Source organism: Gorilla gorilla, chromosome 15 (assembly GCF_029281585.2).
Source record: "Gorilla gorilla gorilla isolate KB3781 chromosome 15, NHGRI_mGorGor1-v2.1_pri, whole genome shotgun sequence".
Taxonomy (NCBI): domain Eukaryota; kingdom Metazoa; phylum Chordata; class Mammalia; order Primates; family Hominidae; genus Gorilla; species Gorilla gorilla.
The window spans coordinates 26,157,065-26,445,422 of NC_073239.2; the positions used below are offsets into that span (position 1 = coordinate 26,157,065).

The 288,358-nt window shown below is 38.4% G+C and overlaps 2 long non-coding RNA genes across 6 annotated transcripts; one reads left to right on the forward strand and one right to left on the reverse strand.

Annotated features, from left to right (window-relative positions):
* Window positions 1–819: 819 nt before the first annotated feature.
* On the reverse strand, window positions 820–28,750 carry LOC134757110 (uncharacterized). The gene is made up of 4 exons (XR_010130731.1): window positions 28,716–28,750; window positions 22,359–22,401; window positions 14,036–14,226; window positions 820–919 (listed from the first exon to the last, which is right to left on the reverse strand). It is a non-coding gene; the product is annotated as an uncharacterized lncRNA (long non-coding RNA).
* On the forward strand, window positions 20,412–129,406 carry LOC129526625 (uncharacterized). 5 transcript variants are annotated; one of them, XR_010130729.1, is made up of 7 exons: window positions 20,413–20,874; window positions 21,276–21,353; window positions 75,996–76,120; window positions 81,890–82,319; window positions 108,608–108,726; window positions 127,425–127,590; window positions 128,384–129,406. It is a non-coding gene; the product is annotated as an uncharacterized lncRNA (long non-coding RNA). The 5 variants fall into 5 exon arrangements; XR_010130728.1 differs by lacking the exons at window positions 127,425–127,590; window positions 128,384–129,406 and adding an exon at window positions 113,362–113,571; XR_010130727.1 differs by lacking the exons at window positions 108,608–108,726; window positions 127,425–127,590; window positions 128,384–129,406 and adding an exon at window positions 61,816–61,958 and having other exon boundaries at window positions 20,412–20,874; window positions 81,890–90,497.
* Window positions 129,407–288,358: the final 158,952 nt, after the last annotated feature.

Here is a 288,358-nt window from a genome sequence, read left to right on the forward strand (position 1 = left end):
CAGTATGTACTCATGTAGTAGGAAGGAGTACTAAATATTCAAGGAAGAGTGTTGAGACAAGGTCAGTGTGGGCAGGAATTAAGGAGGACCATGACTGGGCTGGAGAAGTAAAAATAATCAGATTGCAGAATAATGGGAAGCCTGCAATACTGGGAGTGGGAATTTCACTTAAATGTAAGTGAAAATGTTTTTCCAAACAGTAGTACTTGCACGAGAAATATTAAAACTGACTGCTGTGTTTCATCACAGATAATTCAACCAGGTCAAGCTAATAAAGGATCATGAATTTGAGTGACCGGGGGCCCGTAGGATATCAGATCCTTACTGAATCTAACTGAAGACTCTTTCATGACCAATGAAAAACGGAACTCACTTGTTTTAACCAACTATGTAAAGAACAATCTTTAGCCAATGCAGAGTGCTAGTTTTCAATGCTTAATTAACACAAACACCATAACTCTCCCTTTCTGACACACACATTTCTGAGTTTCCCCTGCTCAATGAACTACCTGTGAATTTTTCACTTGCAGATGTTTCCTTGCTTGGCTAGAAATATTTACCTCTTAATGTGTTTAGCTTAAATATTTTCATTTTTTTTGATAGCAAAGTATGGGGATATAGATCATATCACATTTGAATCAAGAAAGTCCTGTCTGGCTGTAGTTTGGAGAATGGCTTGAAGAATGAATCAGTGGATTCCAGGAGACAAGTTAGTTTACTGCAGTAGTCCAGGCCAGCATGATAATGGCTTACTCCAGAATGATGGTGGTGGAGACAGAGAGTGATGGACAGATTTGAGAGATATCCAGCAGATGAATTCACAGGACTTGGTAGTGGATTGGATATGGGGGTTGAGAGGTATCACAAATGACTTGTGGGCTTGAAAGGATGTTGATGTCAGTCAACAAAGTAGGGAATCCTAAAAGAGGTCCAGACAGAGAGTGGGGAAAGGGAAGATTAAGAGTTCAATGTTGCTTTGCTTATTACCTTCCAAATTGTTTGTATGGGAATCAGAAGCTTTAAAAAGAAGAATTGTAAACAGAAATAGTTTTTATGTGTACCATATTTCAGAGTCATTAGAGCTACAGTTTTTCTAATATATAAATACTCTTGGTTTATTTGTTATGTATCTCACTAGATTTTCTTTGGGCAATCCTATTGGCATTTTCCATTTATAACAATTGCAGTCATTTCAAATTGCATTTTAAAGGAAGTTACGTATAAAGGTGTTGTGCAGTTTGCTATAGATCATTTATGCAGAGTGGAGCATAGTGAGTTCAATTCAAAAATAAAGCCAAAAAGCAAAGTCTTCCTTACACTGGTGCATTGCAATGTATGAATTTGGTATGGATGAACGTAACTGTCGAAATCAAATACAGGCGTGGGGAAATATTACCTATTGCTCACTTAGCATTGATTTTTAGTAGCAGCAGGTTTAGCTAAAAATCTGTGATCAATGGACTGTTACAACTAAATAGTCTCTTTCATTTCCAAGGGAGGAGAAGAAACCCTGAATATTTTCTGGAAATAGTTTTCTTTTATTATTAAAGCAATATGCTTTCAATATAGAAAAACATAGAAAACAACATTTTTGATTCTGGAATATCTCTGTTTTTCTTTTCAGATACATGCCAGCAAGGCTTTTTGCTTGCTTGCTTTTTTTTTTTTTTTTTAAGATATACAGGGAATAGGAAACACAAAAAATTTAAACAGAATCTCTAGTCCTAGCTGTGACCCACAATTCCAGTTGTTTTTTAAAAAACTAATTCTCAACTAGATTATCTACACCACCAGAATATAACTAGATTAAGAGTAAAATAACATGCTTAAATATGTTATATCCCTCCCTCAATATATCACTGATTTTTTAGAGATAGGATCTTGCTCTGTTGCCCAGGCTCGAGTGTAGTGGTGTGATCATAGCTCTTTGCAACCTTGAACTCTTTGGCTCAAGTTATCCCCACTGCCTCAGCCCCACAGGTAGCTAGGACTACACGGGCATGCCACCATACCCAGCTGATGTTTTTTTTTTTTCTTTTTAGTTTTTTGTAGAGACGAGCTCTCACTATGTTACCAAGGCTGGTCTTGAACTCCTGGCTTCAAGTGATCCTCCTGCCTCAGCCTCCCAAAGCACTGGGATTACAGGTGTGAACCACTGTGTCTGGCCCCTGCCACTGATTTTTAAGTAGCTAAAGATGGCCAGATATTTTTGTAAACCTCTAATGTATTATTTTGTGAGATTGGCCCCAGTCTTTAAAAAAAACTTCTTGTTCCTATTTTATATCATTTGTCACCTTGTCTGTTTAAGTATTATTTATTCTGTTTATTTTATATTCTTGTCATGTCTACTTCAATATTTTCACTTCAGTTGGTGTGTGTCATTCATGTTATTGACTTTTATTATAATAGGTGATCTCCTTAGGTGTCTAGATAATCTGGCCTTTGAGTTCATGTTCTTTTTTTTTTTTTTTTTTTGAGTTGGAGTCATGCTCTGTCACCCAGGCTGGAGTACAGTGGCATGATCTTGGGTCACTGCAACCTCTGCCGGGTTCAAGCAATTCTCCTGCCTCAGCCTCCTGAGTAGCTGGGACTAGAGGTGCATGCCACCACACCCGGCTAATTTTTGTATTTTTAGTAGAGACGGGGTTTCACCATGCTGGCCAGGCTGGTCTCGAACTCCTGACCTCAGGTGATCCACCTGCCTTGGCCTCCCAAAGTGCTGGGATTACAGGTGTGAGCCACTTTTTTTTTCTTTTATTTCTTTTTGAGACAGTCTTGCTCTGTTGCCCAGGCTGGAATGCAGTGGTGTGATCTCGGCTCACTGCAACCTCTGCCTCCCGGATTCCAGCAATTCTCCTGCCTCAGCCTCCAGAGAAGCTGGAATTACAGGCATGCACCATGATGCTGGGCTAATTTTGTATTTTTAGTAGAGATGGGGTTTCATGATGTTGGCCAGGCTGGTCTTGAACTCCTGACCTCAAGTGATCTGCCCGCCTTGGCCTCCCAAAGTGCTGGGATTACAGGTGTGAGCCACTGCGCCTGGCCTTGAACTCATGTTCTTTTGAGGGAGAATGAGCTACCTTGTCTGTGGAAGGACCAAAGGTCATTCTGTGATGTTTCAGCGGAGTTTGGGGAGAGAAGTGTGTTGAGACCTATGGTGGAAAGCCCTGGGAACTACAGGCCTCTTGCTGACCACACCCCTGCATTCCAGCCTGGGCAACAGAGCAAGACTCTGTCTCAAAAAAAAAAAAAAAAGGCTCATGCCTGTAATCTTAAATTACCTTATATAGTTGGCACTCTGTATCTGCAGGTTTCACATCTGTGGATACGACCAATTGTGGATCAAAAATATTTGGAAAAAAAAAACAATAAAAATAACACAATAAAAAATAATATAAAATTGAAAAACAATAAGTAAAAACAACTATTTGCTTAGCATTTCCATTGTATTAGGTATTGTAAGTAACCTAGAGATGATTTAAAGTATATGAGAGGATGTGTATAGGTCATATAAAAATAGTATGAATTCTAATGTGAGGCACTTGAGCATTTGAGGATTTTGGTGTCCATGGGGTTTCTGGAACCAATTCCCTAGAATATAGAGTATGACTGTAATCCCTTTTTCCTGAGAGGGGGAATCTGATGGCTCGAAATGACCCTGGAACTGTCCCGAAGTCAGGCATTAGTTTATTGAAGTAACTAGGCACTGTCCAATTTGCAACTAGTAGTCAATTGACTTTTATGCAGCAAATCCAATACCAGTTGCTGGGGGCCACAGTTAATATGTTTTTTGCCCTAAACACCCATATGGTGCTTTAAATAATATTGTAACATTTTGGGGCCACTTGTCAAGAATGGTCTGGTGCCATGCAATAAATATGTGTATCAAAACCATTAGGCCTATCTAAAGCAAAATAATTTGTGGTGCAGTCTGTAGCGTGTCTTACTTGAGAGTAAAAGTGAGATTACTTTAAAAGTGAGATTACTTCCAAATACACAGCTTTGGTTTCCTAGTTTTCTTTAACATTTTACGTCTGTGCAATTTGGTTATAAAATCTAGCTATCACAATAGGTCCTCAAGTATTTGGTGGAGACAGGAACCTCCCTTTCCTAATACAATGTAACGGGGCATTTTAGATTTCTGGGTTTCTGGCCTGTTATGGTATTTGCCATCTAAAGTTCCTTAATTATTAGTTGAGTTCAGTTATCCACTAAACCAATGCTTTATTACAAAGAACTGGTACCAAGAGAAGCTGGGTGGCTTCCAAAGGAAAATGTCTACAAATCCAATAGTCAGAGTGGTTTTGGCTTAGCCAGTTCATACATAAATTGGAACTGAGTAACTAGAAATGTAAAAAACGACATTGAATAAAGCTTCATAGGTAACATAAAGATAGACTTAAGACCAGCAAAAGAAGAAATTACTAGGAAAATAGAGCCAAAGAATGTGTATTAAAGTGGGCAGTCGCTGGTCTTGTTCAATGGCTTTTGGGTGGAGGCTATTGACATAACAGGTAGACATTTATTTGGTTCAAAGATTTTGGGCAAAGCCATCTCCTGAAGACTGTCTACTTTTGTAGGGTTTCTGAGAATCTTTAGCTTGAGATTGCTGGTTGGGAGAGTCTTTTAGTGATTCATGGATGATTATTCCCTTTTTCATTGAGAGACGTGAATCTAAGAATCAGTCCTTTGAAGTTTTACTGCTATGTTAGAACATGATGGAGTCTTTACTTTGGAGTTTAAGGGCTGTCTTTCTCTCATGTTTCTTCTAGGAATTAGGTCTCTAAGTTTTATGTTATGCAAGGATTGTCTAGGAAAATGTTGAAGAAGGGCTGCTCACAAATGTTGATGATAAGATTGAGTATATTGCATAAATCTCTTTCAGAATTTAGTTATGCCTGCTTGCAATAGTGTGTAGCGTTAGAGATGATATTTTTAGATTCATGGGACAATATATCAATAATTTGTAAGGAGAGAGTCAGTGAATTCAAGGAGTTGATTTCATTGTCATTAAAGCCAATAAAAATACTTTAGGTCATGAAAGTTCAAATGTCTTAAGAACTATCCTAATTTGAACTGCAGAATTCCATTTATTCTTTCTGCTTTTCTAAAAGATTGGGAGTAATATGGACTGTGAAGTTTATAAGTAAGTAACAGAGCTCTGCAAAATTATTTAATATGAGTCCTAGTAAAATAGGCTGTCCTGTCACTTGAGATAAATGTTAGCATTCCCCCAAGTTGGGAACACAAAATCAAGTAATTTTTTGCTACTCTAAGAGCCACAACTCTCTGGTAAGGATTATTTCAATCCATCCCTAATATATAAAGAATGACCAGAAGATATTCAAAACCCATTTCAGGAAGTTGTATGAAAATCATTTGGAGATGTCCGTAGAGAATAGGGGTTTGGGCTCTTGCATGTTCTATTTTTTTAGAACTGTACCAGGATTGTGATAGTGACAAATAACTTATGCATCACTGGCATACTCCGAATTTTATTGATATTTTTCCCACTACTGTTAATTGAGTATAGCAGGCAATTTTGTCCTAATCATGCTGGGCAATTTAACATAAAAATTTTATAAAGTTTAGTTTTAGAACTTCTGGTGCCACCAGGGGATCATCCTGAGAGTTATCTTTGAACTCTTCAATGGATTCATCGTTTTTTTTGTTTACAGGGTTGAATTAGAGTCCAACATATTTATTTTTTAATTTTATTTTTAAAGAGCAGTTTTAGGTTCACAGTAAAATTGAGAGGAAGTACAGCAATTTTCCATATACTCCTGCCTGCACATATGCATAGCCTCCCCCATTATCAACATCCATCACCAAAGAGTACATTTGTTGCAATTGATGAACCTACATTGTCACATCATAATCATTCGAAGTCCATATTTTACCTTAGAGTTCACATTCTATGGGTTTGGACAAATGTATAGGGACATATAGTCATCATTAAAGCATCATACAGACTATTTTCACTGCCCTAAAAAGACTCTGTGCTTCACCTACTCATCCCTTCGCCCCAGCCCTGGCAGCAACTGATCGTTTTACTGTTGCCATAGTTTTGCCTTTTCCAGAATGTCATATAATTGGAATCATGCAGTATGTAGTCTTTTCAGATTGACCTCTTTCACTTAGTAATATGCATGTCTTTTGTAAGAAGCTTCCTGCATATCTTTTGTAGTTTGATACCTCATTTATTTTTATTGTTGAATAGTATTTTATCTTCTGAATGTACCACAGTTTGTTTACCCATTTATCTACTTGAAAGACATCTTGGTTGCTTCCAAGTTTTGACAGTTATGAATATATCTGCCATAAAGATCCATGTGTAAGTTTTGTATGAACATAAGTTTTCAACTCCTCTGGGCAGATATCAAGGAGTGCAATTGCTGCATGGTATGGTAAGAGTATGTTTAGTTTCATAAGAAAGTGCCAAACTGTCTTCCAAAGTAGGCTGTACCATTTTGCATTCCTACCGGCAATGGATGAGCATTCCTGTTGCTCCATATCCCCACTAGCATTTGGTGGTGTCAGTATCCTAGATATTGGCCATTCTAATAGGTGTGTAATGGTATCTCATTGTTGCTTTAATTTGCATTTCCCTAATGAAATATGATGTGGAGCCTCTTTTCATATGCTTATTTGACATCTATACGTCTTTTTTTTTTCTTTTTTTTTTTTTTGAGATGGAGTCTCACTCTGTCTCCCAGGCTGGAGTGCAGTGGTGCGATATCAGCTCACTGCAACCTCCAACTCCCTGGTTCAAGCTGTTCTCCTGCCTCAGCCTCCCGAGTAGCTGGGATTACGGCACGCACCACAATGCCCAGCTAATTTTTTTGTGTTTTTAGTAGAGACGGGGTTTCACCATGTTGGCCAGGATGGTCTCGATCTCCTGATGTCGTGATCTGCCTCCCTCAGCCTCCCAAAGTGTTAGGATTACAGGCGTGAGCCACTGTGTCCGGCTTGATATCTATACATCTTTTTTGGTGATATGTCTGTTTGGGTATTTGGTTGATTTTAAAATTGGGTTATTTATTTTCTTATTGTTGAGTTTTAAGAGTTATTTTTACATTTTAGATAACAATTCTTTATCATATGTGTCTCTTGCAAATATTTTCTCCTAGCCTGTGGCTTGTCTTTTCAATCTCTTGACCTTGTCTTTTGCAGAATAGAAGTTTTTAATTTTAATGAATTAACGTATCAATGCTTTCTTTCATGAATCTTGCCTTTGGTGTTGTATCTAAAAAGTCGTCACTATACCCAAGGTCATCTAGCTGTTCTAAACATTCATTTTTTTTTGCATGTGGATGTCCAGTTGTTTCAGCATTATTTGCTGAGAAAATTGTCTTTTCTCTATTTTGTTGCTACTGCTCCTTTGTCAAAACTCAGTAGACTATATTTATGTGGGTCTATTTCTGGGCTCTCTATTATATATCACTGTGTGTCTATATCCACAACATAAATTGCTGGGATTTTGATTGGGATTGCCTTGAATCTATAGATCAAGTTGGGAAGAACTAACATCTTGACAATATTCGGTTTTCCTACCCATGAACATGGACTATCTCTCAATTTATTTAGTTCTTTGATTTTGTTCATCAGAGTTTTATAGTTTTCCTCATATAGATCTGTACATTTTTTTTAGGTTTATACCTAATTGTTTCATTTTTGGGGAATGTTAATGTAAATAGTATTGTGTTTTTATTTCAAATTCCATTTATTCATTGCTGGTACACAAGGGTATACCAAAGTTGCTGAATAGCACAGTTGCTGGATACTTTTGCATAGTACCCTTTCAGGAACTGGAGGCTTGAGTCAAATGTATTTTTACACGAAATGCTTTTGGGTGAGTCTCCAAAAAAACCTTCTCCAACATCTACTGCTTTTATCAACAACTGGGTTACCTATGAAATTTAGGGTCCTTAAGTTACTCTTAGGGTCTTCCCATTTTACTGTTTGCATAAGTTTTTTTGCATATAAGGTTCTCACAAAATGTGAACCAACTGCTATAGATTTGGGAGCTCTGGAGTTTATGTTCCTAAAATCATACTAAATTCTTCTATAAATTTCTATCTGTATTAGTCCATTTTCACACTGCTATAAAGATACTGCCTGAGACAGGGTAATTTATAAACAAAAGAGGTTTAATTGACTCACAGTTCTGCATGGCTGGGGAGGCCTCAGGAAATGTACAATCATGGCAGAAGGCAAAACGGAAGCAAGGCACATCTTACATGGTGGCAGGCAAAAGAGAAGAGCAAAGTGGGAACTACCAAACACTTTTAAAACCATCAGCTCTCATGAGAACTCACTCACTAACCCAAGAACAGCATGGAGGAAACCATCCCAATGATCCAATTGCCTCCCACCTTGTCCCTCCCTCCACACCTGGGGATTACAATTTGAGAAGAGATTTGGGTGGGGACACAGAGCCAAACCATATCACTCCCTATCTTATCTAGACTCTGGGAATTCTTTAACAGTGACGCTACACTTAAATGATACCAGAACTTATATTCAACCATTAGGGGTTTTTCTGTTCTGCAGGATGTTTAATTTTAAGAGTTAATTTAGCTTTGGGTGCTACTGGGTGGCTAGAAAGGAAGGGAGGCAGATCAGGAGGAGTTATAGGAACAGAAGGAAATGTAGAAGCATAAGATGGATAAGAATAGTAAAGGTTATTCACTTCAAATCAAGATTTGGGGTATCTTGAAGAGAGCTAGTTTTAATTTTTTCAAGTTTTTATTTTCTCTTGGCCAAAGAGTCTCTAATAAAGTAATTTTGCCATCTGAATTTCTTTGGCATACTTCCTCATGTCAATAAAACCATGCAGACCACTGGTACTGTTTTTTTTCTTGTTCTATGATACCCTTCAAATAAATAATTTTGTTTATATCTAAGCTCACCAACATGGCTCCTATAAATTCTATATTGTGAAATTATGTTACTTGGAAAGATAAGCAGAAGAATTTGAGATGTGGCATAAATACATATGAGAAGGAGGAGTCCGGCTCAGGGTAGGTAGGGACATAGATTTAGACAGAGACTAAGCTATGGGGGTCTGGGAACAGTCTGCTCATGCACTTTGTGAATTGGATCTCTAGCCTAATGGTTGTGCCATCTCCAGCTGCAAACTCAACTTATTTGTAGTTCCCAGTGGATGAAAAGATTTACAGAGGAAATGTCTCTCAGAGCCAGAATCTCAGGGACAACTCAGAACAGAGAAAAGGTCTCATGATGTTTTGATAATTGACCCAGGACAGAGTTTGCCCAAAAGACACCAGTCTGAGGAGAAACCTTTTGAAAATCTCCATTTCCAGAATGGCTCAATGGTCTTATCACCGGCCTATCATTGGGAAGTTCTCTTCCCAATGAACTTCCTCTCACAGATGCACAACAAGGATAAAAAATAAGGGCAGATAGAGTTAAATAGTAATATTGTTAGTAACTGTCAGGTTTTCACTAAGGATAAAAGTTTTGTAAATCTTATCAGATAATAAAATAATTCCTAAAAAAGAATTTTGTATTTTAGGAGTCAAAATAAACTCATCATGTGGGGAGGTTAAAAAATAAAATAAAATGAATTGAAGCTCAAACCTAAAGTAGACTTATCTCACTACTATTGTCATAGAGATATCTGAGGAAGAGTTCCAAGTGGCCTTTGAGGAACACTCTGTTCTTTGTGGAGAGCCACTGCAGGGAGCAGGTCTTGGTCATACACTGGGGGAAACTCCAAGACTGCTGAATGCTAGCTTCCTGAAAATACCATCAAAATACCCTGCTGATAAAACAAAGCCAAGCTTATTGTTTACCGCAGTATGAGAGATCACTACCTTGACAATCTTAGTGACATCTCTGAGAAGGAAGAGTAACAGTAGCATATTTATGAAGTTTTGAGAATTTGAGTTAAAATTCATCTTATAATGCTTAAGATTAGGCAGATTCATGATATGATAGTTTCGAATGTGAGGGTTTCAAATCAAATCTTAAAGAGTAAACTGTCATTTGAGGAGCTTAAGCTATCGATTATCTTGAGAAATGGGTATTTACTCTAATAACGGTAAGTTGAGTAGTCTAGTGGTCAGATAAATGAAATTTTGGGAAGTTCCTGAAACAAGAAATGGTTATTGCAATTTTAATCTTTCTTGGCAAGAACTTCCTACAATAGTAAATTTATGTTAATGCAGACAGTTGAATAGTAACATCATGTTGTAGACAGTAAGTTGTGGAGATGGTTTCAGTTGTCAATACTTCCCCCCAACATACACACATTTTATTTCCTGTTGAAACTTTGGAAATTTAGGTTCAGGAGCCATATGAAATGTTGCATCAGTTTGCAAAGTTCTTTCTGTTTGCGGTGACACTTTTTCGCTTAGTTGACTTAGAATTTGCTTTATTCTGTTGTCAGTTGGGATTTATTTTGTAAAATGAAATTAAAATGCCAACAGAGAATTTAAAGTGCATAATGGCCTCTAAAAACGAGAACATTTAGCCACAATCAACATAACTTTTTCCATTTTAAGTCATGGTCAAAATTGGAAAGAAAAATTTACAAGTATGATTTCTTTTTTTTTCCTCCCAGCAGGCATTATTAAATATAGAAAGCTTAAAATTTCAGAAACAGTCTATGTTAACATGATTTAAATAAAATCTTCTGTTAAGATCATTTAAAAAAATAGAAATCTGGGGTAATCTTAGTGCTATATTTTCATTGTACACTTTTAAAAAATATTCTTTTGCCACATTCAAAATCAGTTAAAAAATTGCAGAGCATACTTATTTTTTGCTTCCAGATGATTTGTTGAAAATAACATCTTTTGATTTTAAAAGCAAAGAAATTCTTATTATAACATTTTAGAAAATTTAGAAAAGTACAAATAAGAAAGGAAAATTTGTACAAATTACTACTTTCTAGAGACAGTCACTGTATTCATTTTCTAGGCTGTGTGATAAATCAACACAAACTTAGCAGCTTAAAACAACAGCACACTTTGATTATTTCACAGTTTTTGCAGGTCAGAATTCCTGGGACACTATAACTGAATAATTCTGTGCTTCTAGATCGCACCAGGCTGCAGTCAACGTGTTGACTGTGTTGTGTTATTATCTGGAGGCTTGTCTAGGAAAAAATATGCTTCCAAACTCATTCAGGTTGTTGGCAGAATTCACTTCTCTGCAGCTGTGTGACTGAGGGCTCTGTTTTCTTACTGACCACTGGCAGGGAAGGCCACAGTTCCTTGCCACATGACAGCTTGAATTTTCAAGCTGGTATAATAATCTCTCTCTCCAGTCTGCATCCATCACCTTGCCATATTCTATTGGTTAGAAGCAAGTTATCAGTTCTGTCTTCACTCAAGGGTAGGGGATTATACAAGGGCCTGACTCGTCAAAGGTCAGTTTCTGGTGTTCACCACAGCCACTTTATTTTTCATGGGGAGATGTACCTTTCAATGTTTTTTCCATGATTGCATAAATGCAGTATATTATAAATATAGCATAATTTTTTATTTTGTCAACATTCTTTAAAAATGTGTTTTTAAATTTAATATATGTATATATAGTACATACATATAGCACATGCATATATGCTGTAATTATAATAATGCTATAATTTGTAATAAAATATATACTAATTTATAGTAGTAAAATTTATAATAGAAAAACTGCATCAAATCTGAATGCCCAATAAGAGGAGACTGCTTATGTAACTTTTAATTTTAAATTTCCTCTTACTATAGATTAAGATTATTTGTAGTTTTTAACTATTATATATAATTCTTCATAAAAATTTGCATATAAATCCTTGTGTATTTTTTTTTTATAAAGGCCTTTAGGATAAAAACCTGTAGTAACAAAATTACTAGGTCAAATGGCAAGACATCTTAAAGGCTTTGAACTTATAGTCCCAAATTAACTACTGGAATGGCAGTACCAATTTAAATTCCTCCCACTCTTCAACATTTTATTAGAGGAGTTTGATCAGAGGAGAAATAGTATCTAGTTTTAATTTTTCTTTCTTTCCCTATAAATGAGCAAGACATTTTCCATATGATTTCATCCTTATTTATATTTATTCTTTAAAGATTACTGTTCATTTGCTAATTTTTCTACTGGTATGTAATAATATTTTAATGAAGAAAAAAATTAAGAGATGTGAGAAGCATTTAAGTTTTGTGTGTTGCAAGTGTAAATCCTTCAAAATAAGCGTTAAAATATATAGATAATATCAGTGAATACTAGCACCATATAACATTGCCCACTGAAACACTAAAAAGTACAAAAGTTCACAACATATTGTAAGGGAAATTCATCAAGAATCTGCTCTGTTATCTTGGAGGTACCAGACATACCATATGCTGTGTCTAGGAGTTGCTATGGCAACTACTTTTAAAATTTAAGAACAGAGTAAATTGTTGCCTAAAATCTCCATAACTTAGTGAGTCAATTAAGATCTTGTGAGAGCCCTGCATTCCTTTCACTACCTGGTAATGCTTTATTTCTTGCATGTAATGTCTCTGGGTCAGAGAAGAATGTGTTTATTTCTAGCTATTTAAGATCCTGGAGAGGATGCTGTTCATTTAGTATTTTTATGATTAGTTAATGGATCATTGTTAAGAGAGATCTCAAGAAATAGCCACACAGAAGATGGGTAGATTTGAGCTTGAAAGTGTAAAGTTGAGAGAAGTTTTTAGAGCCATGACCTCATATAAAGACATGGAAGTAGAGAGACACGGCCACAGTCTTTTGGTGTTAGAAGGACTGGAATGAGAAGCTACATTTCTTGCCTCCCATTGTATCACCACACTGTAGTATTTTCACAGTTTTGTCACTTTTTAGAAAATTAAGTTATATTTTTATCCAGGTGATACATTAACCCATCAATGCTCCCAAAGTGAACTCAAAGTTTTATAATAAAATGATCAGTTTCTGACCCTTTCTCACCTCCTGCCAACCTTAATTTATCAAATTTTGACATTTACCATTTTATCATAATGGTAATGTAACCACACAATGGGTTCTCCTTGCCTGCCGCCTAGACTGACAGGGGAATTGCAATACAGAAAGAGTTTAATTTACGCAAGCTGGCAGTATGGGAGACTGGAGTTTTATTATTACTCAAATCAGTCTTCCTGAAAACTCGGGATGGGGGTTTTTGAGGATAATTTTGTGGGTAGGGGCCAGTGAGTTGGGAGTGGTGCTTGGTTTGATCAGAGATGAAATCACAGGGAGTCAAAGCTGTCCTCTTGTATTGAGCCAGTTCCTGGGTGGGGACCATAAGACCAGATGAGCCAGTTTATTGATCTGGGTTGTGCCAGCTGATCCATCAAGTGCAGGGGCTGCAAAATATCTCAAGCACTGATCTTAGGTTTTACAATAGTGATGTTATCCCCCAGGAACATTTTGGGATGTCAGAGTCTTGCAGCCTTCAGCTGCATGACTTCTAAGCCATAATTTCTAATCTTGTGGCTCATTTGTTAGTTCTACAAAGGCAGTCTAGTCCCCAGGTAGGAAGGGAGTTTGTTTTGGGAAAGGGTTGTTAATCGTTTTTGTTTCAAAGTTAAACTATAAGCTAAGTTTCTCCCCAAATTAGTTCGGCCTATGCCCAGGAATGAACAAGGGCAGCTTAGAGGTTAGAAGCAAGATAAAGTTGGTTAGGTCAGGTCTCTTTCACTGTAATAATTTTCTCAGTTATAATTATGCAACAGTGATTTCAGTAATAGGGGTTTTAAATATTTTATGCTCTCTTCTGCCCTCTTCTCTCTCATATTCTGAAAAAATATATATATATTAGTGTTTAATTCAATAATCAAATTTGTGAAATCATGATCTTGTAAAATATTTTTGACTGTAGAAGCAAGTAGATTCCTTCCTCATGCAACTTTTTGTTTTCCCTGGAGTTAATACTTGTCTCTTTTAAAATTTTCTAATTTCTATGTACTCTTCACTATATTTTTTGGTCATATAGTATCAATTTTTAAAAAAAATAGTCAAACACAATTTTAAGCACTATGACATTTTAAGCTCTTACCCTGAGACATTCCTTCTGAAGCCATTGTTCTTCCTCTTGCTTCCAGTTGGACTAGTTGCTTTCCCGGCTGCTACATAGCTGTCAATCTGGATTTCCCTTCATTGTCCTCATGTGTTGAAGTTCCTGCTTTTTGAAATCCATGTCTTGCTCTTTCTCCCTCATGTTGCTGAAGTACATCCTCCAGTAGCTTCCTAGAAAACAGCATATGAGAGACCAAAATATTTGTAAATTCTTGCATATTTGAATGGACTTAATCTTACATTTGGCTGATAGTTTGAATAAGTATACAATTATAAGTTAAAAATAATTTTCCCTCAGAATTTTGAAGGCCTTGCTGCACTATTTTCTAGTATTCATATGCTACTGAAGGACATTCTCTTTACCCTGGTGTTCTGCAATTTCATGACGATACCTTAGTGTGGCTCTTCTTCATTCATTATGGGGGTCCTCTTCTCTAGATATTTATGTTTTTCAGTTCTGAGAACATTTCTAGTGTTATATCTTTGAGAATTTCCTCCCCTTGGTTTTCTTTGTTCCCCCTGTAATACTTTATTGAAGATTTACCCAAACTGATTTTCCTACCCTACAATTAAAAATTAAAAATTTGGCTTAATTCCTAAGAAATCCTTCTCTGAATATTCTCTGACTTCCCTCTTTTCATACCCTTCTATTCTTCTATTCTTTTTTCATGAATATACAACCTTCTTTTATTTATTTATTTATTTATTTATTTAAATTCTCTGTGTTGACTTTTTTTTATTTTATTTTTTATTTATTTATTTTTATTATTATACTTTAAGTTTTAGGGTACATGTGCACATTGTGCAGGTTAGTTACATATGTATACATGTGCCATGCTGGTGCGCTGCACCCACTAACTTGTCATCTAGCATTAGGTATATCTCCCAATGCTATCCCTCCCCCCTCCCCCCACCCCACAACAGTCCCCAGAGTGTGATGTTCCCCTTCCTGTGTCCATGTGATCGCATTGTTCAATTCCCACCTATGAGTGAGAATATGCGGTGTTTGGTTTTTTGTTCTTGTGATAGTTTACTGAGAATGATGATTTCCAATTTCATCCATGTCCCTACAAAGGACATGAACTCATCATTTTTTATGGCTGCATACTATTCCATGGTGTATATGTGCCCCATTTTCTTAATCCAGTCTATCCTTGTTGGACATTTGGGTTGGTTCCAAGTCTTTGCTATTGTGAATAATGCCACAATAAACATACGTGTGCATGTGTCTTTATAGCAGCATGATTTATAGTCCTTTGGGTATATACCCAGTAATGGGATGGCTGGGTCAAATGGTATTTCTAGTTCTAGATCCCTGAGGAATCGCCACACTGACTTCCACACTGGTTGAACTAGTTTACAGTCCCACCAACAGTGTAAAAGTGTTCCTATTTCTCCACATCCTCTCCAGCACCTGTTGTTTCCTGACTTTTCAATGATTGCCATTCTAACTGGTGTGAGATGGTATCTCATTGTGGTTTTGATTTGCATTTCTCTGATGGCCAGTGATGATGAACATTTTTTCATGTGTTTTTTGGCTGCATAAATGTCTTCTTTTGAGAAGTGTCTGTTCATGTCCTTCGCCCACTTTTTGATGGGGTTGTTTGTTTTTTTTCCTGTAAATTTGTTGGAGTTCATTGTAGATTCTGGATATTAGCCCTTTGTCAGATGAGTAGGTTGCGAAAATTTTCTCCCATTTTGTAGGTTGCCTGTTCACTCTGATGGTAGTTTCTTTTGCTGTGCAGAAGCTCTTTAGTTTAATTAGATCCCATTTGTCAATTTTGTCTTTTGTTGCCATTGCTTTTGGTGTTTTAGACGTGAAGTCCTTGCCCATGCCTATGTCCTGAATGGTAATGCCTAGGTTTTCTTCTAGGGTTTTTATGGTTTTAGGTCTAACGTTTAAGTCTTTAATCCATCTTGAATTGATTTTTGTATAAGGTGTACGGAAGGGATCCAGTTTCAGCTTTCTACATATGGCCAGCCAGTTTTCCCAGCACCATTTATTAAATAGGGAATCTTTCCCCATTGCTTGTTTTTCTCAGGTTTGTCAAAGATCAGATAGTTGTAGATATGCGGCGTTATTTCTGAGGGTTCTGTTCTGTTCCATTGATCTATATCTCTGTTTTGGTACCAGTACCATGCTGTTTTGGTTACTGTAGCCTTGTAGTATAGTTTGAAGTCAGGTAGTGTGATGCCTCCAGCTTTGTTCTTTTGGCTTAGGATTGACTTGGCAATGCGGGCTCTTTTTTGCTTCCATAGGAACTTTAGTTTTTTCCAATTCTGTGAAGAAAGTCATTGGTAGCTTGATGGGGATGGCATTGAATCTATAAATTCCCTTGGGCAGTATGACCATTTTCACGATATTGATTCTTCCTATCCATGAGCATGGAATGTTCTTCCATTTGTTTGTATCCTCTTTTATTTCGTTGAGCAGTGGATTGTAGTTCTCCTTGAAGAGGTCCTTCACATCCCTTGTAAGTTGGATTCCTAGGTATTTTATTCTCTTTGAAGCCATTGTGAATGGGAGTTCACTCATGATTTGGCTCTCTGTTTGTCTGTTGTTGGTGTATAAGAATGCTTGTGATTTTTGTACATTGATTTTGTATCCTGAGACTTTGCTGAAGTTGCCTATCAGCTTAAGGAGATTTTGGGCTGAGACAATGGGGTTTTCTAGATATACAATCATGTCATCTGCAAACAGGGACAATTTGACTTCCTCTTTTCCTAATTAAATACCCTTTATTTCCTTCTCCTGCCTGATTGCCCTGGCCAGAACTTCCAACACTATGTTGAATAGGAGTGGTGAGAGAGGGCATCCCTGTCTTGTGCCAGTTTTCAAAGGGAATGCTTCCAGTTTTTGCCCATTCAGTATGATATTGGCTGTGGGTTTGTCATAGATAGCTCTTATTGTTTTGAAATACATCCCATCAATACCTAATTTATTGAGAGTTTTTAGCATGAAGGGTTGTTGAATTTTGTCAAAGGCCTTTTCTGCATCTATTGAGATAATCATGTGGTTTTTGTCTTTGGCTCTGTTTATATGCTGGATTACGTTTATTGATTTGCGTATATTGAACCAGCCTTGCATCCCAGGGATGAAGCCCACTTGATCATGGTGGATAAGCTTTTTGATGTGCTGCTGGATTCATTTTGCCAGTATTTTATTGAGGATTTTTGCATCAATGTTCATCAAGGATATTGGTCTAAAATTCTCTTTTTTGATTGTGTCTCTGCCTGGCTTTGGTATCAGAATGATGCTGGCCTCATAAAATGAGTTAGGGAGGATTCCTCTTTTTCTATTGATTGGAATAGTTTCAGAAGGAATGGTACCAGTTCCTCCTTGTACCTCTGGTAGAATTCGGCTGTGAATCCATCTGGTCCTGGACTCTTTTTGGTTGGTAAGCTATTGATTATTGCCACAATTTCAGATCCTGTTATTGGTCTATTCAGAGATTCAACTTCTTCCTGGTTTAGTCTTGGGAGGGCGTATGTGTCGAGGAATTTATCCATTTCTTCTAGATTTTCTAGTTTATTTGCGTAGAGGTGTTTGTAGTATTCTCTGATGATAGTTTGTATTTGTGTGGGATCAGTGGTGATATCCCCTTTATCATTTTTTATTGTGTCTATTTGATTCTTCTCTCTTTTTTTCTTTATTAGTCTTGTTAGCGCTCTATCTATTTTGTTGATCCTTTCAAAAAACCAGCTCCTGGATTCATTAATTTTTTGAAGGGTTTTTTGTGTCTCTATTTCCTTCAGTTCTGCTCTGATTTTAGTTATTTCTTGCCTTCTGCTAGCTTTTGAATGTGTTTGCTCTTGCTTTTCTAGTTCTTTTAATTGTGATGTTAGGGTGTCAATTTTGGATCTTTCCTGCTTTCTCTTGTGGGCATTTAGTGCTATAAATTTCCCTCTACACACTGCTTTGAATGCGTCCCAGAGATTCTGGTATGTTGTGTCTTTGTTCTCGTTGGTTTCAAAGAACATCTTTATTTCTGCCTTCATTTCATTATGTACCCAGTAGTCATTCAGGAGCAGGTTGTTCAGTTTCCATGTAGTTGAGTGGTTTTGAGTGAGATTCTTAATCCTGAGTTCTAGTTTGATTGCACTGTGGTCTGAGAGATAGTTTGTTATAATTTTTGTTCTTTTACATTTGCTGAGGAGAGCTTTACTTCCAAGTATGTGGTCAATTTTGGAATAGGTGTGGTGTGGTGCTGAAAAAAATGTATATTCTGTTGATTTGGGGTGAAGAGTTCTGTAGATGTCTATCAGGTCCGCTTGGTGCAGAGCTGAGTTCAATTCCTGGGTATCCTTGTTGACTTTCTGTCTCGTTGATCTGTCTAATGTTGACAGTGGGGTGTTAAAGTCTCCCATTATTAATGTGTGGGAGTCTAAGGCTCTTTGTAGGTCACTCAGGACTTGCTTTATGAATCTGGGTGCTCCTGTATTGGGTGCATATATATTTAGGATAGTTAGCTCTTCTTGTTGAATTGATCCCTTTACCATTATGTAATGGCCTTCTTTGTCTCTTTTGATCTTTGTTGGTTTAAAGTCTGTTTTATCAGAGACTAGGATTGCAACCCCTGCCTTTTTTTGTTTTCCATTTGCTTGGTAGATCTTCCTCCATCCTTTTATTTTGAGCCTATGTCTGTCTCTGCACATGAGATGGGTTTTCTGAATACAGCACACTGATGGGTCTTGACTCTTTATCCAATTTGCCAGTCTGTGTCTTTTAATTGGAGCATTTAGTCCATTTACATTTAAAGTTAATATTGTTATGTGTGAATTTGATCCTATCATTATGATGTTAGCTGGTTATTTTGCTCGTTAGTTGATGCAGTTTCTTCCTAGTCTTGATGGTCTTTACATTTTGGCATGATTTTGCAGCAGCTGGTACCAGCTGTTTCTTTTCATGTTTAGTGTTTCCTTCAGGAGCTCTTTTAGGGCAGGCCTGGTGGTGACAAAATGTCTCAGCATTTGCTTGTCTGTAAAGCATTTTATTTCTCCTTCACTGATGAAGCTTAGTTTGGCTGGATATGAAATTCTGGGTTGAAAATTCTTTTCTTTAAGAATGTTGAATATTGGCCCCCACTCTCTTCTGGCTTGTAGGGTTTCTGCCGAGAAATCCGCTGTTAGTCTGATGGGCTTCCCTTTGAGGGTAACCCGACCTTTCTCTCTGGCTGCCCTTAACATTTTTTCCTTCATTTCAACTTTGGTGAATCTGACAATTATGTGTCTTGGAGTTGCTCTTCTCGAGGAGTATCTTTGTGGCGTTCTCTGTATTTCCTGAATCTGAACGTTGGCCTGCCTTGCTAGATTGGGGAAGTTCTCCTGGATAATATCCTGCAGTGTGTTTTCCAACTTGGTTCCATTCTCCCCATCACTTTCAGGTACACCAATCAGATGTAGATTTGGTCTTTTCACATAGTCCCATATTTCTTGGAGGCTTTGCTCATTTCTTTTTATTCTTTTTTCTCTAAACTTCCCTTCTGGCTTCATTTCATTCATTTCATCTTCCATTGCTGATACCCTTTCTTTCAGTTGATTGCATCGGCTCCTGAGGCTTCTACATTCTTCACATAGTTCTCGAGCCTTGATCTTCAGCTCCATCAGCTCCTTTAAGCACTTCTCTGTATTGGTTATTCTAGTTATACATTCTTCTAAATTTTTTTCAAAGTTTTCAACTTCTTTGCCTTTGGTTTGAATGTCCTCCCGTAGCTCAGAGTAATTTGATGGTCTGAAGCCTTCTTCTCTCAGCTCGTCAAAGTCATTCTCCATCCAGCTTTGTTCCGTTGCTGGTGAGGAACTGCGTTCCTTTGGAGGAGGAGAGGCACTCTGCTTTTTAGAGTTTCCAGTTTTTCTGTTCTGTTTTTTCCCCATCTTTGTGGTTTTATCTACTTTTGGTCTTTGATGATGGTGATGTACAGATGGGTTTTCGGTGTGGATGTCCTTTCTGTTTGTTAGTTTTCCTTCTAACAGACAGGACCCTCAGCTGCAGGTCTGTTGGAGTACCCTGCCATGTGAGGTGTCAGTGTGCCCCTGCTGGGCGATGCCTCCCAGTTAGGCTGCTCGGGGGTCAGGGGTCATGGACCCACTTGAGGAGGCAGTCTGCCCGTTCTCAGATCTCCAGCTGCGTGCTGGGAGAACCACTGCTCTCTTCACAGCTGTCAGACAGGGACATTTAAGTCTGCAGAAGTTACTGCTGTCTTTTTGTTTGTCTGTGCTCTGCCCCCAGAGGTGGAGCCTACAGAGGCAGGCAGGCCTCCTTGAGCTGTGGTGGGCTCCACCCAGTTAGAGCTTCCCGTCTGCTTTGTTTACCTAAGCAAGCCTGGGCAATGGTAGGCGCCCCTCCCCCAGCCTGGCTGCCGCCTTGCAGTTTGATCTCAGACTGCTGCGCTAGCAATCAGCGAGACTCCGTGGGCGTAGGACCCTCCGAGCCAGGTGCAGGATATAATCTCGTAGTGCGCCGTTTTATAAGCCCCTTGGAAAAGCGCAGTATTCGGGTGGGAGTGACCCGATTTTCCAGGTGCGTCCGTCACCCCTTTCTTTGACTCGGAAAGGGAACTTCCTGACCCCTTGCGCTTCCGGAGTGAGGCAATGCCTCGCCCTGCTTCGGCTGGCGCACGGTGCACGCACCCACTGACCTGCGCCCACTGTCTGGCACTCGCTAGTGAGATGAACCCGGTACCTCAGATGGAAATGCAGAAATCACCCGTCTTCTGCGTGGCTCACGCTGGGAGCCGTAGACCGGAGCTGTTCCTATTCGGCCATCTTGGCTCCCGGATCTCTGTGTAAACCTTCTTTTATTTTTAAAAGATATTCACTGTAAGTTTTTAAAGGACTTCTTTTTTCTTTGGCTATATGTTATGTGCAGTGTCTCTCTTTGCCTGAAATTCTTTTTTTTATCATTAGAAACTTCAAATATACTTCTTAAAGATAAAAATTATACAATTATGAGATTTAAGTTCATCTATTCTACCAAGTTTAATGTTATGACAGACAAATTCTAAGCTACTGAAATATGTTCAAGAAAGTTCTTTATAAAGTTACTAAATGGCAGTGATTATGCATTTTGCTTTTTTATTTCCCACAATACATACATGTAAATAAAACTTTTAGAGTGCTTATAAATGTAGAAAACTATTGTATCAGAAATTGCTTAGTCAATTTTCTAGTAACTTGTACTCTCCGTGTATCATCTAGTTTTTTAAATCTTTCTTCTCTAGGTCTCTTACTAAAGCTTCCTGTTCAAAGTCTGGCTGAGAATTTTTGCTGCTTCTTTCCCTACCTCCTCATTTCCGAAGGTAATTCCCTGGTCAATCTCTCTTTCTAATAAATTATATATATAATATCTAATGAAAAGGTCAAGGCAAGCCAGGTAACAAATCTTCATATAATTGAATATGAAAAGGAATAATTCTTATAGGAGTCATTGTAATAAAACCTTGCTAGGGTACTTTTAAATATAGAAATACGTGTCTTCAGTAAGTCTGGGGAATGAACAGATTGATTGTGGCTTATATCACACAAAACGGGAAAACTTATAGTGCAAATTTTATTTTTTTATTTTTGGCGCAGTGAAATTCTAATAAAAAACCAAAGTATTGTAAAATAATATGTTCCTACACTGGTAATCAAAGAAAGAATAGTTTATAGTAGTGGCCATCACTTCTGATTTGTTTTTCTAGCACTTGAAATTAACAGATTGAATCTTATCTTTAACGGGATTAAATTTAACAACGAATGTTTTGAAACTGGTTATTTAGTCTTTTGATTGTTATTTTAAAACTTTCTAGAGGCGCGGTGGCTCATGCCTGTAATCCCAGGATTTTGGGAGGCTGAGGCAGGCAGATCATGAGGTCAGGAGATCGAGACCATCCTGGCTAACATGGTGAAACCCCGTCTCTACTAAAAATACAAAAAATTAGCTGGGCGTGGTGGCGGGTGCCTGTAGTCCTAGCTACACGGGAGGCTGAGGCAGGAGAATGGCACGAACCCAGGAGGCGGAGCTTGCAGTGAGCCGAGATTGTGCCACTGTACTCTAGCCTGGGCGACAGTGTGAGACTCCGTCTCAAAAAAAAAAAAAAAAAAAAGCAGAGACCAATTTTCCTTTTCTGTCATTAGTTGTTTTGGTATGTTTACAACTGACTCCTTTGTAAATGTGTGATGTTAAGGGTTTGGTTTTATTTTGAACTCTATTTAAAAATTGAACTGCATTAGTCTTTACCACTTTTTTTTGGTTTGATCAATGCAAAAGCTGCACCTTTCCCAGTTGTAGCTGATCTCTGTCGTTCATTCCTTCTCCTTACCTTTCCAAGGAGGTACCTTTCTGGCTTCTCTGTTGAACATTTCCTAAATAAAGTGTGGATGAAAAGCAATAGAGGAGGGAAATACAGAAAATTATAAGGCTGAAATAGAAACTGGCCACAGCAGAGATTAAAGGTAGGTTAAGCATGTATTCAGTATATACCCATATACTCAGATACACTGTGGCCCTTCTGGATCTTGGAAAATCTTGAGCAGAGCATATTTATAACAGGATCCAAGTATATTTGCTTTTCTAAGCAAGTAATCTTAGGCTATGGACTATTCATAGTGTAGTTAGTTGGGTTATTTTAAGCAAATGTTTTTACCTTCTCCATGCACTCTGCACTTGTCATTTGTCAAATGGGGGTAATGTCTACCTTAGCACACTGTTTTGAAGATTGCAATTAGCTAATGGATTTGGAAGTACTGTAGCAAGTTAAAAATGTTCTACAAAGACAAGGCATTTAACATATTCTTCAAAGGCTCTGTGCTGTTCTAATGGGTGGAAGGGGAGTTTCTTGGGCACCCTGCAAGGCCAAGATCAGTGGTAGTTTCCCACAGAGATCACTGGGTGTGGTTGTCTAGGTAATGTGAAATTGCATATGCCTTTACCCAGGACCTGGGACCCCTAAGGCTATAGGCAAGTATATTATTTCTTTGTCTTGTTTTTTCTTGATTTCAGAGATGTACTGATACGGTTCTCAAAATGTGGGGAAAAGAGGATACTATATGATTAAGTATAAGAGTCATCCTTCATTCCTGAACCCAGCACTTACTATTCCTCTTCCCTTTTACCATCTTCTTTTGAAATGATATTTCTTCTATGTGATCAAACCTATGAAAATGCTTTTAGTCTAGGATGGAATGCTCGGGTTCAACAATCACAGAAAAGCATTGTGTTAAGATACTTTCTGCAGCAAGTTATAAAAACAAAACAAAACAAAACAAAAACCTCAAACAAACAAACAAAAAAACTTTGACTCATTGTATGATCAGCAGCTCACAAAGATCATTGAGGACCCAGGTCCCTTTTTCTTCCTGCTTTGCTGTCCTCAAACATGGTTTCTTACAGCGGCTGATGTCAAAGAAAACCAGAGGTGGACAGTTAAGTAGTTAAAGAAGTAAAGGCAGATTTTACTCAGAAATTATTGTAATAGGGGAAAGAGACCTCAGAATAGAAATGGGCTCAATTCTGAATTCAACAAGGAAAGAGGGGGATTCATAGCTAAGGAACAGGGCTGTGGTGGGTGGAAAATTATTTAGAGAAGAGGCCAATTCTTTGCTAAACTGGCCTAATAGGGTTGTTGCTGAAGGCAGGCCAGGGTGTTCAGATATTACCTGAGGGAAGTTGGGTGATGAATAATTTGGTTGGATATTGAGGATGATCAGATATTGGGGGTTGGGGGAGGATTCTGGCTAAACTGACTTCTCAGGACTCCTACTAAAACTGGACTCTCCAAGGACAGAGACAGAAGCCCAAGGTTGTACCTAGTAGAGGGTTCAAAGGAGCCTGACTAAAGTTTGGTCAAGGAGAGAATCTTTGTCATTGGCTTCATATTTACAAGATATATAGTATATATAGCTGCAATAGTTCCAAGTTTCCTATCCAGACCCAATAACTTCCAGGGGAATGTGAGCTACTGTCTCTTCCTTGAAACTATTTTATTTTTAAAGGAAAAAGGGCTTTTCCAGAAGCTCCCACTTGACTTCTCTCATATTTAATGGCTGTACTGAGTCATGTGCCAATTTTAAACCAGTAATTGAAACGAGAAATGGGTTACCATGATTAACTTAGACATATCATCTTGCTAAGTCAACCACAATGACCAGCACTAGAAGAATACTTTTTGTTTAACTTTGAATTAGATATCTTATAACTTTTCTGTACTGGATTCAAAATTTTCTTTTGATTGCTAGATCTAGTAAAACTCTACAATTACACTCACAATGATAATGTGCATTCAGATGCAGCACAATAGGCAGTTGACTCCCATTCTCCTTATACCCCTCATTCACAAATTGGGTGGGCTAAATTCTTGTCTTTTGAGCATGGAGGAAGAATGTAAGGTGTGAGAAGGAACAATATTGGGTGGAGATATCCAGGCAGCTCTTGGGAATTGGAGGCAAAAACAGACCCTACATTCTCAGTATTCTTTCTACTTAATCTCTTTAGATCAGGTTGATAAAGTGTATACCAACCAATCAGGTGTTCCTGGAATCACTGCCACTCTTTTGTCATTCTAGCTAGCTACAGGGCTCCAAATTATCTCCACTTAAAATTAAGGTAGAGTAGAAAACCACAACAATTTGATGACAAAATACTACTAGAACCAAGTGGGCTTGGAATGCATAGCCAGATTCATAGGAATTTCTGTTTGGCTTGGTAGGCAGTAGCCACTCCTGGTCTGTTTATTTATTTCACAATAATGCATGTGCATTTTACATGATTATATTTTCAGATTTTATTTATTGAGTCTTATTAGAATTTTACTGCATTTGTTCTCTGGTCTTCGTACAGGCAGTATGGCACAGTGGGGAGAAACCATGCTGAAGCATAGTTGTTTCCCTAACTTGAGGATATTACTGATTTCTTCTATTTGTCTCAGAAATTCTGAACCAGGTGAGAGAAGAGGAGGTAGTAGGGCAGAAGAAAGAGAACAAATAGCATGACAGAAATGCACAGAAGTTATGGGACATTGTTCTGGGGAGATTTTCACAGAGAGAAAAAAACTTTCTTTTAAATATTCTTTCCAAATAATCACAGTTAGTAATAAAGAAACCGTAACTGACCATGGCTAAAATATTGAGAGTAAGAAAACTTTTACCAAGTGATGAAATACAGTTTATGTATCGTATTAGTCAGAACCAATAAGACATATATGGATATGTAGGAAGAGATTTACTATGAGGGACCGGCTCACACAATTATGGAGGCTAAGTCTACAATCTGTTGTCTGGAAGCTGGAGAACCAGAAAAGCTGGTGGTGTCATTGTGACTCCAGCCCAAAGGCCTAAGAACCAGAAGAATCAATGGTGTAAGTCTCAGTCTGCATCTGAAGGCCTGAGAACCAGAAGCACCAATGTCTGAGGGCAGGAGAAGGTGGGTGTCCCAGCTCAAGAAGAGAGAGCAAATTCATTCTTCCTCTGCCTTTTTGTTCTGTTCAGGCCCTTCCTGGGTTAGCTGATGCTCACCTACATTGATGAGGACAATCTTTGTTTAGTTTGCTGATTCAATTGCTCATCTCTTCTGGAAACACCTTCACAGACTCACCAGAAATAATGTTTTACCAGCCATCTGGGCATCTGTTAGCCCAGTCAAGTTGACACTTAAAATTAACCACCACAGGTATGATATGAATAAACTAGCTGGCATAAGCCATTAAACAGAAAAGCAACTGAGTAACAACGACATTAACTAAAGTGCCATCATGGGTTAACATAACAAAATGTTCTTAATTTTCTTCATACTTATTTTCAACCTTAGTGAAATATGTGGTTTTTACACTGCTGCAGAACAAATAGAACAGAACTTATGGTACATAATTTATGTAAGTGATTTTATGTGTGTTTTTTAAAGAGTTTTAAAATAATTCTTTAAAAATAGCTCCATTGAGACATAATTTACATACCATGAAATTCACCCATTGTAAGTGTACAATTCAATGATTTTTTAGCAACTTTATAGAGTTTTGGGTAAATTTCACTGTGATTCAATTTTAGAACATTTTTCTCACCCCAAGAAGTTTTCTTGTGCTCATTTGCAGTCAGTACCCACCCCCCCACCCGGCTCCAGGCAGCCATTTATCTGCTCCCAGTCTCTATAAATTTGCCTTTCCTGGAAATTTCATATAAATGGAACTGTACAATTTGCAGTTTTTTATTTTTGACTTCTTTCACTTAGCATACTGTTTTAGGGGTTCAACCAAGTTGTAGTGTGTATCAAAAGCTCATTCCTTTTCATTGCGCAATAGCATTTCATTGTATGGATATGCTTATCTCATTGGTTTTTTCCATTCATGTCAATGGACATTTGTATTGCTTCCAATTTTTGGCTATTATAAATAATGCTATGGACATTTCTGTACAAGTTTTGTGTTGATGTATGTTTTCATTTCTTTTGGGTATATGCCTAGGAGTGGCATTGCTAGGTCATCTGGTAGCTCTAGGTTTAACTTTTTAAAAACTGCCAAACTTTTTCAAACGGCTGTAACATTTCACATTCTTTCCAGCAATGTGTGAGGGTTCCAATTTCTTCGTATTATCATCAATATCTAGTATTGTCACTCTTTTTGATTGGTCATTTTAATGTGTGGGTATGCCATTTTGCTGATTTTAATTTGTATTTCCCTAATAACTAATAACATTGAGAATGTTGTCATTTGCCTATTATCCATTTTTTTCAGACACATGATTGGCATATACTTTCTCCTAGTCTGTAATTTGTCTTTTTATTTTTCTTATTGGTAACTTTTGAAAGTAAAATGTTTTAATTTTGCTGAAGCCCAATTTGTCATTTTTTTTTTCTTTTCTGGATCATCCTTTTAGTGTCATATCTAAGAATTTTCTGCTTATATCCAGGAGTTTCTCCTATGGTTTCTTTTAGAAGTTTTATAACTTTTGCTCTTCCAATTAGGTATTTGATCTGTTTCAAGGAAATTTTTGTGTAAGGTGTAAGGTAAGGGTCTAAATTCGTTTTGTTGCATGTGGCATCTATTTGCCCTAGTAACATTTTTTGAAAAAAATCATAGTACCCATAATGACTCAATTGACCATAAATGTCAGGATTTATTTCTGACTCTGAATTGTTTTCCACTGATTTATATATTTGCCTTTATACCTATCACACTGTTGTCATTATTGTAGTTTTATATTAAGTTTTGAAGTTGAGTAGTATACGTTCTCTAAATTTGTTCTTTTTAAAAATTATTTTGGCTACTTTGGGTTCTTTGAATTTTTATATGAATTTTAGGATCAGCTTGTCAATTTCTACAAAAATGACTGCTGGGATCTTGACTGGGATTGCATTGAATCCACAGAACAATTTGGGATATATTACTATATTAACAATATTGAAGCTTCCAGTTTATGAACATGGAATGTAACTTTATTTATTTAGATCTTTAATTTCTTTCAGTCTGTTTTACAATTTTCAGAGTATAAGTTTTCCACTTCTTTTGTTAAACTTATTACTAAATATTTTATTTTTATTGATTTTATTGGGAATGAAATCATTTCTTAATTTTACTTTTGGTGTTTGTTGCTATTACATAGAACTAAAATAGTTGATTTTTGCATATTGATCTCATATCCTGTGGCCTTTTAAATTTATTTATTAGTTTTAGTAGACATTTATGTGGCCAACAAACATATGAAAAAAGCTCAACGTAACTGATCATTAGAGAAATGCGGATCAAAACCACAATGAGATACCATCTCATGCCAGTCAGAATGATAATTATTAAAAAGTCAAGAAACAACAGATGCTGGTGAGGCTGTAGAGAAATAGGAACGCTTTTACACTATTGGTGGGAACGTAAATTAGTTCAACCATTGTGGAAGACAGTGTGGTGATTCCTCAAAGAGCTAGAACCAGAAATACCATTTGACCCAGCAATCCCATTACTGGGTATAACTCAAAGGAATATAAATCATTCTGTTATAAATATACATGTATGTGTATGTTCATTGCAGCACTATTCACAAGTTCAAAGACATGAAATCGACGCAAATGCTCATCAATGATAAAGTGGATAGAGAAAATGTGGTATATATACACCATGGAATACTATGCAGCCATAAAAAGGAATGAGATCATGTCCTTTGCAGGGACATGGATAGAGCTGGAAGCCATTATCCTCAGCAAACTAACACAGGAACAGAAAACCAAACACTGCATGTTCTCACTTGTAAGTGGGGGCTGACAAATGAGAACACATGGACACAGGGAGGGGAACAACACACATTGGGGCCTGTTGGGGGTGGGGGGCGGGGAGAGGCAGAGCATCCGGAAAAATACGCTTACCAAGCTTAATACCTAGGTGATGGGTTGAGAGGTACAGCAAACCACCATGGCACACATTTACCTATGTAACAAACCTGCACATGTATCTTGGAATGTAAAATAAAAACAAAAATAGATCCTTTAGGATCATATAATTTGTGCATAAAAACAGTTTTAGTTCTTTCTTTTCAATCTGTGTTTTTTTTCTTTCTTTTTAAAATCGAATCTATATCATTTACTTGCTTTTTCTTGCCTGACTGCACTGGCTAGAACCTACTGTATCATGTTGCATAGGAATGGGAAGAGTAGCTATCTCATCTATTTCCTGATCTTGGGGGGAAAAGCATTCAGTTTTTACCATTAAGTGTGATGTTTGTAGGTTTCTCATAGATGTCCTTTTTTTGTTAAGATAAGGAAGTTCCTTTCTATTTGTAACTTGTTGAGTGTTTTACATTCAGATGTCATAATGAGGAGTTTGGCTTTTATTTTACAATAAAGGGTCAAATGTTTCTATCAAGGAAGTGGCATGATCAGAGTTACTCTTTAGAAAGGTAATTCTTAGAGTGGCATGGGAAAGAAGAGACTGGAGACAGGAAGGCCAAATAAAAGTCATCTGCAATACTTTATGTTCTCAAATTTTAGTGCGTATCAGAGTTATCGGAGTCTAGTTAAAACACAGACTGCTGGTCTCATCCCCAGAGTTTCAGACTAAGTGGGTATGAGGTGGGGTTTGAGGATTTTTATTTCTTACAAGTTTCCAGGTAATTCTGATGCTGTTGGTTCACTTTGCTGACCACTGGTCCAGGCAAAGAAAAGGAACACTTGAACTAGAATGGTGGCAATAGGATAGAAAGATACCAGAGTGGAAGAGTCCATGTCTCAGGAACTTATAGGATATGAAGAATGAAGTTGGGAGTTCATGATGACATGAATCAGACTTATATGATTGGTGGTCATGTTAATAGAGGTAGTTGTGGAAGGTTACTTGAAGAGGTAGATTGATAATGCATTTATTTATGCAGTAATGCCTACTGGATTTGAGATGTAAGAAAGATACTTAGGTGGAGATTCTCAGCAAACACTTGGGACTTCTTATCTATGAGAGGTTGGGATCAGAAATGGAAGTTTTGGAGCCATCAAGCCATCATCACTCATTTCCACCCACTATATGGAAATACAGTGAGACTGAAAGGCCTGAGCCAAAAACAGAACTGTGGAGATTCTTACCTTCTCAAAGTGGGTTAAGTAGGAAACAGGAGTGGTCAGGAGAGTACAGTGTTTCAGTGCAAAAAGGAAGAGAAAGGTTCAACAAAGAGCCAAGAGGGTCCAATCTTGCAGAAAAAGATGAGTGGCCTCCAGTGTCATTAGATTCTGTGATGAGGAAGCAATTGGTGACCTCTAAGAGAGAAATTTCTGCAAAGTAGAAAGGCAGAGAAAAGATTATAAAAGCTTAAGGAGTAAGTAAATTGTTACAAAGTGAAGACCACTAGGGCAACCAAATACTAAGTTGAAACTGTATCAGAAAATGATACTTTGAACTGAGTACTTTGAGCTAAAGGAGACTGGAAGGCCTCAGAAACAGCCCCAGAAGCATAGCCTCTCTTTGCCCTTCTTCTGCCCTCCTGCCTCCTGCCCCTCCTTCTCCCCTGAAGCGAGTCATAGAGACCAGAATTCCATTTCCCTAATGCGGGTCATGGAAACTAGAATCCTTCTCCCCTAAAGCAAGCCATCAAACCTAGAAAGGCTACTCTTTCCCTTTTCCATTCTCTCTTGAAGGCCCTCATTCCATAAGGATCCTGGCCCAAATCTGGGAGGAAGAATGTTGTACAGAGATGCCAAGAAGAATCTGAACAGGCAGGCTTTGCTGGATCTCCTCCCTCAGTCTGTTACCATTAGATCATACCCTTTTGTCTAATCGCATTTCTACACAGCTGTCTATTCTTCATTGAACCTAAGTATAAAAACAAATTATTTTCCCTGGGTTTTTAGGTTTTCATTTCTGAAGCTCCTATGTCTCATAAAAGTTTGATTAAAGAAATATGTTTTTTTCTTGTTATCCTGGTTTTTGTTATAGGAGTGTTGGCTGTGATCATTATAACGGGTGAGGAAAGATATCACACCTTTCAGCCCTTACAAAACTAAATGGGAATTCAGAAAACAATATTTAAAAAAATATAGGAAAACTCACTGGGGAGTTTCAACATGCCACTCTTGGACAGAGAGAATGACCTCCATGTTTTTAGAGACTTGAAAAGCTAGTGTCTGGGAGTTTGGTGAAACCAGGAAGGAATTGTGATTAGCAGCAAGATGAGGATCAATGAACATCAAGCAAGAAAAGGAGTGGTGGCTTAGTAAATGGAAACACCACTGAGGCACAGGAAGAAGAGAGATGTGGATAGAAAAATAGAAAAGGGGGAAGGCAAAAGGGACCAAAATGTGTCCATGAGAATGTAAAGGAGAAAAGATTTCTTTTTTTCATGCATTGCTAGGTTCATAACTGAGACCCTTATAACAAAAGATAGATTAACGAGAGAAAAGCATAACAAATTTATTTAATATAAGTTATAGGTGGCATGGAATCTTTAGAAGTGGAGGCCCAAAGAAAGAGAGAAAATTGTGTATTTTTATGCTAAGTTTGGTAAAGAAGTTGTGGGGAAATATGATTAGACAAAAGGGGGTATAATCCAATGGTAATAAACTGGGGGCAACTTAGCAAGAATCTGTTTGCTCAAATTCTTCTCTGTGTCCCTCCCTGTGTGATATTCCTTTCTTCTGTGTATAGGGCATACAAGAGTCTTATGACCCACTTTTAAATTTTTTGATTTTTAAAAATGGAGACGGGGTGTCATTGTGTTGCTCAGGCTGGTCTCAATCTCCAAAGGTCAAGCAATTTTCTTGCCTCAACTTCCTGAAGTGTTGGAATTACAGGTGTGAGCCACCGCATCTGGCCTTATGACCTATTTTAGAGAAAGGTCAGAGCATTTGTGGTGTACATCAGACAAGGGTAGGGGAAAATCAGAGAGACTTTTTTTTTTCTTTGAGATGGAGTCTGGCTCTGCTGCCCAGACTGGAGTGCAGTGGCGCGATCTCAGCTCCTGCAACCTCTGCCTCCCAGGTTCAAGCGATCCTTGTGCCTCAGGCTTCCAAGCAAGTAACTGGGACTACAGATGCCCACCACCATGCCCAGCTAATTTTTTAATTTTTAGTAGAGACAGTGTTTCACCATGTTGGCCAGGCTGGTCTCGGGCTCCCAACCTCAGGTGATCCTCCTGCCTTGGCCTCAGAGAGACTTTTGCTTCAGCTGTTTCCTCAAATGCCAAGGTGCCATATTTTGGGAGAGCATATATCCATCAAGGGATATATTTAGGAATGTTCTAGCATGGACAGCATTATCTTACTTGGTTACTCAATCCTCTAATGACAAAAAGGAATGTTCATGTTGCCTGAATTTACTCTTACGTACACCTGTTTCTTTCTTAACACCAAAAATTAGTGGCAATCTCTCTCACCTTCAAGTGCAATCCATAGAAGTCTAAAGTGTGCAACAAGATAATTATTACTGAGATAATCTGTATTTTCCCCGTGCCACAGTATAGTAATGTGATAGGACTTTACAGGTGTCCCTGAAAGGCCTGTGGGGTTGGGACTGATGAGAACTGAGAGAAACACTCACATAACCCAATGAAAGAGGAGTCCAAATGCAGTTCTTACATAATCAAACAATACAGAAAAGTACTTTTGTCATCATGTGTACCCCTTCCCCCTCTTTTAGGTCATTTGAAACAATAGTTAGAAACATACGTGATTCCACACCAGACCTTGTACCTTGTGATTTTAGTTTTTTCAGGCACAGAGGAGAAATTTCTTTAGCTGAACTGCTTGCTCAGTGTACATTAAAGAACTGGTGTTCACAGTATAGCTGATAGCTAGTGGAAATGAAATAATCTGTATTGACACATTTGGAAGTTTCACATCTTTTTCCACTTCACATGCTAACGTGATAATTGCTAGACTGATGATTTTTCCAGTGACAAATCTCCCTTTGTCAATATTTAGACCTGTGTATAGAAAGCTTATCTAACACACCTGGCTAATTTTCACTTCATTTAAAAATAAATGGAAGATGTTTAGCTTGCCGGGTTAAAACAAAAAAAAAGAGGTTTCATAAATAATTTTCTCAAAACACCTTTATGATAATAAGATAATTGCTATAAAAAGTAATTTTCTTCATTAAATGTATTTGATCAAATTTAAAATCTTGGCAGAAGTATGTGTGAAGATCATCTTAAGGATTTTGAGGCTTTTTTTCTTGAGGAAAATTCTATGGAAACTCAAAAAATCACTTGGAATATTCAGGGGAAACTGATTTGGATTTTGCAGCTTTGAAAGCCTGTCCCAGAGTTTGATTTACTTGTTATTGTTTTGAGAGGCTCCACTTGTAATCAATCCCCGGCACATCATGACTTCCACAAACTCAGAAGAATCTTGATCTTAATTTAGTGTCTTGGAAGATTAAAACTTATTCTAGAAAAACTCTCCTAGATAAGCTCAAGGTGACCCATTCTCTCTAAGACTCCTGGGGAGTCACTTAAGAAGAGAAGGCTACAAAAGAGCCTTTACTCACCTCATTGGTTCCTCACTGGGTGGACGACCCTTGTTTTACTTCATCTTGGGAAGCAAGAATTTCTGTTTCACATATGAATCCCTTTGGCAGCCACTGGTGCTACCCACCCTGCCCCACCACCCTCCAGGTCCTTGCAAGACTGATAGAGTGCCAAGAACTAGAAATGCTCATTTCAGAAAGCTGAGATGAATAGAGATCTGAAGTTGTTTTCTGATTGTTTTGTCATCATCATGTTTTTTGGGGTTTTGATGTTCCTCTCACTCCCTCTTCTTCCCTTTTCATGAAATGTAATTGCTGTTTAAAATGTTAGCCTGGCTTTCTTCTGAAAGTAGAACCACTCTGACAGTAACTGGGTTAACTGTATTGTTAAGTTTTTCTGGTTTCCAAAGGATGCCTCAAAAGTGTGGAAATAAAACTCTTTTTCTTTTCTTCTTCTTCTTCTTTTTTTTATGGCTAACAGCTTCCCAGGCCTCTAATTTGCTGTCCTGTTGCATTGGCGTTCATTATCTTTGTATTACAATTTAGTCATTCTGTTTGAGTCTCTATCCTTTCTCTTCCGAGTTCTTGCTGAAAACGGCAATAAAAGTAACACAGCTGAAGCTAGCAGGCAAACCAAAGACATAATGAGAACAGAGCTTTCATAGGAATTCCATTCTACATCACGGATTTCATTTGCAAATATTCAGAATGAAAAGCATACTTAAAGTATATTGAGTTCTTTCTCTCTCTTCTCTTTCCATCTAGAATCAATTATAAAATAAAGCACATCATTTTTATCTTCACTTGCCTGTAGAGGGAATCAGGTCATTTAGCCTCTGAAGATTTGGAGTAAAGTCTCAAGAAAACATTAAATATTATCATTTTTGTAGAGCCAAAGTGTAAGGTATTGCAACACCAATGTTTTAAGTTGTAGAATAAAGTAAGTTAAAACTGAGTGGCTAGCCTTTGCTAGTTATTGTGGAAAGCCAACTAAAAAAAATTGACCATTAATTGTAAACTCGCAAGCAGATGCAATAACTAACTAAGGGCAGCCCACAGAATGTAGACCATATAGAAAACTTTCACTTAACGATGAGGACACATTCCAAGAAATGCATAGTTAGGCAGTTTTGTCACTGTGGGAACATCATAGCATGCACACACACAAACATAGATGATAATAGCCTACTACATACCTAGACTATATGGGATAGCCTATTGCTCCTAGGCTTGCATATTACTCTACTTAATACTGTAGGCCATTGTAACATAATGATAAGTATTTGTCTATCTAAGCATAGAAAATGTACAGTAAAAATACAGCATTATAATCTTACGGGACCACCAGGGTATATGCAATCTATGATTGGATGAAACTGTGTTATGTGGTGCATGACTATATCAAAGAAATACTCTTAAAAGAGTGCCTATATTTTTTTCTGTCATCCCATCACAATGATACCAAATAATTAAAAATAATGTCCACTTTAAAGCAATAATTCTAACAACTCAGTGAACTTCATAGTCTTGCATTCTTTAATAGAAATAGAGGTCTCAGCATTTATAATTAACAAGACTTGGTTTTCTATTCACTATTTTGGCAAAACAAGATTCACAATAAGGCTGTACACAAGTACTTCCTAGAATTTAGTTTTGATTGGAACATAATGGGTCAGACAATTAAAGGAGAATAAAAGTGAAATAAATATAAGCATTTCTAGAAATGGATAGTGAGTTAAAAGAATAGCATAATTTGAATGAATTCAATTATGTGTAAAATACAGTGTTTTTCATGCTCTTATCGGATATCATAGAGTATTTTTTCTTTAGAAACTATCAATCTCTTCCTATAGGCAGAACTATGTGGGAAACCTAAATTATTATTACAAAGTCGCTTGGAGACAGGGAATCAAATAAATGGGATGAAGTTTTATTTAATATTTAATGGAAGCAGGAAGATAGCCTGAGCTATACTTCTTAGGGAAGAATTGGTTTTATAAATGGAACCAGAATACTGGAGGTCCTTTGAGTATTGCTCCCTCTGTCCTGGAAGAAGCTTGGAAAAGTTACGTTTGGCTGCTTGATCCTTCTTTCTAGTTTTGCTTTGTTTTGCTTTCACCCATCCCACATATTCTTTGTTTAGGATGAGCTGCGTAATTTAGTCAACATGTAAGTGTAATGGCCATTTCGTCCCTTCAGTTCACTTTACATGTTTATATTTTGGTCCAGTTCATGCTCATCTTATAGTTTAACCCTCTGGTCCTTCAACTATGTATTTCAGTATTATCTTGGGACCTTTAAATGAAGATTCCTGGACCCCCAAGAGTTATACTTTTTTAGTGGATCAGGAGTGACTCCCAGGAGAGGACTTAGCTGCAGGAGACCCTGGGATAGATAACACTTCGAAAAACACTGCTAGAGAGTATTTTATTTGTTTTATTTTTTGAGGCAGAGTCTCACTCTGTTGCCCAGGCTGGAGTGCAGTGGCGTGATATTGGCTCACTGCAACCTCTGCCTCCCGAGTTCAAGCAATTATTCTGCCTCAGCGACCCGAGTAGCTGGGATTACAGGAGCCCATCACCACACCTGGCTAATTTATGAATTTTAATACAGACAGGGGTTTCACCATGTTGGCCAGGCTGGTCTTGAACTCCTGACCTCAAGTGATCCACCTGCCTTGGCCTCCCAGAGTGCTGGGATTACAGGAGTGAGCCCGTGCCCGGCCCTAGAGAGTATTTTAAATTAAATTTTTGACTATATAATATGTGGTTCAAAAATAATAATGCCATTCTCAAAGCTGCCTCATCTCTCACCCCTGTGGCCCACTGAGGTGCAGCCACCAAAATGGGATTAGATGTGTATGTCTGTAACCTGTGGAAGGAGAGAGAAGGAAATAGGATTGGATAGAAGTGTCAGACTGCAGCCTAGTTCCAAGAAAGGTCAGCTGGGCTAATAATGATGGGGGAGTCTCTTATAAGAGAAGCTTCCTGGTTTGCTGGTATGGGTTTGTCTTAGTGCCCTAATCTTAGTGCTCCTACTTAGTCATTGTGTAGGAGCAGCCTGTGGGACATTGACCTTGGCGCAAATATAGTGGTAGAGATCCAGAGGGTTGGTGGCTGGGGCCATAAGCCAATGATGCTCCCTGTAGTAGCATATCTGAATGACACAGTTTATGGCCATTACGCATTGTTAATAGTTTCTCGTGAACCCCTTTAAAGTATCTTTTTGGGCTGGTTGCAGTGGCTCACGCCTGTAATTCCAGCACTTTGGGAGGCTGAGGTGGGCAGATCACGAGGTCAGGAGATCGAGACCATCCTGGCTAACATGGTGAAACCCCGTCTCTACTAAAAATACAAAGTATCTTTTTGTATATAAAAACAAATGTAAGGAAATTCTCTGTTTTTCTTCTTTTTTCACAAAATTAGGAACATTCCACTTTCCTTTTTCATCCAAATCTCAGAGACCTTTCTATATTAATACATGCAAAACTTCCTCATTCTTATACAGTTCACTAGTGTTCTATTGTTTGGCTATACCATGATCTTTATTTTTTTGAACAGTCTTTACTGATGAGCATTTAAGTTGTTTCTATTCTAAAAATGCTGTTGTTTCAAAACTTTTCCAGACACTATTTTGCATATATGTAAATATATCTGTAGGATAGATTGATAGATTCCAGAAAAGAACTGCTGGGTCAAAGGATACATACAGGTAATTGTGACAGGTGTTGTCAAATTACTCTCCATAGAACATGAAACCTATACAAAGGGGTTATACCTAGTTATATTCCTGATGTATAAAAGTGCATTTTGTTCACATAGCCAATTGACTGTTATCAAATGTCTGGATTTTTGCCAATATAATAAGTGAAAAGTGATATTCAGCATGGTTTTGTTTTGCATTTATCTTTTTATAAAGAGTTGATTTGAATATAGATATTTGAGGCATTTTATTTTTCTTTTCTGTGAACAGGCTGTTCTTATACTAGGCTTATTTTTCTATTGAGTTGTTTTTTTCTTATTGATTTACGGGAGTTTAAAAAATACGAGGGAGATTACCCATTTATCTATGATAATGAGGTGAAACTTCCAAGTTTCTTGCTTGTCTTTCTACCTGTGCATGGTATTTGACATGTGGGAGGAATACACACACACACACACACACACACACACACACACGGAGTACGCATATACTTTAAAAACATTTCATGTACTTAAATTTGCCAAGTATTTTGGGGAGGAGCTTCTGGATTTTGAGTCATACTTATCAAAGCCTTTGCTATTCCAAGGACATAAAGGGATTCTCCTAGGTTTTCTTCTAGTATATTGATATGGTTTGATTGTGTCTCCACCCAAATCTCATCTTGAATTGTAGTTTCCATAATCCCCAAGTGTTGTGGGAGGGAACCGGTGGGAGGTAATTGAATCATGGGAGTGGTTGCCCTCATGCTTTTCTCGTGATAGTGAGTGAGTTCTCACGAGCTCTGATGGTTTTATAAGTGGCCTTTTTCCCTTTTGCTCAGCACTTTTCTCTTGTGCTGCCATGTGAAGAAGGATGTGTTTGCCTCCACTTCTGCCATGATTGTAAGTTCCGTGAGGCCTCCCCAGCCCTGCAGAACTGTGAGTCAATTGAACCTCTTGCCTTTATAAATTATTCAGTCTCAGGTATTTCTTCATAGCAGCATGAGAATGGACTAATACATACATTATATATATATGATTTAATCTTTTACAGTGAAATCTTGAATCTATTTGGTTTAAAGCGTAAGGTAAGAATCCAGCATAATTTTTCCCCAAGAATTTACTCCAGCTCCATTCATTCAATGGGCCATCTTTTACCCACAGTCTTGAGATGCCACTTTTGCTATATTTTAACTTATGGTAAATTCCCTTATGTATCTGGATCTATTTCTATTAGTCCCATTGGCATATCTGTTCATGTGTTGGTATCATATCTTCTAATTTGAGGCTTTTAAATATGTTTTAATATTTGGTATGACTCATCCTCCCTCAGCTCTTCTCTTTCATTGGTTTCCTGACTATTATTCTTTATTTTTTCCAAATACACTTTAGAATTGTTTCAAAAATCAAACAAACAAATAAAAAACTTGATTGGGGCTTTATTAGGATTCTGATAAATTTATGAACTAACTTATAAAGAATGATGACTTTAGCACATTGAGTCTTTGTGTTAATGAACATGACATAGTCGAGTTTTATGTTCTGAGAATCTTCTTTCATTTTTAAAATATTGAGATATTTCACTATAGTTCCCAAGTACTAAAAATATTAACTGCTCATTGAATATGTTAAAATATAATTTTCAAAGAGGGTAAATCATGACTCTTATGAATATGTAGAATAAACAGATGTCAAAGATTTTATTTATCTCATAAGTAATGAGGGAACCAGTAAGATGTTATTTTAGTCCAAAGAGCTTTGAGAAGATAGGTGCCTATAAGAAATTTAATGGATTGCTGGGTTGGATACAGAATTAGTTAATGTCCAACAGCACTGTAAGTCTTTGTGGTCATTTGTTCTACTGGATGGAAATGATTTGTACATTTATTAAACAAAACACTATACCTTAACCTTTGCCCCTACAGAATTGGAAAATAATCCAGGCAATAACATTAAGCACAATCTTGCACTGAAATAATACCCATTTCTCTTTCCAGTTTCCAAGTTTCAGAAATTATTTTTTCTAGCAAGCATATCATTAAATAAAATTGTTAGCATTTTCAAATTTAAAACTTTATTTGATTGGATTTCTTCTTATTATGTATTATTATTATTTTGTGGTGACCATAGGTGGTTCCTTCTCTTTGATGATTTGTTTTTCTTATAATGAAACCCTAGTGATATTTCTTGGACAAAGAAATCTCTAAGAAGGCATTGCATTAATTTAACAAATATTTACTGTGTGTTGAGCACTGTTCTAGGTTCTTAGGATACAGCAGTGAACGAAACAAAGAAAGCTCTCTGTCTTCATGGACCTTGCAGTCTGCCTGGGTGAGCTGGACAATAAACAATAAATGTAATAATAAAGTGTATAATGGGTAGGAGGTGATAAAAGAGAAAACAGAGGAGTAAAGAACAGCAGGAATGTAGGAAGAGGTGTTGTGAGTTGCAATTTCAAGCAGGGTGGTTAGGGTAGGCCTCACTGAGACAGTGACTCTTGAGCAAAGGCTTGCAGGAGATGAGGGAGTCAGCCACATAGGGATCTAAGGTGAGAGAATTTTTGGCAAAAGTCACAGCAGGGCCAATACCCTAATGAAGGAACTTGCCAGGCCTGATTAAAGAACAGCAAAGAGACCAATATGACCAGAATGGAGTGAGGCAGAGAGGAGGTTCAAGGTCTTATCATGCAGAGTCTTGAAGACCATAACGGAATTTTGTATTTTATTCAGAGTGAGATGAGAAGCAGATGAGTGATATAATATGACATATTTGAAAGGATTCCTTTGGCTGTTGTGGTGAAAATAGAAAGGGCGGTCAAAACTGGAAACAGGAAAGCCTATTGAAATAATTCAAGAAAGGGATTTTCGTGACTTGGACCAGGGTAGTAACAGTAGAGAAGGGAAGAAAAGGTTGGATTCTGCATATGTTGTGAAGGTAAAACCAATATGATTTGCTAGTGGATTTGATGTGGTATGTGAAAAAAGGAGTAAAAACTCACAGATTTTTAGTTTGAGCCACTGGGAGGATGGAACTACCATTGACTGGAATGGGGAATGCTATGGGTAGGACAAATTTGATGGAATAAAATCAGGAAGCTCAGTTTTGAAGCTGTCGACCTTGAGATAACTAATAGATGTTCAAGTGGGGATATCAAGCAGACAATTGGATACATGAGTCCTAAGTTCTGGATTGAAGGCTGTGTTGAAGATGTAAATTTGACAGTCATTGAATCACAGCTGGGATTTAAAGCCAAGACTGGATGAAAACCTGTAGATATAGTTATTGAGCCTTGGGACCCTCTAACATTAAAGAGGTCATTTCTTGATATGACCAAGCAACCTGTGTTTGATTAGTATCAACTGAGGTTTGATCCATATCAATAGCAAAACATAGCAGAGATTTTTGTACCATTCATTATTGACTAAAGGTTAAGCCAAGTATATGTTCAATGAAATCCTTCTGTAATTTCAATAAGTAAAATTGCAAGTAAATGATAAAAAGTCTTTGAAAATAGTATTTGATAATAGCTAAAGAAAAGATCATCTCATATAGAAACACATGTTCTGTGCTTAGCTTCATTTCACATCATACTAAACATTTTAGGTTCATCAGAGAAATATATTAGATGTGTATTATATACCTTGACCGTTAGAACTCTTTGTCCAAATGTTACACAGGTTCATAGATGCAATTACAGCATTATACTGTCTCTGATATTTGATAGGTTTTGCAAAAAGAGCTGGTAGTTAACAAAACCTTAATTACTTGTACCATATAATTATACTGAAGGCATGGACTGTCTTTTTTAGGGGGAGCAGGAGGGAAGTGTGTGTGATCTATATACAGCTCCCTGATTTGGTCATGTTGAGCATGTTTGAAGGAGAGCCCAGCATATTCTGGAGAAAGCAGGCAGGCCTTGAAAACAGCTTAACAATTAAACTTTTTCTTCTTCTAAAAGTTCTCTGAAGCCCATCAATACTTGGCATAGCAGCTTCGAAGACCCCTCTGCTCTCCTATGGATTGGTTTAGGGTTTCCACACCATGGTTTTACTCATTCCTTCTGCTTAGGAACATTCATTTAAAGATTTAAAATTAGCTGCTTCTGCTATCAACTGAAGACTTTATATACAAGTAACTTTATCATGTAGATCATAGCAACATGAGAAAGGCAAACCATAGAGATAGAAATGGAGGGGAAGGCATTTTCATTCATAAAATCCCTTTGGAGTCATGATTAAAAATTTTATCCTATTAAAATTCAGACCAAAGACAGTAGTCAACTACTGCCCAGCCACATGTGTTCCAAGCAGATACTGAATAAATGTTAGAGCTAAATTCCTCATTGGTTTGAAGGTTATAAGCTTAATTTCTATGGTTACTTTTGCCTTTACCCTGTCTTATGAACTGAATTGTGTCATCCCCAAATTCATATAAGGAAACCCTAACCCACAGTGTGACTGTATTTAGAGATAGGGCCTAGAAGGAAGTAATAAAGGTTGAATGAGGTCACAAAGGTAGGGGGCTACTTCAATAGGATTAGTGTGATTAGAAGAAGAATAGACACCAGAGAGGTCTCTCTCTTTACAGAGAAGAGGTCATGCAATGACACAGTGAGCAGGCAGCCACCTACAAGCCAGGAAGAGAGGCCTCACCAGAAACCAACTCTGGTGGCACCTTGATCTTGGACTTCTAGCTTCTAGAACTGTGAGAAAAACAAAACAAAACAAAACAAAAAAAACAAAAAACAAAAAACTCTGTTTCTTAAACCATGCAGTCTGTGTTATCTTATTACGGTGGCCCAACCAGGCAAATACACCTGCTTTATTTTTCTTTGCAACACTTACTACCACATGACCTGGGAGTTTATACATATACATGCCATGTAAGTTGGGACTTTTTGGTTTGTTGCTGTGCTATTGCCTTGCAGGTAGTAGGCATGCAATGAATATTTGTTGAATAAACAAATTATATGGGCTTGCCTAGGGAGAGAGATAATAAACAAAGAAAACACCACATTTCTTGGGGTGTGGTGTCTCTGACCCACATAATTACATTTACCATACAATTGATGTAGCTATTTCATCTCCTCTCCTGTCCTTTTCTAATCTCATCTTCCTCATCAGATTGTGCGGTCTTTGAGGGATAATACCTATCTTTATTTGGGGTCTCCCAGAAGTAGATCCTGAGACAAAGATTCCAGATGCAGGGAGTATCTGCAGAGGAATAGGGAGGTGATTAAAGGAAGGAAAGGGAGCCAATAAAAATTGTGGTAATAAGCCAGCTACTGCCATGGGCAACTGGAGCTAAATCCTGTGGTGACACTCTGGGAAAGGATAAAAGTCAAATGTGCAAATGATCTTTCCTAATGGGTGAGGGAGCTGGGGCAGTTATTCACTGACTCCTGAGAGAGTCATTGTCCTGTTACTATAGGCAACAGGGTCTGCCACAGCTCCAGAAAGTTGCCAGGTACAGAGGTACTGACCCTGGCAGCTGTAAACCTGCTGCTAAAATGCAAGCATCCCAGGAACATGGGTGGGGCTTAAGATGTCTGCTGTAGCACTCATCCATCTGTCTGCATAACTTAGCAGCACCCAAAAGTTTATTGACACAATATGAAGTATCAGGTCTTTCCTGCTGGTGGGGCTCAGAAAGCAATACCCCAAACTAAGGGTCTCAGAAGCAGTTTCAGAAGCAGAAGTTTTTCTTGGACCTTCTGCTCCTGCCTGACTGTCTCTCAGTCCTATTCTTCCCCAAGGCTAGCTATAGAAACTAGAATCCCTCTTCGCCAATGCAGGCATGGAAACCAGAACCCCTTTTTCCCAAAGCCAGCCGTAAAACCTGAAAATATTACTCTAACTTTTCCTCTGCCTTTCTGTGTAAAAACTGGCCATAAATAAATTATCTGACCTACCTCGTTTGACTGTAGGTGATAAGGCCCTCACTCTAGAGAGGGTCCTGCCCCACACCAGAAGGAAGGAATGCTGCTCAGAGAGGCCAAGACGAATCTGAACAGACAGGCTTTGCTGCATTTTCCCTCTCAGTCTATTAGCTTTAGATCATACCCCTTTTGTCCAATTATATTTCTACATGGCTGTCTATATTTTGTTGAACTTAACTGTAAAAATGGATGATTTCCCCTGTATCTTTGGGTCTTCATTCTGAAGTTTCCTGTGTATACACATTAAATAAATCTGTATGCCTTTTTTTCCTATTAATTTGTCTTTTCTTCTGAGATGGAGTCTCGCTCTGTCACCCAGGCTGGAGTGCAGTGGCATGATCTGGGCTCACTGCAACCTCCGCCTCCTGGGTTCAAGCGATTCTCTTGCCTCAGCCTCCTGAGTAGCGGGGACTACAGGTACGTGGCACCATGCTTGGCTAATTTTTTGTATTTTTAGAAGAGATGGGGTTTCACCGTGTTAGGCAGGATGGTCTCGTTCTCCTGACCTTGTGGTCCGCCTGCCTCGGCCTCCCAAAGTGCTAGGATTACAGGCGTGAGCCACCGCGCCCAGCCTAATTTGTCTTTTTGAGTTGATTTTTCAGCAATGCTTCAGAGGGCAAAGGGGCAATTTTCCCTTGGCCCCTACACTGGAGCTTTAGCATTAAAAATCAATGAAAACAGACTTAAGAAATTCACAAAACCACTTCATCTTATATTTTTATCCACACATGGAAAATGTATTCCAGTTATCTACAAATATCCATGAGATAGATGGGGTGTGCTGATGTCCAAGTTAGTGGTGATGGGATCAAACTTCTGGGCCGTGTGGCCTTGGTTTGACCTCCCGTTTAGGTATTGATGTTTTCTCTTAAGCTCAGTTCTGGCATTATTTCAACCCTGGATGTTATTCAATATGAGGTTTTACAAAAAACTCCACCTCCTTTTATTTATTTTTTCTTGGCTGAAGCTTTTAAAAAATGTTAATCTATACATCCTCCTCCACAATTACATTTGCCAGAGGAGTAGGAGCCAAACAATTAAATTCCCCATAGGTGCTGGGTGTAATAATTCCTCATGAATCAGAAGATTAAGCATGGCAACAACAAATGGAACAAGATGGTCTAAGCTCTGTTTTTCCTACAGAACAGCAAATAGTTGCAAATCAAAAGGCAGTTCTCCTTAATTACCACCGTATGAGGCAGTAGGCTAAAAGCAGGCTCATTTGGTAATGTTTTCTGTGTGGCTACGGTATGTACACACAGTGCAGGCCTTTATGCACTGTCTAATAGACAATATTATATACTAGGGCATTGCCGACATTCATTTTATGTGGAGATACAACTGGTATGCCCAGGACACTGGCCTCCAAGCTGTGTGTGCACTGAACTAAAGGAACAGTTTTGCTTGCTCAAGCCGGGCAAAGCTATTTATACTTAAACACATTCTTCACTGCTTATAACATGCTGTACTAGGTGACAGTCCGTGAGCAGGACAGGCTGCAATCATGGGCTGTGATCTCAGGGAGTCCTGCAAGCTGTAGCTTGTGGCGAGCTTCACCAAGTTGACACATTTTCTCTCTCTCTTTACCCTAGAATCAGCTACCCTGCTGATCTGGAGGCCTTTGGGGACATGAACTCTTGTAGCAGGAATCAAAGAACTGGTGTAAGAAAACGAATAGCAGAGCCATAGTGTTTTATCCCCTCTCTGCACTCCCCAAATTAGACTGCTTGTTTATTGAAATTGGTCAAACAGTTTAATTAGCATTCCATGTTTGTTATTTCTTTAATCAAGGTTTCAAACAGAACAAGGCAACAAGCCAGGCCAGTAATGAGTCTCCCCCACCTACTCTTAAGTTAAATACTTGCTGAGATTCCCATTGGTTTCCCAGAGACATCTCATCACTGATGTACTTTCACTTATCATCAGGGTTATTGAGCACTGTTCATAAATGCGTACTAATTGGCAGTAGGCGATGTATATATTTATGTAAATTTACAGTTATAGATAGGTACCCATAAAACCTGTGTTTTTTTTAAGTGAGAGAAATAAGTATTTTTCTGATGGAATTTGAGAAATTATGAGGGCCATCTATGAGGAAAAATGATTCACAAGATATACTGACTCATGTCTGAAAACCCACAAATTAACCTTCGTCCTTTTGTAAAGTTCACATGAGATGTAAGAAATTTTTTTAATTAATAAAAATTCTCCGAAAAAGGGCTTAAATGTTTAATTACTTGGGTTCCTATAACAAGTTGAGGTATTTTTAAAAGAAATGTCAAAGGTCAGGCAAATGGCTTTCACCATTTTGTTTCATCCAATATACTGCCCTGCTTTTAGCTGCAAATGTAGATGACTTAGGCAGTTTTAAAGAAATTATGCAAATCCTAATTGCAAACAGTTTTCCTTTTAGCTTTTTTACATTTAGACTAACTGTAGTAATTATTTGAAAACCTTTTCAAATCTTACACTTAATAAAAGGAAATTTTATGCAAACAATGAAAGAGAATTTCAAAGCAGTAAGTGAGGGTGATGCTGGTTTGCCTTCAGGGGCTAGTTAAGCTAGAGGAGTTTATTTCTGATCTCCATACTTTCAGTATCATGATCTACCGAGGTCTTGGCAGCTAGCTCTACAGAGAACAGCAAAGGGAGCGAAGACTAGCTCCCACTAACATATTTGAGGTACAGGTGTGAAGGAGGATGGGTCACATTCCACTGAGAGGCTTATCTGGCCATTTCCCCAGCTTTGTAGGTGTACTAGGCAAAATAGAATAGTGGCTAAGAAGGATTACAGAAACTGGAGTCAGACTTCTTGCATCCAGATCCCAGGTCTGCACTTTGCTGCTGTGTGACCTCACCTCTCTAAACCTCAGTTTCCTCGTCTGTACAATGTGGGTAATATTAATACCTGCCTTATATGATTGGAGGATTTAGTGTGTTAATACATATGAAGGGAAGCCCTTATAACAGTCCCTGGCATAAAGCAAGGGCTATGCACCCATTGTTATTACAAGGGCTATTACTTTTAAAATGTGAACTAGGCCAAGTGCAGTGGCTCCCACCTGTAAGCCGACGTGGGAGGCTTTGGGAAGTAGAAGCAGGAGAATTGCTTGAGGCCAGGCCAGGAGTTCAAGACCAGCGTGGGCAACATAGCAAGACCTTGTCTCTATAAATACATTTAAAAAAGTTAGAGGGGCAGTAATGTGTGGCTTTAGAGCCAGGTTGTTCTGGGTATAGTGACAGGCTCCCCATCATGGGCTGTGTGACTTTGGGACAAATTACTTAAACTCTGTAAGCCTCTATTTTCTTCATCTGTAAAATGAAGATAATAATAAAATTCACTTCACAACTTCTTATGAGGCCTCAATCATCCTGTGAGGATTAAATGAGATTAAGCATGTGGAAAGTATTTGGCATTAGCATCTGACACACAGTACCTGGTAATGGAGAATAGGGTCTGTCGACCTCATCACTAGGAACATTTTGGGTCAGATAATTCATTGTTTGGGGGCTATTATAGTCCTGTGCACTATAGGATGTTTAGTAACATCCCTGTCCTCAATCCACTAGATGCCAGTAGCATCCCTCCTCCTCCCCACCGCCACCCCAGCTGTCACAACCAAACATATCTCCAGGCATTGCCAAGTGTCTCCTAGGAGTAGGGGAAATTTGCCCTTGGTTGCGACTGAACACTATAGTAAGGGTAAGGCTGAGGGAGAGGAAGTTTACTGGGAAACAGGGCCAGCCACGTGTGATTTTCCTCTTTGATGAAGCTAGCCTGTTGTCAATGGGAAGATGAAAGGGAAGGGATAAAGTGAGAGGAAGTAACTATTGTGTCCAGTTCCTCCTAAATCCTGGGAGTGGGGCGGGGGCTCTTTAGAGGTCTGTAGTTACAGAGTGTAGGGATTCTTCAGGTGCTTCAGAGCTCCATGTCTTTCACTAGATTTCCTCCCAATTGATGGGAGCCTCCTGAGCCCCGCTCCCTTGGTCTCAGAGAGCATCCCTTGTTAGAGGAAGGCCTGTGAAATAAGACCTGTATCTTTTGTTTCAATTAACAAAGCACATTGCAGGAGTGAAACTGCTAGCCTCAGTCTTAAATCTTGGAAGTAGGTAAGGAAATCAGGGCTATGTCTTACATTTCAGCCTGTTTTTATTTGGTCTTGCTTCCTCTTATTAATGGGCCTTTCTGGTTATTCCAACTGAAATGAAGATAAAACGATTTAAGGATTAGAATGGCAGGAAACAGAGTAAAATGGTTTTGCCATATATTCAACAAATATTAATCGGGAGTTTATCATAGGCCAGGCACTCTTCAGAAGGTTTGGGATACATTTGGGGACAAAACAGGTAAAAATACCCCCGTCCTTCATAAAAATTAGCTAATCAAATGTTCGGAGTAGTAATAGCCCTATTGAACAAGGATGTGCATATGGGCTAAGATTGATCTCAAACCCTATTGACTCCAATTTCCTCTTTCACATCCATTCTGCTACCAATTTTCCTTCTCCTCCAGACTTCCTGCCTTTAATTTGCTGTACTATGGAACAGAAATGCAATAGGTGAGCTGAATATAGCTTTTTGAATGTAACTCTTCTTTCTGTCAGTTGCAGGCTTGAAAGATGAAAAAGAGCCATCCTATCTTGATCAAAAGAGATGTTTGCTCCCAGGTTAAAAGCCTGGTCTTTATGCCATAGGCTCCAGGGTGCTTGAAATCTCTATGAGTCTCACAATCACAGTTTTGGGGATGACAGATACTAGTGAACCCTCCCCCTTTCCCACCTTTGTTGCACAGCACATATAGGTGAGCCACCCCTTGGACTGTTTTCTGCCCAAACTTTCTCTGCTACAGTGTCTCTGTGGCCACATAAAAAAGTTTTGACAGAACAAAATGCAACTCCAGTTAACAGGCCAAACTCTGAGGCTAGGATTCTAGATATGTTGGCACATTAGTCTCCAAGGAATAGCGCATAGTCTTGTGGAGAATGCACCATTATTTTGGATCAAAAGGTTGTCTACTTCTCTGTGAGCTAGCTATTGAATATAAGTGGGAGCTAGATTGAAAAAGAAAAAGATGATTATGAAACGGAACTTAGTGCCATCACTAGACCTCCTGTTTGTAGGAACAGTTCCTGGGGATCCATCATCAGTGTGCCAAGCAGTTATGGGTTGCATTTCAAAAGAAACTTAAGGCAGGAGACATACTTGGACCCCAAGTTTAGGGGTGGAAAGAAACGAGAGACTAACAGGTGTTTGATTTTGTGTTGCTTTCCAGCTTCTTGGCTTTTTACTTTGGCATTTATTTTATGACAATATTTACCTACCATAATGTGTAACCTACTATGGAGAGAAGTTTTCCTATTTAAACTCATATAGAACACTGAATTAAAAGGTATCAATGAAATTTTTCATTCCATATTGCCCCGACATACAAAGCACAGTTTCTACCATCAAAAGGGTTATTAGCTGGCTTGGAAAGATTTGAAAATCATACTGAGACACAGATTTATAGTTCTGTAAGTCAGTTTGAAAATATTATGTGGTCTTCGCATGTTCTCACTCATAGGTGAGAATTGAACAATGAGAACACTTGGACACAAGGTGGGGAACATCCCACACCGGGGCCTGTCATGGGGTGCGGGGAGGGGGTAGGGATAGCATTAGGAGATATACCTAATGTAAATGATGAGTTAATGGGTGCAGCAAACCAACATGGCACATGTATACATATGTAACAAACCTGCACGTTGTGCACATGTACCCTAGAACTTAAAGTATAAAAAAATTCATCATCTAAAAAAAATTACGTGGTCTTGCAGTCTTAGCATCTAGTAATTAACCACATATGGCCATTCAAGCAGTCATTGAACTTGGTCCACAAATGTGCAATACTTGGGATTATTTCCTGCAAAGTTAATTAAGGGAAAGCAAGTTTAGACAGTCTGTAGAGGAGGAAAATGTGTATCTTCTGAGCCTTTTTTGTTCTGTGACTCATCTAATATTTCTTCTCCTGAATCTTTAAGAAGTCAGGCTTTACTTAGCTCCTTGCAGCAAAGCCAAGTGGTCTAGGTAAAGCTTATACAAGATGATAGGCCGTGGTGAGTAGAGGGGGTATAAAGGGTTGTGCTCCCTTTGGGAAAGGGGCAAGTCACATTTTCAAGCGAAACAGAAATTTGCTGCAGTAATTACCCTTTATCATTAATGACAGGCAATTGCCATAGCAACTGGCTGCCACCTGTCTCTCACATACCAGCTCTGCATGCCCTGAAACAAAATAGGAGCACGCTGCCTAGTCAGTTGTGGAGCCACAAGTCTGAAGTTGGGATGGAACTCTGTATCGATATTAAGATTCAGCTAGTGCCATGCACGGTTCTTTGTGTTCGTGGAATAGTAAATAACAGCACAATGTAAGAAAAATGATTTTTAAAAAGAAAACAAAAGAACAGTGACCCAGGATAGTGTAATGGTTAAAAGTACAGCTCTGAGTCAGAAGAAAGCAGAGTTTGAACCCTAGCTTCTCTGCTTACTGGCTGAGTGACCCTGGACAAATGGCTTAACCTCCCTAAGCATCATGAGGTCAAACTCATAGGCCGTTGAAAGGATTAAGCTGGATAATGTTTGTTAAGCACTTAGCCCAAAGTGAGCACTCCATCAGTGGTAGCCGAAAATGTCTGCTGCCTGGCAGCAAGGTGCACTGGGCACATGGCAAGGGCACGATACATAGTTCTTGTTGACTTAGTGAATTAGATCACTAGTAACCATTACTCAGGGAATTCAGGTCTCCAAGTTACATGCTGTACAAGCTCTCTCTCTTCTTCACTTTTTATGTATGTAGGTGCACAGAGGCATATAGAGACAGCCTTTGAGTGATGTAATTTTGATTTTCTCCACATTTTAGAAATGTGTTCTCAATACCAAAGAGTTCAGCAGGTCATTTACTCTTTCTAATGACACTCTATATAGACAAATCTCAGTGACAGCTGAAATTAGTTTTTCTTTTGAATCTCCTTGATTATGTGTCCAACCTCTTTAGCACTCTTCTTACCCCCTGAGTCTTGGCACTGTGCTAAGGCCAATTAGAGACGTTAACCACTCGGTGCCTACAGTAGAGGCATTTTTTTTTTTTTCTCATCAGGGTGGTGAGACCATGCCAGATTTTCTTTTTCTTTGACCTCTATGCCAAAGAAAATGCTCAGTAACTAGGACTGGTGTTATAAGTTGTTCACACCCCTTTCCCTAATATTTATCATATGATGGTAAAATAAATTAGGATTTGTCCAATCCTAAACTGTATTGCAGCACATAATCTAAAAATCATAAACATTTAGCTAATAATTGTCTGAATGCTATTCTAGACATCAATCCCCTATACCAGAACTAGGGTCATCTTTGGTACCTCCTCCATCATTCAGCATATTTGAATTGTGCGATTGTCCCCTCTTAAACAGCTCTCTGGTCTTCTGTTTGAATTCATTGCTTTTTCTTAGTCCAGGCCTTACTGTCTCCCCTCTGAATTGCTACAACAGCCCACTAGCTGGTCTTTTCCTCTGCTGTTCATTTTCCACACTTCAGTCAGCATGATTTTATAAAATGCTAATGTAATCATGTTACTAAAAAAGAAGTTTTAGTGGGTTTTCATAACCTCCATGATAAAGATCTTCAGCCATCTGCTTCTGCTCACCTTTCTAGTCACATCTTCTGAAGTGATGACTTTTCTCCAGGGATACCAGCCTACACCAGGCCATTCCATGCTTCTTGTTTTCGTCTAGGCTTTCTTCTATGTGAAACACCCTTCATTCTTACTCACTTTTCCAAGTCCTACACAGGCATTATCTTCTGTTTGAAGATTTTCCATTTACCTATTCTCTAAATACCTGCCTCCTTTGTTACAGTTCACAGGCTGATCATAATTCCATTGTCTTAAACAATATTTAAATCTTCCCTATTAGACTACTTGTGTCTTACGGTAAGGTCTGGGTCTCACTCATTTACGATACCCTTAGTGTCTGATAACATAGTAAGTCCTTAAAATTTTGTTGATGTAAAACACATTTTTAACATTTCTATAAATAACATGGTCTTTTTGTGTATTGTGCTAATAAAAGAACTTTATTGGAACCATGTTTTTCTATCATTCACGGATTGCCATACAGGATTCACAGAATTGTTGGCTTGCTGCATCCTACTTTGAAAAATAAGTGATGATATAGTTCTCTGCCTCTCATAACTAAGATTATTTTTCATACCTGATAAATACAAAAACTGCTCACATAATGTTAAAACAATTAGGATATAAAATTATATATTTATAATAACCAAACTTAGTAAAAAAAACAACACCAACAAGAATATATTATGAAGCTTAGAAGAAAAGACATACAATATCACTGGTGTTTACTTGCGGGTGGAAGGATTATGGATAATTTTTATTTTCTTGTATGTTTTTCCGTATTCCAAATTCTTTACAAAGACCATGTATTTTATAATTAGAACAGATTTGTTCACAGTAATTGGGGTGGATTTTATTTTTCTTCAGAAGGCTTAGCTAAATTCGCTCACTCTTGTTACTTAGCAAAGAAGGTAGGGAATTGATTATTAGCCATCTTCCAAACACTTTCCCTTTGCTATAGGATTTAAAGTTAACTCAGGAAGGTAGGCTGAAGTCACTATTTCCACTAGATGTCACCAAACTACTGGCAATAGTAGCTCAAACGCTCTGTGCATATTCAGTTTTTAGAAACATTTAAACCCCATTATTCAGTATTCCTCGTTATCACACAAAGCATTTAAAATTTGAAGAATTAGTAAGAAAATGCATATTACATAAGGTTCTGGCCCTTTATATAACAAGTGAAGGCTTATATGGATCCTTTGACTTTATGTAATCCATATTTTATTAGCTTCTTAATATAAATGTGAGGAGAAAATTAATATCAGGGGCCCTGTTTAAAATGCTTAAAAATTATTTCCAGATGATTTTCAGCTCTCTTTTATATAATACGTGGAGTAAAAAAAGGACAGAATCCTGCAACTCCTTTCTGAACAATATTTTTTAGCCTAATATAGCTTTCATCATTGAATGTCTTTTAGTCATGGTTAATGAATAAAAATCTCTTACAGTATTGGGATGATTTTTAGGACATTTTAATTTATTACGGTAAAGCTGTTTATAGTTCATTTTATATGTCAGAAAACAAAGCAAATAACTTTTCCTTGAGGATGAAATAGGTTTCTTTTCTCTAATCTAACAAAGGGCAGCTAAGAGAGCCATGTTTCTTTAAATGTATGAACCTGTTTACCGTGTAGATTAAAAATCGGTCTTTTTTTTACTGATTGGCTCAGTTAATAACTAGAGTGAGGGGTTAGAGGAAGCTTGTTTCCAATCATTTTGGCATACCAATGAAAATGATTGGCCAGTCAAAAGACATTTAAATTAGGCAGTGGGCTCTTGGAAATAAACCTTTGTACTATATTCTACATTATTGCTCTCTACTGTGGTGTTTGGTTTTTTAAGATGTGTGGTACTATTTTTCTTAAACTTCACACGGGACAAGCCATAACACAACAGTTTGTAAACAAAAATCTGACTAAATTTTTTAGATTGTTTCTTTTTCTAAAATTTTTTTTTCAATTGCTGCACTTTCAAAATAGCAGAGGCTATTAAATAATTCCTGTTCACAGGATTCATGACTAAAATGCCTAATTTTAAGTTTCTTCTGTCCTTTTAGATGGCTGTTATAACATATTCTCAGTGTAAAAACTCAAAAATAATAGAGAGCATTACAGATGATAACCATGGGTTTACTTATGATAAAATAGTTGCTCTTCATTCATAAACAATGAAGACCAAACCAAATCAGCAAGCTCCCATCAGCATCCACATATCTTAGGTAATTTCTGCAACGTTTTTAAACAGAGGAAGATAAATGACATTGATCATCACATTTCAAATGTTATCAACCCAAAACAAATCAATCTGCATTGCATCAGGTATCTTAACTTCCATGAACTAGAGAATATTAGGGTTGCCATTATAAATCTCATCTTACTTTGCTTGGTGGAAAAACCATGAATTATAAGCACTGTATAGATACCATGGAAGGCAGAATAGCTTCAGTATTATGGGATTCTAGCTTCTGCAAGTATTCATCAGTTACAACCTGAAATTTCTGTGGTTTGTGTCCTAAACACTGTTTTGCTTGTATAATTCCATCATATAAAGAAATCAGATCTGTGTTAGATCCTCTTGCAATATTTTAGTATGTAATTGCAATTGAGTTCTGCTGCCCCAAGCATCTCCTTCAAATTTCTTTACCTGAATCTTTAATATGAAATATTCATCTGAGTCACTCTGATATGGTGACAAGCCTCTATTGTGAAGTGGAAAAGCCATTTTTGGATGTTCCTTTCCAGATATCCGGATTTGCTTCTTCATAGTACTTGAAAGATGAATAGCCTCCATCAGCTACATACAAGGCCTGATCAGTTCACCCCCTCGACACGTTTTAAAGTGTTATTATTCAATGCCTTCCTTTTCTGTGGCCACGAAAACTCCTCTGTTTTAACTCCAAAGCATAGTGCATTTGTTCCAATTATGTTATTTTTGTATTCACCATCTCTTTGCTGCAAATGATTATTGCAACTGTAGGTGGAGACAGGATTTTTACTAGTCGGCTGTCATCCATGAAATTACTTAGGCCCCTCAGAGTCTAAAACTGCAGCTTCACATCTTTTGAAATAAAAGTTCGTTTTAAGGTGGGTTAATTTCTTTAAAGTTATCTGTGGTAATTTGCTGCAGTTGTTTAACTTCCTGAGTTTTAATGAATGCTCCAGGGCAAACTTGATGTGAGGGGTTAGTTTTTAGAAATAAAAGGTATTATTATCCACTCAATTTGGTAAAAACAGAAGTCCGGCACTAAATTTTATATTATGGTTTGCTTTGGGAATCAGCCATGAAAATTTGTTCAGCTCATTGCTAAAGGATATTGAAACACAGTTCTCGCCGACATGGTGTCATCTGTAGTGTGGACAGAGCCTTCACGCTGACAAATACTGCACGAATGCCTGTTGGAGCCAGTAGGCACTCCTGATGATTAACTATAAAAATGCTTTTGACTCTGGTTGCTGACAGGAATGACAATGCTTTGGCCAGACTGGCCTCCTTCTGGACACCAAAGGATGTTCCAGTCTTGGTTTTACCATCTGGTTTCAATACAAGCCAGGAGCAATGAATAGATGTCTTTTAAAGAGGCAGCAATATACGAATTATTCTGGCTGTATAATCTTTCTTTGATAAGTGAAAAAAGTGTACTTAGGCCTGGAGAACAACACAATGGCTTCTGAAATTCTAATTTTTAGGATAGATAAAGGTGTTTTGAGCATCTCATAAGGCAAGGGGATCTGATGGTATGAGTCCCAAATAAACCTTATTTGGAAATGACAGTTAAATGCATGAGCTTGTATTATGACGTCGGTTTAGTGTCTGAAGGAAGACCAAGCATGCATTTTATAGGAAACACGTCCTTCTAAGCAAATCTAAATCTATCTAGTCAGTGGGTACAAGAATTCTTAGCCTTGTAAATCATAGTGAAAGCAGCAACAATGATATTTATTGATGCTTTATAATTTCCAAAAGGCATTTAACTGGATTGTTTCCTTTGATCTTCACAAAAATCTTGAATAGGATAAATAGATATTTTCATACCTTCGATTTACATACAAGGAAAAAGTCAGAGAGATGAAATAATTTATTCAAGGTCACACAGCAAGTGTCAGGGAACAGGGGTTGGGTGGGGGGAGTGAAGGAACGCTAACTCTGCGAACTTGTCGCCAAAGCCAGTGTACTTTCTGCTACCTCACACTGCCGCATTTCCTTCCAGCAGCATTCTCTTGGTACGAGGACAGTTAGAGTGATTCCATGACTACAAATTCAAGAATATAATATTGCCTTATTCTTCATGTTACTTGTCATCATTTTATGTAGAATGGTTTTTATATCTGAGTGTCAAATACCATGGACTATTTGTTTTACCAATACGATGATGAGAACTTGAATTGTGTAGGTATATGGCATAGACGAGAATTGATTTGGGTGTGAAAGTGTGGAGAATGCCTGGTGCACTGGGGTCTTGAAAGGGCTTATTTGCAGAGTAGTGTTGCCTGAACAATGCTTGGGACAAATCTCAACATTTCTGTGTCCCAGAGTTGCCTCTTTTCTTATTCCTGTCTGTTATATCTTACATCTTTAACGTAAACTGAATGGTACTTTCATAAAAAGGAGAGAGTAATGATAAAGGCAAAGCTATCTGAGCAAAAATATTTTCTTTGATGAGACATTTGGCTAATATCTGGGTTAAATGATTTCCTGATTATTACTATAAAAATAAAGCCAGGGCATAATGAAAACACTGGAATCCCAGCCAACAGTAAACTGAAACTGACCTATACTGCCCTAATTTGTTAAACCATAATTAGACCTCTCTAGAATATTCTTTTAAAACTTAGCTATGGTAGGGGATAAAAGTAATATCTTTTTCCTCACCCACCACAAGGCTTATGGCTGAGAGGCCTCTATAACCAAAGATGGGTTAATGAGAGAAAAGCATACACATTTATTTAATATAAGCTTCATGCGATACAAGCGCCTTCAGAAACGAAGACCCAAAGAAACAGGAAACCCGGTGCATTTTTATGGATAGTCATGCAAAAGTGTGATTGGAGGATGAAGGATAAGACCTAATAATAATAATCTGGGGGGAATTATCAAGGCCTGTTCAGATTCTTTTATGTGCCTCTATGTCTTCAGGCATTTATTTCCTCTTGGTATAGGGAGGACCCCTTTGGAATGGGGGTCTCATGACCTACTTCAGGAGAAGATCAGCTAGGTTTTATGGCTTGCACTGGGGGACAAGAGAGGAGGGGAGGGGGAGTCCAGTTTCTATGCTACATTTCAGGGGAGGGCGGACAGGAGGTCAGAGAGACTGTCCTGCTTCTGCTGTTTTCCTAAATGCCAAGGTGCTAGATTTTGGGGTACCCTATCCTGAACCCTGTCACTACACAGAGAATCAAAGTTTCTCAAAGCCTGTTTGAATGTTGTCAAGTATATACTTACATGTATACATCATAATATAATATATACACAGATATACATACATATTTACTCACATTTATATGTTTTTAGATTGCAAAGCAAAGCAAATCCGGGGTAAGCATTAAAGTGTTTTTTGAGCAAGTTGAATCAAAATATAATTTTAACTCAAGTCTCTGCTGTTTAAAATGGGCATTTTTATTTGCCAGTTTTAAGATGTTGCATCTGAAGAAAGCCTCATTCCCTCTGGAGGTCACAGGCAATAACTGGCCCCCTGTGATTTGGAGGAGTTTAGCCTCTCAAGCAATTGCGTTTGTAGTCAAAAACAAGTTGAGTGTCTGAAATAAAAAGGGTCATTTTAAAGAGATTCTTCTAAACTTGTTGGGAAGTCTTGATACAGAGCAACATTTACTCCTCTCTTGGGGAGCAGAGAGGGAGGATGGGGACCTGTCTCACAGCTGAATCACCTGGACAGAGCCAGGAGACCTGTCTGGCGACAGACACCAAAGCCTGATCTCTCTCACATCTGCATTTCTCTAACCAGATCAGGGAACTCATTGAATCTCTTCTTGTGGCTGACAGTCTGTAAAACCTGGTCTCTTCATCTGTGGCACTAGGTTAACAGTTGGGCTCCTTGGGCCTCCCTCTCACTATGAAATCTCACCTTTAGCCACCTTCACCACCCCATAGTTTCCTGACTATGCCAGTCATTCCTGATCTGATCACCAGTTCCGATCACTTGGTGATACTATTCTGCTGTCTTGTAACACTCACTGCATTTTCTCTTTATGCAAATCCTTCCCATCTTTTAGAGAACAGGTTTTGCTGTCAACCAGACCTTGGATGGAGTCCCACTTATTTTGCTTACCAACTATGACCTTGGGAAAAATACCCTCTATGTCAGTAAATGAGAATAATAATACGTAACTATTGGGTTGTTTTGAAGACTGAATAAAATAATTCTTGTAAAGTATTTAGTATAATTAACACATAGTAAATAATCAGTGAATGTTTTTATTTCAGAACTAAGGTTAAACCATGACCACTCCTCGAGGCCTTCCCTGGAGATTCGGGCTCATAGATTCCTTCTTTCTCTGAATTCTAAAGTACTTATGGAAGATTCAGAAGATAATTTTTAATGAATTAAATTTTAATACATCAAATTTCTTAATAATAAAATTTTCAGTGTTCTCCAGTGTTGTTACATATGTGTTAGTTTTCTTTCCCTGATTATACATGTGTGTTAGTTTTCTTTCCCGGATTACACTATAAATTCATTGAGATTATGAATCATTATTTATTTATTTTTTGGAGACAGAGTCTTGCTCTATCACCCAGGCTGGAGTGCAGTGACGTGATCATAACTCACTGCAGCTTTCACCTCCCAGGCTCAAGCCATTTTCCTGCCTCAATCTCCAGAGTAGCTGGGACTACAGGTGTGTGCAATCATACCTGGCTAATTTTTTAAATTTTTGGTAGAGATGGGGTCTCCCTATGTTGCCCAGGCTGGTCTCAAACTCTCAGGCTCAACAAATCCTCCCACCTCAGCCTCCCAAAGTGCTGGGATTACAGGCGTGAGCCACCACACCTGGGTGAATCATGATTTATATTTTCAGTATATACTCTGTAACAAATATGCTGGTATATAATCATGTTTTCAACAAATTATTGTTTGCTATTTAAAAAGACATAGGAATGTGCCACAGGAATATGTCATAGGAATATGTGAGCTAGCAGGCCAATTCAGATGCACAGAGATAGAGATTGGGGGTAAAGATGTGGTGAGGGTAGAGAGGGAAAGAGAAGGAAAATGATTTACCACTTGTATTTTGTAACAGGCACTCTGCTAAGTCATCTAATATATTACTCCCAACAACTATACCCTATTTTATATAAGACAAAAGTGATGCGATAGCATCCCTGTTTTCTCATCTGAGACTCAGGGTAGTTGGGTAATTGGAAACCATTCTGAGAAAAGCTGGATATAGAACTATATCCAGAACTATACAAACCAAAACTACATGAACTGGCAGTCAAGCTTAAGAGCTTCTCTTTACTAGCATCATTTGTCTTTTAGTTCTGCATGCTCCTTTCTTGGGCTTGGCTTCTGGGTCTCCATTGCAAAATGAGCAGATGGTTCTTGAATTTTCCCTGCTGACCTTGAAGAACTTTCTGAGGGCTGCCTTCTTCAAACCTTCACCTGAGTCTTTTAGTTTTGGAATGCCCCTTAAAGGACAGCAGGTGACAGGGAAGCTGATTATTTCTGCCTTCATGGGCTTTGATGCTGATGGCCTCTATGGAGGCCACTCCCAGCTCTTGTCTTTGTAAAATCTGGATCAAACAAAATGAGACTCATGGTAGCACAGTTTCTATTTTCTGTGAAAAGCAGATCAACTCACTTCTTATCATACCATGAGCAAGTACCAGGATGAAATTTGGCTGTGTGTGGACAGGTATCAGGATGAACTCTTCATCCTTATTTTATCTGTTTTCCCCCCATATCAACAGAAAGCTTATCTAGTTTAGCAACAATGCACCTTCTACTAATCGGTAAATATTATGTATAAATTACAAGTATTCTGAGTTTATTCTGATTAGTCATGTTTTTAGAAAATGCGTTATAGATTCGCAGGGCTGGAAAGAACTCAGAATTCTGGTATTTTGAGGCAAAGATTCCAGAGACAGTGCCTATAAAAATTGAATACATACACTACCTATATCAGGAGTGGTGGTGGTTGGAAGTTAATAATTAAATATTCAGATACTTGGGACCCTACTGAGACCTTCTTAATCAGAATCTCTGCAAGTAGAACATGGGAATTTGCATTTTAAAATAAGCACCTTAGGTGAGAACTGCTGCTATTGACTATGTCACCCACCTGATTCTGTTTACCAGCAGTGGCCTCCAGAATGAATGAGAAGCAGGGCCTTTGCCCATTTCTGAAAAGGTGGTGCTGAAAAGGCGGTGCTGTTTGAAAAATGGATGTGCTGGCTGGGCACGGTGACTCATGCCTGTAATCCCAGCACTTTAGGAGGCCAAGGCAGGCAGATCACCTGAGGTCAGGAGTTTGAGACCAGCCTGGTCAACATGGTGAAACCCCATCTCTACTAAAAATACAAAAATTAGCTGGGCGTAGTGGTGGGCACCTGTAATCCCAGCTACTTGGGAGGCTGAGGTAGGAGAATTGCTTGAACCTGGGAGCTGGAGGTTGCAGCGAGCTGAGACTACACCATTGCACTCCAGCATGGGCAATGAGAGCAAAACTCCATATCCAAAAAAAAAAAAAAAAAAGAAAAGGATGTGCTTATTTATGTTAGAAGGGAAAATATAGATATTTGCTAAACAAACACTGATTGAGCATCTGTTGTATATCTGTCCCTGTGGTAGGCAGAGGACAGAGATGAAGTAAGACCTAGAACTTCTTTTAAGTACTTCTCAGATTAGTTCTAGGTACAAGCCAATTCACAAATAATTACTATACAATTGGATATTACTATTGGGAATTGTGTATATTGAGGAAAATTAGACAACAAGCATCAGGAGTTTTAAAAATGTACATGGGTAAAGTAATTTCACTTCTATGAATTTATCCTAAGGAAATAAATATAGTCAACTAGGTGTTTAAGAGAAAACTGAAAATTATTTACTATAATTTTACATGTACTTTCTCACGGGAGTCTCACAAGACCTCGAAGAATTAGGAGCAATTATATTCCTTTTACAGATGAAGGAACTAAAGCTTTGAGATGACAAGTGGTTTGCCCATGAAAACACCATTAGAAAGTGACAGAGTTAATGTTTGAACTTCAGTCTGCCGTGCACTCATGATTATACTCTTAACTCCTGAGGTTTATCCTCTAAAGAATACAGCTGTGTGGATAGTTGTTGCAGAGCTACTATTTTAATGTAAAAATGGGAAACACTAGAAATGGCCAGCACTGGGAGATTGGTTAAACACATTATGCCATAGCCATGTATGGGGTAATATATTCAAATATCAAAAATTATACTAGAGATGAGTAGTGTGTCCCAGCCAGGAATTTAAGCCAAGATAGAATATCTTTTCAAGTGGTCCATTGTATTTTATGTGAGGCTGTTTCCGTGTGGTTGTATTAAGATAGAACTCCAAGGTTGGAAAGCTGAGTATTTGTTTCAGGGTTGCGCCAGATCCTTCCAGTTCTCTGAAACATAGGACTTCTAGATCACTGGATTCCAGCTGTGTTCGTTGAAGGCCCTGAAATCCCATGGTTATCTCTGGTGGTACAGAGGTAACCATAAATAAAGAGTTGTGTTCCCGTCAATCTAACCTAACTGTGGATGCCCAGTATCCACCAAGGAGCTCAGCAGGATGACTCTGACTTTGAACCACTATTTAACTGAGTAAAGAATGATGGGCCGGGCACGGTGGCTCACGCCTGTAATCCCAGCACTTTGGGAGGCCTAGGCGGGCGGATCACGAGGTCAGGAGATCGAGATATCCTGGCTAGCACGGTGAAACCCCGTCTCTACTAAAAATACAAAAAAAAAATTAGCCAGTCGTGGTGGCGGCCACCTGTAGTCCCAGCTACTCAGGAGGCTGAGGCAGGAGAATGGTGTGAACCCGGGAGGCGGAGCTTACAGTGAGCCGAGATCGCGCTGCTGCACTCCAGCCTGGGCGACAGAGGGAGACTCCGTCTCAAACAAAAAAAAAAAAAAAAAAAAAAAATGATGGAGTGCAGCTCCAAAGCTCAGGACCTTGCTGGTGGTCACTTTGACCACCAGAGTGCAAGCTGTTTCTGCAGACATGAGCTGATGGGGTGATGGGTTGTCAGGTCAGCATACATCTTGCCTTGCTGTTTTAATTTGTATCTGATTTTGACATAAATAGTAAAACACCTTGAGTTCTCAGTGGACCAGGAAGAAGACATTCACATTAAAAAACACAAAATGCTGCACTTGTAAAACGTAAGATTAAGTGAACAGCTGCGTACTTACAGTATATTCTCAATTTGCTGGAGTTTAACTACTTAGAGTCCTCTATTAACTGATTTGGATGTTATGCCCATGGGCATTCTCGCCAATATTATGAGAAAGAAGTGATTTACAATCAGCAAACTTGTTTCAGAACTATAATTTTTCTTTTAATAGCAAGACTAAGATATTAACATACACTAAGTTCAATTCCTCTTCACTGAGGATGGAAGTTATTCTATACGTTTAATTGAATTGCTCATATTTTTAATTTCATGGCCTAAAACAGGAAGTATATATTGGTTAATGCTGAATTGATCAGACTAGTGAGTCAGCTAGATTTCAATTCTGTAAACATTCTAAATCATTGGACTTGTATTATCCTAGCCAAATTTATTGCTCTATCAACAATCTGTTTTTGAGAAATAAAAGATGAATATTAGGGATTTATGTCTCAGGTATGATCAATGCCCACTAATTCTACCAGACAATGCCTCAGTGTTTTATTTTCCTTTGCCTGTGAAGAATGTGTGTGTGTATGTGTGTGTGTGTGTGTGTAAATACAAACATGCATCTCCTTGTTTTCAAGATACAAACATAAAGACATAGAAAGTTTTCTTTCTAATTGTTAACTGTAACAGCACTGAACTTTCTGTGACTTAAGATGAAGCACTTCATTATACAAGTCACATTATCATCTGTGTTTAAACTGTACGTAACTGTATCTAAAATGAAATAGAACATATTTACATTTCTCCCCTAGTTTATTATAAAGTTTACACTTTAGAATTTTTAAATAGAAAACGTTTCCCAGAACTAGGATTTGTATGTGTTCCTTTGACTTAGCTGCAAGAATCAATCAGATCATGTTAAGGTGCACAATAAGGCTCTTTTTGAAGCCTGTTATTAAATATACATAAGAATAGACTTTTTTTATGTGTTCAGAAATAAAGAGAAAGAAAGTGTTCTGTGTTTTTGAAGATTGAAATCCTTCAAAGCTTTTTTCATTTGCAAGAAAACAAAGGGCTATTGTAAATTGAAGTGCTGAAACAGCGACAGCAGTGAAGTAATTAATTGCTCATTCATGAAAGAAAAAGTATAAGTGAGAGGCAAAAGTTAACCCCTCAAAATAAAGTGTGTGGCTAACTGAACACCTATCAGCTCCTCTGTGTTTAAACACAATGGTCTTCTTTGTGCTGCAGGTTGTTTTGTTTTGAGGCCTGGTCGCAATTGTTGATGTCACTATATGTATTTTGGAAAAAAGACACAAGCATGCATCTATAGATTTAACTTTTTTCTCGGAGGAAGAACTTACTGGCTATGGTACTATATTGTGAAAGCCAAGGTAAGGAATATTCTATAACTAGTGTCTAACACTTTTAATACATTGTATTTATGATCATCTCTGTGATTAGATGATCTAATTAAAATATATGTGCAGATGTACACACATCTATGGTGGAAATGATTAAGCTTCCAAGGGGCTGTGCACAAGTGCCAGAAATGGAAGACTACATAGGATGTTCTCTAAAACAGTCAAATTAAGTGATCAATCCTATTTAGAAAGGTTTTTCAATATATTTTATGCCCCAGGGAATCTTGCTCCAACCAAGAGCTGTGGCTGGTAGCTACCATGTCTGCATTTACAACAGCTTGAGTTATGTCATCTCACAGGGTTTAGAGAAATTGCCACCAGCATAAAGCAAATAATTTCCTCCCTCCGATCCTCAAGAATTGCAGAAAACTGTAATTTCTCATTATTAAACCTTCTGCTCTGTCCCATCCTGCTGTACCTTAGAACTGTGAGACTTACAATCACCTTTCCATCTTAAGCATAGGTGTATATGTATTTTGATGTGACAAAATCACACCTCGTCGTCAGCAGTATAACATCTTCCTAAGGTGGTGGGAGAAATCCGAAGCAGATTGAAGAGTGGCTAAAAAGTTCTCATCATTTTAATATTAAAACCTTGACTGACTTTACCTACAAAGGTTCACAAAATCGAGTTAGTTGGAAAATCAAATATTCATTTGTGTTTTATCCAAAATATTTGTTCACTTTACCTGAAAGAGTCTGAGACACAGTCTCCTGAATTTCAACTCTAAAAGTTAACTTAATTGGGGAGGTCTTTCTTGGATTGCGTTGATTTAATCTCTTGAGCTACCAATAGCAACAAAACATAGACAGGAATTTAGAATCAAGTATAATAATAATATAGATAATAATAATTCTATGCCAGGGTAAACACAGTTCCCAATATATGAACATTTTTTGAGCAATTCATTTGTAAATTTACATTTAAAACTCAGAAGCTATTTTTTTTCCATGAAAACACTGTGATAAATGGTTATTGAGTTTCCTGGCCAGTAGGTGAAATGTATTTGTAATGCAGAAGGCAATTATTATTTTAAACATTATTAAACAATATTAATATACTACCAATTAAAAATATTAATATTAAATAATTAAATAATAATATTTAAAGAGTATAATAAAGAAACATGTATTCTGAATGCCGTTGAATATCAGGGTAGGTCATTTTCCCCATCCCCAAGTGGAATGGGAGAACTCCCTCTCCCATCTGTGGGCAATAGGACATGGAGTGCTGTGGATCAAAGGCACTGGTGGTGGCTCTTGTGATGGAGAGGAAGTTTTGGCAGAGAGAGGTTGAAGGAGGATGACCTGAAGGATTAAAATGGGAGCCAGATAAGTGAGATGTACAGGGTGAAGGGAAGGAAGGGGATGGTTGGGGAGAGATAAGGATCGCCAGGAGTCTAAAGTTCTGACCTTATCCTGACCAATGCCATGTCTATTGCCATAAAGGGAGAGAACTTTTCCCTCTAGAAGGAAAAGAACATTGTGATAATGGTAATGGTAATGGTAATTACCAAAGGGAAGGAGACTTTCTATCTTAGTCTAGATAAGGAGCTAGTTGCATGAGATATAAGTAAGTTGGGGGCCTGTGATGATTAATTTCTTTTTTTGAATATTTAAAATTCTAGCAGCAATGCTTAAGAGAGAAATTCTTATAAAACAAATTAAGATCACATTAATATTTCACATTCAACAGATAGCTATTGAGGGCTTCTTGTATATAAGGTGCGAGCTAGTTTAAATTCCTTTAGGAACTAGTTGAGTAAAAAGCGATGCAGTAGAAATTTTAAATTGGAAAATATATTCTAGTGATTATGTTTCTAGACTCCAGGGTTTCCAGTAGTAGGGAAGATAGTTTTCACTGCCTTATTTTGTGGGAACGGTGAGGCTGAGAAGGCCCTTTCATATGTTCTGGTGGGCAGGTGTAGCCAGCAGTAGAAAATGAGCAACTGGAGCGGTGGTGAGACGCTGGGGCAAAGAGTTTCAAGACCTCCAGAAATCATGAGTTAGATAAAATCACCCAGGGTTCCAGCAGATAAAAAAGGTACAGAGGGCTGGGTGCGGGGGCTCATGCCTGTAATCCCAGCACTTTAGGAGGCCCAGGTGGGCAGATCACTTGTGGCCAGGAGTTTGAGACCAGCCTGGGCAACATGGTGAAACCCCGTTCCTACAAAAAATACAAAAGAGCCAGGCTTGGTGGTGCATGCCTGTAGTCCCAGCTATTCTGGAGGCTGAGGTGGGAGCATCGCTGGAGCCTTGGAGGTCAAGGCTGCAGTGAGCCGAGATCGTGCCACTGCACTCCATCTCAGGTCACAGAGTGAGACCCTGTCTCAAGAAATTGAAAAAAGGTGAAGAATACAACTTTGTGGAGATATCTATCACTTAGGCATCAGGAGGAGGAAAAAAGGTGTTCAAAGAGGTGAGGAGCAGAAAATTACAAGAAAAAGATAGTCATCATGATCACCACATAAAAAGTTTTATTTACTTGGGGCACAAACAAACAAACATCCACCCACTAGATCAGTATCAAGGAAATTTTGGATAACTTTTGAGAGAAACATTTTAGTGTAATAAAGCTGGGTGCCAGATGGCAAGGAGCACGTGGCTGGTCAAAAACGGGGCTTGGAGAGAAGAAAGGAGACAAAGGTCATTGAGGGAGTGATGGGAACTTAGATAAGAGGAACTTAAGCAGGATGAGAGGCCAGCATTTCCCAATGTGTGATTTCTGTGGAACACTGTGCTCTTGAGAGATAAGCGGATGCTCCATGGTCAAGTGAGTCTCAGAAAATACTCGTGAACAAAGTTAAATAGGTTTCTTTATTGCAGGACTGCTTAGGGCCATTATTGCATTGATATGAATAAGAAATATTTGAGAGATATACAGTTTACCAGCTTTTTGACCAGGGAGAGCTTTTTTGCTAGAGCATTTCATGGCATTAAACTATTCTAGGCACACATTGTGAGACATGCTATTACACGCCAAGGGATAAGTTAAGGTAAAGAAATGCATTAAGACCGGGCGCGGTGGCTCACACTTGTAATCCCAGCACTTTGGGAGGAAGAGGTGGGTGAATCGCCTGAGGTCAGGAGTTTGAGACCAGCCTGGCCAACGTGGTGAAACCCCATCTCTACTAAGAATACAAAAATTAGCTGGGCATGGTGGCACATGCCTGTAATCCCAGCTACTTGGGCGGCTGAGGCAGGAGAATTGCTTGAACCTGGGAGACAGGTTGCAGTGAGCTGAAATCATGCCACTGCACTTCAGCTTGGGCAACAGAGCAAGACCCCGTTTGAAAAAAAAAAGAGATGCATCAAAATGCAAAGGTAAACACTCCACTCTGCTACCCAAAAATCTTCAGTAGCTATGTAGGGCCTAAAAGATATATTAATAGTTCATATTTCTTTCTTTTATTGTGTATTTTTTTCTTACTGAGATATAATTTATATAGCATAAAATTCATTATTTTAAAGTGTATGATTCCATGGTTTTTAGTATATTCACAGAGTTGTGCAACCATTATTACTATCTAATTCCAGAACATTTCTTTTTCTCTCTTTTTTTTTTTTTTTTTTTTTGAGACAGAGTCTCAGTCTGTCACCCAGGCTGGAATACGGTGGTACAATCATAGCTCACTGTTACCTTAAATTCCTGGGCTCAAGTGATCCTCCCACTTCAGCCTCCCGAGTAGCTGGGACTACAGGCATGCCCCACCAGACCTGGCTAATTTGAAAAAAATATATGATTGGTAGAGACAGGGTCTGTCTATGTTGTACAACAGGTCTTGACTGCTAGGCTCAAGTGATCCTCCCAACTTGACCTCCCAAAATGTTGGGATTCCAGGCATAAGCTACTATGCTCAGCCTAATTCCAGAACATTTTCATCACCCCCTATCAAAAAATAATAATAATCTATATCTGCTAACAGTCACTCCCCATTTCTCCCTCTTCCCAGCCACTAGGAACCGCTAATCTACCTTATGTCTCCATGCATTTTCCTATTCTGGACATTTCATATATAAATGGAATCTTACAATAAATGCCTTTGTGCCTGGCTTCTTTCACTTAGCATAATGTTTGCAAGGTTTATACGTGTTGTAGCATGTATCCATACTTCATTCCTTTTTTTTTGAGGTGGAGTCTTGCTCTGTCGCCCTGGCTAGAGTGTAGTGGCATGATCTTGGCTCACTGCAACGTTTGCCTCCCGGATTCAAGCAATTCTCCTGCCTCAGCCTCCTGAGTAGCTGGGATTACAGGCATAAGCCACCATGCCCAGCTAATTTTTGTATTTTTGGTAGAGATGCGGTTTCACCACGTTGGCCAGGGTGGTCTCAAACTCCTGACATGAGGTGATTCCCCTGCCTTGGCCTCCCAAGTGCTGGGATTACAGACGTGAGCTACCAAGCCCAGCCTCATTCCTTTTTATGGACAAATAATATTCCATGGTGTAGATACACCACATTTTCTTTATTTACTGTTCACTTGGTGGACATTTGGGTTGTTTCTGCCTTTTGACTATTAATAATAATGCTTCCATGAACATTTGTATACAAGTTGCTTTGTGTGAACATTTGTTTTTATTTTTCTTGGGCGTATACCTAGGTATGGAATTATTGAGTCATCTGGTAACATAAATGTAAGTTTATGAGGCCCTTTTATTTTGAGTTTTTGAGGACTGCCAAAATGTTTTCCAGGTTGGAATATCATTTTGCATTTTACAGCAATGTGTGATGGTTCTGATTTCTCCACATCTTTGTCAACACTTGTTATTATCTGCCTTTTTCATCATAGCCATCCTAGTAGGTGTAAAGTTTCAATGTGGCTTTGTTTTGCATTTCCCTGATGACTAATGATACTGCACATCTTTTCGTGTGCTTATTGGTCCTTTGCATTTTATTATTTGGGGAAATGTCTATTCAAATACTTCTTCCTCCCAATTTAATTGGGCTATTTCCCTTATTACTGATTTTTTAGTGTTCTCTATATATTCTTGATATTAGACTCATCAGATATATGATTTACAAATATTTTCTTCTATTCTGTGGGTTTTCTTTTCATTTTCTGGGTAGTATCCTTGGAAGTTCACATTTCTTGGCCATCTAAGGTCCTCCAGGTCTACTCTCATTCTGTCTTCTAGTATGATCTTTCATGATTGCTTATGCTATCAATTCTAACTAGACGCATTTGCTTTTTATTTTTTACAACCATCTCAGTATGCTCACTATGAAGTCACTCTTCCCATTGAAAAATGCCTCCCAGTTCCTCTACAGTTTTCTAAATCCTACCTGTCCTAAAGACCCACCTCAAGTTCTGCCTCCTCCTTGAAAAATTTGTGGATAATCTTAGCCCAGAATGATCTTTTCTTCTTTAAAACTCTGGTAATCTACACTTTTTAATTGTTGCTCCCAAACATTTGGTAACTAACATAGGATATCTCTTATTCTCAATACTTTTTCAGCATACATTTTAACCCAGATGAATGTGGATCCCTTGGTTTGCATATTTATGTTTAAATATTTGTCTATGAGCTACAAAGAGAGAGAGGGAGGTAGGTTTTTACTTTATTTAAATTTGTTTTGGATAAAGCTCTCTAGTTTACCTTTGAAACAATGATATATGATTGGCACTAAATCAGTTCTCTCTCTCACAAATTCATATTTATTCCTGATATTAAATATGTTTAGCAAGCTACCTTTCTTCAATAAAAATAAACATTTGCAGTTTCTAAGTTCTGAATGTGATTCTCATAGAAGAATATTAGCAGGAAAACTGATTCAACTAATTTTAATACCCAAAATGGATACACTGTAGTTTCTTCTTTTTATAATTATATTATTATACGTAAGAGAATTAGAGAACCATCTGAAAACATAGTTATTTTCAGTATTACGATGAGGCTGTCTTTTTGAAACAAATGTTATAGAAACCAACTGCAATGTAGAGATTGCAAAAGCTATCTGAATATGTGATAGCTCCCAGCAGGATTACTGAGAAAGGAGTGAATATTAAAGCTAGGCTATAGTTCTGGAGAAACAGGTTACCTATGGTTACAGTCATGACTGACATTGTCTAAAACAAAGGGGATATATCACTAATAAATGACACTTAACCCATGGACAAGTATAGAGAAGAGAAGAGAGAACCTGAAGATTCTGACAGGATCAAGAATCATGTCAGAGAAAGATCAGAGAAAATAGCCTTCCTTTCATATTTTTATATTTTAACTAGAAAGAAAAACTTCTATGTTATATTTTGACACTGGTGATGGATGAATCAAGTGAGAAGTTGTACAGTTGCTTGATGTGCTGGAGGAGGAATAGAGATAAATTACAGCTGGGGAGGCCATATCGAAGCCAAATTAACTCAAGACCAAACCACTGTATCAATGATGGATATGAAAGATATTTATGAAGCCAGGCTCTGTGCTTCCCCACTCACCCATACTCCCATGACAAAGGGGGAAAATAAAGGCTTTCTTTGGGCTGGGAGCTAGAAAGAAAACCAGAGCCCTAGGTCACTGAGAAGGGACCCCACACCATGCCACCTCCTCAGGCAGAGTCCCAGACTGGGGAATCAAAGGCAGAGTCCCAGGCCAGGGAACCAAACCCCGAGAAATAGTTGGCAATCTGAGTGCTGCGGATGCATACTTGATCTTCTGGCAGTGAACCATTACTTTTTGAGGGATTGTGGGCCAGCCATTGGTTGCCAGTATATGATATTCTAGCCTTTTGACTGGATCCCATTAGGGAAGAGACACCAGCTATGTCCCAGAAGTTCGTTCTTTGCTGAATAGCCATGTGACTCTTCATGCATTTAATAGTGTGTTTCAAAAGTTTCCAAGAGCTAAAATGGGCTGCCATAACTCTTCAGCTTTTTACGATAGCAAGATATTTAGCTAACAATAAGGTTCCTTAAAAAGTGAGTCTCTCCATCCATGGTGAGGTTTTTCCATCGACACACTGGAAATGGGAAAGCTAGGAACAGAAGATGCCAAGTTATGTAATGAAAGTGAGTGGTGAATTTTATACACACTCTCTAAAAAGCAGCATTATTTCCCTGCCATATTTCACAGTATTAACAGGAATAAAAGACTAATATGTGATAATAAAAGGGTAATAAAAGACAATTGTATATTTATCAGGAAATTAGTTAGGATGATTCATTTATTTTCTTGGCTCAGATATTAAAAATACATCCAGTATTCCTTACAAGAGTACCATAAAAGCTGAATGAATTAAATTTCTCTAGGCAATTTTCAGCACTGAGAAAAGAGATGTCTTTTCAAACTAATGACTATTTCATGGATGCAATGGAGAGATATTCAGCATCTGTAATTCTCTTTGGCCCAAGAGTGAAGAGATAAGTAGTAATCATGCCTTCAAGGTAGAATTCATAATCAAATCCTTAATTAAACTCAATATGGAAGTCTTTAATAAATATCAAAATCTGACTATCAGATTTTCTGGCGAATATTTAATGCTGTGTTTAGTATCTGCTATCTGAACATCACCGTGGAAAAAATTAAGCCTTTCTTTTTATTTACTGGTTACATAGGACCATCAATGTCATATTTAAATGGAGAAGAATCCTATATTTTAATAACACACCTTCATATTATTCTACTTTCCTTTACACATACTTAACAGTTTCTGGAGGAATTTCAATTCATTTTACTATTTTAAAATTTATATTCATTATGTATTAAGTGAATACATGTGGCTGATTCTCTCTCCAAGGAGTTTTTAATCAATCCTCTTCTATTTGTTCAGACCAAAAATCTCATTGTCTTTCTTGACTCCACTTTTTCTTTCATACCCTGCATCTGTCAGCAAATTCTATCAGTTTTATTTTCAAAATAGAATTCTATCAATTCTTATCTCTCCTATTGCTACCACCTAGTCCAAGCTACCCCCATCTTTCACCTGAATCATTGTGCTAACCTCCTCCCTGGCACCTTTTTTCCTCCTGCCCTGCTGCTGTCTGTTCTCAACATCGGTCGGAGGATCCTGCTCAAGCATAAGTCAGATCTTGCCACTCCTAGACTCAAAACCCTCCGGTAGCTTCCCAGCCCACTCTTGAAAGCCAAACTCTTTATAATGGCCTAAAAGATTCTTCATGTTCTAGATCCCCCTCCCTATTTTCTTCCTTGCCTTTATGCCTTTATCTTCTGTTTCCATCCTTCTCGCCGTCATCTCCCTCCCCACCCCTGCCTCATTTTCTCTTCTCTGCCCACACTGACTTCCTGGTGTTTGTGGAACATGCCAGACCCATTCCAAATGCAGGCTGTCCCTTCTGCCTTGAATGCTCCTCTCCTCCACAGCTTCATGGCCAGGCCCTCCCTCCTACAGGTCTCACTAAAAAGTCATGTTCTCTGCGATGCTCTCCCTGGATTTGGCATCTAAAGTTTCACTCCCTTTCTGGCATTGCATCTCTTTCTTCTTTGCTTTATATTCTCATTCGCATGTGTCATCACTTAACATACTGTATCATTTATATATTTATCTTGCTTATTATGTCTTCCCTACAAGAATGCCAGCTCCGTGAGGGTAGAGATTTTTGTCTTATCAGTGCCTAGAACAGTTTGGTAAATACTTGTTAAATGAATGACTGACTAACTGAGATATTTTATTCATGTGGATTAACCTTTGTTAAACAAGTAAAATATTTAAATGGTACAAGATTACCTGCTGCATTTATATTGTTCTGAGAGCAAGGAGAACAAATAAGGGACAAGTATTTTTATCCTTGGAAGGCAGTTGTTGGAATTTCTTAGGAAAAAAATGTCATCTTCCATGTACCAAATATATGTAGGCTTCTAGAAAGAGATAGAGTTTCAGATACTGCTTCAAACATGGGAATAATCCATTATAACCATCTTCTTTGAGTTTGAGAACACTAATTTTGCAAAAAGTTTACAAATTAGAGTAGACTCACTGGACAGGCAGTATAGTGTAGTGGCTAAGAGAGAAGCTCCAAAGTGAGAAAACCAGAATTTGTATTGGAGGTCTGGGGTGCTATGTCTGTGAGAATTTGGGCAAGTTATTAAATACCTTGCCTCAATTTCCATGTATGCAAAATGGGCATATTAACAGTACCTGCTTGTAGGATTGTTGTGAAGATTAAATGTGTTAATTCATGTCGACCACTTACAGCAATGTTTGAATTTAATGTAGTGCTGATTAAGTTGGAATTAGTATTTTCATCATATTGTTTTGACTGCAGGCATCGTGAAGGCATGGGCCATCAGGCATATCAAAGGAGATGGTGCCTTGGAAACTGAGGTCAGAGAGGATATGGAATTGGAAATGAATCACTGGTGTTTAAGATGGAAACACAGAGTGGGGGCCAGGGTGGTGAGGGGTTGAAGAACATCCAAAGCCAGATTGGAGAGTCATGTTGGACTTTCTGGCAGTGAACATGGCCTGTAAGAGGAGGCTGCAGGAAGGGGGGGGATCCCCAAAGCCCCTGTCTTGATTCTTCCTGCATTTCTGGTATCCCTGTAGAATAGTAAAGTGAAGGAGGGTGGGATCAGAGTAGGGGGAGCTGGCAGAGGAAGAGAAACAGTGTTTTATCTGTGACTGGATAATGCTATTCAGTAGGAGGAGTGTATAAAATATTCCCATTAAAAAATAGAGAAGCTGAGACTCTAAGAAATAATTTGAAATAAAGCTGAAGATAGAGTTGAATATCCAGATGAAATGCCAAAATTCTATCAGCCATTTGATGTTTCTGAATATCTTGGTGTCTAGCATTGTGTAGGTAAAATATCCAGCTGCTTGTCTAAATTTTCCATTTTTCATCCAGATGTTTCCATTTCTTATTGTACATGGATATATTTAATAATATTTATAGTTTAATTAGGCATTTATGAAAGCAATTATGAAGTTTGATTGGATATTCATAGTTTTGAAACTATAAAGAATAGCATAAAATGTTTGTACTGCTATAATAAAATTCTATTTTTATTTTGCAAAGATGTACTTGATTTTTCAATAGAGGAAAGAACTTTAAAAATTCAGTGTAATAACAAATTTGACACATCTGTTCTTCCTGTACAGAATCTTGAGACTTGTGGGGCTGACATGGGCCTTAGGTCACAGAGTGCTTATAAAAGAGGGCCACTTCCATGAGACAAAGAGATTGGGTAGGAGACGTCTAAGATTCATACTGAGCTGAAAGCTGCCTTCCTGAAGGTTTTGTCAATGAAGACTTTCTCAGATTTTTGAGATTGCTGCTCAGAATCTATTTTCATCCCTCTCCGTCAGACCAATGCTATAACTATTTAGAGACAACTCTCGTGTCTCTCCTGACTTCTCCCTTGCTCATGCAATGTATCTTCTTTTTCTTCCATCATTCTTCATATAATCTGGTATTGAAACTCTTCTCTACCCTAATCTCAGACCCCTGTATATACAGTTCTGTATTTTAATTTCCTTTGTAAACAATAACACTGGTAACTAAATCTGATACTCTCCCTGGAGTCTGACCAGGTCAGAAGACAATGAGACTATTACATTTCTTATTTTGGGCGCTATTGATATGCATGCAGTCCATGTATTCAACAGTGCTTTTGAAGTTACATTTCCCTGCTGATTTCTATTATTTGATGTTAACTGAAACAGCTAGATTTTTTTTTAATGTGAGTGGCTCTCTTTTTATCTCCTCCATCCTGTTTGGAGGCTTTGACTTTGCAACACTACTGAAAACACGGCATTAGTTTTCTCCCTATTGACTTTTATCTTGTAAGCTTCTGTGTATCATTCTGCCTGTTCAGAAGTTTAAGTCTGTGTCTAATATGCTACCTATTCTTTCCATCTTTGAGTCAGTTTAAAACTCAGAAAGCCTGGTTTCAGTGTATTTTTTTAAGTATTTGATTAAAATTTGAATAAAACAGAGATAGACCTGTAGTATGTCCTTGGAGATATCTCTCCCGGCTGATGACAATGAGAACCTTGGACCCATTCCTTGAATGCAACCCCTGGAAGAGATCTGTGTTTATTCAGAATCTGAGGCACATCTTTGAGAATAAACAGGTTTTATTGTGGAGTTTACAATTTGAGCACCTTAAGGGTTTCATTTATTGCTGAGAATTAGCATCTAATTAATTTGTTAAAATGTTTCAACAGCAAACAAAGTAGGTAAAGAAAAAAAAGAAAAAAAGAAAAAAAATTGGTTGTTCCCACATGCAAGAAGTGAAGTTGAATTGTGCCCTGATTAATTGATTAAGGATGGTTCCTGTGGTGAATAATTATGTTCAATAACTGTCAATATAATTTGCAATCAATTATCACTTATAAAACCAGCCTATAGCAAACTCAGTTTTACATGCATCCGAATGCAACTGCCATATTAGGAAGCATGACTTTCCATTTCCTTCATAATGTCCTTTATTCAGCATATCATAATTGAAAGCTTTCACTTTATATCCAACAAGGTATCTCCCTTCCACTTTCAGAAACTGCCTTAAAACTTGTTTTTTCTTTTTTCTAGAAAGTCCATTACGATTAGTGGCTGTGGTCAGAAGTTATCCAGCCTGTGATAGATTGAATTTCTCACTATTCTTCACTCTCCTGCAGGGAGATTATACATCCATACCTTTGCCATGGCCTCATGGTGGGTGAAGAATACTTTCCTATCCTTTGACCTTGGGGGTTTGGCATGAGACTTGCTTTGGCCAATGAGATGTTAGCAGACATACCTTAGCAGAGGACTGAAATGTGCTTAAGTAGATGGGCTTGCCCTGTTAGACATCACCATGAGAAGAGTTTCCCCAGGTACCTGCTACCCTTTCAGCCTGGATCTCAGAATGAACACACATGGAACAGACCTGAGCCCAATCTGCAGCAGAGTTGTGCCCAGTCAGATCCTCAATCTGAAGCAAAGTTGCCTACAGAGCCTAGCTTAGATGAGTTGAGTCCCAGCTGACTTGCAGATCTATGAGCATTGGAATAGATGTTTATTGTTGCATGCCACTGAGTTTTGGGGCTGATTTTTTTTACACAGCCTTTTCCTATGAAGTACTATTTCTTAATTCAAGTGGGAAATTTGTTGTTTATACTATTGCTTAAGTTCAGTAATAATTCATCAAGTCAAAATTTAGCTGCCAGGAACCTTACTAATCTGTAGTGTAGCCAAGAATACAGAAGAGAGGACTGTAGCTATAACAAGTGGCCCAAATAGATACGATGTTCACACACTAATGCTCTTATATTTATTCCTAGGAGAATTCTTCAGACACTCAGGAATACTTATTCTAATCCTTACATTCAATATAAAATCTTTCCTAGCTGGTTTCCTCATCATAAAAATGTAAAAGTGAGATAAAGTCTGTTCCAGCAGGCCCATGAAAGGAGATACAGACAGCCTATGACTTGATGGAAAGTGGGAAAACCTGACACGTATAACGGTCTGGGATTTTCAGTGTGGAGCCAGGAACCCGCCTACTTCTGGAGGTCCTGAGAGCAAACCCCAAAGCTGAGGTTCATAAAGATGCATACTCTTGGGGCATAAGGCAGCATGCTAGGGGTATAGAAAATGTGGGACTCATGTGAACACCTTTCTGAAATGTCTTTTTTTCCCAGCTTTATTATAAACTGGAATAGCAGGTCCTGTTTTTTTCTTTCTTTTAAGTACTAGTAAACTAAAAAGGGAGGAACTCTTTTTTTTTTTTGTCAATTAAGGGCATCTGTCAACATCATTTGATAATGGAAGGCTTTTTAAAATATTAACTAAATAAGAAGGATGTAAACCTCCTAAAAGAGGTCATTTGGCAAAGTTTCACTTTGAACCAATATTAGGGAACCATTGATTTAAATTATTGACTTCACTTTTCAACAAGCAAAGATCTAGTATTAAATACAAAATTTAGATAATATTTTAAGATACAAGTGGGGCATTTCGTGACTCTTCTCTTGGAGACAGATGTTTACCCTTTTCTGCTGGTAGGAGAGGTTGTCAGGAAAAATTTGAGAGCTTTTGTTCTGTTATTAAATCAAGCTGATGTTAGCCTGTTTGAGAAAACAGGGAAATATATTACACATTTTAGAATGTAGTGCACATTTCCTCAAATGGTTAAAATATAAAAGATGATGATGCTTTAAATTTAGGAGTAAATTGTTGTTTACCTGGAAATGTAACTATGGAGTCTCATTTGTTACCCATGTATTCTAGATAGCTGAATCTCTATTGTATATCAATCAAGCAAATCTTACCTCTTCCAGGGAACTTCTAGTGAGACGTAGCAGTGAGTTAATTCATAGTGATTCTTAGAGCCAAAAAATGTGAGCTTGTGTCCCGGTCTGATCTCTATGTGGAAAGAAGAGAACATAGCATGCATGGAGAACGCAGGGGGCCAACTTGTCTTTCCCCCAAGCATTCCTCCTGGCTTGCAATTTCCTCCATTGGTGTGGTTACTATGACTTTTACAATGAAATACCTTGCAAGGTAAGCCACACAGGCCACCAACATTTTCTACCATGTGCTAGGAAGGATGAGAGACACAAACATGGATTACTCCTGTCTTAAAGAGTTTGTAACGTAGCTGGAGAAAGAAGGCAGATAAGAGACACTAAAACAAAACAACAAAGATAAGGCAGTAGTTAATTAATAACTAAACTATGTGTTCTCATTTCCAAGAGTTGTAGAAAGTTTGGGGAGGAGAGGTCTTGCAGGCCTGGAGTAGGAAGAAGGTTTCAGTGTCTGAGGATTAGGCCTTGAGGGAGGGAATAATTTTAGGGAGTGGATAGAAGCAGAGAGATCATCCCAGGTCCTTGTCACATTGGTAGTTGAAGACTTGAATGGCAGGAACCCAACAGAAGTGGTGGAAAATAACTTTGTGTGGTTAGGATTGTGCCAGGATCTCAAGGGCATCAGAATTAGAATTAAAACAGGAGGAAATGGAAGGCTTTTGAGTAGGTAAGTGACCTGATGATGAGGAAGGTTGATCTGAAGATAGGAATGACAAGAGGGCAATAGTGAAATGTATATGTGAACCACTTTTTAACCCACAGGTTCTTCGTTAATTTAGACAACTTAAGGGTACCCTGAGGAGATGAGATCAGGACCTTCAGATTACGAGACTCACACCTTGCTGGCTGCGCTAAGGGGGCTCCTGAGGAGATGAGATCAAACATAGGTAAGCTTTCCTGTGTGTATGTGTTGGGAAAAGGAGGTGGCGATTTGAGGTTGGGTAAATGTCCTCAGGATGATGGGACACTTGAGCGACCAATGCCACTTCACAATTTGACTTCAGGCATGTTGGGGGGTGCATTTGGTAAACAGTTTTAGGGGTTCTGAATGAGCCCTGGGCTCTTAGGAAAGCCAACCCCCTCCCTCCTCCAGAAAATTAGGAAGGGATAATGCTAGATATTTTGTCTTTTAAAAGAAAGAGAATCAGTCCATGGTGGTAAAAACAATGGCTGCTAGGGATTGTCTTGCATCTTTTACACCTGGAGCAAAATTCTCCAACTCTAAGATCACTGTGGACAGCAGAAATGGACTTCTATGTAGCACTTTCTATGTTATTTCGTTTAATCAAATACAAATGTCAACTCTGTGAGGTAAATATTGCTAGTTTAATTTAACACACCAGGAGGTGAATGTTCAGTAAAGGTCACATGGTGATAAAAGCAAAACCAGGACTGCCATGCTGGTCTTCTGACCACAGAAATCTTTGCCCTGCTCTGTTCTTTTTTTCTCATAACATGGAAAGGGGAGCAAGCATTTCAGCAGACCCAAACTGCCGGAGAGAGTGAAACTATGCATCAGGGAAAATAGCATTTTCGTTTAAGAACTCAAATAATGGGAAATAAAAGCAATGCATACTTGACTGTGTCCATTTATGCATTCTTCTTGGTCTCTATACAAGAAGTGCTGTTTGAGATGAAAGTTCTCTGTACTCAAATATAGAGAACCAAAACCAGAATGTTTCAACTCTCAAGCAAGAACTTGCAGACATGAGGCAGGAGAATCGTTTGAACCCGGGAGGTGGACGTTGCAGTGAGCCAAGATTGCGCCACTGCACTCCAGCCTGGGCAGCAGAGTGAGACTCTGTCACAAAAAAAAAAAAAAAAAAAAAAAAAGAACTTACAGACAATGGGACAGTGTTTTTCATATTGTGTTCAGAGGAGGCCAGGCAGCAGGGGAGGGAAAGAGGTGGGACCATCATGGTATCTGGTGCTCTTGACTTCTTCTCCCATCACATATGCTCTGCTTTTTAAGACAAGTATTTGTTTTCACATATGTGTAAGATTTCTTTTGATAAAGGGTTATACAATTTAAAAACAGAGGGACAGTTTCCAAGTCTAGTTTTTTTCTTTTCCCCCAAATGCCATCAGCTGAACAACTCAATTGGATTTGTTCTGAAATCAAACCTGGTTTTATGTTTGCTGCTACAAATGATACAGAGCAGAATATGTTATTCTATAAATGCAAGAAAATATGACCAAGTTATTCAAATAATGACTAATATTCTTGCATAACCATTCAAGTGAGAGAAAAACTGACTCCAGCAGAAAAGCAGCCATGACAACCGCATAAATAATAGGCACTGCTTTGAGATCTTTTGGGTAAATGGAAGATGAACTTGCTCTCAGAAAACAAATAGCACAAAGAAATAAGTGTTACATGCAGCAAGGACTCAGAGAGCACCTGGAAACATCACCATTGAGATCCTTTCATTTTTTATTTTTCTCTCGTTATAGATAGGGTCTCAATCTGTTACCCAGGCTGGAGTGCAGTGGTGTGATCATAGCTCACTGTAGCCTCAAATTTCTGATCTCAAGTAATCCTCTCACCTCAGCATACTGAGTAGCTGGGACTACAGGTGCGTGCCATCATGCTTGGCTAATTAAAATTTTTTTTTTTTTTTTTGTAGAGACGAGGTCTCATTATGTTGACCAGGCTGGTCTAAAACTTCTGGCCTCAAGCAATCCTCTTGCCTCAGCCTTCCAAAATGCTGGGATTACAGGCATGAGCCACGGCGTCTGGCATCATTGAGATCTTGATGGGAGAGTTTTAGGGATAAAATTCAGTAGAACGCATCTGAAGATTTAAAAAGTCCTTGATATAGGCCAGGCGCGGTGGCTCATGCCTGTAATCCCAGCACTTTGGGAGGCCGAGGCAGCCGAATCACGAGGTCAGGAGATCGAGACTATCCTGGCTAACATGGTGAAACCCTGTCTCCACTAAAAATACAAAAAATTAGCCAGGCGTGGTGGCGGGCGCCTGTAGTCCCAGCTACTCGGGAGGCTGAGGCAGGAGAATGGCGTGAACCCGGGAGGCGGAGCTTGCAGTTAGTCGAGATCGCACCACTGCACTCCGGCCTGGGCGGCAGAGCGAGACTCCATCTCAAAAAAAAAAAAAAAGGCCTTGATATATATTCTTGGCGTGGCTCTCCAAACTAGTTATTTTTTTGGTCTACCAAAACTCATCAAAATGTTATGAAAATGCTAATTTCTCCATAACATCACTAGCTGGGTATTAAGATTTTAAAAATCTTTGCAGCCACAGGTGTTTAAAAAACCCCAGTTGGAGGAGGTACACCTCTTTTCATCAGCTGGTGCCCTGAGTTGCTGGCCATCATTACAAGAGCATGAAATTGTACAGAGAGGGCCTAGGAAAATTGTCCTAATTTGTGCCATTTTGTGGAAGTCAACAGCTAATCCTTTGGAATCAGGGCTTTCCATAGAGGATAGGTTCATTTAAATAAGTGTTATAGTTAGCAATCTATGACTGTGGAACAATCTGTGATAATTTGAACTTTTGAATAACCAACCACGGTATAATGTTTGAAAAGCTGTAAAAAAGACTTCATCACAACTCACAATTGAAGATGGAGACTTTTATAATTCTGCCCCAAAGTGTTCCATTTTAAACATCCTATAGGTAAATAGAAGTAAATGGCATGTATTTAAATTGGATTTGTTCTCAAACCTGTTTCAACTTGAGCAATTGCTGCAATAAAATTTCCTTTAATATCTTCGTTTAACTGCCATTGGTTTAAAAAAACCCTAACTGAAGCTATTTCTGAAATTGAAGATTGAACATAATTGATATTAAGTACCATTAAGCTCATTATTGGTCTTGTAAAGATATTTCTATATTCTCTGGGACAGATATCATCTCAGGGAAAAGAAAGTTCATTTATTATACATTTCCTCTATTGAATTCTATTCACCAAACTATGTCACGTAACGTGCTAGCCTCTGGGTACTGGAAAAATGAGGAATAAAGTTTCCTGAAGAAGCTAGGCCTAGAGGTGGATGGCATATGTACACAGTCACAAGTAAGAACGCATTGTGATAGTTGCTGTAATAGAAGCACACATAATATAAGTGCTTGGAAACACAAATGCTAAGTTAATAATTCTGCAGTCACAGTAGAGGAAAAGGCAGAAAAAAGGTCAGGGCAACTAATGAGAAATGGCATGTCAGCTGGGCCTTAATTGATAAATGGGAGTTTGTCAGGTTGATAAGGGGAAATGGGGATTACAGACAGTGGGAAGTCTGTCCAAAGGACTGAAGGTCAGAAAACTCAGGACATGGTAGGAAATCTGCTGTGCTTAGAGATATGACCACACACACTGGGGAGAGGCTGCACACGAGCCTGGAAATCTTAACCAGGCAGACTGCAAACTGCATCTTTATTTGTTCGTGTGAATATTGTGCTACAGTGTACTTTTACTCAAAATCCTAGACTCATTAGACAGGCTCTCACTTCACTGCCTCTGTAAAGGATTGCATTTCATTTCTTCTAAGATGTATACAAAAGGAAAAGGAAGATTTTGAAAAGGAATTCCAATACATTTCTTTCCAACAACATTCATTTGTATTTGATTTTCTAAAAGAAACAGACATTCAGTGTATGGATCTGCAGAAATGTGTGTGATTTTACTAAAATATTTATTTCTACAGAACCATATCATTTCTATCAGCTCTTCCCTATTCTACAATAAAAAGTCCTTAAAATGAATGACAAGCCAATGGTATAGCATTATCTCCACTTGGGATTCTTAGATATTGTTTGTCAGTGTTTGAATAGTACATTTTTTGCATGGGAAAAAGCAAATTGTGGGCTCTTAACAAAAAGCATCTCAGAGAATTCTTTTGATGATGATGAATTTTATCTTTGTATATGAGGTTATGCTGGGTGGTTTCTAATGCATCTTTCTCTCTCTCTGACTCATTGTTTCCTCCCCCACCCCACCTCACTACCTCTCTGCTTGTGTACAGGGTAACAATAAAGTCTGGAAACATAATAACATTATTTTTTATGTATTTTACTATTAACCAGTCATTTCTTAACCTATGTCCCCTGACTTAGTGGCTAGCCTGTAGTTCTAAACTGACTGATGTTGAGATTAGTCAAATATATTTTGATAAAATGAGAAGCTTAAAAGTGATTGGCCTTATGTAAGTGGGGTTTACTTTGGTGGATCCCCTTGTCACTTTTGGGGCCTATTTTAGATAAGCTGATGTTTTCTCTCAGAAAGCAGCTATATTTGGTGCTCTATCTGTATTGGTTGGTAAAGGGACCATTGAATTAAAATGAACAGTTCATGGTAGACCTGGCCAAAATGGATATAGAATGGGATGATAGAAGCTAAGGTGGAGGCCGTGAAAGACTGATGTCTGCATATGGAGACTGTGAGCTTGACTCTGCACAGAATATTTCAGCTATATATCTAGGGATAGGAGTTATATATCACTGTTGGCTACTCCATACTCTTCTGGCCGTGAACTAGAATACTTTGGAAAGTATATGTTGAGCCTCTCTTAGGGTCCTGAAGATGGCTAACTGTATGTCCCAGTAAGGAGCTGCTAAGGGTGTTTCTCCTTTCTTACCCAATGTCCTCCAAGTCAGGCCACCAATAGCTTATACAAAAGCTTTGTGAAAACCGGGAAAAAGGTTATCCATCTGATATGGTTTGGCTCTGTGTCCCCACCCAAATCTCATCTTGTAGCTCCCAGAATTCTCATGTGTTGTGGGAGGGACCCAGTGGGAGGTAACTGAATCATGGGGGCAGGTCTTTCCCATGCTGTTCTCATGATAGCAGATAAGTCTCACAAGATCTGATGGTATTATAAGGGGGAGTTTCCCTATACAAGCTCTCTCTTTGCCTACTGCCGTCCATGTAAGATGTGACTTGCTCCTCCTTGCTTTCTGCCATGATTGTGAGGATTCCCCAGCCACATGGAAATGCAAGTCCAATTAAACCTCTTTTTTTTTTTAATTGCCCAGTCTCAGGTATGTTTATCAGCAGCATGAAAACGGACTAATACACCGTCTTCTCTATGGTCCTGGGGGCATGGATTAGGGATGGAGCAGAAGAGGGATTTTAGGCATTTGTGCTGAAAACAATCTATATAATTACATATGATGGTTCTGTCTCTATTGTCTAGTGCCAGGCATCTCCGGGGTATTAATACTTAAGGGAGAATCCCATTGTCTACTTTTGGTTGAACATCTATTACATACTTATATAGGTAATTAGCATACTTTCTATGAATACTGGATATATTTATAGTGTGTATACTAAAACTTAATCTGGAGGTAGCATTTCAAGTTTTCTAGATTTTTCTAACTTCCTTTGTTTCACGTATGACAAACTTTAGTTATGATAACTTTAGTTATGAAGAAACTTCAGAAGATTTCACCCCATCTGTTTCTGATATTGATTATTCTAAACCAGAAAAGAGAGTGTGAATTCATAAAATATCTTGGTCAGTAAAGCAGATGGTCATGAGAGTCTATAGAAATTCACTTAGCATCCACAAGTCCAGAGGATGCAGTTACCATGCTGCTCAGTTGAGATGAGAGAGAGAAAATGTGTTCAGAAAGTCATATAACAACACCAATTCCAGGTTTACTTATGCTTCATATTTTTTTTTACTCTTTGTGGCAGGAAGTAAAAGGGAGTCTCCAAGATGTCCACATTTGAATCTCTGGAACCTGTGAATATGTTACTTTATATGGCAAAAGGAACTTTGCAGGTGTGAGAAAAGTTGAGGACCTTGAGATGGGGAGATCATCCTGGATTATTTGAATAAGCCCAAATTCATCAAATGAATTCTTAAAAGAACCTTTTCTCTGAGATGAGAGTCAGAGGGAGATGTGGCTATGGAAGAATGGTCAGAGAGCAATGCAAAGGTGCTGGCTTTGAAGATGGAAGAAGGGGCCATAAGCCAAGAAGTATGGTTTGTTTCTAGGAGCTGGAAGAGGCAAGAAGACATATTCTCCTCTAGACCCTCCAGAAGAAATGCAGCCTCACTGACACCTTAATTTTAGCCCTGAAAGACCCATTTTAGAACTCTGACCTACAGAACTGTAAGATCGTAAGTTTGTAGTGTTGTAAGCCACTAAATTTGTGGTAATTTATTATAGCAGTAACAGAAAATCAATACATGCTTTATGCAGGTAGTACTAAATTACATATTGCAGTTTTATGTTTGTTTGAGGACAGCTCTTTCTTTATTTTTAGAGATAGCACCTTGCTCTGTCACCAGGCCGGAGTGCAGCAGTGTGATGATAGCTCACTGGAACCTCGAATTCCTGGGCTTAATCCATCTTCCCACCTATGTCTCCCACATGCATGTAGCTAGGACTAGATGCATGTGCCAGCATACCCGGCTAATTTTTTTTGGGTTTTTTTTTTTTTTCTAGAGATGGGGTCTCACTATTTTTCCCAAGCTGATCTCAAACTCCTGTGCTCAAGCAATCCTCCTGCGTTGGCCCTGCCAAAGTTCTCGGATTACAGGTATAAGCCACCACACCTGGCTGGACAGCTCTTTCAAGGACTTTCTGTTTTTAATTTAAAATCTAATTTTAATTTTAATTTAGTTTTTAAAATTAAAACAATATACTTTGAACATCTGTGCATCAAAAGACCCTACCAACAGAGTGAAGAGGTAATCGATGGCATGGGAGAAAATATTTGCAGATTATATATCTTATAAGGGATTAATATCCCGAATAAATAAAGAACTCCTACAAATAATAAAAAACCAAGCAACTTGATTAAAAAATAGGCAAAGAATTGGATAGAGATTTCTCTAAAGAAGATATACAAATGGCCAATATACACATAAAAAGATGCTCAGTCACTAATCATTAGGGAAAGGCAAATCAAAATCTCAATGCAAATCAAAATCACTTCATATGCATTAGGATGGCTATTATTAAAAAAACAGAAACTAAAACTCAGTGAGAATGGGTATGAAGTTACTTGAAGTTATTCCAATGCATTGTTAGTGGGAATGTAAAATCGTGCAGCTGCTGTGGAAAACAGTATGATGATTCAGCAAAAAATTAAACAATTACTTTATGATCTAGCAGTTTGACTTCTGGGTATATACCTAAGAGAACTGAAAGCAGAGGCACAAACAGATATTCGTACACTCATGTTTATAGCAGCATTATCACAATAGCCAAAGTTGGAAATGAACCAAATATACATTGACAGATGAATGGTAAACAATACGTGCTCTATACATACAATGGAATATTATTCAGCCTTAAAAAGGAATGAAATTGGCCAGGCACAGTGGCTCACGCCTGTAATCCCAGCACTTTGGGAGGCCAAGGCAGGTGGATCACAAGGTCAGGAGTTCAAGACCAGTCTGGCCAAGATGGTGAAGCCTGGTCTCTACTAAAAATAAAAAAATTATGTGGTGGCAGGCACCTGTAATCCCAGCTGCTTGGGAGGCTGAGGCAGAGAATTGCTTGAACCTGGGAGGTGGAGGTTGCAATGAGCCGAGATCGCACCACTGCACTCCAGCCTGGGTGACAGAGCAAGACTCTGTCTCAAAAAAAAAAAAAAAAAAAAAAAAAGAACAAAAGAAGAAAAGAAAAAGGAATGAAACTGGGGATCCCAGATCGAAGATGGCCGAGTAGGAACAGCTCCAGTCTGCAGCTCCTAGCAAGATCAATGCAGAAGGTGGGTGATTTCTGCATTTCCAACTGAGGTACACAGCTCATCTCATTGGCACTGGTTAGACAGTGGGTGGAGCTCATGGAGTGCTAGCCAAAGCAGGGTGGGGCATCATCTCACCCAGGAAGTGCAAGGGGTTGGGGAACTCCCTCCCCTAGGCAAGGGAAGCCGTAAGGGACTGTGCCATGAGGGATGTAGCTGTCACACAGATACCACGCTTTTCCCATGGTCTTTGCAACCCACAGACCAGGAGATTCCCTTGGGTGCCTACCCCACCAGGGCTCTGGGTTTCAAGCACAAAACTGGGCGGCTGTTTGGGCAGACACTGAGCTAGCTGCAGGAGTTTCTTTTTTTCCATACCCCAGTGGTGCCTGGAATGCCAGTGAGACAGATCGTTCACTCTACTGGAAAGGGGGCTGAAGCCCATGGAGCCCAGCAAGCTAAGATCTGCTGGCTTGAAATTCTCACTGCCAGCACAGTAGTCTGAAGTCGACCTGGGACACTCAAGCTTGGTTGGGGGAGGGGTGTCTGCCATTACTGAGGCTTGAGTAGGCAGTTTTCCCTTCACCATGTAGACATAGCTGCCTGGAAGTTTGGACTGGGCAGAGTCCACCACAGCTTTGCAAAGCCACTGTAGCCAGACTACCTCTCTAGATTCTTCCTCTCTGAGCAGGGCATCTCTGAAAGAAAGGCAGCAGCCCCAGTCAGGGGCTTATAGATAAAACTTTCCTCTGCCTGGGATAGAGCACCTGGGGGAAGGGGTGGCTGCGGACACAGCTTCAGCAGACTTAAAAGTTCCTGCCTGGTGACTCTGAAGTGAGCAGCAGATCTCCCAGCACAGAGCTTGAGTTCTGCTAAGGGACAGACTGCCTCCTCAAGTGGGTCCCTGACCCCTGTGCCTCTTGACTGGGAGACACTTCCCAGCCAGGGTTGACCGACACCTCATACAGGAGAGCTCCAGCTGGCATTTGGCAAATGCCCCTCTGGGACAAAACTTCCAGAGGAAGGAACAGGCAGCAGTCTGCTATTCTGCAGCCTCCACTGGTGATACCCCAGGCAAACCGGTTCTGGAGTGGACCTCCAGCAGACCTGCAGCAGAGGGGCCTGACTGTTAGAAGGAAAACTAACAAACAGAAAGGAATAGCATCAATGTCAACAAACAGGATGACCACACAAACCCCGTCCAAAGGTCACCAACATCAAAGACCAAAGGTAGTTAAATCCACAAAGATGAGGAAAAACCAATGCGAAAAGGCTGAAAACTCCAAAAACCAGAAGTCCTCTTCTCCTCCAAAGGATCACAACTTCTCACCAGCAAGGGATGGAAAATGAGTTTGATGAACTGACAGAAGTAGGCTTCAGAATGTGGGTAATAACAAATTCCTCTGAGCTAAAGGAGCATGTTCTAACCCAAAGCAAGGAAGCTAAGAACCTTGAAAAAAGGTTAGAGGAATTGCTAACTAGAATAACCAGTTTAGAGAAGAACATAAATGGCCTGATGGAGCTGCAAATCACAGCATGAGAACTTTGTGAAGCACACACAAGTATCAGTAGCCAAATTGATCAAGCAGAAGAAAGGATGTCGGAGATTGAAGATCAACTTAATGAAATAAAGCGTGAAGACAATATTAGAGAAAAAAGAATGAAAAGGAACAAACAGAGCCTCCAGGAAATATGGGACTATGTGTAAAGACCAAACCTATGTTTGATTGGTATACCTGAAAGTGACAGGGAGAATGTAACCAAGTTGGAAAACACTCTTCAGGATATTATCCAGGAGAACTTCCCCGATCTAGCAAGACAGGCCAACATTCAAATTCAGGAAATACAGAGAACACCACAAAGACACTTCTCGAGAAGAGCAACCCCAAGACACATAATCATCAGATTCACCGAGGCTGAAATGAAGGAAAAAGTGTTAAGGGCACCCAGAGAGAAAGGTCGGGTTACCCACAAAGGGAAGCCCATCAGACTAACAGCAGATCTCTCTGCAGAAACCCTAAAAGCCAGAAGAGAGTGGGGGCCAATATTCAACATTCTTAAAAAAAAGAATTTTCAACCCAGAATTTCACATCCAGCCAAATTAAGCTTTGTAAGCGAAGGAGAAATAAAATCCTTTACAGACAAGCAAATGCTGAGAGATTTTTGTCTCACTACCAGGCCTGCCTTACAAGAGCTCCCGAAGGAAGCACTAAATATGGAAAGGAAAAACTGGTACTAGCCACTGCAAAAACATACCATTTAAATAAAGACCATCAACACTGTAAAGAAACTGCATCAACTAATGGGCAAAATAACCAGCTAGCATCATAATGACAGGATCAAATTCACACATAACAATAACAACTTTAAATGTAAATGGGCTCAATGCCCCAATTAAAAGACACAGACTGGCAAATTGGATAAAGAGTCAAGACCATCAGTGTGCTGTATTCAGGAGACCCGTCTCATGTGCAAAGACACACGTGGGCTTGAAATAAAGGGATGGAGGAATATTTACCAAGCAAATGGAAATCAAAAAATAAAAACAATTAAAAAAAGGAGGAGTTACAATCCTAGTCTTTGATAAAACAGACTTTAAACCAACAAAGATAAAAAAGACAAAGAAGGGCATTACATAATGGTAAAGGGAATAATGCAACAAAAAGAGCTGACTATCATAAATACATATGCACCCAATACAGGAGCACTCAGATTCATAAAGCAAGTTCTTAGAGACCTACATAGAGACTTAGATTCCCACACAATAATAGTGGGAGACTTTAACACCCTTCCATCAATATTAGATCAATGAGACAGAAAATTAACAAGGATATTCAGGACTTGAACTCAGCTCTGGACTAAGCAGACCTAATAGACATCTACAGAACTCTTCACCCCAAATCAAGAGAATATACATTCTTCTCAGCACTACATGGCACTTATTCTAAAACTGACCACATAATTGAAAGTAAAACACTCCTCAGCAAATGCGAAAGAATGGAAATCATAACAAACAGTTTCTCAGACCACAGTGCAATCAAATTAGAACTCAGGATTAAGAAACTCACTCAAAACCACACAACTACATGGAAACTGAACAACCTGCTCCTGAATGACTACTGGATAAATAACAAAATTAAGACAGAAATAAATAAGTTATTTGCAACCGATGAGAGCAAAGACACAACATACCAGAATCTCTGGGACACAGCTAGAGGGAAATTTATAGCACTAAATGCCCACAAGAGAAAGCAGGAAAGATCTAAAATCGACACCCTAACATCACAATTAAAAGAACTAGAGAAGCAAGATCAAACAAATGCAAAAGCTAGCAGAAGACAAAAAAATAACTAGGATCAGAGCAGAAATGAAGGAGATAGAGACACAAAATCCCTTCAAAAAATCAATGAATCCAGGAGCTGGTTTTTTGAAAAGCTTAACAAAATAGATAGACCACTAGCCAGACTAATAAAGAAGAAAAGAGAGAAGAATCAAATAGACACAATAAAAAATGATAAAGGGGATATCACCACTGATCCACAGAAATACAAACTACCGTCAGAGAATAAACACCTCCACGCAAATAAACTAGAAAATCTAGAAGAAATGGATAAATTCCTGGACACATACATGCTCCAAAGACTAAGCCAGGAAGAAGTCGAATCTCTGAATAGACCAATAACAAGTTCTGAAATTGAGGCAGTAATTAATGGCCTACCAACCAAAAAAAGCCCAGGACCAGATTCACAGTCGAATTCTACCAGAGGTACAAAGAGGAGCTGGTACCATTCCTTCTGAAATTATTCCAAACAATACAAAAAGAGGGCCTCCTCCCTAACTCATTTTATGAGGCCAGCATCATCCTGATACCAAAACCTGGCAGAGACACAACAAAAAAAGAAAATTTCAGGCCAATATCTCTGATGAATATCTATGTGAAAATCCTCAAAAAAATACTGGCAAACTGAATCCAGCAGCACATCAAAAAGCTCACCCACCACCATCAGGTCGGCTTCAACCCTGGGGTACAAGGCTGGTTCAACATACACAAATCAATAAACACAATCAATCACATAAACAGAACCAAGAACAATAACCACATGATTATCTCAGTAGATGCAGAAAAGGCCTTTGATAAAATTCAACACCTCTTCATGCTAAAAACTCTCAATAAACTAGGTATTGATGGAACATATCTCAAAATAATAAGAGCTATTTATGACAAACCCACAGCCAATATCATACTGAATGGGCAAAAGCTGGAAGCATTCCCTTTGAAAACCAGCACAAGACAAGGATGCCCTCTCTCACCACTCCTATTCAACATAGTATTAGAACTTCTGGCCAGGGCAATCAGGCAAGTGAGAGAAATGAAGGGTATCCAAATAGGAAGAGAGGAAGTCAAATTGTCTCTGTTTGCAGATGACATAATTGTATATTTCGAAAATCCCATCATCTCAGCCCCAAATCTCCTTAAGCTGATAAGGACTTCAGCAAAATCTCAGGTTACAAAATCGATGTGCAAAAATCACAAGCATTCCTATACATCAATAATAGACGAACAGAGAGCCAAATCCTGAGTGAACTCCCATTCACAATTGCTACAAAGAGAATAAAATACCCAGGAATACAACTTACAAGGGATGTGAAGGACCTCTTCAAGGAGAACTGCAAACCACTGCTCAAGGAAATAAGAGAGGATACAAACAAATGGAAAAACATTCCATGCTGATGGATGGGATGAATCAATATTGTGAAAATGGCCATACTTCCCAAAGTAATTTATAGATTCAGTGCTATTCCCATTAAGCTACCATTGACTTTTTTCACAGAATTAGAAAAAACTACTTTAAATTTCATATGGAACAAAAAAAGAGCCCATATAGCCAAGACAATCCTAAGCAAAAGAACAAAGCTGGAGGCATCACGCTACCTGACTTCAAACTATACTACAAGTCTACAGTAGCCAAAACAGCATGGTATTGGTACCAAAACAGACATATAAACCAATGGAACAGGACAGAGGCCTCAAAAATAACGCCACACATCTACAGCCATCTGATCTTTGACAAACCTGACAAAAACAAGCAATGAGGAAAGGATTCCCTATTTAATAAATGGTGTTGGGAAAACTGGCTAGTCATATGCAGAAAACTGAAATTGGACCCCTTCCTTACACCTTATACAAAAATTAACTTAAGATGGATTAAATACTTAAACATAAGTCCTAAAACCATAAAAACCCTAGAAGAAAACCTAGGCAATACCATTCAGGACATAGGCATGGGCAAAGACTTCATGACTAAAACACCAAAAGCAATGGTAACAAAAGCCAAAATTGACAAATGATATCTAATTAAACTAAAGAGCTTCTGCACAGCAAAAGTAACTACCATCAGAGTGAACAAACTACCTACAGAATGGGGGAAAATTTTTGCAATCTATCAATCTGACAAATGGCTAATATCCAGAATCTACAAAGAACTTAAACACATTTACAAGAAAAAAGTGGGCAAAGGATATGAACAGACACTTCTCAAAAGAAGACATATATGCAGCCAAAAAACATATGAAAAAAAGCTCATCATCACTGGTCATTAGAGAAATGCAAATCAAAACCACAATGAGATACCATCTCACGCCAGTTAGAATGGAGATCATGAAAAAGTCAGGAAACAACAGATGCTGGAGAGGATGTGGAAAAATAGAAACCCTTTTACATTGTTGGTGAGAGTATAAATTAGTTCAGCCACTGGGGAAGACAGTGTGGTGATTCCTCAAGGATCTAGAACCAGAAATACCATTTGACCCAGCCATCTCATTACTGGGTATATACCTAAAGGATTACAAATCATTCTACTATAAAGACACATGCACACGTATGTTTATTGCAGCACTGTTCACAATAACAAAGACTTGGAACCAACCCAAATGCCCATCAATGATAGACTGGATTAAGAAAATGTGGCACATATACACCATGGAATATTATGCAGCCATAAAAAAGGATGAGCTCATGTCATTTGCAGGGACATGGATGAAGCTGGAAACCATCATTCTCAGCAAACTAACACAGGAACAGAAAACCAAAAACCATGTGTTCTCACTCATAAGTGGGAGTTGAACAATGAGAACACATGGACACAGGGAGGGAACACCACATACCGGGGCCTGTTGGGGTGTAGGGGGATAGGGGAGGGATAGCATTAGGAGAAATACTTAATGTAGATGACAGGTTGATGGGTGCAGCAAACCACCATGGATCATGTATACCTATGTAACAAACCTGCACGTTCTGCCCATGTATCCCAGAACTTAAAATATAAATAAATAACAAAAAAGAATGAAAGTTTGACACCTTTTGTAATACAGATAAGCCTTGCAGATATTATTATAGGTGAAATAAAGCAGACATGAAAAGAACTATCCTATGATGCTTATTTCTGAGAGATACCTAAAGTAGTCAAATTCACAGAGACAAAAAGTAGCATGGTGGTTGCCAGGGGCTGGAAGAAGGGGGAATGGGAATTATTGTTTAATGAGTAAGAAGTTCAGTTTAGAAAGATCAAAAAGTTCTGGAGATAGATGGTGGTGATGATTTCATAGCAATGTGAATGTACTTAATGCCGCTGAACTGTACACTTAAAATGGTAAATTTTATGTTATGTATATTATGCCAAATTAAGAAAAGTAACATTCTTTGAGAAAAGGAACCTAAATGAGATCGGTTCAGGCACATTTCAGAAATGATAAGGAAAGCATAGCAATAGAGATGGGTCTTGTAGAGCAGTGATTCTCAGCTAGGTGGAGATTTTTATTTCCTAGAGGACATTGTGCGATATCTGGAAACTTATTTGGTTGTCACAGTTGAAGGTTGCTCCTGGCATCTAGTGGGTAGAGGCAGGGATGCTGCTAAACATCCCTGATGAGATGTACAGAACAGCCCCTCCACAACAAAGAATTATCTAGCCCCAAATTTCAATAGCACTGAGGGTAAGAAACTGTGTTGTAGAGATATTGGGTAATGTGGTTGAATAGAGTTAAAGGGACTGATGAGAAGAGTATCTTAAATGGTAAGCCAGGGAGTTTGTAGTGCATGCAATGGGTAATACATTATTTAAGTTGGGGGAAGGAGGACTTAACAGTGATTGAGAAAGGTTCATCATAGGAGGATGGATGAGATGCAAAGAAAAATTAAAAGCGGGAGACCAGATAGGCAGTTGCTGTGGTAATCTAGTACGGTGTAGAAATATCTGTAATGCTCCATGTCATTTCACGTGGCAGACATTGCTCTAAGGGCTTTATATGCATTAACTTACATTGTTCTTATAATATTTCTGTGTTATAATCATCATTCTCATTTTAAAGAGGAGGAAAGGAACAGAGTAAGTGCCAAAGGTCATTAAAGGATGGTTGGAGCTAGGCTTTGAACCCAGGAAATCTATGCTGCCTTTTTTTTAATAGGTGGTACTTCTTTTTAATGCCTGGATACATCACCTTTTTTCTCGGTTGGAAAATTAGGTTTATGGTTAAGTAGGATGAGGGAATTATCTAAACTTTCCAACCTCCTTTCTACATTAGGCTGAGTTTGAGGAAGATGGAGACAGTTGAGAAGACAGCAACCAGCTTTTTGAAATTTAGAAAATTGCTTGCAGGGAAGATTAGATTGGGAGTGGGTGAATTAAACATATAGATTGGAGGAGGTGAATAATCAGGGAGAGACTGCAATTTCTCACCCACAAGCTCTCAAATTCTGACTCTCCAAAAGCTTCAGCAGGCTGTAGATGCCATTTCACTGACATGCATCAAACTTGAAAAACACAATCTAGGCCAGGATTGTCACTCCACCTCCTACTCCCCAGTAACACTCACTCATCTTGAGCACTTCCCACTCAATAATCCTTTCCCATGAAAAGGAAGATGGCCATGCCCTGCTGTGATGATCTGTGAGCTTGTTTAGGGAATGAAGTGGTCTGTGCCACTGAGGAAGAAGAGAGGAGAGAAAAGGGATTCTTTATTTCATTGAAAGCACATCACACTTGACTCCTTGCCTGTTCTTTGTAATTAGTATTGCAGTTTGCTGTAGCTCTGAAGATCTAGGAAAGGCTGAAAAGCTTCTGGCCCAATTACTGTTTGCTCCTAAAGAGATTTAAGACCAGAAAATCAGCTGTTTTAGTCTTAATTCTCTTACTAAAACATTATTTAATCTTGGACGATATTACCATATTCATCATTATTGCACTGCCTGCTTTTCCATGCAACATCTCTTGATATTCATATTAGGTTGCTGGAGAAGGCAAAGCAGATATTATTAGCAGATTTTTTTCCTATAAGAAAAACCGAACTTCTGAAAGGGTACATGATCTACTTAGGGTCACCCTGCTAGCAGGTGGCAAGGCTGGACCACGAGTGTGATTTCACTCACTTCCAGTTCATTTGTTCTGGTATCACTGCTTCTCTAACCCTAGGGTGCATAAGAGTCACCTAAAGAGTTTATTAATGTGCAGATTCCTGGTATCTACTCCTAGGCATAGCATCTGTATTATTGTGGAATGATACTATGGTATCTATTTCTATAGTTTCTCTATTATTATAGTAATAACATAGTATGGAGATAGTATCTCCACACTAACTTAGTAGGCCTGGGGTGAGATCTGAGAATTTTCTTATTAGTGGTGTTGGAGTGCAGTCCATTTTCAAAGTGACGCTGCTTTACACTATATTGATGTACCTCTCCGTACCTCAGTTTCCTCATCTGTTAAAGACAAATGATAATAACCAGCTGTCTTCACTTTGGGGATTACTGCTGGGACTGCGGTGAATTAAAGATGGCTACAAGTACTCTGCCTCTCCTCCCAGCAGGAGGAATAATATCTCCTTGCCTCTTGATTCTGGGCTGGCCTGGTGACTTGTTCTAATGAATTGATGTGACATTTGACTTCCAAGCAAGACCTCAAATAGCCTGGAAGCTTCCACTCTTGCCCTCGTAGAACCCTGAAATCACCATGCAGAGAGGCCCAGGCAAGAGCTTGTGGTGACAGAGACCCAGCTAACCACCCCGGCATGTGAGTTAGACCCTCCAGGATCTTCCTACAGTTAACTGAGGCTGAATGAGTGAGATTGTGAGAAATAATAAATTGTTGTTGTGTTAAGCCACTAGATTTTGGAAGGGTTTGTTATGTAGCAGTAGACAGTTCAAATGAAGATAAAATGAATAATAATTATGAAAATATTTTGAAATTACAGTAGCACAAATTCTCAAAGAATAAAGCTTTTTCGTAATAATAAAATCAACTGTGCTAAAAATTAACAAAGCAGACCAAAGATTTAAAATCAATTTTAAGAATAGAATAAACATTGAATAAAAAAGAAATCTGTGAATACATAGTGATAAAAATAGATAAATGAGTGAATGAATGGAAGATTAGAGGACTTTTCTGTCCACTAAGTGTAGAGGGAGAAGTAGAGTTGGAAAATTAGCATTTTGCAACCATATAGTAAAGATTGGTTGGAGCAAGTCACCCACAGATGCTAAATCTATGGGGAAAGTATGATGAAGATGATATTTGCTTGCTCTCAATGTATCTTCCTATGGATTGTTACTAATTACAAAAGAAAAATCCCTAATTACACAGAAGAAAGACCTTACAATACCATGACCGGGTAATCAAAATTAAAATCACCAATGAGGGTAGATGAATATTGTGTGCTTCTAGATGTGATACCATGAGAAGGATAAAAATATTACTGGGAATGTGTAACCTGAATCTACTCTTGAGGAAACAGATAAACTCAAATTGAGGATATTCTATGAAATAACTCACTTGCATTATTCAAAAATTAAAATATCATGAAAGATATAGAAAAGCTGAGAAATTCCTCCAGATGAAGGGAGACCAAAGAGACATGGCAACTAAATACAATACATCATCTTAACTGGATCCTGTACCTGAGGGGGAAAAATGACATAAGGGGCATTATGAGAACATTTGAAAAGATTGGAATATAGACTGCAGACAAGGTAAAAATATGGTATCAACATTAAATTCTCTGAATTTGAAAACTGTTCTGAAACCAAATATTCTTGGTCTTAGAAAACGCACATTCATTTATCAAGAAGCAAAGGGTCATGTTGTAGCAATCTACTCTCAAATAGTTTAGAAAAATAAATTACATGCACATACATGAGACAGTGAGAGATGATAACCAAATGTGGCAAAATGTTAAAAATTAATGCATCTTGCTAAAGAATAGATGAGTTATTCAAGCTATTCTTGCAACTTTTCTGTGAGTTTGAAAATGTTTTGAAACAAAATGCTACAGAAAGTATATAGGTGGATATATTTTTGATCTTCAAGTGAAGATGAACTTTGCAAGCTTAGTAAAAGGAAGAAACAAATTATTGATAGATTTGATCACATTAAAAAGCAGTAAAATCATTAACAAAATTAAAAGACAAAATATAGGCTAGGAAAATATTTGCAATAAAAATAACACAAGAAGAATATAATTAAAGTTGTAAATATGAAGAGCTCATACAAATTGTACTAGGTAAACAAAGAAAGATATTCAAAAAAATCAAAGAAAAAATACTAACCAGTGTTAGAAAATTTATTCTTACAAGTAACACAAAAATGCAAATGAAAAAGATACATGCCTTTTCACTCATGGAATTAGCAAAGATAGAAAATGATAATACTCAGTGCTGTCAATGATGTAGCATGGTGAGCACTTATAGTAGTAACTGTGAATCTGTACAATCTGGAAAGCAATTTGGCAGTACGTATAAAGAATTTTAAATGTGTTTTTACTCTTGATCCAGTATTAAATTCTAGAAATTCATCTTATGGAAAGAATCAAAAATCCAAACAACAGTTTATACATAAAAATGTTCTTTGTAGCATTGTTTATGTTATTTCAAATTTTCATAGTCCAGGAGGAGGTTAAATAAATTAGTTTCACATGATGTTAGTAAAAAGTTTTCAATAACATGGGGGCTGTGATGGTTAATATTGAGTATCAACTTCATTGGATTGAAGGATGCAAAGTATTGTTCCTGCGTATGTCTGTGAGGGTGTTGCCAAAGGAGATAAACATTTGAGTCAGTGGACTGGGAGTGGCAGACCCGCCCTCCGTCTGGGTGGGCACCATCTAATCAGCTGCCAGCCTGACTAGAATAAAGCAGGCAGAAGGTGGAAAGAGCAGACTTGCTGAGTCCTCTGGCCTTCATCTTTCTCTGATGCTGGCTACTTCCTGCCCTCAAACATCGGACTCCAAGTTCTTCAGCTTCTAGACTCTTGGACTTACACCAGTGGTTTGCCAGGGGCTCTAGGGTCTTTGGCCACAGACTGAAGGCTGCACTGTTGGCTTCCCTGCTTTTGAGTTTTTGGGACTCAGACTGGCTTCCTTGCTCCTCAGCTTGCAGACGGCCTATAGAGGGACTTAACCTTGTGATCGTGAGAGTCAACGCTCCTTAAACTCCCTTTCGTATATACATCTATCCTGTTAGTCCTGTCCCTCTAGAGAACCCTGACTAATACAGGGGCTTACTGTATAATACATTATTCGAAATGAAAGTATACTCTTAAAAGACTAAATGGGATTAAAACAGAATATTAGCAGTCATCCGAAGGTAAGGGTCCTAGCAGGTAACAGTTGACATCCTCAGTAAGGTTTAGCTGAAGAAAGTTTAAAGAAGGGATGATTTGTAGAGATGTGGGCAGACTTATGGAAATCAGAAGGCAAAGGTAATACATCCAGGGACTTCACAGCAGAGGATAGAGCTACCATTCCCGCCCAGTCTTGAAGGGGCCAAGAGCAGGGATGATTACCAGAGACTGGAAAGAGCTGAAGCTGTGAAAGATCTTAAACCAGCTCTTTTCCTACACTCTTGATGTCCTGAGCTCCCGGTTGGGCACGTGATATGAAAAGCCTGGGTAATGCAGTCCTTAGGGATCAGACTTCTGGTATACAGAGCAGGGCAGAGAAGAACGGTGAATGGATCTAGCAATCCAAACAGAAATTAACCAGCACAAGTACTATCTCTGGCTGGAATATTGTGAATGCTTAGTATTTTCTTTTTATCTACTAACCTATAAAACTCCTGGCCCTGCTGTGAACACCCTTTGCCTATGAGAAGTTGCATAACAAAAGGCATATAGGTTACATATAATTTTCTCTCTCTCAAGCTATCATTGCAAACAATTTTAAATGTAAAATTTCTATATTTGTCTAACCTATTTGTTATGATGTTCTTCACCATTTAACTCTCTCCTCATAACACCTCTTTCTTGATTTCCTGTATTGTGTGTCTTTTTCTTATACTATTTGTATATTTTGTAAGGAAGCTTCTGACAACGACAGCAAAAATCCCATAGGAATGTCTGCTTTATGAATGGCTGTGACTACCTAAGGCACTTCACTGTTGTAGAAACAACAGAAGTAACGGCTTTGATTTGGTCAAAGCCAATTAGGACAAGGGCAGGCTACTTCCTATCTTCCCCACACCTGGGGAAATGCAGTTCTCAGAATTCCCCTGGTGATTGTTGAGTTGGAGAAAGGTTCAATGTAGATGAGAACATTGCTTTCCTATTTTTAGGACCACTGTGACTATGATTACTGTTTTGTCTAGGACCACCCTTCAAACTGGCCGAATGTTCATAAATCTATAATGTGGAAGCACAGCTATAATATCAAAATCCAAATTCATTTTGGTTGAGCTGAGAAACATAATAATGGAATACTTTTGTTTGAAATGTGTTGATTTTATAGAAGGTATCTGGAATGAAGCAAGTGACTATATTTTAAAATATGTCTTTTATTAAAAAATTTTTCTCTACAAAAAAAACTCACATTAATTTAATCAGGCAAATCTGAAATTTGTAACAGACATTCTGTGTTTGAAAAGCAGTCATATTGAAGGTCTGTAATGATATATCATTTTGGCCTTGACAAGCTAATTTGAAAAAAAAGATTTTGAAAGAAAAAAGGTGTTTTATTCACTCGGAATTTTGAATAACTTCTTTAAGTATAATTTGAAATGATTAAGACAACTTGTTACCTACTAAAAGGCTTGGGTCATGTGTATTTTGACTTAAACTGTTTCGCATATTGACATTGATTTTGATCATTTGCTCACTATCAAGGCATCTCTGCGGATATTATGCAGTAAAACCATTAACAACACAGATTTCAATTCAGAATTTTGAAATCCATTTAGTTGTTGTATGTGCATTTGGTTCATTGAGAAGCTCAGTCACGATCAACCTGTCATGGCTTATCTCCTTGGAGAAGCACTAATTTTCTCCAATGCTTTAACCTGTTTGAGTGTCAAGAGATTGGACCCTGAACTCTATTTGAAGTCACAGTTTCAGGTTGTAGTTCCATTTACTCAGGTACAGTTTTAAAAGTATTATTTTGAAGTAAATTAGATTTTATAAATACTTATTTCTCCCCCTTTCATTTTTTTCATGTTATCACATATATTAGTTCTGACATTACTATTCATCTAACTCTAATGATTAACTTAAGTAAATGGACTGGCATGGTATGTTTACCAATTAACTCAATCAATTGATAAAATACATTTATACATAAAATATGTAATTAATCATAACTTATGTATTAATGAACATTCAAACAAAATCAGAATAGATTAAATGACTCATCTGATAGCTTAGTTATCAACATATTTAGAAAGTAACAACTTAACATCAATTTTTTAAATAAGTAAGTGAAAATAGAGACCTATAGTGAGAATTCAGCTGATGAAACATGAAACAATAACTTGAGCTAAGGATGAACTAGATGAAGAATGAAGAGAATTAATTATATATCTATGTATAAAATCACTGCCATTTTCCCTTGCAGAAATTGAAATTAACATAAAAGCAATGCCATTTATAACATCAAAAATATGAAATACTTAGGGATAAATTTGACAAAATTTACATAAGACATATATACTGAAAACTACAAAACATTGAAAGCAACTAAAAAAAGCCAAAGTCAATGGAGAGATGCATTGTTTTCATGGATCAGACATATTATTATTATGATGTCATTTATCCCTAAATTAATGCATAGATGTAATATAATCATAATTCCAGTTGGCTTTTGTACAAATTGTCCAGCTTAGAATAGGCATTTCTAAAATTTACTTGGAAATGCAAAGCATTTAGGATAATACACACACACACACACACACACACACACGCACACCAGAATAACACTGCAAAAGAAGAACAAAGTAGAAGTACTAACTGTAGGATTCAAGAATTATTATAAAGCTATAATAATCAAGGCGGTGTGGTATTGGTACAAAGTTAGAAATACAGCTCAATGAATCAGGAGTCCACAAATAGATCTGAATAGGTTTGGTCAAGTGATTTTTGACAAATATGCTAAGAAAATTCAATGAAGAAAATATAATCTTTGTAACATATGGTGCTAGAACAATGGGATAACCCTATGCAAAAGAATGAACTGCCACCCTGATCTCACACCACATAAAAATTTGACTCAAAATGAATCACAGTCTTAAAAATAATGGCTAAAATTTTTAAAATCCTAAACTAAAACATAGGAAAAAATATTAGTGCCTTTGGGTTTGGCAAAGATTTTATAAGTACTAACAAAAAGCACAAACTGCAAAATCAGTAAGTGGGACCTCATCAAAATCAAGAACTTTTGCTTTTGAAATACAATGTTTAGGAAATTGAAAAGGCAAGTGAGACAATGGGAGAAAATATTTGAAAACACTCATCTGACAAAGGACTTGTATCTAGGATATATAAAGAAATCTCACAACTTAATTATAGGAAGACAAACAATCCAATTAAAAGTGGGCACCTGATTCTAACAGATGCTTCATCAAAGAAGAGATATGAACGGTAATTAAACACACAAAGGATGCTCAACATCACAGTCTTTAGGGAAATGCAAATTAAAACCATAATAAGCACCCAATAAAATGGCTAAAATTAATAAGACTGACATATTAAGTGCTGAGAATTTGGAGTTACTGGAACTCTCATAGACTGCTCATGTTATGGCCATTTGGAAATGGTATGGCCATTTAGGAAAACAATTTGACAATTACTTAGAAAGTAAAATATATACCTACCATTTGACCTAGCCTTTCTACTTATGGGTATCTATCCAAAAGAAATGAAAACATATGCCTGCCCATGGATGTCCATAGGGACTTTATTTGAATTAGCCCCAAACTGGAAACAATCCAAATATCCATCAACAGATAAATAGATAACTGCAATATGCTACATCTATACAATGAAATGCTATCAAGAAATAAAAATGAATGAACTATTGATACATGCAGCAACATGGATTAGTCTCAAAATTATTATGCTGAATAAAAGAAGCCAGGCAAAAAAATACATGCTAAATGATTCCATTTGTTAAAATTTCTGGAAAATGCATATTAATCTATATGAGCAATAAACAGATCTGTGATTGACTATAGATAGGGGAATATGAAGTGGGTGGAATGGATTACAAAGGTTGTGAAGAAAATTTTGGAGGTAAATGGATAAATCATTACCATGAAATGGATTTTTCATGGTAATGATGTCATAGGTGTATACAATAGTCCCCCCTTATCTGTAGTTTTGCTTTCCATGGTTTCGGTTGTGGTTTGAAAATGTTAGAGTATTTTGAGAGAGAAACCACATTTATATAACTTTTATTACAGTATTGTGTTATAATTGCTCTATTTTATTATTCATTATTGTTGATCTCTTATCGTACCTATTTGTATATTAAACTTTATTATACGTACATATATGTTCAATATAGGAAAAAACAGTATACCTGTAGGGTTTGGTACCATTCCACAATTTCAAGCATCCACCGAGAGATCTGGGAACATGTTCTTTGCAGGTAACAGGAGACTACTCTTATCAACAGTAAGTTATATAATAAAACTTATCAAACAATACCCCTCAAATATATGTAGTTTATTGCATTATCAATTTTAATAAAGCTGAAGAAAAATTACAAAGACCAAAAGGAAAAACATCTTAAAAGGACTGGAAGAATATTTCAACTTTTATGGTAAACATGAGAGCTGGGATGACGTTTGCATTCATAATTTCATACCTGGGAAGTACTTACAATAGTCTAACTTAGAAAGCATTCAATAAACATAGTTATTATTTTAATTATTAAAAATCTTCAGCCACTTTTAATCTAGGACACAGACCATCTGAGCAAGACGTCAATTCGGAAATGAGCAACAAAACAAAATAGCTTCCAGTCTGTTAGCCTGTGCTAGAGGTATCCACCTTTTGGGGGACATGAGTATTTGCGAGGATGAACTCTTCTTGACAAGGAAGTGGCACAAGGGATATTGATGGCGTGGTGGCAGTTTTCTTCTCAGACCACTTTTCTGGCATGATTTCACTTTAGACCACTAGCCTCTGGTCCATTTGTTCAGCCTTCCCAAAAATTCTGTAAGTTATTTAACATACTTTAATATATCCATTTCTTGCTGAACATAATGGGAGTGGATTCTGTCAATTGCAACCAAATGACTTGACCAATATAATCCCTAAGGGGAAAAATACAAAAATTAACATATTTTAAAGAAAAATTTAAATTTGTTTTCTGTTTTTAGTTTTTTTGGAGGGGGTAGGGAGAGATTCTTAACTTACTTAGCTAAACAATTGATCAGCAGCCTAAAATGCATTTATATATTCTGCATCTTCCCATTCTTTGCCCCCAGTTTTTCATTATTGCTTCACATGAAAATCTTTATTGGGATTAAAATGGAGGCCTATGGATAGAACACTCACTGGATTTTCTGTGAAAAGATTTTGGAATTTTGGGTTCTTACAGTGTAGTGATTTGGGAATAGTGAGAAGGTGGTAGAGATATATGAATAGAAGTGCAAATAATATTAATGATGACATAAATATAATAAATGAATATAAATGATGACAAACTGACACATTTTCATTGCTGTTTCAGATCATGTTTGATGTGATAGGTCTGTTAAACAGCAAGTATTAATTTTTATGCAAATGAGTTTTCTTCTGATTGGACATTTTTCCTTAAAGAGGTAACATGATTTTCAGATCAAATTGTCATTTTAAGGATGATGCCTCTGGGGAACAGTTATGCTTAGTGAAAAGTAGAGCTGTGTGTACTGACACAGAAAAGCATCTCTGACAAGTTGTTAAAAGAAAGAAGCAAGATAAAGAGTGATGTGGATGGTATAATCCCATTTGTGTGTTTATATGTATATGTAATGTGACTATATTATTTATTTATTAGATATGTTGAGTAAGAGAGCCTTTGGATTTTGGTGCACCAGGCACAGTGGAAGACAGGAGTAAGGGCCCCACTAGAAACAGAGAGGTTGAATGAAAGTTCTTACAGTGGAAAATAAGTAGCTCCTCTCAGCCTCCTTCTGCTACTAAGCTCCATTACTGCTAGCTGACAGAAGATTAGAGACCAGCTCCTAGGAAAGACCTGTGGATACTGACATCTGGGGAGTTTCCTAAAGAAAAGTCTGGATTTCTGCTTAATTGCCGATAAGAAAAGTATATTGGTCAACATGGGCTTCCAGTCAGCTTTTTATTGTCTCACTCTTAAATGTCTGCAGACAGACAGATTGCCAGACATTTAAGGAAAGCCTCCAACAGAGACCAAAATAACAGAACTAACTAGCTAACTCACTAAAGAATTCAGAAGAAAAAAGAATCGAGGATTAAGACAATGTAAACAACAAAATAAAACACTTTGTAATAGCTTTTGATGGAACCAGAAGAGGATACTTTAAAAAAATCAGAAAAGAAGTAAGAAATCTTAGAAACTAAAAAAAATAAACAAAAACAAAAACAAACAATCAAACAACAACAACAAAAATTATGGCTTCGTGCCGTGGCTCATGCCTGTAATCCCAGCACTTTGGGAGGCTGAGGTGGGTGGATCACTTGAGGTCAGGCATTCAAGATAAGCGAGGCCAACATGGCGAAACCTCATCTCTACTAAAAATTCAGAAAACTAGTTGGGCATTTTTGCAGGCGCCTGTAATCCCATCTACTCAGGAGGCTGAGGCAAGAGAATCGCTTGAATCCGGGAGGCAGAGGTTGCAGTGAGCCAAGATAGTGCCACTGCACTCCAGCCTGAGTGACAGAGCAAGACTACATCTCAAAAAAAAAAAAAAAAAAAAAGAAAACAAATGTGATATAAATATTTTTCAAATTAATTAAAGGCTAAGAAGACAAAATTTAAGAAATCCCCAAGAAAATAGAATGAGACAAAAAAAGGTAAAGTAGGAGATAAATTAAAAAAAACCCTGGAGGTTCAATCCAAGAGGTCAGCATCTACGTTTGAAAAAAAAGAACATAGAAAATAATAAGGCAGAAATTACAAAAGAAAAAGACAGTTTTTTTTCAAATTGAACATCATGAGTCTAAAGATTGGAAATTGTCTTTAAGTATCCAGCAAAATGAAAAAAAGAAAAAAAGACTCACATGATAGAACATCATCCTGAAATTTCAGAACACTGGGAATAAAGAATTAAACACTAAATGCTTCCAGGAAGAACAAAACCAGATCATATCAAAGGGTTGAGTGAGAATGACATCTGAGGTTTGAACAGCAACACTGGAAGTCTGCCTTCCAGTGGACTGGAATACTGTGGAAACGTGAATTCAAAGGTCTGAGGAATTACTATTTCAACCTAGAATTATTCACCCAGCAGCCATACTATCATTGTAGTGTCAAAGGGGAATAAATAATTTTTTTGGTATATAAATTTTCAAAAAGCTTACGTTCAATGCACTCTTTCCTAAGAAGCTATTTGTGACTGTGCTTAGTAAAGGAGAGAAATGAACCAGAGAGAAATATAGGTGATACAACAAATAAAGAATCCAATGTGGGAGAGAGATAAGAAGTCCCTTAGATGATAGTTAGGAACAAATTTCAGTATGAATGCTGACAGCCACTAGTACAGATCAGAGCAGGAGGATGGAAAGTTCCAGCAAGTCTGTCTTCAGTTAAATGAAATGAATTTGATCACTTGATTATGTGGAGATTTTGATAAAAGGGATTTTATGTTTCTTTTAAAGAGTTTGGAAAGGTTTAGAGAAAAGAACATAGAAAATCAAGCAAACAAAGAAACAAACAAATGAACAACAATAAAAAGATGTGAACATTAACTCCAGGACAAACAAACTGCAACTTTATTAGAAAAGAAATGTAATTAGGCCAGGCGCGGTGGCTCACACCTGTAATCCCAGCACTTTGGGAGGCCAAGGCAGGTGGATCACAAGGTCAGGAGTTTGAGACCAGCCTGGCCAACATGGTGAAACCTCATCTCTACTAAAAATACAAAAATTAGCCGGCCATGGTGGCACGTGCCTGTAGTCCCATCTACTCGAGAGGCTGAGGCAGGAGAGTTGCTTGAACCCGGGAGGCGGAGGTTGCAGTGAGCCTAGATTGTGCCACTGCACTTCAGCCTGGGTGACAGAGGGATACTCCGTCTCAAACAAACAGACAACTGTAATTATGATTTTCTACAATATAGCTGATCATGACTGAAGAGATAACACAAATCTGCCAGAACGTTTGATTTGCATCAGTCCCAAGGTTAATACTGCCAGAGATTCCCACACATGAAACCTCCTGTTCTCTCTCAGTAGCTGGTAGTCAAGTGCCTTGATTAACTAGACACTATTGTGAGTCAGATGACATTTGAAAGTCTCAGTTCAGTATTTTAGGAGTATCAATGTGTGATGTACGTAAACACGTGTCATATGCAAGACACTTGTTGCATGAAAGTTGAGGATGGTCTATAATAATAATGCTAACACTTATTGAGCTCTTACTGAATGCCAACTGCTTTCCTTGGTTTACATCCACTGACCCTTATCTGTTATCAGCTCCTTTTTACAGATGATAACATTGAGATATAAAGAGGTTAGGTAACTTTCCCAGAGTGATGGGGCTTGGATTAGACTGGAGGCAGTGTAGTTCCAGAACTTGTGGTCCTGACTGCTACTCTTCTGCCTCAATACATAATTAGATAAATGCTTTAGGGGATTGAAAACTTAGACTATCAACGAGGATGGAAGCCTCTTGTGGTGGAAGTAGTGATAGAATGAAGTGGACTAAAGCCAGGCAGCAGGAGTCAGAAGGGACAGGAGGCTGACCTGTTAGTCCACTCACAAGAAATGAGAATTGGTCAGATTTTGTTAACAGTTCATTTAACTTAGAGACACTGATAAACTCTTTTACTCTACTGAAGAAGTCAAGAACACTGGCATAAAAATGGACCTTTCTCCTGAGACTTTCTCACTTCATTTCTTTCATGTCTTTTTGATACCGTTGCTTTCAGTTCTCATTTCCCTTCATCACCCATCAGGCTTCATATTATGAGCAGAGAAACCTAGGCCTGGCTTCTCTTGTTCGAACGTTCCTTCACTTAATATTTGCCCCTGGGAGTCTTGGCAACTAGGCTCGGTAATGGCAACCTGGAAGGAAAGAAGACCTGGTTCCCCCTTCCACCCCCAGCCTCATTAAATATGATGCAGTTCCTACCAAGAGGCTTGGGGGTGGAGGCTGTGTGGGCAGAAGACACAGCTTCCAAATGTTCTTGTAAATATTCATAAAAACATGTTAGTGTTGCTAAACCCACAGCAAACGATAATCATCCTTCCCCCTACACCCTGCATCTTTTTGCTGTTAATCCTTTTGTCTGCCTTGAATTCCTTCCCACAATTGCTTCTCCCCCATCCTGTGTTTTTGAATGGCTGCCAGATACCCTACCCCTGGCCTTTGCAGCCCTTCATGTGGGTCTACGGTACCCTTTTCAAAGCAATGGCCCTCTGCTGCCAGCTAGGGACACGAATGACACACACCATCCCAGGGATGTTGCTTCTGATCATCTTGGTTCCTTGCTCTTGGGGAACACAACAGTTATTCTGCCCAGGAACTCATGGGGATTTCTGAGCAACCTGGCACATCTGAAACATTTTTCTGACTCATTGAGCTGGCATATACTGCTAGATCAGCACTGGCCCTGTTCCACACAGCCTGTCACCAACAGTGGGTGTTGTTGTAAGCACTAGTTTTGATTGTGGCAAGATGGGCTCTGTGACTCTCCTCTTGTTCTGTTGAGTTCAGAAAAGGCATCTGGTCTCCATTCACATTACATTTGACAAGAGTCCAAAACCTAAATGAATGTTGCTAATAAAGAACTGTAAGGAAAAAACATGTTGAGAACTACCGAGTGTATTCAACACACATCAAGCTTTGGAGCAGGGGGAGGGGAAGGGAATGAATGTGCTGGGTTAGGATTGCCCGTTGGAGGGTAAGAGCTCCAGGCTCTGCCTGGCTCTGCCCATGAACTGTGCCTCAGTTTGCCTTCTTTACACTGAGGATGTTCAAAAAGTGCTTTATAATTCAGAGGAGACTGCGTGTGACCTTGCAAATGTTTAACTTTGCTGTTGCTCGATGAAATTTCAAATGAGCCAGTATTGATTGAACAACCACTCTGTGTCTAAGTCAAAGGTGGCCAAGGAGAGAATTTAGCCCCTGCATAATCTTCACTGGCTCACTGCCTCCAAATTCTTTGACATGGATAATTGGCATGTTCTCCACCTTTTGTATAGTACATGCAAATACAGCCTAAGCCCATCTCCCTTTTACCTTTCTCAGGCATATCTCTTGCATTATAGACTCCATCATGGTGTCTGCTTCCCAGAGGAACTAACCAGCACAACAGGAGAGTTTGCTTTCTAAATGGAATTAGTTGGAGGAGGCTAAAAAACGTTAAGATGTGAAGCTAAATTAAGCTAAATGTCAATGAAGCCCCTATTGAACAATGATTATTTTCTGAGGCATCCTCTAAATACGAGCTGTCTACTAAATGTACTGACAATGAGGCAACCGAATGAGGAAACTTTTAAAAGAATATCTTAAATTTTAGAATCACTACATTATTACAGCTAAAATTCTTCTTTCAGGTCATGTTTAGCTAACACAAAATGGCCAAATCTAGATCATCTTAGGTTATTCTGATAAAATCTTATTTTTATGTATGAAATATTGTCTGTCTTTGTGTTATCAAATATAGAAGGCATATGCCTTGCTCATTAAAAAGTTGTGTCACACAAATAAGAAGGAAATATTCCCCTTGGATTTTTAAAAGTGCTTTGTCCAGAGAAAATTCCTACTGTCTTAATTTTTTGCAGAAATATCATGATGCAGGGAGTCTGTATGTTAAGAGTGTTTAACTTTAGCCTATGACCTTAAGACCTTAACCAGTCTGGAGTAATGAAGACTGGGAAAGTAAATAAAAATACATGTAATGAATATAAAGTGAGCAAATATACAAATAATCAAATCTGGTTCTTGGTAAATTATTTTGTGGTAGATAATCATATCTAAAGTATGTCTCTTCATCAGGTAAAACACTGGATCAAGAATTCAGAATTGTAATTTGTCAAGCAAACATCTGGCATAAAGTGTTGATGGAATATATAATAAAGCAATACCTTATTATTTGGGAAAAGTAGAAGCCTGCCTTTTTGGAACATGGAAAGATCTATGCTCGAGTCTAGCCATATCCATGACCACATCTGAACAAGCAAGGATTCGAACACAACATTCAGAACAGTCCTCAAATACCTCTGGGTATAAAAAGTCTTAGAGAAGTTGGAAAAGTACACTGGCTGACTTATGGGGGAGAACAGTGATGGGAGCAATTGCACATGTGTTAAGTTCCAGGGGTTGGTGTACAGAAGGAGTGTACACAGGTCAGAGCAGGAGTTCAAGGACACAAAGCTTGTGTAACCCTTGGGGCTACTAGTCAGGAAGGGCAGATAAGAGGAAAAATAGAGACAAGTCAAGGATGATGGCAATTGAAGAATGAATTTCAAATTTGGATTACAGCAGATCACTAATTTATTCAGCCTTTAAACTGATTTTTATGGAGTACTTATTTGTACCTGAACTCGTGCTAAGAGTTGCAGATATAAAGATGAAATAATGTGTTTCCTGCCTTTTAGTGCTGGAACAGAAAGCCAAATATTACATAACATAAGACAATAATCATATTATTAAGAAGGCACTAAAAATTGCATGGGTCCTTCTGGGGAGTCTCCCTCAACCCTAAATTCCCTTCCAGCTACCAAATCGCTTTCCATCACAGCTGAATTTCTATATTTGCTACCCCCGTTCCTTTATCTCTCATTCATTCCTCAACTCACTTCATGCTGGCTTTGGCCGACACCACTCCACCAAAATTGTTTTCAAGTGTCTCTGCAAAATTCCAAGATAATCTTCAGTCCTTATTTCCTTGACCTTTTGGCAGGATTTGATACTGTTAATTATTCTTTTGTTTTCAGAAATACTCTCTTTCTTTGACATTCCAGGGCAGCATATTCTCTCCCACCTTACTTTCCATTCCTCTGGAGACCTTTCTTCCTCTACCCACACCTTAAATATTTGGGGTCCCCAGAGTTCTTTTTAAATTGTTTCTACCAAATTTATTTCCTCACAATATTTATCACACTTTGTTATTTCTTTTTTTCTTTTCTTTTCTTTTCCTTTTTTTTTTTTTTTTTTTTTTTTTTTTTTTTTTTGAGACAGAGTCTCGCTCTGTCGCCCAGGCTGGAGTGCAGTGGCGCGATCTCGGCTCACTGCAACCTCTGCCTCCTGGGTTCTCATCATCCTCCTGCCTCAGCCTCCCGAGTAGCTGGGACTACAGGCGCCCACCACCATGCCCGGCTAATTTTTTTTTTTAAATATATTTAGTAGAGACGGGGTTTCACTGTGTTAGCCAGGATGGTCTCCATCTTCTGATCTCATGATCCGCCCGCCTCCGCCTCCCAAAGTGCTCCCGGCATTACAGGCGTGAGCCACCGCGCCCGGCCACATTTTGTTATTTCATTTACTTTCTTGCCACTGCAGATTTTGTGAGACCAGGACTATATCATCACTGTCTTTCCAGTGCCTAGCACTGTGTAACATGAAGTTTGTGCTTAATAAATATTTACTGAGTGAATGAATAGTTGAATGATCTGAGAGCCTTAAAAGATGAGTAGGAATGGCACAAAAGAAAAGGTAGAGAGTTTTGACTGGGAGGCATTTGAGCAGATGAGCAATATACGGAGACTTGAAGGTTAAATCACTCTAGCAACAGTGTGAGGGATACATTGGAAGAGGGGAGTTCAGAGCAATTGATATTACAATAGTCTTAGTGAAAACGGTGATGGCTATAGAAATGAAGCAAAAGGCAATGGATCAGGGGATAATTAGGAGGTCGAGCCAATAAACTTTAAAGATGGATTGGTAACTTGGGTAAGGGAGAGAAAGAAATCTTGGATGCCATGGATTCCTTCACTAGCATAGAAAGCACAGGAGAAAAAGCAATTTGGGAGAAAAGCTTAGTTTGGGACCCAGTGAGTTTTAGATTCTTAAGTGTTCCATTAGGAGCACAGAAGTTAAATTACATTACAGAAGTTCAGGGACCATGTCAGTTTAATCACATAGTTCATTCTACATGTTGGTGCTTGGTAAATTCTTTTGATGGTATTGATGCAGTATCACATTGCCAATCCTGCACTACTGTTCTGTTTAGGGGAACCCCTCTATACAAAGCCTGTGTGTTTATTTACTCACACCAGTGAGGTTTTATGACTAGGTTGCCCTTTACATGAACATTATCTATTTTTGCAGATGCTGTTTCAAAATTGATTGGTTCTCTGACTCGCACACTGAAATCATCCAACCTATTGAAAAAGCAGGATGGGATGTGGATTATAGGGTTTAAGATAACACCAAGTCCCTAGTGAAAGGTATGTTATTTCATTGCTTTGTTCTGCTTTTGGAAAAGTGTAGCTGTGTTTTCTTTTCTCCAACTGTATAGGTCACAACAATTTTTTTTTCCACTGGGAATTACAAGCTATACAGATGATTTCCAGAGTAGAGTCACAGTCTCACATAAACGCTAAGCACAATTAATCAGGGTCTGGAAGGTACATGGAGGGTAATTAGTAGGTTATATTTGGGTCAGTTTTAAGGTCATTTATGAATACTACAAGAAAAGCAGATCTTTTGACTTTCTGTGATGAAAGAAGGAAATATATTTATTTTGTGTATTATAATACATGCACTGAAATGGATTAAAAGCATTTTTGATAATTTCATGTCTGTGTATATGATTGCTTAAAGAGCAAAACAATACATTGTACTGTATTCATAATGAGAGCATCAACCTCAGTAACCAGATATTGCAAAAATTTGTCCAATATGCCATAAGTAGTGTCAGAGTTGACAAAAGGGGATTCTGACTCTTAGCTTACTATGCTTGCTTTATACTTCTAAGGAGATAGTCATTTGGTAATCTTAAGCCTTCACAGTACAACTATAACAAATAAATTCATTATAATAGGACATATTTATAGTGGATCTTACTTCCCATGGCTTGTGTGGGCTTTTGGAGGTTCCCTTGACCAATAGGAGCACCAAATGAGAGGAAATAATATTGACTCCAAGTGTGAAAGTGGAGTAGATATTTAGGAATCATTGAATACAGAGGAGGTTAACAAATTGATGAATTACAGGAGTGGATTAAAAACAAAGGCTGTAAAACCCCTTTCTTCACATACTCCTACAGGCTGATCTCACCTACATCCCCATTGTTTTAACCACCCTTCTGAAGAGAACAGATTTCTCCACACTTTCTCCAGCTAAAACCTTATCTCTTGAACTCTGGAGCCACAAATCCAACTGCCTATATCTACATCTAAATCAATTTCTGTCTAAATCTATAATTTGTCAATATCTTTATCTGAATCTCAATGTGTTCAAAGTTAAGCTCATTATTTTCTCCCTAAAACTTCTCCCTGTTCCTGCTCAAATTTCTGATAAACCAAATATGTCTCAGGTATCCTCCTCCTTTTCTCTCTCTCCCTCGTTCCTGATAACTAAACAATCACTTCTTAGAATGATTTTGGCTTAGAAATATCTATGGATTCCCTCTTATTCCCTTCCAATGTCACTGTCTTAATTCAGGCCTTGATGATTCTTTTCACCGAATGACTCCAATAATCTCTTAATAAGTCTGTCAGCTTTTAGTCTTTTCTTAGCTTCTCTCATAAATTCATTCCTTGACTCTCTACCAGAGTGTTTCATTTTTTATTTATTATTTATTACTTTTATTTCCTATTATACTTTAAGTTCTAGGATACACGTGCACAACGTGCAGGTTTGTTACATATGTATACATGTGCCATGTTGGTTTGCTGCACCCGTTAACTCGTCATTTACATTAGGTATATCTCCTAATGCTATCCCTCCCCTGCCCCCCACCCCACGACAGGCCCTGGTGTGTGATGTTTAAAATACAAATCTGTCCACATAACTCCCCTCCTTAAAATCCTGCATACTTCCACTCCTCACATAAAATAGAGGTCATCTAGCACGAACTCTCTTACCTTCCTGTCAACTCTCAAGGTGTGTACAATGTATTTGCAGTATTCCATCTATGCCTTTTCTCAACTTCCTTATTCTGGCCAAAGCCAACCTCTGAGCCTGTGATCTGTGTCACTTTGCTCTCTGCCTCCTCAGAGCTCTCCGGACATAATTTCCAGCCACTCTTTTCATCATCCACTTCTCTACTGCGTCATTCCCCTTAACAGGTAGACACACCCAAGATTCCCTGATTGTAAACAACAAAAATCATTCCTCAGATACAACAAGACCCAAACAGAACTCCGCATTTCCCCACACCATCTGTGGTTAACTGCTTTTGCCCTTCGAAACTTAGCTCAAGTTGCAACCCCAAACCCCCACTTTGTACTCTACCATCTTGCATATTTATCTGTCAAACACTTCATGTATCATGGTTGACTGTTTTCTTGCCTGTCTTTTCTATTAAACTGTGAGCTTCTTGAATGTAGGAACTGGCATTCTATCATTACCAGCAGTTAATTAATTAAATAGTAAGTATAAATGTCAAACCATAAGCTCTGGTCTGAACACTCTTCTTATTTTTCAAAAATTTCTATTTTAAGTTCTCAAATTTAATCAATTCAGATTTCCTACACTGCTGTCCCCAGCCCCCACTTCCCTAAGGATCGTGTAGGTTCCAGGCAGGTTATGAAGAACTGATGTGAATGAGGGTGGGGGATGGGATATGTTTGGTCCCTAATTGTCCAGTCTGGCGTACCTGAGCCTCCTCACTCCTGCATGGTCTCCATTTATGGGTCATTCAAGTGGCTACACCTTCCTGATCCAGATCACAAGCTATGCTGGCCTGTTCTCTCTTGACTCCTTCTGTCTCCTCTCTGTGCACATGTAATTGGAATTTCTCTTATTTCCTCTTCTTCCTGAGATTAGGACAGGAGTTTAGCAAGGAGCAGGCCTTCTTCTTAGGAAATACTAATGTCTTAGGTTTCTTAGTTTCTTCTCTCTCTCTCTTTCTTTGCCCCAAGGAATTAGCTTTTAGGTCAAATTGGCTTGATCTTAGCTTCCAAATCTGTTGGCATAAATATTATGCTCAGAGTCTTTCAGGGATTAGGGTTTTGAAACCTCAAACCCTACTTTATTAATTCTGATGCTTTCTTCTGCAAGAAACAGAATGCCTAACTAAAATGTAGCCTCCATAATAAAAAGATTTAATGATATTATATGAGAGGAGGTGGGGACAGGGGACAATTCTTGGGTTGGTTTATAGCACAGCAATGTCAATTATGATTCAGGCTTTTTCCTTCTCTCCACTCCTCCATCCTTGGTATATTGATTTGGTTTGCAAACTATTTTCTCATGGACTCAAGATGGCTGCCTGTCTCTTTCTCTAGTCTCATTAGGGAGGGGCATATAATATATCATATTACACTTTTAGAAAAAGAAATAAAATAGTATAAGATCAAATTGTAGATGATATGGTAGTATGTAAAGTACTTCCAACCACAATAAACAGGGAGATTAAATGATCAGGGCAACTTCAATATAACAAATGACATTGGCATAAACAATGTATCTACATTTGTCCAACATTTGGAGACATGTATGAAGGATTTTATTTAGCTGGCATATATAAAACTTCTCTACAAAATGCACATATTAACTGCTATGTATGCTACATGTATATATTGCTAATACATAGTAGTCAACAAAATCACCAAAGAAAAATTAAAAAAAAAGAGAAAGAACTTGTCCAAGATGTAATCCCAAAACCAAATGCATTGGAAACTCATACTCCTATGTGAAGATTCAAATGTCATGCTTTGGCATAAATGATACTACACAGGTTTTCTGATGAAGTTTTATCTGCACCTTCATCAGCTTACTCTGCTTACGATAAGCTTGTTCCTGCTTTTGCTTACTTGTAAAGCATTTTATTTCCATTTTTAAAGTAGTCCTCTTAGACTCATCTTTACCTCTCTGAGATCAACCTATAGGCTGCCAAGCCAGGTCCTGCAGCAGCCAAGATTCAAGGCATCTGGTCTCTTTTCATAATCACATTAAATCCCTGGATAGCTATATATTTTACTCCAGAAGGAGGAAATTGTTTATATCTGGCTCTCGTCCTTCCTTAGTTTGCATTAGAACCAGAAAATTATGCATTCTTGAGTTGAACCAACTCACAAAATAACAAATGAGTAATGATACTTGGCTCTTGTTTTTCTTTTTTAATTTTAAAGGACATAATGTGTGTTATCTTAGAGAATGTCAGTTTGCTGATTCAAATTTGGCCATGTGGTTGAATCCAGCCGCTCTTTATAACTCTACCTTCTATATATTTTGGATTTCTTTCACATTCCAAATAACATCAGTGAATGCATTTTCAAGGCCAAAATTGGGAGGATTCCTGCCTGGATTCTTGTTGAGAACTATTGTAACCTCAGAACTGTCTTCTGTAGGCCATGACCTTTTTTTCCTCTCCATCATATTCCAGAACCTTAAAATCTGGGGCATGTAGGATCCCTTACACATTACCTGCCAAGGAGATTGTCTAGCTGAGAATTAACCCAAATGCATGTATTTTTATAAAGTTTCAAAAATGAGCTCCTAATGTTATCCTTTGTCAATCATCTGCTTATTATTTATTAGATTTCTATAGCACCTTTTCTGCAAAGAGCTCAATGTATCTTAAACACATGCTACAATGCACTCTAAGTAGGTGTTACCGAATTTGGCATTATATGTGAGAAATACTGCTAAAATTATGAATGCCAACTGCAAATTATTGAAGGAATAAAAGGAAATTTCAGCATCATTTAAAAATGATATATATATATGCATATATATATATATATATATTTTAAACAGGTCTGTTAGCCCTGTCAGAACCTCTCTCCAAAAGAATTGCAGGGTTATACTGGAAACAGTGAACACTACCTATAAATATAGGCACTTAACTGGTATTTGAAATGTTATGCAGCTTTCCTGTTTGCAAAGGTTCTGATGTTTCCTTTGATTTCTAGAAATACAACAACAGCCATTTCCATCAAAATGTCAAGTGACAGGCCCAATAGTCCTTGGATGTTTATTAGGTTGGACTTACAGGGGCTCTCCATTCTTTCACAGGTAATATGCTGTTTATTTTCTTTCTTTTTGCCATCAGTGTTGACTGAGCACAAGGGAGCTATCATCAATGAACTGTCCCCTCAACAGCAGAGGGAGGAGAGCATGAGGGTAATGGAGGAAATTACTATGCCCTCCCTTCTTGGAAGAGAAAAATAAACACTTTATAATCTTTAAGTCAGAGGTAATTCAAAAAGTCCGAGGCAGGCAATGCTGTCCAATTTAGAGACATTTTCTCGTTCTTTGCCATAAAATACCACTCCCTCCCCAAACTACAACAATAATAAAAGAAACCCCACAAAGAACCAACTCTGACCTCCCCATCCTAGATATCCCAAATTGTGGGCTTCAGTTGCATTCTGCCCTTTTCTTTTCTTCCTTCTCCTTTTTACTTGGGTAGATTGCTTTCAGGTGGGGCAGTCTTCATTCCACATGAGCTTTGAAATCATATCCCTGGATCTGTATAGAACGGCAGTAGTTCAAGGTATTAGTAGCAGCCTTCCATGGTAATACTGTCATTAGATCATTATGACTATTCTAAGGTTCTGCCTGTGAGCATGGCATGAATTTTATATTTGGAAATAAAATCCTCCCGGGATACCACAAAGCTGCACGCCGGCCTTGCCCCTTCTCGCTGCCCGTTAGGATTGGCTGCCCTGCCTTGGTCTTGTGTTACTCAGGAATAAGTCCTGCCGTGTTTGTTTCACATAAGAACCCCTTCAATTTGTTTATAATGATCTGAATGATATTATTAGGTGAACAAAGCTGCTCAGTGGTGACATTTATTAACCAGTCATATCATCTGTGTTTAAATCTCGTATTACATTTCAGGGAACTTGTGTGAACCTAACTCCAGCATAACTTTTCTTTGGGGACCATTGCTTTGTATTGAGTTTAAAATAAAATAGAACATAGAAAGCAGATTTTATTTCCAGGAGAGCATTTCACTTAAGAGGTTTAGACTGAGCCAGATTATGTATAGAGGCCCACAGGAAGGTGGATGTTGGAACTCTTCAAACTAGCACTTGCTCTATGTCTCTGTCTGCATGAGTTAGGAAGCATGTCCCTTTTAAAAGAGATATGGGAATTGGAATGATCGGTGCCATGGGTGTAGAGCAGAGGTGTCAGAGAATGAATGGAAGAAAACCATGTGTATGAAAATGAATTTTGTGTGTGGTCTGGGAGAATGATGGATATGCTATGACAACCTCCATGGGGATGAGTGTGCACATGCGGGACAATGCTCATTGGGAAGAAGGCAGGCAGACTGCAGTGATGGTGGCTAGGTATGCAGGTGAAATAGAACATGGTTAAATTACAATGTGATCGAAGAATGGCAGCCTGTTTATGTAAAAACAAGGAAGGTTGGCGTATATGTATGATTTTCAGTGATAATAGAATGATATACTTACAATTTTTATTATGGCAAATTTTAACTATTGCACAAGAGTAGAGATAATAGTCTAATAAACTCTCATATACCCATCATTCATCTTCAACAATTAACTCATGGCCAATCTTGTTTAATCTTTACTACTCCTCTCCCCCATTCCTGAAGTATTATTTTGAAGCAAACCCAAGACACCATACGTTTGCACCCATAACTACTTTTGTATGAGTCTATAAAATATGAAGAATCCTTAAAAATCATCACCATCCAATAAAAATAATCATTAGTATTAATTGAAATTAATACTAATTCCTTAATATCATCAAATAGCTAGTCAGCCTCCAAATATCTCTGATTATCTCATTTTTTAAATGGTTGGTTTGTTCAAATCCAAATTTCAGTAAGGTCCTCATATTACCTTTGGTTGTTATGTCTCTTATAAATCTTTTAATCCATAAGTTCTCCCTCCATTTCTTTTTGTTTCTTGCAATTTATTTGTTGACGAAAATTGAGTCATTTTCTCTACAGAGTTTCACATTTTGGATTTTGTTGATTGCATTCTTTTAAAACTTCCTGTGAAATAGTAGTTAGATTTAGAGGCTTGATCTCATTCAGGTTTGATTACCTGACAAGAACACTTCATTGGTGATATGGTGTACTTACATCAAGAAGCATACATATCTAGTTGTTTCTATTTTGGGGGATTTTAGCAGCCACTGATGCTTATTGCCTCAATCCATTATTGCATTAAGCATTTGTGACAGGGGGCTCTCTTCATGTCTATAGAGAGAAACTTTTCCTCAATAATGATTAGATCTTCCTGGGATACAGTTCATACAAGAAAGCAGGTTATGTGCTTGATTGTTTCTCTTTATTTAGATGTTCTCATAATATTCTCTAAGATCAATGAGATTTGTTTCCCCTCATACCATTACGAATGTGTGAATGTTTATATTTGATTAATTTTAAGCCATGGAAATTATTATTATGTTGTTGATGCTCAAGTTGTCCCATTTTGGGGAACCTTTTCAAGTTGGCTTCTAAGATCTTTGACACAGCAGCTTTTGAGAACTTTCCTGATTTTTGGTATAACCACATGTTCCACGCTGAACTTGTACATTTCCTATCCAAACCTAGAATCAATCGTTTCTTTAAGAAGCCCTGGTTCCTTTTAGTGGAAAATGGGAATTAGGGGTATTCAACACTTCTAGTTGGCAGAAATGGTATATATGTTTTTGGATTAGGATTTGTCAACATTTTTGAAGTACATTGTGTTTGTTCAAATCACATCTGCTCAATGATGATATTCACAATTGTATCAGGATACATCATTTTGCAAAGAACAGAACATCTGACCCATGCTGATATGAAAAAATAAGAAAATTTCCTCTTTCTCTTCTTCTTCTTCTTCTTCATTTTTTTTTTTGCAACTGAAAAGTCCAAAGATAAGATTGGCTTCAAGTGAGGTTTCCAATTTCTTTCTGCCTCTGCTGTATTTTTCTTATTGTTGGCTCCATCCTAAGACTAGTTCTCCTCATGGTCCTGAGAAAACTGCCATCAGCTTCCAGGGCTACACATTTCCACATTTACAGCCAACAGCAAAGGGCATCTTTGTCTCTTCCTTTCCAGAAACAATCCTGAGATTCACTCTGAATGCAAGCCTTTACTCAAGTCATGTGCTCAAGGCAGAGTCAATCACTGATTAGCTGGATGGAATGTGCCGATTGGTTTAACATAGGTTGCATATTTGACTCTTGGAGTTGGAGATGATAAGTGCTTCCCTTGAACCACCTGCATCTTCGAATGTAAGTTGGAACTGTTGAAAAGTGGGGATAGGAAGGCAGGAAATGGATTCTGGGGAGGGGCCAACAAATATCCACTATTACAATATAGAATTTGTTTCCTTCATCTATCCATCTATCAATTCAGCTATTCATGGTAACCTATTCATGATAACGTAGGCACTATTTTAAGCCTTAGAGAGGCAAAGAGAAGTAAAACATAACCTCTGGCATCAGGAAATTTGTAGACCAATAGAGTTAGACATATCCTTATAATAGCCAGAAAAGAAAACTATACAAGGAGCAGTGGGATCCAAGGGAGGAAGTAATCATTTCAACTTGGGAAGAGGTCTTTCCAATGCAAAGGTTTTATGATCTGTCATTATTTTATTATTGGTTTGTTATATTCCTTAGAGTCTACATTGGCAGACTCAAACATCAAAATATTGTAAAAATAATATTCCTTCTCAATGGTGGATTCAACCAGAAAATTATTTCGCATCTCTAGCTAGGATAAAAGTACCAGAAGTATAAGAATTCATCTCTGGGGTTCTTTTCTCATTTGTCCAGAGAGAGAGAAAATATTAATGCTCTCTTGTAGACGCAAGAAACCTCTGTTGTTAATGCAAAGTTGTTGATCTTTCTAAGTTGGTCCAGATACCATTAGAATGTTACATATTTGTAATTTAAAAGAAAACAAGGTGTCGAATCCTCATTGTTCCTTTGGGTTGACCATTAGTTTAGGTGCTGTGTTTCGGATTATAATACCAAACTTCTCTACCACATGAATTACAACACAGCAGAATTTGGTAAGTTGATACCTCTTAAGCACCATCTAGGTAAGTCTCCTCTTAAAGAGCAAAAAGAGTCTCTTGTAGGGAAGTCCCACAGCAAAATCTCTGGTTATGAAGGTTACAGTGATAAAAAGATAATCAATTAGGCAATAAAATTTAAAATGGCCTGATCAGCTGGGAGCCATGGCTCACACCTGTAACCCAACACTTTGGGAGGCTGAGGTGGGAGGATCATTTGAGTCCAGGAGCTTGAGACCAGCCTGGGTAACATGACAAAACCCTATCTCTACCAAATATACAAAAAAATAGCCAGGTGTGATGGCATGCATCTGTGGTCCCAGCTACTCAGGAGGCTGAGGTGGGAAGGTTGCTTTAGCCTGGGAGGTGGAGGTTGCTGTGAGCTGAGATTGCATCATTGCACTCCAGCCTGGGTGACAGAGCGCGACCTTGTCTCAAAAAATAATAATAAAATAAAATTAAGTAAAATAGGCTGATTCATGGTAGTATGGATGGAATGGCAAGAAGACTACTGATTAATTTAAAATGAAACATGCTTCCAATCTATTTTACTAAATACTATTATGAAAGGCTGAAATGATGGTTACCTTTTCTATTTTGCCAGCTGGTGTGAGAATCTAATAGCAAATTACAATCACAACTTACTCTACATAATAACAACTTTATCTTTTAAATCCACAAAGTGTCACCTAATTTTTTTTAATCATTAAAGTGACCCACGCATTCTTTTCTCAGCCTGTTTTTCATCATTGAAATGGTTGGGACTTGTTAATTGACCATAATCTGCATGAGTCTCCCATTCACTTTTATGATCTGTTAACAATATCTTGGAGACCCACCAGATTGTATTGCAGAAGGCTTTATTTTAGTCAAGTTTGCTGACCAAAACTTGAAAGGGTTGTGTGTGGGGAGGTGGACGCAAACAAGCCAACAACCTCAAACCTAAACCCAACCATCTGTGCTATTTGATGGGGCGTTCCTGACTCTGAGCATTAGTCCTGGCTGAGAGTTACCACTGAGTACAACTGTTTATGCTGTGCCACAGGGGAAAGCAGACAATACCACACAATCAAAGCCTTCACACTCAAACAGACATCACACTCCCTAATTATATTTGTCTGACAGATTATTATAATTGTACATGGCAGGTAGTGTAAAGCAGCTCCTTTTTACAGCCTAAATAATGTGGCATATTCTGCATACTAGAAATCAACCTTGCAGAAGGTAAATTATGAAAGCTAAATGCACGTTGAGTGTTTTTATTTACTCTTTCAGTTAGCATCTTATGTGGTGCTAGACAGCAAAAGAGCATTACCTTATTTTGCCTGGTACTATTTCATTTAACACTTTGTTGTGCAAAGTTTCTTTCTAGCTGACAGCATTTTTTATTTTGGCACACTCAGGACAACTCCTGCAATGATTGTATATAAGGCTGTTCCCCAAACCCGAACTGACCAGTTCAGACCGTGCTAAGTCAGCATGAGGATAAAATGCATTTCTTACCAAAAAAAAAAAAACCCACTAAATTATGAACCCAATTCTATGCTTCATTTCTTCAACAATGAGAATAAACCAACTTGGGAAATAGTCCTTCAGTTGTTTGCATAATCTAAGACTGTTTCTGATAGCTTTATGGGCTAAGGGACCTGTCTGTGGGAAAATCATCTAGTTCTCACCATGTCTGATTGCTTTTTCCTTCCAAGCACATGGGAGGACTACATTTCTCTACCACTTTACAGTTGGATGGGAGCATGTTGACTAGTTTTTGCAGTTGGTTGTGGGTGGAAGTGACATATGTCATTTCCAATACTAATATGTGCTTACCAATGTGAGGCCCTCTAGCACCCCCCTCTGCTGGTGACTGAGGCTACTGCATGTTCCAGAAGGAGCGGCTATTACAATATAGTGCCTCTGTCAGCTCCAGTCCATGAGTAACTAAAGCCGAGCCCCTGATGGCTGGCTTCAGATACGTACAGTTAATAAGAAGCAAACCTTTGTTGTGTGAAGCCACTGAGAAGTGGGCTTTTAGTTTGTGACTTCAGCATAATTTAGCCTATCCTGACTGATACAAGAGTCTTCAATATGTGATTTGTCCATGGTAGCCATATTTTACATTAGAGTTGTGAATATTATATCAAGTTGCCATAGTTTCTACAGTATGATTCTTTTGTCCCAAAAATATACATGATAAAATAATAAAAGTTACATTACATTGAGTACTTGATAAATGTTTGCAGACTGAAGTGCAGTGGCGTGGTCATAGCTCCCTACAGCCTTGAAGTCCTGCACTCAAGTGATTCTCTTGCCTCAGCCTCCTGAGTAGCTAGGACTGCAGGCACATGCCACCATGCCCTGCTAATTTTTTTTTTTTTTGTAGAGATGGGGTCTCACTATATTGCTCAGACTAGCCTAGAACTGTTGGCTTAAAGCAATCTCCCTGTCTCAGCCTCCCAAAGTGCTGGGATTACAAGCATGAGCCACTGCACCCAGCTCTAGGCATTGTATGCTGGTTATGTACTTTTTGGCTAATACTCATAAAAATTTACAAAATGATATAATGCAGGTTAAAGCAGATAAGTAAGTGATCTCCCAAGTCCACACAGAAGCACTGTTCAAAACCAGTCTTGTCTAGCTCCAAAATCTATACTTGTTCCATTTCACTACACTGGCTTTATTTATTAACTGAAACAGTGAAGTGGATTAGAAGTAAAAATATAAAAAGCAAATATAAAATGTAAAGGTTTCTGCATTTCCCAACATTTTATAGCATTCTATTTATTTATTCCTTCATTCAGGTATTCATTCAATTATATGTCTACCTCCAGTCAGGATGACTGGATTTGAATCCCGTCCCTGTCTCTGCTAACTCTGAGATTTTTAAGCGTAGTACTTAATCTGTTTCCTCATTTGTAAAAGAAGATACTAACATTACTTATCTCATGGGGTTGTTGTAAGTATTAAATATATAAATATATTTAGAGCAGTAGCTGACATGCAACAAGGTTTAGGATGGGGCTGGGACTGGGGTGAAGCAAGGGAGGCACCCAGAGTGCAAAACCGAAGGAGGCACTTTCACAACCCTGAGAGTGAGTGTCTCCTTACATTCTCTTCCCCAGGTGCTTCTTCTGTCTTACTCAAGTCCTGATCCTGGCTGAGCTGTTAATATTCATTCATTTGTGTATACTTAATTGTGAAAAAGCATGAGGAGAGTTTTGGTATGCACACAAAAATGTGGATGATTAGAGTTCCTACCCTCGGAGCTTTTGTGAGGATCACATGAGATAATTCACTTAAAGAGCTTAGCATGGTGTGTGACACACGGTAGATAAGAATTGTAGCTTAAAAAAAAGAGAGGGCGATGGACTAGGTAACCTGCAATGTCACCTCTCAGCTCTAAAAATCTATTCCCAGTTAGACTTGACCAGTTAAAAAATATTGTAATTACTGATCGCTGCCTTGAAGAAAGGTGGCACCAACATTTAGCAGTATGACTCTGTGGGGGTGGGATCATTATAGAATACAGAGAAAACATGTTCTCAGTCTTCAGGGGCTCACAATCAGGCTGAAAAAAGGCAGGTGAATAAGTAAGACATATTCTCATACATATGTAACAACACTATCTATATCCAAATACACTTTCCATGGGGAATGGCATGCTGTTGAGATGGAACTCTTTGGAAAGCTGCTTTTCCTTCCAACCAGTCGGGGAAGATTTTTGAGGCCAGCTTTCAGTGTTCTTTGAAGTACTTAGGAGGAGAACGCCATTGTTTAATCTGATAGGAGTTTTGGAGGGTGTTTGGAGGCTGGGAGATGGAATGGGGGGAGCCTTCGGTTTAGAGCTGAACCGGTGAAGAACTGAGAAATAAGGGCAGATGTAGTATAAGTGAAATGATGGGATAAAAGGACATAGGCTAGCATGAGGAGACACAAGGGAAGTATTGGATGAATTTTGATGGACAGGGCCTAAAATGTCATGAGGGAAGGGATGGGAAGGTTATTAACATAACTCTTCATTTGCTCATCTCAATTATCAAGATGAGCGTCTTGCATAACTGATATCTAAGGGTCACAGAAGGACAGAACTGCTGAAAACCTTGGGTATTTGGCCCTGACTGGTACAATTATTTGTGTCCAGAGAGACTCGTTAGATTTTCTTGTTATCAATCAATCAGGCAACAAGCTGAAAAAGGTTCACATACCATGCAAAAGTAGAGTGACATCTTTATATAACATAAATTGAGTACTGGTTCTGTACTTAATATCTGAGGAAAATACAGGAAAAACATAAACGTTTCCTTGTGGCTTTGGCTTTGAAGTCAAGACATACCCCATGTAGATTCTGAAATATTTCTGTCTCAGCATGTGGCACATTGCAAGTCATACAATAGGTGCTCAATAAATATTTCTTGAGTGAATCAATAGATAAATGAAAATTGTCTTTGGATTAGGTGGAAGTAATTGTGCAGTGCGTCTTAAGTGTGTATACTTTCTCGTGTCGTATTTATTCTAAGGGTGCTGTTGCAGAAGAAAGTAGAGGTATATATGAAATGCCCTTATGGAATTATAGAATAAAAATGTTAATTGATGTAGATGCAATTATTTTGAGGAGCTTTATTTTGAGCAGTGTGTGTGTAATACATCCTTAAAATTAAATAGAAGTCGATGGGACAGTCTGAGTCACTAAATTCGCAAGAGTCAGAGGCTTTAAGAAAGCTGCAAAATGTCTCGTGAGGCGTGGGGGATGGTCAGACTTTGGTATTCAAAAGGAACTCGCTGTGAGTTCATTACCATCTTAGGTTGCGGAGGCACATAAATATCCAACCATAGGCAGCATAGTGTTCCTTAATGGAATATTATATAGCTATTAAAGTATTACTGTAGTTGGAGAATATTTAATCACATGAAAAGACATTAACAAGACATTAAGTGGAAAAGGCAATTTAAAAATCAGTATGTGTCAGATGAACCTATTAAAATATGCATGGAAGAAGCCTAGAATAATAAGATCTGAAATCAGTAGCAAGGATTATTTCTGAGAAATAGAACCATAGATTTCTTCATGCTTGTTTATATTTTCCAATTTTTTTTTACAATGAACCCATATCTTTAAAAATGCTATTAAATTATTTCTCAAAATAGAGACCCAAAAGGACCTACTGAGATTGGATACACTACTGTCTCTCTGTTTCCATGTTGAATTCAATGTCAGCCTCCAGTTTCCTCTGAACTTGAATTTACCTATGCCAATGATTCTCCCCCTTGCTCATGCATGGATGCTATGACTACTGCTGTTTGAATATCACCCACTTAGCCATAGATTTTACTTCATAATCCAGATTTATGAACTAGACACCACATCTGCTTTCTTATATCTGAAAATATTTTTGGTGCCATGAATATTCATGAATATAGCTTATTGTTGTCTCACTCTGCCCCATGGCCTTCAATAGGACAAGGGCAGTTTCCAAAATGATAAGTCCACATGGTCTGTGAGAATAGTATCCTTATTGATAGATGGGATAAAAGACTGGAAGGTAGGAGAGAAGACTATTGTAGAGGTTCATTTCTACTGACCAGTGCCTATAGAAAGGTCAAACTAGGCTACTTATCATTTTAAAGAAAATGATTTGATTTGTTTTCTTAATATAGTGTAAGTACCACTGTCAACATATATAGTGTTTTAACAATATGAGCTTATTAAAATAGTAAATCTGTGGAGAACATTCAAATTTTTGCATGATTATGCTTGAACCTAATGTACAAGTGAAAATAGGCAATGGTAATAACATCATCCAACACTGGAGACAATTTCTCAGCCTACAGGTACAAAACACCATAACTGATTGCCCAAGTGTTGCGCCAGCTCCTTTTTATCTGTCTGCTTGCTGTTTTTCATTCAAATTATAACACCTTTTCCTGCAAGATAAATTAACAGTTTTTTTTTCCTAGTTTTAAGTTTAGTTCATTCGAAAAGCTTAACATAAAGTAGAGTCATTAGGCTTTGGTAACAGGCCAAATTTAGGCAAAGCAGATACAAAAATACTCCACATAAAATAAAAATTCAAATGTGGGATGCATGCATGGAGCTGCCTGATTGCTGTATTTATGAGGACCTGCAGGTTTGTTTTAATTTCTTCCTGCATTCATGAATCCCTGTTTTTACTTTTATTTTTTACAGTTTTTTCTCTTACTGTGGGGGTTTGTATTTGGCTTTCACTTCCCCTTCATGGTCCTTTTTTTAATGAGGAAATTAAGTTTTTCAGTCACCCATTAGAATTTTCTTTTTGAAAAGTAAAAAGTGTCCTCTACTCTTGAACAGCCACTGATTGATCTAAGGCAGAAGTTGCATCTTGACTTTGAAGAGGTATAGGTGAGCATCTTGGTTTGGAGGTAAAAAATGGAGAACATGATGGAATAAAGTTGGTAAATGATCATGAAATAGAGCCCAGAGCTTTTCATTTCAAGGCACAAAGCCCACACAGCCATGCCTTTCAAACAGACATTGCCTTCAGAACGTATCTAGGTTGGGGAGGCAAGGGTGGCAAATGTTATCCCAGGTGGAGGACGTCTTACTACCTTTCCTGACATCATGGTTGGATATGCTGTTACTTCCCCAATGTTATAAGAGTTCCATCTGCGATTCAACACCTATTATTAAATATCTACTATGGGCAATCACTGAGGATATGTAGAAAAAAGCAAGATGCAAGGTTCTATTTTCAATGTGTTTCTAATCCACACACGTTAATACCATAATGTTATGTATGACTTTACAGGTTTGTCCATCTTATCTGCACAATAATCCTAAAGTACTGGTAAAGCAGATACAATGTTTTTTAATTTATAGATGATAAAATTGGATCTCAGAGAGGATAAGTTGTTTAGGATGGCACAGCTAGTAAATGTCATAATTAGGACCCAACATCAAGTCACCTGATTTTGAGTCTAGCTAGCTTACTTGTTCTCACCTGAGTGGGGGTGGTTTTAGACTGTGTTTAAGTGCTCATTGCTGGTGCCTTCAGGGTTTAGACAGCTATCACCCCCTCTATATGTATTAGACTGTGGGAGAAAGTGAGGTGAAGTGAGTGAGAGGGCAGTTTTATAAATATAAATATTTAAGTGCATGTATGTGCATTTTCTCAGGTTTTAAAATCATTCCTGCCATCCGCAGCTGACCCTACCAATTCGGAAGCACTGAGGTGCATGTTTCCATGAGAAATAACAACCTAAGGCAGGGCACAATTGGTGCCATGTGGGTAATAGAAAATCAGAATGCTGTGAATTCGGGACCAGAAATGTCATTTCTGACTCGGGAGGTCAGGAAACTCTTTCAGAACAGGTTAGGCCTTAATGACGGCTAAGAGGAAGGTGTGATTCAAGGAGTTCCTGAGACTAAACACCGAGACGGGCTCAACTGTGTTTTTTTTCTGAGTGCCACCAGTGGCTAGCTGTTTGACCTCAGGCAAGTCTTACAGTCTCTCTGAGCTTCAGTTTTCCCATCTATAAAATGGGGATAAAATGCCCACTGCGCTGGGATGCTGTGGGGATTAAATGAGAAAACGCATGTATGTGTCTAGTGCCTGTACAATTGCGGCACTCAACAAAGAGGAATTCCCCTCCCCTTCTCATGGGGCCATGAGAAGTTCTAAAAAAAAAAAAAGGAACTTTCCCTGATTCTATGGAAACTACCTTTCCCACCTCAGCAGAAACGCCTTTATTCCCTCATCTATGGAGTTCTCTCTGTCCTTCAAGGCTTCTTTTAGAAGCTACATTCTCTAAAAATTCTCAATGCTTCTCTCCCTGGGATGTCATTTTGTCCTTTCAGAATTCCCGCAGGATTTCCCACTTTTCTCTCTCCGGCTGTAAGTCCACTTTGTTCCGGGTTGCATTCTGTCCTATCTGCTTCCTATTTGCAAGCTTGTCTTTACATCCCTGCAATTCCTGGCACAAGTCCTTGCTTTTATTAGCTTCTGAACAAATTCTGGGGTCTTGATGTTCTCTTTGAGTCTGAAATGAAGGCCCCCTAAGTTAGTTTTCTTGAGTTGGGGACTTGCTCCAATCACTTGGGATTTTTTTTCTAATCTGTAACAGTTACACTAATCGGATTTAAAACTGACTGAACACTTTTATTATAGCCTGCCAGAGGTATGCATTAAAATTTAACACTGTTTCCTCTTTGAACAGAAAGAAAGTACTTATGGTGTGATTATATAGGATTAGAATTTTTCATTAAAATGGATTTTAAACACTTCAGCAAGTAAAAGGCAGAATCCTATTTAATGAGTTTTTAAAGGTAGTGAAAGTAAGCAAAGTTGCACAGAACCGTTTCTCCTCCCCTCGCATAAAGCCGATCTTTCACTGCGATGTACCGTGCATATATCATGGCCTTATGACTTGTCAAGGGGTGCTATTTGCACAGAGCAACAGAAGACAAAGCCTGTTATAAAACGAAGGAAAGATTATACAGAAATCTAAGAGCAGATCAGAATGCTTCACAGCCTTGAGGATGGAGAATATCTGAATTATAACTAATGTGATTTTGTAAACTTGACACTTTGAACTGAGGAGGGTACTTTATGATTTGTGATCATCTTAAAAGGCTTAAAGCCAGGCCTTGCTATAGAAAGCTAAAGGTCCAAGGATTTGAAGGCAGTTACTGAGGCCTAGAGTCATCATTCAGTGTGGCTCATAGTGGTGGATGGGTGCCTGGAGCCTTCCCTGTGAGGCCTGGTTCTTTTGGAGGTTGGCAGTTGTAGTGCCATTTAATACTGCCCCAGTGGCCACGTGCAGATGCAGAAGCTGCAGATTGCAAAGCCCAGGCCTCTGAAAACAGGAAATCCAGCCAAAATATTTAACCAAGTAATTTTATCACTGCCTTTGAAGGGCTATGGTATGCATTTTAGGTGGGTTCAGGAGCACATGTATATCAAATAAAGGACTTGGGTTGAAATGAATCTGCCTCAGATCTGTTACCTAGCAAGATCTAAAGAGTCAATTTTCTAAGCATTTCTGAAATAGGAGTTGTTGAAATCGGAGCAAGGCTCTCAGCGGCAACAGTTTAAGTTTTCTCTGATGTGAACTTTGATAGGAACAGAGTGGCTATTGGAAATGTTTTGTGTACATTCTCATTTATGGCTAATTAGAAATATTTTTGTGATTGGATTTGGGGAAATGTGTCATGGGTGTCGGCACACTGCAGTGCACAGTTAATAAGAATTGGCACTAAAGTCACATGTATCATACTGGGAAGCAAACTTTGATGAAGAAACAGTTTCAGAATTGTTGTGTATACATTCACATTTATAACTAATTAGAAGTATTTTTTAATCTGGTATCCAGGAAATGTGACATGAATGTCAGCAAAATGTACTATACTAACAGTTACATTTCAATTAAGAAAAATAAAATCACTAACATGAACTTGCATGCCTCATGAAGAACTGGGGTGACCAGAAAGCTGGGAAGTGAATTCTTCAGGCCAGGTAGGACACCTTGGGGGATGGGGGAGTTTGTCAGACCTACCCTATCCCACCAGCATCCAAGTGGAATCTTTGAAGCGTTTTATTCTTTTCTTTTTCTACTTCCTCCAACTCTTCCTCCTCCTCTCTTCTCTCTCCCTGCACCCTTTCTGTTTGCCTTCTTCCCTCTCTTCCTCCAACTCTGTCTACCCCCCTTTCTTCCTTCTCTCTTCTTTTTTCTTCCTCTTCTTTCTTTCTGGAAATAGAAGCTGCCTTACCTGCCAGAGTAGAACAGCTGTGTACAGATGGTCATACAGGCCATGACTACAGTGAGGCATATCTTCTCTCCCTGACAAACTAAAGGTTGTAGCATTTAAGCCCTTCAGTTTTCCCCTTTTAAAAATCAATTAAAAAGAAATTATAACAGCTAGCCTTTGTGTAGCATTTACTATGGGCCAGGCACCATTCTAAAAACTTTACCTATATTTTTCACTTAATTTTCTTTCTTTCTGTTTTTTCCAGGCTGGAGTGCAATGGCACGATCTCTGCTCACTGCAATCTCTGCCTCCCGGGTTCAAGTCATTCTCCTGTCTCAGCCTCCCGAGTAGCTGGGGTTACAGGGGTGCACCACCACGCCTGGCTAATTTTTGTATTTTTAGTAGAGATGGGGTTTCGCCATGTTGCTCAGGTTGGTCTCAAACTCCTGACCTAGTGATTTGCCTGCCTCAGCCTCCCAAAGTGCTGGGATTACAGGCATGAGCCACCACACCCAGCCACTTAATTTTCTTGATAGCCCAATGAAGTTGGTACTACATTATTATTATCTCCATACACATGGGGAAACAGAAGCCCAAAGAAATGAAATAACTCACCCAACGCCACACAGTCATAAGTGACAGAGCCAGAATTTAAATGTGGCCATCTGGCCTCAGGGTCCATGGTCTTAACCACTATGCTAAACTGTTTCTTCAGTTTTTGTCTATATATTTGTTGCTTTAATATTTTTTGGATTTTATAATTAATCTATGCTTATTATACATTTAAAACAAGAAAAGAGTGAAGAAAGTAAATGCCTACCTGAAACAACACATTCCAGATGTAATTACCATTAGCATGTTGACAACTATTGTTCATTCATCATAGGCCTGGATTCATGTATGTGTGATTTTACATGAATGGAGTCATATCATCATGCCATACACGTGGCATTTTTAAGGTCCTCTTTTGCTTTGTTTTCCTAACCTCCTTCCCTTCATTTCCACACCCCCTACCACATTTAGCAAATGAGTAATGTACCCTTTTATAGTTCACATATATGAAATTAAAAATAGGTATGCTTAGATACAGATAGAAGGTTGAGTTTTTTCTGTTTTTTTTTTTTTTTTTCCTACATCTTGCTTTTCTTACTCAACAGTATGTCATGGAAATTTCCCAAATCAACTGGATTGATTTCTCTTACTCTTCATTTTTTTCTTTTTTAGGCAGAGTCTTACGCTGTCACCTGGGCTGGAGTGCAGTGGCACGATCTCAGCTTGCTGCAACCTCTGCCTCCCAGCTTCAAGTGATTCTCCTGCTTCAGCCTCCCGAGTAGCTGGGATTACAGGTGCCTGCCACTACACCCAGCTACTTTGTGGTATTTTTTAGTAGAGATGGGGTTTCACCATGTTGGCTAGGCTGGTCTCAAACTCCTGACCTCATGATTTGGCCGCCTCGACCTCCCAAAGTGCTGGGATTACAGGTGTGAGCCACCGCGCCCAGCCCTCTCACTCTTCTTAATGGTTGCTGATATGGTTTGGCTGTGTCCCCAGCCAAATCTCATCTTGAGTTGTAGCTCCCATAATTCCTATGTGCTGTGGGAGGGACCCAGTGGGAGACAACTGAATCTTGGGGGTAGTTTTCCCCATACTGTTCTCGTGGTAGTGAATAAGACTCAGGAGGTCTCATGGTTTTATAAGGGGCCTCCCCTTTCACTTGGCTCTCATTCTCTCTTGCCTGCCACCATGTAAGATGTGCCTTTTACCTGCCACCATGATTGTGAGGCCTCCCCAGCCACGTGGAACCGTGAGTCCATTAAAGCTGTTTTTCTTTATAAATTTATAAAGTCTCAGATATGTCTTTATCAACAGTGTGAAAATGGACTAATACAGTCGCATATTTCAGTGTATGGTCAATTTTATATATTCCTCCAATAATAAAATCCTGCCAACTTAATATTTCCCTGTAGGTAGTGTTTTAGCTTGGTTTCCTCCTACAGCAGAGCCAGAGATGAGGACTTGCATGTGTGCAATCACATAGGGTAGGTATTTTACATAGGAGGAAAGTAAGGCTCAGAGATGTGCTGAAGTCACTTGTGCCAAATCATACCTTCGATACATGGCAAGTCTGGCAATCAAACCCCAAACCTCCAAAGCCTCAGCATCTTCTGTCAAATCAATGGGCTCAAGTCTCCGTTATTGCTTTTTCTTGGGTTGTTTTTAAATCATTTCATTTCCACGAAAATATATTATGGGTTGACAAACTGTGAATATTCAAAGACTTTGCATTATGTTTCCAAAATATACTGCCTTTTCTCAGTCATTTAAACGAGAGTGTACATGAAAGCACATCATTAAATAGAAGAATGAAATTATTTTTGAAAACTGTTAACTAAAGAGCCTACCTTTATGTCTTTCACCATAACTGTTAAGCCTTACAACAAATAATGTGTTTCCTTATCCACTTGGGAGCAGGGCTTTCTATGTGTTTCTTCTGAAGTGAAGAGAGTTACCTTCTGGCTGTTGAAAATAATGTGGTAGCTGAGGAAATTAATGGGAAAAATAAAGCATGGGCTCAGTGTGTTTGGCTTAGGCTTGGGTTCCAACTGGCCCATGAATTATGAGACGTGAATATGCTAAACGATTAATCTTTCATTAACAATGTGTAATCACTTGGGAAGACTTGCTCCCCAGGACAGTACACAAGTGATTGTCTCGCAGAAATGGTCTCAAGTCACAAATTAAGAGTTATTTGGAGAAGGCACCACGCTCTTCTCTATGCTTGAATGCATCAAGTTGGGCTAGCTAGAGCAGCATTCCACCTGTGAATGCCAACTGCAAGTCCAGGGGCCTTCAAAGCTGAAGTGATCTATGCCAGGCACCCGTGCACCTTTATCTCTCGTCTAGTGCTATGTTGCCCACTACCACAAAACAGCTACCATTTTATTACATCTCACAGCTCCGTGGGTCAGGAATTCAGGCAATTCTGCTCCCTGTGCTTTAACTGGCATAACTTGGTGGCATTTGGCTCGTGTCTGGTCTGGCCTGGAGGGTTCAGGACAGCTTTACTCACATGTGTGATGCCTTGGCAGGCTCAGCTGGGCCTTTGTCCCTTGCCATGTAATCTCAGGGCCTTGCCTATGGTTTCTCCATCAGGATAGTTGGGCTTTTTATTTGTGGCATGTAAGTGGAAGTGGAAGTGGACTCGGCATTCCTTCCACGGTATTCTGTGGGACAGAGGAGTTACAGAGCCCACCCAGATTCAAGGGGATGAAACAGAGATTCGACCTCTTGATGGGAGGTGTGTCAAAGAGTTTGGCACCATCTTCATTCTACCTCAATCTATCCTTTCCCCTATTGTTAAGATACAGGAAGAGGAAGAAGGAAAATATCAGGTAAAGCAGTCCCAGACAGACTCTTTGCCTGGTCTGTCTCAGCCTGGAGGAAGAAGTGGAGGACTTAGGCCATGCATAAGCTCAAGCAGTATATTGAACTTGGGTGATAAAGCACCCAGGCACACCTCTGCTCCCTGTTGTATTGGCCTCTGCAATGCTAAAATGTTGTAAGCTGAGATTCCCGAGATAAGAAGGCTGTGATCCATATCTCTAACCTGAGCGGCCGTGTGGCCCCTTCGCGGCACCTGCAGTGAGCAGCTGGCGAGCAGGAACATGGCCACATGGCTTCAGGAAGAGCTTCCCGCTACAAAGTGGTGAACATCCTGCGCTTCATCATCCAGGGAGAAATTGTTCCAAAGTAGGAGGAGGGAGAGAGGTTCAGTAACACAGGATAAAAACACCACTTGCCTTCGCTTAACAGAGAAATTGGGGATGAATTGGAATTTGGGGATGAATTCTACTATTTTGCTTGAAGATCAGTTTGCATCAAAAGAGCAGAAAATATTAATTTAGCCAAAGATGTCATCTCAGCATGATTGGTGCAAAAATGTCACTTTCCAGCTTTCTGATATGTAATGCATTACGGCATTAGGGACTAGAATGTAGGGTGTTGGGGATCAGACTGCCTGGAATTGAATTCTAACTTCAAAAGTTGCAGCAGTGTGATTTCTTAGTTCCTTCATCTGTAGAATGGGAGTAATAATAATAATAAATAATGATAATGGTAATCATAAATACTCTTTTCATAGGATTGATGTAAGTATTAGATGGCACGTAGAAAATTCTTAGCACTGGGCTTGACGCTTTTTAAGGGGCCAACACACTGAAAAGTTTCAATAAATGTCAGCTTTTATCACTGTTATTATAGCAATAACCCCCATCCTGGTGGTGGAACATAAGAGCACTGGAGGCCTGGAGAAAGGGAGGGAGGGGTTGAAATTCAACTAAGACTTCTCATTCCTCTCTCTCTGGTTATATGCACTGGGGTATAATGTGATCTATAAACTCTTCTGTCTGTTGACATGCCAGCAAATGATATATCTCTCTGATCTACTTAGGTTTTCAAGCTTAATGTAAGGGCCCAGGTTCTGGGGGCTTAGGGCTGTTCTGGCCTTTACAAACCTGCTACATACTCTAATAAATAAAACATTCACTCAGAGAGTCTGAGAGCTGGGGAGCCACATTGCGTGCGAATCCAGATCGGTGGCTGAGCTTCTTCCAGGTTGAAGTTAATCATAACTGACATGTTAGAGTAAAACTACTTTATAAAATCAATATTAAATTTACAACCTTTGACATCCTGGGACATCAAAGATAAAGGGGAAATAAGCCATGGAATAAACAGTCCTCCAGCTATACCAGCTGCTAGAGGGGATGGGGAGATGTGGGAAACCAGGAGACCAAACCGTACACTGTTAGTATTGTTTTTGTACCAACGTCTCAACATCAATAAAAACATTAAAAAAAATCACACAGACATTTACACACAGAGAAGAAAGGGAAGCAGAAAGGAGAGCTCCAGCAAACCAAAAGACCTCCAGAATCACTCCAGAGGGAAGCAGCTAGATCCTTCTCTGACAGCAAGGCTTGATTTCCCTGGACAGTGGAATGCTGCAATCACAGAGTGAACATCAGTTTATGAGGCTGGCAGAACCCCCGCTGAGACCCTAACCTATCTGACCAGGATCCCTGCTCTAATAAAAGTCTGCTCCTCTCCAGTAGGTCCTCCCTTTAGTCACAGGGACCCAAATATAGCAGAAGGAGACAACTGGAAGCAGAGTCAAACTACAAAGATCACAAGGTGAGAATGTGTTCTGCTGAGCGCTCCTCAGTGGTTACTGACCCCCACCTGTTCATGTCTGGGTAGGATTCTTAACTCTGGAAAGGGGACTTTAATGGTGACTACAGAAGCAGAACTACCTTAGTCCTACCGGGAGGAATTGGTCTGGGGTGGAAGACCCTGCAGAACCCAGCCCTGGCAGGATAATGAAGGACTTTCTAAGTCCCTTGCATCCGGAAGCATTTTGTCCCAAGGACTAGTCAGAGAACTGTTTCTCTTCTGTGATGGGTCTGAGTTCGTTGGATAAATTAGGAAGCGTTCTAGGAAAGGTGGAGCAGGAGAAGGCAAAGGCAGGATGCTTGGCTGTTTAAATAAACTCTTGCCTAGCAAGTTCTACAGTTCTTTTGGAAAAACAGCTTGAGTTTATGCCCTGGCTCACCTGCACTCAAGGTTGTAAGTTTGAACTTACCAAAATAGATGTTTGATTCAGTGTTTCCAACTATGAAACCTTTAAGGCGAATGGCAGCAATTTCATTTTTACTCCACCCCCATCCTCACTTCCGGGCTTCCCTGGCTCCTGTCTAACCCTTTAAAGAGAGTGATTTGAACTTCTGTGCTTTGTGGCCGTTAGAGGTCATAGGGGTATTTTTGTCTTGACCTTTGGAATTTTTGTGGTTGTGTGGGCAGAGACAGGCACACGAAGACCAAATCTATCAGTAGCATTTAGCTTTCATCTGCTTCCTGAATGCAAAGCAAAACATAACTAAGTCTCTCCATTTAAAATGCCACAGAAACCAACTCACCCAAAGCAAGCAGGTCAAAGATTAGGAAATGAGCAGCTGTAGGGTAGGTCTTGTTGACATGTGTGAGTGTGAGTGTGTGGGAGCCTGTGGCGTGATAGATGAGAAAAACAAACGCCTCCTTGAGCCTGATCTGTATAGAGTGTGAACAATTACCTCAAGTATGTAAAGTGATTTTGCTCCTTTGATTAAGAGGTAAACTCCGTGAGTTTCTAGAATTGCGTTCAGTGCCTAGAATATGCTACTATTAGTAGTAGTAGTAGTATTAAGCTTTTGGTGAGTAAATGAATTGGAGTTTCCTAGATAAGTTATGGGAGGAAACTAAGACTTATTCAGGGCTTAATCTGTATCAGGCACTATAGTAGGCCCTGTAATTATGCTTTCTTACAATACTCCTGTATTGGTTTTTTATTGCATCGCTAACAAGTTACCACAGATGTAGTAGCTTAAAACAATGCTTGGTCATGGGAGCATTCCAGGTGTCAAGTTGGTTACTGCTCATTCTGACTACTTGAGAATAATATGTGGGGAATAGAAAAATGAAAACAAGATTGGTGTAAAATTTAAAAGAAAAAAATTAGTACTGAGTAATTGCTTATAACATGAAACCGCTAGGGAACATACTTGATTGCATTAAAAAAGGTGGTTTGGAGTTTCTGTGGGTTTGATGGAGGCCTCTGCCAGAGACTAGGTAGGAAGCTACCCTAATAGCTGATGCTCAATCCGCTCTCCATTTTTATAAGGATGCAAAATAAAAACCAACCTTCTTGAATTTCATTCTCTGGTGTTAATAGGATAGAACAGCAATGACATAGCAGAAAAAATGAGGATATGATTTACAAGTGAACCAGATGATTCCCATTTCATCTCACTGAATTGTTATCTTTTGAAGAGTTCCTTTTTGTGGATTACAAAGAGAATGTAATCACTTTAGAATTCCCCAGTGAGTTTCATAATGAACTCTACTTACATTGTGTTGACACTAATAGTAACTATAACCGTGATCTTCAAATCCCCATGTAGGAGGCAGGTTTATTGAAATTATAGCATGGACCACAAATTCATTTAAAAACATACTTTTAAAAATCAGTTTTATGCTGACCAAAAGCCATTTAAACCAGTTTCATTTACAAATATGAATGTTATATTATAATGAAATCAGTGTAGTGTAACTCAGGAAAAATTACATTTTGCTGACAAGTTTTGCTTCGTTTAGTTTCAAATCAAATTAAGAAACTAAGTAAACCAAACATTTATATGACTGACTCATACTGTGAAAAAAATGTGATCACAGCTTCACATCACAAAACTATTAAATTCTGTTCAAGTAATTTCCTCTCAGCATTTCCTTTCCTCATTTAAGGTTTCCTTCTTAACCAAAAAGTATCAAATTAGGAAGCTTAAATGACTGAAGTATTAACACTCTCAGGAAAAGAATGATTACCATTCGGAATGGGGGCTAAACCTCACCAACCTACCCTACCAAGGTAAATTGTTATAAAGGAACAGGAACAGAGGGTTTTTGGGGGGTTGTTGTTATATTCTTTTCTAATAGTTTGATTTTTGATTTGAAGTTTCTTTAAAATTAATCCTTTAAAATCCTTTCCAGCAATGCACAATTCAGCAACTTCAAAGAACAAAATGGCCAGACAATTTTATCTTTAAAGACTAGGTTTAGACTAGTGGGATTGTATTGAAGTAACTTTTGCTATTTCGAGTTTGATAAATTGTAACTCGCATATGGTTCAATTAGCATTCCTGTGAATAAATTTAACATTTCCTTCTATGCGATCTTTGCTTAATTTTGGTCTGTCTAGTTCATTTTCACTATACCCGTTTGCATAGGAATAAAATTTTGAAATTTTATCTATCTTAAATTTTATATTTATTAGTACATACACATGGAGATTTGTTAGGTAAGGCTGATGTATTATAAGGTGGCAAACGTATAATGACCCTCTCTCCCATGCCAGGCATAGAAAATCTTTTTCACTGAATTTGGACTCAGTTTCAATGTTCTTAATGCATTGCTCTAGGTAGTCCTTGACAATTAGTTAAGTAGGCATTTGTGTCAAAACCTTTGGCATCAGGGTATAGTTTACAAAATAGAACCTGCTTTAGATATTTTCTGCAGAAAGGAATGTAATACAGGATATTAAGCGCTTACAAAATTGCTAGAAGGGCTGGAAGGGCAGGCCTCAGGCCTGACCTTCAGGAATGGCTCCTGGAGGACTGCAGAACTGAGGCCCCAGGAAACTGCTGGATGCTGCAATCGGGAATAGAAGGAATCAGGAGGCTACAACAGAAAATTCTAAAGTTCCAGAATACATTGCTGTAGCTGCAAGCCAGGGATGAGAAAGCTGCGATCAGAAAGCTGGCATTACCATCCCTGACTCTCGGCACCCAGGAAGCTGTTCACTGGACAGTAGGATACAGAATACGGCTGCTGCTCTCACAGATGCCATTGCCTCTTTCTTTTCTTTGCTTTTTTTTATTATTATACTTTAAGTTCTAGGGTACATGTGCACAACGTGCAGGTTTGTTACATATGTATACCTGTGCCATGTTGGTGTGCTGCACCCATTAACTCGTCATTTACATTAGGTATATCTCCTAATGCTATCCCTCCCCCTCCCCCCACCCCACGACCAGCCGTTTGACCCAGCCATCCCATTACTGGGTATATACCCAAAGGATTATAAATCATGCTGCTATAAGGACACATGCACACTTACGTTTATTGTGGCACTATTCACAATAGCAAAGACTCGGAACCAACGCAAATGTCCATCAGTGATAGACTGGATTAAGAAAATGTGGCACTTTCTTTTCTCTTTAGGATTATATCATTCAATTTACTTAATGAGTATTTTCAGTACGTTTCAGCATCATGCTAGGTGTTAAAGATAGGTGAAAAGAGGCCAGGCGCCACGGCTCACGCCTGTAATCTCAGCACTTTGGGAGGCCGAGGCAGGTGAATCACCTGAGGTCAGGAGTTTAAAACAGCCTGGGCAACATGGTGAAACCCCGTTTCTACTAAAAATAACAAAAATTAGCTGGGTGTGGTGTCACATGCCTGGAATCCCAGCTACTTGGGAGGCTGAGGCACAACAATCGCTCGAACCCCGGAGACGGAGGTTGCAGTGAGCTGAGATTGCACCACTGTACTCCAGCCTAGGTGTAGAGTGAGGCTTTGTCTCAAAAAAAAAAAAAGAAAGAAAGAGTGAAAAGATAACAAATGATATCTTTAAGTTTTTTTAATGGGCAAATAATGGTTGTATATATTCATGGGGTACATAGTGATGCTTTGATACATACAATGTATCGTGTTCAGATCAGGGTAATTAGCATATCCATCATCTAAAACATTTATCATTTCCCTGTGCGACTACCTCTTGACACCTAGAAAACTAGACACTGGACACTGAACACCAAACCAAGAAAACCTCATGCTGTGATGCTTTTGCTGACATTTGATTGGGGAAACCTCATTTGTTCCTGAATTCTGGTTTCAGGGAAGCCTGAGGGATGTAGTCAGCAGCTCAGGAAGGCACAATGAAGTCAGAATGGATCCTGAAGGTATATCTATGGCAAAACTTTGCTCTCTCTAACTCCATTGAAGCTTCACTGTAGAGAGATGCAGAACTTGTTTGCAGAACAAGAGGAAGGTTGAAGAACTGGCTTTTCTTAGACGGTATCTCAAGACTTAAGGAGATTTGATCCCTATCTTCTACTTAGAGGCCGCAGGGAATGATAATCCTTGCTTCTTATTGTTAATTTCTTCTTTCTCCTCAGCAATTCGTTTTCCCCAGGAACTTAATTTTAGTTCTTGAGCAGCTGGATGCTGCTGTATTACTTAGATCTTTGCATCTGCGGACCCTGCCTTTCCCTCTCACAAGAAAGGAGGGCACTTTCTATCTTTAATCAGTTTCTTACCTGAATTAATAGAGACTAGCCCCATATGTTTCAGATGGTAGCATACTATGCTAGCATTCAACTAATGCCACTTTATACAGCGTTAAAATAGAATGCAAAACAGGGAAATATATGTGAATATATTATCTAAATATTATAGATCTCGGCATAAAATGTGCTCTTAATCTGAAGTTGGCAGCCATATCCATATCCTCCTGTGAAAGAAATTGATTCAGTGGTAAGCAAAAGTGTACAAGAACAGCATTGAAAGTATTTTGACTCTATAATCAATCCATTATGGCTGTGTGTGTAAGATACTTAAATTTTCTTAAGTACCCAAACCTTTATGTACTGATATCTTTCATTTATATGGTACCTCACAGTGTACCTGATTCTGAAGGCATCCCTGTAAGCACATGTGACAGGGTCAGAGCAACAAAATGACATGTTTCAGTCATGGAGCAGAATGGAACATGAACCCAGGTCTTTGAATTCTCAATAAAATTGTTTTCTACTACACTAAAGAAGATCAATATTCTTCTTCTTAGAGGGCTATTAGTATTAATAATTTGTAACCATGCCTTTAATGCACCTAGACAATATAAAATGCCTGCAAACAAATATTCATAACAATACAATTTGATATACTAATATTATGAATTTAATTTTCCATTATTATGATTTTATATAACTGGCAGAGGGACAGTTGAATGACTTTTGCAACTTTGATGTGTGAGTTTTAATCTATTTTACATTGCAGTGTCTATTTTAGATACTACAGTTTAAGAATCATTTTAGATTAACTATACATCTCTATTGATATATATATTTTTTAGGAAAAATGTGTATGTATAAGAGCATGGCCATGAAGTTGTAATATTCCACAGTCTCTCTCTTTGAAGTAAGCCCATCCCCATATTTGTGTCCACATGCAACCATTCCTCCCAATGTTGCTTCAAGTGATCATCTCCTATCCTGCCTTCTCCCTTTGGTGTCATCATGTAAAACTTCTTATATTCCTCTCACCTGCCACATCTCACAAGACTCAACTGCATTTACGTAGGTTATACCATGTAAGGTCACTTTATCACATACTTTGCCTTGTAGGGTAATGTCATTAAGAATAGATTGTCATTCCTGTATTCTTTCAAAGTGTCTTTCTTCTGGAGGAACGTAAGGCTGGAGGGAGGCTACCTAGTTTTTCTGACCCCAAATCATTTGATGTGGTAATGAAACACAGCCTTCTTTAGGCTGCTGTCAGGCCTCCATGAAAAAGATACACTTTTTAAGTCTGGGGAAGTTAAATAGTGCAATGGAGGCAATCTGAAAAATTTTCACAAGGCAGAACTAGGCCTTGAATAGAAAATGCAAATCAGAAAACTAAATAAAGCTATCAGAAGCATTTATGTATTAAAAAAGAAAAAACTACATGCTATTTGCCTGTGTTCTTAAACAAATTATCTCGACCCTGTCATTCTCCTTCTTTTATTATGGGAAACTCCACAGAGAAAGACGCTCAAGTCAGTTACTTAGAAAAATTTCTTTGTTTTTATTGCTTTTCTTCATTCTGGAGAAGGCAGCTTGCTAAGGAGTACTCTCTTTTAAAAATATATGTGATGCCTATAAAGAAAGGAGCAGGATGGCTAAGCTTTAGGTCAGAAGTCATTTGCATCCAAGTTGCCTATAAGTGTCTGACTAATTTAGTTGGTAGAAATGAGATTCTGGGAAATATAATAAATGGACCAAGAAGTGCTCTCAGGTGGTAGTTTCAGATGGGTTATAAGATCACACAGTGTCCTAGTTTTTGGTCTCTGTTAATAATCTGTTGTGATGTACAGCAGGTTCTGGTATACAGAGTAATTCAAGTGCTCTTCTGTTGGGCATATGGTGCTTTTAAGAACACTCTAAGGGTTGATTTGACTGCTCTGGTTGATACAAGACAGCACAGTGGGAAGGAAGAGAACAAGCTATGGATGGTGCGTGGGACTGAGGAGAGCAAGGGATTCAGATGAGAGCAGAGCTGCTGAGAAAACAACATGCAGTGATTTAATTAGAAAACCAATTTTGCCATCGTTTAAGTTGAATGATACTGTTTCTTAAGGTAAGATTAGCGCACATGTACCTCACAAATAATAAATATATATATATACATTTAAAATATGTATTTTATTGTATGTGCATGTATGCACATATACATATACGTATATTAAATAACAAACTCACATGAGGCACAAACTCACATAAAGAACAAGCTTTAACCTTAACTGCTGCAACTGAGAGTTGGGGGGAGATATTTGATAGAAACAGAAAGAAATAATTCTAGAGGAAAGTTGAGTAACAGAGAAGAATCTTCCAGGAAACAGCTTAGACTCATTTTGTCCCCATTTAAAGCAGGGAAAATAATATAATCTTTTCACAGTGGCACCTACATTCACTGGCAAAAGGAGATATTTTATATATAAAATCAAGATGTAAGTTTATACTCAAAGAGTGTCATGCCTCTAGAATTTCCCATGTTACAAGAATTTGTGTAATAGTAAATAGGATCAGAAATTGTCAGAATAATAGGAATATGGCTGACCAAATCTGTGTAGTTGTGGAAAACCCTTATAATTCCAAATTTGAGTAATTTCAGGCAGAGTGCTTGAGAACTCTGCAATCAGGGAGGCAATTCTGACACAAAAACTGCCAGATACCAACCAGTATGAAACAGAGAGGGAAACCTCGGATCCCAACAGATCTAAGAGGTCAAAGAAGAATATGTTTAATGCAGAGTCATGATAGATACTAACTAGTCATTCCAGGCAAATAATTTTTTTAAACCGTGGCTGTCCAACATATGATCTGTGACCAAATTAATCCCATCTTAAATTGGGTTGCAGCCCACCTGAGATTTTGAAGAAAAAATTGTTTTCCCTAATTTCCTAATTTCTTCATCCTAACCAGCTGACATGTTCAGCAAAGAGCTGACTGTTGCTGGGCTTGACACAGAAGGTTTAGATCAATAATTCTAATTAAAGTCAAAGTCATCAGTTATATACTTGAGAGTTGTTCAAGTTTAAATGCATACTGTCATATTATGACATGTTACGAATGATTGTGAAACTAAGCAAAATTAGCGTAAATAAATCTTTGGTAGAGACCACCCATGCTTGAGTTGAGTTCAATATTCACTGAACCCACTATTACTAGCTAGATAAATAAATAAGTAAACAAATGTCATTTACTGTTGAAGAGATAAATGTGCTCCTAACCCAAAAGCATAGAGAGGAGGAAAAGGGGAGAATTAAATGTATTAAGTGCCCTGATGTGCCAGGAATGGCTTTAAGAGTTTTCTATATATCTTTTCTTCTAATGTCTCCCAAAAGGCCCACAACATACAGTTGATTATTTCTACTTTATAGACAAGGAAACTGAGGCATAGACAACTTACTTATTTTGACCAAAGTTATATACTTTGGCAAGGATATAGCCAGCGGTTTGAATGCATGATTCTAAAGCCCATATTCCTAGTTATGCCTATGTATTATTTATACTTTGTTGCATATGTATATTTATGAATACATTAATTATTTCTTAGACCTAAGTGTTAATTCATTTAGGATAATGGCCTCCAGCTGCATCCATGTTGGTGCAAAGAACATGATTTCATTCTTTTTATGGATAACATTTTATGTTGATAGAACAATTTGTTCTCTTTTGGATATATACCAAGTAATGGAATTGTTGGCTCAAATGGTAGCTCTGTTTTAAGTTCTTTCAGAAATCTCCAAACTGCTTTCCATGGTTACTGTGGATTCAAGTCTCCTCAATTATCAATAATTGAAAATGATGTTATTATATAATTATTAATAAGATTCTTAATGAAGTAATATTTTTGTTCCCTAGAAAACTGTAAGTTAACAGAACTCAATTATTAAGAATGACTATTTTGGGGAGGTAGGATAGTGGCGGATTTTTAGTTTCTCCTTTGTGCTTTTTCATGTTTCCTATATGTCCATGAATATCATAGATTATTTTTCTAACCTAAACCAATATTATTTAAAAAATAAAACTGAGAGTTATTGGTATAGGGATCTATCTGAAACAGGTGGATCCAAATATCATTTGTAATGCTTTTTTGGACATCACTGGTAAACTAAGAAAACATACCTTGCTTGATCAAGGTCCATTCCTTTTTGAGTGTATCCTTTCTTAAATTTACTTGGTCAACTCTTATTTCCAAAATTTATTTCAAAGACTTTTATATTCAATTTAATTCAAAACACTTTTGGAATGACCTATGCAGAAAGTGGCAAATGGTAGGTGTGGATTTGGGTCCAATTGTTAATTCAATTGTTATTTAACATCTGAAATAATCACATCTATAAAAGAGAGTAGGAAATTTTATATATGTTGCATCCAGAAAAGAAGCTGTATAGTAGAATGGCTGATAGCCAGAGCTCTACAGCCAGATGTTAGGTCAAATCTCAGTTTCATCATTGTTAGGTGTATAATCTATATAAATTTAAAGACATTTCTATGGATTAGCTTAGTTTTCTGGAAGATGGAAATAATAATAGTACTTATATCACATAGGTTTGTTGGGAGAATTAAGATAGTTAATATGCACAAAGCACCTAGAATAGTGCCTGATACTTCATAAGCATTCAATAAATGTTAATTATTATTTAACCCAGATGAAATATATTACAGAAAGGAAGAAACTAGCTTACAAATTTCTTAAGGAATTGTGTTATATAAACATTAAATAAATACAAGATTAAAGGATATTCTCACAAAATACAAATCAATCCACATGGCATGAAATATTTGAAAGTATATTATATACTGTGTTTGAACTCACTTGATATTTGTAACTTCTTTCTAGGCAGGTGATGTCTGTTTAGGAAGTCTGTCTTGAGCTCGAAGAGGTTGTCTTAAAATTATATTTTTCTGTCTCCTTTTTCTGTCCTTTTTTTGTGTCAGATAATCTACAATGCTTATGAATTAATCTTAATCCCTCCCTTCCTTTATTTTTTCAGGAGAAGAATGTTGAAAGTATGTGAGAAGAGTGCAGTTAGAGGTTAGGCCTTTAAATGCCTAATAATAGCTACCAATAATGGAACATTTTACTGTGAATCAGTACTGATCAAAGCACTCTTCATCAATTAAATTTATTTTCTCCATAAACCTATTTTATATATATATATATATATATATATATAATGACATATGTTGTTGTCTTTATTTTACAGATGAGAAAATTAATCTCCAGAAATTAGTCACAAAACTAGTTAAACTGTGGAACTTGGATTAAAATCTAAGTAGTTAAAAGTAAATTCAGGCTTTCCTATCAGATCCATCTGGCCCAACAATGAATAGAAATAACAAAAAGTAAGCATACATACTAACTTTGGGTAGGGAGGGATGATATTCAAAATATTCACCAACCGATCAACACAGGCACTAATTCTGACTAATCAGAATGGTTGTCAGTTGTGTATAACTGGCATGACTATACTGGTGTGAACTGTATGAACACCAGCTTTGACTTTTTAGGGAAAAGGATTAATTTGAAAAGTATATTACTTAATGTCTTCAAAAAGAAAATTGACTCAGCAGAAATCTTACAAGCCAGGAGATACTGGGGGCCTATCTTAAGCATTCTTAAATAAAAGAAATTCCAACCAGGAATTTCTTCCCCCCCTCCCCCAAACTAAGCTTCATAAGCAAAAGAGAAATAAAAATTCTTCTAAGCCAGCAAGTGCTAAGGGAATTTATTACCACTAGACCAGGCCTATAAGAGATCCTTAAGGGTGTTCTAAACAAGGAAACAAGAATGATATCTGCTACCACAAAAATATACTTAAGTACATAGCCCACCAACTCTTTAAGCAACCACATAATAGAAACTATAAAGCAACCAGCTAACAAGTTCATGATACGATCAAAGCCTCATGTGTCAATATTTACTTTGAATGTAAATGGTCTAACCGTCCCACTTAAAAGGCACAGAGTGTCAGTTGGATAGAAAAAAATACCCATCTGTCTGCTGTTTTCAAGAGACCCATCTCACATGTAACAATCCGTAGGCTCAAAGTGAAGGGTTGGAGAAAGATCTATCATGCAAATGGAAAACAAAAAAGGGCAAGGGTTGGTCTTCTTATATCAGATGAAACTGACTTTAAACCAACAACAAAAAGTAAAAAAGGACAGATAAGGGCATTACTCTCAAAACCACACAATTGCATGGAAATTAAACAACTTGATCCTAAATGACTTTTGGGTAAACAACAAAATTAAGGCAGAAGTAAATGAAAACAGAGACACAACATACTAAAATCTCTGGGATGCAGCAAAAGCAGTGTTAGGAGAAAAGCTTATAGCATTAAATGTCTACCTTAAAAAGTTAGAAAGATCTCAAATTCACAATCTAACACTGCACCGAAAGGAATTAGAAAAACCAGAACAAACTAACCCCAAAGCTAGCAGAAGAAACGAAATAATTAAAATTGGAGAAGAACTGAATGAAATTGAGATGCAAAGATTTATACAAAGAATCAATGAAATCAAAAGTTGGTTCTTTGAAAGGATAAACAAGATTGATAGATCACTAACTAGATTAACAAAGAAAAAAGGGAAGACTCAAATAAGCACGATCAGAAATGACAAAGGTGACATTACAACTGATCCCACAGTAATACAAAACATCCTCGGAGAGTTTATGAACACCTCTATGCACACAAATTAGAAAACCTAAAGGAAATGGATACATTTATGGAAACACACAATCTCCCAAGATTGAATCAGGAAGAAATTGAAACCATGAACAGACCAATATCAAATTCCAAACTTGAATCAGCAGTAAAAAGCCTACTAACCAAAAAAAAAAAAAGCTCTGGATCAGATGGATTCACAGCCAAATTGTACCAGACATACAAAGAAGAGCTGGTAGCAATTCTACTGAAAAGATTGCAAAAAATTGAGGAGGAGCGGCTGCTCTGTAACTCATTCTACAAAGCCAGGATCACCCTAATGCCAAAACCCGGAAATGACACAGGGAAAAAAGAAAACTAGAGGCCACTATCTCTGATGAACATAGATGCAAAAATCATCAACAAAATACTAGCAAACTGAATCCAACAGCACATCAAAAAGTTAATTCACCATGACCCAGTAGGCTTCATTCCTTAAATGCAGGGTTATTTCAACATATGCAAATTGATAAATGTGATTCACCATATAAACAGAATTAAAAACAAAAACCATATGATCATCTCAATTGATGCAGAAAAAGCTTTTGACAAAATCCAGTATCCCTTCATGATAAAACCCTCAAGGAACTAGGCATTGAAGTAACATACCTCAAAATAAGAGCTGTCTATGACAAACCCACAGCCAACATCATAATGAATTGGAAAAAGCTGGAAACATTTCCCCTGAGAACTAGAACAAGACAAGGCTGCCCATTCTCACCACTCCTGTTCAGTATAGTACTGGAAGTCCTAGCCAGAGTAATCAGGCAAGAGAAGGAATTAAAAGGCATCCAGAGTCTAAGGCAGGTGGATTGCTTGAGCCCAGGAGTTTGAGCCCAGGAGACCAGCCTGGGCAACATGATGAAACCCCATCTCTATGAAAAAAAAATTAGTCATGGTGGCGCTCAGCTACTTATTGTAGTCCCAGCTACTTGGGAGGCTGAGAGGTGGGAGAATGGGAGGTCAAGACTACTGTGAGCCATGATCATGCCATTGCACTCCAGCCTGGGTGACAGAGCGAAACTCTGTCTCAAAAAAAAAAAAAAAAAAAAAAAAGAAAAGCATCCAAATAAGAAAAGAAGTCAAACTATTTCTCTTTGTGAATGATATGATTCTATACCTAGAAAACTTTAAAGAGTCTGCCAAAAGGCTCCCGGAACTGGTACGCGACTTTAGTAAAGTTTCAGGATACAAAACCAGTGTTCAAAAAATCAGTAGCATTTTTATATACTGATAATGTTCAAGCTGAATGCCAAAACAAGGACACAATCCCATTTACAGTAGACACACGCACACACATACACACACACGCACACACACAACCTTGGAATACATCTAACCAAGGAGGTGAAAGATCCTTACAAGGAGAACTACAAAACACTGCTAAAAGAAATCATAGATGACACAAACAAATGCAAAAACACTCCATGCTCATGGACTGAAAGAATCAATATCATTAAAATGGCCATACTGCCCAAAGCAATCTACAGATTCAATGCTATTCTTATCAAACTACAAATGTCATTTTTCACAGAACTAGAAAAGCTATTCTAAAATTCACATGGAACAAAAAAAAAAAAAAAAAAAAAAAAAAAAGAGCCCAAACAGCCAAAGGAATATTAGGCAAAAAGAACACAGCCAGAGGTATTACATTACCTGACTTCAAACTACTATAATTCTACAGTAACCCAAACAGCTACAGGTACAGAAACAGATATGTAGACCAATGGAACAGAATAGGGAACCCAGAAATAAAACTGAACATCTATAGCCATCTGACCTTTGATAAAACTGACAAAAATAAGCATCGGGGAAAGGAAATCCTATTCAATAAATGGTGCTGGAATAGCTGGCTAGTGATATGCAGAAGGATGAAGCTGGACCCTTACCTTTCACCATATATACAAATTAATCAAAATGGATTAAAGATTTAAATGTAAGACCTCAAACTATAAGAATTATAGGAAAAAACCTTGGAAACACCATTCTGACCTCAGCCATGGCAAAGAATTTAGGACTAAGTCCCCAAAAACAATTGCAATAAAAACAAAAATTGACAAGTAGAATCTAACTAAACTAAACAGCTTCTGCACAGCGAAAGAAACTATCAACAGAGTAAACAGACAACCCGTAGAATGGGAGAAAATATTTGCAAATTATGCATCCAAGAATATATAAGGAACTTAAACAGTTGAACAAGCAAAAAACAGCCGTGTTAAAAAATGGACAAAATACATGAACAAACACATCTCCAAAAAGACATACAAGTGGCCAGTAAGCATATGAAAAAATGTTCAACATCACTAATCATCACAGAAATGCAAATCAAAACAACAACGAAATACCATCTCACACCAGTCACAATGGCTACTACCAAAAAGTCAAAAACCAACAGATACTGGTGAGGCTGTGGAGAAAAGGGAATGTGTATATGTGGTTGGTGGAAATGTAAATTGGTTCAGTCACTGTGGAAAGCAGTTTGGAGATTTCTGAAAAAACTTCAAACAGAACTACCATTCAACTCAGCAATCCCATTGCTGGGTATATGTCCAAAAGAAAACAAATTGTTTTACCAAAAAGATATGTGCGCTCTTATGTTCATTGCAGCACTTGTCACAATAGCAAAGATATGGAATCAACCTAAGTGTCCATCAATGGTGGATTGGATAAAGAAAATGTGATACATATACACCATGGACTATTATGCATCCATAAAAACGAATGAAATCATGTTCTTTGCGGCAACATGGATGTAGCTGGAGGCCATTATTCTAAGTGAGTTAACACAGGAACAGAAAACCAATACTGCATGTTCTCACTTGTAAGTGGGATCTAAACGCTGGGTACTCATGGACATAAAGAGGGAAACAGTAGAAACTGGGGACTACTAGAGAGGCGAAGGAAGGAGGGAGCAAGAGTTGAAAAACCATTGGCTACTATGCTCAATATATGGGTAATGGGGTCATTTGTACCCCAAACCTCAGCATCACACAATAGACCCAGATAACAAACCCGCACATATATTCCCTAAACCTAAAATGAAAGTTGAATAAACATGAAAAAAAAAAGCTAATTGTAAGCACTGTGTGAAAAAAGAGAAAGAAAAAGAAAATTGATTAAATAACAGGAGCTCAGAAAAGACCAATCAAGTCCAAAATATAAGGCAGGTGAGTTCATTCTCTCAATACACACCTTGTTCATCTTTCAGATACCTATCAGCAAAATGGCATGTTTTAAAGACGGTAGAACTATTTGAATGTGTTCTTCCCCAAACAACGCTATATTCCTTGCTGGTACCGTGAGCCAGTGGTAGTCACACTTGAGATGGTAAAAACTGTTGAAAAGTAGCCCTGCCTTTCTCTAAATCCATCACATTATCTGTCCAGGGAAGATTAGAATAGATTCTTATTTGAATTCATTTCATTGATTTAGTGTCTGTTTGGTATTATGTAGGTAATAGGATGATGTGTCTGTATGGGAGATGCACCTGATAGCAGTAACTTAAGCATATCCTAGATGACCCTGTATGGCAGGCACACCTGAATGTGTGTTTGGAATTCTGAGCGGAGGAGTCCAGGATTAGCCAACCCAGAGATTCATTCCTTGTCTATGATAAACATCTGGATCCATGGTCTGTCCCGCAGAACGCAGGCCGTGTGGGGAACTGAGGCCCTTTGTTTGGGGTTGGATGAAGGTTGCTGGATGGAGGTTGTTAGGGAAAGGGTGCTAAATGAAAATGCTATATAAACTACATGCTTTTAGCAAGCAGTTGCAGTTCTCTTACCCAGCCTGCTGCCACTGGGCCATGAGGTTCTGCTATCCAGCTCACTGCCACTGGACTGTTCCTGTATTTAAGTTTCCTGCTAATAAAACCCTATGTCTCATTTTCTGGTTCCAGGTCTCCTCTTTGGCCTCTTGAACCTTGTGCCATTCCTGCTGAAGTTAATAGGGGTCCGGCATGACAGGGTTTAATGTTACAATAAGGCAGAATATACTGTCCACCCAGAATCAAATGACAAAAAATTAGTAGATTCCAGTTTGGTGTACTCTAATAAACACACTCACATTAGTACTCTCACTTTTACTATTACAATAGCACATGCAAATATTCTCACTAGGGTTTTCTTCTGTTTCTCCTATAATGGAGAAACCAATTGCTTTAGGCATTTATTGCCTGAAATGTAATATTAAATCATAGCAGGAAATACATCTGGATCCTGGTCCTGGACCTGCTTCTGACAAGCTTTGAGCAGAATAGCTACTGTATAAAACAGTCTCTACCCTGGGGAGCTGTGGGAGGAGATGACGATATCAAGCCCATTAAGACAGCACTTCCTTTCTGAAACAACAGAAATACTAAAATATTTAAAATATTTATTTTCTTTTGACTCTAGGAAGTTTTTGAAAGTGCCAAAGTCCTTAAAGTTATACATATTTATTTGAGAAAAAAGTTTTAGTTCTCATTATTCTTAAAAGTCAGTTAACTGGGGCCAGGCACTATGGTTCATGCCTGTAATCCCAGCACTTTGGGAGGCTGAGGCGGGCAGATCAGTTGAGGCCAGGAGTTCAAGACCAGCCTGGCCAACATGGTGAAACCCTGTCTCTACTAAAAATACAAAAATTAGCTGGTTGTGGTGGCACGTGCCTGTAATCCCAGCTACTTGGGAGGCCGAGGCAGGAGAATCGCTTGAACCTGGGAGGCGGAGGTTGCAGTGAGCCAAGATCGTACCACTGCACTCCAGCCTGGGTGACAGAGCAAAACCCTGTCTCAAAAAAAAAGAAAAAAAAGTCAGTTAATTGAAGCAGAAAGAGTTTTTATTTCCTTGGGGGAGCTCAGTGTATTAAACATGTGGCACAATATAGCTATCATGAAGACAGACATCATGATTCACTTTGCTGTGGTGTGTCTCCTCTGTTTCTTTGCCGAGATGGCATATGTGAGGCCCAGTTTGGTGTCTTCCCCAGAACCCTAATCCTGTCATCATAGGGAAATTATAGTTAAAACCTGAGAGACTTATTTTAGTTTTATAGCTAATAAAGTATATTTCTTTGTTCATTAAATATTTTCTCATTCAGATTTTAGGTATCTTTGTTGTGTTCTTAATGAAACAATAGGCTCTTGCTTTTATACTTTTTTTTTAAACTCCTCTGGCTGGTTTTCTCCCAACTAGCTATTTTAAGTAGCTACTTCTTAGATGCTTAGATTTCTGGCATTTTCATCTTCCAAATCAGAAAGCACCAACAAACCACAACAGTCAGTTTCACCAAGAATCCAGCAACGGAAGGAAATGAGATATTTCACTATTATTACTCTGTGACTTTTAAAGTCTTAATGTTCAACTTTCGAATGCTCTTTTTCTTTCAATTAAAATTGCTCTGGGTTTAGATGGACAATGATCTGGGCTAATCTATGGTGTAACATGTAATGACAGCAGCAGACAACAGAGGAAGTCCGAGGGACTCGATTTAGGCCAGAACAGCTAGTGGAGGAGAAAACACAGAAAACAAGGTGCACTGGAAGCACCGTTTAGCTTCGTCAGGCTTGTGGCACCTGGGTTTTCAATTAATGCCATTTCTTGAGTTTAGAAATAAGTCACACACATTTTTGCTCTAGGAGCACTTAGAGAAAGAACAGCATCACCCATCTCTAAAAATATTTCCCAGTGGATAAACTGTTAAGGAAACATGTTTGTGTTCACACTTCAAATAGAAATATTTACTATTCAGACTCTGTACTTGAATTTCTTTTTTTAAATCAAGTAACTAAGTTGGCTTTTTGTGAAATGATGACCCAAATCAGGGCACCGGGTCACCACTTACATAGCCGAAGCAGATGAGTAAGAATTTCAGAGCATTGAGATAACCTCCACAGAACCAGCTTATGTTGCACTGAATTTGTCTGTTTTAACTTAAAAGCACAATATTTCAGGAGAAGATCACGTTAGTAATTAGCTCCTGAAAACCTGGAAGATAATGAATATATTTGTTGTATTGAAGCTTTAGTGAAAGACTTACAGTCATTAAAATGAGCTCAGAAGATTCTAGCTCTGTGGGTGAGTGTCTGGGCTGATGGCATAGTTAATGTCACTATTGTTCTTCCTTAGTTTAACTTGTATTCGGTGTATATTTTATACAATTTTGGTTTTAAAAATGTTTATTTTTTTGAGGACAGACCACATATTTGGGGGTCTTTGAAATAAACTAAGTTGATGGCCCAGCTCACATAATCTTTACCAGGTATCAACCAACCCCTTAACTTCGTGTGACTACCATCAATCCTGCACTGAGACCTTGGCTTTTTTAGTAAGAGACCCGACTTTAAAACAGGACAATTTACCTATTCTGGACAGCATCAAGAATAAAGGAAAACATGGCACATAGTCTTATTTATTCTTTATTTGCAACTTTAGAGAGTAGGATTATTGAGAGTGGGGTCATTGAACAAACACACTTTTGTTTTGCAGTTACTCTTGTTGTTATTGTACATATCACACTGATTTTTGCTGCTTAAGTGTCCAGTGTTTAGCTCTTTCAATGTGGCCTGATTTTATATATATATATATATATATATATATATATATATATATATATATATATATATATATTTAAAAACCTTTATTCCTCTCTGCTTTGCTGTTTGTGAGATGGCTTCCATGCATGATAAAACCAAGGGTGTTTGAGAGACAAATACAGGATTATAAGTTGGTCAGCTTTATGACACTTGACACCTTAAGATATGGTTTCTAGATAACAGGGCTTGCCTGCAGAGTCTTGACCCAAACACCAAAGGTGGGAGTGAGGCAGGGCTCCTACACAGCATGGGCTGGTCAGAAAATTGGGAGCAAATGACTCTAGTTAGTCATCATTCACTTTTTCTGCTGTTTTGGGGAAGAATTTTGTCTCAGCTCCACAGAGCTTTAGAAAAAGAATGATGCATTTCTGAAGCACTTAGCATGGAGAACCTGTTGATATCATTTGTATTATTACAATTTCATATTATATTTGAGCTCTTATATACTTCTTTATATTATTTTTTCTAAGACTGGATTATGCCAGAATTTGTGCTAAGTTCTGGGAATCAGGTGGAATGCTTTTCTATGGGCTTACATCTTTATCTGAAAGTAAATTTTTGAAGGACTGAATAGGATTGCAAAGTATGATAACCAAAACTCTTTATGGGATATTTAAAGGGCAAAGATCCATTCCATGTACTCCCCGCCCCCCATTTTGTACTTCTTAATTCCTCTTTTCCCTCACTTTTTCTGAGGCCAAATTGAGGCAGTAGAACAAGAAGAACAGGAAAGAGGTTGTGACCAAGTATTCAGCGATGTTGCTTCAGCACTCTCTGGGTAAATACAGTAACAGATGAGCAGAGAGCCAGAGGTCCAACGACTGCTTCCTGGGTCCCCACCCATTCTTGTCAAGCAACTCCAGCAAATCCAAAAGCACAAAGTTGGTTATTTTTAACTGCTCATCAAAGCCACTAGAAACAAACTTTCAAAACTTTTCTTCTATTTTTGCTTCTTTTCCTCTTTCTCCTTATTCCTCATTTTTGGGAGGTACTGTTGATTGGAAAGGGTTAAAAAGAAAACTCAGACAGCTGAATTTTTAAGACAGAGATGATGATAAAAATAAATGGCCAGATATTAAGAAAGAGATAATGGGGAGTAACAATTTGTGCAACCCTCTTGGGCTTTGAGAGCGTGATTATCAGCGAGAAAATAGTGGCTTCAATGTAGGGAACAATCTTAGTTAAGACTTTGCGAGTATTGATATATCTTTTATTTATTATTATTATTATTTTTTTTTTTGAGATGGAGTCTCACTGTTGTTGTCCCGGGTCGGAGTGTAATGGTGCGATCTTGGTTCACTGCAACCTCCGTCTCCCGGGTTCCAGCAATTCTCCCACCTCAGCTTCCCGAGTAGCTGAGATTACAGGCGCCTGCCACCACGCCTGGCTAATTTTTGTATTTTCAGTAGAGACAGGGTTTCACCATGTTGGCCAGGTTGGGCTCGAGCTCCTAACCTCAGGTGACCCACCCACCTCGGCCTCCCAAAGTGCTGGGATTACAGGCGTGAGCCACCAAGCCAGGCCGATATATCTTAATGTTTGGAAAACATTGGAAGCATTTTTCATAAAAATTAAAATACTGGCCGAGCGCAGTGGCTCACGCCCGTATTCCCAGCACTCTGGGAGGCTGAGGTAGGTGGGTCACGAGGTCAAGAGTTCCAGACCAGCCTGACCAACATAGTAAAACCCCGTCTCTACTAAAAATACAAAAGTTAGCGGATGTGGTGGCGGCGCCTGTAATCCCAGCTACCTAGGAGGCTGAGGCAGGAGAATTGCTTGAACCCGGGAGGAGGATGCAGTGAGCCGAGATCATGCCACTGCCCTCCAGCCTGGACGATGGAACAAGACTCTGTCACACACACACACACAAAATTAAAATACTATCATTTATATATTAATATTATAAAATATAATCAACTAATTTGTGATGTATAGGAATAAATGGCATGAATTCCGTCAGTACCAGAGATTTATTGAGTAATCAGAAAAAAATTAAAGAGTCTTAATATGACAACATAAGTCTTACAAAAATAAATAGCTTAGCAGGAAGCAGGAATCCAGGCTATTGTTTATGCTGTCAATTCAAATTAAAAACGAAAATGAAACAAAGGATTTCTGCTAAAATATCTTATCACACATGGAAAATGAATTCACCTCCTCCTCCCTGGCCCACCAGCAACATGGAAAGTATTAACTTAGAACTTATTTCCCTTTTCCTCCATCTCTTTGAGATGATAACTGAAACTCAATAGCACTTTATAATTGAAGAATAAGGTACTGATAGTGAAACACTTTTCACTTCACTCAATAGATTTAAAAATAGAAATTTACTAGAGGTGATCATTTCACAGATCCTGATGCCAAGAATGGGTAACATTAGCCAGGTCTTTATGTGAATATCTTGAATGATTGTTCAAGCTTTGCGGGCTTAACCAAATTCAGACATGTTGTCCATGTTGTTGCATGCTACACTCTGGTGCTTCAGTTAGCATGTCTATAAAAGAAGTGTAGAAGGCAAGGAAAAATGCACATATATAAAATAAGGGATTTTCCCACTGTTCTTTGTATGGTAACAATCTTCAGATGATATCTTAATAATATCTTAAAATCCCCTTCCAAACCTAAAATTGAGAGTTCAATTTCATACCTAGATAATTTGTAGATTCAGACTAATGTGTGCCTGCTATTTCAAAGCTGGTATGTTGTGAAGTCTTCCTTAATATCTAGCACATTTATGATGGTTTTGGAGAAATTATCATCTAGCACTAGCATTGCCACCACTAGCATAAATCAAGTAGTTTGGGGTTGTGCAAAGTGGGGATAAAATTGTCCCCCGCTGCTGTCATCTTTATGATATCTTAAAATCATACAATATCAAAAGAAAATTAGGATGAGGAAACCTAGACAAGGTGGAGCCCTGAGAGGAGACATTTATTAAGTTTTGACACTTGTTTTCACTTTTATACTCATATATATCGTGAGTAATGCCATACAGTGGCAGTGAACAATCTTTGTTGACTGAATAAATGCATAGCCAAACCAGAACACAGCACAGGCGTGTCTAACTCAGTGAAACAGCTGATGGTTGAACCAAATGCCTGGAACTAAAAAGCTGTGAAAGATCTAAGTGAAGACATGATATCTCCCCTCAAGTTATTATTCACCTCTGAGATGTTCACCTTTTGGCATCTGTTGTTTGGCTTGATATGGTTTTACCCCCACTTTGCACAACCCCAAACTACTTGATTTATGCTAGCAGTGGCAATGCTAGTGCTAGATGATAATTTCTCCAAAACCATCATAAATGTACTAGATATTAAGGAAGACTTCACAACATACCAGCTTTGAAATAGCAGGCACACATTAGTCTGAATCTGCAAATTGTCTGGGTATGAAACAACTCTCAATTTTAAGTTTGGAAGGGGATTTAAGACCTGTGGAATGTAACTTTTCCCACTGCGATGTTATTACTTTATCTGCTCTTGTTCTGTATGATTTTTCTGATTTAAAAGGGCAGCCTTACGATTGTTCCCCCACATTTTGTTTTACAGGGTGACAACGAGGGCAGCAAAAAATGCTCTTGGTGAAGAGAGAGTTTGTGCCATTAAGTGGTTTATCATCAGCAATTTTAGGATCTTTGAAAATGTAATACATGTTTTGAAATGAGTGCCCTGTCCAGATAACCACTTCTTCCTCTTGGTTCTTTTAACTGCTGCTAGAATCTGAAAGGTAAATGGAATCTGTCACTATTTATGTGATTTCAAACTGTAAGTTGAAATGAGATACCACCTACCTTAAATGAGATACCACTTACCTTAGAGCTCTGAGGAGGCATTTTGGAACTTATCTGGGGGTGATCCAGGAGAGTGTTATGTTAGTTTTAGCTAGAGTATAAAATTCTGTGTAGTTAGGATGATAAGGTGGCAAAGCACATTGCACTTAAATTAAGAATTCACATTTATACAGAGCCAAACGCGCGCGTGCACACACACACACACACACACAGATGTCCCTGTAGTTGAGGGTGTCTTGCTAGAAAGTTGTATATAAGTTAAACTATGCCATGGGAGTGAATAACCAACCCTTTAAGACATACTTTATTTCCTTTTTTGGCCAATGTTCAGAAGAGTCAATTTTGAATTGATTCCTCATATTGACTCATTTGGCAATGTAAAACCTTTCCTTTTCTCGAGATGACATTGAAACCTTATTCTTTTCTTTAGGTTGTGTAGTTTCCATAGGAAAAGATAAATAATGCACTTTGTGTGAATCATAAACCACCGCACAGTCATGTGAGTTTCAAGTCAAATCCAGTTACTATTTTAAACAGATAAGGAGATAGAGTGGGCAGATGGTAGGTCCAAAGACTCCTCTAATAAGAGGAGCCCAGAGGGCTTATAAGTAACTGAAAGTAAGCATTTTATTCCTCTAACAAAAAGAAAGAAGTAAAGAGAGACAAAGAGAAGGGGGAGCAGCATACAAAATGGCTCATCAGCGTAACTCGGGCTACGGTATCGTGTATGCTGGTTGCCATTTAAGTTTTGATCACATGAACACTGCCAGACGTGCATATGAGCTTTTTTGACCCATACAGGCATTTTGATAAATTACCTTCCAAGCAGCTGATAAGAAAACTTTGTCATTCATTGTAGCCTCAGAGGTAAAAGCCAGACCAGGGATTAAAAAGACAGGGAAGGAGCCCTGAGAGAATGGCGGTGGGTCCAGTTGTGGATGCAGAATGAGGTTAATAGCTGAATGCCCTGGAGATCTGTGCCAGAAAAGATCTTTGTTGTTGAATATATTTATTAACCATTTATAAGATGAGGTGAATAAAGGAGTGATATTATTCAATGACCCTAAATTTTCAGTCCAATAAGGACCACAAGAGATTCCAGCAAGACTTAACAAAACCAGGTAATTGGACAATATGATGAAGATGAAATCTGAAACAGGCAAGTGTGAGGTGGTGCACATCTGAAAGAACAATTTAAGCTAATCATACACAGTGATGGGTATTGAATTAGCCATAACCTTCCAAGAGAAAGATCATAAGCCTTGCTCAATGTGCAACAGTGCTAAAAATAAGCCACTGGAAGAGGAGTGAGAATAATGTGGACAATATTAAGGTGCCATTATATAAATTGACAGCATATCCTTGTCTAGAATATTATGTTGAGTTTTAGCCACCTCGTCGTAAAAATGGAATGGAAGAAACAGAAAAATTCCCTGAAGGTCTGCTAAACTAATTGGAAATATAAGATAAGCTTCATTATGAAGGGAATATTTTTATGTCATGTTTAAAGATCTCCTGTAATGAAAATCCTATAGTGATGTAAAAGAGATTTATGATTCTCAGTAGCATCTGAGGTATGCCCATTAAAGAGAAAATAAGCACTCACATTTTGTGCTGTAGTCTCAGACCTGGGTAATCAAAGCACTTTTATCTCCAAATAGTATCTTGAGTCCTGTTGAAAGCAGTAGAAGTTGGTGGCATCTTTTGGGAAAAAAAATGCATATCTCCCTGGAAAACTCCTTTTATCTGGGCCAAATCAATGCATGTTTATGCTTTATGTATATAATGATAATTCGTGTTCATAATGATAACTCCAGGTCACTGCATGATTCTTAAAACATTTTTAGATTTAGAAAAAAAAACCTAAACAAAGAAAAACATACATTTAGTATAACTGAATAAATAACATTTGACCTATTGTTCTAAAACTTGGGCTCTGATGTTTGGTAGGTATACTGATTTACTAGCCATAGTATTTGTTTACTCAGCACATTTCATCCTCAGCTACCAAAGGTAAGTTATTGTTTTAGGTTGTTTTCCAGTTTCTATTTAGCCTAAGAACTCCACCCAAGTTAGAAAAGAATAAAAATGAGGTAAAAATAAAGCAACATTATGAAACTTAAAAAAGGGAAAGGTCACACACTAATGCTTTTCCATCCTGGGCACTGGGGACTGGGGTGAGGGCTGGGGGGTCCATTTTCATTATTATCTTTGCATTTACAAACACAGCCTCCGACGTTTAGTATTTGCTTTGAATGAGGAACCGAGAAATAATGTCCAAGACGAGCTCAAAAAGAGGTGAATCTAGTACTTGGTAGCTAGAGTAATAAACCAGTTGGGCTATATTACTCTGGGTATTAAGAAACAATAGCTAATAAGAAGTAGTTTCGGCCAGGCGCCAGTGGCTCATGCCTGTAATCCCAGGACTTTGGGAGGCCGAGGCAGGCAGATCGCCTGAAGTCAGGAGTTTGAGACCAGCCTGGCCGGCATGGTGAAACCCTGTCTCTACTAAAAAGACAAAAACCAGCCAGGCATGGTGGCAGGTGCCTGTAATCCCTAGCTACTCAGGAGGCTGAGGCAGGAGAATCACTTGAACTCGGGAGGTGGAGGTTGCAGTGAGCCAAGATAGCACCACTGCACTCCAGCCTGGCCAACAGAGTGAGACTCTGTCTCAAAAAAAGAAAAAAAAAAAACGGAAAGTTTCATGATACTGTGTAATAACTTGGCTCTTACCTTCTTGTCCTGGGAAATCTGTTTATATACATGAAAAGCATATCTCAAGAAGAGTTTCTTCCAGAATGATATAGGCTCTGTAACGCTTCAAAGGATAATCTCTACCAGAATATAAATCCCAACAGTTCTTTCCATATGCCAGATAAAATGTATTTTAGCATTTACTTTGGTCTCTAAAACATTATCTGGGTTGTTCTTGTAGAAATAAGCAAAGACCAACCAAATGAGAACAAGCAAAGGTCATTTATTCAGAGATTGCTTTAGAAAGGGAGTCAGCTACAACAATCACTGTCACTTTTTGTTTTGGCAGAGACTCAAAAGCAGGTAGAGAAATGGAGAAACTTCACAGTAGACAAAGGGAAAGCTTCAGGTATGCCCTAACTGGAGGCTATTGGCATTGGAAAGCTGTAGATGAACTAACCATTAATAGAAGCAGGGCATCTGATGTGATTTATTAGGAGTGCATATTTAGCTTTTTGTGGTTGATCCTAAGTTGGGAGCAGTGACAAAGATTAGAGAAGATGTGAGTTATTAATGAAGTCCTGACCATTTGAGGCTGACTGTTCCAGAGGTAATTGTTTGGCTTTCTGGATTGTTACCAGAGACAGCAGTCTGATTTCCTACAAGTCTGACTTATAGGAGGCCAGCTATTATTGATGATGGGTTGGTTTCCTGGGAAGATGACTCCATTTTAGAAGTCAAAGCTCTGTTTTTACATATGGTCTGACCACTGTCCATTTGTATGTTCAGTCTCTCACTCTATAAAACAAAAGAATGAAAGTTCACATTGTGAGAGGATTGAACTCTTATAAGCATCAGACTTCCATTTGTGAATAGCGTTTTTAGTTTGCAAATGCCTGAAATACATTATCATCAAGATAAGAAAACTTTTAGAAGTCTCAGATTATGGCTTGCTTCCAGTTTGGGCAAGAGATGACTTTAAAACCGAATTTTCATTCAAATAAAGTAACCGTAAATTATAGAAAACATAGTTGAAAATATGACAGTATTTGAAAAAGAAGAAAGAAAAAAAGACTACCATATGTTTAAAACTGCCTCTGTAGTTTTATTAATTAAAGAGCATAACTTTTGATTCAAATCCCAATGTGAATGTCTTTTGAAAGATGTAGTAACTATTTCAAGCCACCAGGGTGCACCATTTTGAAAACTGTCTCAGGGATCCTAATGATAATTCTAACAGCCCAAAGGAGTTTGCACATCTTTTTAAGAGCCCTAGCTTCCTCCCAGGGATACAGTGTGAGTCACAAAGATCTACTTTAGTAATAAAGTACCTTTGATTTATGGATTATATAATATTTAATATCCTCAGTTGAGTGGTATTCAGCAAGCAGAAAGAGTTATTTTTTTTTCTAGGTGCTAGTACTGACATTTAGCCATGTATAATATACTACCACAATTAACTAAAACATACCGTTCCTGAAATGTGCTATAACCAAATGCACTATATTTTTCACATGATTTGCAATTTCCGTGGAGAGCTCATTTGGATTACGTTTATAATATTCATTTAGCAAACTCCATTAGCAATGTTTACAAGTGCTTATGGATCCAGTAAATGAGTTTGCGGGTATGCCGTGAACGAAGTAAGTTAAATGCATCCATTTGTGTATGGTATCTAATGCATAAACTCATTCCAATCAGGAAGATGTACAGCACTTTAAACTGTAACCTGGAAGTCTGGATTTTGATATGGTTCCTACATGGCTCCCTAATATGACTGAATTGATTAACCTTTTGGTTTCTTGATTTTCCCTTAAGGGGAAAACTCATTGAAAAACTAGATTAATATGAGCAGCTGAGCATAAGAATCCTTAGGGGCAAACAAACAAACAAACAGACAAACACACAGAATAGAGAGATGTTGATTCAGTCTTCTCCGCCTTGTAAATTAGATCTTTTAGTGGAAAAGTGTTTTAGCACACTAGGTTTCTAGAATGCTAATGACATTAATGGAAATGTAACTTTCTGAATTATCCTGGCGACCTGAAAAGGTTTCTGCATCTCACAAAAAGGACTAACCTAAAAACTACAAATGTGTAGTGTTAAAAATGGTTGAGATGAGAAATTTTGTGTTAGGTGTTTTTGACCACAACAAAAATAAACCCAACAGTAACAAAATAAAACAAAACAAAAACTTGTAGGTGTTCATATTCAGAGTGACTGATTCTTTTGATGGGAAATCTCTAGAGACCCATTAGAAGGGAGAAGAAAGGACCTTTGTTAAAGCCTGATGATCTGCACCAACTATGGATTTCCCAGTTTCTGAGATTTATAGGTTGTTGTTCTCACTAGGTCATGATAGGGGTGGGGATGTGGGACCCAGGGAGAGAGTAGGTTAGTGATACCCAGTCCTGTATAGATCTCCTAGGATTAGAAAGAAAGCCTATTTTAATACTAGCTAACATTTAGTGATGCTTACCATAGGCTTTATGCACTTCACATGTAGCTCTGATCCTCAAAACAATCCTATGGATTTAGGTATTATTATTTTTATCTTCATTTTACAAGTGAGAAAACTGAGGCCTAGAGAAATTAAGTAATGTGTCCCAAGGTCACACAGCTACAAAGGGGTAGTGCTAGAATTTGAACTCAGTCTCTTTGTCTCCAGAGCCCTGCTCTTAACCGCTGTATCACAGATAACTGATGTTTTCCCTACAGCTTACATTGAGGTATGTAATTGACTGAAATAGAAGAATCCAAAATCTAGGCTTCATATATTTCAAATGTATGACTTGGGTTACTTGACCATGTTAACCCTCAGTTAGTTGTGCTTTTTGGAGTAGAAGTTCTAATTTTGGCTTACTGAAGATGTAGGATATAATTCCCCATATTGAATCTAATTTAGATCCAGGATCCAGAAATTCAAGTCATCTTTGACATGATAAGAAACTTACCAAACAATGCCATCCAATGAGAATATATTCTTGTCTTCTTTCAAAATCGAGTTGGGAATTTCAGTTATTATTTAAAATTTTTTTTCACAAATATGGTTTTTTTTCTCCTAGAACACAGATGCTCTTAACTCCCTAGCAGTCACCATCTGTACCTCAATTTACATTTCCCCAAACACTGCTGACATCTGTTTAAATGCCAATCTCTCCCCAACTTAGTAGGATTTTAGCTCAAAAGTGATATCCTATGAGTGATTTGGAATTTCAAAATGATACTAATTTTCATCAAAATGCTCAATGGCTACAGATACACAAGCTTCATCTGCTCCTTTGAGAAGGTTTCGGCAAAATGGAGGCTAATATTGAAAGTGATCTGTCATTTCCGGGGAATACGACTGTTTTACCAGGTTAAAATGTTCATTTATGGGAAAAGGCTCTGAGATGTTATGAAGAGAATTCTGGGGAATTAAGAATTCTCCTAAATAATCATTCTCTTTTTCTTCTTTCGGGTTCATGCTCCTTTCATACAGAGATGTCTGACTTTCTTCTGTGAATTATCACATGAGAGCATGCACAGAAAATATGTCCGGGGATAGGGACAGTGTGGGAATGTGGCTGAGGTTGGTTGGACAATGGGATTGAGAGATAGTCATGAGCTGTGAGATACTAATTTTTAAAAGAACATACAGAAATTATGCCCCTAAGTGAGTAATGTCTCAGTAATATCAAATCTTTATCCTTTGGAGATAAATTTGATTTTTGGAAAAATCCAAAAGTCATCTGGAATGTAGTATTATTACGAAGTTGGTTTAAGGAAACAATTTTTCCTATGTGGTTCACAAACTGATTCTAAGAAGGCAATTTCAAAAGATGAACTCTAGAAAAATTTTAAACAATGGCGGCATCATGAGACTAAGCAAGTCATCTTTCGAGAAGAATTATTTGTAGGAAGTATAAATTTGGTCTTATTTGTGTTTTGGAGTCAGGTGGATCAGGGCTTTAGATCTGGCTTCATGTATTTTCAGATCTATGACTTGGGTTACTGAACCAAGTGAAGCCTCAGTTCATTTCCTAACCTGTAAAATGGAGATAATTATAGTATCTATCTTGTGGCATTGTGAAGATTAAAAAAGATAGTGTATATAAAGTGCTCTGCCCAGTGCCTAGCATATAGTAAATGCTCAATAAAAGTGATGCTAACTCATACCCTCCTTCCTCCCCTCAAGATGGCTATATGGATTCCAGTCAGGAAGAACTTGGAACCATGTTATACCATTTATTTGAGTACTATGGTCCTAGGCAAGTCATCTGACATTTAGAGTTCTGATGTCCTGCTTTATAAAGTGGATATAATAATACCTCTTTCACCAGATTATCATGAATGTTAGAGATAATGTACATAAAGGATTTAGAGCCATAATTATGATTATTATGGAAAGGAATCTTAGAATAACAACCTTTTAATGGGGAGCAGATTGTTCTGTAAAGATAACAAATTTAATGTGGTACTAATGCTGGTATTTTAAAACTGACAAAATTCCAAATTGAAACTTGGGATTTTTTCAAGAAGGAAAATATCTGTGGGTATGGTTGCATCACAACTGAATTATTGGTTTCTTGGTTGCAAACCTATAATACAATAGGGAAGCTCATCTCACTCATATCTCCCAGTGGATTTCACAGGATTCCTACTGCTATCAACAAGAGGATTTGGTTAACTATAGAGCCCAGGGAAACATCACTTCCATGGTTAGAAGTTTTTCGTTATGTACACACCAAGACCTTAGAGAATAGTTTCAGTTGTAAAATAATTAAGTGCATCTTGTAAAATGCAAATAAAAATTTTAATGGAGAAAGGCCATTACTCGGCTCCTCATTTCCGTTATTAAATCTCCCTTAACAAGTGTTTAAGTAATTCTTATAACAGCAACAAAAAAGTCAGAGCCTGTAGCAACATCTCTCTTTCAAGAGGAGAGAATATTCATATTTTCTTTTCATTTTGTTTGGCAAAAATGTCTCAGTTAAAATGAGATGTCTGACTCATTTCTAGAGCCAAATATTTCTGAAATAAAAGTTTGAAGTTACAAAAATAAAAAATTAAAACCCAGTTCAATTCAAAAATAGGCTTATAACTTTCTGATTTCAAACCAAAATGTTTATGAACAAAACTGTGATTAAATACATTCATACCTCGCAGATATTGTGGGTTCAGGTTCCAGACCACCATAACAAAATATTACAACAAAGTGAATGACACACACATTTTTTGGTTTCCCAATGCCTGTAAAAGTTATGTTTATGATATAGTCTATTAAGTGTGCAAAAGCTTTATGTCTAAAAAATGTAAATACCTGAATTGAAAAATGCTTTATTTCTAAGAAATGCTAATGATCATCTGAGCCATGGCTGCTGACTGATCAGGGTGGTGGTTGCTGAAGGCTGGGGTGGCTGTAGCAATTTCTTAAAATAAGACCACAATGAAGTTTGCTGTATCAGTCAACTCTTCCTTTTATGAAAGATTTCTCTTTAGCATGAGATGCTGTTTGATAGCATTTTACCCACAGTAGAACTTCTTCCAAAATTGGAGTCAGTCCTCTGAAACCATCCTACTGCTTTATCAACTAAGTTTATGGAATATTCTAAATCCTTTTTTGTCATTTCAACAATGTTTATAGCATCTTCATGAGAAGTATCAATACATGCCATATTAAGAAAGCACTTTCTTTGCTCTTCCCTAAGAAGCAACTTTTCATCCATTCAAATTTTATCATGAGATTGTAGCAATTCTGTCACATTGTCAGGCTCCACTTCCAATTCTCATTCTCTTGCTATTTCCACCACATCTGCATTTACTTCCTCTACTAAAATCTTGAACTCTTCAAAATCATCCATGAGGGTTGGAATCAACTTCTTCCAAACGCCTGTTCATGTTGGTTTTTTGACCTCTTCTCATGAATCATGAATGTTCTTAATGGCATCTAGAATGGTGGATCCTATCCAGAAAGTTTTTGATTTATTTTTCCCATATTCATCAGAGAATCACACCACCCATGACAGCTATAGCCTTAGAAAATAAATTTCTTTTATTTTTATTTTGAATTTTTATTTATTTAATTATTTTTTTGAGACAGGGTCTTGCTCTGTCACCCAGGCTGAAGTGCACGATCATGGCTCACTGCAGCCTTGACCTCCTGGGCTCAAAAGATCCTTCCACCCCAGCCTCCTGAGTAGCTAGGACCACAGGTGCATGCCACCATGCCTGGCTAAGTTTAGTAGAGACAGGATCTCACTATGGTCCCTACGCTGGTCTGGAACTCCTGGCCTCAAGCAATTCTCCCACCTCAGTCTCCCAAAGTGCTATGATTACAGGTGTGAGCCACTGCACCTGGCAAAAATAAATTTCTTACATAGTAAGATTTGAAAATTGAAATTACTTTTGGATTCATGAGCCACAGAATGGATGTTGTGTTAGCAGGCATGAAAACAACATTATTCTCCTTGTACTTCTTCATCAGAGCTCTTGGGTGACTAGGCACATTGTCAGTGAGCAGTAATATTTTGCAAGAGATCTTTTTTTGAAGAGTAGGTCTCAACAGTGGGCTTAAAATATTCAGCAACTATGCTCTAAACAGAAGTTATGCCATTCAAACTTTCTTGCTCCATTTGTAAAGTACAGGAAGATTAGATTTCACATAATTCTCAAGGGCCATAGGATCTTCAGAGTGGGAAATGAGCATTGGCTTCAACCAGCTGCATTAGCCCCTAACAAGAGTCAGTCTGTCCTTCGAAGTTTTGAAGTCAGGCATTGACTTCTCCTCGTTAGCTATGAAAGTCCTAGTTGACATCTTCTTCCAATAGAAGACTGTTTTGTCTTCACTGAAAATCTGTTGTTTATCATAGCCACCTTCATCAGTGATTTTAGCTAGATCTTCTGGATAACTTGCTGCGGTTTCTACATCAGTACTTGCTGCTTCACTTTGCACTTTTGTGTTACGAAGATGGCTTCTTCCCTTAACCTTCAGGAACCAAACTCTGCTAGCTTCAAACTTTTCTTCTGCAGCTTCCTCACCTCTCTGTTTTTATAGAATTGAAGAGAATTGGGCCTCACTCTGGGTTAGGCTTTGGCTTAAGGGAATGTTGTAGCTGGTTTGATCTTTCATGTGTATCTCTGAAAGTTTCTCCATATCAGCAATAAGGCTGCTTGGTTTTCTTATCATTTGTATGTTCACAGGACAGTATTTTTAATTTCCTTCAAGAACTTGTCCTTTTCATTCACAACTTGGCTGTTTGGCACAAGAAGCCTAACTCTTGGCCTATCTTGACTTTTGACATACCTTCCTCTCTAAGTAAGCTTAATCATTTCTAGCTTTTGATTTAAATTTGAGAGATGTGTGGCACTTCCTTTCACTTGAACATTTAGAGACCACTGTAGGATTATTAACTGGCCTGATTTCAATATCACTGTGTCACAGTGAACAGGAGGTCCTGAGGAGAGGGAGAGAGATGGATAAATGCGTGGTCAGTGGAACACGTCAGAACACAAACAACATTTATCAAGTTCGCCGTCTTATTTGGATGTGGTTTGTGGTGCCCTGAAACAATTACAACAGTAACATCAAAGATCACTGATCACAAATCACTGTAACAGATATAATAATAATGAAAAAGTCTGAAATACTTTTTCATTACCAAAATGTGATGCAAAGACATGAAGTGAGCAGATGCTGTTGGAAAAATGGTACCAATAGACTTGCCTGATGCCAGGGGTTGCCACAAATCTCTGATTTGTAAAAAATCCAAAATCTGCAAAGTGAAATAAAGCAAAATGCAATAAAATGGGGTCTGCCTATAAGTAGTTTTTTTTCTAAATAAAGAGTAGAATGTTTTCCTCAAATTGAATATTACAGAGAAGCCTAAATGAGAAATGGATAAAAGCAAGACTACTCTGGTTAAAGAAGGAAGGGAGTGGCCCATTCTCCCCTCTTCTTCTCTTCCTTCTTTCCACCTCCATCTCCCATGATCCTATGACACCATCCCAGAAACCCCAGGGCTCTCAGAATACAGTTTTGGATTAATTGGTCCAGCTATTCTTTTGGTTTCATCTATTGCTCCTGTTTTTTTTCTTTCTTTTTTTTTAAAAAAAAAGAAAAAGAAAAAGAAAAAGTGGCCTTTGGGCATAGAGCATTAATCTTGTCAACTTCAGTAGGCAGGAGACAGACATGTTTGTATCTGACCCCTCAGTTCTCTCTGCTTTGCTCAGTGTTTGGGAGCAGGATTTCTGAATATAGACAAGTCTTTCTTCAAGTTTGATTTCTGTTGGTGGTAAAGTTTCTCCTGGTTGACTTGGTAGAATTTTTCTAATGACTTTCTATTCAAGAGGACAGGCACTGTAAGTCTTAAAAAGTCACTGTTCTTATATTTGGTAACACTGGCCATGTTGGTACTTTCTTTTGCCAAAGTACAATGTCAAAGCGGGGATGGGTGGGAACATGATTACCCTAAGAAAGGACACAGACTCTCTGCAGTGTATCCCTTCTAGTTAGGAAGGGATGTTTTGCCTTTGGTAAAGTGACCCCCATAAAGCAGTGGACAGAGAGATGTCCTCACTGCACAGCCTCTGCCTCATGCCCTGTAAAATGTTGATCCCTGCAGATATTTCTTCTGGCATCTTTTAATTGACATCTGGGTTTTAGAATAAAACTGCCAGAAATCATCTCATTCAAGGAGTAAAACTGGAATTGCTGCAAAGCCTGATGACCCCAAACCACAAGGTAGATGGAAATTGCTTGGGATTGACGCTCCATACTAGCCTGCTTGCGTGGGACCTGATTGACAGAGGAAGGAGAGGCAGGCAGGGAGGGTGAGAAGGGAACAGTGGAGAAGCTGCTGAATGTAAATAATGAGAAGGGCTGTTGCCTCTTTAACTCCTGGCCCTGTATTATTGAAATCAGCCAAGTTAAAGCCTAGAGATTTAGAACATAGACCCCAAAGGAGGCAAAAGAAGAAAAAAACTCACAGCAGGGTTCTACAATTCCAACCCCCATGGTTAAGGGGAAGGCAATTCCATTTTCCTTAGGCTATGTGTCTTTGGGCATATTACTTAATCTCCCTCATTAAATCTTGGTTCTCTTAGCTGTAAAGTCAATTCCAGTGTTTCTCAAACTGTCTTGTGTTAAAGAACCAGATTTTCAAAAAAATTTCCAGTCTGTCATAGAGTGATACTTTTATAAAACACAATAAAAATAAATTCCTAGAAATGTTTAAATGTTTTATTCTTAAATTTGACAGACATAAAATTACTCTGTCAAATTGCTTTTGTTTCTAGACATTTACTCTCAATTACTACAGTATTTGATTGCAGACCAGTAACAGTTTGTAGATTGGTACCAGTATGTGGACTAGACTTTCAGCTGTCATTGGCACAGACACTAGTGGCATTCACCTTATAGAGGTATGATGAGGCTCAATAGGATAGTGGAATGGTACATATATTTGACAATCACTGTCATAATTTTAAAATTTCCTTCTGGTTTAACAAGTAAATCTCTACCTTTGCCAGGCCATAAAAACATGTAGTTTTTTTAATAAAGTGTTTTTTTAATATACATACATAGAGAAAAGAAGGGATACATAGTTAATACCAACCTCTCTTAAGAGACTGAGAAATGATGGGTCTCAGGAATACCAGCTGAAGGTTCAAATTCTGCACGCCAATGCACAGGCCAAGAGCAAATCCTTGGACTGCTACTTTTAAAATGGGAGCTGAAAGCAACCAAAACAGGCCCTGAGTTTGGGAAAGACAGCCATATCTGCAGCACAACCTATCAGCATGTTGCTCCGGTGACTGGGAGGGTTCTGGATTTAACTCCCCTCGCTGGAGCTGTGGGGCAGTTGAGTTGTGCCGTGTTAACACTCAAGCTTGCAGGCACACAGACACGGGTTTGAAAGTGTTCTTATTGTCAATGGGATCATAGATGTGGTTATTTAAACTCCCCAAGCAGGAGGCTGAGGCAGGAGAACGGCGTGAACCCGGGAGGCGGAGCTTGCAGTGAGCCGAGATCGCGCCACTGCACTCCGGCCTGGGCGACAGAGCCAGACTCTGTCTCAAAAAACAAACAAACAAACCAACAACAACAACAACAACAACAACAAAAAACTCCCCAAGCTCCCATTTTCTCCTGTGGAAAGTAGGAGCTAGTAATAGTGCCTGTATTTCTTAGTGCTGCAGAACGGATTAAATGATATAATCCCTGTTAGTGTGCAACAATTTAAAAATAACGATAGCTATAAGAGCAGGGTGAATAGCTCAATTTTAGTGGAGCCAAGCTAACACATGGCCAGATTTTCCTTGGCATGATGGTCCGAAGGGGTCGGGAGCATCAACATAGCCCTTCTCAGGCACAGTGGAGAAAAAGAACCCTAAGCCTCAAGCACATCACTTGCAAAAGGCTTCTGACCCTTAAAGTAGGACTTTCCCTGTAGCTATGTAGCACTCTCACTCCTTTCCTTCACCCCAGCTGTGAAAGAGATGGTAATAATATGGAAAAATGAATCAAAGTCTTGAATACATCATCCAAGGTGAGGAAAACTGCAGGGGTTGAACGTGAGTTGGGGAAGCAGGAGCCCGCCCCCGCTTTTTTTCCCGCCTATACAATGTGTACCGAATATCTGTGATTAAAATTCTTAACACGATTTCAGAGCATCACTTTCCTTGGTAGAAGACACGCAAAGGCAGGCACAGAGATTGAGGAGTGATCTGACTCCTCATTTGTAAGAGCCCGAGTAACACTCCGTAATGAATTTGCTATTTACTGATACAGCAATGCATTCATCTGGCATTAATGGGCAGGGCCAATGTATAGTCATTGTCATTTTATTTAAATTCAAACTTTGGTACAAGGCAACTAAACTGCTGCAGAAGGAAAGTGATATGCCAATTTCAAAGGTACTTATTATCATACCATCTCATAGGTAAAAAAGATAAAGAAAATAATAAAAAAAAGGATGAAACTCTATGCACTAACCAGTAATGACAATAATGATGCTAGTAGTAATACACCTTATTGGAAGGCACAATTAGTGAAGGAGGTTTTCTAAAATGGTGTCAGCCACAAGGGTGAATTTAAGCTGCAATGTGGACCAAACTGGCTTCTAAATACTTCTCCTGACTTATACAATTGTGAGGAAACTCTCACTGGATGTGGGTTCCATAGATCTCAATCCCCACACCCCCCTCTTTTCTAGACTCTTCTCTACTTTCTTCTGGTACCCTCAGGCCAGGTAGTGTCTCATGTGTGTCTTGGAAAGAACCACCTGTGATGTTTTGGTCTTCTCATCAATGGACCTTGACACTGTCTCTGTCCTGGGGGCCCCTATAAGCATGTTGCCTTGCTGGCACAATTTTCCTTCCCTGGAGGCTGTCCTGACTCTACAGGCTGCAGTCTATGGCAGAGTTGGGGTAATAGTTCTCTATCACAGTCTTTCGTAAATACAGACCCCTTTGTTTCTTAAGTTAACCTCTGTCTTATAGGGACTCAAAATAAGTCCATCTGGTCGGGTTTTGTGTGTATGTGGCAGAAAGGCAGATGAGGATACAACCATGCACTCCCTCTATTGAGCTCACCTGACTCCTCCCCAGGGGCCCTCCACAAACCTTCCATGAATATTACTCATGCAAATAAACATTGGTGAAGTGGAGAGGGTTATCCAGTTCTACTCACCAGATGCATCCTGGATCCTAGCTCCAGTCCAGAAAACAGTAACCCTAGGATGAAAAGCCAATCATCCATACCTTCACATGAATGAGTTTTAAAGATTTTTTTCTAGGGACACGGTTGTATAGGAGAGGACCTGGAGAATATGGGTCACCTGAGATGGAAAATATTGGGATGTAGTGGCCAGATGTTGAGACTATCACAACAAAGTTTGATGACTTCTACAGATGTACACTAAGATAGCCCTGCTTACTCTCACTATTGGCAACATGTAAGACAAGCCAAGTCTTAAATTTTGGGATAACAGTAGCTAAAAGAGACCAAATACTGAAAGGAAAAATCAGAAGTCCAAGTATTTTCATGCAAGTCAGCCACTGCGTGCATTCTGCTTTGGCGTTTGACATTTCTAACAATGAGTCTGAATTAAGACCTTTGAAAAATTGAGATGAAAATCCCTAGTCGGAGAATGATTACTGATCATTTGCCAATTATAAGCAATGTTCTCTCAAAGAATAGTCATGCCTTTCCACTTTTCATGCCTGTGACTTAATATATTTTGTCTTGTCTGAAGGTATATTTCAGAGAGAGATTGCAAAAGATTCCTGTAGTTTGACTCTGAAGAGAATACCATGGCCATTCTCTGAAATCATCTGATATCCAGGTCACTTCTGCTTTAGTCTTGTTTCCATGGGGAGCAGGTGAAGAAGGAGGTTGGGATGTGAGGACCAGAAAGGACTTGTTTAACCTGGCATATGTCACACCTAGAGTTGCTTGGCCTAACTCTGTCATTTCCAATGAAGTGAATCCAGGAGGCTGTGCAGACAGCCTGAGACATAAGTACAGTCAGGGTGAGGGGTCTCTTTACTTTGCCATCACAAGGGCTCCTTAAAACCTAGTTTCTTCCCCTTGGGGACTCACACTTCAACAACTTTGTTTACCAAATAGCACTTACAAAGTAATAATTGTTTCATTTTGCTAGTTTATTAAGATAAGCTGGAGATAACTGCCAAACAGAGTTTTTGATTGATGTATGATAACCAGTGTTATTGATTTGATGTAATGCCAAGTTAAAGCAAAAAGAAAGAAAACCTGGTGTGTGTATTTATATTTATTTTAGTTAGATGTATAGTTTCAATTTGGCTTTCAAAGTAGTAAAATAACTCACAGATACCTGTTACTGTCTTTACTCAATTTTTAAGGAACATCAAAATTTAGGAGTGCAGGATGAAAAAAACCTTTCTGGTTTCTACCTGGTTTGAGGAAGCATGGAGAGCTATGTCATACCTTTGGAGACTCTTCTAGAGGGGCTTCCAGACTTTCACCAACATTTTAGGATTCTATCCAAAGATCCAAAGACTATTTTTAAGCAACTAGCCAGAATGATTGTTCAGCTAACTCCCCTTTAAACTATCCTGTTCACTTAAGTTTTGAGTCTTGACCCCACAGAGAGAATATTAGGTTAATATTAGGTTAATTCTACACAACATGAGCGAGCTCGAGGACCTGAGTCGTCTGTGTAACAACTTCCAGACAAGCTCTCATTCATCAATCTCTTAGCAAAAAGAAAATTGTATTGAAATGTAGGGGCCCAAGGAAATATGGGGTAGGATAGAGGTGGCATGTCAGCCACTTTCATAGGCACCTAGTGTCAGTCCTCGTCTACACTTTTCAAGTAGAAGAGTGAAAATAAAACGAATGAGTTCAGCAGTTTTCCTCCATGGAGGAGTTGTCTGTTAAGATATTTGTACCTTATGACCAGCTTCGAGGACATTCATCTACTCGTATATACCTATAGAATCTTATGTCATCTTTGAAGTGAGGATGGAAGCAGTATAGGAAGTGGAAAAGTAACTTGCATCACGGTATTTTAAAGAGGAAAGTAGAACCCTGGATTCATTAGATACTCATCCTTTGTACTGAACTGAAGCATATGAGAGACTTCCAATATGAGTGGTTCACGTTTTATATATATATATATATATAATGGGCAAATACACATAGAAGACATTTCAGAAGGGATGGTGGCTTAACTGCCTATTTAAACCAAACATACATTTGATTGTTTTTAAATATTGATGTCTTTGCTGTTATTACAAAACACTGAGTAGGAGTTCACACAAGGAGGGCGACATGTGAATGTGTCAAGCTAATGTCAAAACAACAGCCTTGAGCAGCAGTGCAGTCTGACAGGTTCAGAGCAGAGTGACTGCTGACTGGACCACTCCGAGGCTGAATGAGGTCTCTCCTCATAAAGACTTTGCTCTTTTCCTGGGAGTCTGCAGCCTGGAGTTATGTCAGACTTCACTGATTCTATCTCTGTGTAGAGAGGGAGGGCATGAACTTTGCCAACAGGAAGAATGAATATGTATAATGTTTTTCTTTGGATCAGACTGACTGCGACCTCTGTTGAGAGGGGTTTTGTGGCAGCGTGCTTGACTTTCACAGGAAGAGGCCTGCCGGATAAAACATCTAGGTTGCACCTCTCATGCAAGGACAATCAACCTGCCAATGCTGATCTGCTTTCAGTGCCATCCTTTTTTTTTTTTTTTTTTACTGTAGGGCATTAAAAAGGCTGTTTCCTTTGCCTAGAATAGTCTCCATACCCCCTTTGAACTGGTCCTGTCTGCTGTCTACCCTTGTACTTGCTAAAGTGAACTAAATATAGCCTGGAAAGGACTCCATACTTCTGTATTTGAGTCCCTGTGGATGAACTGTAACCTAACTTAATAGGTAGACAAAATTGAAAACCTAATTTAGGAGTACGTGCCTGTAACAATAGCTAATTCTTGGCCAATCCCAGCAGCCATGCTTCAACCACTCATATACGGCTGAGTGTTCAAACTGTGTTCAAATAAGGCAAATGCTGAGCTATAACCAATCTAGCTGTTTCAGTACCTCACCTCCGACTTCTGTACGTCACTTTCCTTTTTTTTTTGTCTGTAAATTCATTCTGACCATGAGGCATCCCTGGAGTCCCTCTGAATATGCTGTGATTCTGGGGGCTGCCCAATTCACAAATCGTTTTCTTTCCTTGCTCAATTAAACTCTGTTAAATTTAATTTGTCTGAAGTTTTCTTTTAACAGATCAAATGTTGTTTCCTTGGTGGGGGCCTTCATTGACTTCCCAAACTCACTCTCTCATTCTGTGTGTGTGTGTTTGTGTGTGTGTGTGTGTGTGTCTGTGCGTGTACAATGACCCTTTAACAACACAGGTTTGAGCTGCACAGGCCCACTTATTTTTTCATGGATGTTTTTTTCAGTAAATATATTGGAAAATTGGAGATTTGCAACAATTTGAAAAAACTTACAGAAGAACTTGCATAGCCTGAAAATACTGAAAAATTGAAGAAAAGGTATACCATGAATGCACAAAATATATGTGGCTACTCATCTATTTTATCATTTACTATCATCAAATGTACGCAAATCCATTATAAAAAGTTTAAATTTAGCAAAACTTACATAACACAGACCATAGTTAGTGCCATTCCCAGTTGAGAGAAATGTAAACAAAGGTAAAGATGTAGTATTAAATCATACCTGCATTTATTAACTGTAGCAGATACTATTGTGTTGTAATAATTTTGTAGCCACCTTCAGTTCCCATTGTGGTGAGCTCAAGTGTTGCCAGTATCTGCTTAAAACACCATGTGACATTAATCATGCATGAGCGTTCATCTCTGTAGTTAATCGTGTATCACAGTAAAAAGTGATCTCTCAAGGTTTTACACTTTCTTCAAATCTTGTATAGTGCAATATCGTAAACCTTGAATAACACCATGGGTTCCATGTAAAGCGCCACTGGTGATACTGGAAGTGCTCCCGAGAAGCAGAGAAAAGTCATGCCATTACAAGAGAAAGCTGAATTGCTTGTTATGTACCATGGACTGAGGTCTGCAGCTGTGGTTGCCCACCATTTAAGATAAGTGAATCAAATGTAAGGACCACTGTAAAAAGATAAAAGGAAACTCATGAAACTGCCACTGCAGCTACATCAGTAGGTACAAAACCCTCGCACTTTTTGCAAAATACCTTTTTATCTCATATTGGAAATGCAGCTTGTATGTGGGTGCAGATTTACCATAAGAAAGGCATATCTATAGATTCTAATGTGATTCAAGAAAGAGTTAAGTCATTATATGACAACTTAAAGCAAAGGAAGGTGAAGAATTTACCACATCTAAAGCTGGATAATTTAATTTCAGCAAAGGATGGTTTGATAATTTTAGAAAGGATGTGGCTTTTAAAAAGGTCAAGTAACAGGAGATTCAGCTTTTGCCAACAAGAGGCAGTAGACAAGTTCCCAGACACCATTAAGAAAATCGCTGAGGAGAAAGGATATATACCTGAAAAGGTTTGAATGCAGATAAAAATGACCTCAGGTGGGTGTGAGCTTAGCAAGAGGACCAGTGTGGTTGGAGAGTGGGCAGGAGTATGAGATAAAGGTGAGGTGTTTTAATAGGGATGTGACCTGATCTAATTTTGTTTTAAAAGTATCAGTTTGCTGGCTGCATTGCAATGACTATCAGGGTGGGAGAGGAGGGATAAGTGGAAGCAGAGGCCAGTTAGGAAGGCATTGCTACAGTTTAGTGTGACATTAAAGCAGGATATTTCCCTGAACCCTTTGCTGGACTCACAGCAGGGGCGCCTCGTTTACCCAGTCCGCAGCTTTCAACTTCTTGTGGAAGGGAGTTTGAGAGTGAACAAGGTGGGAACTGGAGTGCATGAATGCTGGAACAAGCTGGCTGCTTTGGTTCTGGCAGGGGAGAACTCCACTCACCCAGACCCATTGCATTCCCCCCCTCATGGGAGGGAACATACATGTAAGCAGGTGCAGGAGCCAGGGTGAGCACTTTTGGGCACTGGCAGGAGCAAACTTTGTGTGGGCCCCGCAGCAGCATCTGGGGGCATGGTGCTCAGGACCTCTGAAGCCCTAGAGGGAGTGTTACAGTGCTCTGTTAGCTCTGCCATCCATGGATGGCTTAAGTGTTAACAGCTCAGTGGATCCTCTTCCTTTTCATGTCAGGTGGCTGTCATCCACCAGCAAGGGCAGAGGGTCAGTGTGACCACCTTTCGCATCCACACTTCTGGCTCCTGAACTCTTGTCCTGCATCCAGGAAAAATGAGGTCACAAGAATGAATTGAAGGATAGTAAATTTGGGCTGATGGAAATGGCTCTCAGTGGGAAGGGGAGCTGAAAAGGGGACAGGGTGTGAAGGTAATCTTCCCCTGAAGTCTGGCTACCTCTGGTCAAATTCTTTTCTGAAGTTATGCCATCAAGCTGTCCCTCTGAAGTCAAGCCACTTCTCTCTGATGTGCAGCCATAGTGTCCAACATCCAGCTGCTTCTCCTCTCTGCCAGCTGAGCCTAGGGTCTTTATAGGCACAGGATGGGGGCAGAGTGGGCCATGGATTGTTTTGGAAAAGGCAACATTCAAGCAGGAAAACAGGGATGTAAGTGCTCAATTTAGACTGTGGTCTCAGGCGTTTTGGCTTGAGGGTGGGGCTTCACCAGGGGACGCACCCTTTTTTGCCTAGAATTTCTCTGCCTCTTGTCCCTATCATTATGATGATGGCTTGGACTTGGTTGGTAGAAGAAAAGGCAGGGATGAGAGTTAGGATTTGGGACATATATGAAAGATGGAGCTAACAGAACTTTCTGATTGATGTGGATGTGGAGTATGTGTGAGACAGAAATAGGCAATGAGGCGGAAGTTTTGGGTCCAAGCAACTCAGAGAACAGTGTTGCCATTTACACAGGTGAGAACCTTGGGAGAGGAGCAGGTTGGAGTAGGAAATCAAGATTTCTGTTTTGGATGTGTTGACTTGAAATGCGTGTTAGATATCTAAATGAAGAGACTGAGAGGGTGAGCGAATATACATGTCCAGAACTCAAGGGAGAGGCCTATCCTGGAGTTGTAGACTGACTTGGGAGCCCTGCTATAAGAGGTGATCATTTTGGAAGCATGCAGGGATATGAAGAGAAGAGTGCCAAGGACTGAGCTCTCGGGCACACCATTCCTTAGGGTTGAATAGCAGACAAGGATCCAAAAAAAAGAGATTGAAAAAGAGTGTCTGGAGGTAGGAAAAATAGTTGGAGAGTTTGGTGGTTAGGAGCTTGGGGAAGAAAGTATGCTAAGACGTAGGGGGAGACTGTCTCTGTCTGCAGCTGAATGAATGAATGAATCTCTATGGTCTATGAAGCACATAAGGGTTTTAAGGCATGATATTAGGTTTCTGTGCCTAATTGGAGAGAGAAGGCAGTCATATTTGACTGCTTAGAGTATTCTTTGAGAGTCAGAGTGGAGAAACAGGCTAGAGATAGAAGGAAGAGAATATTTTCCCCCTTCTGGGATTAGTCACCTCATGTTCAATGAGAAAAGCAAGAAAATTTGTTTGTTTCAGTAGCTATGGAGCATATTATGTACCAGACACTATCGAATTCTCAAAATTATAATTTTGATTTATCTCAGAAAATCTAGTGTTCAGGGCAGTTTTGTATGTTTCCCCATCTCCTGTTCCATCATAAGAAGCCTATGCAACTTAAGGACCTTGAACATTGGAAAAAAGGGAGGGTCTTCTTAGAAAGAAATCATACAAGGGAAAGAAATCTGATATTCAGAGTTTTAAAGCAAGATTGGTAAAAAATCAAGAACAGAGTCATATCTTGTAGAATATGGGGATGATGGAGGATAGAACATTGTCAGGAGCTAACGTTTATTGAGGACTTACTATGTGCCAAGCACTTTTTAGATACATAGCATGTATGTATTTAATATTTATAATAACATAAAACATAGGTACTATTACTGCTATCCTAAGTGAGGAAAGTGTCATATTGAAAGATTAAAAACTTGTTCTAAAATAAATAGGTTGTAAGTGATTGAAGCAGGATTCAGATCTAGCTGCCTGGCTCCAGAGCCCACATGCATAATCATGTCCCATTGCCTCTGGTAACTCCACGGGACAACCTCCAAAAGAAGCAGCATGAAACGGTATTGACTAGGAGTTCCAGTTGAAGGTCAGGAGAATGGTGACAGCTGCGATGGAGGTAGAATAAAAACCTGTGAGATCTGACAGCAGAGAAGACCAGAAAATTTTTTCAATGAATAAATATCTGTGACTGGGTGAGTGCCGTGTGTGTGTGCATGCATGTTGGTGTGTAAATATGTATACATGTGTATGTGTAGGTGTTTTGCATATGTGTGTGTATGTTTGTGTGTATATGTGAAAATATGTGCATGTTTGCATGTACATGTATATATATGTGTGTGTATACATTTGTGTGTTTGTGTTTGTGTATGAGCATGTTATGGGAGAAGCAGCAAAGTCTATCCACACCTGTCAAGGTGTTTTAGCAATTCTACCAGCTGCTCTGCCTAATATGTTCTCCAGGACTTTGAAGACCTACAGACTTCTCCAAGGAGGCAGAGTGGTGACAGTTGAACTTTTGTGTTACATGTGTAAGGGTTTCTCTGAGACACGTATAATACTGAAAGCTTGGTCCATCTTGCTCTTTTTCCTGAAAACCTATTAAGCATGGTCCACAAAAAATACCTGTGCAGTTGTATTTTGATGTAGTTATCAAACCAGTAGGTTGATAAGGTTGATAAGAAAGAAGGAAGAAAGAATAACAAGAAGTTCCATATAAAGGAGAAACAAGAGGAATTGTCATCATCCCTCCTACAACTGTCTACCCCATTATTCTATTGTCATTTACTGAGTCATTCTCTCTATGACTGACCGGGGTGGATATGGTCCACCTACCTGAGATCTTAGAAGCAAGGCCTTCTTCTTCATTTCTGTTGCCAAGAGGTCTGCCTGCCTTCTCTTATCTTCTTCTCAGTCAGATTGTGGAGAGAGGATATGAGGCCTCAGAAGACTAGTTGCAGCTAAAGAAGGTTCTATTGTCATATTAAAGATCAAAATTACAGCTGCCTCATGAATGCATAAACAGAAAAAAAAACACTCGGCTATTTACTTTTTTTAAACAGGAAAATGAGCTATATTGCTAACTAAATAAGTGTTACCAGAATTCAAATAGGTGATAATTGCAAAAGAAAGTCTAAATGGGCTCTCATTTTGCATTGAAGAGTGAAAAAGTCATTGGTGTTTCAGAATCATGGAGCATCTAACCCTTTGTCTTCCCGTGTGCAGAAGAATATTTTGGAATTCTAAAAAGCCTGACCCAAAATGGCAGTCACTGTTTACTTAGGGTTGAACTGGGCTAGTCCGTCTAACATTCCCCATGTTTATGTTCATACATGGCTTTACTTAAGCCTCTGGGGATATTCAGAAAGCAATAACTGCTTTATCTAAACGCATCTGCTTCAATATGCTGGGCAAGCCCTGGCTGGTGGATGCCTTATTCTATGGGATCCCAAACAAAACTCTTAACAGCAAATACCTCACCTAGACCAGCCATCTTTCATATGATTCAACTGACCCTTACTGGACTCCAGCTTGATAGATGCATAGCACTGTCCTAGTCCTTGCACAGCGTATACAGTCCCTGTCTAGTATAAGGCAGAATGTGAACTGTAACATAGGAACATACTGAGTGCATTGAGGGTTATGTGTAGTGATAGGAGTATGCTAAGAGTATTCATATATTTGATAATATCCTGTAATGATGAACCTATAACATGAGAGCAAAGGTGAGGCTTGAGATATACTTGGTCTGTAATAAATAGCATTGGATTAATATCTCATGCAAAATCTGGACCCCAGTTGTTTCTCTAACCTAATATTAGTTAGCATTTTTGAATGCTTACTATATGTTAGGGTCTGTCCTCAGTGGCTTATAATGGAGTATTTCATTGATTTCTCATGCTATATGAGGTAGAAACTGTTATCAGTCCTGTTCACAATTGAAGAACATACTTGGAGAGATGAGGTCCCTTTTCCAAGGCCATTTAATAGTAATGATGAAGGTGCAGTTAAATCCCGGGTCTGACTTACTCTAAAAGAACTCTGTTAGTATGTTCCCACGTCTGTATATTTGCAGTGAATACACCAAGATACACTGATCCCTAGTTTATAACATATTCTATCCCAGGAAGGCTGGTCAGAGTTGTGATCCCAAACTATTTTTTCTCATATTACAAAAGATATAATTAAATTGTCCGAGGCCAAGATTTTTAATTGCAGTATTGGTGCCAGAGGTGATTTTATGCTCGAAACGGCAGGGTCAAAAGCATGAGCTAGATGTGAGACACTGGTTTTGTCGCAGGTTTTTTACAACCTATTCTTGCAGAACATCAGAATTCTGGAAGAGGTAGGGCATGGTAGCTAACTAATAACGAAAGAAAAGTCTCATAACCCCTTTCAATTAATAAAATTTAGATCTTCTAATATGTTTAAAGTAAATCAAAAGTCATTTAAAAAGTACATTCTGAACATGAAGACTTGGAAGGATCTCCATTGGAAAAGTATTGCAGTCTGAGATTTGGACTGACTGAATACCATCATTTATAAAACGGTGATTTGGTTTATAAGCCAGGCTTCTCACTGGCTCAAGCAGAAATTACAAGACAATTGCTCAATCTTTTCAAAAAAAGGTGGTCTTTGGTCTGGCTGAAAGTCAGTCAACTGGAATTTGGATTTTCACTTTGCTACTGAGTTGTGTCATTTTGTCTCTGCTTCTTCCTCCAATGGTTATGAGGGCATTCTAACTGTGACACTGCAAGTCATGGTTTATTCCGTGTAGGTCATTCACTGCTTCATGTGTGTCTTCCACTGAGAGGAGCAGCGTCCTGTGGCCAAAGCCACCTGTGAAATGGGAAAATAGTCCCTGTCCACCCACCATATTGTTGGGAGTTTTCAGTGAGATAGTGGATAGGAAAGCACTTTAGCTAAAAGTGTACTTACTGTGGGGCTAGGCACACTGCCTGTACTAATTTATACTTATATAGCATCTTCACAGATTTATGTAGTTTGATTCTCACAACTCCTTAAATAGAAAATGAGATACTATTAAACCTATTTTATAGATGGAGAAACCGAGGCACAGAGTGATTGTGTGACCATTGGCAATTGTAGAATAAATTGGCAGAATCAAAATTAAACCACCCCTCTCCTGACTTGCCACCAGGCATGTTCCCCTCTAAACATGATCTGTTATTATTTTGCTCTGATTCCCAGCATAATAGAGAACAAATAAATTGAAAGTTTTTAAAAAATAGTTTTTCAAATGGCCTAAATAAAAACCCTCAAACCTTCTCTCCCTCCATTTAGAGTAGATTTTTTTTTTGGAGACTCAGATTTATTGGGAAAAAATAGGGTGATTCAGGAGGTAATTCCTCTTGGCATTTGATTTTAATTTTTGGTGGGCAATTGCATTTTTCTTTGCTCTGCAGTAGAAAAATATTACTATTGTAACTGAGGGTTGCAAATGTGAAAACAGGCTCTCAAATGAAAATCGTATGGGGCACTTAGCATTCTGAAAAATATTTGAGTCATTATGTTGCAGTTCTAAAATTGAATCAATGCTATATTTAATACAGCACAACGGGCCATGAATTATTGCACATTAATTCATACCCAGTGTGTTGCTATGCACATGGCTAAAAGCCAAGTGCAGTCAATGCAACTAAACATGAATACACCATAATTCACACACCAGAGGGTCCCGCTGTAATTATAAAATGCTATTATGAAGGATTATTTAAAAAGTATTTAGATATGTTAAGTTTTATACCTACATGATTCATGATCTATGGTATTCTCATAAATTTAGCAGCTCACTCCCTTTTTCTCAATCCCACACCTCCAAGATTTACATGTTAAATCCTAGACCACCAGTTTTCTCATCAGTAGGCTCCCTAAGGCTACAAATGTTATTCTGTCGATTTCAGTTTTCATTTGGGGAGAAACAGAACTTTCTCATAGGCAAGAAGTGTCATGTCAAGCTGTGTGGAGCAACACTTAAAATAGGGGGTAATAGAGAAGTGTAGACATCCTACTGCAGTTGCCTGGAGACAGAATTATAGTCAGCCTGGAGGGTGTGGCTGGGCTTTCTCTCCCCAGGTGGATGCTACTGGGTGCTGAGGGGACTGGAAAATGGAAGGAAGCCCTGATGATGGTTCCAGATGTTGCAAGGACAAGGAGAGTGGGTGAGAATAAATTAAAGTAGAGAGTGCTCTGGTCTGCCTTTATTTTTAGCTTCACAAACTATGGTTTGTGGTAGGAAGATTGCATTTAATATTGGTAATTGCAGATGAGGAACTTTTGGGAAAATCCAACTTATTCTGAAAATATTTATACAGTGCTTCCTCCAAACTATCTGGGCATCATTTCCAGTGACCCAGAAGTGTGGTGGAGACTGGTAGCATTCTACAGCCAAGATTTCTGAGTCCTCCCACCAAGGGGCACTAACCCTCACACCTAAACATGATGTGAAGTAAACACTGGGGTAAAGCATGCAATAAAAGTTCATTTTTACATAATATCTAAAAGCCATGGTATTTATGAAAGAAAAAAATGGTTGACTGGTTCTTAGGAGATGTTTACGCTCTTATTAATACATGTGTAGCTGATGGTAAAATGGGTAAAAGGAGAAAAATTGATGTTTTACTGCTAATCATTTGTCAAATAAAATTTCTTTTCTATAATTGTATATAAAAAAAGTGCCAACCTCTATTTTTCCTGAAAGTCTATGTTGTTCTCACCCTTCCCTATTAAATTGTGATTTTTATAATCTATATTATTAAAGTGCATTATAAGCTTGATAAGGCATGGTATTAACATAATAGCCAGGCTTAAATACCATTAAAAGTCAAACAAGAGCCGGGCACAGTGGCTCACATCTGTAATCCCAACATTTTGGGAGCCTGAGGCAGGCAGATCACCTAGGTCAGGAGTTCGAGACCGGCCTGGCCAACATGGTGAAACCCCATCTCTACTAAAAATACAAAAATTAGCCAGGGGTGGTGGCATGTGCCTGTAATCCCAGCTACTCGGGAGGCTGAGGCAGGAGAATCATTTGAATTTGGGAGGCAGAGGTTGCAGTGAGCTGAGATGGCGCCACTGCACTCCAGCCTGAGTGATAGAGCGACACTCTGTTTAAAAAAATAAAAAAAAAAAAAAATAAATAAATAAAAGTTAAACGAGAAAGAATTTTGTTAAAAATTAATGAACTGAGTTTAATTTACATTTCTACTACCAAGACTACTTGTAAGAGCTTCCACCTTGATTAGAGTCTTTAGTAAATAAAGATATGCTCAAATGTTATGAGAGTGTTTGATTTGCTTGAGAGTTGCAGGAAATTATTGGCCAAGGCATTTATCTATTCAGACTAAGGATGAAAAAATGAACTTTATTAAACAACAAGCCTATAGATACAAGTTACAGAGCTATGCTGTCTTGGTCATGCATTCGTTAGTTGTGATTTTTAATGGTAGATATTGTATTGAAATTTCAGCCATACTAAAACATGTTAAAAATGATTTAAGATCCCTAATAATTTACAAATAAGAACACCATGCTATGTTGCTGTTTTTGTTCTCAATCTAATGTAGTGGTTCTCAGACTTCTACAGAGCATCAGAATCACCAGAGGGGCTTATTAAAATATAGATTGCTGGGCCCCATTTCTGGAGGTTCTGATTCAGCAGATCTGAATGGGGCTCAAGAATGTGGAAACTAACAAGTTTCCAGGTGATGTTGATGCTGCTGGTGCAGAGCCACATTTTGAAAACCAATAATGGATTTTTTTTGAATTACAATTACTATTTTCTTTGATACTATTAGCATACAAGCGGGTATTTGTGGAGACTGGCAGAGATAAATTTGAGTCTGTGATTTATTTACTTAACGACTAATAGTGCAAGTTAATAGATCTAGATTGAAAGAAGAATGCTCGACATAGGATCCCTTCCAAATTCTTGCCCCTTATGGGCATTAATAGTTTGAAGGCTTTCAATCACAATGCATACGCAGGCAGTTCCTGGTTTACGAATGGCTTGTTTTCCAAAGTTTGTTGTTTCTTTTTGTATGTTCCATAGATGGCAGAACTAACTAGTGGGGAAAAAATCCTATCAGATCTATATTTGTCTGAACCACAGTACCAGTTGAACTCTTATTTTCCAGTACTTGTAAGGAAATGCGTGTCCCAAGTGAATAATAATTAAAATTTATAAAGCAACTGAAAATCTTCAAAGTGCGTTAGTATGTATCATCTCATTTAATCCTCCACAATAATCGCATGAGAAAGCTCTTTAATATAATAACTTTAAAGATACGTTCTGCCTAAGATTGTATAATGGAATCAGGATTGCCGTGCAGGGTTTGTGGACTCTAGACCTTGTGCTCTTTCCACTTGCCATGTTACTTCTAAGGACCACCTAGAACCCTGAGACTCTGGGGACATATGGCTGTGCCTGACAACACCAACTTCTGAAGCTAACATGTTTTTGACCTGAATTTTCTGGGCTTAGCACCTGTTAATCTTGGACCTAGAGGACCTACTCGTCCCTTGTGTCTTAATCCTTGACACTTTTCTACTTTAACTGTCCTTACTGGATTTGACTTCTGACTTACCGGGGTAACTTTCATGTCTCTTTGGCATTTCAGGTCCCATTGTAACTCAAGAAGTGTTTAGAAGAAGGCTCAGATTTTAGGCCATGATCTTCTTTGCCTTTTAGTTTCTAAGTTAGAAAATCTCCTGAATAAATTTATCCTCGAGGTTCATGGTACACATATAGTGATAAAGAAGACTGAATAAAACCTCTTTTTGAAAAGCAGATTATCTCACACTTAATGTCAACAGGGCTTCTCCAGCTTTGATTTGGAAACTTGATTAGGCAGGTGGACTAGCTAGATTTCTGGTGATTGATGAATTTAGGGAAAAGCCAGATCGTCAGGATTAGGGCAATATGTGAGTTCCCAGTCTTAATCCAGGGCACCAATGTATAAACATGTGGTTTGAAGGTCTTTTTAGATATAGCTATTAGTCAATCAAACATGGAGCAATATCAGGTGCTGGGTGTCAGCTGAGGATGCCAATCTCACAAGGTACATTCCTGGCCTTAAGAAGACTCGAGGTCGACAGTCATCAAAGCTACTTTAAAATACATATATATACTTCTTGGGTCCTGCAGACATGACTTAATCTTCAGTTGTCCAAGGTGCCAGTTTTTCACATGCAATGCTAGAAGATAAGTGAGGCACCCAGCAGCCTCGATTAGCACAAATATAGGTATAGACCATTAAAATGAAGAAGAGCATGTGACATGTCTGTCTGACTAAAGAAATGCCAGTGATGAAGGCAGAGTGGTGCCACCAGAAACAAGGGGGCTGAGGTCGCCTTTGGGCTCATGGAGAGTTAATATTAGCCCTCTTCAGACATGAAAAATAATAATTAAACACTGCTTGTCAATTAATGCCAGCTTAAAGGAAGGCCTGCACTTAGATTAAGCGAGGAGCATGGGTTTCTTGAAAACAGTGAGAAAGGAGGAGGGAAAAGGGTATAAAGTAATGGAAGAGATAAGGTGAAAAGGAGAATAATTAAACACACATGTACCTTTCACAGAGTTGGGGCACTCATATTTCTAATTAGAATTTCAATGCAGGAGCCCAATTTAACCTTAGGGAGTCTTTATACTCATGTCACTGTTGTACACAGCAATCAATCCAACTCTGGCATCTTACTTGCACGTTGAATTTTTATATTACATTAGTGGAGCCCCAGTCTCTTTGTATCTTTAATGGATATTTTCTTGTTAGAGCTTTGGTATGTGTTTTGTCTTCTAGAAAATTCTATGCTGAGAGGAACAATAGCCATTTAGACACTGGAATTCAAAAGAGTCATTGGCTTCCTGACATTAACCCATTTCTTCCTTGACAAATGCAGTCATGGTACTTTTGGAATCATTTTCTATCATATCCGCTTGAGTAAATTTAGGGGAATAATCAATGTATGTTCACAAAAACAGCCTGGTGCACCAGGCAGCAGATGGTAAAGAAAGGAATCCAGAATTCTGTCTCCTGCAACTGGATGGTTAACAAGCCACTTTGTAGATTAGTGCCTCTCAAATCTCCCAAGTTTTGACTTTGTCTTCCCCTTCTATTGTCCTCAGAAGACTTATATTTAACTACTCTAATTCTGGAAAAAATTATTGAACCATAGCCTCTTGCTCTATATAAATAAAGAGTCGGTAGTTCTAGTCCTTTGCCTTATCAAATGGGACACTGTGACCAGAGAAGTTAAATATTTTGCACAAAATTAAATGGTTCAGCAGGAAATGATTTTAACTCATACCCTGTAATGTAGAACTCAGCTCATCATTAACTCTTCTCGGGCAGCAATTTATTACCTCCACACTCTTCCTTTTTGGACAAGCCCTAATATAACACTCCTATATTGAGTCAGAAGTAAGTAGTATCCAGGCTTATAGTTTGTCAACAGTATCAGTAAGAGGGTATTTTATCTTGACTCCAACTTCTTCAAAGTCTTAAATTTCACCTGAGCTCTCAGAAACTAAATGGTTGTGGCCTGTCTGTCTCATTATATGCATGGTTTTGTCAGGCCAGAATCAGTAACTGTTACAGACTCTCGGTGAGCCTGCCGACTCAGAGGAAATACAATGATAATCCACAGAGAGGTGCATCCTATGCACCTGGATACCAGCCATAGATATAGAGCGAAAGATTGTGAATCAGGGTACAGATGAGAACTGATGGGGAGATTGGCATTGAACCCAAGACATCCTTAATTTCTCAATATCTCTATAAAAGAAACATTGACCATTGCCTGGAAATGTGGGCAGGGAAACCAGGCACAGGAAGGCTTGTGTTGGAGCATACTCTGTTGGGATTTGCGAGGGCTAAGACAGACAAGAAAACCACCAACTGCTGGCCAATGCAGAAATGTGAAGTTTCCAATGTTAACTATCCTTCCAAAATCTCTCTGACTTGAATTGTGTTGCTTACCTGATATACAGTCTCAACGTTGTCTTGAATCTTAATTTTCCCTGCATCAACTACCTCTGTCCTGAAGTGATCTCTAGACCTGGTATAACATCTACTCTCAGCAGCAGATGGGGAAGCAGGCAAAACCATCAGGCAGCACTTTCCAGAGGATGTCTGCATGTAGATAGATGCACATGTATACATACATTGATGCACATCAGGTTATTTAGATGAAATACAGAACTTGGCATATTGAACCCCTGAGGATGGCATCTGTGTCAATTTAATCTTTTATCTCAAGTACTAAGTCACTGCTTGGCACATTGGAGAGGACAAATAAATGTTGATCTGAACAGTTTTACTCCATTCACTACTAAAGAAGTGCCTGCTATGCCCCAGGTAGGGAAGGAAGCAAAGGTAAGCCACACATAATCATTGTCTTCAAGGAGTTTACAAGTTATAGTGAGTGAAATGCAAATTATAGTACAGGTTTCAAGAAAATGCTGCAGGAGAATGAGAGTGGTATGTATTAAATCAGAGAAAGGACAGGGGAAAGTCTTTGTGGAAAAAGATATATCTTTCCCAGTTGGGCCTTAGAGGATAAAATAGGAGTTGGAGAGGAGATGGAGTGGGAGAGAGTAAAAAGAAAGAAGATAAACCTAGCCAGGATTCAGGAAAGTGCTAGGCCATAATTTTTAAAGTGTCCTAGGAGGAAAGGTGTGTGTGTGTGTTTTTGTGTGTGTCTGTGTGTGTGTTCATGCTCATGTATGCACATGCATGTGTGTGTGTGATTAATTTGTGAAGATTTAAGGGAGAAAATCTTGGATGATTTGATTTCAGTAGATAATGGGATGACCCAGTCACAATTTTGCTTTAGTATCTGTTAGCAGAATATAGAATAAATTAGAGGGAGAGAAATCAGTTATGAAGCTAATGCAAAAATTTAGGCTGGAGGTTAATGAAGGCTTGAAAAATGATGTGGCAGCTGGAAATGTATATAAGGAAATGAATTTAAGAGACAATGTAGAGATACAATTTAAAAACAAATACTTGTAGGCCAATTAAAAGAGGATGATAAGAAAGAGAGAGAGCAGTTAGAAATAACCAACGTTTTGCACCACAGCAATAGGAGATTCCAATGACATTAACTGAAATAAAGACAACAGGAAAGGAAAGTTTCAAGGGTTGAAGAAAATGAACATGTCCAATTCTGGAGAGACGGAGCTTAAATCAACAGGTACTATGCTCCTTGTCCACCTCTAGGTATCATCCACCTCTGGGATGCTGAGGAGTTTTTTGGCTACGGGCAGGATATGGAAGGGGTGAGCAAGGCCCTGAGCTCTACCAGGGTTGGATGGGAAGAGCAAGCACAAAGCCTTTTGCTCTCTGGGTGGAAGGAGGGCCTGTGGACTGCAGCAGAACATTCAGCTGTGAGCAACCAGCACAGCACACATCCGGGAGAGGCCTTAGGCCATGGACATTTCGGGAGCACCCTCAACCTCTTTCCAAGGAAGAGCAGTCCCCGAAGGAAGTGGCCTTTCTGGCTTCAGGAGTCAAGGGGAGGCTGAGCAGGTGAGTGCCAGCATTCTACCCTGGCGGCTGGCAGAACCCTCGCTTTGTTAGGGTATTAGTCAGGGTTCTCCAGAAAAACAGAATCAATGGGATAGGTAGATAGATATACAAAAAGATTTCTTATGGGAATTGGCTCACACAATTTTGGAGGCTGAGAAGTCCTGAGTTAGGCCATCTGCAGCTAGAAAACCATGAAAACTACTGGTGTAATTTGGTCTAAGGCCAAAGGCCTAGAACCAGGGGTGGAGATGGTGGAATGCTGAGCAGGTGCCCTGGTGTAAGTCCTAGAGCCCAAAGGTCCAGAACCAAGGAACTCTGATGTCCAAGGGCAGGAGAAGACAGATTTCTCAGCTCAAGGATAGAGAGAGAGAAAATTCACTTTTCCTCTACCCTTTTGTTCTGCCCAGGTCAGGTCCTCAATGGGATGGATGATGCCCACTGGCATTGGTGAGGACAGATCATCCTACTTAGCCTACTGTTTCAAAGGTGAATCTTTTTTTTATTTGCTTTTTTTTTTTTTTTTTGAGATGGAATTTCACTCCTGTCCCCCAGGCTGGAGTGCAGTGGCACGATCTTGGCTCACTGCAACCTCCGCCTCCTGGATTCAAGCAATTCTCCTGCCTCAGCCTCCCTAGCAGCTGGGATTACAGACATCTGCCACCACGCTTGGCTAATTTTTGTATTTTCAATGGAGACAGGGTTTCACATGTTGGCCAGCCTGGTCTCGAACTCCTGACCTCAAGTGATCCTGCCTTGGCCTCCCAAAGGGCTAGGATTACAGGTGTGAGCCACCGTGCCCGGCCTAAAGGTGAATCTTTTCTAGAAACAGCCTCACAGACACACCCAGAAATAATATTTTACCAGCTATCTGGGTATCCCTTAATGAGTCAAACTGACACATAAAATTAAACATCACATCTTGATTGCAGGGGAGAGTCACAGGGGGGATGAGGGTCTTTTTTCTTATGCCCAGATAGGAAACTGACAAACCTCCTGCTAGAGATGATCTGTGGAAGCAGAATACTTCTATTGAGGGCACCCCAAGGGGTGAATCTCAGGTCTAAGAGTGAGTCAGAAGTTGGTGAAGAAAACTAGGGGATCTAGCAATGATAGAAGAACAATATCCAGAATATGTAGCTCCTAAATAAAAATAGAACTGCTGGTGGAGACAGAGAACAACTTAGACAAAAATTAACAAGACACTGGAGGTTCAAACATACTACAAAATCTCTCAAGTTCTTGGGCCTAAAAATCTCACAATTTTTGAATGAAAAAGATCAATATACAAGTTGAAGGAGAAGATAGTCACCATTGAATTCTGAATCAGTGGCCTGGAAAATTAAGTGTGTGGGGTGGTAGGGGACACCACATCAGAATATAAATAGAAGATAAAGAAAATAAGAAGGAAAAGATAAATGATTTTGGAGGACAGATAGAGGGCACCCAAGATACAAACAATAGAAATTTCATAAGGAGAAATAGGAATCAATGGAGAAGAGGCAATAACTAAACAAATAATAGAAGACCATTTCTCTGTGTTGAAAGAAAATTTAAGGTAGAGATTGAAAGGGCTCACTGAGTTCCAGGAGTGACTGTGAAGAAAAAACAACCTAGGCCTAGCCCAATAATCTTCTTGAGCTCAAAGGATAGAAGGAAAACTGTATAAGTTCACAGAGAGAAGGAACAAACTATTTTCAGAAAGAATGAGAATCAAACTGGCAATCAGACCTCTCGTCTACAAGACTGGAGGATAGAAGACAGTAGAATAATAGCTGAAGAACACTGACAGTAAAAGAAGGCAACCCAGGAATCCTACATCCAATCAAGGTACCCCTCACTTGTTTGGGCAAATAAAAATATTTGAGAATATATAAGAAGTAAGAAAATGTATTATCTACATACCACATCTGGGGAGAAGATTCGAGAAAACCACTAACAATAATTGAAAGAGAAAAGATGAATATGTGTGTGTGTATGTGTGTGTGAATAATGATTGGTGACATGTAATAAAAGTGCTAAATAAAGTTTCTTGAAATAGAAGTACCATGACAACACAAAATTTAAAATTTGGGCATGGTATGGTGGAGTCCTGAAAGGGGGTAGTAAAAGCATTTTAATGAATATTGACTTGATCAAATCAGCATGAATCCCTTTTTATTTATAATTTTAACATTTTGTTATTTTTTTGCACTTAATTTCACTTTGTTAATACTGCATTAAGATATTACTTATTTTGATTGCCGAGTTTTCTTGCACCTCAAATTTTGTGCCAAGAAAAGTGCCCCAATTGCCTTTCTCTAGACCTGACTCTGTGAGCAAAACAAGGAAGTGGAAGAAGAGAAAACAGCAGTCACAAAGCCAGGTCAGAAGAATGTTTTAAGAAAGACATCAACTGAAGTGGCATAGGATAAGGTCTGAGCAGAGGTACTGGGTCTGGTGCTAGGTCAAGCTACGATAACAGGGCCAGTAATCTGGGAGACGTAAAGCAAGCTCTGAATGGGAGGTCAGGAAGTGGAGGACACAGACACAGAAAATGACTAAGCAAGGTATTGCCTTTATAAATGAGAAAGTCAATTGTTAACAATTCCAACAAGCTTTTATCTTTGAGGGTGACATCATGAACATTTCCTATGAAGAGAAATCACTTGGAGTTAGAGCATCACCAGACGCAAATAGCTCCCGCTTATCTTTGGTGATTGAGGCAGCTCTGAGATGAAAATGGTCTGTAAAAAGAACTTTCTAGGAAGTCCATGCCGCCTTAGATGTCTTGTAGCCGGAAAAACAACAGAGGTTTTCAAAAATCATTGTTATCTCACTGTCACATAGGTAGCTGTGATTGTGGAAAATGATGTGTTCTCCTTTCTTGTGCATTCTTCATTACGCACATGCACTTCTGCTGGAATAAAAATAGGGAACTTAGACTCTTTTTTTTTTTTTTTAAAGGCCCTCTTCAGACCAGACTCCATTTAGGACCTGCTCTTCCTGTATACACTTCGAGAAGGGTTGCCAAGGAAACCTGAAACAAAGACAACTTCATGCACTCAAAGCAGGAAAATGCATCCAGAACCTCAAATCTTTATACATTACTGAGGATTGACAGTCTCCTTCCTTGTTCTAACTGGAGTTTCAAGAACAGCCTTAAAGCACTTCACATTCTTTGCGTGTGTGTGTGTGTGTGTGTGAATCTGAGATACAGTCAATAGGGAGTTTTTCCTCTTATCTTCTGGCTACTTTTCAAATGTTTTTGCCATTATTTCACAGTTTATGTATTCAAAAGTAAACATTACAATAATAGCAACTCTTCATTCCGTAAAATGAAAGGCTTAAATAACAAATTAAGAAAATGTGGTTTTCATTCCATATTGACTTCTGCAGCACTACCTTTAAGAAATATTGCCATGGCTTATATGTTAATTTTGGAACTCCTAAGGCTAGAGTTGCTGTCAGTGGAAGAGATCTGTTGCTATTCCTCAGAATGGATATACAACTGAATAATCTTGTAGTCTTTTATGTACAAATTGGCTGGTTGTGGGAGTTAATTGTCACAACTGAATAGGGGTCATTTTCAACATTGCAAGTTGATAAATTTGATTTAATGCATTAAATTGTCTTGCATCGTGTTCTTAGAACAGGAAAAATGTACTGTATTAAGCAAGAGTCTTTGGGGGAAAATAAAGCCCATGATACTCAGCTAGGAGTATGAAAGATAAATAGCTAGATAATAATCAAACAAGTAGTTTGTGTTAAAAAAGAGAATAGACTTTATACATAGAGGGTATGGGTGGCAAGGACTTGTTGAACATTAAGGAGGAATGAAGGCATGCAGAATAAGAGCGTTCATTTGGAGTTTGGAAAGGATGGTCACAGAAACAGTATCAGAGTGACTGTTTGTCTGTGTGTGTTTGTGTGTGTGTGTATTTTCCAAAAAAAACAAGTTTAACTTTCCCTGTGATCTTATTCTGAAGGACAATGTTTTTCTGACCGTGTCTTGCCCTAAGGTATTATTTTGGAGAAACCAAACAACCTCCCGGGAAGAGTGCAATGTTGTGAGAAGCAGAGGGACTCGATACCAGCCACCTGAGTCAGAAGGAGGCAGCCCAGAAAGGTAGCACTCCAGGAGGTGAGGCAGCTATCATGTGATAATCATATCCTTGGAGAATCACAGATCCAGAGCAGTACCTCTTGCGTCACAATGCCCTAGGGTGTGATTATCTTATGATAACCATCTTAAAGATGTCTTTTTTGCTCAATTAACACATACTTCCATGAAAATTAGCTATCAAGATGAGTTACAAAATACAGATATTTAACATGACAGGTTAAAATAGTGCAGATGTCTTCATCCAATTATTGCAATTTGTACTCTGGACAAGGAAAACTACTTGGATGAGTGATTCAACTTGCTAACATTTATATGTTTTGTAATTGTATATTATTACAAGATTTCTTCATATTGAGCAAACTCTGTATTTTTGCCGACAGAGCTGTCTTTTTGAAATGCAGACTCGGGCAGGTTTATGAGTGTCTTCGTCTCCCATCAGTTTGTTTCGTTTGGACCTGCCTTTTTACAAAACTTCCCCAGGGGTCCCAATACGTTTTCTCATCCATTCTGTGGCATGCAATGAGAAGGAGCCAGGCCATTTGCTTTTTGAGTGTTTGCTGGCAGAGAGTAAAGCGCACTTGTCGTGAGTGCACATGGGCTGGGAATATTTCTTGAGAATAAGTGGGGCAGAAAAATAAGGAAAAGTTTGTGCACTGCAGAACAAGTCGGTGTATTGGTGTGAATTCCTCCTGGCTCCTGGCAGAGCACTGTAATACCTCCATGGACCATGCATTCCCTAGCTGAAAGTGGGTGGATTCATGCAGCTCATCTCTAATATTCTTTCCAGCTTTACAATTCTGTGCTTCTGGATGGCCGGGCGCGGCGGCTCACGCCTATAATCCCAGCACTTTGGGAGGCCGGGGCGGGCGGATCACGAGGTCAGGAGATAGAGATCATCCTGGCTAACACAGTGAAACCCCGTCTCTACTAAAAATACAAAAAATAAATGAGCCGGGCATCGTGGCGGGCGCCTGTAGTCCCAGCTACTCGGGAGGCTGAGGCGGGAGAATGGCCTGAACCCGGGAGGCGGAGCTTGCAGTGAGCCGAGATCCCGCCACTGCACTCCAGCGAGGCTCCGTCTCAAAAAAAAAAAAAAAAAAAAAATCTGTGCTTCTGAAGTAAAATTACATACAACCTCATGGTAGCTGAGGATGTTAAATGGCTAGGCACTTCCTAAGCTATGTGTCTAGGGCAGTGCTCAAGACAACCCCCTGCCCCATAACAAAGAATTATCCAGCTCACAATGCCAAGTGCTTAGAATGAGAAATCTTGGTGGAGAGAAAATTTCTTAACATCTGTAATCCTTGGTTTCCTCCTCCGTAATACCAGCCTAACTGAGTGATATGGTTTGGCTCTGTGTCCCTACCGAAATCTCATGTCCACTTGTAATCCCCATGTGTTGGAGGAGGGGCATGGTGGGAGGTGATTGAATCACGGTAGTGGATTTCCCCTCTGCTGTTCTCGTGATAGTGCGTGAGTTCTCACGAGATCTGGTTGTTTGAAAGTGTGTAGCACCTCCCCCTTCGCGCTCTCTCTCTCTCCTGCTCCACCATGATAAGATGTGCTTGCTTCCCCTTCACTTTCCGACTTGATCGTAAGTTTCCCAGCCAGGCTTCCTGTACAGCTTGTGGAACTGTGAGTCAATTAAACCTCTTTTCTTTGTGAATTACCCAGTCTCAGGTAGTTCCTTATAGCAGTGTGAGAAGGAACTAATGCACTGAGTTTCTGTGAAGATTCACTGAAGCAATGTGTGTAAAGCAGTTAGTGCTGCCACGGAATACTCACTAAGTATCATCAATTATGACTGTTTTTATAATTAATAGTGCCAATAATATTTTTAAAATTGCTATACATGTGGAAGAAAAATTCTTTCAAATCAATTTTTGAATGACTATTTGTTAGGTACACCAACAACCTGAGAGATTCCTGGGCCTCCGAAACATTCGAATGCAATGATTCTAACAACGTGTTCCATGAACTTACAGCATCAGCATCACTTGGGAACACGTTAGAAAGGGAAGTTCTTGATTCATACTCCAGTTGTATTGAATCAGAAATCCTGTTGGTGGAACCCAGGAAACTGTGTCTCTAACAAATTCTCCAGGTGATTCTGATGTGAACTAGAGTTTGAGAACCACTGCTCTAAGGTATACCTTGGGAATAATTACTCTAAGCAGGAACTTGGTCTCATCTGTGTAATCACTCCAAACACCTGGTTGAGTGCCTTGTATGGGGTAGGTACTTAGTAAAGTGATTGAATGGGATGAAAAACTAATTCATGAGCAGGACCTGATCCTACATTATTGACAATTGTTCCCACAGCTTGGCATTGACTGATGTTGACAGACACAACTAAGTTACACCCACAGGTCCTAATCTCTCTCTATCTGCCTGTACCAGGTGTAAGGCAGCATGCCTGTGGGCTAAAGAGGCCACTTGTGCTTACAAGTTGAGACCTGCCAGCACAGTTCAAGTGATCCTACACCTTAGTTAGGGCCAAACAGAGGGAGAGGTTTCATTAGAAATAATTAAACTCAAATGAAACAAACCCAGGAGTTCAACACAACTGCAGCTATGGCAGTCATCAAATCATTCCTCTATTGTTTTTATTGGAGGGATTTTGGCACTAATAGACAAGAGTTTGGGGGATGTTTGTATGTATGTTTGATTTAATGGTGTAAATGTCATTTTCTGAGTATTCAAAATTTCAGTATTGAAAATTGAGTCACCTTGAAAATCACACTGTAGAAATATGGGACCAAGAAGAAAATATATTCATTTGAACTTAAAGCCATCTTCTACTATATTTGCATAAATCTAAAAAAGGGATTCATATAATGAATCATAGTAAGATTTGTTAAAACCCTAGCAGCATCTGGATCAACATGACTAGTGATAGGTTTTTAAATTGCAAATATAGAAAGTAAATATGAAGGAATCAGCGTATTTGGGAGATAGTTTTGAAAAGCATATTTAAAGAAGTATTTCTGGCTGGGTACAGTGGCTCATGCCTGTAATCCCAGCACTTTGGGAGGCTGAGGCGGGTGGATCACCTGAGGTCAGGAGTTCGAGACCAGCCTGGCCAACATGGTGAAACCCCGTCTCTACTAAAAATACAAAAATTAGCTGGACATTGTGGCACATGCCTATAATACTAGCTACTTGGGAGACTGAGGCAAGAGAATTGCTTGAACCCGGGAGGTGGAGGTTGCAGTAAGCTGAGATGATGCCACTGAACTCCAGCCTGGGCAACAGAGCAAGACTCTGTCTCAAAAAAAAAAAGAAGTATTTCCTACATAAAAATACATAATATACATGTAAGTTATGAAACATAACTATAAACTGAACACCCAATAGGCCACCATTATCCTTAGGTAATGGGAGATTATAAACACCATTGAGACTTCTTATAGGTCACTTGTTGATTGCAAACCCCTGGCTGCTACCTGCCCTTCACTGAGGTAACCACTATCCTGAATGGTGCTTAACAATAAATTTGATACGTATATATTTATCTATAATTTATTTATTTTAGAGTTTGCTTGCTTTTCAACTTTATTTAAATGATATCATATTCTATGTATTCCTTAATTTTTTTCGTTCAGTGTTATCCACATGGTTGTAAATATTCTGCTGAATTCTAGTCTATTTTGTAATTATATTACAGTTTACCCATTCTCCTGTCTAGTTTGGATTTATTTATTTATATATTTTTGATGGATGGTCCCTTTTCCTTTGCATGTGAGAACACCCCATCTTCTTCATCTGGAAAAAACAATAATTCAAATAGTTCTTTAAACCGTGGTCTCCAAGGCACCTTATGTTTCTTGTTTTTTGATAATTTATGATTTCTTTATCTGCCAGACTTTGAGTTCTTTGTGGGCAAGAATATGTCTATTTTATTTCTATTTGTCTAGCACCCCAGATGGCGCTTGACCCATAACATATACATCAGTAGGATGCATGGTTTTAAGTGACTGAAAACCAATTCAAACTGGATTCATTTTTTTAAAGGAATATGTTGGTTGATTTACCTGAAAATCCCAGGGGTGACCCCAAACAACTTCAGACTTCTACTATCAAAGCATCTAGCCCCTAAGAAAGAGAGGCTGTCTTTGCAGCTCCTATACAAGTTCTTCGATCAACTCTCATAAGCCTGAATTGGTTCATTCGCTTATCCCTGTGTCAGTGACTGTGCTTCTAGATGATGAAATGCTATGATTGCCTTAAGCCCAAGTCACATATTCTATTGGGGCTTTATTTAAACTGCCTGTACTAAGAGTGGAAATGCAGTGATTCTTTCAAAGCAAAGTTGGAGGACTCAAAAGGAAAAAGTAGATGTAAAAACAATAAGTTTCTATAAAAGTAGATGCTCGATAAATTCTAGTTGAATAAAAAAGAGTAAACATAGAAAGGTAAAACTTAAAAATCACACAAATAGGAATTGATCAAAGGTAATGAGGTTTGGGCAAGACTTATTTATAAGATTAAGAGACTCATTAAAATGAAAGGTCTCTTTCTGATGGTTAAAAGGAGAATAGCAGAGGAAAAAAGGCAAGAGTTATGGTTATTTCAGCATAAAATTTGGGGCTGAGGGCTGAGTGCTTCAGAGAGCTAGAGCTAATGGGACAATGAAAACAAATGGCCTGGGATGACATTGGTAGAATCCTGAGTGAGGATAGCAGGAAACCCGGGCAGTAGGATCAATTTTAATGTCAGGAAGAAAGTTAAATATGTGGAGAGAGGGAGGTAGCATATAGGGGCTACCAATGCCAGTTTGAGGGTGACACATACAATTTTATTTCCTTGAAGAGAAGAATTTTATGAATTTCATGCCCTTTAATTCTATAGCTTCTACTTTGAGGATATGAAAATGTTCCTCACATCAAAAGGCAGAAGGTTAAAGTAATGTTACGGGTGGGTCTTTGCTCTTAGAGCTCCCAAGATGGTGGCAGGCTGCTCCCAAGATGGTGGCAGGCTGCTCCCAAGATGGTAGCAAGCCTTTTGTTCTCTGACCTGAGGTTCTTTCCCTCACGGATTCCAAGGAATGAAACCTTGGGCCATGCAGTGAGTGCTATAGCTCTATTAGAAGATGTGGGTCACGGAAGAGAACTGTGGAACCCAGCGACTAGTGTTCAGCTTGATTAGAATGGCCCTGGGCACTTAGCCACACAGGAACAATGGCGAGCCTCTAGCCCAAATGGGAGCGGCAGTGGGCTGTCTCACTGGATCAGAAACGCAATGGACACCCTGCTGGATCTGGAGGGGTGGAAGTCAACAGCCTGTCTGTGACAGTGGCGAACAGCAGTGGTGGAAGGTGAGTTAAAGCTCAGCTCGAGCTGGAACAAACATGAACCAGAAGAGTGTGCGATTGTAAGATTTAATAGAGTAAAAACAGAGCTCCCATACAATGGGAGGGGACCCAAAGGGGGTTTCCCACTCCCAGATCCAATGCCTGGGGTTTATATCGCAATAATTGTCCCTCCCCCTGTGCTCTCAGATGATAGGTGATTTGACTATTTCTTTACCTCCTGCTTTTAACCTAATTGGTATTTTAGTGAGCCCTCTTTACTACCTGATTGGTCAGGTGTGAGCTGAGTTACAAGCTCTGTGTTTAAAGGTGGGTGTGGTCACCTTCCCCAGCTAGTCTTAGGAATTCTTCATTGGCCTAGGAAATCCAGCTAGTACTGTCTGTCAGTATGGGAAATATTTTCTTCCTGAGGGGATAGTACATGCAGTGATTGCAAAAAGAGGTATGTGTGAGACATAGATCGTTGTCTCTCTATTCATTGTTATCACCATCATCATCACTGCTATTTGGTAATAAACTTAAGGCAGATCAGAGAGAATGATCTCTATGTCTTTATGCATAGACAGGGGACATGCTTCTATAAATTAGTTTCATAAGCTCAGACTTTGAACTTGAGACCAAGCTAAGTCTTGCATTCAGGGAGACATTTATGACTCCTCCTCAGTGATAAAAAGTTATGAAAAGCATAGCAACCTAAGGAAAAATGTTTCTCTTTCTCTTAAAGCTATGGAACTTCAGTTAGGTGGGACTGTTTCCATAGGAAATAAGATGCTGATGAAAAACTGATGTCTGTTAAACCTGGGTGACTCCACAGGTGATCTTGTCCACTTCTCATGCCATTGGTTCCTTACTTTCCAGTTGTTTGTGCTTCTTACACAGTGAGATTTCCTAGGGTTTCATTCTGGGAGTCATTTCTCCTTCTCTCTTCCTCTTTCCTAGAGGCCTTATCCATTCTTTTTTCTTCAATTGTTATCTCTATACAGATAGTTATAGATAGTAATCTCCAGTCACAGCTTTAAATGCCAGTAGGATGTCCTCTAGACACCTTAAACTCATTGTATTCAAGGGCAAGCTGCTTGTTGTCACTCCATGAAAGTTTCTTATCCTGACTTTTCTATTTTATTTAATTACATTATAATCACCTAGACTTGAAACAAAGTCATCAGCAACCTTTAAAAAATTCTCCCTGTTATTTAAGTTACTTAATTTTCATCATGGACAGAGGAGAGAATGTCTTCTCTTTTCCATTCCTACTGCTGCTCACTTAAGTCTCTGATCACTTCTGGTCTGCTTTCTGTAATAGCTTATATTCACAACTTGTCTATCCCACCACCGATCTATCCTGTGCATCCAGGCCAGATTCATCTTCCTAAGGTGCACCTCTAATGTAACCTTGCCTCCAGGTTAAAAACAAAAACAAAACCAAAATTTTATTGGCTCGCTTTTTCTTACATCCTTTAAAATCAACTCTGGTATTCAGTGCTTTCTATAACAGACTACCGGTTTATCATTCTAGTTTGATCTTTTATTACTTACCCATTTATGTCCCCTACTCCAGGCTATTATTCATTATTCTATGCACATTTTCCTTTAACTGTGACTTTGCTGTACACAAAATAATAATAGCTAATTCTTTTATAGGACTTTCTATGTTCTCATCTGTAATCTAAGCCTTTTGTGTCTATTAATTTATTTAATTATTACAACTTTCCCAAGATTGTTGTAATAAGAGATATACACTATTATAAACTCTATTTTACAATAAGGAAGTCCAGTTGAGAGAGTTTAAATGACTTTCCCTGAATCACACAGCTGATTGAAAGTAGAGCCAGCATTGGAATCTTGGCAGTCCATGCTCTTAGTCACTACGTTCTTTTACTTCTCCTCCTGTCAAATTCCTAACCATGCCTCAGTGCCCATCAAAATCGTCACCCTCCATCAGGGCCCATATAAGTGCTGCCTCTTCAATGATGCCTATTTTGGTCTTCACAAATAGTGGTGATTTTCCCCTGCTTTGAACAGCATAGCAATTTGTTTTTCTACATTTCTCCCACTATATATACCATGCATGGTAATTTAGTTTCTCTCTATTTTTATTCCTTAACTAAGTAAATAAGGCCCTGTTCTTGCTCTCAAGGAGGTCACAGTCCTGTGTCTTGAAGCACTTAGCAAAGAGATGTCCAACACTTAATTGTTTATTGAAATTAATTAATGTTATTGGAATCAATAAAAAGGACTAATTCTCAAACTCCCAAATCAAGTCATATAAACTGAAGTGTTTACTGCAGTTTAAAAACAAATCAGAATTATTTGTGGTAGGGTATTGTCTGTTTAGGAATTGTGGCCCCTTAACAGTACTTTATTTGGAACTTTAGCACTTTTTGATTTTCTTTACCATAGTCCTTTAGCAGTTCAAAATTATGAGTACAGTAACAATGGAAATTTACTATGGTTTTTGTTAGACCTTCTAAACTGCACACCTTCACATGCAATTCAAATAAAGCATCCTGGAAACCCTTCCAGCTCTCAGATAGATTAAACATTTGACTTGTTTTTCACCTCAGGGTATTCCAGTATTTGCTTTATAATGCTTATCCACACTCATGTTTCTATGTTCTATTCCCTTGAAACACACTTTATTTAGAGGGACCCAGTGCAACACTTGTTTGCATTTGTTTGAATATAACATAGAATAAATACAAAAGTTTATAAATTCATTTTTCCACTTCAGGTGTCATCTTAATGTAATGAACTCTTACAAATTCATTACAAGTTTGATACTAGGCCCCATGTCTTTAAGTTCCCAGTCTGGGGCAAAGATAGAAAACAGCAGAGAAAATCAGAATTTTCCAGAATAGGAGGCCTAATCTCCCGAAAAGTAAGCTTCCATTTTATAGAATTTAACCCAATCGGATTTTTATCCTATTTCTCCATGTCTTACTTGCATATCTCTTACTACAAAAATTAATATTCTGCTGTGGATTTTCTTCCTGGAATTGTTTTCCCAGGTAACCAGAATGTGTGTATGTCTGTTTGTCACACCGTCTACAACAGAAGTGGCAAATATTTGGGATATTGCCAGAATCAGCGAGATCATTTCCTCAGCCCCACTCTCCACAAAGTGCCTTAGATCCATGACGGTCTTTAATGGAGGATACAGTCATGCTAATAAGATTGCCACTAACACAGTCAAATTTAAGATTTCTGCATATAAATAAGGTGAGAAGCAATCAGGCAGCATCTACTTGAAATCAATTGCTAGAATCTCTGGGTACCTAGTGGAACTGTACCCTTTTATCAATGGATTTTAATTTATTCTTTTAAAAATTCCTTTTGCAAAGTAAAATATATATGTAATAAACTCTGGCTATAGTAAACCAGACAACATTCATTATAGAGGGTGAGTCCTCTTTCTAGCAGTCATATTATGGGCCCATAGCTTTAAAATGGGATATTATCTCATATTCTCTCAGCCACAGAATTTTTGGCAAAAATTGCATCAATCTCTCATATTGGGGCAGGGATAGGAGAGGAAGAGACTTCAAAAGATTGTGACCCCTATAAAATTGAGGGGTTTTTAATGGCCAGAAATACTGATTTGTTGAATAACCTATCTGGGGAAGTCATCTTTTACAGTGGCATCTGTTGGTTGCAATACTACATCCAGGTAATCTGATATTACTCCCCTTGGCCAGCTAGGTCCATAGAATCAAATTAGGCCATCAACAGGTAACAGATGTCATACCCAGTTCAAAATGTTACTTGGTCGCTTGTCAATATGACATTGGAAGGTTTGAATACTCCAATACCTTGCAATGGAGTTTTATCTTGTTCTATTTTATAAATTTAAATGTATCAGTTTTGTTATTGATTTAACATTATATAGGAATATGTTTACATATCTATATGAGTAATTATATTAACTCTCTTCTTTCCCAAAGTGGTGTTCTTTGAGTCAGTGAGAAACTATACGAAGATTGTGAGTCTTAAAAAAGTTATGTGAATCCAAAATACCACCTAAACTTTTAAATCATAAATACCAATGCTTCCTGGGAACAATAATTCCATTTCATTCAAGTCAAATTTAACACCTACTTATTGAGTTCTGACTAAGTGCCAGATAGCGTGTTAGGTAGGTACTGTGATATTGAGAAAGTAAGACATTGTCTCTGCCATCCACAATTTTGCAGCAGGGGAGGAGGCACATGTTTATAAGGTGTAGAGGTAATGCACAGGGAATTTGTTAGTAATGTATATAATTACATTTCATTAGTCTCTGAACTCTTCATCTTCCATCTTTGACAGTGAGAGGGATTTTAATAATAATTGTAGTAAATGTAAGTTTCAATACATGGCAGGTTTTCAATCAGTGTTTGGCAAATAAAATAAATAAATGTCACTTAACTATTCAATGTGCATATTTAGTCTCAGTCATTATATTTAGAAAACTAAAGACCATCACATCCTTGTGAACCCTAGCACTTTTTATAGAAAAAACCTCACTAGCTATTATTTATTGTGTTCATCCAATGCCAGGCACCATGTTCTTAGCTTTACATATATAGTCTTATTTAATCTTCATAATGACCTTGAAAGGTATGTGTTATTTTACAGATGATGAGGTGCAGTGAAGTCCAGTAACTTATCTGAGGTCCCATATTTAATAAATGGAAGATTTACAGCTTAAATCCAGGATTGTCTAAATTTAAAGCCCATTTTCTCAACTGCTACACAGAATTATAGCTAAGACTTTAAAAAAAAGACCAATAACTTTGAAGAAACACTTTATTAAATTTTTAGAATTTTACTTCTATTATAAAAAAATTCCTAAGAATAATGTTGAAAGTATTTTAGTCAGTGGTATAAAATAGTATTGGTGTTGACAGAGACTCTCAACCCATCTGGTTAGACAGGATAGGCTATGGTCTCATTCCCACAGTGCTGGACAGGAGTGTAAATTTAACCGGAGAGCAGAGGAGTGGTGGTGGGGGTGGTGAGCCCAGGCACATTTGCTGAGGAGCAGGGCTCACGTGGGCGTTCAGCTTTATGTGGAGACAGGAGATCTCTGTAAGCACAACCAAGACAATTGCTTTTTTCTTTTGAACCTCCTCCCAGCCTTGCCATACCTCTTCTTCTGGCCATACTTCAAAATGTGGTTCTCTCTGTATTTCTGTAGGGCTGTGGAGGTGCTGCTAGGGCCTAGAATTTCATGGGGGTGGAGTGTGGAGTGATGCTAGTTGCAGTGATGACTATTTCTTTCCTAACATACTTGCATGTTTAGCATCATTAGTAGAAACCCAATAAGACACCGTAGGACTGGTGTGAAACATGCGCTTATACCAAAACACTTGTCTCTGGTGTGGAAACTTAAGGCAATGAATCACTAAATTAGCAGTCTTCACCTTCTTTCATAATAGGTTGCCCTCAGCCTCGGTTAATATGGTGCAGTGAAAAAATGCTTTACAGGAGGAGGCTTTGGTTTCCAGAACTTTACTTTTGACTTGTCAATAACCTTCCATTAGTTACTGTACCTCTATGGGGCTCAGTGTCTTCATCTATGACATATGGGACTTGGATTATAGAATTTCTAAAATCCCTCATGGCCATTAAAAAAATAAATAGCGTGTGGAAACAAACTTGGCTTAAAGCATTTCAATTGACTTTGCCACTTTATTAATTGTGTAAATCTGGGCACCACTACACACACACACACACACACATAATATTGGAAAGTGAATCCTATGCTTATAGGGTTGTTGTGATAATCAAATTAAAATAATGTTTATGAAAGTATTTCATAAACTGTGAAGCGCTTTGCAAAATTGAGATGCTATAAAATTTTACATTTATTCTCCTAACCAGACACTCAAATTATTTCTGTAACCGAATGTCATCTTAGATAGTATTTGAAAAGCTAAGATTCAATCTTTCTCACTTTATCATGTACTCATTTTAAAACAAACAGAATATATAATAAGTTGTCAAGCAACTCCCTCGACAAACAGTGAAATACCACTCCTATGCACCAAAAAGTACAATAAATCCATGCAAAATCTGATGGGAAAATATTTAAAGAACTGTTAGTTTAATGCTGCTATTCTATTCAGCTGTTTATGTGTATAAAATGATCTTAAAGTCTACCTTTTTGTGGAAATCATAAAAGAGTGTTCATTTAAAAAAAAATTAGGTAGTTTGCTAGAGAAAGGAGAAGTAAAAAATTACAACAGTTTATACAGGGTGACTGTTACGGTTTGTATATATTTTGCGTGTCCCCACCAGATCTCATGTTGGAATTTCATCCCCAGTGTGTCAATGTTGGGAGCTGGGGCCTAGTGGGAGGTATTTGGGTCATGGGATGGATCTCTCATGAATGGTTTGGTGCTTCTCGAGGTAAAGAGTGAGTTCTCATTCTTGTGAAACTGGATTGATTCTTGGGAAATGGATTATTCTCTGGAGAGGGGGTTGTTATAAAGCCAGGAAGCCCATCAGGTTGGGTCTCTCTTCACACATACCTGACTCCCTTTTGACCTTTTCTGTCAAGTTTTGACTCAGCTCGAAAGCCATCACCAGAAGCTGAACAGATGCTGGAGGCACCATGCTTCTTGTACAGCCTACAGAACCATAAGCTAAATACACTTCTTTTCTTTTAAATAACCCAGCCTCAGGCTTTCCTTTATAGCAACACAAAACAGACTAAGACAGTGACATAATCAGTAAGATTTTCAACTGAGCTCACATGAAACTGAGGCATGTGAAGAGATGACCATTTCTTCTCTCCTTCATTGTGTTGTGCATAATCTAGAGATTTTATATTGGTTCAGCAGTAGCCTTATTTACACATTTTTATTATAAATATGTATGTTATTTTATTCATGCATTAAAATTAATTATTCTAGTGGCCCACAGATTAATTTGGTGCATGTATGTGTGCTCACATGAAATTATCTGAATAGCAGATCTCAGATTCCTGACCGTCTGCCGTATAATCTGCCGCCTTCTTTTCCAGGAGATGCTATCTTACTGTAACAAACACCCAGAGAGCAGTCACCCAGAACGTGGAGGTCAATATAGGTGGTCAGCAATTACAGTGACTGGTTATATCCACTCTTGAGTTTTGAGGGAGGCCTGGCAATACGTGGCAAGAACCATAGTCTGGAAATGGGACCTGAGCAGCTCTCTGGGCTCCAGTTTCCACATACATACAAAGAGGGGGCCATGGTTCCAAGAGATCTTGGAACCTGATTCGGAAGTGGGGAAAAAGAGAGAGTACATCATGGCAGTGGTGAGAGTGAGGGCGTGAAAGGGATTGAGGTTGTTGTGCTAACTGGGTCTGAATCCTGGCTCCACCCACTTATTGCAGTGGGAGCTTTTATTAACTTAAAATGGATAAAACAAGCACCCCTTCACAAAGTTGTTATAAGTAGTAAATCAATTGTATAAAGCAATTGGTTCTCAATACATTGAAGCCATTATTACTGTATAACTTTGAGCAAGTTACTGATCCTTGCCGTGTGTCAGTTACTTTATTTATGAAATAAGAGCAACATTGGTGCTTATCTCAAGGGCTGTTTTGCAGATTCAATGCGTCAATACATGTAAAAAGTGTAGAACAATGCCTGATATAAAGTAAATGCAAAACATGTTAGAGGAAGAATGGAAAAGCTCCAATTGGCAATGTCAGGTAGGGTGGCATTTAGATGAAATTAATTAAAGGATAATTAGGATTTTGACAGATCAAAAAAAGAAGGACATTCAACCCATAGGGAAGAGCACCAGCAAAAGAATCTGATGACAATGAACAGAGTGTTTGGCGTTGCTTGGATTTTCATGCGGTGGAAACATAATATTTATGGGCACATGTAGTAAGATGAAGTTAGAGTTTGAGGCTAGCGTGGTAAAAATTTTGAGTGTCATTCTCTTATGTTAGTACATTATGAACTGTTTCTTGGTTAAGTAGTTTGATTTTCAGCTTCATAAGGTATTTGGCAATATTATATTTTCAATGAAATACCTTCTATTCTCTCCCCCTAAAGATAGCTCTTTCGTCCTCTGTGCACTCTTGGGGTGTTGTACATAGAATATTTTAACTATGTAAAATGTGATAGAATATTTTAATTATTTGTTTTACATGCATCTGTTTCCTCCACGAGACTGTAGGCACCTTGGGGGCAAGAAGTACCACCAAGTCATAACTGTATAAATAGCATGTAACAGGTACCCAGTCCAATGCTTACTGCTGGGTAAATAACAGGTTCTCTGAAGCTACAGGAGGCAGGTCGCTCTCAGTGTGACCTCTGACCTCTGTGCTGACTGCGACCTAGGACTACTTTTCAGGATTTTTATGGGAGACTTTGTAAGCGAAGTCTTTCTTCAATGTTTGATCATTAGGCAATAAATAAATATATTTTAAATTGGTCAGGAAGTACTTGATCTATGCTAGCTAGTTTTATTACTTCAATATTCCTCTAAGTGTCATTTTCTTAATTAAAAAATTTCTGCCCTATTTCTTTATTAAAAAGAATTTTAGCTTCTTAAAAACAAAAATATAAAGAAGACATTGAAAATATACTCCACAATCTCTCTACCTTGATAGCCTCTGCTGATATTTAAGAATAAGAAGCGTATATGTACACATTTAGACATTTCAAAGTGAACGGAAAGGCAAAAAATAAAAAGTAACTCCTCACTCTCTCTCCTCTAACCAACTCGTTTGTCCAGTGGTTAATTTTTTGTTATTCCTTGATTTACTTTAAGTGGTAATGCACAACGTATGTAACTTGTGTTTCAATAATATGGGTTCTGTTACGTTAATAAAGAATTTTTTCAGACAAACTGTTCAATATTAAAGTGTGCATTTTAATTTTTATGACTCTTGTTAGGATGACAAGCAGATGTGTCGATGGACATACATCATCTCAACTATTGCCTTCATGTCATTACTTGGATTGCAAAAGTAGCCTCAGCCAGAAATAACTATCTTCAGTGCTTGCCTTGTAAATCTAGCCCATTCAGTGGGCACAAAGTCACAGTGGGCCTCCTTCTAACACTTAGTATTCTGCTTTAAATGATTTTAAAAATGAAATGGAGAATTTAGGTTAAATATAATTTTTATACATAAATAAGTTGAAAGCATTGGGACCTTATCTTGAGACAAATCAGAATAGCTACTTAAGTTTGTGCAGGCAGATTTCTCTAGGAGTTACTCTGGCAATGATTACTGCCTGATGGGGGCAGCAGAGAGCTAAAGCCCAGGAAGCTTGAGAAATGCTTCTTCCAAGGAAAGGTGCCTAACTAGTCAAGAGGTAGGGCCCAGTGAGAGAGGAACCAGAGTCTGGGGATAGATGTTACCGAAAAATTCCAAACCAAGCTGGGCTGGATCCTAGAAATCAAGAAAAAGGAAGGAAATTGGACATAAGTAGAAGTGAAAACTCTTGTCAAATCTGGAGGCCAGATGAGCCCTTTTGTGGCAGTGGCTAAAGACTTCCTGGTTGACGCCGCTCAACCTTAAAGGGCTTCGGGCTCTGACACAGACTTTTCAGCTAAAGCCATATTCCTGAGTTTTAAGCACCCGGCACTGTGTTGGGCCCAAAGAGAAATAAGATTTAGCTTCCATTATTGAGGGGCTTATAGGTTTTCATTATTGTTGAATACAAAAAGAAAATAGGTTGGGTGTGGTGGCTCACGCCTGTAATCCCAGCACTTTGGGAGGCCGAGGCGGGCGGATCACCAGGTCAGGAGATCAAGACCATCCTGGCTAACACGGTGAAACCCCGTCTCCAGTAAAAATACAAAAAATCAGCCAGGCGTGGTGGTGTGTGCCTGTAGTCCCAGCTACTCGGGAGGCTGAGGCAGGAGAATCGCTTGAACCCGGGAGGCGGGGCTTGCAGTGAGCCGAGATCGCGCCACTGCACTTCAGCCTGGGCGACAGAGCAAGATTCTGTCTCTAAATAAATAAATAAATAATCAATGGAATGGAGTAGAAACATACTCTAGTAATGACGCATGACTTCACTGATTCATTTATTCATGTATTGTAACACTAGGAAAGCAATGGCACTCTAGTGGGTAGACCGACATTAATAATTATTAACAAAGAAATGTGATATTAGATACTTCATACTGTGAAGGAAAAGTATGCAGCTTTGTGAACATATGTCAGAGAAATTGGATCTAGGCTGAAAATCAGGGAAGGCTTCTCAGAGAAAATGATGTTGGTATTTCTTAAGTTATGCAAATATGCAAAATGGATCTACATTTATTGAATCATCATTGCTCTGCTATTCATTGCACTATAAGACAGTAGTATGTCATGCATACAGTGAATGCAAAGAAGTTCACATCAAAGGCACCTAATTAGTCCTGAGAATAATGTTTTCCATTAATATAATATTGTTTAAATAATTCCATTAAGCGAAAAGTTTTTCTGATGATAGACATAATTAAATGTTGGAAACCAAGTAATCTATTTAATTTCAAAGGAAAAAATTGTACTGATTTTTAAAAAGTTAAAAAATATCATTTAACAGAGAATTCAAAAATAATATTTGAAATAGGCATTATAATAAATCAGACAGCTACTTGAATTAGTCTTCAGAAAAATTTTACATCAGCTTAAAAATCTTACTTTCATAGACTCTGAAAATTATGAATTTTGTCATTGTAAAGGATTTTATAGTTATGCTTTCTAACTCCCTCAATTAACAAATGATGAAAACTGAAGGGCAGAGATTTAAACTGACATATTTGTAGCAACCATACAAGTTTAAAAATATTTAAGAAAAAATTAACTTGTGAGTAATTTCAAAATGTTTTTAATGATTTAGGTTAAAATCTTCACTTAAAAATATGTAGAAGGCCGGGTGCCAGTGGCTCACAGCTGTAATCCCAGCACTTTGGGAGGCCAAGGTGGGTAGATCACGAGGTCAAGAGATCAAGACCATCCTGGCCAACATGGTGAAACCCTGTCTCTACTAAAAATACAAGAATTAGCTGGGCATGGTGGTGCGTGCCTGTAATTCCAGCAACTCGGGAGGCTGAGGCAGGAGAATCGCTTGAACCTGGGAGACGGGTTGCAGTGAGCCGAGAACACGCCATTGCACTCCAGCCCAAGTGACAGTGTGAGACTCTGTCTCAAATTAAAAAAAAATGTAGAAAATCTTTAAATGTTGAGTCTGAATTCTAGTTTTTAATGAAAAGTAAGCGGCCTTGGTTTTAGTGGAAATCTTTTGTCTAGATTGAAAATTTAAAAAATATTTCTATATTAATAATACGGAATCATCAATTATACACATAAAGGGTGGGAAGGAGTTGATTTCTTCAACAATATTATGAACACATGAGAAAAGCTTTAAAAAGTTTAGTAGGGATAAATAATAATTCTTTATATTTGCCTAAGTTGTTGCATTTTCCAAAGTACTTTTTATATTTACTCACATGGTTCTCACAGAGAGGTAGAAGAAACTAGTGCTAGTATCTTCAGTTTGCAGAAGAGTGACATTCAGAATAGGTCTAAGGGTTAAGAGGACAACCAGGACAATATTATGAAACTCATTCCAGTATACTTCTGTCCGTGATCCAATGTAAAGTGTTGCTGTTATATCTCTATAAGTATGCTGTAATATGGATGCTAACAGAGTTTTTCAAGTTTCTATAAAAAGTGAACAAAATTTACTAATATTTGTTGCTATAGCATACATGTGACCCCTCAGAATTCATATGTTTGAAGCTAATCACAAAGGTGATTGGTATTAGAAGGCAGGGCCTTTGGGAAGTGATTAGGTCATGACGGCTCTACCCTTATGAATGGGATTAATGCCTTTATAAAAGAGGCTCCAGATATGTTTTCTTTTATGCCATGTGAGGACACATAGAAGGTACCATCTATGAGGAATGGGCCCTCACCAGATACTGAATCTTCTGGCACCTTGATGTTCAACTTCCCAGCCTCCAGAACTGTGAGCAATAAATTTTGATTATTTATAAATATCCAGTGTAAGGCATTTTGTTATAGTGGCCCAAATAGACTAAGACATTTGTAAATATGAAGATTTGATGTTCATATGTGTGTTATAACCTGGATATTTAGTGACCAAAAAGACATTGGAAACCAGCAGCTACCATCATACTTAATGGTGAAAGACTGAATGCTTTCCCCCAAGATCAGGAACAAGACAAGGATGTCTACTCTCATTCACTGTTTAACATTGCATTAGAGGTTCTTGCCAGAGCAATAAGGCAGGAAAATGAAATAAAAGATACCTAGATTAGAAAAGAATAAATAGAACTCTCTTCATTGCAGGTGATATGATCTTATATACAAAAAATCTTAAGGAATCCACTAATAAACTCAACATGGTTGTAGGATACAAGATCAATATACAAAAATCAACTGTATTTCTATACACTTATAATGAATAATGCAAAAATGAAACTAAGAAAATTGTAAATTCTATTTATAATGGCATCAAAAAAGAATAAGTGCTTAGGAATAATTTTTAAAAAAGAAATGCAAAACTATACTGTGAAAACCATAACACATTGTGGACAGAAATTTAAAATGAAAAGACATTGCATGTTCATAGATCAGAAACTTAATATTGTTCAGATAGTGACACTCTCCAAATTGATCTATAGAGTCAACACAATCTATATCAAAATCCTAGTTGACTTCCTGGCAGAAATTGATGAGCAGATCCTAAAATTCATATAGAAATTCAAGAGACCCAGAATACTCAAATACTCTTGAAAAGGAAGGTCAAAGCAAGAGATTTCTATTTCTTAATTTCAAAATTTGCTACAAAGCTACAGTAATCAAGATAGCATAGTCATGGCATAGAAAAATGTAAATAAATCAATGGAATAGAATTGAAAATTCAGAAATAAACATTCATATTTATGGTCAATTGATTTTTCACAAGGGTACCAATACAATTCAACAGGGGAAAAATAGTCTTTTCAACTAGTGTTAGGATAATTGAATATCTACATGTAAAAAAATGAAGTTGGACCCATACCTCACACCATTTAAAAAAATTAAAATGAATTAAAGACCTAAATGTAAGAATAAAAACTATAAAATTCTTAGAAGAAAACACAGGGGGCAATCTTCATAACCTTCGTTTTGGGAATTATTTCTTAGATATGCCTCTGAAAGCACCAGCAACTACAGAAAAAATAGACAAAATAGACCTCATCAAAATTTAAAGCTTTTTTTATTCAAAGGGCACCATCAAGAAAGTGAAAAGACAACCCACTGATTGGGAGATAATATTTGTAAATTATATATCTAAGAGATTTGTATCTAGAATGTATAAAGACTTTTTACAACTCAACAAAAAGACAAACAACCCAATTAAAAAATGAGCAATGGATTTGAACAGACATTTCTTCAAAGAAAATATGCAAATGGTCAATAAGCACATGAAATGATTCTCAACATAAATGTCACTAAGGAAATGCAAGTAAAAGCCACAATGTGATAACCACTTCATACACGCTGGAAGGCTATAACAAAAAAGAAAATAAGAAGTGCTGACAAGAATGTGAAGAAATTACAACTCTCATACATTACTGGTGAGAATATAAAATGGTGTCTTCACTTTGGAAAACTGACTATTAAACATAGAGTTACCAATGATCCAGCAATTCTATTTCTAGATATAGAGGCAAGAGAAATGAAAGCATATTTCCATACAAAAATTTGTACATGAATGTTCATAGCAGTATTATTTATAATAGCTAAAATGTGGGAACAATACAAATATCCATCAACTGCTGAATAAATAAATAAAAGGTGATGTATCTACAGAAAGAAATGTTTTTTAATTTTTAAGTTCAGGGGTACATTGGCAGTTTGTTATATAGGTAAACTTGTGTCATGGGGGATTGTTGTACAGATTATTTCATCACCCAGCTATTAAGCCTAGTACCCATTAATTATTTATCCTGATCCTCTCCCTCCTCCCAACCTCCACCCTCCAATAGGACCCAGTGTGTGTTGTCCCCCTCTATGTGTCCATGTACTCTCATCATTTAGCTTCCACTTATAAGTGAGAACATGCAGTGTTTGGTTTTCTGTTCTTGTGTTAGTTTGCTAATGTTAATAGACTCCAGCTCCATCCATGTTCCTGAAAATGATGTGATCTTTTTCTTTTTTATGGCTGCATAGTATTCCATGGTGTATATGTACCAGATTTTCTTTATCCAGTCTATCATTGATGGGCATTTAGGTTGATTCTATGTCTTTGCTGTTGTGAATAGTGCTGCAATGAAAATTTGTGTGCATGTGTCTTTATAATACAATGATTTATATTCCCTTAGGTATATACCCAATAATGGGATTGCTGGGTCTAATGGTGTTTCTGTCTTTAGGTCTTTGAGGAATCACCACACTGTCAATGGTCAAACTAATTTACACTCCCACCAAAACTGTATAAGCCTTTCTTTTTCTCTGCAACCTTGGCAGCATCTGTTATTTTTTTGACATTTTAATAATAACCATTCTGACTGGTGTGAGATGGTATCTCATTGTGGTTTTGATTTGCATTTCTCTAGTGAACAGTGATGTGGAGCTCTTTTTCATATGATTGTTGGCATCATCTATGTCTTTTTTTGAAAGTGTCTTTTCACTCTGCCTACTTTTTAATGGGGTTGTTTGTTTTTTTTTCTTGTAAACTTGTTTAAGTTCCTTATAGATGCTGGATATTAGACCTTTGCCAGATGCATAGTTTGCAAAAATTTTCTCCCATAGAATGTAATATTATTCATCAATAAAAATGAAAGAAGTACTGATTCATGTTACAATGGATGAAACTTGAAAACATTAAATGAATATTTAAGGAACGAAATGAAAGAAACCGGTCACAAAAGGTCACATATTGTATAATTCCATTTGTATGAAATGCCCAAAATAGGCATGTTTATAGATACAGAAAGTAGAAAGTAGTGGTTGCTTAGAGGTCGGGGGGCGGGGGAGGGGAATTGGTGGTTGGGAAGAAAGAAAATGAAAAGTGACTGTTAATGGGTACATGATTTCTTTTAGGGGTGACTAAATATTCTAAAATTGTGAGGACAAATGTACAACTTTGCAAATATACCAAAAACTGTTGAATTGTACACCTTAAATGGGTGAAGTGTATGGTTTGTAAATTATACCTCAATAAAGCTGTTATCAGAAAAAAAGACATTGGACCATTCTAGCAATAATAAACAGCCTTAGTGGCAGAGAAACAGAGATGGGTAAGGCTTAAGCCTTCAGTGGATTTAGGTTGGGTCCTGACTGCTTTTTGTCATAGGGAGGCTGCTGATAGCATCTCATAGGGAGGAGCTTCCTCCTTCCGTCCCTCTCCTTTTCTTTTGGACTCTTCGGATGCATTACAGAAAACAACTTAGTTATCTTAAGAGAAAGGGGAATGATGATATAAGGATTTAGGGCTATCTTACAACACCCTAGAGAAGGATTACAATTGGGTCTCAGAAAGAGTCAAGAAACAGAACCTAGAAAACCATCAGAGTTCTAGAAAACACTCTCCTTTCCTCCTCCTTCTCGTTCTCCTCCTCCTAAATCTATTTCTGTTTCTAATTCTTCTTCTCTCTTTCTCTGCTCTCCCCACTTCCCCCAATATGACTTTCTCTGTTCACAAAGTAGAGTTTGAGCATCTTTTAGCTCCCCTATTACGCATTCTTATTGCAGCTGCACACAGAAATGAATGGGCTTTTCTCAGTCTCATTTCCCATCAGAGAGGATCAAGAATCTGATTGGCCTAGCTCAGGTCAATTGTTTTGTTCTAGTCCAATTAGCTATGATGTAGGGGTGGGATCATACACAGTGTCTTCTGGATGCCCACGTTAATGAATCTGAAAGCAGTTATGAGAAAGGGCAATGGCTTGTGGATGGGACAGATATTCAAAAGGGAGTCTGGCATGCTTAGGTAATATTACTAATAACAGTAATGATAATGAAAATATTAATAACTCTTAAGGACCTGCCTGTCTTAGCACTATGTTAGGTGTTTAACATCGTTTAGGACATTAAATCCTCATAATCTTTTGAGGTAATATCATTAGTCTCATTTCACAGATGAGGAGACTGGATACTTAGGAAAAATCACTTTCCCAAGGTTTCACAAGACTGACTTTAGTCCTTTGTGCTATGCTGCCAATTCTCAGAAGCCCTATTCTTCTATGTTAACCTAGCTTATCCCAGCCTGTAGCTTTCTCTCATAGCTGTGACATAGGGCAATGGAGAAGACAACACTGATAGTGGTTATTCTGGTGATCTATTTTAAGTTACTCTAAAAAAGTGGCTTAAAATAACTATTATTATCTTCATAGTTCTGAGATGTATTAGCCTATTTTGCATTGCTATAAAGAAATACCTGAGACTGAGTAATTTATAAAGAAAAGAGGTTTATTTGGCTCACTGTTCTGCAGGATGTACAAGCATGGCACCAGCATCTGCTCAGCTTCTGGTGAGACCTCAGGAAGCCTATAATCATGGCAGAAGTAGAGGGGGATCAGTCAAGTTGGATGGTAGGAGTGAGAACAAGAGGAAGAGGAAGAAGGTGCCATGCTCTTTTACAGCTAGCTCTTGCATGAACCAACAGAACCAGAGCTCACTCATTACCATGGGGAGGCACCAAGCCATTTATGAAGGATATGCCCCCATAACCCAAATACCTTCCACCAGGCCCCACCTCCAACACTGGGGATCACATTTCAACATGAGATTTGGAAGGAACCAATATCCAAACTATTTAATGAGGGTTGACAGCATCACTTTCACCATATCTAGTGGTCAGAGCAGTCCTACGAAGCCCAAATGCTAGAGACCACACTTGAGCAGAGGAAGAAGAAAGGAATTAATGGAGGCCATCTTTGGAGTCCAGCTACCACAGTAGCTTAAGAGAAGAAGTAGAGGTAGAATTAGCATATTAGTAGGCAACTAAAGGGAGTAACAGAATAGGGTTTTTTGAGATGAACATGATCATGCATGTGGGGTTTGCACTCCACATCTACTCTGGCATGGCCATGGAAATATATTTCCAAGAAAGCATTTTTTAAAATGTTTCCCCAAATGGCCCTTCATAGTATTTATTTGTAGCAAGACTCAATCCCCAAGGTAGAGACATTAGTTTTGTCCCTCAATTTCCAGCCTGCTCCTGAGCCTTCCTGTGGTCGTAAACATCCCAAGAGTATATAAAGCCAGGGTTACAAGAGCTGGAATCACCTACTCAGTTACTTTGTCCGCAGACAAACCACAACAAAATCATAACTAAAGTATTTCAGTAGAGGTCTGACCTATTTTTAAAGACTTGAAGAAAAGAAGTTTCCACAAAATGCTTAGGAAACCTATTCTGAGATACAATCATTCCTTATGTCTGATCTAAGTGGGGCATGTCAGTCACCTCCCTGAACCTGATTCTCTGTGCCTGGGAAACAAAGCACTCACATACTTTAGACGGAAATTATTTAGATGAACTAATGAGTGGTTACAAAAGGCTTTGAAAATATAAATTGCTGCATAAATACTTATTGTCTATATAAATACCTTTGCTTCAGCCTGAGGGGGGCTATCGCTTTTTGAAAGATTTCAACCTTATAGAGTACCTGAATAGTGAAGATAAAGACCCTGCTAAGTGAGGATAAGATGATTCTTGCCTCTATTGTGTATATTATTTACCTACGACAAAGTCTTTTCTAAAATAGAAACATGGAAAATTTTAGAGAGAGAGAGAAAAAAAAAAGGACTTCATGGTTCCCTTAGATTGTAAGCTCTTTCAGCCAGGTCTGTGTTCAATCCATGCTTTTAAAAAATATGATTCCTGGGTATTACTGGTGCTGAGAAGTTACATTGCAACTTCTTTCTCGCATATGATGTTTTCTTGTGGGCGGGGGTGAAGAGATGGGAAAATTCACCGTATTTTTACATGATTTTTGTTTTCTCTTTCTCTTACATTATAAAGGCTTTATTTTAAAATAAAAGAGATGATTTGGAGTGTACGTCATCAAAAATTACTTTTTAAAGATTTAGAAGTTGGAAAAAATGTTTAAGGGGTTATATTAAGACCTCCTTCTTCAAATGGATTAGTTTTATTCTTCCTTTTCTGCTGATGGGAACCAGAACAAGAAAGAGTTGTATCCTACACACAGGTAGAGCAAATAGACCTCCTGCATCTCTGCTTCATGGCCACCTTTTCCTGCAGTTATTCCATTAGTAAGTCAACAAAGATAGGATTCTTTAGAATTTCAGATACCCAAGAATTAAGGAAAGTATAGGCAAATAGAGGAGGCAGAGAATCCATGTTCCTGAACTAGGAGACTAGTTCAGGAAAAGTAGCTTCCTTACGGGGGCACCATGTTGCTCCTTGAGGTGCCTTTACCAACTGGAAGAGAATGCTTTGAGCCTCTTGAAAGAGTAAAAGCAGGAGAGATGGACTATTCTTCCTGAGGCTGAAACTGAGCTCAACAGGCCTTCACATACTTTGAGTTTCTGTCTGAGGAAAGGAAGTCTTGTAAATCCTTGTGTCCTCTTTATCCTTTCATCTCTTCCATAGTTGAGCCTAAAGTTGCTATCATCCAAGATGGCAGAAGAATAAATTAAGTGAATTGATGCAGCCTGCAATCAGATGAATGCAGTGTACTGTCTCTAGGAACTATTCTGGAGAGCTGTTTTGTAATTAACCTGAAATGACATATTCAGATTTGATTAATCTCATGTGGTCAGTAGGTAAGCTTCAGTTGAAGATTTTTTTTTTGTTATCAACAATAGGTCCTTCTCTGTGATATATTTGCAGGAGAATGTTTAAATAATATAAATGGCAAATATGTTGATCAATGCTACTGTCAGAGATTTGGCTTAGTTTCATAAATACAATGTATAAAATATTTCACCATATTTAATATATAGAGACATTGATTTAGGTTCATGTTTCTGTATTGTAAATTCATATACATATACACAAACACACATATTTATGATTTAAAAGTCATCTAATTATTTAAGCAGACAGACTTGGTTTTCATTCGGTCCCTAACCTTGCTCTCTTAATTGGTATACACGATAAATTCAGAGTTATAGATTATTTCCTGTGGCATTGGTGGATTACAGCTCAAACCTAAAGTTTAAAGATTTAATTTTCTGTTGTTCTTAATGAAATAACCAAAGCAGCAGCTCCCCGTGGTGGGATATGAAAAGTAGTGTATAGATACCTACTAAAACATTTGCAGACCTCCTCAGTTTTCTGTTTTTAATGTGATGAAAATTTGTACAAATAACAAAGAAAGAATGTCATGGTAACTAAAACATTTCCTATACATGTATTTTAGAGGGAAGCTAAATCAAAGGTCTTCAAAGAATTACTAGGGTTCTTTCTAGGAGGTTATTGACAAATATGTAGTTTGTCTCTGGAGTTTGTGCCTCTTTCACAGATTGGTGTATTTGTGATCCCACCGGCAGAATAAGTGTCTGTAATTCATTTCTCCTTGTTAACTAGTGCGCCTTTGTGTAGAGGATGATTGGCAGCAAAGTCGGCTGAGTCCCAACGGATGAGCTTGTTAGCAAAACCCTAGCATCCTATCTCTAATAAAGCATATCAGCAGTACATTTTGTCCTATCTATTAGCCTCTCTGTTTCTTTTTTTGTGAAAAGCTGAGTGTCCCTTTGAAGCAATGACAAATAAACCCCTGAACTGAAGTGCTAGGCTGCCTTACGGACAGCTGGATAGTAAATGTCACACCGTGTAGAGAATGCCTATTATCAGAGTGAGCCATTTGTTCCCGGCCTTTCAGTATCTTAATGTAATACAAAATTGCTAAATCAAGCCCCATGTCTGTGACAGAACATAATTAATGAGAAAGCAGGAGCCAATTCAACACTCTTTATTGGGACCTAATTGGCTCAGGCAACAGAGTTGTCACTCAACAAGAGACTTCCTTTAAAGCAATTTTGTTCTTGGTTGTATTACAGAGCCTATTAAATTGTCCCCTCCTTGATCACACAAAGAAGTATCTGCATGCAATAATTAGCTTTTCCAGGGGGAATTTTTTTTAACTCATGCGATACCGAATCATTCTAAAACCGTCTGGAAAAACACCCAGGCCGTGGGGATGTGCTGCCATACTGAGCTGCACTGTAGGCTATTTTCCAGGCGGCCGAGGCAGCAGGGATCTGTGCTGCAGAAAGCTGAACAGGAGCCCCAAGGAAAAGAGAAGCATGTTCAAATGTGGAGGGTGGGAGGATGAGAGAGGGAGTGGGTAGAGGAAATTACTTTGATGGATAATCATAGCTCACGTCATAATCTGCAGTTAGAAAGGGCAAAAAAGGAATGCCTATATGTACATTTTTAAATATATGTTTAGTTTTTGTAGTCGTACCCAAGTCACTTAGAAATCAAAATTAACAAGGCCATGGCAGGGGTGCAGGTTAAACACATAGAGAAACCTGAATTGTCTAGAGCAACATTAATAAATTCGACCACATCTTGGAGTTTTATGGGGCACACTGTCTCAAAACCAGCACAAATATTTAGTGGCATGTGATTATTCATTACAATCTGAAATTTCGCTTTTGGGAATTGTGCTCCCCCCACCCCATTTAACAAACCTCAAAATAAATTTAGACCTGGTATTTACATTATTGTTATAAAACTGTTTCTTTTTTTTCTGTCACAGTATCACAGACTTCAAATAAATCTGTGCCTTCTCTTCATAAGTTTTAAGACAATGTGACATGCAGTAACTGCAGACCATGGAGAACTGAGCTTACAGTTGATACTGGCATTTGCTAGGATTTGGATGAAAAGGACACAACTGGTTAAACTAGAGGAAAAGCAAATGGGAAAGTTGTAGGAAATATACTTTAAAACATACAAATTAAGCAATGAATTGTATGGATGTTAAAACTGCAATACTTGAGATCAGAAAAAAATTATTAAAGGTTGATTTAAGTGACAGCACTTTGAACAGTCTAAATAAAGGCAAGTATGTGGCTCTTTTCTTGAAATATCTGTCAATATCTCCCTTCTGTGCCTTCAGAAACAACGCAGACTGTCTAGTTTGCATGGCAGCAGCATTTGGTTGGATTTAGAGAGAGCGGCTTGCCTCGGCATTGTTATTTGCCTCAATGTGGAAGTGCCAGATCCTAGGAAAGAAAGGAAAGAAGGCAAACCTCTAAAATAGAGGAGAGCTGTGCTGTTCTTGCTTTTCTGTGCAGTTTGGAGAAGGTTTGCAGCTGCTGAAATCCCAGGACTGTGCCCCAGCTATGACAGCATTATGCAGCAGGCGCTCAAAGTATAGTGTTTTTTAGGTTTTCCAGCATTTGCCGACATATTAGCTGTATTGCTTAATTGTAATTTACTTGGATCTACAGAGAAATTATTTTGTTTCCCACCCCCTCTCAAACCTACCTCTAAAGAGTGAGCAAAGTGGGATTTATGAATGCACTCTAAATGTTTGAGAAAGATTAGCTGTTATTGTATAGGGTATTAGAAAATAAAACTAACAGCAATACAAAAATATTAGTCAATAATGGCCTTTCCCAGGTGACTCTTGAACCTTGTGAAAGCACACATTCTCAACAAAGATTTATTAGTCTAGTCGGGGAACACATGATAATGATAGCAAGAGCTGCCAGAATCTAATTTGCTTTAATTAATCATTTGCTTCATAACACGACGATTTTCCCCCTCCCCCTCCCCTTTTGTAACTGTCTAGATTATTTTAAAACATTAGATATTACACTGTAGATGGCTGATGAAACTGAAATTGAATGCTGTAAAAGTTAGATTAAAAATTCATTTAACAGTATAAACATTTCAGAGTGCAGGATGGTGCCGATTAGGTCAAGTGAGTATGGAGTGATAAAACAGTCATGGAGCTGAGAGAAAAAATATTGTCAGAGGGCATTCAAACAGCTGAATTTAGTCTAATTTAAATGTTATAGCAGACACACAAAAATTGTTAACTAGAAATATCGTTATAATTACTCTTTGGTATTTTAGCAACACAGACTGGTAAGAAGTCAGAACCTAGGTTTAAACACGTTTATTCATTTCACTGTACAAACAAGCTTTGGTTGCAACTGGAATTCGTTCTCATGGTTAGGCCAAGGGCCCTCCGTGGAGTGCTGAAGCTGAGTCAAAGACCACCTTGCCTGGCCCTCGTAGGAGAATTAAATGGAGTCGCTCAGATTTCCAGGATAGCCAAGACACCAGCTATTCATCATGCTCCTCTGGACAGCACTGAGCGGCAAGTGTCTCCTCCACGTCTGGCCTGGGAAGTGGCCAGGCTCAGAGGCAGGGAGACTGGGCTCAGTTAAGCCTAACAGAGATGCTGGCCTTCAGCCACGAGGGGGAGCTCACGGACACCCCCACTGACAATGCAGTGCAATTGGCTTGAGAAGCTAAAGCTTTCCCAAGGGTTTGAAGAACGACACGGCGCCTGACATCGCCGCTGACGACTGCTGATGTGAACGCTTTTGTGTGACAGGCTGAGGGGAGCTGGGGCGGGGAAACTTACATTTGTCTAGGCTTAGTGACCAAGCAAAACGCTTGTGTTCCGAGGTCTTTCAGCTTCCTCCATTTTGCTGATGCCTCGATGGACAACCTCAGCACTTAATTCTTACCCTTGTCTTTGTGAGCCTCCCCCAAGAGTTGATTGGCTGTATTAAACGGGATTAAGCCCAAATAAATGCTCAGAATTCTTCATCAGCTCCCCATCGTCTACAAGATAAACTTCCTTCGGGTGTCACCAAGGCACTGAATGAACTGGTCCCTTCCTGTGCCTGTATCTTAAGCGTCATTTCAGCTCTCATCCCACTCTACCCAGCACATTGCTCATTAGCTACGCCTACTTCTCAGTCGTGTCCCTCTAACCCGTTGCCTTGCCTCAGCCTGATTGTCACTCTTTACATCACCTATCTTTGATTCCCTCGGAAACAGTGCTCACCTTGTAAGGTTCCTGTGAGGATTAAATGGGTAATTTAGTAGTATGAGCCTGGAATATAGACGGTACTAGTGAGTGTTAGCTGTTACTATTAAGGACTTGCTTACGATCCTGTCCTTACACTTTGTACAACTTTCCCCCATATCAAGGACATTATAGTATTGCTTATTCACATGCCCTTCTCCTCACGATATTATAATCCTCTTGAGGATTATGTTTTTTAAATTTTTGGATCCCCAACTTAACACGATGTTTGGCTGCCATGTTGTAGGTGCTCAATAAATGTCTCCTGTATGAACTAGTGGCTGTTTGTTGTAAAGCATTCTGCAGTTTGGTCACTGGCCAATTTTTAAGAAGTATATAAGACCTTAAGTATTTTTTAAAGAAGCAGACATTTGGGTGGCTGCATACCATTTTTTCTCAATCAGGTTTTCTAACCGTTTTCAGAATCAGTTAAAAAAAAAACTCTCACAAGGCCAGGCATGGTGGCTCACGCTTGTAATCCCAGCACTTTGGGAGGCTGAGGCGGGTAGATCACCTGAGGTCAGGATTTCGAGACCAGCCTGGCCAACATGATGAAACCCTGTCTCTACTAAAAATACAAAAAAGCAAAAAAATTAACTGGGCATGGTGGCACGCACCTATAATCCCAGCTACATGGGAGGCTGAGGCAGGAGAATCACTTGAACCTGGGAGGTGGAGGTTGCAGTTAGCTGAGATCACACCACTGCACTCCAGCTTTGGTGGCAGAGTGAGACTCCACCAAAAAAAAGAAAAAATAGTAACAATGTAGTCCCGATATATATAACAAATATATATATATATATAGTCCCAAAAATAGTAACAATATATATCTCTTTGTTTTTTCAAATACAAATAATATTTTCAAGGACAATCAATTCATTACCTAATTCATTAAAATTGATCATCAATGAACTCAAGATGTTTTCATAAACAATTCATCCTCTAAGTACAAAACTTGGCTGTCACTCACTCTATTTAAAGGCATCTTCCAAAATGAGTTCAATAGAGGCAGCAGGGATAGAGTTGGTGTGTATTTTCTCACTGCGGTTCTTTGATGGAGACTATATGCTCTGTTTAACTTTTAAGTTCTTAACATAACAAACGGTTCCATTTCCTTGTCTACTCTACAGAACTCACCTGAAATACAATCAATTGCAATTATAATTGTAGAGTAGTCTAACATAGTCTGCCCATCAAGGTGAGAAAATGAGAGAGGTAAGAGCCCTATTCTGAGCCTCAAGAAAGTTTCAGGCTGGGAGAATCACCTAATTTGGAATTTTGTAAGGAAAAGAACATTGAAATCTCTTGCTTTACCAACAGTGGAAAGGCTTATAGATACTTGCTGTCAAGAAAGCCAGTCTTGCAGCTCTTTTCAATTTCCTGGGAAGTCAGGATATCCACTGCAGCTCACGGCACACCTTCACAGTAGAGTCACAGCAAGCTTTGTGCCAAGGAACAGGATAACATCATAGAAATTTGGGGGTCTCCTTGGAATTCTTAACCCTAAAATGCAGGGGGAAGTTACAAACTGGTATTGATATGATTGACTTTGAATCTCACCAAAGGGATGTGAGCTGAAGAAAAATGTACTGTCATTTGCTTGGTTCAGAATTTCTGAGTGTTGGGGGCTGGAAAGTAACTCCTGTGGTCCCACAGAGAGCACTGTAATCAAGGAGAGCTCTTTACATCCCCTCTAGCTCCCTGCAATACGCACTGGCAGAATTGGTTAAATGAGCTGCCATACTCTGGTCAATATGAATAGGCTTGTAAGATGCTCAGTTTGACTTAATGGCTACCCATGGACTTCCATATGCAGAAAGGACTGTCACATTCAGTCTGAATAAAGCTTGAAAAATCAACTACTCCATTTGGCGTTGTAGTTGTATTTTAATGTCCTCTTCAGAATTCTCCGTTATAGTAACATCTCTGCAATCAATCTAGCATAAAAAGACCTGTTTATAATAAATTGGTCAGCCTCTTATGTACCTATCTTTTCTGATAGGATAGAGAATGATAAGATTGTTCTTTGTAGACTAGGCTATAAGATTTTTAATATGACAAGTTGCATCTCTCCATTTATACAAGTGATTTATTTCAGGTTTTATTTCTGTTTTGAGTCTTTGTTTTCATGTTAACTCATAATTGTCCTGGGGGAGGGAGAAGGCAAATGGATTTCACCCACGAATTGTAGATCTTTGGGAGACGTTTGAGTGAGACGAGGTTTATAAAGAAGCCAGTTCTTGAACAACAAAATTGCTCAGTTTTTTTGCCATGCTTTCAGCTAGGAAAGCAACTAAGTACTTTTGTGACAGTTGTGAACTACAGTGCCCTGGACAGAAAATGTTGGCAGAAGCAGAAGTGCGTCACTGATTTGTATGACTATTCTGAGGTGGAATAATCACACTGCCTTGTTAGTTCATAATAATCACCCAGTACAGAGGACCCTAGACCTTTGGAATCACTCAAAATTTTCATTACAGAACCAGCAGTCTTTTAGACGTGCTCTGGTGTACCTCAATGTTGAAACTGCATATTACAGGTTATGCTCCTGTAAATAAAGGACATTTTGTTATGCCCACACTCAGCTGTGTTCCCTACTGTGATTTCTTTACTAGCTCCTGCTGTCACCTGTAGCCAAATAGAATGCATTATTGGTGAGCCTTTTTGCCCAAACTTGATGTCTGTCCAGATGACAAAATCACTGATTAGGTAGGAGGATAAAAGTCCTTCAGGAACAGAGTGACTCTGGACCTCAGCTACAGACTGCAGCTAATTCATAAATGTCAATGGTCAAGAGGGGGGAACCAGAACATTTTGTCTTGAGGGTGACTTCCCAACCATCTCTGGGACGCATGGTTTTCTTGTAGATTAAGGTTAAACAGGAAATGACCAAGCATGACTCTTCAGCTAAATTTGTAATGATCATTCCTGCTTGGTTTTAAAAAAGAATCCATTCTAAGGCAAATTTTTGCCTTTATTTCTCTTGGGGGGTTCAATAAGGAACTTAAGGATGCTTACTTAACTTTCAGAAATACTGATGAGATTATTAAAGAGCAGTCAGTTTCCCTAGACCTTGTTCCTATTTCTCAGTTCTTTTCCTCTTTAATCAAAGTGCTCAGAATAACTAGCTCTTCTAGAGATACTGGTATTCTAAATTGTCATGTAGATAAGTAAACTTTTTTATCCTTTAAGAAAATTCTTCTCCTTAGTCATTTATTGGCATATAGGCATAGAACTCTATTGAAAGATGACAATTGAGAAAATTTCATTATGAATTTTTTATGAGGCTAATCAATAAATATTCATAATGACATCAACAATTTACAGTTTCATTTAAAGTTATTATAGGCCCCATTTACAACATGGTGTCAAATGTTATTTATATATTACAGATAAGGAAATGGGGGTTCCATAACATGCCAAAAGGTACTTTGTTGGCAGCAGTTGAGAACAAGTTTTGGAGTTAGACAATCCTGATTCCGCCACTTACGAGCTGCATGAGCTAGTCGCTATTATTATTCTTCATCTGATTTCTAGCTCAGTGTTTCTTCCATTTTACTGTGCTATAAACCTTAAATCATCAAACATTACAAATTAAGTAGAAAGAAAGAAGAGTATTTTGCTAAGTACTTACCACAGGTAAATTAATTTTAAATGCTGTTTTACAAAGAATGGTGGGAATTATAGCTAGTTTTCCCAAAGAAAGAAGTTCCAAAGACACCGAGATGTTCTGCTGCCTCCTGTTGGCTGAGGGGCAAAGTTTATTTCCTTACTGTACCAAATGAGAAAGGAATTATTTTATACCTCCTGTGTTTAAGTCATTATGGAGTGGTAAGGCCTCCTCTAAGGAGTCAAAAACTGTCTAGACGAGTCTGAAGAGGACCAGTTTTAGACAGTCGTGCTTAATACAGAACATGGGCTTTGGGACATGAGATTTCTCTTTTTGCTCTAAGAGAGTTTTCTGATTAAAGTCCATGAAAACTCTGTTGAATCATTCAGTAAGCATGGATTAAGAAATTGACTATGACCCACATGTTCAGCTGTACCTTGAGAGAACACATACACACTCAACACACTCATGCATACCCATACAAACACAAAACAAAGCAAAACAAAGAGCAGTTGACTTTCCATTCTATTCATTAAAAAGATTCATTTATAATTGTATTGTGCAGGGGGCTGTAAGATTGAAGTGATACCTGAGGGAGGCCTGGGAATATGTTTGCACCACATTACTTGGACTGCATGATAATTGAGAGCCATTGTGGCTGAACACTTTATGAGTTTGTTTAATTTGTCACAGTAAATAAAGCTTTTTTGATGCAAGTTAATTAGCTCTCTTGTGTTACTGCACATCAAATGTAATTAACAACCAACTGCCAGTGTGGGGTTGCCCTTGCATAACATGGTAATGGGGGAAAAACTTAACTGGGGCTGGATTAAGTAAAAGATATACTGTTGAATCAATCACCCTTCTGTCTGCTTAAATTTGGATGGACTGAGATCTAGGGGGAAAATATCAGGTCTAATAAAAAATCAGCTGTTTAATATGGTTTCATTAAAAAACGCATGTATCATGCCAGGCTTACATTTGCCACCATATTAGGTCAACGCAGCTAAGTAAATTTCCTACCACTGCTCAGAGTTCACTTCCTCCTTGGTTGGCATTGTCTATATGCCAACCTCTGCTTGGATATTTCACTTCCAGTCATTTACTTTTCTTTAGCTTTGACATTTTATCTCACCTGTGATAAGTGCTGCTATAGCGAAGGCAGAAGGAGTGCTATTAAATAAAGACTAAGAAGGAATTTGCTCCAATGGGCAGAAGATAACCGAAGAATCCACCCAAAGAAGAAAATCATGCTTCCAAATTCATAGTGGTATTTTTGTCTAGTTTATAGTTTGAGAAAGTATTCTGCCATACTTTTCCATTTTTTTCCTAGGCAAAGTTAACATAAAGACATCAAACAGTTTTGATTTATGCTAATTTTTGATCATGGTATTTGAAGAAAGGTTGGAAGATAGAAATATCTTTAAAGGGACACAGTAATGGTAAACTTGAGATGCTCCATGTATCTATTATTTACATTGAAAATATTTGCTGGGAGAAAACAACAATATAAGTTAAAAAGCAGTAAATTTGTAATCGGATATAGCTTTGCTAGTAAACCTTTCCCCTCTCATCACCACTGCCTTCTCCTCCATATGAAAGGAAGATTCCATGCCAATTTATCTAAGCAATAGCACTCTTTTGTGGGGAATAACAACCTGGTTAGGAAGGAAAATTTAAGTAGGAGTATAAGACTTGGGCTTATGTCCTTACTCTGCCTCCAACCAGCACTCTGACCATCTTCTCTGGGACTCAGTTTCCTCACAGAATTAGGTGTCAGAATGGATAGGTCTGCGGTTGTCTTCTAGCTCCGAGTTTCCCTGATTCTCTGATCTCTCTCATGCTTTTCCAGAAAATCCTTCTGGTTTCATTTATTTTCACCCTGCCTGCCCCAGGTCTTTGCTGACTGGCTTTAGCAATGGAAGATGTGTAAGTCCAGCTACTAGGAAGCTAAAAGAAATGTATTAAGTGACAGCCAGTCTTTACTCATTAATTCAACAAATATTTACTGAATACGTTCTATAAACTAGGTTGTGAGAATCCAAGGATGAAAATAATTTGGATAATCCTTTATCTACATAACAGGAAATTAGAAAATAGATAGTTGGCTTAATAAATTAGCTCACTCTATTCATATTGAATTGTTTAAAAATATCCCTAGGTATTTTATATAGGTCTCTTATTCCTGAGCTTTCCTGTCCATGCACTACATATTCAATACTGTGAAACAGGCAAGCAGGCCTGAACTAAGGCAGAAGGAAGAAAACAAAGCTCCCTTTTATACTAGAACATTTCCTCTTGAGATAGCTGTTTTTGCTAGGAGTTGGCAAAAATACACATCTTATTTTCTTTTATTTGATTTAAGAATTCAATGTGAAAGATTGCATCACATACTGAATTTACTTTTACTCTTTCAAAAATAATACTTCTATTAATTTTAAAAGTAATACAAGTGCATGGTGAAAAATTAAAATATTACAAAAGTTCATGATAGAGAAAAAATTCAAGTGCCCCATTATCCCACTTCCCAAAGATAATTCTTATTAATATTTTGCTTTGTATTCTCTCTCTCTCTCTCTCCGTCCCTTCTTCCCTCCTTCCCTCCCTCCATATAGTAGTAAAATGTATTATCGTGTCTTTTCACACATATGGAATAGTATAGTTAATACTGAAATTTGACTTTTTCATAGTATATTTTGACCCTTTCCATGTAGAGTCATCTCATTCTTTTTAATGACTATGTTGTATTCCACTGAATGGACCTAAGGTGATATAGTCAATTCTCCAGTTAACAGATAGCTGACTTGTTTTCAGGTATTTTGCTATTATAAATAATACAGGATGATATCTGTAGTAATATTATCATCATTGCAAAGAGTAATAAATACTCACTAAGTATTTATTAATACTAAGTGCCAGGAACTTTATTATAGACTTTGTAGGCATCATTTCATTTAATTTTCAAAATAATCGGGCAGATGAGGACACTGAAATGCTATGTGACTTGTCCAAGGTCACATATCCAGAAGGTAGTGGAGCTGTGATTTCAACTCAAGTCTGTCTGATTTCAGAATTAGAGCTCAGCATTCACTCAGCAAATATTTTTGTGCACACATTTTTGTATACTTGTGTTAGTATATGTTCAGGATACATTTATAAAGATAAAATTGCTGGGTCAAAGGATGTGCAATATTTAAACTTATTCAAATATTTTTTAATGGCCCTGAAAAATATTTTTGCCAATGATTATCCCCAATGGTAGTAAGTAAGAGTACTAGTTTCTCCGCACTCTTGCCAACACTTTGTAGCTTCATCTTTTTCCATCAATATAATAGGCAAAAAATTATCTTAGTGTTATTTCAATTTGTATTTTATAAACTTACTTTTTTAGTAATAAAATGTAATATATTTAAAGATCATTTTGTCATCAGCTTTGGAAATATGGCTCATATACCCATAATCTCTCTGTTTTAGAGAGGTTGCATGAAATTCTCAGTTGAGTTTTTCATATTCTTTATCATCTCCATCCAAACTCCTTGGTTTATTTCTATCCCCAGTGCATTTGGAATTTCTTTCTGGGATAAACACACTCAGGTACCATTCTAACAGCAAGTTCCAATTATTCAATCCAGGTCACAGTACTTGGTCAAAGTAACTGACAAAAGAAGGATGGCACTAGCCATTTAAAGCTGACTTTTTAAAAAAAATGATGGTAGTTTTGGGAAGAGAGAGAAAAAGTGACTTTTAAAAATACAACATGATATTTTTAAAAGAAAGCAGAGATCTCAAGGGAAAAACTAACAAAAATAACTTTAAAAGAATAGATGTTCAAAATCATTATGTTAAGTACAAGTTATTAAAAATACTGCAAAAAGATCAGCTTGTACCTAGAACTTGGTTAAAGCCACAGTATATAGACAGACATTCAAAATGATGAATTTGTGCTATGGCGTTACATCGAGATGCATATAATCACTTACAGCCACTTGTAATTTCTAGAAATGAACACATATTGCCTAAGATTTTTCTAATTGAGCCATATTCTGAAAGCATGACAAAGGCAAGATCCGTTTTACTTCATTAAGAAAAACAGGCTCATACTTCATATTTATTCTTTTTGAAAACCACCTGCTGTCATGTCCTTGTGATCTGTAAAATTCTAGCTTTCTATGAGTTAAAACAGGAGTAAAATAATTATATCACCTTGTTTGTTAGATACATTTAAAATGTAGACAGACAGAAAGATGGCTAGTCAGACAATCTGATTATTGTACCAGCTGAATCCTTAAAGAATCGGAGACTGAAAAAACTAAAAAGCATTAAGGAGGAGTACAATAGAGAGCATGATACAGTTAGAGATAAGTGAAATGTGCAGCGTTGTTGGGCCCAGAATGAAAGAGATGACTTTTGACAGTCTACCCTTTGTCAGAAAGCTGTTGCAGCAAAGCAAACTTAAAAATGTTATCTGCTATAAACTACATCTTGAAAAAAGTGATTAATGCAGTTTGGCTGTTCTATAACAGAACCATAATATATTGTTAAAAGGGGCCTGCTGAGGCAAAATGTAGTGTTGAAAATGTGCTGTTTCTTAATAATAATAGAGGATATAAAGTAAGCTTTGAAAAAAGCAGGCCTAGCCAATGATTAAGCTAACGTTAACACCTTCTCACACTTTCAAAGACTCAACTTTCCCCAAGACCCTCTGGTTCTTTAAACTTATTCTTCTATTACTTTTCCTGTTTGGGGTTAAGTTTTCAGGTAGATATTTTGGAAACAAACAAGAAATGAAGGAGGGAAGAAAATCTTGGGGAAACAGAGGCAGAAAATTGGCTTTTGGTTTTCTTTTAGCAATCCTTTTTTTTAAGATGGAACTCTCCTGTATATCAAATCTTGTTACCTGTCATGTTTTAGGCAGATGTGGCACAGTTAATGTGTATAGAATGGGCACATCAGAAGAAACAGGACCCTGGAATTAGACTGCCCACTGAGGGTGTGTAGTGCTAGAAGGGGATTTTGCTGCATGTGTGGGGAATATTTTACCATGTCTGACAGAGCTGGTTTCTGAAAGTTTTGGTAACAAATGGTAATTCAAATAAGTTGATATTGAAGAGAGAATCCAGTAAGAAGCCTGGTGACAGGCTGGTGAAACAAGACAATGGGAAATCCTGAATGCCAGTGTGGAAGCGCAGGTAGGTAGGTGTCGGGAGGCCTCTTAACAGGGAAAGGCAGCACCTCAGCCACTGAACTGAGGATAAAACACAGAACTTTAGCCCTCGTAGAAACACTCACATGAAATAACCCTTGCACCAAGGGATATTATTTTTTCTGGCACTACTAAGATTCCTGTTTGGATAGTGGCTAAGTTGTTACCAAAGAAGAAAAAACAAGGAAACAAGCATGAATTGTTGATTCTTCCAAAGTGGGTAGCAAAAACAGCAGTAATAGGTTGACGGTGCAAACTCTCATCTCCAGTGTAGCACCACACAATTCCCTTGACAAGAGACAAAGCAACTGCTAGGTTTAATGTGTCTTCACATGAGCAACTGATCTCGCATAATAATACTGCATCGTGCTGACAATCCTTTATGAATACAGCACTGTAATGCCGACAGTTAGCTAACAACAAAGCTGCCTGCCCAGATAGAAGGTTTAGAACTACACGGGAGGGACTTAATTCGACTCAAGGTAATTCTGGGGAAATGTGGAAAGGCTGACATCTGGACTGTCATGCAAAGCAGACACATTCTGAAACACAAGAGAAATGCCATCTGAGAGGTCCTAGTGAGGCTTCCAAATTGTCATCAAGAGCTTGTTAAATTTTCATAACTTTAATATGGAAGAAAAAAACATCATTTCAGAAAAGTAGTGGGAGGGGACCAGGGCTTGAGATAGATACATTTATTTCATTTACAAAATATTTCTTTACTGCTTTCTGTAGGTCAGGTACTGTGCTAGGTGACAGAGATACAGACATGAATAAGATTGTCCCTGCCCTCAAAATTGGGTTATTATTTACTTTTGGAGAGGGAAATAAGCCAACAATTACAATGTGTTGTGGTAAGGAGTAGGAATTAAGTGAAGGTTGCAATGGGACCTGGGATAAAGAGCATCTAGCTCTCTCTCTCTCTCTTTCTCTCTCTCTCTGTGTGTGTGTGTGTGTGTGTGTGTTTATAAAAGGTATTGGAGTTCATAAGGGAAGGCTTCCAGGAGAAGGGGATTTATAAATTAAATCTTATAATATGAGAAGGACAAGTCAGAAGACCAGGTGAGTGGGTGGATGGCTGAGCATTATAGTTGGAGAAAATGGTATGTGCAAACTTTCATGTTTACAAAAGGAACACATGGAAACAGAACTGCCAGACCCCTTACTTTTTGGGGGTCTTTATTGATAATGGAACATTGAGAGCTAAAAGGCAAATGTCTCCTTTCATGGCAAGACAGAATCAGCATTTCTTGATAGAGAATTAAAGCAGAATTCTTGACAGAATTCCTGACAGAATTAAAGCATTTCCTGATACAAGCTTATTAGACTTTAAATGAAGTTATTTGGGGACATTACAAAAATACCTTCTCTGAAAAGTGTTGTATGGAGAGTAAGGTGAGCAGATATGGAAACTAATCAATACTTCTTTTAACTCTAGGATTTCAGTCTGATTCCAAGACTGACTAAAAAGAGTGAGAAAGATTAATGAAGGGGAAGGGCACTACATGGAAGGCAATTGCAAAGTGCTACAAAATAGTAGGGGCAGGCTAACATTATGAGGTCTCATACAGGGGCATTTCAGTGTTAAAATAATGATTGTGACATAATTGCCTAAAATTATTTAGCAACCCTAAAGCATTTGAACTATTTACAGTAAATTCTAACATGCTATCCTTGTAACCTTTAGGAATAGAAATTTGCTCAGGTCAGGAAACTGTTTCTTGGAGTGCAATGAAGAAAACCTAGATCATTACAGACATTTAGTTAGTCTTCCGATTTAGATGCTGACTTCTAATGCTGTCCCTGAATTATAGATTGTCTTCAGCCATTCATAACCTGGACGGCTCAGGCCCAGTCCGTATATGGTAGCCTATTTATTAGTGGTGGCTAGACCTGTGTTTAGTTCTCAGTTTAACCCAAATCCTTGTGTGTTAACTTTATCAAGCTTTTGCTTTGATATTTATGCCCTGCAAATTACATGCAAAGTGTACACAGAAGTTTTTCTCTTTGAGATGGAAATATATATCATGCTCAGTTTCAAAGCACATTTCTCCATACCTTTTTTGCTTGTCATGTCCTACAGATATTAGGAGAGCCAATGCCACCAAACATAGTCAACAGCAGGGCTGGCTTACAGGAGAATACCATTCAATAGCATCTCATCTGGAAACATGGGAAAAGCATAGATAATTTCATACAAATTACCAATTATTAGAGTTGGGTAGGATGTTTAAAATCATCTAGTTCCTTATCCTCAATTGGCAGCTGGGGAAATCAAAGTCCTTGCTCAGAGCCCTATAGTGATAAAAGACAGAATTTAGGTTTTCTAAAAGCCAGGCCAATATTTTCTTCTAAGACATAGCATGTCCTTTTTTATCCTTAAGTATAAAGCAGAATACTTCTTTTCTATTAAGGGTCAGTTATTTTAGAAAACACTTTGAAAATATAAGTGCCATAAAAATGTATTATTTAAAAACATTTGTATAAGAAAAGCTACATTGACTTAAGGATGCAAACCTCCCACTTATTAAAACCTCACATAGTTGCTTGCAAATTTTATACAAAGCTCCCAAAATCCAGTAGCCTCTGGATTTTTTTTTCACCCTCACATGATCCCATCAGAGAGCCAGCAACCTGGTCAACAACTTATCATGAAAACTTGGTTGGCAAAGGCAATCAAGTAAATCTGTGTCATTAACTGTTTAAGCATGTTGCTGATTGCAGAGTGATTCCACCTATTTCTTGCTTTGTCCATGTAGCAACCTTAAGAGGCACACAGGAACATATTAATTTTTCCATCTTAGAGATAAGAAAGCAATGTCTTCAGTAATTAAGTTGTGTGTTTAATGTCATGGAGGTGGTGTATAGTAGAGCTAAGCTGCTTACCCAGGCATTGTCACTCTTGGTCACGTACTCCTTTCATCCTACCAAATCACCATCATCATCATTATCATCATCATCATTATCATCATCATCATCACCATCATCATTATCATCATTTTAACTATTATAACTTTTCCAGTACTGGCAGATCTCCATGTATATAACAGCATCTCTCTCATCTTACCATTACCCCATTGTACTGCTTTTATATCCCCAAAACTTGCCTCTTGGTTGCCTAGCAAATGAGGCTCCAGGAAAAACAATCACAGCTAACTATATTTTAAGGGCTCCTTCTCTACCACTGACTGTTCAATAGAAGTCAACAATAAGGTTGACGTTTCAGTGTCTCCAAACCATACTTCCTAGAACATCTGAGGAAATTGCTGACATTTTTTTTTGGTCCCAAGTATAGTACTGAAAATTTTGAAGGCAAGATCAGTAGCTCAAAATAATTGGTCTTAAGTAACTATAGTATTACCTTTAGTGGTTTCTCAGGAAGGGGTTCTCTCTCAGTGGTTTCGTCACTCATCCTTTGATTCTGTATCTCACAGTGCCCTCTACACTTCCATGCAGCTTCCCAACCACTGGGAGGAAGAGACTCTCAATGACTGACCCAAGGACACATAATGAGTAAGTGTCAAGCTGAGATTCCCTCCAGGTCTTTCAGTTTCAAAGCTCATGCAATTGTAAGAAAATAGTAAAAGCCATATGTAGCAATATTAGATTTCAAAACTTTCAGACATTGGACCTAATTGCAGCTATTAGTCATTCCAGCAGGTTGCACTGAAGAATATTAAAAATAGTTCCAAACAAAGATACAACATACCAGAATCTCTGGGACACAGCTAAGGGAGTGTTAAGAGAGAACTTTATAGAACTAAACACCCACATAAAAAAGTTAGAAAGATCTCAAATTAACAACTTAACCTCACAACTGGAGAAACTAGAGAAGCGAGAGCAAGTCAACCCCCAAAAGTAGCAGAAGATAAGAAATAACTAAAATCAAAGCTGAGCTGAAGGAAATTGAGACATTAAAAACCATACAAAAAGTCAACATATCTAGGAATTGGTTTTTTGAAAAAATTAATAAGTTAGTTAGACTGCTGGCTAGGCTAATAAAGAAAAAAGAGAGAAGGTCCAAATAAACACAATAAGAAATAAGAAAGGAGACTAATATGAATACCTCCATGCACACTAGCTAGAAAGCCTAAAAGAAATGGATAAATTACTGGACACATGCAATCTCCCAAGATTGAACCAGGAAGAAATTGAATCCCTGAACAGACCAGTAAAATAATAACAAGCTTACCAACAAAAAATTCCCAGGACTAGATGGATTCATAGCTAAATTTTACCAGATGAATAAAGAAGAGCTGGTACCATTCCTACTGAAGCTATTCCAAAAAATTGAGGAGGGACTCCTCCTTAACTCATTCTATGAGGCCAGCATCATCCTGATACCAAAACCTGTCAAAGATACAACAACAACAAAAAACTTCAGGCCAATATCCTTGATGAACATAGATGCAAGAATACCCAACAAAATACCAGCAAACCAAATCCAGCAGCACATCAAAAAACGAATCCACCATGGTCAAGTAGGCTTTATCCCTTGTATGCAAGGTTGGTTCAGCATATGCCAATCAATAAATGTGATTCATCCCATAAACAGAACTAAAAACAAAAATCACGTGATTATCTCAATACATGCAGAAAAGGCGTCTGATAAAATTCAACATTGCTTCATGTTAAAAACCCTCAACACACTAGGCATTGAGGTAACACACTTCAAAATAATAACAACCATCTAGGACAAAGCAATGGGCAATATCATACTGAATGGGCAAAAGCTGGAAGCATTCCCCTTAAAAACTGCAACAAGACAAGGATGCTCTCTCTCACCACTCCTATTTAACATAGTATTGGAAATCCTGGCCAGAGCAATCAGACAAGAGAAGGAAATAAAAGACATTCCAAACAGGAAGAGAGAAAGTCAAACTATCCCTGTTTGCAGACAACATGATTCTATAGCTAGAAAACCCTACAGTCTCTGCCCCAAAGCTCCTCCAGCTGATAAACAACTTCAAGAAACTTCGTTTCAGGATACAAAATTAATGTACAAAAATCAGTAGCATTCCTGTACACCAACAACAGCCAAGCCAAGAGCCAAATCAGGAATGCTATCCCATTCACAATTGACACACACACACACACACACACACACACACACACACACACACACACACCTAGGAATACAGCTAATCAGGGAGAGGAGATGAAGGATCTCTGCAGTGAGAATTACAAAACATTGCTCAAAGAAATCAGAGATGATACCAATAGAAAAACATTCCATGCTCATGCATAGGAAGAATCAATATTGTTAAAATGGTTATACTGCCCAAAGCAGTTTACAGATTCAATGTTATTCCTATCAAACTACAGATGACATTCTTCACAGAAGTAGAAAAAAACTATTTTAAAATTCATATGGAATAAAAAGAGCCTGAGTAGCCAAGGCTATCCTAAGAAATAAGAACAAAGCTGGAGACATCATATTACCTGACTTCAAACTATACTACGAGGCTGCAGTAACCAAAACAGCATGGTACTGGTACAAAAACAGACACATAGACCAATGGAACAGAATAGAGTGCCCAGAAATAATGCCCACACCTATAACCATCTGATCTTCAACAAAATCGACAAAAAAAATAAGCAATAGAGAAAGGACTCCCTATTCAATAAATGGTGCTGGGGTAACTGGCTAGCCACATGCAGAAGATTGAAACTGGGCCCATTCCTTACACTATACACAAAAAATCATTTCAATATTATTAAAGACTTAAATGTAAAAACTAAGACTATAAAAGCAGTGGAAGACATCCTAGGACATAGGACCTGGCAAATATTTCATGACAAAGATGCCAAAAGCAATTGCAACAAAACACAAAACTGACAAATGGGATCTAATTAATCTAAAGAGCTTCTGCATAGCAAAATAAACCATCCACAGAATAAACAGACAACCTATAGAATGGGAGAAAATATTTTCAAACTATGCATCTGAAAAAGGTCTGATATCCAGAATCTATAAGAGACTCGAATTTACAAGCAAAAAAACAAACAACCCCATTAAAAAGTGGGCAAAGAACATGAATAGACAGTTTTCTAAAGAAGACATACACACAGCCAACAAGCACATGAAAAAATACTAAACAACACTAATCATTAGAGAAATGCACATCAAAATCATAATGAAATACCATCTCACACCAGTGAGAATGGCTATTATTAAAAGGTCAAAAAATTACAGATCCTGGCAAAGTTGGGTAGAAAAGGGAATGCTTATACACTACTGCTGAGAATGTAAATGAGTTCAGTCAATGTGGAGAGCAGTGTGGGGGTTCTTCAAATAACTTAAAACAGAATTACCATTTGACTCAGTAATCCTATTATTAGGTATATACCCAAGGAATATAAATCATTATACCATAAAGACACATGCACATGTATGTTCATTGCAGCATTATTCACAATAGCAAAGACTTGGAATCAACCTAAATGTCCATCAATGGTAGACTGGATAAAGTAAATGTGATACATATACACCATGGAATACTGTGCAGCCATTAAAAAGAATAAGATCATGTCCTTTGCAGCAACATGGATGAAGCTGGGGGCCATTATCTGAAGCAAACTCATGCAGGAACAGAAAAACAAATACTGCATATTCTCACTTGCAAGTGGTAGCTAAATAACAAGAAGACATGAACATAAAGAAGAGAACAACAGAGACTGGGAATTACTTGACGGTGGAGGGTGGGAGAAGGGAATGGATCAAAAAACTACCTATCAGGTACCATGCTTATTTCCTGAGTGACAAAATAATCTGTACACCAACCTCTCCCCAGGACATGCAGTTTACCTATATAACAAATCTGCATATGTGCCCCTAAACCTAAAATAAAGGTTTAAAAAATATGATCAGAGAATAAAGGAGGGGTACTTTAATTCTGAGTGTGATCTTTATTTATATATATATATATATATATATATATATATATATATATATGGATCATGAAAACTGTAAAATGATATACAAATTGAAGTTCTGCTATTTCTATGAAAAATAAAATAACTGAATTTTGATTGTATTGAAAAAAAAATGTTCCAAAACTTCCCTTTCAACACTGTTGTCTAAGACCGACAACTTTAGTGTAAGGTGGATGATTGGTGGGCTACATCTGACAGTATTTAGTCATTACCGTAGCAAAAAGATCTTTTAATGAAATAATTGTATCATGACAGGATATATGTTTATATTTTGTTCTTGTTTATTGATGTCTCAAAGCTCATGACTATTAAGCAATTCTCAGACTAGTCTTATAATGTTGATAACATTATGGCATATTCTCAGGGGTGATCCTCTCTTCCAATTTTCAACTGGATGTAGGCCTGTCATTCAGAGTCATGATTTCACAGACTATTCATGGTCATACATGACTATGAAACCCTCAGTGACCTCTAATCCTGATTTATCTACCTGGATGACCTTGAGAAAGTCACTTACATTTGGGAGCCTCATTTTCTTCTCACATAGGAATTAAAATGCTTTGCAAACTTCCTTTCTTCCAAGCATTTCTGGGAGTCTCCAGGGGAAAGTCTCATTTGCTTGTGAATCAGTCTGGATCCCAGTTTGGTTTTTATGCTCTTTCTCGTGACCGTTACACCTGGACCTCTGATGATATTGTTGCCCTTCCTGAACTTGCTGCCCCTTCTGAAGTTGCTGCCCCTTCTGCTGATGTTTCTCTCTACCCAGGTCCTGAGTTTCCCTCTAGATTAGGACTCCCTGCTGATGGGCTCAGCTATTCATGCTGAGTCCTCCTGGGGCCATAAAAATTCAGAAGTCTTCACTGAAGTGAGATGTCAGAGGTTTTCTCCTCTCAACACTGTTAGGGAAAGCCCACTGGCACGTTGTTTGACTCTTTCAGACACTGAATCGAGTGGCATAACTTTCAGTTTTATACACAGCGACTTTCTCCCAAGACACCAGCATGGCTGAGTTGCAATAGGTTTGGTCAGCCACCACCACTCCCTAGAGCTGTTGACTGTGTTCATTATTTGCCTTCTTTCCCTTTTAGAATGAGTTTTTTCAGTGTCCTCTTTTCTTCCTCCCATGCTCAAATAAGGGTTTTGTTGGACTAGCCCACAAGTTTGCCAAATGTGCTTGAACTCCATCTGAAACTATTTAATCATTGTCTTAGAAAAAGTCATAATGAAATGGTTCATGTGAATGGCTCCCCTAGAGCTCTAAAGTACATAACTTGGGCAATTAATGATAATGCCCTAGTTAAGCCAAACCCACTCGTTTGCTAAACATGCCCAGACATATCTGAACTTTCCACTAGACAGTAAAAGCATGAATGTTTCCTACATATACAAATATAAGCTGTTGTTACTATTATAAATATTAATTTGTAACAATATGGAATGGGCTTTATCAAAGGATATAGTCTTATTCCCTAGTTGAAGAGGGAGTCTTAGTCACATAAGACTTACGTAGATTCTGTCACATGCTTCACATGGTAGGGAGATAACAAGACATTTCACTGCTCCTAGCAACCCTGTACACTGTGAATATAAAACTATATATGGATCTATATAGTTAGCCCAAGGGCACAGACCTGAAAAGGTCATCTCTACTAAAATAACACTGTAGTTCCATTTTCCATATCCTCAGGCTGAGCAAGTTTAAGTTCAATGACAAATATTAGAAGAGAGCCAAAGAATAGAAAAGCATGATAAAAATATTGTTCATACTTTATATATGTATATATAAACATACATATATAAATATTAACTCTAGAGTATCTTCTCTAAAGAGTTATCGATGCTTTAAAAATAAGAACAAAAAAGCAAATGTGAAGACTTTTAAATTAAATTCTAACAATTTCAAACAAGTGCTGCCTGGGAGATCATGCAAGGCATCCAAAGCCTAAATTGAATGTATGTTGGCAAGAGCATCTTCACATCTCCCTAAATAACTAGCTAATACAGTCAGTATTTTACACCTCATCGAGGCCTGGCACTTATTTTCAAAATGTTCCAATCAATTGTCAACTAAAAAGAATGCAGAATTTCAATCCTTGGTGGTGGGGCTGGGGAAGGAAAAGTTTTCTTTTCTCCCAAAGAATGTTGCATTGCAAAGATGGAATTCTCTGGGGCTGCCAAGACTGCTATCAGGTGTAATCTAGCCCATCAACATTTTTAGGGAAAAAGCAGAATCAACACAAAAACAAAAGATGAGGGAGATATAGAGGCATCCACTTTTAAGCTGCTATAATAAAGCTTCTTGTCTTTTCTATTGAATAAAGTTTTGTAGAAAGTGAAATGTAGATCATATAACACATTCTAAATTGTTTCTCTTTCCTTATTCTTTTGTCAGGCCTCTATTTATTTTTCTGACCAGAACAAAAGTTCAACACTCATTCGGCCTTTCATGTAATCATTTATTTATTTAAGAGTAAAATAAGGGATAGCAAAAAAGTATTGGCTGCACAGCTGAGCAGTCAAGGAATATATAGTCGAATAGAGGGCAAAAGACATATACTGAACCTGTGAAAATACAGGATAGAAAATAGGAAACATCATGAGAGAAGAGCAAAGGTCTATAAGCATTCAAAGGAAGAATATGTGGATGGAGAATGGTGTGTTTCGTTTTTTGAATCCACCTACATTATGGGCATTGTGCTTAGTCTTACATACATTACATCCTTCAACAACCCATTTTACAGATGAAGAAACTGAGGCTTAGAGGTTATTGCATTGGATTAGGGTTCCACAAGAAATGGTAAGCCTAATATCAGAAACTTCAGGTGACTCTAGTTTCTGGGAGGCGAGCTTTTGGGAACATCTCACAGAGATGGGACATTTGCTCAGATCCTTGAGGATTAGTATGAGATGTGGGAAGAGTTCATTTCATCAAGAAGAAATAGTGTAGGCCCAGGGATTAAAGTTTGATTGGAGCCCAGGATAGAACCAGAACCATTCTTTATATTATTTAATTGGGACTGACAGCTAGTCTGTAAATCGAAAACTTAGTTAAAGTGGGGGAATCATTAAGAAACAACACATAGATATTTTATTTTAACATAAAATGAGCAAGCATATATTTATTTGCCAATCTTTTGTTGAGGAAGCAAATCATTTTCTTGAAAAATGAGTCTTCTGGTTGGAATATTTACTTATAAAACACCATTTTATGACTGATTTCATGCAAACTAATTTGGTTTTTTTAAAGTGGAGCAAAAGTGGGAGATAAGAACAATCTGAGTGTGGTATCCTTCTGGGTTTTTATGATTTATTTGCTCAATCTGTTACAGCTGTCCTGCCCATTTCTAATTTGCCATCATTTTTGTTGGCTTTTTAAAAAATAAAATCAAGCACATAACTTAGTTTTCATAGAAACATGTTTTATCAGTTTTTATATTTAATTAAGTCACATAATTGCAAGAACAAGTAAGATTGGCATTAATAGGTTTAGGCAAGCATAAACTAATTGGTGGGAGAAGGGCACAGACATACTGTATAACTTGCCCTGAGTGTTTAATCAGCCATGTTTCACAGAAGCTATGTTTTACAGAAGGAATGGAGAACATTGATCTGATGAGTCAATTAAATAGAAATGTGTTAAGAAAGTTTCTACTGCAATGGAAAAATAGAAGACAAGATATATATGAGTCTGACATTGTAAGGCCTTGAATGCCAAGCTAAGTAGTTTATCATTACTGATTAGCCACACTTGACATCATCACAATGTTGGGATCACCGTGCTCAGAGCTGTGGATAAGAATGATCAATCTAGATAGTGCCTACAGAGATTTGGTAGAGATAACAGTGAAAAGAAATAAGGTAGTGGCAAGTGTGAAAGGAAAAGAAGGGATGGATGAGAAAGATATTTTGGATGTAGGATGAGAAGGTCATAACAGTTGGTCAGATATTGGTGTAGTATTTAATGTACCTTTCTCATAAATGTGAATAAGATGGAATTTGCCACCTTGACATTATATGAAACTTCAGGGACATTACAAGAACTTTTAACTCCGCCCATTTGTCTTTTGTCAGTCTGCAAACCATCCAGGTAGTTGCATTGGGTTTCTGTTGCAGCAGCCCTCTGCCACATCACTGTGTATACAGCATCTCCTGGATTTAGCACTATTGTGTATTATTTCCTAGTTGTTTCACATATGTACTCTTTTGCATTGATATAAAGATGGTGATCCCAGGATAAGACTTTTTTCTTTCTTTTGCATTTTAGTATCTCTGAATCCTAAAATGCATCTTGACATACACGATGGCATGTCAAAATATAATTAGTTGCTTGTTTTTCTTAGTGTTCCAAAAAATAAGTGTTTTATAATCAATAGCATCTTCCCCTCTCAATCAGATCACAAATCCTAGGGGCAATTCTTGGCCTCCTTTTCTTCTTCGTCCTTTTTAATGCCTTGCACAGTGCTGGGCATATAGTTGACCTTTAGCAAATACTTGACTTATTGTTAACTCAAATTAGATTCATGGTAAGTTATGTAAGTCACCCAATACTGAAGCCTTCTAAAAAAGTAGTAATATGTTTCTGTTTCTGTTACTGTTATTTTCTTGCCCTTCTCTTTCTTTCTAAGACCTTTCCTGTCCTGCTTGCTGTTCCCTCAAACTTTCCTGAGACAAATTCAGGAAGAGCACCTTCATTTTGCAAGAGAAAGTTGGTGGGAAAAAGCTTCTCAGGTTCATGAAATAAGGTATCATATGATGACTTTAAAACTATAATATTCTCAGTGTCAAAGAGTAGTCCATCTCTTAAAGAGACCTTAAGAAATGTGCTCAGAAATTATAACATGAGCAAGAATTAACTCAGTTGGCTTAATATTTTTAAAAATTAATATCTGTTGTTGATTAGCTCTCATTATACCAAAGGAACTTTTGAAGGGAGGTATTTAATTTTTCCTTTTGTTTCTATTCTTATTTGTGAATATGTTAATTTTAAGAGAAAGTAGAGAAGGAAATATTCAAGTAATAAAGCTGTCTAGTTCAATAAGACAAACATATTTTTAATAAAATTCACTGTTTCCAAACAAATCATAGATCAAAGAGCTTGAGAGAAGGAACCAGAATGGTTGACCATACATATATTAGAAGGCACAAGTGCCATTAAGCAAAATAAACTGGCTATTTAAGCAGTATTCTGGGGAATATGGTCAAACAAGTGTAATGGGTGCTGGAAATACATATTAAAATGCTATATTGACATAAATCGCTAATGGAAATACGGGGAAGAAGAGTTTTGAATGAAAGACATTTGCATGAGCTAGAAAATGGAAGATGCAAAATAAAGGTTAAGTGCAATGTTTCCATGTAGTAGTGAAGTTTTTGGAGTCTGAAAACAAACATAAAATGTTACAATTGGTGTGGTTTGGGTCTTCCTCTTTCATGTACTAGAACCCAAACCATATTAGAAAACTAAACATTTAAAACATACAACCATTCTGGAAAAATAAATCCTTTGTGGGGTAGGGGGCACCGTGAATACACTTTTTCCTGTTGGTAGAGTCCATGCTGGCCCTGTTAAAAAACATGGTAGCAGAAATGAAGCCATAACGATAAAATATTTTATGAGAAAATGTTTAGTGGGGCCATAGTATGGCATTGAGTTAATAATGCTAAGAAATCAAAACAATGCCAATTGTTGATTATTGCTGTGAAGAGATAGCTTATTGGCCTATAATTAATAACAAAGTTTGATTTCTAATACTTATGGCAATGCTTCCTAAACTTGGTTGCGTTCTGGAATTACCTGGGGATCTTTAAAAAATACTGTTGTTTGGATCCTACTTACAGAAATTTTGATTTAGTTGCTGTGGAATATAACCTGAGCATCAAGTTTTTAAGGGCTTTCTGGGTCATTCTAATGTCTAACCAAGTTTGGGAAATACTGATATACTCTATTATCAGTGAAAACAACTACTACCTACTTTTTGCTTTGTTGACATAAGAACTCCCACTATTGTCTGTGCATCCAGAGAAAACCTTTGATATTGAAACACGTACCCTCTGTATCTCTGGAAAAGTTTGATAGAGGGGCACTTTTGTATGAGGGGGTGATAAGGCATGGGCAGAAAAAGAGGCTATTCTGAGAATGGAAGGTTATGAAGTCTGATATATAATGAAGAAAGAGGGTATTTCTCCATTTCGCCTAGTTTGGACTTTAATGAGGCCTCATTAATTTGCTTAAGCTAATTTTCTATAAACTATATATTCATATTCAAATGTTGTTCAAAATATATTAAAAGATAAGTTTTGATGATTCACTATTCTGAATTATTTAAGCCATGGGGAATAATAAGAGGTTTTTTTCTGAAAGAAAAAAACACTTCAGATTGTCGATCATTGCAATCACTATCTAGGGAGATATATATTATATCTTTGTTATGTTTAATTTCGATGATTCTCTGAACTAAAACTTGTTGTAATGCTACCCTTTATAATGGCCTTTGGCTGGTTCTGTGATAAAAAGAGCAAGATAGTAATTTCAAGATGTATTTCCTACATGACTCTGCTTTTGTGACTTTATCGATCCCAACATTATCTGAACTCTTTCTCCCCCAGTTTTGGGATATCAGATGAGAAGGAGTTATTTTAGTATCTCTTGGAGAATAGCATCGATGAACTATTTTCATCCAATGCAGCATAAATTGTTTTGTCCGCAGCAGATTCCACCCAAAGAAGGCCGACTCTGATTACTGGTTATTAAGGTTTTTTTCTGCCATATGTCTGAATGGAAACGTGGCAGATTTTCCTTTGGGTTTCAACAAAGTGTTTTCTCAAATCGCAATGAAACGAGGTGATTGAAATGCCATAATAACAGTGGTGGTGGTAGATTGTTGCTGCTTCTTGACAAAACAGAGAAGTGGAGCAATTTGAAATCAGAGTTAACTTTTGGGTAAAGAGGTAAGGCCTGAAAACCAAAGATCAAATTTGCTGTTAGCCTAATTCTAGCTAATAACAAAGAGCATTTGCTTGTTTGGAGTCTCTGCGGACAGGTTATTAGTTTCCTACCTCCCGAGACGTGAAAGGAACACCTCAGAATGTGGAAGAAAATGGCAAAGCAGCCCTCGTCTTGGTGATGTTTGTATTGGCTGTGCTTATGCAGGAGGAAAATGTCTTCTTCTTCCCACTCAGTAGCACTTCCAATCCATTTGGCGTGATATTTAATGGGGCTGGTCATTAGCCCAGAAATGCATAAAGGAGAATGCATTAGCCACAATTTGTCTTGATAAGGTTCTCTTCACTTATCTGATACAAGGCACGGATGCATTCTAAAAAAGAAGATAGCCTTGCTAGGAGTGCTGATCACGGTGGTTTCATTAGACTTCCTGAGGCACCGAAGTGAACATTTAGTTATAAAGATAGCCAATATTTAGTGATATGATATAATTGTTTGGTTCCTAAGTCTGAAAACAAGAGTTTATCTAAGATTAATATGGGACTTTTTGATAAAACAATACTCAAAATAAAAGTCTTAAAGTTTTGGGCATCATGCACATTAAGACTAAAAATTGTAATATATTATTTGACTTTGTGTCCAAAATTATGGACAAGGGTATTTTTTAACCCTAATATTGGATTAACTCTATAATTTTTTCATTTTTTCCCAAATGTTTATTGGCCATTTATACATACTTTTTTTTAATTGGGGAAAATATACATAGCACAAAATTTACCATTTTAAACTATTTTTAAGTGTACGATTCTGTGACATTAAGCACATTCACACTGTTGTGCAAACATAATCACTATAAATCTCCAGAACAATTTCATCTTCCCAAACTGAAACTCCATATCCACTAAACAGTAACTCCCCATTACCTGCTCCCTCCACCTTTGATAACCCTATTCTACTTTCTGTCTATGAATTTGACTAGGTACTTCACATAAATGGAATCATACAATATTTGTCCTTTTGTGTTATCAATCCTTTTTTTAAGCATCTGATTTTATAAAAGCATACAATAGTCATAATTTAGACCAGAAAGAGATCAGTAATGCCAGTCTACTTTCATGAGTAAGGGAGTTGATAACTAGAAAGTTAGCTAGTTCGCTCTGCTAACTTCTAGTCCAGAATGCATCTTATCCAATTTAAGATACGGCGTTAGAATATCTATATTCACTATTAGAATATAGTGAGTACCTATATTCACCATTAGAGTACCTATATTTACTTTAATGACATTTGGGCTAAGAAGGTCTTTACCATGTCTCACTCATCACCTCTCTACTGATCCTATATTTAGCTGCCTCTAAATAAATTGCCATTAAATCTAATGATGATAAAGATAGCTAATATTTATTGTCTGCTTATTATCTGACAAGCTTAGTGCTGTGTCATATATATACACATATAATATATATATATATAACTTAGTCTACACAACATTTTATAAGGTAGGTATTCCAATTACTCCATTTACAAATGAAGAAACTGAAGTATGAAAAGTGAGGTTGCCTCCACTAGGTTGTACAGCTAGTAGCGTTAGAGCCAGGACACTGAATGACAACATTTACCTAATTGATATTTAATAAATAAAAATTAGTATGTTAAAATTGACTGGGTTTGGGCAGTCTATTATAATTAAGGAAATATATGAAATTTTCATTTATTACTTTTGTTGATTATGTTCTTTTCATTGGTTAATCCAATTCCTTAATACATAAGATGATTGCCTGCTTAGCATAAATCAAAGATAATACTAAATTGGTTAAACAATAGGGTTTGCAATAACATTCAAATGTATAAAAATTTCTTAAATAATTATCTTTGATTCTCATCTACATTTATGAATCTTTATTATCACACATATATGTTAGGCATTAAAGACATTAGTGACAATAATACCTATGGAAGAGGGGTAATACCAAATTAATCACCAATATGGGCAGAATAATAGGTGATAATGCTTATAACCTAGAGGAATTTAAAGTTTTGCATCATAAGTCCACATTCTTGGATAGATCAATGTCATCCTTTAGGCTACGATTTTCTACTTTACTTTGGCTCTATTATTAATTTGCCCATCAACAGAAGCCAAGTCTATCTTCTGTATGTTGGTTTTAGGGTTCTCCCAATCTCATTGAACAGTCAACAGGATGGGTCAATGGAATACCTGGCCAGTCAGCAGAGTATAGTTGAACAATTTTCAGCCAGGAGGTTGGCAGAAGAGGTTGTGGGATATTCAGTGACTGATAATATCTCTCTGATAAAGATTCCAGTAATGGTTCCTTTCTCAGTCTTCCACATCACAGCAATTAGTAATTAGAATTTCATTAGTCACTTTCTCTCTGGTAGCTCAACCCCATACACAGAAATCTCCAAATATCACAGATGCATCCTTGTAAAAAGTTGTTGGAGTGGATGCTGCTGCCAGAAAACAAATTGTCCTTTTAAAAGAAGTGTTATATTAGAGTTTTATTGTAGTCTGGCAATGTAGAGGTTTTGACCACTATATATGAAATAAAGTACACATTGAATTTTTGTTTTTAGGACACTTGGCTAATTTATCATTAGGAAACATTGTTAAATCTTCTTTCTACTTAAGATATGTGATTACCTGTGCTAGACAATTCTTCCTCATTTTGGCACAATCCTTATTTTTTCTAAAACTATTTGCTTTACTTATAATTCTCTGTTTTTGTTCTTCTCTGCATATCTTAAATAGAAACAAGCACATATCCACCAGGTGCAGTGGCTCACGCCTGTAAATCCCGCACTTTGGGAGGCCAAGGGGGGTAGATCACTGGAGGTCAGGAGTTTGAGACCAGCCTGGCCAACATGGTGAAACCCCGTCTTTACTAAAAAAAAAAAAAAAAAAAAAAAATTAGCTGGGCCTGGTGGCACGTGCCTACAATCCCAGCTGCTTGGGAGGCTGAGACACAAGAATCACTTGAACCCAGGAGGTGGAAGCTGCAGTGAGCCAAGATTGCGCCACTGTACTCCAGCCTGGGTGACAGAGCGAGACTCAGTCTCAAAACAAAACAACACAAAACAAAGCAACAAAAAAAAGAAGCACATATCTTGGATATATATAAGCAGATATGTGATTAATGAAACAGAATCCCTCATATAATAATATCTCTCCTTATAGAGAATCAAAACTAATAGAATATATAGATATGATTTATTATAAAGAACTGACTCACACTTTGAATTTGGAAGAAAAGTCTTTTAATCGCTAACATTGGAGAAGAATTTTATTCTTACTCTAAACATTTGCTTTAGGACTGGATCAGTCCAGGGCCAGAAGGAAGAGATGGTGTTCACCCCTAGGTTCTCTAGAAATTAGCCCAATACCTGGAACAGATCACCATTGGTCAAAACTTAGATTCTCAATTTTTACTGCTTATTTTCATCCTATTACTCATGGTTATGTCACCTGGCTCTCTCCCATGCATCCCTCCCTCTCCTATTTCACAATTATTTTCTTCAAAATACTCTTGCCTGGTGACTACATCCCCTACTTAGTCATCATAATTTTTATATAATATATGTATATTGTTTGTAATGTGTCATTTTCTTTTATATTGTTACATTATAAACATGCTGTGTTAAAATATGTTAAATTGGTTTAAACAAGTTTCCTTTTTAGATGCCTTTAATTTAGCTCAGATTGGTCTAAATCCACGAAGAACCATATATTAAACACTCTTGAATAGCTTCTATGAAAAGAAACTTAATTTATGATGTTTAGTATTATACATTATACAGTTTCTTTATTTTTCACTCAGTTCATCATGCTGTGAAAATTCATGAATATTTAACTATTAAATGAAATGCAAAATTTTCATTATCATTTTATTGAAAACTTGACATCTTAAAATACCATACATACTATTAGTATTCTAATGCATTGTCACCTTATTGAAAAATGCTGCTAAAAAACAATACAGCCATTCAGAAAAAAAAATTTTGTCCGCCCAAGGCTATTAACTATAGTTCTACACATACATTAGTGACAAATAAGTGAAGCAGCCAATGCTCACAAAAGATGTCACTAAAATGCTAGGAAACAACTGTAACCATAGAAACCATCTCACACTGCAATCTGAACATCTTTTGTCAGTGTGTGACTAGAAATGAGATGCTTAAAATCATTAGACTATCAAAAAATCTGAACATCTCTCCACTGAAATTTACATATTTAAATATTTTGAAACCTGCAAAAACTTCAACATGATACTTCTATAAAATATTGTTTCAGCTCCTAGCCCTCAACTATCAGTTTAGATATAACAACAAAAATTATACATGAAGACTTACAATTTTCCCCCCTCTTTCTTTAGGCTACATGCATTGTCTGAGGAGCCTAAACAAACACCCGGGAGAACAGAGGTTAGCTCCCAGGGCTGTCTACCTTCCTGCTCTAATCTTCACAATGGTGCCATTCTTCACCTTTCCTTTCTCTCTTGAACAATCACTGGCTTAAATTGTACCTATTCCAGCAAGACAGGTTTGCAGGTTTCATAAGCCTTCATGACAGTAAGTACAAAATTGTCTTAGATAATGAGATATTTAAATAAAGAATTTGACAAATCAGTGTAGGAGAGCGTGAGTTTGGATGAATGTGGAACAGCCTCTGCAACCTTGGATATAGAACTGAATTTTTTCCCTTGTCTTCATCTTCTCAGAAACTCCTGAAAGGTCTGGTTATTTAGCTGAATGCTCTGTGTTTAAAGAGCAGTGGAAGCCATTTTCCTTGAAACCTCCCTTTGAAACTAAAGGTTCAGAAGCTCCTTGAGCAGCCTGGATTATGGAGACTTTAATATTTCTAAATTGTCCTCCCTACCTCTTTCAGTCACCATTCTAAAAATATTTATGGAGTACCCATAATGTGCTAGGCACTGTTCTAGGCACATCGGGCTCAGCAGTAAACAAAACAATGTTCACTGCCTGTGGTGCTTACATCTTAGCAGGAAGAGACAAACAGGAGATAATTAACAGAACAAGTACATAAGAAGTCTACAGTACGGTAGTTTTGAGCACCTACCACATGCTGGTAGGTTCTAGGCTTTTGGGACCCAGCACTGGATTAGATCGGCATGACCCCTGCTCTCCTGGAGCTTTCATTCTGAGGAAATCATAAGGAAGTATTTAGCAAATGCATGAATGCATAAATGGAGTGTTTCATCTCTGAGACTTGATCATTGGGATCATGGGTGAAGGGGGCATCTCCAAGCCCCCTCCATGTTGTTAGCAGTCAACATGACATAAATAAGGAGGTTCCATGGAGCAACTCTCAGTGGTTGACCATGTATCTAAAATACAGTGTCCACTTCCCTATTCATTTCTTCTCATCATAAATTTTTTTTCTGATTTCCAAATCCTCTTTTTTTTCTAGAAAATGAAACCCCTGTCCTTCATGAATAGTTAATTTCTATTTTCCCACTGCCAAGTAACAATAGTTTTTTTCCATAAATATCCATAAATCAATCTTATCAGAGAGTTAATCATATAATATGTAAAATATGTATATAGATGTGAAAGTTAAACACATACACACACCGTCTTTTTATTATTTAAGCCTTAAGACAGATTGTTGAGATGGGCATTATGATCTTCATTTTTCAGGTAGGAAAACTGAGATTAGCATAATATACTAATTGGCCCAAAGATACATAGCTAGTGACTGGTATTGCTGGGACCTAAACATGAACCTGTAAGACTTTAAGGGCTATGCTTTTCACCACCATTTTTGAGTCATGCAAGGAGAAAGGTCCTTCTCCCCAACCCACCATGCGCCCCAAGAGGATTCTCCCAAGGGATGAGGCCTGTACTTTGTTGTAGTGGTCACAGGGCTTCTGCTCTCCTTGTGGGTGGCTCCTTTTTACTCACCACATTCCAATCTCTTCTGGACACAGCTGTGCAGCCTCCGAGAGCCCCAGTGTCCACCAGTGTCCACCATGTTCATCTGCAGCTGAGCATACACAGATGGGGTTAGGGGTCAGGTAAAAGGGGGAAAGTTTCTCCAGACTGTTTAATAATGACCTCCTGTACACAAATGTTTAGTATCTTAAAGTTGTAAGGGACCATGAGGATATCTAACTCCTTCATTTTATTGATGTGTAAATAAGTGGAGATTTAGAGTTGACATGGATTGCCTAATTACTTCACTAGGCAGGTAGCAGCAGCAGAACCAGGTTTGAATCCAGGAATTGTCTCCCAAGTATGTACTCTTTTAAGAATAAACTGGCTCCTCGGCATGTTTACTGTGTGCATGTGTGGGTACAAATATGCAGAGATGATCAGCACACTCACACATACATATGTACTCTCTGTATATATTGAGAGTTCTCTGTATGCTTAAATTTGATTTCCAGTATAATTTTTCTTCTGGAATGTCAACTTTGTTTCTCATCTGTTTTATTTTATAGTTATTTAAACTGCCAACTGTAATGTCACAAGCAACCTTGACTCATGGGAGGGTACCAGAGGAGGAACTAAATGACTTTGCGTCTCACTCACCAAGGCCTCCATCTCTCTCCACCCCCTCAGTCCCTCCCACAGAGCTGACACTGTTGTTACATTTCAAACCATTCCAAACCCCTACGTTGAGAAACAGGGCTGTGCAGATTCACTTGAGAGTAAGAATTCATTAGTGTTTCCTAATCTATATGTTGTATATCTGCATACATGTATATATATTCTGCATATAAATAAAATATGCATGCAGTTCAAAGGCCCACACATGGAATTCTCTTTTCCCTTCAAAGTGTAAGTGTGCTATGAAATAGTTAGTCTACATTTTCAGAAAATAGAGAAGACAATGATACTGAGTTTTTTAAAAGTCTGTTAAGTGAACAACATCACAAAAATATAATAAAAATGGCACAGCAACTTACTTGTTGCCTTGCTAGTCAAGAGAAGCCTTCGATTTCGTTTCTCAATCACCAAAATGATAATCTAAAATATAAGTGTTTTTTATTCACATTGCAGTCTAATATCCAGCTGTTTGTTTTTCTTCCAGCACCCTGCTGCCCACCCCACCTCCCCCTGAGGGCAGGAAGCACTATTAATCATTCTTCTGTTCAGTGTAGAACTGGATTCTTCTCTGTGCCACAGGCCCCCAGGGAAGGGGGGAACCTGCTTAGGCAGACCACCCAGGATTCCACAGAAAAGTGGTCAGTCTGAATGCAGGTGGTTGGTCTCCTGCTCAGGTTTCTATTAAGACCCATTAGCTGAGCCGTAATGGGCACTTAGGACTTTTAACTCCTTCTTTCCCAAGTCTTCTAGACATTAAAGCGTTGTATGCCTCTCTCTCTCTCTCTCTCTCTCTCGTTCTCTGTGTGTGTGTGTGTGTGTGTGTGTGTATGTGTGTGTATGTATGTATGTATGTATTCCAGTGGAAATACTGCTACCACTGCAGAGTCCCGGGGACCAGCAGCTCTGGTTCTGATGAGAGAACACCACCCAGAAAAAAGTCATGGCTAGGATCTAAGTCAGGGCCAAGAAATTCCAGCAGGCATCTATTAGAAAACTAGGAAGTGCCCTGAATACTGAAACTGAAGATCGAGCTGATTTTTGGGGGCTTTGGGAAGACTCCCCTGAGATCCCAAGGGCTTCCCCATCAATTTTCCAGTGATTGAAAAGTTACGATTACAACTTTATTCCTTTTGCTTAAGATTTCATCACCTTAAGAATGCAAGTACCCTCAGGAAAATCAGCATATTAAGCCTTATGAATTAAGTAAAACTTTGAAGAAAGAGCTGGCCAGACTCATCCTATAGTTTTGATAGAAGGAGTAAAAATATAAGGAGGAGAGGATAGAGTAAGGGCAGGTGGAGGCATCAACAATAGGGGGAAAGGAGGAAGGAGGGGAGGCTGGATTTGCTGAAAACACTTCTCATTGTTAGTGAAGATTATGATAATTCAAGGATTTTAGCAGAGGGGTGGAGGAGGAAGGGAAGAATGGGGGTCCAGAGGGAGAGAGAGAAAGAGAGAGACTGATATTTTTTCCAGCAGCGAATCTATAGGGGTCTACAACAACCTCAGTTCTTGCCTCCTCAGAAGAAAGAATTCAACTGAGAGTCATAAGGCCCAGTGAGAGACTGAGGCAAGTTTTAGAGCAGGAGTGAAAGTTTATGAAAAAGCTTTAGAGCAGGAACGGAAGGAAGTAAAGTTCACGTGGAAGAGGGCCAAGCGGGCAACTTGAGAGACTCAAGTGCACAGTTTGACTTTTGACTTGGGCTCTTATATGTTGGCATCCTTCTGGGGTTGCGTTCCTGATTCTTCCCTGGGGGTGGGCTGTCCTCATGCACAGTGGCCTGCCAGCACTTGGGAGGGGAGCATGCACAGTGTGTTTACTGGAGTTGGGCACATGCTCACTTGAGGCTTTTTTCCCTTACCAGTTGAGTGTTACCAGTTAAACCCTGTCATGTTGCCTCTTAGTGGACATGCTTGAGCCCACTCATCCAGCTCCTGAGATCTTATCTGGAAGCTGCCGATCACCAGTTTCAGGTGTTTTTATATATTGGGAGACTGCCTCTCTCTGGTGCCGTCTGTGACCGATTATTATTTTAGAGAGATAGTGTAACAACTACCTGACCAATACCTGATGGACACCTGACATTCCTGGTGAGGGGAGGGGGCCCTCTCCTGCCCTGTTACCTACTGTAACAATGCTTTAAATGCAAGCTCTAGGTAAGAAGGAGATGATGGTTTTCGTAGAGTAGACACTAAGATAGGAGAGAGGTTGATGTCACCATACTAAAATTCTTGTCAATAATGCAGGTTGAAATCAATATTTTTGTTTTAAATTATCCAATTTCTTTCTTGGCATCTTCTTTTTTTCCATTAACATCTTCAAGGATGTGCATGAAGCATGGAGACTAAGTAAATGTTGAATTGAAATTGAAATGCTGCTAAGCAATTTCTCTTAAAACTGTTCAGACAAAACTACTACCCTGACAAGCGGGTCCAGCAACAATTAAATGAAAGTGTTACAGGAAAGGGGTCTCGATCCAGACCCCAAGAGAGGGTTCTTGGATCTTATGCAAGAAAGAATTCAGGGCAAGTTCATAAAGTGAAAACAAGTTTATTAGGAAAGTAAAGGAATGGCTATTCCATAGACTTGGCCTTCCTGGCCAAGTCCCTTCATCAGCTCCCTTGGGGTTGCTGGTTGCCCATTTTTATGGTTATTTCTTGATGGTATGCTAAATAACGGGTGGGTTATTCATGGCTCCCCTTTTTAGACCATATAAGGTAACTTCCTGAAGTTGCCATGGCATTTGTAAACTGCCATGGCGCTGGTGGGAGTATAGCAGTGAGGGGACGACCAGAGGTCACTCTTGTCACCATGGTGGTTTTGGTGGGTTTCAGCCATTTTCTTTACAGCAACCTGTTTTATCAGCAAGCTCTTTATGACCTGCATCTTGTGCTGACTTCCCATCTCATCTTGTGACTTAGAATGCCTTAACCATCTGGGAATGCAAGCCAGTAGGTCTCAGCCTCATTTTACCTAGCCCCTACTCAAGATGGAGTTGCTCTGGTTCAAATGCCTCTGACAAAAATGTAGCTCTTTTCACTGGGTTTACTGCCTTCTGGTTGTCAGTAATCTTTCCCCTGTGCAGAGCATGGTTGTCATCTTCTGTACAGTTCCTCCACTTTTCAGTTATGAACCTCTACATAGCCCACTGTCTCACATGAAGTCCTGTCCCTTCTGGCTTTCAGTTTTACTTTTCAGACTTAGTGTCTTCTTTTAGACCTTTCTCAACTAATAAAAACTAACCATTGTTAGCATTGATAAAAACTAACCAAATGCAAAGGAAGGCCAGACACCTTCCTTTGCATTTCCTTACAAGAGTTTTGAACCCAGTACTTGAACATTTGCTGAATAAGAGTTTGATTGCTACAGAGAGATCTAAGACATAATTTACCGATGGTAGGGAGGAGATTTGGTGATGGAATAAATGAGGTTAATTACCTTTGGAAAAGGAGCTTGATTGCTGACACCAGCGTTCCTGACTTGAAGAACTGATTGAATGAGGCCTTCACCTACAGTGACAGAAACAGGGACCTAGAGATAGGGTATCATCCAGCTGTAACTGAAATGTAGAGTCATTTTGGGGCTAATTCTACAGTAGTTATTTAAACAGTACTGTCATATATGCCCGGATCTATCTCTATGTTTTGGTACTGGTGTAACTCGAAATTACTCCAAAAATTCTGAGGACAAAAATGGCCATATATCTTATTTTTCTTCCATAACCTGCATTTTCCTTTTGTGTCCACTCCTGGGAATTTATACCTCCCAATAGAGATATAGGTCTGAATTCCCTGTCCAATCAGGATAAACCTGGGCTTCGGCTACTGCAGTTCTGCCTCTAATTCTGGCTACTACACAGTGTGGTTGTTAACAAGCCCCACATAGACTGCAGTCATGATGATCCTTCCTGGCCAAGTCCCTTCATCAGCCCCCATGGTCCTCACATGGACAATGGGCATCTTGGAGGGAGGATGCATGGCTCACCCTAACTAAGGATGCCCAGGGTCATTTTCGAATATCCCAGAGTCACAGATGTCCCTCAAGTCATCCAACACCCCAAGCATATGCGTCAGAGATAATCTAGTCAGCCCCTCCTGCTAAGCCGAAACACCTATCTCTCTGTTACATGGATCTGTCCTAGGGAGTTGGACAAGGTTTTCGTCTCAACCCTTGAAACACAGAAGGTTCCCTGACATCCCCCTCTTTGACAATAAAGCTAGATGTCAGATTTCCCAAGAGAGGTTTCAATCCTGCCCGTCATCATTTCTGAAGATGGGAGGGGGAGCTAAATCTTGTGGTTCAAAGGTGAATTATCCTTATAAGAATCATCAAGAAAACTTTTCAGTAACTTTTCCCAATCTAGCTTAGGGAAAAAGTCCAAATTTCAACATACCATCCTTCTACTTTAGACACCCCCAGGAGGAATTTTGTAAAGACTACCTGGAAGTTCCTCTGATGGCATTTGTATATAAAATAAATTTAAAGTGATTCGGTAAGAATGGTGTGAGCCAGGGCTTCGCTGTGTTAGTGGCTCTTTATGAGAATGACTGATTGATATTTTTAGTCAGAAGAGATTTAGAGATAGATATAGTTTGGATATTTGTCCCCACCCAAATCTCATGTTGAATTGTAATCCCCAATGCTGGAGGTGGGGCCTGGTGGGAGGCATTTGGATCATGGCGGCAGATCCCTTATGGCTTGGTGCTGTCTTTATGGTAGTGAGTTCTGGTAAGGCCTGGTCATTTAAAAGTGTATGGCACCTCCTCCCAAGCCAAACCCTCTCTGTTTCTTGCTTCTACTTTCACCATGTGATGTGCCTACTCCTACTTTACCTTCCACCATGAGTAAAAGCTCCGTGAGGCCTTCCCAGAAGCAGATGCCTGCACTATGCTTCCTGTACAGCCTGCACAACTGTGAGCTAATTAAAATTCTTTTATTATAAATTGCCCAATCTCAGGCATTTCTTTATAGCAATGCAAGAGTGGCCTAATACAGAGATTATCTAATCCTGGATAAGTCTAGCAAATAGACTTTAAAGTAACTCTAATTTCCCCTCCATGTCAGACATCACTAATGAATCACAGAACTCTTTCCTGATGAGCCCTTATTCAACCTTGCAATCCTTTCCAATGTAACACACCAGGAAGACACTCCCAATTGATCAGAACTGGTAAGCAAGATGAAGGTTATTTGCCACCCAGATCTAGTATGTGTGCACGTGTTAACGAGAGAGAGAGAGAGAGAGACAGAGAAAGAGAGAGAAAGGAAGGAAGGGAGGAAGGAAGGAGGAAAGGAAGAGGGAAAGGGGAAGTGCTTTGTTTGTTAAGGTCATACAGGTAGTAATTATAAGAGGCAGACCTATGTGTTGTCCGAAGCTTTTTGGTTTCATTGAGAGTTTGTGTTATGCCAGTCGTTAACATTTTTATTAATTAAAATGAATAGTTTTTGCTTCATAGAACTTGTATTGTAAAATAAATTCCCCTTAGAAAGTAACCCTAAAGTTTCACTGTTGTCCCATATAGTGGATATGAACCTTATTTGAATGAGAAGAAATTTGCAGCCCTTTAATTTCCAAGCAACTTTTGTATCTATCTCACTGGGAACAGAGCTAATAATCCCACAGACTCACTTACAAGCTGAGGAGTGATGGTGTGACTAGGCTGCAGTTTTTAATGTTCATGAGTGCCTAAATGCCAGATGAACTCAACTCTAAACTTTCTGCTGTCACTCTCAATAGGGAGGCTGAAAGCAGGTCAAGTGTGTGGACTCATCATTCAGCTATTTTGGAATAAATTGTCCACTTAGGCTGCATCTACATAATGCTACATCAACTCATTGAAAAATGAAAAATTAGGTCAGCCACCTAGCTATTTTGATATCTAATGAAAAGTCATCCGTGTGTCCATTTTGAGTGTTAGGCATAAACCATGGAAATCCATTATTTATGGTATGTATAGACAACAAAAACTATCAAGATCCCTGATCCAATAATAATACATGACGCTTAATGAGTACTTTCACATGCCACACTGAGTGCTATGTCTTAGCACTTTAAATATATTATCTTATTTTAACCATCACAATAACCCTATGAGGCAAGTTTTCTTTTCTCGATTTCAGACATGAGAAATTAGAAGCATGTTTGTCTTTCTTCTTTATTAAAAATATGGAATATATATTTAATAAGGCTAAATATTCTTGTATGGTGTGGTCAATGTAAGCCTGAGGAGTTTCTATTAGAAAATGGAGGAAATCATAGGTTCTTGTCCCACACCACCATTGCTTTGACTTCTCAAATTCTTTACAGTAAAAAGTGAATTTAGAAAAACAGCTCAGCGGTCTAGAATACTGAAATCACTCAGGGTAATTGAGACCTTGGTGGAGTTAGGCCTCTTTATCTTAAGTCTTCCCTTTCCCGATACCTCTTAATGGCTTGAGGCCACAGGGACAGAATGTAGACCCTGTTTGTCTTTCATTCAGCTCAAACCTAGAGGAGCTGTGCAGTTGATGAAAGACGAAAGATGGAGGGACAGTTCAGATGTTTCTACCTGTCAAGATCATCCATAAAATGTACATGATCCAGGAAAATTATACTACATCTTGCCAATGCTTTGACCTTTTAAATACACATGAAATGACAAAATGACAAAATTAAACAAGAAGGAGGATGTCTTGAAGGGAAAATGAAGTCAAAAGTAGGCAGTCAATAAGCAATTTAAGAGGAGGGACATGTTAGGAAGGTATGAAAATATACACTACCATTTTGCCTTGGTGATAACAGAGGAAGTGGTAGGTTGATTGTGAGTATGCATGAGTGTCAAGTCATTTTAATATCTAAGGATAAACTCCATCATTTACTCCAATCAGTTGCCTCCTTGAATCAATAGTAATATGTCCTTATAGATGCCTCTCCAAAGTTTGGAGAACACCTAATAGCTGTGCACTCCTCTCTTCCTCAACTCTGTATTTTGAATATAGACACGTCTACATGCCAAGTTTCTTCCTTGGTTGGGGCATGGGAACAGTGCTATGAGTAGAGATTTGTGTTAGCATATTAGGCTTATATGAGATGGCATATAAAGCCATCTCTCCAGGTCCGTGCTTTGGGCATGGGAGTGGGGATAGTGATAAGTGTGTGTGCATGCACAGAGGAGTTCTCAGGGCCAAAAGATGCAAATGAAAGAGAAGAAAGAGCAGGCATGTAGCACAGAAAGTGGAAATACCACAGGAAGTAAAAACTAGAAAAGAGCCTTTTAACATTGAGGTTGATGGCTAAGAAATGTTTGGCAAAGAGAATTGTTTGGCGAGGAGAAATAGACAAAAGCTTCTTTTTCCTTTCCAGGTCAAACCAACTCCCACCTAACGTCTGAGAGATGCAGAAGGTATTGCCCACAGTATGGGCTCCTTTAGACATTTGGAAAGTGTTGGCTTTCAGCTGCCTATCATGAAGGAGCCAAGGATCAAAATGCATCAGCAAGATAAGAATGATGAATGCAAACATGGATGTTTAGAACTCAGATTCAAATTATAATATGGATGCAGATTAATCATCCTGAAAGTCAGAGGGGGCTGCTAATACCACCCTGTTCAAAGAATTGTGTCTCAGCAGCCAGTGTGTTTCAAGTGCAGTTGTGATTCATTTGTCAAGAGATTTAGGCCCTGGCTAATGGGAAAAGAGCAGACAGGAAGTACAATTAAGGTTAACAAATAAAAATGTCTTAAGTGCTTTTTCATTTAAAAAATAGCTTAATAATCTATATATTGATTGAACTTAGCTTGGTTTAACTTTGCCAAATATTGAGATCATCTTTGATTCACTGATGCTATATGATGCTGCAGTTTTTCCATCATAGATCCATGTTCTTTTTGGTGAAATAAATGTTCTTTTTTGGTAGTTCTTACTCAGTTATCTTTTCTGTATTCACTGTTTTTCTCATCGTGAAGTTCAGCCACTGGAGATTTCACTGACATCCAACTGCAATCATAGTCATTGGAGGATGGAAATAATTAAACTAGATTATATTCATATTTCATATCTTTTTATAACTTTATATACTTTAATACACCCACAGCGACAGGTAAAAGTGAGTCAAGACTTCATAAAGAGGCATTTCACATTGTGTCTAATTGAAAATGCAAAATTAAAAGTGGGTTTTAGCGGTAAAACAACATTAGAACTGAGGCCTTGGCATATGAATGAGTTTACTCAGAAAAATGCATAAACAAACCTATTGTTTAATACTATAAAATCCATTTCCTTTTATTTTTGTTGAGGCTGAGGAAGGAAAAGGATATTTACTTGTTGTGTGAGCTTGGAAAAATCTCTTAGTGGTCGGGGCTTGAGTTTTCTTACCTGTGAAATGAAGAGATTTATATTAGTATCTCCTCTAGTTTTAAAATTCCATGATTGTCCTAGAAATCACAGGAACAGTCTGCACAAAAGCTGAGTGTCCTGAAAGGAAAGAAAGTTTTCAAAAGATGCCCCAACTTAATTCATGATGTTCATTGTTTTTCTTATTCTGTTATAGTGATTGAAATATCCATGTCCATAAGAAGAGATCACTTTCCCTTGGACAGAGCTTGACAAAGTTCTCATCCTTTATTTAGTTCCCTAAGTAGCGTGGCATATGACATGTGAGAGGACTTGGACATTTCACAATCATGTTATCCTAAAGGCAACCCTAGCTACCTTAGTGTATGTTTTTGAGCAGAGGGAGTGAGAAAAATGTGAGTTTAGAGAGTTTGGCAAAAAGGGAGGCCAACTCATGAAGAGTCTTATGTGCTCTAAGAGAGTGGCTTGGATCTCTTAACACTGTATTATGAAGGTGATGAAAAGCCATCAATAAATTTTAATGAGGAGAGGGGTGGTAAGAAATAAATTATGTGATTCGTATTTTAGAGAGAAAACTCTGGCATGAAGTAGAAAATGAATGGGTGTGGGGATAGATCACAATCAGCACGATCAATTAAGATGTATGGACATAGTCCAGGCAGATGAAAAGAAAACTAAAGTAGGGCCAGTGGAAATCTAGAGAGGAGGGTGAACACAATAGTAGTTTAGTAAGGAGGCTAGGGAAAGATGGAAGTTGAAGATGAACTTCAGGTTTGTCTTGAGAAACTGGGGAGATGGTGAATGTTTGAATAGAGAAAATAATGGGCTTTATTTTATGCATGATGAGTAAGATTGTATCAGGAATGGTCACAGGAGAGGAGTAGAGGAAGGAGCAGAAATGTTAACTTTAGAGCAGAAGGAGAAAAAGGATTCCAACAAGAGAAGGTGGAGGCGTCCTAGATGAGGCTGTGGGCTTTATCTTCTGCCCTTGGCTCATTCAGTTGATTGAACAGATTACCTCTTCATACTTAAGGTGTGTATGGCATGGGAGAGACAGAGAAAAACAATCACACCATCATTGGATGAGCTGACATCATGATTCTCACCATATTCCTGATGCCATACATGATGGCTGACAAATGGTAAGCCACACTATAGTTGTTGAATGAATGGATAAGTTCATTAATGAAGTTCTATAATAAAAGTACGTAAAACATGTTATGGGACCATGGAGGAAACAGTGAGCTATTTTTGAGTAGAAAGTAAAAGTCAGATAATATTTCACAGAAAAGGTGGCAAAGAATGGTTGAGAAACAACTGAAGCGAAGGGAGCAGCATTTGTAAAGTCACGTTTGTATGAAAGTGAATCTTTCCTTTATTTTGAGCTGTGGAGGACGAAGACAGTGTTGACCTCTGTTTTAGTATGGATTATCATATAAGGATCTTTTTTTATCTTAAACACATTCTTGAAAATATCTCTATTTCATGTTTTGTAGAATAACTATATTATTAGGCTTTATGCGTAAAATAAACAGAAATGGTGTGCGCAGTTTCCTCACTTAAATCAAACAGGGAAAATAATTCAACTAAGTTATTCCCTCAATCAGTGAGTAAATGATGTAATGATGCTCTTATGTGAACAACAGCATCAACACTGATGAGTAAACCCTGATAATGTTTAAAGAGCTTACTTTTGGAATGAACAAATGTGGAATAAACTAGGTTTTTTAAACCACTATCAATTTTTTGAATAAACTGTAGAGCAGAACAATCATAAGTATACATCTTTTCAGTCTTCTTCTTTTCAACCTTTGCAGACAATAGTCCAGAACCCTGTGCTACAGTATCAACTGATCTCTTATTGTAATTTATGTATTAAAAAACAATATTTCCTAGATTTTTTGGTCATATACATTCCCTTCTTTAATCAAACATTGTTTAATATGTCCTATGCATCAAATATAATATCATGTATCATGAGTAATGTCATATTCTAGCAATATGATATATAATATTATCATAGTATCAATTTGATGCGTAGGTCATATTAAAGGAGCTTGCCGACCAAGAGGAGAAACAAAATTTACCCAAATGAACAATAAGAAGCAATAAACAACCAAGTTTTAAAGAAATAAGTTCTCATTTTAGCTGCTTGTCTCACACTGATAACAAAAACCTCATTATGCCCAAGAGCCTGGTATGCACATCTGAGAAATTTAAACTTTATTCACCTTCTGCTATCAGATCTCTACTTATACTCTGATGTTTATTCCAACAGAGTTGCTTTTAAGGACACTTTCAGAAGGCTTCAGTTCAACAAATACTAAATTTATTGTACCAGTCACCTTGCCGGTTAGTTTGGAGGATTCTGAGATGAAAAAGACATAGGCCCTGCCCTCAAGGTGCTTTATTTGAGAATGGAAAGAGTAGGGGTAGGTTGGGAGTTAGATGAGTGTTCAAATGACTATACTGTAGGTGGAGTAAGTTAAGGATCACAGAGGAAGAAAGTCAAAATGTGATGGTGGAAAACGAGTCTCTCAACGCAGCAGAAAAAATAGTAGTAAGAACTTTCTATGTATTAGGTAGTAGGGAAATAAAAAGGCAGAGAACATAGCTATTCACAAAGTCTTCAAAGAAATAACATCATGTCAGCTTTCAACTTACTGTTACAAAGCATCATTTCATATCTTTGAAAGGCTCAAGGAAGTCAGCAGTGTGTTTGGTAAAACTTTCCTACCCACTGTCTGAGCTCAGGATGCTGGGCAATTGTCCCTCTTGTTTAAGACTTAAGTACAGATGGTCCCTGACTTATGACAGTTAGACTTAATGATTTTTCGACTTTATGGTGGTACAAAAGCAATACACATTCAGTACGCTCCTTGACTCACTATGGGGCTATGTCCAGACAACCTCATCATAAGCCAAGGACCACCTGTATTTTAGGGGAAGCAGACAGCTGGATGCTTCTCTTCTGTTTCTGAGGTTGGTGACTGCTCCTGTCAGAGCACTGCTGATGGCTCATCTATGGCACTTGCCCCTGTCCCCTAGTGTATGGCGGTACCCAATTTCTCTTTGACTTGCCGATATGATTCCCGAGTCAATTCAGTGGATCAGCTCTCTGTGGTTTGCATAGTAAGACCACAACTTGTTTCATGCTTTGGGTGGATACTTAAACTGCAAACTTGAGTCTCTGTCTCTGTAGGGTGTGTTAATCCAACTGACACTACAGGTCAGCCTTGGAGGCTCCTGAAGGAAGCTGACAGGTCTAGGAGTCTTGACCCTGTTCTCTGAGATTCTTATTTAAGAAGAAATAAGCAAGAGCTTTTTAAATGCTCCCAGGTGATTCTCATATGTAGGCAAATCTGCGAGGCACAGAGTGCTGTCCGTGGAAGCCTCTGGGTCCTGGGAACCCTTTCCGCTGTGGTTCTGAAAGAGTGGACTGCTCCTCTAAGGTAAGAGGCCTAGCTTTACCAAGCCCTACTATTCAAGGGAGAATCAGCACGAATATTTTGGTATCAGTTTAAAAATATTATGTAATATTTTACTCACAAGAGCAGTTTGTTAGTTTCCCTCAACCCTTCACTTGACAAATATCTCTTGGGCAGCTTATGGCAGCCACTGTCCAAGGTTGATAGGATGTAGCCATGAGAAAACTCTCCTCTGATAGCAGAATTCTACATAGTATGGTAGAAAGAACATAGGCTTTGAATCAGAAAATCTTCCCCTGACAGCAAGCACCCATTTCTATATGTGTGAATGAGACTATTTTGGACCCTGCAGCCCCAGTCAAATGTCAGATGACTGAGGCCAACTGAGTGATCCCCAATAAGGCCAGGAGAACCACCCACCCAATACTCAAAATTGTGAGAGACACCAGGCCACTGAGTTTTGGGGTAGTTTGTTTTGCATCAATACATAACTGAACAGAGACCAAAGCTTTTGTTTTTAACCACTCTTCTAGAAAATGTATATAAAATACATAATATATCCCTTGGCACATAATAATATTCATTAAATGGCCATTCTCATCATAGTTATTATTTGGTCAGGAGGCAAAGCATGCATACTCAAAGAACTCACTAATGGCAATGATGATAAATGACAATGGGTTAGACAAACATGCAGTGGGAATCTAGGGTCCATTCACTGTGGGCAGGAAGGATAGGCTAGTATTGGAGCAAGCCCTTGAAGGATGCAGACATTTGAGAAAAAATCCCATTGTCCTGCAAAACTTTGCCTGGCTCAGCTTATAGTTGCTAAACTTGTAACCACTGCCCACTTCTCTTTATTGTTCCTTATGTTATTAATGTGAAAGAACATGAGCATCTGCTAAGCATTCCCCAAAGTCACAAAATTCTATTAAAAACAAGAGAATTCTATTGAAAACAACTGCCACGGAAGGAGAAAGTTTAAACAGAACATAGGCAATTACCAGAAGACCTGTTCCCTGGGTTCCCTTGGCTGGCTTTCTGGGAGGTGCTGGCATATGAGTCAGTGTGCAATCTTATGACAGGGAGAGAGGTCATCAGAGGCAGGATATTTCTTTTCTTCAGGGAAAAAATAAGGCAGATCAACATAAAGTCTTTTAAACTGTCTCAGTAACTGGAAGGATCTTGAATTTTTAAAACATCTTGAAATACTTTAGAAAGGGTTTCAAGTTATCACAGTTTTGATAGTGCCAAGAGGTTAGTCTAAGTGCCATTACCTTTGAAAGAAACTTAAAAAAAAAAACACCAAAAGATAATTTAATCATCAAATGGCAATTTGGTCCAATAAGCAGGAGTAAGGCAGTATCAGCATGAATTTCAAAAACCTGCTAAGAGCTATAAATATAGCCTGCAATATTTTGCAATATCTAAATGTTTGGCCTAATGTTGAACATGCTCCATTGTTCAAACCAGCTGTGTTCTTTCACTCTTTCATTTCTATAAAACTGGGATAAAGGCTGTCAAAGCAAACGCGGCAGCGGCAGCAGCAGACTTTCTTGTTGAAAAGTTCTGTGTACATAGTACATAGCAATCTCAAGATGGAACTTTGAATGTTTCAAACCAGAACAAAATCTTCATCTAATTATAAGTGAACTATATTAAGCACAAAAGGCAATTTCAAATTATACTGAAGAAAGTTACATTTTACTCTTTGCTTTCAAAATGCATTTATCGCAATTTCACAAACTAATTGCAAATTCATTTTGCTTAATTTTCTTAGGTTATTTCTTTTATTGCTTCCAAGTGCTCTGCATATTTCTGAACCATGAAAACCCATAAGGGAGATTTAGAGGGGCTTTTATTTTTTGTTAATTTGTATTTAAAATTGTAGAATAGGAAATGAATCTTTTTTTTTCATTTCTTATTCTTGGATTAATGTGGTGACCACTAAACCAGCTCCAGTTATTATAGACACATTCAAAATAGAGGGAAAAATGTTACCAGTGAGGAGCACATTTGAGAGACTGGACTTGGAGAAAGCCATTACAATTTTAGAGACAAACTCAAACGGAATTGTGTGTAACTGTCTTCCATTCATACCTATATGATTGCCCGCCTTAGTATAAACTTGCCTGGGCTTTTAAACTGAGACAGCTATCCATTTTCTATGAAGGTTGATTATCCACTATGTAGATTAACTATGGCAAATGGTTCATGGAAGACTGGACTATTTTGCTCTGTTTATTGTAATTCTAGTTTGTCTCTCCCAGTTACATTCTTTATCTAGGATAAAACAATTCTAAACTATAAAACGACTGCATTCCAAAGTCAAATACAAGTTGCTACATTAAAAAAACTGGGGGATTAATTTAACCTCCTCTGGTGCCATTGGGTTACTGGTCTCTTGTACCATTTGCAGGGATGACAGAGAATGGCCAGTGTGCAGTATGTGCGGTTTCGTTTCAGTAGATTCACAGACACAGCACATTTCTGGTAGGGTTGAATTCGTAGTTCAACATAGATTTTATTCATGGGTGTCTTATGTTAGAGGGAAGTATCAACCCCAATAGAGTCTGCACTCCTCTCTTTGGTGTGTGTTGTGCCTGTGGAGGAAGAAAGCATGGGGCAGGAGGTGTGGCGGTTTGGGGGTATTAGTTCTGTATTTCTTCCCTGCATTGGGGCAAATAAGAGACCTTCTGTAATTGGATTTCTAGGCCCATATGTTTATTATTATTACTTTAATTTCCTGTGGCTAAGTAAATTGTTTATGTGCTTGTTAATTACCCCTGAAAAATAGGAAGTAGATGCGCTTCTTTCCGCACTTTGTAAATTTTAGCAATTTTTGCTTGAGGGGAATGTCATTAAATTGTAATAATAACCTACATTTACATAGCACCTTCAATACTTTCATACTAAACGAACCTAAAATACTTTGAAATTCCCCTGAATAGATGTTAAGAGCTATAGATATCTTTCCTTAAATGTCCTGAAATATCATCTTGCCTATAATTAAAATACAGTCATTCTTAAAATATATCCATGAAAAATGGAACGTATTATCTGCTTGGTTGGAGCTGGGATTAACCAAGGATTTTAGATCTTAAGTTTAAAGATATAGAGATCTAATTCACAATTACCTTGGTCCTGGGTTGCCACGGTTGCTTGGCTTACCTACTTATGGCCAGCTGGTCTACCTCATATCATAGAAAACACTCTTCTCATTCTTTTTTTTTTTTTTTTAAAAAAATAGGGTGACCTGATCCTCCCCCCAACTCTCACCTCAGCTTAGTTGATAGCCAAAATTTATCGCTCTGCTCTTAATGAGCGACTATTGGCTTCTCAGGTTTTTGCTGAAAATATAATCTCGAACTTTCTGTCGCCCAACTCTTACCAAATGCTCACAGCTGAAAGAAATAGTGTAGCTCGAAGGCTTGAAGAACAGAATGGCTTGAAGAGTTTCCATATTGCTCATTTCTCCAGATATTTAAACATTTTCCAATAGGATCAGTTGAGACCACAAGAGAGCTGGATAATTTAAGCATCTTATTTTACCCTCCCAGGAGATTTTTTAAGAATTTTATTTACTACTTTTTTTTCTCAAGAATGATTTTGGACAGCTGTGCAAAACCATTGAGCTGTGCTTTGCTGTTGTGTCATCCTCTAGACTGACAGAAGTTGGGAAGCAAAGTCACATGAAATTTGCTCCATTTGTCTCAGGTGCAGCACACAATGTTCTCTTGATGTGGACCCCGGGGAGACATTCCTCTCTGATCTCAGTACTAGGAAAGGCCTGGTCTCTTGATAGCAACTGTGTTATTTTTATATAATAGACACTATGAATCATGTCATATTTTCCTTTGTTTGGCTGCTCACAAGCTCACAGCCACATTTGTAGCCCACCTCTAGGAGCTGTGCAAACTTTATAGCCTGTATTTCTCTGTGCTAATCTTTCCCCTGGCTTTCTATCGTTTTTATACTCTTTTTTAAATACTCGACCCTCACTGCCTCTTATTATTTTAGCATGATTTACTGTATTTATTTTTGAGTCTATCTCATATCCTTTTCAGAACACAGAGCAGTAGGTATAAATAAGCAAGTAAATAGTAAGAAAAAGTATTCCATGGATCTCCAAGTGTGTCTCGATCACTCCACTTACAGGCGAGACAGAGCACTTTCAGCCGGTGCTGCCAGGCTCTGTGGCATTCACAAACCCTATCCTTGGCCACCTCAGGCTTCAGTCATTGTGGCAAGATGTTTTCTACCCATCTGTCTAAGAGGAAAAGGTGCTCTGGGCCCAAGTAGGTGAATTCCAATCTTCTCCCTTCCCTGTTGGATACCAAAATTCTTGAGGAACATAATAGGATATTCGGAGTGAATCCAGCTCCATAAATCCTCTAATGAAGAGACCATGAGAAGCTCAGAAATGCTTGGTCTGCATGGCTTATGGCTCAGGCCTTCCAAATGGAAGGCAATCCTCAGGTAGGAGGAAGGAGGCAGAGCCAGGCATTAGATACCCCCATTAGGTTGGTATCTTAAGGGGGTATCCCTTAAGATGGGAGAGTGAGAGGTGGCTTCCTAGTGGAAGAGAGGACTTGGGTGGTTATAACAGTCTCCAGGGACTCTTTAGATATGGTTTAGGCAAAACAATTGCCACCAGCGTTCCTGAAAATGTGGGAGGTCCCAAGAAATGTGGCAGGAAATTTTAGAGGGCAGGGGTCTCAGATAGTTGGAAGCTAGAAGGTTCATCATTTTTAGAACCGCTGAGCTGGAATTCTGTGAAATGATTTTTTTTTTCTCCCTTTCACGCCTGGCAAACATTTAAACCTTTTGAAACCATATAAGTTTATGCAATTGTTTCTTGTTTGGAAGGCGATGCTGCCAAGTTGCAACCATGGAGCCAAAAATTTGCCCTGGCACTGCCCATGTCCTCATTCCTGCCCTGTACTAGGGTTCTGGCAAGAACCTGATTGGGAATTTTCTTTTCTTTCTGGAGTGTGAAAAATGGGAGGTAGCCAAGGTAAACAGAAATGAACTTAGATAAAAGTTGTATTTCCTTACAGTGACTCTGTTCCCAGGTGTGAGGTTTTGTGCATCTTTGAGAACTAACTTTATTGTTAACAATATGGACAAAGAGAAGGACTACACACCATCTCTGACTATCTTATCAGCTTCTGCAAAGGTAAAAGACAGGGCATTTTAGATATGTAAATTATTTGCTAGAGGTTATGTGGGAAGTAGAGTAACTGGGATTGGGACAATGAGAAACGTTTTGAATTTTCTGAGAAAAGATGATAAGATAATAAAAGCTGATATCAATCTAGAAAGTCTGGCTAGAGCAGAGAATTCCGCTGCCTAAGCTGATCAGGCATGCTTTTCAGCCCTCTTGTGAATTCCAAGTGACAGTGGGGAGAGGAGGCATCTGCTCTCCAAACACGACACAGTCATGGCAGTAATAATGACAGAGCCTGTAGATAACGCTGTGCCAACTGCAGGTCAATGAGAAGCCAGTGCAGGTCTGCAGTCTGCACACCTGGGGCTGGCTGGAGGCCTTTGGCACTGTTTCCTGTTTACATGAGTCAGAACCCAGATATCCTCTGGCTTTCTGCCTGATTTCTGAGTCACCACCAGCTTGGAGGGGCCAAGTGAACCGATCTCTCTGGACTATACTAAGGAGACTCTTGGCTTTGACCATGGTCACAGATCTCTCTGTGCCCAGCCTTCTTCTAGTAGCATCATTCGACTTAACTGTTTATAACAAGATTTCACTTAAACAAGCTCCCCTAGTTACTTGAGATAAACAGCACAGAGGGAGAGAGAGAACTGAGGAGAGTAATAGAAAAATGTGTGCTTTTAGCTGAGACTTTCAGCTACTCATTTTGATTTTCAAAATAGCTCCCATTTCTGAATTCTGAATTTCTGAGAGAAAGATGGCAAATCTAATGATTGCCATTTAGGCTTTCCAGTGGCTCATCGGTCCTGAAAAATAAGAATTGGAAGGGCAGACACAAGATTGGGGCCAGTCAATTTGGGTTTTTCTCCTCCCCATTATGGCCACTACGCTGGTGTTATTTGGTATGGGTGTGCATGTTCTGCATCCTCATGCCTTGCTTTAAATCCCAGAAAAGGATGGATGAAAAATTCTTCCCTTTGCTCCTGTTGAAATTATTTCAGTACAGAGTAACATAACCTCCCGTTTTAATCTTCCATTTAATTGATATTTGAGTGCCTACTTTAGGTAAGGCACTGTGCTAGGCACACAAACCTTATGAAGATGAATGGAATGGTTCTTGCCTTAAAATAGCTTTCAATTAACCAAGGAAACTGTAACATATGCTCAACCATCTATAATATTTGGCTTGCTGTGACATACGCATTGGAAAAGTTGGAAGTAAAGCTCTGAGGGTGTCCAGAGAAGCCAGAGGACATTTTCATCGAGAGGTGAGAAAATGTTTTCTTAAGACTGTAGCTTTTATGGCTGGGCCTTGAGAGACATATAGAATAGAATTTTACAGTTAGAAAGGAGGAACGAGGTCATTATAGTAACAGCATTGAGCTACGGCCATGACTGGGTTCAGGAAACAGACACTGGTCCAAGTGTAGGATACATAATATAGTAATCATTAGGTTATCTTTAAAATGATTTGTGGTTTTCACACTTTTGGCCCATATGTTATCTGTTTGATCTTTATAACAACTTCATATGGTTGGCCTATGATTATTGAGGATAAAGTAAATAAATATATTCCTACTTAGCAGGCAGCAGGGAGCCACACAAAGTATTATTCAGGGAGTGGTGAATCTGAGTTGGGTATAATGAGGGCAACTCAGCAGCAAGGATCTTTTGTAGGCTGGACTGAAGTGGGAAAAGTTGGAGTTGGGAAGATCAGCTTCGAAGGTGCAGTGATAGCGTAGGCTGGGAGTGAGAGAACACAAGGAAGAGATGGGAGAAGACACATTCCCAAGGTTGAATTGCAGGTCAATAGAAAGTGATTTGAATGACTCAAAAGCTATTTTATGAAATTCTCTGCTCTGACTGTCCCTTAGTTCGAGTTATTTTCTCTTTATTTGTATCCTCAGAGGATTCTGGTAACTTTATTTAGCACTTCTTCCTGTCTCATTTTATTGTTGTTTACATATCTGATACCCGGATTAGGTTATTAGGTTGTAAGCTTCTGGCAGCCAAGGATGATGTTACTTATCTTTGTCTTTCCTCCGGGGAAAGTATATAGCACGGTCACTTGAACATAACTAATGTTTAATAAATGCTTGCAGTATTTAACTCAAGTTTGGCAGTGAAAGACAAAATGAGAGCTTAACGCAGCAGGGTTGCAGGAAAGGGTTTATTTATTTAGTTTCAGAAACAAGTGAGATACAGTGGAAAGAACATGCAAGTTGGAATGAAACTTAGTTTAAATCCTGGCACTACCCATTTATTTCGTACATGACGTCGGCCAAGTTACTTAATGTGTTTAAGCATAATTTCCTCTCATACAAAATGCCAATTATAAAATCGACCTTTTGAGGTTACTGTGAACACTAAATACAGTATCATGTGCATATTATCTAATACAATATCTGGCACATAGGATATCTTCAACAGTGTTAGTTAAAAGTCCTGTACTGCTACAACCCCCTGGCTTGAGTATGTTCCTAGACAAAAGGGGAAAAGAACAAGAGATGGAATTCATAAGAGAAAGGAGAAATAATATAACAAGGTTCAATAAGATGGAGTGACGGAGGAAGAAAGACGGATGCTGCTTCCCTTTAAGTGTGTGGGAGGGAGAAAAGGAATCATGAACATTTAAAGAAATTCTGTCAAGTGAAAAAGAAGGGTTCTAGGAACACCAGTCTCAGAAAAGCTGAAAGAAAAATGAACTGCTGGGGTGAGATGTGAGAGGGGATTTAAATGGGGTTGGGTACTGGAAAGTGGGAGACAATATGTAGAGCAGCTGCTATGAAAACTAGAGCAGGAATCAACAAAACCGGAGAAGAATTCTTAGAAGCAGGAAAGGTCAGTGACGCCTGGATGGCACGAGTTTGGAATTTATGAAATTAGCAAAGCATCAAAAAGCATGAGTCCAAAATGTCCCTGGCCAGTTCCATTTATGGAGTTCTTATCAGTGCTGTGCAAGCCATTGAGCTGCACAGATGGGCTCTCAACCAGTGGTGGGGACACAGTAACAAACAGAGCTGGAAATACACACACACACACACACACACGTATTCTATCAAATCAATATATACATAGACATGTATTCTATCATATCAATATATATGTATTCTGTCAAAGAAGGATATGTTGATATATTCTGCCAAAGAAACAGATTGGCTTACCCAATCTAGTGCTATGTTAAATAAGCTTTTTACTTTATATGTGGAAAAGATTTTAGAGATTATATCAACCCAACCTTAGGTGTAAGAACTCAGCGTGAGTGACTTACCAGCAATTATTTTACCAGGAAACAGTGTGGTATGATACTTAGGAGTGTGACCCTGGAATTTGACTTTTGGAGTTTGAATCCCAGTTGTGTGACCTTTGGCAAGTTTCCTAACCTGTATAAAATATATTCAATTATAAAGCATGGATACTAATACCATCATCCTCATAGGATAGTTGTAAGGATTAAATGAAATCATCTTTGTAGCATGCTTAGTCTGATGCCTGAGATGAGATGTCACTGTATAAACGTTATTTAGACTCAGGTATCTTGATTGTTGTTCATGATTCTGTCTTCTACATGGGGCTGCCTTGTTGACTGATAGATTTCCCTGAGGAATGGCTGTGGATAACTGCCATTGAATGCAAGTTTCTTTGGGTACAACTCTTTTCTTTATTAGCCATACTAAATATATTGGGCCCATCTTCCTTATGAATTTACATATTTAACCCTTGACACACAAATTTCTTTTCAATGTTCCTATTGAACTTACACAGTGCCCTCACAATCAGTATGCTCTTGCTTGAAATACTTGTAATGAATTATCTGTATATAGTTTACGAAACCAGCCTCATTTTTTTTACAGCCATACAGTTTTTACAACCACTGACTTTTGAAGATTAATCTCATAACTTTTTTTTTTTTTTTGGGACAGAGTTTCGCTCTTGTTGCCCAGGCTGGTGCACAATGGCACGATCTTGGCTCATTGCAATATCTGCCTCTTGGGTTCAAGCAATTTTCCTGCCTCAGCCTCCTAAGTAGCTGAGATTACAGGCGCCCGCCACCATACCTGGCTAATTTTTGTATTTTTAGTAGAGACAGGGTTTCACCATGCTGGCCAGGCTAATCTCAACTTTCTTGATGAGAATTCTGTTAAATAGGGAACACTATTAAGCATATTGAGCATATTTTTTGTACAAGGAAACCAAGGAACAGAGAGGGTCAGTGAGTTTGCTGAGGCCAAACAGTGACAGAAACATGGAGCACAAAGCATGGATTATCCACAACTTGGCCCATTGGTGTGGCTTCTCCTCCCATTATACCCTCAAATCAACACGAGCTTTTCTAGAGACACTTTCTGTGGCCTCATGGTATTGCATATATGCTTGAGATAGACCATAAAGCACCAAACTATCCTTTTTAGAACCCAGAAATCATGATTCCCTTTTTCTACCTCTACCTTCAATTTTTGTGGCAATGGAAAAATAATTCAAAATCAGGCTGAGCAAGTCCATTTGGGTCTTAGGAAACAAGTCAATTGTTTGTATTTTCTCCACTCCCAAGATATTCTGGGGTTGGTACACACCAGCCTGGAAAAGAGAAGCATCCATGGGCCATCTCATTTCTGACTCAGTCAGCCAGCTGGGTGTTGAGACTATTTCCATGGCTTCCAATCCGTCAATGCTTGAAAACATTTACTACGGAAAGGATCGCTGGCTCGGGGAAGACATTTGTCTAATTCGGCAACAGTACTTTACACTGCATTTCCAGATTATGCCTCTCCTTGAAAATGATCTATTACAGGAGCAGTTTATAAAATTAAACACTTGTCATTATGCAATGCAAAATTCATGAAGCAACCAAATGTCAGGGATCTACATATTTAAAAGATGGGAGCTTTAGCATTTCTTCCCTGGCAGGGATTCTGAGCAGTAAAAGGCCCAGAGAAAAACATAGCTAATCACAAAGCTGTTTTGGAATGGACCAAACCATTCCTTTTTGGGACTGTTAGTCCAAAGGGACCCTCTTTCTCTGGTGGAAAAATAATTGTCTACTTAATAATTATTTATTGAATATTTGTGTGCCAATCAATGTGCAAAGTACTGGGACAACATCAATGAATACAAGCAGTGTCCTGGCTCTCATGGAGCCAACATTCTAATGAGAATGAGGTGAGAGAGGTAGGCAATAAACAAGTAAACAAATAAATGACATGAAAAAAAATTTTTTTTTATAATGTTCCCTCCCTACCCACACATTTTTTTTTCTATTAGAGAAAAAGGATATCTATCATCTCAAACTACAGTAGCCTTTTTTGAATTGCCAGGGACAAGTTACTCATGTGTGAACTGTTAACACGGAGCAATTATGGGGTACAGGGTACCACTCTAGTTACAGACCTGCTGGAATATGATAGGGTAAAAAATAAATTAGCTATCTGCAAGAAACTTTCCTTGGAAGAAATACAAAACACACTCTTGATAAAGCTGATGATCATGCTGTTAGAGCCCCCTTGTCCATGTTCTCTCCTATTACTTTGCTAGTAGCTTTGGAGGATAGAGGAATAAATACTCATTCCTAGGTAATTTAAGCCCTTGCATAGGGGCCCAATTACCCATCCATTTGAAGCTCATAAAGAATACCCCTGGCCAATTCTCATGCCTCAGCCTCCTGAGTAGCTGGGACTACAAGTATGCGCCACCACATCTGGCTAATTTTGGTACTTTTTATTAGAGACAGGGTTTTGCTATGTTGGCCAGGCCAGTCTCAAACTCCTGGCCTCAAACACCTCAAGTGATCTGCCCACAATGGCCTCCCAAGGTGCTGGGATGTTCTCTCCCATTACTTTGCTTTTAGCTTTGGAGGATAGAGGAATAAATACTCATGGCCAGGTTTGGCCTGTGATAGATACAGGAGCATTAGGCAACTTAAGCCCTTGCACAGGGGCCAATTATCCATCCATTTTAAGCTCATAAAGAACATCCCTGGCTACTCAGGAGGCTGAGGAATGAGAATTGCTTGAGCCTGGGAGGCGGAGGTTGCAGTGAGGTGAGATCGCACCACTGCACTCCAGCCTGGGTGACAGAGCAAGACTCTGTCTCAAAAAACAAACAAACACACACAAAAAAACAAAAGAAGACCACTTGCTAGAGGGACCAGTGACTTACGAGTCTACCCCTAATACCTTCTCCATTGAGAACCATATCTACTGGCCATGATTCCTCTTGGGTGTCTGTGCTACCAGTTGAGACCCATGGATATGTTACTGCCTTCTCAGAGCTCTGTTGTCACCTCTCATACCATACTCACCAGTTCACCCCAAAGCAATTCTGTCATGAGATTTACACCTGGCTGCTTTGGCACAGTCATTTTGATGCTAGGAACTTTTTGTCATGGAAACATGGTTTTGACATAATATTTTAGCCTCTGACTTTCAGTGTTTTAAAATATGCATTATGTTGACAGTTAAGAGTGTAGTAAAGATCAAGGATATTGATTTTGCATGTTAATTAGTAATGACAAGAAAAATAGTGATCTTACATATTGAAAGTGCCATTTTGATGTCAAAGTAGCTACATCAAAATGATTTTGTCAAAATTGATGCATTAATCACAATGTCAAAAAGTTCGTCTTGGATTGTCCTCTTACTTCATCTTCATCACTCATCTAGGGTATAATGGAAGATCCTATTCCAGAAAACTTCCTAATCTGAAAACGACATGGGCATCCAGCCTCAGCAGCAAACCACATAAATTGGACATCCTGTGGCTCTCCTGGTAAGGCACAACAACATGCACGTAGGCCAGAAACAGAAACCATCTATCTACTGGGGTCATGGAGGCCATCAAACAATGGCTTGTTCACATTCACATTATTTTTATGAGCATCCAGATTTCACTGAAAGTGCGACCACTGAGGAGGATCTCAGAGTAGAAGAGAGATCAAAGACAGATGTTATCCACCTTAGATTGCCATCAGGTGTGTGTGCATTTTGAGAAATTAATAAGACCTAGTTTTTGGAAGGAGTGAATGAGAATTCCAGAGGGAAAGACTGTTGTGTGCAAAATTTTCCTGTGCAGAGAATGCTGGAAAAGTGAATTTGACTGGAACTTGGGACACATTCAGGGAGCGAGCAAAAGAAAATGAAATGTAGTTGGAGAAGGGCCTTGAATGTGTGCGGCTACAGAAATGGATGTGATATTGAGAGGCAATAAGAAGCTATTATGACTTTTAACAGGTAAGCTATGTGACAGCAAACTGGTTGAAAGACTACCCAAACTTCTTTGTAAGAGGAACTGGTACAGGAGTGGAACTAGAAGCTAGGAGAGCTGCCCCAGAAGTTTCTCTGCAACCCAGGCATAAGACAATGAGGATTTAACCTCATCGTAAACTGGTTGCTGAAGTGGAAATAAAGATGCATATTTGAATGAAATAAAGAAGAAGGAATTTGCAAGTCTTCGGGAAAGATTAAATATCAGGAGTTAAAGAAGGATAACTCCAAAACGAATCTAAGATACTCAGCTTAGCTGAAGATTGGCCATGGTGTTGCCGTTGATAGTAATGGACAAACTTGGGAAGTATGCCATTTTGAGGGTGAGAATCATGAATCCAAAGTTTACTATTATAGTGTTGATGGGACAACCAAGAAGAACTATTCTGCTATGCGGATAAATGATGGTAATGGGCTTGGAAAGAGTTTGAAAAATCACAGTAGAAATGGAAGATTTAAGACCTTTGTGGAAGTGGAATTATGTGATCAAATTATCATGATCACCATCACTGTCATCATGAAGCATTGTGTGAAGATACAGTGGGAGTGAGTAAATGTGTTTGTAAAATCACAGACATAGATATGGACAAAATCCAAGTTTAGATATAGTCCTCAATAAGGGAAGAGAAGAAATCAGTAAAACCATTGGAAACAATGCGGTATTTGATAAATAGAATTGGCGAATAGAATAGAGAGTGCTTCAAGAAAGGGTTGTAATCAGGGTGTCATGATGAAGCAATGAATTCAAGAAGGGGGAATGGAATCTGATCATCTAGAGAGGCTAACTTCCTTTTGAGAAAGTTATGAGTTTACAGGCATGGTTAAGTAGGGAGTGGCTGCAGAAGTAGAGACTATAATAAAATAAAGTTTAGAAAGGACAGAATCGAAATCAGAAGGAACTCAGAGGTCATCAATGATAACCTCCTCTCCATTTCAGGAGTCACGTTCAGGAGCTGCAGCCCTAACAGATACCCACTCTGTCTTGTTGGAAGGACACCATCTAATTTGTTAGGCGGTTGATTCTATATTGGGAGATTAGCATATTGGGTTAGTGAATTCTCCATTTCATTGAGATAAAAATACAAAAAGATACAACCACGGAAGGAAGAAATTTGCTGGTAGCAGGAAAGTGTGGAGGGTTCAAGTAAAGTTCTTGTATTTATTTTAACTAGAAGAGAGGTTTGTGTATAGTTAAAGGAAAAGAAAAAGAAGCATGAAAGAGGAAAGGGTTAAAGAGTAGCAAGGAGGCGGATGGTGAAGCTTCTTTGAGGCCAGAGGCAGGAAGTGATCAGAGACACAGATGGAAAGGTTATTTTCATTTGATTTATCCACCCACTAACCGGTGTCTGATATAGTGCTTTTAGCATAGCGCGTGTGCAACATAGAGATGTGCTGATTGATCAATTGAGGAGAAGAAAGGTACTTTTGAGATCCAAGAAAAGATAAAGGGGGGGATTCAGAAAAGGATCTGGGATCTAACGAGTGACACAAATCCCGTGAGCTGAGGAGCAAGACAAATTCAGAAGCTTCACTTTTGGCCACTGTAAGGAAAATGGCTGCTGTTTTAGTCAATTTTAAAGATAATGATTTTTTTAAGCCATCTGACTCCTTTGTGCCTTCTATCAGAATTGAAGTAATAGGCAAGTCATTCAGATAAAACTGTCCCTCCTGGAGGAAGAGACATGCCAAGAGAACCTTGGCCAGATGGGAGCTGTAGAAAGGGGCTCAGAGGAGCATTTTGCTTGCCCAGTCAGTTTGGATTTAAACCAGGTGCCTCCCGGGTAGGCCAGAGCTTTGCCAGTCAAGAGCAGGGGTGTAAGCTGCCATTGTGTGAAAACAAGTTAAGTTGCTTGGTTCCAGGGAATGTGATCCAAGTGTCATAAATGCATCTGTTTAATAATGCATATCAGTAGCTCTTCCAGAATTTGGGTGCCTTGAGCTGCCTTTGTTTCCTCATTTCCAGAAAAATGAACAAGTCCGTGTCTTGACAAAAGCACTAGATGGCAGCATAGGACATCTATTCAACTGTCTCTCTCCACAGGCTGCTGGAATTTTGACAGATACAAAACGGTACCTGTGGTTTTGTGTATATAACTGGTATAACTGTTTGTACATTTAAAAAATGTAACAATAAATTAAACATAAGGGAAAAGGGTTGCTAATAAATACAGTGTTAGACTGCATTTTTGTATACCAGGTGACAAGCCTGGGCATTCAAACCTGATTTGTGTAGGGGATGGGCAGGATGGGAAGCGAGTTGAAAGAGTTGCAAAATGTACACGCTGGGTGGTTATAGCTTCCTTGAGGGTTGTTGTTGATTTACGCATATGTCTGTGTGCATTCCATAGAGGTGAAAATTTAGGGAAGTGAGGGGTACGATATGTCTGAAAGTCTGGTTACAAGGGACTTTGGAAGAAAGCAGCATTCTGTGATTCTCTGACTCACTGTTTTGATGGGTGGAAGGTGAAAGTGTGAGCTCATTATATGTGCTTTTCTTAAAGAGGCAAATAATGCCTCCCCATTTTCTTACTCATCATTTAGAAAGTGGGCCTATGAAGCCTGCACACATTCTAGCCTATAGGACTAGGCTCAGTATATACTATCATCTTTTCTCTTTAGTCTGGATTGATTCACTTCCTTGGTTAGAGCAACTGCTACCTGAGACACTAAGGGCATAGATTTGATTCTAGTCAGGGTCAGTTGGTATGCTACAGAAAAGAAGAAAACAAAAAAAAAATCCCAGGATCGCACACGGAAAATCCACTTAACCAGCTCTACAAAGATTCTTCACCACTTCTAGAAAAGTAATTCAAAGCACACATCCTGTCAATATATATGGTCAGAAGCAGTATCTTTTTATTCATTCTTTCATTGAACAAACATTTATCATCTACTATGTGCCAAGCATTGTGCTGGGTAATGAAAGAGATCTAAAAAACACAAAACCAAACCAAAACAAAAATAACCCGAACACGATGTAACATAATACACATCTCCTTTATTACAAAGATGATATTAATAATAATAACTATTGGTATAATGGTTTATAGTTCCTGACATACTTTCATACACAATATCTTATTTGGTTCTTACAATGATCCTGCCATTTGGATTTTTTTGCAGGTGAGGAACTGAGATTTAGAAATTATTAATAATTTGCCTAGATCATAGTCAATTAGTGGTATTTCCAGCACTTAAAACTAGTATTTTGATTCTAATTCCTAAACTTTTTTTACTATACCATACAATTATAAAGAAAATGCTTCATATTTTATGCCATTTCAAGCTCTTTTCTGAAAACATTTTGGTCTCAGGAATCTTGGAAATTTAGATTAAAGATTTGAATTCAAGTGCTATGTGATTATTTATCTGGTAAATACAGTTTAGAAATAAAGAAGTGTTCCACTAACTGTAGAATAAAAACCTGTAATGTGCCAAGGAAGAAAATTTCACTTTGATTTATTCTTATTTTGTTTCTTGTTTGTAAATAGGGCAAATATCATATATAAGAATGCTACTGAAAACAACATTTGTCCTACTATATATATAGAGAGAGTGTATATAGACAGAGAGTGACAGAATACACATTTCTTATGGCGAAGGAAGGGCTGTTTTCCAGATATTTCTTCACTTCATATGCCTAAATGTCTCTCATTTCACTCATTGTTTTTCCTGGGTTTCTGTGTTTTGCTCCAAATCATATACCCACCACAGTGCAAACTGCCTGGCACGTAGAGGCTTTTCATTTAGTTGTTGAATGAATGGAGTAAAGAAGAGCAGAGTCCATCTATTAACCTCATTTGGTCCAGCCCCAGCCAACCTTCTGCCTCATTCCAGGGGATCTCTCAATTTTAAGAGCAGAACTTACCTCAAATCCTATCTACAAAACAAGACTGTCCCTAACCTTCGCTTATAGTGTACAGCCTATTGCTGTACAATTTAGCACCTGTTTTTAGGTTTTCTTGTATTCTCTGGTTGTTTCATGTGGGCAAGTAACGTTTCCCAACCAGAGCATCAGGTCTAGGAGGGCAGTGCTTGTCATCACATAATATCCGTTTACTTGCATCTCACAACATGTCTATTTAAATCTGTAAATTCTGTGTAGTCACGCCTTTCTCTGGTGGCACATTCCAGTCTAATTCCATCTGCAGGCACTTGAGCATGAGCAGGGAGGTGGAGATGCTATCTTTTGGGAGGTGCTGCACCAGGTGAAATCATCCTATTTCAATGTGGGCATTCAAAGCCAACAAAGACGCCGTGTTGCTTTATTCCCAGGGGCTGCTGATTGCCCATTTTAGTGATCTGAGTCCATCATCTCTTTCTTAGCTGGTCACAAAGGGCTAGTTGTAAACAACCACTGTCCAAATTGATCATATTACCCAGGAGATGAGCAACCACCAGGTATAATCTCAGTTGGTGTCTGGAAGGCTTATAACACAGGCTGTGATGTAAATCAGAAGCAAAGACCATAAAAAAGTAGGTTGATTTCCTCTTACTTAGCATTCAGTGGAATGAATCATTTAAATGCTTAGTGATTTTTTTAAACTAGCGTTCAACATAGAGATTAATGAGGTTTTTTTCCCTCCTCTGCTTTCTGTGTACATAAGCCCACAGTTGGCTTATCCATAGGCAATATGTTACCATCTATATGATAGGATTTGAAGTATACTACAAAGTCCTTAGACTTTTCCCTTACTGGCCTACTATAGTACAATCATTAGAATCATTTATTTTGGATAAGGCATTGTCTCTAGAAAATTTCTATAAAAATGGCTATTACCTGCCAGAGACATTATTAACAAGGAATAATTCATTCGGTTGCTTAATTTTCACTCAACATTGGCACCACTGCTATCCCCCAAGCTCCCCAGAATAAGTAAGAGGGCAGAAATGGAAAAATCACTCTGAGGTAGAAATTTCTAAAACTGTCTTTATTCAGTTTATAATTAAAGTTAGAGTCAATGGAAATTTGGAACCAACCAAAAGGAAAATTTAGATCTTGTTGTGAGAATATTTTAAATACTAATGTTCCCCCTGCTATGTTGGTGTTACAATTCTCAATAGGAAATGATTCAGAATTCCTTCTAAGCCTTTGTGTGGGGCCACAAGAATGTGGAAATACTTTTGCTTTCCTCAAGGACAAGAGACTAAGAGATCAAAGTCCAAAGTCAATCATAAGAGACCAGAGATCCAGGCCAAGTGTTGGAGCTTTCTGCTCAGGGATGCAAGAGCTGCATGGCTTATTCCAGGCATGGGGTGTCCAAGTTCTGTCTTTCCTGCCTCTATGTTTCCTTTGTAAATCTTAGGGACCTTTTTGAATCTCAAATTCGAACAGATGACAAAAGCGTCTCTTCAAATGAGCCCATAAGGGTGTGAGTGTGAGTGTGTGTGCACATGCCCTCAGGAAAGGGGCAAAGGAAGTCTCTCACAGACTGAGATTAAACCTGGCAGTGCAAATTAATTTTACTGCAAAAAGATTGTGCCTGAAGCCCACACTTACATTTAGTGCCTGCTTTCATAAATGAAGAAAATAGTTTGAGAAAGAGGTGAAATGATCAAAAGCACATTGTTATTATTACTATTTTTTAATCTTATGGAGTGATGGAGAAGAGAGAAAGGGCAGGATCCCAGTTCCACATTCTCAAGCATTATCCCACTAGATTGGTCTGAGGTTTGAGGTGCAGCTTCGCTTGGTCTCAGGTCTGATTAGCCCATTATGAAACTACTGGTTCGTGGTTCTTCTATCAATGTCCCAAACCCCTCTATAGCTGCTCTTGCCTTTAAGGTTTGGCCTTTCTCACTTTGATGACTCACCTCTTGCTCTGTCAGAGGTTCAGGGAAATACATGCTTTCATGGGACTATTCCAGGGAGAGCACACAGCAACACAGAGTGGGAATGAAGGGCGGCCCTGCAGCCTGGTTCCTGGTTCCAGTGTCCCATCTTCTTATGGTCTTTAGTCTTTGTGATGTATACCTGTATGTTATCATTTCGTATTTGTGATACCAGCTCTGGAAAACCTGATCATTTCTTTGCAGGCACCACATCTATAGAATTAATAGATCTGTGGGCCTAACTAAGAAGAGAATCTCTAAGGCACCAGATCTCTTAGCAACTCCGGCTAAACTACTACAGTTGCCAAATAATCAGTTTTGCATTTAGCAATGTGCCTGAAGTTGAACTGTTTCAGGGAGAAGAATGAGAATCAAAGGATTCTGTGTGTTTTTGTGTATATGGTATCATAGCGGTGGCGGTGGTGGTGGTGGGGTGTGTGTGTGTGTGTGTCTCCGTGTGTCTGTGTATGTATGTATGGATAGTGAATCTTGTATTTCCACAGCTTAGTCAAATTAATAGGAATGATACTATCATACGGTTTTAGGCAAGTTGTTCACTTACATTATTGGCATTTTCAAGTATCTGTAGCTGGGCCAAATGAAAACTGGACTAAACTGTACATTCAGTTACTTTACTCTCTATTTAGTTCTACCAGACAGCTCAAATGTCAACAGATCAGTATGTGGTACTGACAAGACAGCATAAGGTTCTAGAAAGGGCTCAGGCTTTGGGGACTAGTGTTCTGGCCTTGGCATACTGTCCAACCTGTGCAACACCTCAGATGATTGTTAGGAGGAAGAACCTAGGTGTACCAAGGAAAGCGCCCAGCATGTGGCCTATGATCTAGCAGGTTTCAACAAATGGACCGTCTCTTTCTACCTGGCATATTGAGCAAATTGTCCTTACTTTAGAAGCCACAATATGACTCCCTTTTTGTCATTCTCCCCCCAAAACCTTATTTTCCAAATAAATTTAAGACATAGTAACAAGATACCTGTTGCTGTGGTTTGAATGTCCCCTCCACAACTCGTGTTGAAATGTAATTGCCATTGTGACAATATTAAAAAGGGAACTGTTAAGATGTAATTAGCCTGTGAGAGCTCTGTCCTCATGGATGGATTAAAGCTGTTATCATGGGAGTGGGTTCCTGATAAAAGCAAGCTCAGCCCTATCTTTCTCTCTCTTGTTCTTTTCTGCTCTCTTGCCATGTGATGCCTTCTGCCATGAAATGATGCAGTAAGAAGACCTTCCCCAGATGCAGCCGCCGCATCTTAGACTTCCTAGCTTCCAGAACCATGAGCCAAATGCATTTCTTTTGAAAATAATTTACCTAGTTTCTGGCATGTTGTTATAGCAACACAAAATGGACTAAGACACTACCTAAAGCCATATATTTTTGACATGAGAAAATATTTTCTTATGTTTACTGTGGGGACTTTAAAAATTCTGAGCTCTAGCCTTGGGAATCCATTGAGTAATCACGTGACTTTGAGCAAGCGTTGCAGGAGCTCTAACTCACCATTTTCTTCACATTAATATAAAAATTATCCATCAAAGATCTAACTCAAATGTCTATGCTGGCTTACAACCATCTCTCTCACCTTTGTGAATTCTGACTGCCATTAGAGTTGCATGTTTTAGAATTATTTATTCCATGTTAGTAACATCTCTCCAAATAGATAGCTTACCTTTTTTCCTGCAATAAAAGTATATATTATATACACACACACACACACACACACACACACACACACACATATATACATATATACACATATATAGTATATATACTATGGTATTTTCTATAATAAAAATATTTATTGATTGGTGGATGATATTGGTAATTTTAATATCTAGGGAGTAAATATCTAGAATATGAATGACTGCATTTGGGTCTCTTGCTTTTTCTTCTTCCTCCATCACCTTACCTATTTTACAGCTCCAACACCTCTCACCAAACAATGGGCAGGACAGAGCAAAGACAATCTGGTCTCTTAGTCCACTCATTGATGAAAGAGAATTTGAGAAACCATTGCCTGGAATGAGAGTTTTGAGTTATCTGTGGTTTTTAAATTATTCATTCATTCTTTATTGGCAAGGTTCTTCTAGGGAAAATCTCATGAAAGCTTTACACAAGAACTGATATTATTACAGAGAGGAAGGGTTAAGTATAACATGAGGAATTAAATATAAGTACTGCAGCTGTTCAGCTGGGTATAATAATACACACCTGATGCTATTTATATTCTGCTCTCCTAGTAGCAGCTGCTAAGAATTTTTAAACAAAGAAAGCACTGAATATTTGCATAACTAATTCTAAATTTGGGAACTTGCTTCATTTTTGTTAATAATGGAAAGGAGAAGGAGAATACATCAAGACTATATAATTGGTGGAACCAGTTAAATGCTGTCTTTCTTTTCTTTTCTTTCTTTCTTTCTTTTCTTTCTTTCTTTCTTTCTTTCTTTCTTTCTTTTTCTCTCTCTCTCTTTCTTTCCTTCCTTCTTTCTTTCTTTCTTTTTCTCTCTCTCTCTTTCTTTCCTTCCTTCTTTCTTTCTTTCGTCTCCTTCCTTCCTTCCTTCCTTCCTTCCTTCCTTCCTTCCTTCCTTCCTTCCTCCCTCCCTCCCTCCCTCCCTCCCTCCTTTATTGCTAAAGGTGAGGGAGAGGAGGAGAAATAAAAGGAGAAGTTGGGAAGAGATATATATGTCACAAGTGGGCCAGTTGCTGTTCTGCTGGCCTCTGCCATGATGACAACTGAGAAAATATTCCTAACAGCTCTCACGTCTCCATTTCAGTAGCTACCAATATCACACTATCCTAACACTGGAGTGCCACAGGCCAGTCCACATGCTATAGAAAGTGCTATAATATAGCTTCTATTTACCAACAGCAGACAGCCTGAGCACTGTGAGCACATTTACCATATGGCACCGCATGGCAGAAATGCGGGCTTTACCAAAACATTGTTGACCTTACATACATTCACAAAAAGAGTAAATAAAGCCCATTTCCAGGGCCTGAAACAGTTTAACACCAAAAACAGTGTTTTCTCTTCTAGTTCTTACATCTCACTTATATTACTCTTTCAGTCCATTAAGATGGGGCCCTAAAGCTAAGAGGCAAAGTCACATGACTTTGCTATTCTGTGCATACTAAGTGGACTATTATCTTCCATGGGATGAATGATAAAATGGCTCCAATTTCTAAATAGAGGCAGTGAATCCTTTCAGAAACATACCTCTATTGGGCTTTCAGCAAACCCAGTTGCTGCGTGCCTGTGCTAGCTTCTGTCTGAGTCAGGTGTGGGGCACATAGGGGAGGAGTGGGTATAGAGAAGAACTGCTTACAGGTTTCTGCTTCTCTGATGATTTCCAGATAGACTGTGCAGCCTCTCCATTTTTACGAGATTTGATGCAAAGAATAAAAGAGATTGGCTAAAATTTTGATATTCCACAGCTCTAATTGCTTTTGAGAGAAAGCAACAACATTGAGGTGATCATTATTAGTATGATTGGAAGGTACGAAAGAGGAAATGATCTGCTGAGTGTTACCTTGGCTGAGTTTAGTTTTTTTGGAAATGAGATGGAAAAGATTAAGGCCTTAATGTCTATTTTCTTCATTTTTATCTTCTCCCAATGCCTCACACCCCACCACTATATCTGTAGATATTTCCAAGGTGTTTATATATATGCAGAAATGGCCAGACCAGTTTGAGGGCCTCAAAAACACAATCTCAGAGGGTCATTCATGAAAACAGAGCTCTTCACTAAGGAGACAGTATCGTATTCTTTGGACAAGAAGGAGGCAAATTTCTCAGCCCATAGGATATCTTGAGCAAAATTTACAAAGGACCATTCCCCCATTGCTTATCAAATGTTTACTGGTTAGAGATACATTGTCCCACCAAATAGAGCATCTTACTTTATAATGGGAGAATGAGTGCCACTGTTTGTTGGCAACATAGGACAACAGACACACATTGACCATCTCCTGTGCCCGACAAAAAAAGGGAAGGGCTGGGTGCATTGGCTCACACCTGTAATCCCAGCACTTTGGGAGGCTGAGGCGGGTAGATCACAAGGTCAGTAGTTCAAGACCAGCCTGGCAAATATGGTGAAACACCATCTTTACTAAAAATATAAAAATTAGCTGGGTGTGGTGGCAGGTGCCTGTAGTCTCAGCCACTCGAGAGGCTGAGGCAGGACAATCGCTTGAACCCGGGAGGCAGAGATTGCAGTGAGCCGAGATCGTACCACTGCACTCCAGTCTGGCTACAGAGTGAGACCCCATCTTAAAAAAAACCAAAAACCAAAAACCAAAAAGGGAAGACTTCCTCTGGCAGCGCCATAATCCTGAATGGAGCAGCTTATTTTACTTGTAAAGGTATTGGAGTCTACAGTAGGTATTAAGTTAGATATTTTTCCTAGGATTTAGATATAGAGTGCTTTTTTTTTTTTTTGACAGAATCTCACTCTGTTGCCCAGGCTGGAGTGCAGTGGTGTGATCTCGGCTCACTGCAACCTCCACCTCCTGGGTTCAAGTGATTCTTGTGCCTCAGCCTCCTCGGTAGCTGGGATTATGGGTGCCTGCCATCATGCCTGGCTAATTTTTGTCTCTTTAGTAGAGACAGTGTTTCACCATGTTGGTCAGGCTGGTCTCAAACTCCTGACCTCAAGTGACCCGCCTGCCTTGGCCTCTCAAAGTGCTGACACTATAGGCATGGTCCACCATGCCCGGCCTAGACTGCTTTTAATACCAGGTGTTGGTCACTTCTTGGTTAGATTGTTCAAGCTGATTTCCTTGGGCAGGGGAAAACTAGGGTTTTTAAAACCAATATAATTAGTTTGCTATAGTACAGAGAAAAATGCTATTCACACAGACCATGCCACAAAAATCACCAGATCCTAGTACTTGTCTAGACATCTTATAAATACATATTACTAATTACAGGAGGAACCAGGAGGCTGATCAGATGATATAGTGCATGTATCAGTCAGCATAGGTGAAGTCCATAATAAAAACTCCCAAATCTCAGTGACGTCTCACAATGAAGATATATTATGTGCTAAGCCATGATCTAATGCAAGTCAGTGGGGTGGATGGGGGTCTTCCATACAGACTTCTTATGTCTTCTAGGACCTTCAAGTACATGCTCCATTGAACTCTCTGAATTCAGCTGGCTAACAAAGAAGAAAGAGAAGATGGAGAAGGCACAACCATTCTAAACTGCCTTGACATGGAGGTGACACCAGTTTTATTGTAGGAATAAGTGACATGATTGTATCTAATTGCAAGGGCCTGGGAAGCACAACTAACCATGCACCAAAGAAGACAAGAACAAAGGTAATGTTGAGCAGTAGCTATTTGTCACAGTACGCCTCTCCGTTTTGGTAATAGCAATATCTTTGTAATCATAGGACAAGTCATTTAAAAAATTATGGGATCTAACTAGGGCATACTGCCAGCCTTACTCCATGTAATAATCTGTAAAAGAATTGTATACACAGTAGAGGGACTATAAAATTTTCCTTATGTATCATCTCCCCTCAGTACACATTCTAACCCTAAATATCGCAGCTAGGGATCATTATTTCAGGGTGATAGCTGGGGACTCACAAGCAGTCAGATCTTGTCAAGTGAGCACACACTGCAGGCCCTTGACCTGAACCTGGGTAGCTGGTTAGGAGGGTTGTAAATTTCAAGGCAGTGCCATCCCCAATTGCAATGGCACCTCGTGTTTCATTTCTAGCTCCTTGGTGAGAGTGTCTCCTCCCACTGGCGTGGCATTTAGATGATTTTAGTGGCTCCTAAGATGGGTGTGAGGAGAACAGAAAAGCTCTTTTGAATTGTAATCAGTCTGTCTCTAGACATGCTAGCAAAGATGCTTAAACAGCACTCTGTAAAGATGTTAAGAAAATATTTGTAGTGCTTCACACACACCTATAGACAAAAAACAGTTCTTGTTGCTGTAGAAGCAGCAACACTGTACAGCCTTAATTAAAGCATCATCTGACCTGTTTTTTTTTATGCTACAGTTGCAGAATCCTGCTGAAGAAAAGGATTAATTACAGATGAGCTGCGTGCCATGATAATTAACTATTGCGGCTTCTCTTACTTGCCACATTCTGGTACTTTTTCCGCTTTAGTAGATTCAAGGAATGAGAATTTTTATCACATTCCCTGTCTACAGTCCCTGATGGATTTGTCACACATAAATTTACACAGCATACATGAAATATTGAGCCATCAGCATTTTTTTTTATTCTTATGCTCATTGGAACATAGAATAGAATCAAGCATGGTAGTAAGGTGAAAAGTCAAACATGTAGTGAGGTCCAGGTAAAGAGCCATCAAAGAGATCATGAGATGTAGAAAAAGCAGATTGAGAAAGAATCCTGAAGTGAGGTTAACCTAAATTAGCTTTGGAAATATTGAACACATGTTGACAGAAGGCAAACAAATGGAATCCAAATGAACATGATCAGACAACAAGATCATCTGACTCTGATCTGATTGAGACTTGGCAAACTCATTTATTGGCAAGGTTAGATCAGGTTGTACAGTTTTGCACAGGATGCATAACTTCCCAAAACATCCATAATCCCAGAAAATGCATAATTTCCTCTCCTTGAAAGGATGCTATTAGCACTATCATTGATTTCCCAAGCAAAGTGGCCAAGAGTGCAGCCATCACCACTTTCCAGTTCTCGTCTGTTGGTTTGTGCTCATCTCTATAGAGAGCTGTGAGTGGTTAACCAAGACAAGGGATAGTTGTCTTGACTTTGGAGCTTCTCCTAAGAATCATCTGTTTTGGTGTTGCAGGCAGCTTGGGTCATGTGCTACAGCTTTCCTGTGATCACCTTGCTTCTGAAATATCTGAAAATGGCTTTCTCTTCATTCATTTCTACATCTTCATTCATTCTCCCAGGTCTTGCAATGGTTGTGTAAGTATATAATTCTCTATATTGAGTTTCTGTCTAATAAAAATACCTAGGGTGGCTTCAGATTTTCTAATTAAACCCTAATTGATAGATAGAGTTCTAATTCTGCATCTATTTCTGAATAATTATGTGTAGGATAACTTTTTCGTAAATAGTCAAAAATTCAATTTGTTTCAGGTGAATTATTTTGTAACAATTCTTTTAAAACATAAATTATTTCATGTATCCTTTCAAAATAACTTTCAATTAAAGTATAATATTATCCACTATAAATGCCAAACATATTAATCTAAGCATACAACCAGAGGGATCCTATCTCTTAGATTCGTCACATATTACTTTTTGAAACAAGGCAAGCTGTAAATAAATAATTCAGGAATAAAGTATCTTGATTTTTCAGAAAATGCACTTCCTTTTTTTTTTTTTTTTAAGCAGAGTCTCACTCTGTTGCCCAGGCTGGAGTGGTGCAGTGGCACGATCTTGGCCCACTGCAACCTCTGCCTCCCGGGTTCAGGTGATTCTCGTGCCTCAGCCTCCAGAGTAGCTGGGATTACAGGCATGTGCCACCATGCCTGGCTAATTTTTGTATTTTTAGTAGAGACAGGGTTTTGCCATGTTGGCCAGGCTGGTCTCAAACTCCTGAACTGAAGCGATATACCCACCTCGGCCTCCCAAAGTGCTGGGATTACAGGCGTGAGCCACCTCAGCCACCCGGAAAATATACTTCCTGGCTGGGTGCGGTGGCTCATGCCTGTAATCCCAGCACTTTGGGAGGCCGAGGTGGGCAGATCACAAGGTCTGGAGTTCGAGACCATCCTGGCCAACATGGTGAAACCCTGTCTCTACTAAAAACACAAAAAATTAGCCAGGTGTTGTGGCATACACCTGTAGTCCCAGCTACTCAGGAGTCTGAGGCAGGAGAATCGCTTGAACCCAGGAGGCGGAGGTTGCAGTGAGCCGGTATCGCACCACTGCACTCCAGCCTGGCGACAGAGGGAGACTTCGTCTAAATGTATGTATACTTCCTATGTTCTCTAATGGATTAGTTAATTCTACCAAGTTACTAGATAAACCATACTGGATAGAGAGGAGGGAAATGAAGATTTGGGCAGTATCTAGTTATGTGACCATTTGCTAGTAGTTTATGGTTTTGTTTCCCACATATAAAATCTTCAGAGCATATCCAGTGATTTATCAAAGTTCAAAAATTTATTATATTGGATTACATAAGTATATATTTTGAAATAAGACACCAGACAGGGCATGGTGGGTAACGCCTATAATCTCAGCACTTCGGGAGGCCGAGGCAGGTGGATCACCTGAGGTCAGGAGTTGGAGACCAGCCTAGCCAACAGGGAAAAACTCTGTCTCTACTAAAAATACAAAAATTAGCCAGATGTGGTGGTGCACACCTGTAATCTCAGCTACTTGGGAGGCTGAGGCACTAGAATCACTTGAACCCAGGAGGTGGAGATTGCAGTGAGCTGAGATGGCACCATTGCACTCCAGCCTGGGTGAGAGAGCAAGACGCTGTATCAAAAAATAAATAAATAAATAAATAAATAAAAAGAAATAAGACACCAAATAGGAACAGTCATAATTTATGTTAAAAAATTAAAATTCACAAAAGATAAAAACTGTATGGCTGATCTCAAAAGTCAGAGTTCTGACTTCGCTTAGCAAGCATGAACACATGTTGTCAGAAGGCAAACAAATGGAATCCAAATGATTTCTAAGACAGTTTCTCTGTCTCAGAAACGGTAGATATTCTGCTCTTCTAGAAAATAAGAAATTCACATACAAGTGCACTCTCACACATATACATACTACAGTTAAGAACAACTTATGGCCTTTGGTGCTAATAATTTAGAAATAATAATATTAAACATTTATTTATTGTAGGCAGACCTCGAGTTAAAATTTATTTAGGTAAACACATGGTATAAACATACACTGATAAATGTATAACAGACTGTATTATTCTGTTTCCATGCCACTGGTAAGACATACCTGAGAATTATGGTAATTTATGAAGAAAAAGAGGTTTCATGGACTCACAGTTCCACATGGCTGGGGAGGCCTCACAATCATGGCAGAAGGGGAAAGTCATGTCTTACAGGGCAGCACACAAGAGAGAATGAGAGCCAAGTGAAAGAGGAAACCCCTTATAAAATCATCAGGTCTTGTGAGACTTATTCACTACCATGAGAACAGTGTGAGAGAAACTGCCCCCGTGAATCAATTATCTCCCACTGGGTCCCTCCCACAACAGGTGGGAATTATGGGAGCTACAATTCAAGATGAGATTTGGGTGGGGACACAGCCAAACCATATCATAAAGGACCATAGAATTTTTTTCCTAGGTGAAGTAGATAAACATGAATATGTGATTTTAACATTGTTTCTCAGCTGTGCTTAAATAAAAATACAAGATGCTAAATAATTTTGGGAGAGAATTTAAGGATGAAGATATGAACCTAAAAAAATGTTTAACCTTCTTATGAAGACAATAGTCTTTTTGCTTCTATTAATGCAGCATTTTTTAATAGAGTTTTTCTTTTTATTTGCATTAGATTTTTCAGTTTCTTACAGTAGCTATTTCAATCTTGGTAGCAATTCATTTGTTCAGGTAAATGTAATTTTATCATCCTTGTTTTACAAAAAAGATTATTATCCTCGTTTACAGGTGAGGAAATTGGGGTTTACGTAGACTAATTATTTATCTGGACTAGGCAAGTTAGGTAAGAGATGGGGCAGGTTAGCAGCATCCATTCACTGTTCTTCTCACAAATCCGTTCCCCTCTTTCACCATGTATAAAAGAGAGGTAAGCCTTGTTGCCTTCAACTTCACCTTCATGCTTCATTGGTTAGAGAGTGAGGTTTGGCAAGGCTGGAGCCTAGAGAAGGAAGTTCTCATCTAGGTTAATAGGCCCCTGAGGCTAATGTATGATCAAAGCCATAAACAAGGTAAGGGATATTATAGTAATAGATGACAATAAGTCTATAATGCTAGAACAAATGAAAAGACAATAGGAAAAATGGTGTGGTGACCATAAAACAAGCACCTCGCAGATCTCTGGTTGCAGGGAGCATAGTTGACTGCCTCAGATGCTACACTCTAAAATTCATTGCTGACTTTACCTCAAAGGCACTTTTGCATGGGCTGTTTCCAAGACGATAAAATAGTATGACAGGATTACTAAAATAAATCTGCTCCTGATAGGCCTGGAAGTTACAGGATGCCTCTGATTGGCAACTTTAGCTAGAGCATTCCTTACAGGCTCATTCCAAGGTGGTGGCAGTGGAGGTGGGAAAGAAGTGGTTGAATTCTGTGTATATTTCGAAGGTAGGACTAATATAATTTACTGACAGTTTTGATGTAGGGTATAAGAGAAAATCAAAGCTGCCTCAAAGCTTTTGACCTGAACAACTCGAAAGATGAACTTATCATTAGCTGAGATGGAGAGGGCTTTATGTAGACCATGTTTCCAGAGATGATGAAAAGAAGGAGATCAGGTGTTTAGTAGTTTTATAGCATTGAGTTTGAGGTGCCCAAGATATCCAAGCATACATATCAAGTAGGTGATTTGTTGTATGAGTCTGGAGTTTAGAAAAGAGGTCTAGATTGGAATTAGTGCATATATTTGGGAGACATCAGCATAAAAATGGGACTAAATGAGATAACCAGTGCCTGAGTGAGGACAAAGGAGAGAAATGGTGTAAGGACTGAACCCTGGGTGTCAGAGAGAAAAG